The sequence below is a fragment of the Pinus tabuliformis genome, chromosome 8 (genome assembly GCF_031772625.1).
Source record: "Pinus tabuliformis cultivar Carrire ecotype Pingquan chromosome 8, CPIR1, whole genome shotgun sequence".
NCBI lineage: Eukaryota > Viridiplantae > Streptophyta > Pinopsida > Pinales > Pinaceae > Pinus > Pinus tabuliformis.
In genome coordinates, this window is record NC_142294.1 from 256,464,455 (window position 1) to 256,752,812 (window position 288,358).

Sequence of the window (288,358 nt, forward strand, 5' to 3'; positions counted from 1 at the left end):
GGAGTAGGGGGGGGGGGTAGTTAGGGAACTATATAGTATAATTAGGAGTTAATATGGCTTGTGGGGTGGAGATGGAAGGGGAACAATGGTAAGTCTATGAAGTGAAGATAGACATAGAGATTATGTGGAGGATGAAAACATGATTTTTACACAAGAAATGTGGCTTCTTTTCATGAAGAAAGCCAAAACCTTGACTTAATATTATACAAAAATGAAATAATACTAGGACTTGTTAGGTAGATCCCAAGGTCCTTCAGGGGGATGTTAGTAAGGAACTTTTGAGAGGGAAGTGAGGGGAAGTTAGACACGATTTTTAACATTCTGCCAGTAAAACATTGCTTTGATATCTCTGCCACTGATGAGATGAGCCTTTTTTGACAATGCCCAAAAACTCAAGATGATCTTGCTTCTGCAACCCCAAACTACCTACCCAGTTTACAACACCTAGAATTTTTTGTGTCTTCTGGAAGGATGCACTTAGAATTGCAAATCCCAATTTCCTTTTTCTTTTCAACTGCTTTCGAATCTAAAACTATCCTTATTTCTTCCAAGGGCCCAGATTAAGCTGTTGGGCTCCTCCGTTCTCTACCTAGCTAGTAATTTGCCAAGCTTAAACTGTTTGGACAGATATACTCTCTATATTCTAAAGCAAGAAATTTAAACCCGGGGAAACCAAGTTTAGACTGTTTGGCTTTCCTTTAACTGAGAAACCTTCAAAAATGGAACTTTAGCAGCATGAAAAAGGTGATTATTTTTGGCACTTCCACTGTCAATCATGAAATATGAAACCTGTTGCAACAGGAGGCCAACACTGGACACCCGGAAAAGATTGGAAGTCAGATTCCAATCAAACATGTAGATAGTTTATCTCTAAGGATTCTATTGTTTACCATTGCGAGGGTAAATGGATCAGCTTCACTGCATCAGGCTTCATGAGTATCCATGAGCCTGGTAGTGGAATGCCTTACCATGGTTTTTGACTAGTGCACGCCTCTTCTGACCAACATGAAGAGCCACCTAACCACTATTCAGAAGCGTTAGACAAAGAACTTTGGATATGGGACTATCTTATGCTCCTTCTTCTTCGAGAAGGTATTTGGGCTATGTCCCAAAGTATCTGTCTCCATCAGAAGCCCTCGAGATCCTTAGATGGGTAGATGGGCTAACTTGATGAAACATCTTGGAGGAGGGGACGTGCCTAGGACGACTTTCAATGATGATTTTTTCGCCTGGTGGGACCAACAGATAATCGCAGTCGACGACTATCCATATGTTGATATGGATTTCTGAGTAGATCCAAACTTGGTGTTGCTACCAAACGCAGCATGGGGAGACATAGGTAACAATTTTTAAGTTTTTGTAAATTTTAAATATTTTTTCTTTTTTAAATATGAAATGAATTTAGAAATATTTTTGATGGGACAAAATACTGACAAAATGACCATGTTCCAGATGTGGGTCCAGTGAGACCAGATGGATTTCCGAGGCACAGGCATCACGGAAGAGGTGCCAAAGAGGTAGCAACTGAGACAGAGAGAGTCCTATATGCAGTTCAGAGAAACTTGGTGAGACTAACTCACCAGGTACCGATGATAGCCATAGAGGATCTACCTGAGGAGATGTAGCACCACATGGTAGGGGTACCATGGGACTGGGTCTGCATACTTCGACATGTAGCCAACGCAGTAGTTAACTTTTTAGCCACTCATCTTGAGTAGCGTCGATAGACAGACTGGACATGATTATGGGCATTTCATCCCAATTTTGTATATTATTTTTTGAACACTCTATTTATACACAGGCAATTTTATGATATATATATAGATCGAAATTTTTTATGTTTGTTTAATTTGATGAATGATTAATATGCCAATATAATGCTTGATTAGCAATAAAGTCTGCTAATGAATTCTCAGATCATGGAATGTGAACATATGTAATATAAACAAATGATCGTTGCAACACTCTCACTCTCAAAAATTGGTGATATAAATAAGGATCACAAACCCTATAAATGTTATTTAATTGTGACACTATCAGCTGTGAGTCAAGATAAACTACCAACAAATCAATCCCATAAGAAACTGCTTCAGATGGTAAATTAATAATGGTAGTATATTCGGCAATGTTATTTGAAGCAGGACCAATACATACTTCCCTCGACACCATCAACTAGCCAGATGGATAATAAATCACCCAAGCTGCAGAAGCAAGATTCCGAGTGTGCTGACTAACACCATCGACGAATCCAAAATATATCAGATCATCCATCAACACCTTCCAAAGCAGATAAAAAAATGTCGACATCACAAAATGTCCGACAAATATGTACAAAAATACAATATATACAAACAAGCAATTGCTCAGCCGAAACCTAAGCAAAATGATTCTTAAGGTAGATCCCATTTCAGGGCTCCGCCAGCTTGTTCCCTTCAAAATCAACTAATTCATAAGCCCCTTTTCCCCAAACTCATTTTACTATAAAGGGACCATACCACATAGAATTGAATTTTCCTACCCTTAAGGCATCTTTAGCTTGGTCATAAACTAAGACAAGTTCGCCTTCAGAAAAGACCTGAGGATGGACACCTTTATCATACTAAGTTTTAACCCTTTTCTTATGGGCCTTGTTTATTATGGCGGCATCTTGACACTACTCATTGAGATGTTCCAAGTGAACGAGGCATTCTTCAAGACTAGACGTCTCTATAAGAAGTTCCACAGCTAGTTTAAAGGACGAAATTTCACATTCGATAGGAAAAATAGATTCCAACCCGTAAACTAATTGAAAAGAAGTAAAGCCAGTGGCAGTCTTCACCGAGGTTTGGTATGCCTAGAGTATCGGGTACAACATGATGTGCCAATTGGAGAATTTTTTGTTAATTGTCCTTTACAGGATAGTCTTGAGGGACTTATTTACGGCTTCGACTTGCCCATTGGCCTGAGGATAATATGAAGACGAATGCTCCTACCGGGAGCCCAACTTGAGAGCCAATTCGGTCATCATTTGATTCTGGAAGTGACTGCCATGGTCAGTGACAATCTCTCTCGAGATACCAAAACGTGAAATAACCTGATTGAAGAGAAACAAGGCTGCTCTTTCACTATCGTTTTTGTAAGTAGGCATGGCCTCAACCCACTTCGTAAAGTAGTCTACGGCCACATTGATGTACTTGTGATTCGCTGTCAAAGGTGGATTACAAGTAGTAGAGTCAATGCCCACTTCGTAAATGGACTGACAATGATAATAGGAAAAAGTGGAGTTGGATGTGTGCGCATTTGCTGAGTATAGATTTGACAAGGGTGGCAACGTTTGACTGCTTCAATACAATCTTTGAAAACTGAAGGCCAAAAGTAGCCGGCATGCAAAATTTTCTGGGCTATTGCAAGCCTTGATAGATGACCACCACAATCTCCACTATGGCAATCACTAAGTACAGATTCTGCTTAAGAAATGCCTACGGATTGAATCAACCCCTTTGCGATATAATGTATCACCAATGATAACATAGTTTTTGGGAAGGTGATGTAACTTTCAACACTCATCATTGGAGGAAGCAGGCGGGAACTTTGAAGTCTCGAGATATATGATGATATCTCGATAGCAGGGATCTTGTGAAGAAATGAGGAATAAATGTTCATCGAGGAAATTTTCCTCATAAACGATGTCTTCCTCAGAAGGCAGCTTGGAAATTAATTCCGCAAAAACCAATGACTTCTTAGACTTGGCTGACAAGAACTCGAGATCAAATTCTTCCAAAATAACAATCCATCGATTGTATTTGCCCCCAATCACTCGCCTGCTGAGGACAAACTGAAAAGGATTAACAGCTGCTAAGATGAACGTTTTGCAGAGCAAAATATAATGAAAAAGCCGCTGGAAAACATGGATAGCTACTAAGGAAAATTTCTCGATAGGAGAATAGCGTATTTCAGGACCTACTAAGCCTCGACTGAAGTAGTAGATTACATGCTCAGTGAGAGCATCATCCTCCTGAACTAGAACCATACCTATGGTTGATTTTGCCGCTACGAGATACAAAAGGAAATCTCTGCCATAATATGGTGGACTCAACAATGGGGTATAGATTAATGCCTGCTTCAAGGCATCAAAAGATCATTGCGCAAAGTCGTCCCATAAAAATGGAACTCCTTTCTTAAGAAAATGCATAAATCCTCTGGTAATCTCGCCATAAGTTGCTATAAATCTTCTCAAGAAATTTTCCTTTCCTTGGAGACATTGAAGTTGACGGTTGGAACACGAGGGATGCAACTGAATTATTGCTTCAACCTTGAAAGAATCTAATTGAATCCCTTGATTCATTATGATGAATCCTAACAACCTACCAGATGTGAACTCAAAAAAACACTTATTTGGATTCAACCGGATTTTATAAAATCGACATCTCTCAAAAATTAGCCGAAGGTGGCTGGGATGATCGATTATGTTTCAGTATTGAGTAGCTAAGTAATCCAAGTATGCTTTGATAACATGTTTGATTTCATGGAAAGCATAAGACATGGCTGGCTGAAACGTAGCTTCAACATTTTTAAGACCAAAAGGCATCTTCTTGTAAGTAAACGTGTCCCAGTGACAAATAAAATTTGTCTTATGCTAGTCCTCTGGATGGATAGAAATTCGATTGTAACCAAAGAATCCATCCATGAACAAAATAAATTCATTACCCACACATTCATCAACAATTTGATCAATAAAAGGCGTGGGGTAATTGTCTTTTGGACAAGCTTTATTCAAATCCATAAAGTTGATGCATACTCGGATCGTTCCTTGCTTTTTATCTATTGGGACTCGATTGGAAACCCACTCCATTAGAGGAACGGGGTATATGAAGCCCGCCTTAAGCAGCTTTTCAACTTCAGCTTTAATAGCCACTGCTTTCTGAGGATTGACTAGTCGAAGCTTTTGAAGAATAGGCTTGGCGTTTTCCTATGTCTTGATCTCATGCTAGACTATAGATGGATCAATACCAGGTATTTCCTCATAATACCAAGCAAACACATCTCGAAACTCCTTAAAGTGGTCGGTGTAAATTTGAATCTCTTTAAAGGAACAATCAGCTTCGATGAAGACATTTTCTATAATGTTAGGATTCCTAGAGATGTTTATAGGTACAGTATTTGAGATAATCGACATATTACCTTCGGCAAATAGTTGTGTTGGAGCCAAAGGGTTTGAAACTGTACAAACATCGCTAGTAAGCAGATTGAAGAACCTAGATTTGACTTCATGTAATGGAGGAAGAAAATATGAACAATGATGTAAATCTTCCCACGGTCGATCTAGACCCATCATTTCTTCTAAAATTGCTTCCCCAGATGGTAAAACTGTATCTAAGCAATCCAAAGCAGAAGTAGAGTCAAGGGTCTAAGCTGGAGCCACATCACCATCTAACTCCTCCTCTAAAAAGGAGTTGGATGGTTGTTTGTAGAGTTAACGATAGATTGATAGCTAAGTTATGCTATAGACATGGGAAATGTCATTCCGCCAACTTGCTGTCCATCTAATGTGGTCGTAGATGAAGGTAAGGTCCAAGGGTTTGAAAAATAATGAGTTCAAAAGAACTCTTTCTGTGAAGGCCCCTTGGAGGATGAAACAGAATTGATTCTAGTTGTAGGAGGGGGAAGCTCAAATATACCCATCAAGGAAGAGTACATCCCAACTCCTAAATTTTCAATAGGTTGACAGGGATTATGCACCAATGGAACAGTAGAATCCGAGGTTGCATGGGATTCACCTGCAGAATAATCTAACTGATCAATTTTAACAATTATCCCCCATGAGGAAAACAGAGGATGCAGAATAAACATGAAACTATGGCATCCATCTCTTAAATCCAATTCCTTCCTAAGAGGAGGTTGTAATCTAGGTTGGCATCAATGATTTCTACCTCAATATAAATGACTTGTCCTCCAACACATATAGGAAAGGCCAGGATAATTCCGTGTGGCCTATGAGAATGTCCATGAAATGTTGTTAAGAGAGTTGGTGAGGTAACAACTGAAGGTGATCCAATGGCCTTCCAACATGACATAGACATTACACGTGGAAGCTCCCTCATCTATAACTTTCTGAAAAATATTGGTCTTTCGGTAAGTGGACTTTATTTGGAAAGCCATATGGTGAGGAAGTCTCTTTTTGACATTCAGCATGTCAAAAGTGAGCACTAAAGAATTCTTTGGATCTACTGCCCCGATTGCCGATAGCAAAGCACCTCTCTAAGAAAGACACGACTAGAGTACCTCAATTGTGGACATATCACAAGGACTTTGAGCTAGATCGTCTACGATCGAGTAGTTCTGGGCTGCCCTAGGATTGGGGTTAATAATCGAGCACTTTGCGGAACCTTTTGGTATCCGAGGTATAGAATCAGCATAGGGTCGCTCAATATTAAGTGGGTCTGTGGTTCCAGGAATAGATTTAGCCTTAAATGTTTCTATTTCACCATAATCGTGTGCTCATGTAGCAACAATGACATGAGAGTTCATCATAAAAACATTTGAGGAATTTTCCCCTTCCTGGTTGCCCCCTGTGGAGGTACCAGCGTTATAGTTCACTCCAACAAGTAATTGCTACCCTTGGGGAAAACGGTTAGTCAAGACAACTTGGGAGCTAGAGGACCCTTGCTGCACTAACAAGCACTGAGAATCTTAAATCTTAGGGAAGAGGTGAGTCAAATGATCTCCATTGCATAACTTGCATGGAAATTTAACTTTTTCTTGGACTCTTTTCTACCCTCACTAGCACCGTTGTCAGGCTTGTTCTCATTATCCTTCCCTTCTTCATTCTTCTTCTTACCTCAACCCTTCTTCTTCCCATCGGATTGTTGATTTCCTTTCGGGTTAGAGGCCTAGATGATGTTTATAGAGGTAGGTTGGGAAGGTGAAGGAACGGTGCTGCCTAGTTAGAAGAAGCAGTTTGTAGAGACAACTATTGCAATTGGTTCAAAAGGTTCACCGTATTTGTGTCAATTGATCCAACTATACCATCGACATGAGGGCTTGGCTTCGGTTTGGCTAAATTAACCTTAGATCTAGGAGCGTCACGTAGGATTTTCTTAAGAGTCCCAAACTGAGAATATATCAATTGTAATTGTTGGGCTCAAAAAATAGCCTTCTCTTCCTAATAAACACCAGAAAGAGAAACATCCATTGAGATCTCAGGTTGTAATGATTTGAGAAATCATTTGAGACGGAACTCTGGTGGAATTTTAGCTTCGATAAGCCTTTTCCTCCATCTCCATTCCTGGATATGATCCGAAATGTGAGTTGTCATGTCTTGATGAAAGTTGGCTAGAAGCTGAGTTCTGGATTCATCGCAGACAGGCAACTGAAAATGGTTCAAGAAAATATTAGCCAAACGAGTGAAAGAAGTATAGGTTCCCCCTGGGAACTCTATATACCATTTGGCCACATTCCTGGTTAGGGTGTGCTGAAATAACCTCAACCTGATCGAATCATCTATCAGGGAGTTGGATGAGCACCATAAGTGAAATGTGGTCACATGGTCTCTCGGGTCTTCACCACTCTTCCCTTCGAACTATGGAATATCCGATGGAAGTTTAGTTGGGACCAGAGGCCAAGCCGGATTGTATGTAATTGGATCATTCATCAATTAGTTAAGTCTGGCAAATTAAGCGTGGCTAGAAAAGGAATTGGTGGAGGACCTTAGGAATTTGATCTAGAATGGGTTGGGTTCCCGAAGGTCTGAAATGAATGACCTGGATTTTGAAAGGCACTAGAATTTCCAAAGTAACTCATAGAGCCTATTAAACTAAAAGGTGATCCTTATGGTCTAGAAAAATTTGGAGCTTGACGAACTCCTGCAGAAAATCCTCTGTAACTAGTGAAGTTACCCCTTAACGAAGTATTAAAAGGAGTTGACAACCCATAATAAGGGTTCCATGCATTAGCAAAGGGTTAAAAACTTTGAAATGAATTAACCAAAGAATGCAACACATTCCCTTGTTGGCAGAAAAATTGATTCCCAGCTCCTATCCCACTAACCGCAAGGTTTGTCCAACTCTGGAATGGATTACTACCTTGACTTTTAAAAGGAAAGGGCATTGACCCTACTGTCGGATTGGAATGTGGTATACGACCACTTCCAAATGGGAAAATCTGAAAATAATTCGATCCAATCATCATGGATGTGGAGGCAGTTGATGGTATATTCAGAGGAACTGAATGAATACCTTGAGAGGGCATTCCAAAAGGGAAAAATCCAAAACTGGATGCATTAGCTTGAGAACTTCCACTCGTCGATGGAATGGAAGTAGACCCAAATATAGTTGTGTTGGGAGTGTTAGAAGGGATGGAAATATTTCCTCCCCCTTGTATAGATATGGGAGTTTGCATGCTTGCAACACTCGTCATGGATGCCATGCTTCCAGCTGTGGTCATCGAAGGGATAGATGTATGTAAACCTGGGCTCGAAGACCTGTGAGTTAGAGTTCCAATGTATAACAAAACATTTGGATGATCAGGAGGGAGAGGAGAATTCGGAGCCACAACTGACTCTGAAAGCTCTTCTACTTCAATACTATCTTCTGACTAGAAGAGTACTCGAGAAAGAACTGGTGTGTTCCTCTCTAACTCTGTACTAGTACCAGGTCTATCTTGTGAACTAATTCCCCCAAGTGGAGGATCAATCTTCGATGCACCTACTGCCATTGGTTGGAAACCACTGGCAGAATCGCTCCTATGCCTTCTAGGAGAAGGCTCTGAACTTGTACGTGAAAGCCCACGAAGTCTCCGAGACTGTCGAAATGGTCGGTCAGCCACTTTGAGTTATTTAAAATATCTACTTAAAGACTCAATAAAATTATAAAGCTAGGCCGATTAGGAGCACATAACACCCACTAAAATGTCCCTAAAGATATCAGTAGTCAAACAACTTCCAAGTATTTCCACTCTGGGTGATTAGGACCAGACACCAAAATACGAGAAGTTAATAATAAGGGCCTTCTAAAAATAGATCGGGGTAATTACGCCCCAGGCCTACTAGAGAAGGTATTAGAGGTAGTTACGCTGACCTCCAGACAACAGCCTTTGCTGGTGAAAGCCCCCAAGCTTCACAAGGGTGTCCTCCAGAAGTATTGTTGAATGTGATACAATGTCAACCTCACGTACCACGAGATTCCCCTCCACAACCACCTTTGTGGTTCCTAGGATAGGCAACTATGGTCACCAACTCATATCAAAAGACGGGCAGAACAGTTGTGAGGTAGGATCCAACAAGTAAGAGAGGGGGAATCTCTCATCCTTACCTTCACTAACCCTCGTCCTTTACTCCCTGTCACGGAGCTTTACCAGTCTCCCTAACACTATTGGATTTCACTCTTTAATCAAACTTTTATGTTTTACAATTTAGAGTGGCCTTGGAGAGTTAACTCTCCTCTCGCCTAATCCAAGGCCCTAATAAACCTAAACTTGTTGGTGCATTCTGATGACAATACAAAAGTTCTAGTTTATTTTAACTAAGTGATTGACTTTTAATGGCTGTTCTTTTAAGTCAAGGGTATAAATGGAAATGAAACCAATGGTGTTTGTATGACGCAAAAGAAATCAATGAAAAACTAACTACATGAGTGCAATCATTTGTTCTTCAATGAAAAGAGATCTCTACATGGGTTCTATGAAACTTCTATACAAAAAATTTTCTTTTCTTTTCTTAAAACACACTTCAGACATACAAAAACTAAAAAGACTATTGATGCTTTAATCATGCAAAACTACCCAAATGCAAGGTGTAATGAAGATGCAAGATCCTAAATTACTCTAAAAAAGAATGAAAGCAATTTTTTGTAACTATTTATAAGCCAACTTAATTGTTCAAAAGAATACAAAATTTGAATACAAAATTTTCTCCAAACAAGAAGGACAAATGCCAACAGATTACAATGCACTTTCAAAAAATCAAAAGAAACCGAAATCAAACTTGGAAAAAGAAAACAAAAACAATGTTTTTTAGGATCTTTTCTTTTTCAAGAAACAATCAAAACAACCTTTTGAAAGCACTCTAAATGCCACTAAGACTCAAAGACCGAAAAATGAGCACAATGAGTATTTGCAAGTTACAAATTCGACAACGAATGAAAACTTGAACAAAAAGGCTTCAACTTGTACTAAATTATCCAAACAGCAGTAAAGATCTTGACAAATTGACCAAGAAGTCAGGAAAGAAATACTTTCATATTCATCAAAAAAGACTTCCAAAAAGCAAGAAAAGGTATAAGGTCACAAAATGACGGAAAGCAAAGCAAGTAGACCAATAACTAAGCTTGACACTAAGATTGAAAACAATCTCCTATTCTAGAGGACCAGAACAATTAAGAACCTCTATACGAAGTCTTGTGTACCAAAACAAAAATCATAAAACTAACTCAAAAGAAAACCTAGGCCAAATATTTTCAAAGCAGAAGAGACTTCAAAACAATAAGCTCACAGAATAATAAAATTCTAGAGAGAGAAATTGACCACTCAGAGACTAAAAAGACCAAGAAACAAATATTTTTGGGTAGAGAGATTTGAAAAAACAATGTAAAAAATGGTATACGTAGCTGTGTTCAAGCACATAGGCATGTACACGCGCTTCTGATAAAGGAAACTCGCGTATACGCGGGTTCACTTCACAGAAACTAGCATGTGTATGCTACTGTAAACAGACTAAAGTGTGTATACAAAGCTTTGCAAGAAAAATAAAAAACAAAGCCAGATCAAAAAGATCAGACTTAAGGTCTGAGATTCTACTGGAGCAAATAATACTGTCACGGCAAGCAAACCAAGAACTGAGCCTTGATTAACACTGGACAACACAAACTAGAAATAACAAGATTATTATCCCCAGTGGAGTCGCCAATTCTATTACGGGAATAAGTACCCTAGAGCTTTGGGTTCATACCACAACAAAGCAAGAGAAAACTATAGTAATAAACACTCATACAACTCGGGAAAAATGCTTACATAAACAAACTATGTGAGAGCGACCATACCCAGATGTCCTTCGTTTTGGTAGATCCCATAGGGTTCAGACCGTTTGCAACTCCTGATGTTCTCCAAATCTAAAAATTATTTAATTCGAACATACATAGCAAGATATAGATAAAGAATTTTAATGAAACTAACTTTATATCATATAAGCAAATGATTAGTTATACATCAAAATAACATTCATATATGAATTACAACAGTATCTGATGCATAAAAAAAATTAATCTCGGAAACAAGACATTGCTTCTTTTTATTGCAGAAAGCTATAACTAACACTGAGAGAATTCACCTGAGTCTTCTTCTTCTGGCTCCAAGGGAAACCATCCTCTAGATCTCTCCAGTCCCAGTCTTCAACAACCTCCTTCCATAACCAATACCACGATATCTCAAGCAAGAGGGAGAATATTAACAATCAAGGAAACAAGGGTTTCCTAAAACTTGGGGAAGTGCTTGAAGCACAGGGATACTTCAGACTCAATCAGGGATAATCTCAGTATAATAACTCTATCTCTTCTCCTCCTTAATTACTTCCCATAGAAGTTTATTTATACTCCTCCCAATTAGTTTTTTAGTTGGGAAACAGTTGGCCCATGGGCAATAATAGGTAATCAACAAGTAAAAACTGTGAACTCCACCCATAATTAAGGAAATTTATTTTTTTCAAGTGTTTTAACACATATATGCAGGTTGGGTATTGACTAACCCATGTGTACATGCTTTTATCTCAGGGAAAAGTAGCGTACAGGGAATAAAACACTGTTTTTAAAATATTTGGATCAAGTCTGGAAGGAGATGTTGCCCTATGTCATAAACCAAGCATCACAAATACCAAGGGTGGTAAATGGTGCTATAACACCAAGATCTCTAAGCCTTAAGATAAATTTCCATTTCCAAAATTTTACCTGTAGCCGAGCCACCTACCATTTCCTTCTACTTAAAATCTTGAAACTTTTGTATATCTATTCTAGGTGGATTTCATAATGTAGGATATTACTTTTTTTTTGGTGATGAGGATTTCTTAGGATGTTCAAGATATTCACGTTTCTCAAAGTGATCATATTATCTAGGCGATCCTAATGATTTCACAACAACTTCTACAACAGAATGCTCAACATGTTGTTTCACAACACTACCTAAATTAGAGATGAACTAATCGTGTGGTCCTTCATCTTGACTTGATTATAAATCAAATTAATCTGTATCCTCTTGTTTCTCTATCAAGCCTTGGTATCCTTCATCGATTGATACATATTGAGTTGAAACTCTAGGGCTTGTCTCCGAGATCAAAGTTTCATAAAATTCCACCTCCTTAATATGTGCACACATCATAGATGAATAAAAGGATGTTGGCCTATGTAGAAAAGTTTTACCTCATCCTATCTTCTTAGATGTTTTTCCCTTAGCAAATGATTCTACCTCAACTTTTGAAATGATCTCTTGTATATATGTTACTCTTCCCAAATATCAATTTTTCTTCCTTTTACCTCGTCCTCTTGGAACTACACAGTTAGTTTCTTTAGAAACACTATATTTTTCTTCTTCACTATCCATGCAATGAAATAATATTTTCCCTAACTCCTCAAAAGGTAGATCCCTCTTTAGTATGTTCAAGTCATGCATAGTTTCTTACCTCTCTTCTTAATTCCCAGAAACCCCAATGCCATGAACAAATCTATCACACTTTCAATCAATACATTCAGATAATACTAGTCACATATGTGCACCTCTAATAGCCTCCCTAGTAATGGGCCAAAGTTTTGGGAAAATCAATTTCCCTTTTAATTCAAAATCACCAATTTGTTTCACACATAAGTTGTCAATCCTGCTAGTATTTTTGCTTCGAGGCATATGTAAAAAATAAATGCTGGAACAAATGGAAACTAGTGGTTTCAGGTGGAGGCACCGCAGGGCTTTAGGTTAGAACCCCAATAGAGCAGAAGCAAACTACAACACGAAATACTCATACAACTTAGGCAAGATGCTTATATTATCAAACTACATAAGAGTGACCATAACCGGATTTCCTTCATTTGAGTAGGTCCCGTAGGGTTCAGACCCTCCACAACACCCAATGTTCTTCAAACCTGAAAATCATTCTGTTTGAACATACATGGCAGTATAGAAGGAAAGCATATTCAAGAAATTGACTTTATATCATATAAACAAATGATTGATCATACATCAAAACAACATTCATATATGAATTAAAACATAATTTGATGCACAAATATAGTTAATTTCGGAAACAAGACAACATTTCTTTTATTGCAGTAAGTTATAAATAACATTGAGATAATTCACCTGAGTCTCCTTCTGTCTCCAAGAAGAATTGTCCTCCAGATTCATCCTATCCCAACATTCAACAATCTTCTTCCATCACCAACACCCTAGTATCTAAAGCAAAAGAAAGGATATTTATAATCAAGGAAACAAGGGTTTCCTAAAGCTTGGGGAAGTGCATGAGACATAGGGATTCATCAGACTCAGTCAGGGATAATCTCAGTTTAGTAACTCTATCCCTTCTCCTCCTTAAGGGCTTCCCATAGATGTCTATTTATAACTCTCCCAATTAGTTTTTTTGTTGGGAAACAGTTGGGTCATGGGAAATAGGAAATAATCAACAAGTAAAACCCATGAACTCCGCTCATAATTAAGTAAAATTATTTTTTTAAAGTGTTTTCATACATATAAGTTGGTTGGGTATTGACTGACCCACGTGTACACACTTTTAGCTTAGGGTAAAGTAGCATACAAGGAATAAAACATCGTTTTTTATATATTTGGACCAAGTCTAGAAGGAGGGGTTTCCCTAGGCCATAAACAAAGCATCACATTTGCCAAGAGTGGTAAATGGTGCCATAACAGATGTCCCCTAATATATGAGGTCAAAAGGGGTACATGATGGCCGAAATGTAGTAAGTGTATGGAAATAATCATGCTGAGACTGAGAAGGACTTCACCAGAATTCAACCTGCCAAGCCATCAAAAGAGATTAGAAAGAAACTGCTCTCTGAGGCCAGCATACCCATGCTTAGAGAAACTAAAGCATGTTCACATATCAAGTACAAGCAGATCCAATATGTATACTAGTATAAAGGAACTGAAAGTACATAATGGATCATCTGATCATGATCGAAAAAGTACATGTTTGAATATCACATATAAAAAGACGATCAATGATACTGAAGGATGAAGTTGATCACTGATGTCAAAACTGATCACAATAGTACCAAATGAACATGATGGAAGAAAATGATACCACATCGCAACTCGAATGCCAACATATAAGATGTCGCTGTGAAGAACTGCAACATATAAGGAGGATGGTGTCAACTAGCAGCAACAGGAGCAACTGACAAGTGAACCAAAACATGTTGATGCAACTCGAGGTCTTCACTAACTGTCGTGGTACATTTATACACAATGGGAATGAATGATCTAAGGTCAACCACATGAGAAATTGTTTGATTACCAGTCATTGATGTATATCGTTAACAAACTTGAGACTACTCACCGATAATGATAATGAGAGTCAAGGTACCTAGTATAATCTAACAAGTGTGAATGAATGAGCTGAAGTCAAACACTCGAAAGAATCTATCAATCAAGAGACAATGATGTTTTCCCACTGTCGATAGTGAAGGAATCTACCACTAATGATTTCAAACGTCAAGGCACTACCAAATGGACTCTAGATCTTTTTCCCAAAGCTAATGAGCTGTAGTCAATAGGAAAAGATCCGTTAGAAGGAAGGCATTAAGGCATCCTTCATCAATCTAGTGTGAGTGTAACCCATAGGCCAATAATGTAGAAGGAATCAGATGAAAAAGATGTAGTAACCTAACCGAAGCACATTTCTGGCATACACAAGATGTAGCTAGTGCACAACAGAAACACTCTGAACCAACCAATAAGGAAAGCTGACACATAGGCAAGGAATCCTCCAATAAGGTCAAATGGAAACAAAGGCACTACACGAATCCCAATGTCTGATAATGAAAGCTAATGTCGAACACAAGGGAAGCCACTCAGTCAAAGACCCATGATACCAGTCGATACTGAGCACAAGTTGACTTATTAATAATGAAAATAGGGCCAGGGTGTGGCTCTGGATCTACCCTCAGAGCAATTTGTCATAGTCAATAAGGACAAGACCCTCTAGAAAGAAGTCAATGGAGACCTTCTCAAACTAGCACAAGCGAAGGACCAATATAATTGATGTGATGACAAACGTGACACTGACAACTAGGGATGGCCAATTGAAAAATAGGTAAAGAGACACTGTAGAGAGGCCGACTCAAGTTTACTTCCCTTGAACAAAAGCACAACTCAATGATGGCCATATGGTAGCATATGACAACTCTATATAAGTTTGTCATGCAAGAGGGATAAGAAAACTCTCCATATTATTGGAAGAGGTAACCAATCGGATGAGTACTAACTCAATAACAAGGTTAAGGTGCTCCTAAGTCAAACAAAGTCCCACCCAAATGGAGGAGAGACCTTCTTTTGAGTGCTTTGTTCAAGGGTGACAACACTAACTCTAGCTGCCAAAAAAATATGGAAATGTCATCCTATTCCTGCTATTTTTGGAATATATAATTTTTTTGTCTTTTTCTTTAAGCTGGAAAAAGAATAAAAGAATGCTATAGTACAGTGGAAAGGACGAGTGTTAGAGAAATAGATGATCTGGTTCCTAGGAGGGGAACATTCCTATGCTCAATGCAGGGAGGTGAAACTGGTCAAGAACACTCAAAGGGATGCTCTTTCCATGGGTAAAAAAATACGTAAAGTTGCAGAAGCTAAGTGATTACATGGTTGACTTTGCAGAAGACATGGTCAAATAAGTGGCTTAAACACGAGTCCAAGTGAAGCCGGCTCAAGACCAAAAGGTGCAAATAGTCAAAATGCAATGCAGCAATACAACTCAACACAAAGGAGCCTCTAGGGTATAAGTCCAGAAATTAGCACAGAAGAAAGGAGAATGTGTCTTCTGTTAGAGCCTAGATTTACCTCAGGCTGAAAGGGTAAGCTTCTAGGTCCACATCAAACCACGCTCAGCCTCATAGCTAGCCCTACGAGGATAGGAGAGGGCTCTCTCCGGGTCAATATCAACAAATGATGATCGATTGGGGCTTGAGATGACTGATATATCTTTTGATTTTAGGCTACATATGAAGTGCAAGGATTTGATTTGATTTTTTGGGAGTTTTGTTGGAATCAAGGGAAAGGCAATTTTGGGTTTGGGGATGAAGGCCAATTTTGCAGAATTTTGATTGGGGCAAGAAAGGCAATCGTTTTGATGCTTTGATTTGTAAAGGTGGAGGGTTCAGACCGGTGAGAAGCTGAAGAGGGCAAGAGGGTACCAAGACTCCTCTTCAAACTAAAGAAAATATTGAAAATTAAACAAAACTAACAGGCAGAGCACAGCAAGCTAATGAATTCTACCTTTTGTCACTCATTTGTTTAATTTCAGAAGCAAAAGAAAAAGGAAATGGTGCACATAAATATCAGTGAACTTAAAAATTACATAGAGAAGAATACCATCAAAACACAGAGCCACAAGGATCCCAAAAAGTGTTGCAAACCTTGGTCTTTCCTTTGCCAAAAATGCAGAAATCAAATGTACAATGGAGTGCCAAGCAATCGCAAGTGTCCAACCCTGAAAATGACTGAGAAATTACATGATATAGGCAAGCTTAACTCATTCCCATGCCTCTAGGGGTCGAGCTCATCATTCTAGGAGCTGTTTCAACCATATCTAAACAAGGAACTGAAAAATAGGCAATGAAACAACTTGCCTCTACATGTTAGGAAACTGATTCATTCAGTTGTTTTTCACTTTTTAGTGAATGAACCTACTAAAACAAGTAAATATGTGCAAAAATTAGATCATGTTCATGAAACTAAATCAAGGTAGATCAAGAGTTACATAAAAAATTAAACTGGTAAAAACTGGGCGAAACTCTGAGCTATTGAGTGAAAATTAGGCCAAAATTCTCTATGCACTGCGCCCAAAACCTGTATGCGTAGCACAACTTTGTAGCTGATTTTATGGCACTTCCCGAAGTCCAAATTGAGTTCATGATGGCTATTTGGAAAGCCCTACCTCTCTACTTTCCAAACCAAGTGGAATTTATGGATTTGGATGTCATTTGCCCCTCCAAAAATTCAAACTCCCAAGACTGTTCCTGTGGGTGCAAAAGGTGGCATAGAGGTCATTTTTAAGGTGTTTTTGACCCTTTAGGAAACCCAGAACTTGATGACATCCTTAGGTAATACATGAGCATGCATAAATTTTGATGAAAAATCCAAAAATGTAAAGTTTTCCTCCATATGATCTCCCAATTATAAGCGCGTGCCAAGTGGCGCTATGCGTTGGGCAGGAAAATCTGTTTCGAAGCCAAAATTGACAAAAGTTTCTCCAAATTTGCTGAAATTTGGACTGAAGGTCCATCATTGAGTATCATGCTCAGCCAAGGAAGCCTCGGACAAGATTCGGAGCCTATCATGCCTTTTGCGTCGTTTTATTTCTCTCCATAGTCTTGCCTTAAGGATTTTGATCCTTGCTTTGCAAACATGATTTCATGCCCAATAATGATTTTTCATGTGCCTAAGCATGTCCTTGTCTTTGTTTGTCTTTGCCAACAGTTTCTCAAGATGAATATTGGCCCTCTCAAGCCAAGCCTCACGATCAGCCTCTATCTCCTGCTCCAATGAAGTGAACTCTATCCTCCTCCTTCGGGCATCTTGACAGTTTTGTTGAATGTTTTATAACTCCATGACTATATGCTGATCCTCTAGTTGTTTGTTTCACTGCTCCAAATAGTTTATGACCCATTGATCTGTTTGCAACTTGTCGGTCAATGCATCTATCTCGGCTTTCTGCTCCTGAATGACCTCCCTCAGCTTTGAGCTAGGAGAGCTCACATCATCATCGATGAGTATGAAATCAGTGTCTAGGCCTCCTGAAGGGCCCTCATCCTGCATAGGCCTCTTGCCTCTGTCCTGTACCTGTACCTGTGCTGCTGATGATGGCAACGAGACCCCTTCCACCCCAAGTGGAGATAATACTCGTCGGGCTGCTGCAAACAATCCTCTCATGCCTCTCTGATAGGTGACATATGTTGGCACACTAGTAGTCTCTGCCTCCCAACCTCCATGCTGATGTGAAGGTTCACCTGTATGATGGACAACCTCCTGATGAGCTTTTGAAGCTATGAAGAACTTACGGGAAATGAAGTCTTCCCATGTGATACCCTGCAAACCAAACTGATGCACAACAATGATTTCGATGAGCGCATAGTGATAAATGTTGTTGTACTACTGTTTAGGAGTCTTCTTTTGCACAAGAGTAGTCATCCTCTCAATGTTTCGGCACATGAAATATGGAACGTTCATCATCTTCACTCTTGTGAAATGCATCAACAATCTGATATGGTATGCATTGAGGTGTGAGAAGTGGCCTTCACAACTGAAATATCTGATAATGAGTCTCATCAACGATGCATAGGATTCTTTCAAAAACTGGAACGGAAACACCCTGCTGAGCTATCTCACATAGCTAGGCCTAATATATGGCTCATAATGTACTCTTTCTACCTACATTCTTTTATTCCACTCCTCACCTACATTCGGTATTCCTATTGCTTGAGAAATGGTCTCTGGTGTCAAGGTGAAATTTACACGAGCAAGAGTTACCTGACCACCATGCAAATGCAAAACAAATAACCGAGCCAACTCCTGATGATGCTGAATCTGAGCAATCCATTTGCAATACTGAAAGCATGACTGTTGTTGGAAACATGCCATGGCAAGTGGACAAGCTTGCAGTTCAGTCAAAGAGGTGGGCTCTTCTCTAACATGTATGCCACCCTTACGAGGCCTCCTCGGTGCATGAAGCTTTGTGGTAGAATCATTGTCTTGTTCATATGATGTATCAGTGTCTGTCATGGTGCTGCAAAGGTGCATGTCAAGTAGGTGTTTGGTTTGGCTTGAAAATGGTAAATGAATGTTTTTTTTTCAATGCCAAATGTGCCAAAGGGAAATGAGGGACTGTGAGGAATATGAAATAGTGGGAAAGTGGGCTGTCAAGTGAGATTAAGGTGTAATAACAATCACTTGACTGTTGGGAATTGGGGATTTAGGGATTTTGCAAATGATATGGGGAAAGGGATAATGATAAGAAATGGTAGTGTTTAGGGATAGGAACAAAAAACAGAATGGGGACAAATGATAGGAATGATTTTAGAATATAGGGGAAAAGGAGAGGGACTGGTATAATGATGTGACAGTGAGGGGAAGAAATCACAGGTAGGAAATGATAGTATGACAGTGAGTATTCAGCATGAAAATGACTTTTAAAACATCATTTGAAACCCTAAGGAGCAGCTTCAACAAAAGGAAAGAGTTTATGTTTTCACCATTCAAACCTTATATTTTTCTCTCCAAATCACAACAAACACCATTTAATAGAAATGGCAAAGGCTCACACACTTACTTGGATCATAGAAGATTGAGTTGATTGGAACAAATTCAGAAGCAGTGATGAAATTTGAATTGGCATCTCTATGCGTCGTGACCCGTATATGCATTACGCACATTGAAATTTGCACTGTGAATGGCAGCTCTATGCGTCGTGACCTCCCAATGTGCCGCGACTACCTCCCAATGCGCCGCGCAGCATTCCAACGCACAGTCCCGACTTCAAACACAAATTTCACTTCTCCATGATTTAAGTCGACTTCAATTGATCTCTTGGCACACTGATGGGTATTTCAAACAATGAAAATATCTTATACAGTGATGGGTTTGATTTTTTTTTCTCAAAAACCCACTTTCTCATGTTTTAGTTTTGGCACTTTTTCATTTTAATACAACTCTTTTCTTTTTGTTTCCTCTTTGATTTTTGGCTGAAATAATGAAACTCATTTGTCAATTTTTTGCAGGGATGATGGCCTAGATTTCAGCAAAGGATGACTAGGGCTACATTTGAAATATCCAAGAACTAAAAATTTTGAAATTTACATGGAAATTTATTACAAAAGACGAAATGTCAAATTTTCTATAAAACAGAGTTATGAAGAAAAGTCATAGTCCAGCAATATGACGATGAAATTTTTGAATAAAAACTTTTTTAGAACCTCCCTCTGGCTTGCTGGCATTATTGGACACTTTGAAGACTTAATTCGCTAAACCCTAGACCTAATGACTAAAATGACCCTTTGCTGACCAAGAGACCAAATATTGACTGTCATTGATTGGAAAATGATTTTGATGGACCTTGATGAAAAGACCTGAGCTAGCAGGTACAATACATGAGGGGAATGAGTGACAAGGCCCTTCCGTCAGATTATGGCATGCCCCTAACAGAATGCGGATGAATGAGCTGTATGAGACACCTAAAAATGAAATGCAATAAGAGAAATGATCTCTGACAGAGGGATGTAAAGACCGACTCTAACATCTTCAATGCATCAGTCGTGGTGGGACTGAAGAGGATTCCCGAGCCTACTCAGTATAGTAGCATGGGAAACCAATGTCAGTGAGGTTCTAACTAAGATGCCCATGTAAATGATGGCTCCACCATCGCATCATGATTTAAAAATTGGTGACTAAAAATGGTTTGCTAACTAAGATACGATGGGGTCGACCCTATGGCCAATTTATCGCTGACTGGAGGCTAGTATGCAAGGTGAAGCAAAAAACGGTTTTCCCTAACCTAAATGCTAGTGAGAGAACGATACCTACCATGATGGGTCAGCGGTCATGGGACTGAAACAACATCTGGAAGAAGTCTCCAAAATTTCCTATAAAAGCAACCCACTCTCAACAATCCAATCCAACAGGTCAAAAAATCCATAAGACAAAAATCAATTTTTGAAAAAATATTTTGTAATTTAAAAATTATATAATGACTTTTGGACTCACAATTTTTCCATTTCTATTTGGAGCAAAGAGTTGTGGAGAAAAAAGAAGCGTGCTTTCCTCTGAACAATTGGACCATTCAGATCACCCCAAAGTCTCCAAGTAATCCTCAAATCCTACTTGCAATGTTTTATGATAGTTTTTAGAAGTTTTTTCAAAGTTTTGACCATGGGAAGCTATGCCCAAAAATTCAACTCTATGTACACGTGGGTTGGATTTGAGCAACCCACATATACGACGACCCTACATGCGACTATGTGTAAAGGGAACCTATGTGTACGTGAGTTAATGTTTTAACATATGAATTAACGGTTAAAACTTCAATTTTTTCTAGGATGACTATCACTTGGGGGGAAAGAGAGCATAATGCTATAGGTAATGAGGTAATGAATGACCAAAATGCATTGGATGCTCTGAGAGGCTGTGGCTTACTTAAGTTCTTTTAAATGCCAAATATGAAAGCCAATATGCACTTGATAGAACTTTTGATCCACTACTGGAGCGCAAAGGATGACGCTTTCATGATAGACCAGATGCCTTTACAGATTAAGGTCGAAGATATCTATTTTATTACCAGTCTCTCCCGAAGAGGGGAGGTCGTGCATTCGATAGGCAGGATGAGAGGTAGTCTTTCGGTGGAAGACTATGTCCATATATATTGTCCTGGACATCCAGAGAAGATTGGAAGTCAAATTCCAATCAAACATGTGGAAAGTTTATCCTTGATGATTTTTCTATTTACCATTGCACGGGTAAATGGGTCAGCTTCCCTACATCAGGCATCACAAGTATCTATGAGCTCGGTAGTGGAATGTCTTACCACAATATTTGACCGGTGCACGCCTCTTTTGAATAACATGAAGAGTCAATTAACCTCTATATAGAAGGGTCAAACAAAGAATTTTGGATATGGAACCATATTGTGTTCATTCTTCTTCGAGAAGGTACCTGGGCTATGTCCCAAAGTATCAGCATCCATAAGTAGCCCTACAGATCCACGAATGGGTAGATGGGTAGACCTGATGAAGCACCTTGGGGATGGTGATGTGCCCAGAACGACCTTTGATGATGTGTTTTTCACGTGGTGGGATCAACAGATCATCACGGTCAATGACTACCCATATCCCGGCATGGATTTCCAAGGAGATCCAGACTTAGTGTTACCACCAAATGTGGCATGGGGAGACATAGGTAACAATTTTTAAGTTTTTGTGAGTTTTTAAAGATTTTTTGGATTTTTAAGTATGAAATTAACTTAGAAAATATTTTCAGTGAGACAACATACTAAAAAATATAATAACCATGTTCCAGATGCGGTTCCAGTGAGAACTGATGGATTTCTGAGGCACAAGCATCCTGGAAGAGGGTTCGAAGAGGCGGTAGTCGAGACAGAGAGAGTCCTTTATGCTATTCAGAGAAACTTGGTGAGAATAGCTCACTAGGTACCTATGATAGTTGTAGAGGATTTACTTGAGGAGATGCAGCACCGTGTGGTAGGGGTACCATGGGACAGGGTCTGAATACTTCGCCGTGTAGCCAACGCCGTGGTTAAATTTTTAGTCGCTCATCCTGAGCCTGGTTGATAGTGAGATCTATGTATGACTGAACATGATTATGGGAATAAGCCCAAATTTTGAGGGCATCTTGTCCCAATTTTGTATATTATTTTTTGAACACTCCATCTATATACAGGCGATTTTATGATATATATATATACAGATTCAATTTTTTTTATGTTATTTAATTTGATGAATGATTAATGTGCCAATCTAATGCTTGATTAGCAATAGATTCTACTAATGAATTCTCAGATCGCGGAATGTGAACATATGTGATATAAATAAATGATCGTTGCAACACTCTCACTCTCAAAAATTGGTGATATAAATAAGAATCATGAACCCGATAACTATTATTTAACGGGGACACCACTAGTTGTGAGTCTAGGTAAACTACCAACGAATCAATCCCATAAGATATTTCTTTGGATAGTAAATTAAGAAAGGTAGTATATTCGGCAATGTTGTTCGAATTAGGGCCAATACATACTCCCCTCGACACCATCAACTAGCTAGATCGATAATAAATCACCCTAGCCACGGAAGCAAGATTCCGAGTGTGCCAACATGCACCGTCGGTGAATCTGAAATATATCGAATCATTCATCAATACCTGCCAAAGCAGATCAATAAATGTTGATATAAAAAAATTCCAGAAAAATATGTACAAAGATACAATATATACAAACCAGTAACTGCTCGGCAGAAGCCTAAGAAAAATACTTCTTAAGGCAGAACCCATTTTTTGGCTCCACCAACCTGTTCCTGTTGTGGGGAAAAGTATCCGACTCGGAATGACCCTATCCCTACTCTAAGGGTGATAGTTCCTTAGCAACAACTGAAAGTAAAGCTTTGATATTTTTCCTTTATGAAAGTACAGAGAAGGAAGAAAAGATTGACCAACCGATGTCTTTCGCTTTTGTCGATCCTGTCTTCTCTCTTTGCCTCTTGTTCCCAGCTCCTTGCTCCCTTTGCCGGCCCAGCTACACAAAGATCCTGCAAAAACAAGAGAGGGAAACTACAAGAAACATGTACTCATAACTGATGCATGGATTAGAATGGATCAAATATACAGATAAAAACAATACATCATTGCAATACAAGTATATAGGAGAACATCAAAGCTTTATTGATAGAAGAAAAAGGTTCTGAGAAGGTTACAACCATAAATGTCTCCAATCCAGCAGCACCTCCCCAGCAGCAAGAAATCTCCTCTTCTCCTCTATAAAAGCAATCACCCAATAGCTCTAACTGTAAACCAACAACACTTCCTTGCTTTGCACAAAATTCCAGCCTCCCTAGACCTCATAGAAGAGCTCTATATATAGGAGATTTGGAGAAAGGATGAGTCAGCTTGAGGCTGGCATAAAGCTGACTAGTGTCCTCTCTCTCTTCAGTTAAACTTCAGTTCTTGAGTCCACTTGGAGATCCTTGCTTCCACATGGAGATCAAGTACCTCTTACTCATCACAGGGCGAATTCCTTGAACCAAGTGTCAGTTTGGAAGCTTCCTGGGCAATTGACACCTTGCAGAATGACTGTGCCACTTGGCCAATCTCGCCCAGCGCAGGTAGCCTTCATTAGAGTTGACTTTCAGCGCAGGTACAAGGAGGAGCAGTTGACATTCAGCGTAGATGCTCAGTGGAGCAGCTGACATGATCCAAAAATAGCCTGTTTTTAAGTGTTTTCAGGTGGAGAACTGATAGGAAGTGCTGTGGTTTGCTGACCTTGTTCCTCTAGGGGTAAGAACAACATGTTTAGGGACTGAGGATCCCTGTAATTATTGACATTTCATGCTCCATGCTGCGAGGCACAAAAATGTCTATAACAGTTGCCCCCTAAAGTATGAGGCCGTTTATCGGGTGAAATGCTTTATCCAGAGGGTCCGAAGTTCATTCAAGTGCTAAGAGGTGCCCTGTAATACAATACAATACAATACATTATTTTTCATTTTGTTTTCATGATCTAGCTGAGGCGGGCATTCCCATGCTCAGCTTTATAAATACATTTTGGTACATAGAACAGACGATCGTCTGATGGTAGACTGATAATTCTCTGCTAAAATTATCATCCTTTGAGTAGGATGATCATCTGCTGCAATGATGTACATGACAAATGCTTTTATATTTCCTGAATATGTATCGCAACCCGGATGGATGAAACTAGATCCGGGGTCTTCAAACTCGTTCAATCTTCACTCTAAGTACAAGTCAATCCATGTGAGAATTTCGTTGAAGTCGAACATGGAAAGACATCGCTTGATTACCGGTCAATGATGAAAACCGTTAACAAGCACGAGAGGAATCACCGATAATGATAATGACCCTCAAGGTACTGCAGTACAATTCACGTGGCGTGAATAAAGGACTTGGCGTCGAACGCCACGCAAAATCTTCTGGTCGAAGGTCATTGATGTATACCTGTCGCCGGAAGTGAGAAACTTGCCATTGAGGCATGCAAGCTTCAAAGTACTGATGGGGTTGTTCCTAGATCAACTTCTTGGATAATGAGCTGAAGTCGACAAGAAGCGATCTGTCAAAGGAGGGCCTTAATGAATCCCACATCAATGACACGGAACGGAGCTAATGATTTTAGTGGAGGTGAAAACAAACTGTGACATATGATTCAGGGTGGCGATCATGAATGGATGAAGGATAATGTATGGCAGTGGATGGGACACGGTTGACACTTTCAGAATGACCTCTCTTGAACATATAACGACACTGATGCGATGGATCGGTAGCATTACCCCAAAATGTGGATGGTTTGGCGAAGACCATGGTGAAGAGACCGGTGAATGAAACAACCCAAACCGATGTGGTACGGAAGAAAAGTCTCATGTTCAAGAGCGACTTGCTACCATTAAGCTTTGATGTTCTCCCAATTTTTCCCCAGTCATTTCTGACCAGTACCTCTTTATTTTTGTCAAGCTTGAGGAGGATAACATATGCTTGTTCTATAACCTACCCTTCGGGCAAGCCTATCGCTATGATTTAGCGAGCTTAGCGATAGGGAAACTCGTTCTCGTCTAAAGACAAGTTTGTCGCTATTTAATGAATTTAACGAGTCTAACGACAAGGATAACTCGGTCCTTTTCATTTTTAGAGAGTCTGAAAAGGTACATAAAGTCAACTCCAGAATTCCTTTTTCGTCATCTAATCCCTTAAGTCCGAAAAAGTATAAAACAATACAGAAGGGATGAATTTTCGATTGCTTTAACGAGCAGAACAAAACAAGCGCTCGATCTTTTTGTGCAATAATCCCTCAGGTCCAAAAAGATTAAAATCTAGAGGAGGGATAGCTCTTCCGGTCGTTTAACGAGCTGGAAGGCCAAAACTCGGCAAACTTTTCATATTTTACGAGTCAGTGAAAAGAGCTCAAAGAAGACTCGTCTTTTCAGGAACGAGTGATAAACAGGGATAGCAGCAGATTCCAAGTACAGGTTGGAATTTTCCAATCACGGCAGTGTCACAAGGATGGCTAGGTGAAATCACTCTTCGCAGCTGTTTCTCAAAAGAGGTAAACACACAAATGGAGGTGAATGATCGGCCAAATGAAAAGTGGAGGTGACGGTGCACAAACACGACCAAGGCTTTTATGGCTGATGAATTTACGATCTCAAAAGGTTATTTACCGGTTCATTTTTTCTGAATGAGCTTGAACTCTAGGGGAAGATTGCTCACAACTTATGTTTATTTTTTAATGAGCATGAACTATGTGCTAAAACTGCTCGGATCTTGCGTTTATTTTTTAACGAGCATGAACTATGTGCTAAAACTGCTCGATATACCAGTCATAGAATAAGAACGCCTCCTGTGAGATAGCTATTTTTTAAAGAGCTTTATCTCACGAAGCTATGCTCCAACTTTGGCAAGTTTTTACCTTTGCCCCACAGACTTTCTTCATGCAAGGTCGAAATCGGCTAATCCTACGAGTTTAAAGGGTTAGACCTACAGGTTTAAAGGGAGGACCTAAAAATTTAAAAAATAAATAGTCGTCCCTCGCTCGCATTCCAAAAGTTTGCATGCCCCCAGACATAGGATAGAATTTCGAGGCTGCCCCTCCTCTCCCCTACCTCTGCTTTTCTTTGGGTGTTCATAGCTACTTGTCATCTTGCCAATCTAATGTTAACGATACTAGTCTTCTCGTTATTTTAAGGGGTCTTACGCGGTACTCAGGCTTCCCGTCGGCCCAACTTTTAACGAACAGCTATTCGTGACAAAAGAAGAACACTACTCAAAGACAAAGCATTGGTATTATTGAGGGAGGCTTGCCTCTTTCTTATTATCCGAAGAGGGTTCTATTTGCTGCCGCAAATCAATCTCTTTCTTCGGCGATGTCTATCATTAGGTTACTAAAGATGGCGACCATCTGTTGCAGCAATAGAATCTTTTTCTTTGGAGGCTGCCCCTACTTATCCTTCAAAACATATGTTTTAATGGGTGAGGCTTGTCTTCAAAGATGGTGACTACTTGCTACCGCAAATGGTCCCCTTCCTCGGTATCCTGATTATCTAGACAAGGGGAGCGAGAAGCTGATTATCTCACTCACATAACTTTGACAAAAGAATATTATTCTAGAACAACCCCTCTTCCACCGCCGGACGGGGTACGGACTAGTCCATTCTTCTGCGGAAATTCTACCTTATACCCAGGGTTTCTTCTGCCCGAAGCAGACCAGGGTGCATGCCCCCTGGGTTCCAGTATTTCTTTCCGAATCACTCGCACTCATCGGGAAGGAGGACTGGGGGTGGAGGCGAATCCTGAGTGAACAGACCATTTAGGAATGGTATTTGACTATTTACGATGCGAGATCCCGGAAACGAAAGTTGGTCTACGAGCTTGACCACCCTTCCTTCGCGTGGAAAACACATTACTCTAAAGAGTGAGGAGACTATCGCTCCCATGCAATATATATAGTCACGTCCAAGGAGTAGGTTATAATCCAAGGGTCCCTGGACGACCATCACATTCAAATTGACGGTCTTCCCTTTCAATGTAACAGGCACATTGGGGAGGATTCCTAATGGTCGACTGGTTCCTTTATCAAAACCTGAGAGATTTCTTAACTCAGGTAAAAGCACCGGGGAACCCAGTGCTTTCCAAGCAACAGAGGAAAGGATACTCACAGACGCCCCCTCATCAATGATAGTACCAGCCATAATCATTCTATAGATCTGGACAATGATTCTGAATGGTATACTGGCTGGTAACCGGGGTCTGCCTAGTTGATTCCAATCAAAGGATACAACCAGGTTGCTTGGTGGTGGGACCGAATATACGGCCGGGTATGACCCTGATGATGTTCCTTCCTGCGATAAAGGAATGGGTGCATTGCCCTGACGCTCATCAGAGTCGGTGCTGATGAAAAGAACCTGGATGGTGTCATCCTTATTCTCTTCAGTGAGGGTGTCGCATGAAGATGACTCTTCGGCGACGGTGTCATTTGAAGATGAAACTTCTGAAGGTAGGACCGGGTCAACTGCCGTATCGACCTTTGGACTTTCGTCCGGTCTGGATTCAGTAGGTTCATTTTCAGTGACTGACGCTTCAACCGACCACTTGAGCGGGCCAGCTGGATTTTCAACTATCAAGGGATTAGGCACGAGTTTTTGGCATCCAGGAGGAAGTCGTAACGGTGAAACCGGACGATCTTCCAAAACTCTCTTTGCCTCATCTAAGAATGGACATTTGTGGATGGCATGCTTGCCTTCACACAATACACAGGGTGATCTTGGTCTCCCTCTTCGTCCTTCACTCTCGCTAGTTGACGGACTGCAATCAACATGACTATCAGAGGTTGATGCTACCGGATTGTGCAACCTTGGGGACCAGTCCCTTAGTATCCGGGGAATACAAGGACAATCACGATGGAAGTGGGTCCCTTTTCAAATGACGCGTGGCGATTTAGGCCCGGTCGGTGCAGTGTGTGAGTTTTTGTCAGCTGTCTTCTGCTTGCCCCCAGTCGCCTTCGCCATAGGCTCCTTCTGCTTCTTTTCTTTCTTCTTCTTTTCCTTCTTCTCCTTGGGAGGTTGACTTTTGCCAGCTCTACCTTGTGAAGATGAAGGATCAGAGGAAGTATTGTAAGAAGTGGAAGGCTGGTGGGTAGTTCTAGACTGTTCTGACTGTTGATTCGACTGTTCAGGATTAGTGGCGATCTAGACTACATTAGTTGAAAAGAGCCATACAGGTAGGCCAATTGTCAATCCTGGAAGTGACAATGTCGCCATATGAGGCGCACCAACATCTCCCCAAGAGGAGAAGGGATTTGGACTTCCGCCAAGGTTGCCTCCTTGGTTGGTGGGCTCCATACTTTTCAACTGAAAGATCAACGTGGGAATGACAGGTGATTTTGTTCCGCTTAAAATAAGTTTTATTAACGACGCTTTTAGACACAAACTTGCTTTTTCATGTTTTAAGAGTCGAGAAAAAGCTAAAGATGACTCTAGTCGCCTTCGATGTATTAACGAGCCCGAAGTGACAAATGCTCGGTTGGACTTTTTTCAGTTATAGAGTTTGAAAAAGGCCAAAAGAAACTGCTCTGGAGTTCTAGGCAGAGGGTGTACCAAACTTTTCGCGAAACCACAGAATACGTTTTACAGTACGGGTGGTCGATCTTCATGAATGCTGTGTTCACTGCATCGCGATCAGTAGGGCGGCCGACACGGCTTCCTATGGATAAAGGATAATTGCCTATAGGGGTCTCCCAATATATACGCGACGGTACGTGGGAGCACAAGTTCGTATTAGTGCTACCGACTCTCAGGAGGAATCACCCACCTTCGTAGAGATCGACAGTCACTATGTTTAACGACGCCGGAACACGTCTCTACCTAGACCTCTAGATGTTTGCGTTATGTTACAAAGCGTTGTTATGTAAATTGGATTTATTTTAATGTTGATCTTGCTTATCAGTTTGCCTTTAAGGATCACCACGAGATGTATGTATACAACTTCCTAAATGCAATCTAAGATGAGAAGCAAAACTTTTCAATCTTTCAACTTTGAAAACCTTAATCTACTGAGGGAAAAGAAAGACATCAACTTTTCTCACAGATCATAGAACACACACTAAATGCACTTTTTCCTAAATCACATGCAAACTGTCAATAATGCACATGCACAATGCAGATATTTCTTTTCTTTTTCCTTAATGTTGATGTAAGACAAAAAGGAAACTATTGTATAACTTTGAATCTAATTTCAAGCGAAAGTAAACAAGCTTGTCCAAAATCAAAAGACACCTTAAGATCGACTTGTTTAGACACTGGAAATGTATGAATTCAAACCATAAAATGAAAAACAAACAAACTCAAATAGCCATGAACAGTAATAAAACTAGCTCTTAAGATCACAAAGACACTTTTACAGTTCAGGATCTAAGAGGCCACAGCTATACTGGTTTGCTTTTCACAATGGGAAACTGTAACTGAAACAAGAAATACTGAAAGAACAATCACAGTTTCATCACACAACTGAGGCGGAATAATGTCAAGGAAAGTTGGTTTACAGCAAGTACAACTGACAAGCAATCAGCAGCAAAACAACAGTGAAAACAGGGCCAAGACTCAGTAGGAAACCTCAGGAAGACATAGCCTAACTGGTTCAGTACAGGCTCTGGTTTGTCAAACTGACTCTCAGCGCAGTTCCCGAAGGGAGTACCTGCGCTGAAATGCAGACTGCCTTTGGACAGCCTGCACTGAGACACGAGAATTGCGTTTACAAGGATTTCCGGGTCATAAAAAGCTCAAAAATTCACTGTTTTTGCTGAAATAAAAAGCTATAGGTCAAGTACAAGCTAAGGGATGATCAAGAGGATGAAAAGCTATCACAAAGAGCACAAGAGTCTTTTGTAGATCAGCTCTTCAAATCATGAATCTGCTCAGAAAATGAGCAAGAGTAGCAGCCCCTCTACTTCGCTTTTGATATAGTCAAAAGCTTTTCGATTCGGTACTCTTTGGTTCAGGAAATGAATAGCAAAGATGCTACAAACACCAACAAGATACTAGGCTCCCCAGCGGAGTCACCAGTTTGTTGTGGGGAAAAGTATCCGACTCGAAATGACCCTATCCCTACTCTAAGGGTGATAGTTCCTTAGCAACAACTGAAAGTAAAGCTTTGATATTTTTCCTTTATGAAAGTACAGAGAAGGAAGAAAAGATTGACCAACCGATGTCTTTCGCTTTTGTCGATCCTGTCTTCTCTCTTTACCTCTTGTTCCCAGCTCCTTGCTCCCTTTGCCGGCCCAGCTACACAAAGATCCTGCAAAAACAAGAGAGGGAAACTACAAGAAACATGTACTCATAACTGATGCATGGATTAGAATGGATCAAATATACAGATAAAAACAATACATCATTGCAATACAAGTATATAGGAGAACATCAAAGCTTTATTGATAGAAGAAAAAGGTTCTGAGAAGGTTACAACCATAAATGGCTCCAATCCAGCAGCACCTCCCCAGCAGCAAGAAATATCCTCTTCTCCTCTATAAAAGCAATCACCCAATAGCTCTAACTGTAAACCAACAGCACTTCCTTGCTTTGCACAAAATTCCAGCCTCCCTAGACCTCATAGAAGAGCTCTATATATAGGAGATTTGGAGAAAGGATGAGTCAGCTTGAGGCTGGCATAAAGCTAACTAGTGTCCTCTCTCTCTTCAGTTAAACTTCAGTTCTTGAGTCCACTTGGAGATCCTTGCTTCCACATGGAGATCAAGTACCTCTTACTCATCACAGGGCGAATTCCTTGAACCAAGTGTCAGTTTGGAAGCTTCCTGGGCAATTGACACCTTGCAGAATGACTGTGCCACTTGGCCAATCTCGCCCAACGCAGGTAGCCTTCATTAGAGTTGACTTTCAGCGCAGGTACAAGGAGGAGCAGTTGACATTCAGTGCAGATGCTTAGTGGAGCAGCTGACATGATCCAAAAATAGCCTGTTTTTAAGTGTTTTCAGGTGGAAAACTGATAGGAAGTGCTGTGGTTTGCTGACCTTGTTCCTCTAGGGGTAAGAACGACATGTTTAGGGACTGAGGATCCCTGTAATTATTGACATTTCATGCTCCATGCTGCAAGGCACAAAAATGTCTATAACAGTTCCCTTCAAAATCAATTAATTCATAAGCCCCTTTTTCGAAAACATGCTTGACTATAAAGGGACCATACCACATAGATTTGAACTTGCCTGCCCCCAGGGTTACCCATTGGCCTGCTAATAATATGGAGATGAATGCTCCTACCAGAAGCCCAACTTGAGAGACAGTTCGGTCATCAGTTGATTTTGGAAGTGACTGCCATGGTCAATGACAATCTCTCTTGGGATACCAAATCGTGAAATAACCTAGTTGAAGAGAAACAAGGCTGCTATCTCACTATCATTTTTGTAAGTAGGCATGGTCTTAGCCCAATTCGTAAAGTAGTCTACGGCCACAATGATGTACTTGTGATTCCCTGCCGAAGGTGGATTACAAGCAGTAAAATCAATGCCCCACTTCAAAAATGGATGGACAATGATAACAAGAAAATGTGGAGCTGGATGCGTGCACATTTTTTGAGTATTAACTTGACAAGGATGGCAACGTTTGACTACTTCAATACAATCTTTGAAAATTGAAGGCCAAAATTAGCCTACTTTCAAAATTTTCTAGGCTGTTGCAAGCCCTGATAGATGACTGCCACAAGCTCCACTGTGGCAATCATTATTTATAGACTCAGCTTCTTCCAAAGTTAAGCAACACCTAAGGATTGAGTCAACCCCTCTGCAATATAATGTATCACCAATAATAGAATAGGTTTTGGCAAGGTGACATAATTTTCAGCGCTCATATTTGGAGAAAGAAGGTGGAAACTTTGAAGTGTGGAGATATATAATGATGTATATGTACCAGGGATCTTGTGAGGAAATGAGGAATAAATGTTCGTAGGGAAAATTTTCCTCATAAATAGTACCTTCCTCACAAGACAACTCAGAAAATCAATTCTTCAAAAACTAATTTCTTAGATTTAGCTAACAAGAATTCGAGATCGAACTCTTGCAAAATAAAAATCCATTGATTATACTTGGCCCCAATCACTCGCCTACTGAGGACAAACTAAAAGGGATAGACAACCGCTAAGATGAACATTTTGTGAAGTGGAATGTAATGACGAAGCCGCTGGACATCATGGACAGCTACCAAGGCCAATTTCTCAATGGGAGAATAGCGTAGTTGAGGTCCTACTAAGCCTCGAATCAAGTAGTAGATTACATGCTCACTCTAAGCATCATCCTCCTGAACCAGAACCATACCGATAGTTGATTCTGCCGCAGCGAGATACAAAAGGAAATCTCTGCAATAATCTAGTGGACTAAATAATGGATCAAAGGTTAATTCTTTTTTCAAAGTATCAAAATATTATTGCGGGAAATCATACCATTAAATGGAACTCCATTCTTAAGAAAATGCATAAATCCTTTCGTAATATCAGCATAATTTGCTATAAATCTCCTCAAGAAATTTTCCTTTTCTTGGAGACTTTGAAGTTGATGAATGGAAGACAGTAGAGACAACCGAATTATTACATCAACCTTGAAAGGATCAACTTGAATCCCTTCAGTCAATAAAATGAATCCTAACAGCCAGCCAGATGTGACCGCAAAAACACATTTATTCGGATTCAACTGGATTTTATAAAAACGACATCTCTCAAAGGCTAACCGAAGGTGGCTGGGATGATCAATTCTGTTGCAAGAACAAGCAACTAAGTCATCCAAGTATGCTTCGATAACATGTTTGATGTCATGGAAAGCATAAGACATGGCCCGCTAAAAAGTAGCTGCAACATTTTTAAGGCCAAAAGGCATCTTCTTGTATGCAAACATGCCCCAAGGACAAATAAAGGTTGTCTTATGCTGATCCTCTAGATGAATAGTAATTTGATTGTAACCAGAGAATTCATTGATACATACTCGGATCGTTCCTTGCTTCTTATCTACTAGGACTGGGTTGGAAACCCACTCAATTAGAGGAATGGGGTATATGAAGCCCACCTTAAACAACTTTTCAACATCAGCATTAATTGCTGCTTCTTTCTAAGGATTGACCGGTCGAAGCTTTTGACGAATACGTTTGGTGTTTTCATATGTCTTAATCTCATGTTGGACTATAGATGGATCAATTCTAGGAATTTCCTCATAAGACCAAGTGAACACATCCCGAAATTCCTTAAAGAGATCGGTATAGATTTGAAGTTCTTCAGGGGAACAACCAGCTCCAATGAAGACATTTTCAATTACATTAGGATTCCTAGAGATGTTTATAGGTTTAGTTCATGAGAGAACCGACATGTTACCTTCGGCAGAAAATTGTGTTAGAGCCAAAGGGTTTGAAACTGTACAAACATCACTAGTAGACAAATTGGATAAGGAACGATGATGTAAATCCTCCCATGGTAGATCCACACCCATCATTGCTTCCAAAATTTCTTCTTCAAATGGTAAGACTGTATCCAAGCAATCCAGAGTCGAATAAGAATTGAGGGTCCAAGCCGAAGCCACATCGCCATCTAACTCCTCTTGTGAAAAAGGAGTGGGATGGTTGTCTATAGAGTTAATGATAGATTGATAACTAATTTTTGCTGCAGACATGGGAAATGCCATTCCACCTACCTACCCTCCATCTGATGTGGTGGTAGATGAAGGTAAGGGCCAAGGGTCTGAAAAATAATGAGTTCGAAAGAACTCCTTTCGAGAAGGTCCCCTAGAGGATGAAATCGTATTAATTCTCGCAGTAGGAGTAGGAAGGTCAAATATACACATTAATGAAGAGTACATCCCAACTCCTAAATTGTCAATAGGTTGACGGGGATTGTCCAACAATGGAACTGTAGAATCTGAAGTTGCATGAGAGTCACCTGGAGAATGATCTAACTGATCAACTCTAACAATCCCCCCCTCATGAGGAAAAAAGAGCATGCAGAATAATGATGAAACTATGGCATGCATCTTGTAAATCTAATTCCTACCTAAGAGGAGGTTATAATCCAAGTTTGCATTGATGATTTCTACCTCAATATTCACTACCTTTCCCACAGCACAAATAGGAAAGGCTAGGATAATCCCATGCGGCTTATGAGAATGTCCATCAAATGCCATCAAAAGAGTCGATGAAGGAATAGCTGAACGTGATCCAATGGCCTTCAAACATGACATATGCATCACGCATATGGAAGCTCCCTCATCTATAATAGTCCAAAAAATATTAGTCATTTGGTATGTGGAATTTATCTGGAAATCCATATGGTGAGGAAGTCTTTTTTTGACATTTAACATATCAAAAGTGAGCACTAAAGAATTCTTTGGATCTACTGCGCCGATTGCTAAAAGCAAAGCACTTCTCTGACCAGGGCATGATTGGAGTACCTCTAATGCAGACATAGCACAAGGACTTTGAGCCAGATCTTCTACAATCAATTAGTTCTTGGCTGCCCTAGCATTAGGGTTAATAGTCAAGTAGTTTACAGAGCCTTTCAGTATCTGAGGTATAGACTTAATAGAGGGCCACTCAATATGAAGTGGTTATGTGGCTTCAGGAATAGATTTATCCCTAGATGTTTCCGATTCACCATAATCATGTGCTCACGTAGCGACATCGATCTCAGAGCTCATCATATAAACATTTGATGAAGTTTGCCCTTCCTGGTTGCCCTAGGAGGAGGTACCAGCATTAGAATTCGTGCTAGCACGTAATTGCTACCCTTGGGGAAAAGCATTAGTTAGAACAACTTGGGAGCTAGAGGACCCTTGCTGTACTATATAAGACTTGAGCATCTTGCATCTTAGGGCAGAGGTGAGTCAGATGATCTCCATTGCATAACTTGCATGGAAATTTTACCTTTTTCTTGGACTCTTTCCTACCCTCTCTAGCACCATTACCGGGTTTGTTTGCATTGCCTTTCCCTTCCTGGTTCTTCTTCTTCCCTTGTCCCTTCCTCTTCCCATCAGATTGTTGATTTCCTTTGGGGTTAGAGGTCTAGACAACGTTTATAAAGGTAGGTTGGCAGGGTGTAGGTACAAATGGTGTTGCATGGTTAGAAGAAGCAGTTTGTAGAGACAACTGATGTAATTGATTCAATAGGTTCTCCGCATTAACATCAATCGATCACACTATACAATCAGCATGGGGACCTAGTTTCGGTTTGGCTAAATCAACCTTAGATCTGGGAGCGTTAGGTAGAATTTTCTGAAGAACCCTAGACTGAGAATACATCAGTTCCAATTGCTAGGCTTGGAAAATGGCCTTCTCTTCCGAATAAACACCTGAAAGAGACACATCGTTTGAGATCTTAGGTTGTAATTAATTGAGAAACCATTAGAGAAGGAATTCTGGTGGGATTTCATCATTGATAATCCTTTTCCTCCTCCTCCATTGCTGGATGTGATCTAAAATGTGAGTTGCAGTGTCTTGCTGAAAGTTAGCCAGAAGTTCAGTTCTAGCTTCATATCGGACATGCAAATAAAAATGGTTCAAAAAGACATTAACCAAATCATAGAAAGAAGTATAAGTGCCCCCTGGCAACTCTATATACCATTTGGCCTCATTTCTAGTTAGGGTGCACTGAAATAACCTCAACCTGATCGAATCATCTATTAGGAAGTTGGGTGAGCACCATAAGTGAAATGTGGTTACGTAGTCTCCCAGATCTTCACCACACTTCCCTTCAAATTTTGGTATATTTGAGGGAATTTTAGTTGGGACTAGAGGCCAAGATGGATTGTACCAAATTAGATCATTTGTCAATTTAGTTAAGTCTAGCAAGTTCAACATGGCCAGAAAAGGGAGTCGTGGCAGGCCTTGGGAATTCCATCGAGTGCGGGCGGGGTTCCCAAAGGTTTGAAAAGAATGACCTGGATTTTAAAAAACACCTTGTTTCCTGAAGTAACTCATAGAGCCTACTGAACCAAAAGGTGCTCCTTGTGGCCCAGCAAAATTCAGAGTTTGACCAACTCCTATCGAAAATCCTCCATAACCAGTGAAGTTACCCCCTAATGAAGTGTTGAAAGGAGCCGATAGCCCCTGATAAGGATTCCATGCGTTAGAAAAGGGTGGAAAATTATAAAACAAACTAACTAAAGAATACAACACATTCCCTTGTTGGCTGAAAAATTGATTCCCAGCTCCTATCCCACTAATCGCTGGGTTTGTCTAACTCTTGAATGGGTTATTACCTTGACTTGTAAAAGAAAAAGGCATTGACCCTAATGTTGGATGGAGTGTGGTATATGACCACTTCCAAATTGGAAACCCTAAAAATAAGTTGATCCACTCATCATGGATGTAGAGGCAGTCGATGGTATGTTCAAGGGAACTGAAGGAATCCCATTAGACGACATTCCATAAGGGATAAATCCAAAACTGGATGCAGTAGCCTAAGAACTTCCACACATTGATGGAATGGAAGTAGACCCAAATATAGCCATGTTGGGAGTAGTAGAATGGATGGAAACAGTTCCTCCTCCTTGTACACATATGGGAGTCTGCATGCTCGCAACACTCATCATAGATGCCATGCTTCCAGCAGTGGTAATCGAAGGAATAGATGGGTGTAAACCTGGGCTCGAATGCCTATGAGTTGGGGTTCCGACGTATAATAGAATGTCTGGATGATCAGGAGGAAGAGGAGAATTCAGAGCCCCAACTAACTCTGAAAGCTCTTCAACTTTGATATTATCTTCCGACTGAAAAAGTACTCGAGAAAGAACTGGTGTGTTTCTCTCTAAGTCTCTACTGGTGCCAGGTCTATCCTGTAAATTAATTACCCCAAGTGGAGGATCGATCTGTGATTCACCTGCTGCCACTAGTTGAAAACCACTGGCAGAATCACTTTTACACCTTCTAGGTGAAGGCTTAGGACTCGTAGGTGCTAACCCACAAAGTCTCCTTGACTGTCGAGATGGTAGATCAACCACTTTGAATTATTTAAAAGATCTAGTTGAAGACTCAAAAAATTATAAAGCTAGGCTGACTAGGAGCAAATAACACTCACTAAAAAAGTCCCTAAAGATATCACCAATCAAACAACTCTCGATTATTTCCGCTCCGAGTGATTAGGACTAGACACCAAAATACAAGAAAGTTAATAACAAGGGCTTTCCAAAAATAGACTAGGGTAATTACACCCCAAGCCTACTAGCGAAGGTATTAGAGGTAGTTACGTTGACCTCCAGACAACAGTCTTTTCCGGTGCAAGAACCCAACCTTCGCAAGGGTACCCTCTAGAGGTACTATTGAACATGATACAACGTCAACCTCAGGTGCCATGGGATTCCCCACCACAACCACCTATGTGATCCGTATGATAGGCAACTATGGTCACCAACTCGTATCAAAAGTCGGGCGGAACATTCGAGAGGCAGGATCCGACAAGTAAGAGAGGGGGTATCTCTCATCCTTATGTTCACTCTCCCTCATGCTTTACTCCCAATTATGGAGCTTTCTCGGTCTCCCTAAAGCTATTAGATTTCAGTCATTAATCAAACTTTTTTGTTTTGTAAATTTGGGCGGCCTTGGAGAGTTAACTCTCCTCTCACCTAATCTAAGGCCCTAATAAAACTAATATTGTTGGTGTATTCTAATGACAACATAAAAGTTCTAGTTTATATTAATTAATCGCTTGATTTTAATGGCTGTTCTTTAAGTCAAAGGTAAAGATGGGAGTGAAACCAATGATGTTTGTATGACGAAACAAAAATCAATGAAAAACTAACTACATGAATGCAATAATTTTTTCTTCAATGAAAAGAGATCTCTATATGGGTTCTACGAAACTTCTACAAAGAAAAATACTTTTTCTCTTCTTTTCTTGAAACAAACTTCAAACACCCAAAAACTAAAAGACTATGACTACTTTAACAATGAAAACTACCCTAATGCAAGGTATAATGGAGATGTAAGATCCTAAATAACACTCAAAAAGCAAAAGCAATTGTTTATAACTAACAATGAGCAAATTTAAGTACTAAAGAGGATACAAATTTTGAACACACAATTCTCTCCAAACAAGAAGGATAAATTGTAAAAGATCACAATTTGCTTTCAACAACAAAAAGAAACCATAAACAAAACTTGGCAAAAGGAAAAAAAACAACGTTTTTCGAGATATTTTCTTTTTTAAAAAAGAAACCAAAACAACTTTTTTAAATCTCCAAAATTCTACTAAACTCAAAATATCAAAAAAGAGAGCACAAGGAGTCTTTGCAAGTCACAAACTCGAAAATGAACGAAAACTTGAGCAAAAAGACTTCAACTTGTACAAATTGACCAAGAAGCCAGGAAAGAAATACTTCCAGATTCATCAACAAGACTTTCAAAAAGCAAGAAAAGTTACGAGGCCAAAAAACAAAGGAAAGTAAAGCAAGTAGATGTGAAATATAGGCTTGACACTAAAACTGAAAACAATCTCGTGTTTTGGAGGACCAGAACAATCAAGAACTTCAGGACGAAGTCTTGTGTGCCAAAACACAAATTACAAACTGGCTAAAAGGGCAAACCTAGGCCTAATATTTTCAATGAGGAAGAGACTTCGAAACAGTAAGCTTGCAGAATAATTAAATCCTTCAAACAACAATTGACCACATAGAGACTGAAAAGACCAGGTAACAAATCTATCTGGGCTGAAAGATTTGAAGAAACAATGCAAAAATTTGCGTATGAGACTGTGTTCAAACACAAAAGCATTCACACACACTTTTGACATAGGAAAATCACGTATACGCAAGTTCACTTTACAGAAACATGCGTGTATACGCTAATGTAAACAAAGTAAAGAGTGTATACAAAGCTTTGCAAGGAAAAATAAATAAAAAAACTCTGATCCAAAAGATTTGACTTGATGGCTGGGAGTCTAGTAGACCAAATAAGACTATAACCACAAGAAAACCAAAGACTAAGCCCTGATTGAGAATGAACAACCCAAACCAGGAATAACAAGATTGTTATCCCTAGTAGAGTTGCTAATTTTGTTTTTGGTGGAGGCACCCTAGGGCTTTGGGTTAGAACACTAACGGAGTAGAAGAAAACTACAACAAGAAATACTCATACAACTCAGGCAAGATTCTTATATTATCAAACTATGTAAGAGTGAACGTACCTAGATTTCCTTCGTTCGAGTAGATCCCATAGGGTTCAGACCCTCTGCAACTCTCGATGTTCTTCAAACCTGAAAATCATTCAATTTGAATATACATGGTAGTATAAAAGTAAAGGATATTCACGAAATTGATTTTATATCATATAAACAAATCATTGATCATACATCAAAACAGCATTCATATATGAATTAAAACATATTTTGATGCACAAACGTAGTTAATTTTGGAAACAAGACAACATTTATTTTATTGCAGTAAGCTATGAATAACACAGAGAGAATTCACCTGAGTCTTCTTCTGGCTCCAAGCAGAACCATACTCTAGATTCATCCTATCCTAGCCTTCAACAATCTTCTTCCTTCACCAACACCATGATATCTCAAGTGAAAGGAAGGATACCTATAATCAAGGAAACAAGCGTTTCCTAAAGCTTGGGGAAGTGCATGAGGCACAGGGATTCATCAGACTTAGTCAGGGATAATCTCAGTATAATAACTCTATCTCTTCTCCTCCTTAGGCCTTCCCATAGAGGTCTATTTATACCTCTCCCAATTAGTTTTTTAGTTGGGAAATAGTTGGGAAACATTTGGGCCACGGCCAATAGGAAGTAATCAACAGGTAAAACCTGTGAACTCCACCCATAATTAAGGAAATTTATTTTTTTAAAGTGTTTTAATACATATATGCGGGTTGGGTATTAATTTACCCACATGTATGTTAGCTAGTTGAATTGTTTATTAATTAAACAGTCAAGTACCACATTAATTTGTCAACCTGGGAAAGTCTTTTATTTCAAAGGCTACCGCGTACTGTATGTACTTAATTTTTAAAAGCATTAAAGAGCTGTAGTATACACGATTCTATTTCTCACTCTATATTGCAAAGATAAAATGAAAGCAGTTAACTAAGAATACAAATCTAAAAGAGAAGTGATGGATGCTCTGTTAGCAGAGGATCAGGACCCTATCCTCCAGGTAAGGACGTTCAGCACCTGCCCCTGTAACCAGATTGCTAATACACACTGCAACTCTAATTCACCGGTGAAATATCCTTCTACAACAGTTAACAAAACATAGTACTAGCAAAAAGGAAATCATTAGAGGTAATGCTACAGAATCCAAAACAGAGTACCAACAAAAAGAAATTACCAAACACACTTACACACTTGACAGAAAAGTAAATGGGTGAATCTTGTGAGGAAGGTGGGCCCGGTCCCTCTCACAAGATTCCCCAGAACACAAATGCTAGATTAGGTGCTCAAAACAATCTTCTATTCATCTGCCAAAAGATCCAGTTACAATAAAAGTTCAGACTTTGCTGTTGTCTTTCAAAATTTCCCTTACAGACTGTTTTTCTCCCCCCTTCTCTAATGTAGATGTCTCCTCTTTATAGAGGAGACATCTATTACAATAGACTATCATAGTTCATTCAGTTAAACCTTTCTGTCAAAAATAAGAGTTACAGGATGTTGTTACAACAGTGTGACAGTGTATTCTTTCTTGGGTTTCTTACTGTTACACAGCTGGTAACCGAACTTCGACCGTCTTCTTGGGATCCTCGCACTATCCTTTGCCGTTTCCCCATGGTTGCTGATTTAGTAAACCCATGTTGTTCCTGATATTTTAGCAACTGTAACTGTGTTTTACCCTTTTTGAACAGTTGCTGATCATGCTGCGTCAGCGTGGAATTCTGGCGATCTTCTGATAGTTGCCGTTTGTTATTTCCGGCATTCCAGTTGTTGCAAAATAACATTTCCCTGTTTTAGATAGTTGTTGTTGCTGGCTGTAGCAACTGCGTAGTTGTTGTTTCTGGTGTTGCAGCAACTGCGTAGTTGCTGTTTCTGGTGTTACAGCAACTATGAATTATAATTCCTGCAAACTTTAGACAGTTCAACTTAGCAACTTGGTTAACTTTTCCAAAGATAAATATAAAGATAACATGAATATGTAATGAATAATTAAACACATAGTCATGCGGAGAGTTACTTCATACCTTGGGGTAATTAGGTCATTATGTAATCAAAGCTTTCAACTTATGAACTGAAAAAGGGTAATATTATGGCAAAAATATAAGGTAAAAAATGGTCAATTCTGAGTCCTAACAATGTAGACACTTTTAGTTCTGGGCAAAGTAGCGTACAGGGAATAAAAAACTATTTTTTATATATTTGGACCAAGTTTGGAAGGAGGGGTTGACCTAGGCCATAAGCAAAGCATCACATATACTAAGAGTGGTAAATGGTGCTATAACACTAGTTCTAATGAAATTTCAAAATTAATCATTGTAAATGTCACATTCGACACTGCAATACACACTTTATTCCAAACTCCAAACACATTGTAGAAAAAATCACACTCTGGCACATGATCATTCTTATTTAGAAGAAACAACACTATTGGAAACCATTAGACAGTCAAAAAGTTGTTGTAACACTCATTAAATGAACAAACTAAATACATGTAACAATTATCAAACAACCATCACACTTAATGAAGGGACCAATCCAGGACCTATGTTGCTACACAATGATAGAGGCTACAATCTTGTAATTATTCAATGGATTAAGAAGGTTTGTAACAATAATAGTAAAGCAAACATAACTTACAACTAAGAGGAAATAAATGTACATCTGTAATACCTTTGTAACCAGTGATCCCTACTAAGAAGGAGGGCCTTTTCTCCTTAGCAAGGGTTGATGAATTACGCAACATACAAGAGAATCAGGAAAGAGATATGGAGCTAGTAATTGTAAAGAGTTGCATTCGTGAAAGTTGTAGTACATGATGACAATCATGATGTCTCTCCCTTCTTTGATCTATATCTATGGATGATTCACATACAAAAAATGCATTCTTTTATAATTTCAAATTGCATTCCTATTTTAAGTACACACGTTCATCATGAAAATCTCTCAATTCCCTTGTGATCGAAATTGTGATTATACAAAAACTGTCCTATAAAAAATTGTCTTAATTGAAACAAAATTGTAAAAACTTTTTAAATTACAATGAAACACATTTTGGAAATCCCAAATGTTTCAAAAATGTTAGCTGCATTTTCCATGAGTGTCTTTTGTCAACATTCAAATTGGTATTGACCATATGTTTTTCTATGTTGATCTTTCTTGCTAATCATAGAAGAACCTAGTATCCATAATAAACATGGCGTTCCAATAAAACATTGCTAGACTTTGTTAAATCTCTAGTGAGGCATAACCTGGCAGATATCATCCTGTAACAACATCTCAACAACACATCCCACCTGAAGCAACCCTTCATGAATTCATTAATAAAATAACCTAAAGTAGTTACATTTTATGTCACATAACAGGAAAATCTAGATAGTAAGGATGACATGTTGAAGGGAACATATTGTAGTCAATAATGACTGACGAAGTGACAAATAATGGATTTAAAAGTCAAATGGTAGAAAAAATAGGGAAAATAGTTACAAAAGAATGTCAATTTTGCATCCCAACACATATGCACCATTTTTTTAGTAAAGTCATGTATATATTTATGAGGGCACAAAATGGTAAAAATTTATAATTGGTGATCCATACTACACAACACTAACTCACCCACCCCCCACCATTACCCTCTCAGTATTGTCAGGATACCAACATTTCTTATCAGATTGGGTGTCTTTAGGTGTAGCTTGACTGCTGGAAGGAAGATATTGCAGAATTTTGAAAAGAAGAAAAAACAATAATGGGTCATCAAGGAGTGTCTCTTCTTAGTGTTGCAAGCTACTAGGTATGGAAAGAAAAAGTTAAATTTGAGTGTTTATATTATGGATCTAATTTCTGGAAGCTACTGTGTAAAGGTTGTGGAAAATACCTTATCTTTAAGAAAATGTAGTAGTAGAATTCCTAAGAAAAGTGCATGATTTATGACAATCTTAACAATGAATATTTGGATAAGATAATTAATCTAACATTTGCAAAGGAATTATGTGATGGATATCAATTTTCATATTGAAACAACAATGGAGATATCGAGAATAAAAGTAAAAAGAAAAATAAGAAGAGGTCCTTTTAGAAGAAAGAGTCTCAGTTGGATGAGGTTCATCCCTCTTGTGTGAATGGAACAACAGATCATCAAGAAGATAAATCGAAAGACAAAATTTTAAGAGATCTAGATGTGTTATGACAAGGTAGATCTAAAGGTAATGTTGATGGTGAGTTATTTCCTAGTTTCTTTTGAGGTTGATATGATGTTAGCCATGCAAATGTGAATAGTCAATTTGATGATGACTGTGATAGTGTGATGATACTTGAAACTAAACATGATTTAACTGTGGTTGTAATTGAAAATTTTATCTATTGAATTAGGAAGACTGGAAGTTGTATGTATAGATAAATAAAATCTATTGTAGATCTGTGATGACAAGGGGAATGAGCTTAGAGAAGAAATCCTCAGTTTGAAGATCCAAAAGGATGAAGCTTAAAGAGTTTAGGATTTCATGAGAAAACATATAAGGGAAGCTGACGGTTGAGTTGAAAAGCTTGAGTATTAAATTTTCTCAAAGAGGAAGTAGTTGGAAAAAAATGACAATCAACTAAAGTAGGAGAAGAGAACAAATGTGTTGAACAAAATATTTTGTGGTCAAATATCTCCCTTGAATAGATCTAGTCTTGACTTTTAGAAGGCAGAGACTAGCTCATAAGACAATGCAAACGAGAATGCAAAACCTAAAAATCCTGTAGCAAAAAAGGCACCATAATGAGAATCAAGTGAGTAAGAGAGTAGCAGTAGAATTAAAATATAAGGAGTGGAACAAGAATAGGAACTACATAAATAATAATGTTCACTCCTTTGTTACCATGACAGATGAGATTGAGTATTACTTCTCTCACAACTATCGACATGTTGCAAACAATTATACAAGAAAAATGTATCGATCTAATCAGTAGAGTAAGGAAAAATATGGGTAGAAATGATGGTGAAGGAGAGAAACAACCATCATGTATACAAATGAATTTAATGGTCATTGTTTATATTGTAATTTGTTTGGCCATAAGGCAATTGGTTGTATATCACCTACAAGTAGTAGAAGCATAATTATTGTAAGGCAAAGATTGATGAGAAATATAGGGTATGAATAGTTAAAATATTTCTCTGCTTGACAATTTCTTGTGAGATACTTTTACTTCTTTGATTATAGTATTTTCTTCATTATGTTATTATTTTTTTCTTTTCATCAAGACAATTACCAATATGCACAATAAATGACAAGTGACATAGCATGTATGCTTGTCAGCCAAGGCCAAAACCTCTCACCTCTTGAGAGGAAAGTCGATAAAAATTCTTCTTATAGATCTTCAATTAATGAGTACATATACCATGAAAAATACCCTTGACTCTAGTGTCCTCCTAATAACCTTTCCAATAACCTTGATGCTCTACCTCTTCCCTTCCTCGACTTTCTTCTTGATCATGAACTCCTCTCCTTGGCTTCCTCTAGAGAAACTCGATCTCTATTATTCACACTTCTTCTTCTCAGCTTCCCCTAGAGAATCTCAGTCTCTAGTATCTAGCTCGATCACCTAGAACAAGTACCCTAGAATAACCCTTCCTTTGCTATCTCCATAAGAAACATCTCCCTCATTGACCCCAGAAGAAATTCTCCTTTGGTAACCTAGAAGAATCTCTCCTTCACTAATCTAGATGAAACTCTCCTGTGCTGACCTAGAGGAAACTATCCTTCATTGTGCCTAGTAGAATCCTTCCTTTGTTATCCCTTCTTCGCAATTTTTCTTGGAGCCTCTTCTTCACACTTTTACTCGACCTCTTCTTTGTACTTCAGCTTGACCAAATGATTGTCTAGTTGCTTGCCTTTAAGTGAGTCCTAGTGAGGCTACTTATGCACCTCACCTCATGTCCCTTAAGCTGACATGATCTCAAGTAGGTAGGATGACTTCTTCTAGCAATTTATTCCATTGTTGTAGGTTGACTTGAAGGGGATAAGTGACAAGGTATTGGATGATGCTTTACATAGATTATTTTAAACTTTTACAAAGTGTAACATGACTTCATTACATGAAAATGACTTTATCATTTTATGACTAGATGACAAATAATTCCTAAAGACTCTCAATGGGAGTCTTGACTCAAATAAAATATATCCTGCTCATGAAACCCATAAAGCAAGTCGATATAATAATTTATTTTTCTTCTTTACATCTTATTACATAAAATCATAATTAGATGTCATTATGAAGACCAAACCTAGTTACACTTTTCAATACTCCCTCTTAACTAAGAAGGTATTCATAATGGTACTTGGTCATTCTCAGTTTGAAGAATTTGTCATAAGAAGCATTTCGTATTGGTAACTCATTTGTATAGCATCATATCAACCAACTTTATTACATAGCAAGGCTTTGACTAACAACACCATCTCTCCACAATATCTGAGCTCAATTCTAGCAAGACCAATGATTTATAGACACTCTCATCATTATCTCTCTCAAAACTTCCCCTACTAGGGTACTCAGGGTGTGTTCCATGGGGACTATTCTTATCTTGGACTCCCCCGCCCTCAAAGAATATTGGACCTCCACAACTACACTTCTATTGGATGCCCTATCTCATTCTCAAATAGTATTAGATGCCAAATAATTACCCAATCCTTCATCTGCCTTCCCAGGTGAAGACTAGAATGATGTGTATATCTCCCTCTCTCATATAGGGAGGACATATTCCAATAAATAAATGTACAAATTCCTACAAAAGGAATATACCTAATTTCCCTCTTGGCTTGGGAATTTCCATGTTTCGTCCAAATAAGAAACTTCTTTTCAGACTCCCTCTTAACTAGGGACCTACAACGACTCCTCATGTGGAGATCATGGAATAACCAACTCCTTGAAGAGCTCCTTCCTTTGATGTCATGAATTTATTCTTTGTTATGGTGTCTTCATCTTTTGGGTCTTCTTTGTAGGTCACATACCATCCATAACTTTCGTTCATGAGTTAGTCATGTCCTCATTTCTTTCACCAAAAAGTGATTCATCATTTTTTCCATATGGCTTTGCTTCATGTCATGCTTCTTTCTTCATGCCATACTTTTGGAAGGATCTTACATCCTTCTATATGGTCTTCCTATAAGTCATCTACAAATCTTCCCTTTGGAAGTCCTACATAAGCCCATCCAGATATTAGTTCAAAATAAAAAATGAACACTTAAATCAAAATTACCTTTGTGATGGTCTCTTATCACGACATCTTCCTATAGGTATCAACATTCGGCATGCATGTTAACACATCTACCAAATATATCCATTGTCAATGGTCTCCATCTTTTTCCGACTCTCATCAAAGTCTTCATATATTTTTGGGAGATATTTTATTCAACTCTTCTTGGTGTTGGAGGTTGAATTCATTCTACCTTTGTTGCATATTTTATGATATCTTCCTTTCATTTCACACACTTCATTCCCATGAGATTCCAATAAGAGTTTCTTAGTTGTATTTAGCTTCCTCATGATTCATATGAGAACATATTATGTTGATTTTATCTAGTGTGACTTATGCTTTTCTACAATGCTTCGGAGGAGGAGATCCCATTTTTCTTTTATCATGTTTCAATATGGAACTATTTATCCATATTATCTGCAACCATATCGCATGAATTTCATAATAATCTATGTAGGCATACATACCCCACCTTTCCTTTGGCTCATTCAGACTTCCTATAGCAGATTCCTTTGAACAAACAAGTTTTAACCTTCTTCACTGTTATGTCATCATACCATCATTCCTTGAATCCCATGAGTTGGAACTCTTGATGAAACATTTTCTTTCTTTCTATATCGGTGAATCCTTTGATAAGGATTCCATCAGAGAAACTTAAGGATATTTGATATCCTCACCCAACATATGTTTCCTTATTGAATATTGTATGATGATCCTAGTTGATGATGACCTATACTTATTTTTATAAGTATTCTTTGAGATTTCAATGAGGTTTCCAAGAGATATTATTATTTAGAATTTATTCTAGACATTCTTTTTGCTTCCCATTTATAAATTACAATTGGAAAGTACCTTCCAGTGAAGAAAATCATCTCATTCATTGTAGAGATATTTTACTTCTTCCTTCTTAAGATTCTTTGTCTCAGTTTCTTTCACTTCCTTAGTAATATGGTATTCTTCCGTAACTCCCTTGTCCTTATTATTTTTATGAAAATGTCTTCTATAGTCCCCAAGTTCCAGGCATCCATACTATCTTACCTTAGACATGTTCTTCCTTCCCTTTTGTAGACCAAACTTTCCAAATTTCCTTTTCTTTTTGTCACTAATTGATCCCTTTTATCTAATCTTTTGTCACTTTCTTTCATCAACCTGTCTTCCTTTGCCTCGCATAGAGACCATAATTTTATGAATGGGATAGCTTCCTCTTATTCAGTAGATATGAGGTTACCTTTTTCATCACTCAATGCATTTAGAATAATGGAGATCATTTCTTTATTAGATACAATTTCTGCTAGATCTCGCAATTTACCTTTTATTTGAGATTGTTTTGAAAGGCATGAAGATATCCCTTCATCCTTTGACACCTTCAATTTATATAGATCATGTCTAAGTGATATAGTGTTTTCTATTGTGATTTATGAGAAAAGTTCTTTCAACTCATCATATATCCCTTTAGATGTCTCCAGCTCGCTACATATGAAATGAGAGGATTTGTGATAGATTCATTAAGAATCTCTTGAGCCTTCAGATCCCTTTCCATGTATTTGGATAATGTTGGTTCTTCGGATGGATTGGATACCTTTACATGGACATGATAAATGGCTTCGTTTAGTTCGATTACTATGTCTATCCTTATTTTCCATACAAGGAAGTTCGATATCCCAACCATCTTATGGTTCTCCTTGAAACATGAAGTCATTTTTACTATATTAGATTATAAGAAAAAGGTACTGACTTGTGAATATAGAATCTTCAACTTGATAATGATGATGAAATTTTTGCCTCAAATTATCCTATTAATAAGGTTCTTACTTCGATGAGGGAACACTACCTTCTTTACGATGATCTTCTTCCAAATGAGATCCTTGCTTCAATAAAGAGAAGATTTCCTTTTGATATAGCATTCCTAGTTTTGAAGAGCTTCCACTCCTTTGAGGATGTATGAGTGATGATCTCAGAAGTGCTTCTTGGTTTCAATCTTTCTTCTTGTTTTCTTCTTTAAGATAATTTCAAGACTCTTGTTAGAGTATGTTTCTTCGATCTAGGGTTTTAGTATGATGAATATCTTGCTTGGTGTTCTTTGAATTTATTTCATCCTTTTTCGACTCTTGATTATCATGTTTCTACTTGCGTGAATGCCCCTTCTTGAGTTAAAAACCTTAGATTTGATACCATGTTGAGAAATATAGGGTATGAATAGTTAAAATACTTGTCTGCTTGATAATTGCTTGTGACATACTTTTACTTCTTATATTATAGTATTTTCTTCATTATATTATTGTTGTGTTCTTTTCATCAAGACAATTACCAATATGCATAATAAATGACAAGTGACATAACATGTAGGATTGTTAGCCAAGGCCAAAACCTCTCAGCTATTGAGAGGAAAACCTGATAAAAATTATTCTTACAGATCTTCAACTGATGAGTACCAATACCATGAAAAAGACCCTTGACTCTAGTGTCCTCCCAATAACCTTTCTACTAACCTTGGTGCTCCGCCTCTTCTCATCCTTGACTTTCTTCTTGATCTCGAACGACTCTCCTTCGATTCCTATAGAGAAACTCGGTCTTTATCCTTCACACTGTGTCTTCTCGATTTCCCCTAGATAATCTCGGTCTCTAGCCTCTAGTTCAGTCACCCAGGAACAAGTACCCTAGAAGAACCCTTCCTTCGATATCTCCAAAAGAAACTTCTCCTTCGCTGACCCATGAAAAGCTCTCCTTCACTAATCCATAAGAAACTCTCCATCCTTATGCCCAGAAGAATCCTTTCTTTGTTATCCCTTCTTTGCACTTCTAATTGGAGCCTCTTCTCTTCACTTTTACTTGACCTCTTTTTTGTACTTTTTCTTGATCAAATTCTTGTCTATTTTCTTGCCTCTAAGTGAGGCCAAGTGTGGCTACTTATACACCTCACCTCATGTCCCTTAGGCTGACATGATCTCAAGTAGGTAGGCCAACTTCTTCTAGAAATTTATTCCATTGTTGGAGGCCAACTTGAAGAGGATAAGTGACAAGGTCTTGGTGGATACTTTACATACACAATTTTTACCTTTTACAAATTTATGTGATACGACTTCATTACATGAAAATGACTCTATCATTTTATGAATAGATGAAAAATAATTCCTAAAGACTCTCATTGGGAGTCTTGAATCAAATACAAAATCTCTTTCTCATGAAACCCATGAAGCAAGTCAATACAATAATCTTATTTTTCTTCTTTACATCTCATTACATAAAATCAGAATTACATGTCATTATGAATATTGAATGTAGTTACACATTTCAATGTAGATCTAGTGTGAACAACAAGATATATGATCCTATTGCCTCATATTGTGGTCATGTTAGGTCTTATACTTGTGACAACTTTGCTGAAATGGATAGAGACTACGATTTTTCCAAGTTTTTAGGAGATATCGGGCAAAAGGACAAGTTGGTTTAGAGTAGGCCTAGTGGAAAACTAGAGAACATTTCTCTTCCCAAGAAGAAACATACCACAACATGGAAGAAGAAAGAGGAGCAGTAATTGAAGTGTGGAATATCTCTGTGCACAGTTGATGAAGATGATCAATGGTATATTAACATCGGTTCATCCCACCATATGCCAGGGGACAAGAGAATATTCCACTTCCTTAAGAAGACCAAAGATGGCCATGTTTTTCTTGGATACAATACATCTTATAAGATGTTGCGTAGAGGAAGGAATATAATTGGTGATGGGAAGACAAAGGAAACCGATGTTTTGTTGGTAGAAGGATTGAAGCATGACATTTTAATCATGAGCTAGAATGTTGATGGAGGAAAGGAGGTGATGTCCAACTCCAATTGTTACAACATCCATAATGAAGGATCCATGAGAGTGTTTTCCACATGAATTGAGACTCCAAACAATGTGTACATGTTGAAGGTAAGAGTAAGCAGAAGCAAGATGTCAAAGAAAATATCTTCCTCTTTAGATTTTGAGTAGGAGAAGGTAGTCCCCACTGCAGTCCATTGATATTAGATCTATTCATAAATGGCTACAAAGGAAAAATGTGAGGCATGCATGGTATGAAGGGGAGTGTACAGTAACATGAAGAAGAATTGTAGAAAAAGCATGGTGTGAACAAGAATCTAAATGATAGATCAGGTGCTCGGGATCAATAAGAAGTTTGAAAAGGTACATGAGATAAGGGGGAGTTGTTGCAATTTGAATCTGAGTAAAAAAATTGAATTTCACAATATATATATAATTTATCTTAAGGAAATGAACATATGTACATTATTTTATCAATAGGAAGATGCGTATGTCCTCTTGTAGTGACACGGGTTTAAAGGTTTGCATTATTTTTCCATCCTACTTTCATTTTGCTAATATATGTATGTTTTTTCATCACCCGTGCATGGAATATAGACACTTGTTTCAGTCTTGTATGACAATGCATATAAGGTTTCGAACTAAATGGTAGCCTTGGTTTAGAAGAAGAGTAGCAGAAAATTAGTTGTGCAGTAGTCTTCAAGAGTGATTTCGTTCAGAGGGAGAGTATCCCAAGTAGTGGTAGTTAAAGTTTGTATGATGTTTCATTTTACTTTAGATTGGTAGAAAATTTATGCATGCATTCTTGAGTGTAAAGAGAAATTAGTATTTTTGTTTATCAATTGGTATAGCCCTACACTACCATTGTTAACCCTACAAAATCATTGTTTATCATTTGGTAATGGTATGTTGAGAGATCCTTGCATTAGAAGGAGCATCCACTTAAATTCATAAAAAGAATTGAACAAAGAAGAGTTAATCAATAAAATTTCCAACAATTTATATAAGTGATGTGGTTCATTGAAAAGGAGCATGGAGTGTTGATTGCATCCATAACATGTGCTTGGGGGGCATGTCTACATCATTTTTGAATTTGCAAGAAAATCATTGTCATAAAGAGTGATAAAATATAGTTTCTTGGTTCTAATGTTTATATTGTGGATGTACTATAGCTTATTATGTCACCAAAAAATAGTTTGTACCAAAATTGTATAGATAGTGTCAACATGGTGTTTTAGTGAGGTTTTGTCACCCTTTTCCATTGTTGTCAATGGGGGAAATGATACCATCCGCTAGTGGAGAATGAGACCAGCCATCCAAATAGATGATGAAGGTTAATAAATAATACTAGTTGTTGATGTGGCTATGGTGTTTCCCCCAGTGCTAAAGGGGGTGGTTGTTTGTGGCATGGTGTTGACATTGATCTCAATAGTTGAGTCAACTATGTGCTAGCATTATTTTCAATAGTTGTAGGTGATTTTTCATAGTTCTGATGACCATATGATGTTTTGATAGTGCTACAAATGATTTTCATTATGTTTATGGAATGTTTGATGCAGGTGTGAATAAATCTGGTTGGAGAAGATTTCAATGTCTGAGGTTTTCAATCCATGTGAAACTCTTGTGTGAGAAAATCATGTAGATATATAGAGTACATGAAGCAAAGTCATGCACACCATCTTACGTGTGAAAAATAGAAAAAACTGGGATTTACTAGTGTATTTTCCCTAGGTATTTGGAGGCAATGAGTCCTCTTGATATGGTCATGCTTAACCACCTAGATTTGGTGCCCAAAGATGAAGTGGAAAGTATTCATTGCATTTGGTCCAATTTGTTGGTTGGGTAAACAGAAATTAAACAAGAATGCCATGGATAAAAAAGGATTTGGATTCTGAGTGATTTGGAGATGATCTATAATGATATACATTATGGGAATGTGTATATGGATTGATTAGAGATCATATGTGAAGCAATGTAATATTTTTAAGCAATAGAGCATGTGATTGAGGTTGTTTGTTGTGGAAAAAATTATATGTTATTGTATCGAGAAGTTTGTTTTGTAGGTTACAGATATGTTGAGGATGAATGAGCCGAGTAGATTGTTGTTGTAGCTACCATGGATAGTGTATTACTAGTTTCTTGTCATTTGTTCATATGGCTAGAGTTTTAATGTATTTTTATATTGTTGCTACTAACGTGTTTGAGTGCAAAAAAGATGTATTTTTCTTGTATGATGTGTATGGCTAAGCGTTGATGGTATGTTGCTACAATGTTCAAGTATGTATGTTGGTATTGTATATTGTACGATGAGAGTATAGCTACTATGTTAAATGATATGTCTAAGTATTGAGTTAGAATATGTTGCTAGGGTTTGACATTGAGTACATATGTTGGGGAAAAAAGTGATGGGTATGTGGTTGAGTTCATTGTATTAGCAAGGATATTTTGTATCCAATTTTAATAAAGGGATTACATGTGTCTGGTATGAAAATCAATGAAACCTGGCGTACATTTTTTTGAGTGGAGTATATAGGACCCAATTTGAAAATGTATGAAATGCGGTCCATAAGGTTTTGAAGGTTGGGGCTTTCATTGGGAAAGTGGTGGATTTCTTATTCATGGAGTGGTAGTTTCATTTGGTTTATGGCCTAAAAATTGGGAGTGGTGGATTTGGATACTACTGGACGTTGGGGCCTGGAGCAGGTTGGGGCTTGCAATAGGTTGTGGCCTACATATAGTTGTGGAAGTGCTGACTTCCATTAGGTAGTGGCCTAGAGAAAGTGGTTGCTTGCATGCATCGCAAGTTAGGGCTTGCACATTAGTGGTGGCTAGTGAATGATGTAAGAATATTTTAATAATAAAGAATAAGAGGAAGACAAATAGAGTATGGTGGAGAAAACATAAGGGTTTCCACCTAAGATCCAATGTCCCCTTGTGTTTGATGGTGTTTTCTATTACAGTTATTTTCTCATGTGTATTGCTTCTCTTATGCATTGATCATGTATGTCTTCAGATTTATTATTTAGTTGTTGCACTGTAGAATAAGGAATGATTTAGTTAATGGTTTGTGAAAAATGGTAAAGCATTTAGTGATTGGAATTTACAAAAGTCACATTGTTTCTATGTAAATAAAGTGCATAAAATGCATATTATTTTTATCATAGCAGCATATATATTTATAAGATTAAAAAAATGACAAAAAGTTAGAATTGGTGATACATACTACACAACATTGATTCATCCCCCACCCCCCCCCCCCCTTGCAGTATTTTTGAGCTCCCAACAGAGAGCCATAGAGAGACAAGGAAAGAAGGAAATGGGGGGAGGGATAAAAAGAGGGAGACATAGGGAAATATCAAGGAGGAAGAGGGAAAGGGGTAGAGAGAGATGGGGAAGAAGAGAGAGACCACGTAATAGGAAAATGGAAAGGGAGCGATACAAAATGATTAAAAGTGCTATAGAGAGGTGGTTCTCATGATGATAAAGTGAGAGAGAGAGATAGGTGGAACATATAATAAGAGAGATAGAGAGAAAAGGGAGAGAGAAGGAAATGAATGTAGGAGCAAGAGATATATGGGGAGAGTGAGTGGGTGGGTCTATGTGTTTCTGTGAGAGAGAGAAAGAGAAAGAGAGAGAGGAGGGAGACATATAAAAAGTGATATAGAGGGAAATGGATGTATGAGGGAGGTATACAAGGGGAGAGTGAGTGTGTATGTATGTGTGAGAGAGAGAAAGAGAGAGAAGGGAGACATAGAAAGGGGGAGATGGAAAGATGGGGGAAAGAAGATAGGGAGAGAGAGACGAGGGAAAATATAGAGGGGAAAGAGAGGGGGTGTTAAGATGGATATATATAAATATAGAGAGAGAGAGATAGGTAGGGGGAGAGAGAGAAAGAGAAAGATATCGAGAGAGAGGGATGGAAGGAGTGATGGGGAGAGAGAGAGAGAGAGTAAAATAGGGGAGAGAAACTTAGGGAGGAAGGGAAAGAGGGGGGAAGGCGAGGAAGAGAGGGGGAAGAGAGAGGGAGAGCAAGGGATATCATGTGAGAGAGAGATAAATATAGAGGTGGAGGTACACAGAGCTAAATAAAGAGAGAGAGTGAGATAGGGAGGTTGGGAGGGAGGGAGTCATTTAGAGAGAGAGAGAGAGATAGGGAGGGAGGGAGGGAGGGAGAGATGGAAGGGAAGAGGGAGAGATAAAGAGAGAGAGGGGAGGAGAGTGATTGAGAGAGAAAGGGGAGGGGAGAGTGAGGGAGAGAGATAAAGTCAGGGGAAGGAGACAAAGAGAGGGAGGGAGGGTGAGAGGGATAGAGGAGGGTGGAAGGGAGTGAGAGAGAGGGAGAGTGAGGGAGAGAGAGAGAGGATGGGAGGGAGAGTGGGACAGATGGTTGGAGGGAGAGAGAGAAGGAAGAGAGAGATAGGGAGAAAGGGAGAGAGAGAGAAATAGAGAGAGAAAGAGGGCCAAAGAGAGATGAGAGGAAGGTAGAGAAATACATGGAGGAAGGGAGGGAGGGAGAGAGTGATGGAGAGCGATATAGTGGAAGAGGGAGATAGGGAAGGAGACAAGGAGGGATGGAGGGAAAGAGGGATAGAGGTAAGGAGAGAAAGAGTGAGAGAGGGGTGGAGAAGAGAAGGGGTGAGAGGGAGGGAGAGAAATGGAGAGTAAGAGAGAAGGAGAGATAGTGTGGTAGAGAGATATTGAGAGATGGGGGAAAAGAGAGTGGGGTGGGGGGGGGGGGGGGGGGGCAGAGTTGAAGGGACCTAGGGATGAAAGGGTGCAAGGAGAGATTGATATATAGAGAGATGGGGGGGGGGGGGGAGAAAGCAGCTTGTGGGAGATACAAGAAGGAAATAAGGGGAGAGAAATATAGAGATAGATATAGGAGGGGGAGAGAGAGAGAGAGAAAGGGAAGGAGAAAGATAGAGAGTGAGTAGAGAGGAAGGGATGGAGGGGGGTAGAGAGAGACGGTAGGAGGAAGAAAAGGAGAAAGCGATCAAGGGATTGGGACTGAGGGAGATAGAGAGAGAAGAAGGTGGTGAGAGAGTGATGGAGGAATAGAGAGAGAGAGAGAGAGAGAGAGAGAGAGAGAGAGAGAGAGAGAGAGAATGGAGAGAGATAGACAGACACATGGGGGGAGAAAAGTGACAAATACAAAGAGAGAGATGGGGAAAAGAAAATATATAGGGCTAGGAAATAACAAAATGGGAGAGAGAGAGAGAGAGCAAGGGTGGGGAAGGAACATGAGGAGAGATATAAAGGGGTACATTGAGGGGGCCGAGAGATATAAAGACATGGGAATAAAGAGAAAAGAAAGGGAGATATGACAAAGGGGGAGAGAGAGTTACGGAAATGAGGGATGTAGTATCATGACTTAGTGTTGACAAGGTTAATCCTCTCTGCATACAAAGATGATCCCTCTAGCCCAATGAGTGGGTCTAGCAACTGAAGGGGTAATCAACTAGACATCTTCTTAGATTATAATTGAAAAGTAGAACAATAGAGGTGGACAACCTTGCTTTAATACTAATTCGATTTCCTTTCTTGATATCCTCAAACTATTTATGTCATAGACTTGTTCCTGCTTCTTCCAACGCTTATGTACTTACACAAGTGACCAAGAGACAAAAAAGCATGCCAAAACCAATAACAAATGCAATAATAACCTACTTAGCTGATCAACGAATGCCAAGCCAATACATACATGAACATTTATATTTTGGGAAGATGAAACAACAATTGTATTATTATTTAAAGAAAAAAATGGAAGCTTATAACCATAGCCTTCATGTTGAAAGGCTCTCCTTGAGTGCTAATCCAAGTCCAAGCCAAGAAAATCTCTAACACTCTTTCTCCAAGTCTAATGAATAGCCTCTAAGCACAAACTCAGCATAGGGGTGCAAATGGACATAGATCAACCATTTGGGAATGGTAGAGGGGGGATCTATAGGCTGGGAGAGGGAGTTAAGCCTCCTCCAAAGATAGGATTAGGCCCAAATTTGAAGGAGGTAGCTCATAGGGATGATACCAAGAGGTAAAATTAGGAGGATTCAACCTCATCTATGCGAAACCACCTCCAGCTCACGCTTTGGAAGCTTCTAAATCATGAAGGTTCTCATCCTCTTTGGGAAAATTTCCATTTTTAGACCATTGAGGGTATGATAGTGAACAAAGCGATTCCATCACTGGCTTAACAAGGTGAAATAGGTGATCTTCATAGTTATTAGCTTCATAAGGGCGATGACCCTGATTTTAGGGTTTCATGAGCCATTTCTTTAGGGAAAGCTCTAGATATTTTCCAAGCAAAGTTAAAGGAGGGATCTGAACTTGTATATATGGATGAGTGTACTATATAATGATCATGATTCAATCACTTTAGGGTATGTCACAGGGAAGTGCAGGAGGCATGATAAAATACTGTGTAAAAAATGCACCCTAAAGCATGAAGGCAGAACGAGGATTGATGGCTCAGATGTTTTACGAGATTTTGGCAAGGACGAGGACACACACTGTCTGGAGACCTGCAAATGAAGGATGCATATACATATACATATTTGAGATCAACACATGAATCCACAACATTTATGTGGCGATTCAGATGATGATGACTAGATAAGAGTGTAGGTTTTAACCCATTACAGAAATTACCTGCATTTGAATTCGAAAACACAGAAAATAAACAATGCAAGAGAATAACACATAAAACACATATACACATAGATTTTCCCTTGGATCCCAAAACCAAGACTACCATCTTGATTTTTCATTATATTCATTTCAATGTTACAATACATATATATACATGCAGAAGCATCCAATACCATGGACCAAAAACCATCGTGTCCAAAACCATGGACAAAAAACCATCGTGTCCAAAACCATGGACAAAAAACCATCGTGTCCAAAACCATGTGCAAAAATCATGCACAAAACCACAGGTAGGTCCACCCAACCTAGCGTAGGGTCCAAAACCAAAATTTTCCGGGTGCTCCATACAGTGGGTTTACCTGCACCCCTCAAACCCCCTATGAATCCTCCCACTACACAATCAGCGCAATGAAGGGGGGGCTCCGCCCCCCTATTAACCCCCCGATTAACTACGTGGGCTAGTCATGGAAAGAATATAACACAATCCAACATTCTCCCACTTGTTGTTTTCTTTCCACAGGGGGCCACAAGAGAGCTTAATCATGTATCCAGCCCTGCAATACCCATTTTTTCTCTACACCAAGAGAACTTCTCAGAGCTCACAAATTTTGTCAATGCATCTGCAGTATTCTTCAAAGTGTCGACCTTTACCAACAACACCTTTTTGTCTTCTATCGTATCCCTCACAAAGTGATACTGAACATGAATGTGCTTTGTCTTTGAATGGTAAGCAGGGTTCTTTGCCAAGAAAATTACACTTTGGCTATCACAGTCTATCCTTATAGCTCCCTGTACTAACCCCATACTTGAATACAATCTTTGCAATCAAACTGCTTCCTTGCTTGCATGAGTGGCTGCTATGTATTCTGCGTCTGTAGTTGATAGTGCCACTACATATTGTTTCTTACTCATCCAACTGACTACACCTCCAAATAGGTTAAACACATACCCACTTGTAGATCTTCTCTGATCGAAATCTCCAACCCAATCCACATCAACAAAGCCACATATATCCAAAACTCTGTCCAATCCTGGTCTTCCTTGGTAGCACAAACCATAATCACTAGTGCCACACAAATACTTGAAAACTCTATTCACTACTATCCAATGCTCCTTCCCTGGTTTTGACATAAACCTGCTCAATACTCCCACTGCATGTGAAATGTTTGGTCTAGTATAGACCATCACATACATTAGGCTACCAACTGCACTTGCATATGGAAGACGGGACATATCCTCTTCCTCTTCTTGTGTCTTTGGACACTGTTCAACAGATAACTTTACACCTACAGGAATAGGAACCTTCCCCGGTTTACTATCCTACATATTAAAACTCTGTAATATTGTCTCAACATACTTCCTTTGGTTTAACCAGAGCTTTCTCTTTGCCTGATCTCTTTAAATTTCCATGCCTAGAATATAGTTTGCAGCACCAAGATCTTTCATGTTGAATTTGGAGAACAATTGGGTCTTCAAATCTTGGATAATTTCTTTGTCATTTCCAACCAACAACATATCATCCACATACAAGACTAGATAAATAAGACGGTCGCCAATTAATTTAAAATACACACAGTGATCTGCTTTTCTTTTGGTAAAGCCAAGTCCCCGTATAAATGTATCAAATTTCTGATACCATATCCTTGGTTGCTATTTTAACCCATATAGAGACTTCCTTAACTTGCATACTACTTCTTTCTTACCCTTCACCGCAAAGCCTTCAAGTTGCTTCATGTAGACTTCCTCTTCCAGATCCCCATGAAGAAATGTTGTCTTCACATCCATCTGTTCTACCTCAAAATCAAAAGCAGTAGCAACAGATAAAATTAATCTAATAGACGTTACCTTGGCAACAGGAGAAAAAAATATCACCAAAATCAATTCCCGGCACATGGGAATAACCTTTTACTACCAACCAAGCTTTGTATTTCTCTGTCTTTCCTTCTGCATTTGTCTTCTTCTTGAACACCCATTGTTGCCAATGGGTTTCCTTCCAGCCGGTAACTCCACCAGATCCCAAGCCTCATTTTTTTGCAAAGATGCCATTTCATCAACCATGGGCTCTTTCCAGAGTTTTCCATCCTCTGAATCTACTACTTCCTTCACAGTTCTAGGATCATTGTCAGTCATAGATAAAGAAAAATTTGAACCAAAAGCACATGGACTATACCTTTCTGGTTGCCTTCTTTCTCGAACTGATCTTCTCACACCCAGAGTTTGTGGCTCTTCCTCTTCTGATTCCTCCTCTATTGTAGAGTCTGATTCTTCCTCCTTAAGCTTAAATTCTATCTTCTCAGGTTCCTTTGGTTGGACTTCATGTTTAATAACATCTTCTACCTCTCTGAACACCACATCTCGGTTGTACACAACCTTCCTTGTTACTGGGTTCCAAAGCTTATAACCCTTTAAACCATCCTTATACCCAATAAAGATGCACTTTTCAGATTTACTATCCAACTTGGTTTGTTTCTCCTTTGGAACATGTACATATACATCACATCCAAATACACTCAGATGTGAAAGAGAGGGTTTCTTACCAGTCCATACCTCTTATGGAGTCTTATCCTCCAAAGCTGATGAAGGTGATCTGTTGACTAGGTAACATGTTGTCTCCATCGCCTCTGCCCAGAATTCTTGTCCTAACCCGGCACCACTGAGCATGCTTCTTTCCCTTTCCATCAACGTCTTGTCCGTTCTTTCTGCAACTCCATTTTGCTCAGGTGTGTATGGAGTAGTCTTTTGTCGTTCTATACCACACTTCTTACAGAATACTTCAAATTCATTACTACAAAACTCTCCACTGTTATCTGTCCTCAACACCTTTATCTTCTTCTTTGTTTGGTTTTCCACCAGAGCCTTAAATTTTTTAAACCTATCAAAGACTTCAGATTTCTTCTTAAGGAAATATATCCATGTATTCCTTGAGAAGTCATCTATAAATGATACATAGTATACAGACTTACCAAGTGGTGGAACTTTCAAAGGTCCAAACACATCACTGTGCACTTACAACCAGAGGGGAAACTCACCCGATTCTGCTTTCCATATACACAATTTTCACAGAAATCAAAATATAGAGAGCTATTACTCATACCTTCTACCATACCTTTACCATGAAGTATTCGAAGGCCCTTCTCTCCAGAGACCACTAGACATTTTGCTCCACTTTCAGGAACCACAAAACCGTTGCACCCATCAACAACAGTGCTACCTTTTAGCTTGTATAGAGTTCCAATCCGAATTTCCCGCATCAATACTAGTGCTTCCTACACCATCTTGCAGGTCTCCTTCTCAAACAATTCTTTTACACCTACATCATCCATCTTTCTTATGAAAATCATATTTCTAGCAAATACAAGAATATGTAGAACACCAAAAAGTGTTCTAACCCTTCCACCTTGCAACTTCAACTTTAATTTTCCATGACCAACGATTCTAGCCTTCCTATCATCCCCTAAAAAGACATCACCACCATCGTATTTCTCATACTCGTAGAACCACTCTCTATGGGGAGTGAAGTGAAAGGATGCACCTCATTCAATCAACCATGCCTCATGATCTACATGTGTACTTGAAGAAGCCAAGTACACATCCCCACCTTCATCTGAGGTGGTTTTTGCATTTACAAAAGGAGCATCATTAGATCCCTTTTGTTTGTCAGGAGCTTTAGATTTACAGTCCCTTTTGTATTGCCCTTCCTTTCCACATTTCCAGCACACCACCATTACAGGTTTTCTTGGAGATTTAGATCTCCCTCTAGATTTAGATCTCACACTTGATGACTTATTTTTGTTTCTGTTCTGGAACCGTCCTCATATAGACAAGGCATCACCATTTTGTCTCTGCATATTTTTTCGTCTCATCTCCTCCATCGGCAAGGATGAGACTATTTCATCAAACTACAAGGCGGTTGCATTGCTACCTATTGGAATAACCAGACTATCCCACGAATCTGGTAGAGAACACAACAAACTAATGCACTTATCTTCATCTGAAATTTTGATATCAATAGATGATAACTGACTTACCATAGTATTATATGCATTCAGATGCTCTGTCACCGAGTCTCCGTCTTTCATCCTCAGGTTATACAACTTTTTCCGTAGGAACAATTTATGCACCAAAGACATAGATTGGTACAAAGTCCCTAAGTTGTCTCACAAATCCTTAGCCATAGCTTCCCTTGATACATTTAGCAATACTAAATCTGAGACACACAATCGTATTTTTCTCTTTGCCTTCCGATCTAACTTCTTCCATTCTTCATTGAACACTCCTGTTGGTTTAGTACTCGGATCTACCGTGATCCACTAATCTTTATCCGCCAACAAATCCTCCATCTTGAGTTTCCACAACTCAACAATCTAACCATTAAATCTCTCGATCTATATCTTTCCACTACTCGCCATCTTCTTTCACCAGAAGAATCGATCTCATAGATCTCCCACTGAATAGGGTCTACCACAAGCCCAAGTGAAATTACTCAGCAACAAAGGTATCCGCTTGAAGCCAAAATAGCTCTGATACCAAATGTAGGTTCTAACCCTTTACAGAAATTACTTGCATACGAATTCTAAAACACAGAAAATAAACAATGTGAGAGCATAACACATTAAACACATATACACAGATATTTTCCCCTCGATCCCAAAACCGGGACTACCAGCTTGATTTTTCATTATGTTCCTTTCAATGTTACAATACATATTTATACATGTTGAAGCATCTAATACCATGGACCAAAAAGCATCGCATCCAAAACCATGAACCAAAAACCATCGCGTCCAAAACCATGTGCAAAAAATATGCACAAAATGATAGGTAGGTCCACTCAACCTAACATAGGGTCCAAAACCAAAATTTTCCAGGGCGCTGCCCCAGACCCCATAGAGTGGGGTTACCTACACCCCTCAAACACCCTATGACTCCCCCCACTACACAATTGGCACAATGAAGAAGGGGCTCTGCCCCCCTCCTAACCCCCTGGTTAACTACGTGGGCTATTCATGGAAAGAATATAACACAACCCAACAAAAAGATCCATTCTATGGGTGTAGCCATCTAGATAACAAGGATTATCGTAAATATAAAGTATCATAGTATGGTCACAGCCATCTATATAGTAGAAACATGTTTACAATAATGAATAACATATAGCTCCATGCAGATTGAGCCATAGCAGATGACACTTAGGGTCTTGTGCTCCATCCTGACCTCGTCAATGTATGAATTCCAGCATGTGAATATATGCGTTGAAGTCGAACATGTTAGAAAACCACCTGATTATTGGCCAAGGATGTGGACTATTAATAGGTATGAGAGAAACCATCAATAATGACAATGGATCTCAAGGTACAATAGTAAAATCCATGAATGTGATAATGAGGTTGAGGTTGAGCACTCATGGAATCACCTAATCGAAAGCCAATAATGAAGACCTGTTGTCGGACGCGAAAAACTGACCATTAAGGCATGCCAAATCTAAGGTAATGAAAGGGAGTTCCTAAGTCCTCTTCCTAGATAATGAGGTGAAGTCGTCAGGAAGTGACTCTTCGAAGGAGGGCAATGATGAATCCCCCATCATCGACATGAAACAAGGAATCAAGTGGAATGATATTCAAGACTGTAGTAATGACTCAAACAACATATAAGTAAATAACTACAGATTAGACTTCTCTTGAACATATTGGTGACACGACTCTAGAGTGTGGAAGAATGTGACTCAACATGGGACCAAAGGTCATGATGACAGTGTGGAATAGTCAAATGGGAGGCAAAATGGATCACCCAAACTTGAGAGGAAAAGTTGCTGAGTGAGGATATCCCAAACTTGACATGAGAGTAGAAGAGTGTCATGTTCAAGAGCAACAAGTTGCCTATACAAAGGATGTTCCATCTTCATTTTTCCCGCTATTTCTAGTGAGTACCCCAATTATTTTTATCACAAACTTGAAGGGGATAACATATGTTTGTTATGTAAGTTCATTCTTTGAATGAATCCATCCTATTAATTTTTATGAGCCATAGGAAGGAGAAGCTAGCTCTCATCATGGTGACGTGTCTTTCGTTGCAAAGTTTTAACCAATTTGACATAAGAATAACTCAGAATATTTTTCATGTTGAGAGAGTTTGAAAAAGAAACAAAAAAGAAAAATCCATCATGTCCCTTTTCGTAATTTTTCCATGGAACCCGAAAAGATAGAAAACAATATCCGAGGGAACCTCTTGACCATGTCAACAAAGGTGTACCTTTTTCATAAATAGTCAATCTCAACCTGAAAAAGGGGTAAACGTATACTAAGGTGACGTCAATTCATTTACTTTAATGAGTTCAAAATGACAGGTACTTGGCAATCTTTTCAATTTTCGAGAGTTAGAAAAGAGCTAAAAGCTGACTCCAACGGGGTTCATTTTTTGTTTATTTAATGAGTCCGAAAAAGAGGTAAAATAAAACTCCTAGAATTGGTCAATAATAATCATTGTTCACATTGAAGGCACCTGTAACTGCACAAGAAACACACCCATCACCGATATCAAGAGAAAATATTAAAATATTACAAAAATATCTGACAAAATGACTTTCAAAAGTTATAAATAGGTAAAAGTAATTTTATTTGTTACGATTTTACCAAACTGAGCTATGAAAGTGCTTTTGTGCCCTAATTCTCTTAATTTTCTAGTAGTAGCTGCGGGAGATCCAGAGTACCATTTTATGATCCGTTTGCGACAGGTAAGAGCCTCATCCCTGCTCTTGCATTTCATTACTTTTTATGCAATTTAAGCGGTAAACTTTATGCTAGAAAGGAGGATTTTGAAATTTTAGGTCGTCGACGACCATCGCAGGTATGTCATTAGACCCACGATGGTCATGCTCGAGCCGAAAGGCTCATGCGATGCCATAACACTATTTATAAAAACAGGTGTGATGGCGGCGAGAGTGATTTTTTGAGATTAAAAACTCTTTTTAAAGTAGAAAAACTTGATTTCTATCAATGTAAAAATCATTAATAAGTGTTTAAATGTTGTTTTGCAGGAGAATATGCTCTTGGAGTGGAAAGAAAGAGGCCATAAGGCTGAATAATTTCAGGCATAATAGGACCTGGCATGCATAAATGTTCTGAGGGATTGTGGATTTCTAAAATTCTTTAGGAACACAGGGTTGAGGGTTCAGATGGAATTGCTACCCTATATGATCAGCCTTTGGGATGTAGATCGAGAGATATTCATCAACAAAGGGAAAGAACTATAACTTGAATACATGGACATCTATTTCATCATGGGATTACCCCACCAAGGATAAGCAGTTCAACTCTTTGGATCTCGACAAGGAGGTGAGAGTACCAAGAGTCTAGTCTAGAGATACTGTCTTAGTGTCAAGATAAGCAATGGAGGTAAGGTGAAGATAGCAACAATCACCAACATCCTCATTTTGAGAACAATTTTGTTCACCATGGCACATGTATCTAACATGAAATATTTGCATGAGGCTTCCAAGTCTCAGTTTCAGTATGCTATCGCATGTTTGACCCCCACCATCTTCAACTGGTGTGGCGGCCTCTTGGTGAACATGAAGTGACAACTGACCAAGGGTAAGAATGGACACCTGAATAAATTTGGGTTCGCTTGTATACTGGTGACCTTATTTTTGGAGTGAATGCCTCTCTTCTAGTATCAGTGGGTAGAAGTACCACATCTTGCCCCTCGAGATCCAATGCTTGTGAGATGGAGCCAACTGATGCATCGAGGAGGCATGGGTCAAAATATGCATTATCCACCACAATTATTTTCTTGGCTTGAATTCCAACTACTCGTGGTAGATGAGTATGCTTATGCTAGCACAGATTTTAGAGGGGATCCAAATCTACCTCTACCACCAGGCAAAAAATGGACCGATGCAGGTAAAAACTTGTTTTTTGGATTTTTTCAAGTTTTATGATTTGTATGAAATTGTAAACTAAGACTTAACTTATCTTAAATGTGCAGATGTGGGACTAAAGATACCACCAGGCATGTCTCCAATAACATGCTGAGCTGCCCATCTGATGGTGGTGTGAACTATAAGGATAGGGTTGACTTGAGCCCTTAGCTAAGATGGAGCGCATTCTCGAGGCTATCACTTGAGGGGTTCCAGATTTTGCCACTATGGACAATGTTCCACTGTGTTGGCAGAGACATACTACAAGAGTCTCTGTGAGACTGCATCGGCTGCTAGGCCGAGTGATCATAGTGGTCTCATGCTATCATGACCACTGTGCAGTTTGGTAGTTTATCTAGTATTTTACACATTTTGTAGGCTTTGAAAGCCAAGTGTCTCAGAGCACTCTATTTTTTGACATTTTGATGTAAACACTCCGACAGAAGCGATGTATATATATATATATATATATATATATATATATATATATATATATATATATATATATTCATGCTTTATTTCTACTTATGTGTTCATAACATGATTCAGTTTTACAAATGTCATAAATGTCTATAGAGAACAAAATTTGGTAATGCATCATTTAATGTATTTAAATTACATGGAATATGTTGATATGTAATGTAATAAAAATATCTTTCCAGCAACCTAACACATAGATACATACACAATATTTGTGGATTTCTTACTGAGTAATGATTGTTTAATTGTAACACAACGAGCTGCGAATCCAACTTGACAACTAAATCGCTAATGCCAAGAGCAACTGCTTCTGAAAAGAGATCAATAACTACACTATATTTAGCAATGTTATTGGTTGTTCAACCAAGGTAGATACCTTGTATGTTAATAAGCTCACCATTAGGGCCATAGAGTACCCATGCTATGAAAGAGAGGTTTCGTGTGCTACAACAAGCACCATTAGCGAAACCAATGTAATGACCTGATGACATCTACAAACCGAGTGGAACACAGCGTAAGCAGAAAAAAATATGTTTGCAAAGAAAGCAAACACACCAAAATTAAAAAATGCACACTAATGAATTAACACACTAATGTAAAAAAGTTATTACACGAATTTCACGCATAATAATTTTTGAGATACAATCCATTACGGGGCTTTGACAATGCATTTCCCTCATAATCACTTAGCTCATAGGCACCTTTCTGTAAGACATGCTTGACAATGTAGGGTCCATGACACATGGGTTCGAACTTGCCTGCCCCCAATTTATCATTATCTTGATTGTAAAGAAGGACCATGTTGCCTTTAGCAAAAGTGCGAGGAGAAACAGTTTGGTCAAAATTAGCTTTAACTTGCTTCCTTTGAGCTTTGATGACCATCGCAGCAATGCGAAGAGTCTCATCAAGTCTCTCAAGATACAATAGTTGCTCCTCCCTAAGCAAGATATTTGGAAGAAGTTCGATAGCTTAAGCTTAAGCGAAGCGATTTCACATTCGATTGGAAGAGTTACCCCTAAACTATATAGCAGCTGGAACAGAGTGAATCTAGTGCTCATCTTAGCAGAAGTTTTGTAAGCCCAAAGAGATGAGAATAGCATTAACTACCAATTATTTATGTGCTTCCCAATAGTACGCTGAAGCATAGTAATCAAAACCTTATTGACTTCTTCAACTTGGCCATTGGCCCGTGGATAATAAGGATTTGAGCTATTATGTCAAAGGCGCAACTGGACAATTAGCTCTACCATCATGTTCTGATGAAAATGTGATCCATGGTCAGTCAGGATAGCCTGAGGGACATCAAAATGTGTTATGACATGGTTAAAAAGGGACTGATTAACAGTAATACCGTCAGCATTATATGTAGGCATCACCTCGACCCATTTAATAAAATAGTCGACGACGACAATGATATAACCATGCCCCCAGGCCGAGCAAGGGTTACATGTCATAAAACAAATGCCCCATTTGGAAAATGGGCCAATGGTAATTACTAGGTGTAGGGGTCTGGGTGGGGTGCACTGCCTACAGTTGAAAATCTGGCATTCATGGCATTTTTGGATAGCTAGAATACAGTCTTTGAAGATAGAAGGCCAGAAATATCGGGTGCAGAGGATTTTCTGAGCAGTGGAATATCCAGACATATGAAAGCCATAGGCACCAGAGTGGCAATAATCTAAGACTCGTTCAACCTCTTCAAGGTTGACGCATCTGTGAAGGACAGAGTCCACACCGACCTGATACAATGTATCACGAAAGATCCAATAGGGTTGGGACTGATGCCGGATGCAGTGTCAGTCAAATCAAAACAACTCAGATCAGAAAGTGTGTGTTTGGAGATAAACAATAATTTCTCCATACTGATCAAGAGTACTCATCAGAAACAGAGTTTCATCAGGTATATGCTCAATGAAATTGGTTGGGATGCTTGTAGATGGAAGAGTACAGATTAACTCAGCAAAGACAAGCAATTTCTTTGATTTGGTGGCAGTAAATTCCAAATCAAACTCCTATAGGATCACAATCCACTTGGAGTATTTTCCTGCCAGTAATTGGTGGGTCAATATATATGTCATGGGGTTGCGATCAGAAATTACGGTGGTTTTCTGTAAAGGGATATAGTGTCAAAATCTTTGGACAGCATGAACTGTCGCTAAGGAAATATTCTCAACATGAGCATATCGAGACTCAGTGTGAAGAAGATTCCAACTTATATAATAAACCACATTCTCATTTTCATCATCATCGTCCTGAACTAACAACATAGCAGTAGTTGTATCAGTTGCAACCACATACAGGAAGTAATCACAACGGTAATCATGTGGATGCAGTAAAGGAGCACTAATTAGGGCCTTCTTTAAAGCATCGAAGGATCCTTGGGCAACTTCATCCCAGATAAAAGGGATCCCCTTCTTATGTAGGTGATTAAAACGTTTCGAAAGTTTGGCATAATTATGGACAAACCAACAGAGAAAATTAGCTTTTCCCTACAGCTCTGCAATTGCAACAGTGACGGAGGTGGTATATTGACTATGGTGTCAACTTTGAAAGGATCAATCCTGATACCTTCACGAGACACCACAAAACCTAACAGTTGTCCAGACTCAACGTAAAACACACACTTGTTTGGATTGAGATGGATATTGTAATGCCAACATCATAAAAAGGTAGCTCTTAAGTCATGCAGATGGTCATGATGTTTAGCCGAATGAGCTGGTAAGTTGTGCAGGTATGGCTGAACAATGTGTTGAATGTCATGCAATGCATAAGAAATTGCTTGCTGAAAGGTAGCGCCAACATTCTTCAAACCAAAAGAGATATTTTTGTAAGTGAAAGTACCCCAGGGAGAGATAAAGGCTGATTTAAGCTGATCGGTAGTGAAATGTTAATCTGGTTATAGATAGAAAAATCGTCCATGAATGAAAAATCTCACTCCCAACTTATTCATCGATTATTTGGTCGATAAAGGGAGTAGGATAATTGTCCTGATGAGATGCACGATTTATATCACGGTAGTCAACACAAACACGTATCACCCCCTGCTTTTTGGCAACGGGAACGACATTGGAAACCCAATTTGTCAATGTAATAGGATAAGTGAAACATGCTTTCAAAAGTTTCTCTACTTCTACTTTGATAGCAACAAGCTTTTGAGAGTGCATAGGGTGAAGCCATTTCTGAACAAGCTTAGCACTAGGATAAATTGGAATCTCATGCACCACTATGATTGGATTGATACCAAGCATCTCCTCGTATGACCAAGCGAAAACATCTTGAAATTCTTTAAAAAGCTAAGTATAAATCTTGATCTCATTTGGAGAACAAGAATCCAAAATATGAATGTTCTTCATAATTCCTGGTTTAACGGAAATTTCAAGAGGAATTGTAGCAGTGATGTTTCCCATATTACCCTCCAACAAGACTTCATGTACTGGGAGAAGTGTCTTAAGTGGAGGTGTATGAGAATGAGAAATAAATGCTTCAAGACGTGAAGGAATCTCTTCGAGGCTAGGGAGAAAGGAATAATGATGCTGTGGACCATTCCATGGAACTTCATCTAAAGACATGACCTCGATGATACTCTCATCAGTGGGGAATGTCTCATTCAAAGGATCCGGAGAATCCAAAGAACCAAGTCAGGGAGATGGCACATAAGTGTACAGGTTCATTTTAAAGACAATATGACTTTCTGAAGCGACCATCGAAGCTAAAACAATTTCTTGAAAATTTATTTCTAATGGACTTAAAGGCATAGCATCACCAAATGAGTCAATTTGATCATTGGAAGGGATAATCCAAGGATTAGTAGAATCCAAGATCATATTGACAGAATGAACACTTGGAGGTGGGAGAGAAAAGGTACCCATTAAAGCAGAGTCTTTGAAGAGACCTGTTCCCATGCTCTCATAAGGGATATCAGTATCTCCCACGTAAGGAATGTTACTGTTGGATGAACCAGAGGAAAAGAAAGATAGTTGATCCACTGTGACAATTGTTCCTTCATGAGAAAAATGAAATATGCGGAACAAATAAGGCATCACACAGAACATGGTGTCCGTCTAGCTTTGCCTGAGAATAAGGTTGTAGTTGAGATTGGCATCTACAACTTCTACTTCTAACTCAATAGTCTTTCCTTCTAATGTAATCAACAAGTTCATGAGAATATTGTATGGTCGTGAACCTTTGCCATCAAAGGATTACAAGGTGTTCAGAGATTGGTTAAGAGGAGGATAGCCAATGGCTTTCCAATACAAAACTGACATGATGCAGGTAGAGGCACCTTCATCAATAACCATTTGGTGGATGCTATTTCCTTTGACAAGGACCTGGATAAAAAATGCAATATGATGAGGAATATGAGGCACATGATTCTCTAGATCGAAAATAATCAGACTCAAATAAGAAGGATCGATAGCACCTATAGCACACAACAATGACTTCCGTTGCATTGGACAGGATTGAAGGACCTCCAAGGAAAACATTGTCGAAGGCGCCTGAGCTAAATCGTCAACAATATTGTAATGTTGCGCAACTAGAGCATTCATATTGAAAGATGACTTCCAAAGAACACCTTTGGGAGGTGGCCGGATGACAGACTCACTGTTAGCGCACTTGATATGGAGCGGACATGAACTTGATGGAGTAGAAGTATAAGGGTGATCAATGGCTTCTTTCTCCATTATCTGCTTAGATGTAGCTTGATACTCGTTAGTTTGAGTAGCAATCGAGATAGGTGATGAACCTTACATCACAAACACTTGGGAACCTAAGGAAGAAAAAGATTGACGTTGGTCTACCAATTGGGTCTGTTGTGATGGAAAAGGTTCTTTTAAGATAGTCGGAGTCCCTTTCAGCAAGAGAGTAACTTTAGATTGTTGGGGACAATCCTTACTATAATTATACTCCTCACAGATGAGACAAGGATACTTCAGTTTTCTTCGAGAAGAATCATCAACAAAAGATTTAGGAGGGTTCTCTTTTGGGGCATCAGCTTTGGCCTTACCTTTGCCCTTATTTTTACCTTTAGAGGTTTTCTCTACTACGGTAGTCTAAATAGCATGTACCTTAGAGGTTTTACTAGGACCAGATGAATTCTTGGAGGGATTATTGGAACCAATGTTCAAGACAAATTTCTGCTTCGAAGAAGATTTCGTGGGGTTCTGAGACATGGAATCAATCACACCGTCAGCATGTGGTGTATATGGAGACTTCGATGCTATCAGATCTGATGATGGTCTTGCAACATTGGGTAAGATATCATACAATGTGCCAGATTGCGAATAGACCAAGTCTAAATACTAGGCACGAGTGATAGATTGCTCTTCAGTAACACATCCACCCATGGCTATGTCCTTAGAAATTTTGCTAATGAATGATCTAGTAAACCATTCTATCAACAACTCATCAACAATATCAAACTTGATGAGGCGACACCAACGTCTCCATTCATTGATATGATCAGAAATATGGGTCCCAATGTCTTGCTTAATGCACGTAAGCAAATGAGTGTTTGTTTCATAGCAAACCGATAGTTGGAAATGAGTGAGGAAAGTCATAGCAAGAGAGTTGAAGTCACCGTAGGTACTGTTTGGTCAATTTGGTCTCCTAAATCGCTCTACATAAATTATTAATCTGGGTATCGTAAACTGATGAAGTGTAGTGCACTATATGTGCTAGATTACCCTTCTTACTTCATTGTTTTTGAGTTTTATGGTGTTTTTGAGGTTTTTGATCCTTTAATCCCTAATGATTTACAATGTACTTAACAAAATATTAAATCTAAATTGCCTGTAAAGACTATTAAGGACCTAAAGAAATGAGAACTAAAAAGAGCTTAAGTGAGATTTGGAAGCAAGGTTTAATCAAGAAATGAAAACAGAGTTTTTATTTCTAATCATATCATTATTTCCAAATCATGAGCTACAAACTTAAAAAGTGGAATTGCAACTACTGTCTATTCAATTACAAAAACATGACTAAATGAAATACTGAAAACTGAAAATAAATTGCAACTATTGTCTAATCTGTTACAAGAACAAAAACTAAATGAAATACTAAAACTAAAAGTGAAATTGCAACTATCCATTATGGAATCAAAACTAAATGAAATACTAAGACTGAAAATGAAATTGCAACTAATCTACTATGGAAGAAAAACTAAATGAAGTGCTTAGTTACTCTGCCTCTCAATTTTGGGAGAAAAACCTCCTTGTGATGACATTTTGAGGAATTTTGTACTTCATTATTCTAAGAGAAGATAAATACAAAAAAGTATAAAAGACTCATTGAATGAATGGACTATTCAACCACTTAGTTTAAGATGAGTTACCAACTAGAAGGGCTCTTTAGAAAAATTTATCTACACCATGAGTCAATAAACTAGTAAGAAAATGGCAAGCACTGTAATGGCACTGATCAGCTTAATTGAAAGCATAAAGACTAATGAAACAACAAATGAAACAAACTACTATACACTACTAAATTCAACTTCTAACTACTGATAAAAACTAAAAAGAAATTAAAGTAGAAAGAAACTATTGTACACTGAAATAAGTTATTCTGCGTTAGTAAGAAAATGATAAAGACTGCATTATAAACAAGGTTAGTAAATGGTTATGAACACTATGGAAGAAACAATGAATTTACAGTTTAATTATAAAAGACAAAACAAAATGAAATGAAACCTTAGTCAGCGTAGGCACCCTCTACAACTGATCAGGTTATGAGTGCTCAATCAATCTCCAAAAAATGCTTTCGGATATCCATAAATCACACGGTCTTCATATTAAAAATAGGAAATGAGTTTTTCAAAACTACAAAGGAGTAGTCTAAGATTAATACATGTGAAAATTCAAACTAGTTATGTGTTCTTTACACAGGTATTTATAGGAAAATTATACAACTGTTTGTGGAAAAAAATAAGCTACAGCCAAAAACACGTAGTATAAAGGGACACAAAATTCTCTTCCTCAGCTGCTAGAGACATAAATCTAAGATGATGGCTATTGGATTTGGTTGCACAGATGGCCATTGCAGTCCATGGGTTTAGGAAGTTGTTTCAGATCCCATCACTGTGAAATGTGTACAAAACAAAGTCCTGTTGCCTTTGCTCTCTACATTTGACTTCTCCATTGACCGGAGCCTTGTACCATCTTCCTTGTCAACCTGGGCTAGGTGAATAGGACACGATCCATGTCATGATGATTTCCAAGTTGCCCATGTAGTTATTTTCTCCTTTTGACACCTGGAACCTGTTAAAGCTTAGAAATAGCTGTGGAACAACTAATTAGTTGTAGAATTGGCTGCGTTCTGTAGCGAAAAGACAAAAACTTATTCAAACAGTAAAACATAAAAGTATAAGATGTAAATCACTAAAATGTTCTCCTTAAGGCAATGTATATTGGTTATTGATGATAGGGATGCATTTTCTTCATGAAAAAACAAAGAAAAGGGACGAGAAGTGTTGTTAAGGAAAGGGTATTTTTGAGGCTTAACATACACCCACTGCAAAACCATTACATGTCTCCATGCAATCAAAATTGTGAACTTCCTCCTGCTATTACATTTGTTCTGATACTTCAACCAAAACATCCAACTTCCTCGCTTTTCTTTGCACTGACTGCCATTCTTGGCTTCCTCATGAGAAATCTATCCTTGAGGTTAATAAGTGTCCTATTCAGCTTCTTATTTTCCTTTTCAGCTTCCTGTTCTTTTTGTACCATAATCCCAAGTGTAGCAATGTGTTGTGATGAATAGCTCTGTCCTACTTATTATGTTCCCTTAAAGTTTCATTTTCTTTTTGGATGTTCCTGTTTAGAATTTCTAGCTCATAGATCTCCTATTTGAGTGAGCTAGTTGCAGTTTCTTTTGAGGTGACAGGCTACTATGGATTAGCTGGAGTCCCTGGGTCTACTGAGGTATTGTTTTTCTCTAATGACTCTATGTAGTCATAGATTTGCTATTGTATTGGATAAATGCCAAGAGAAGCTCTACATGGGCTACCTTCAAAATTCCGTGGAGGAGAGTTCTATGGACTTTGTTCATATGGAATACTATCAGGGGACTAAACTGTAGTTTCTTCCTCTAAATTTATAAACCGGGTCTCTTTTGATTTCACCTTCTTCACCTTGCCTCAGAGTCTAGAACTCCTTCTCACATTTTGAAAGCTTATCGTTTCCTCTTTTGTGTCCTTTTTCCTCTTTCCTTTCTCCTTATCTTTCTTGATTTGCTTCTTGATCTTGGTTAGTCTTTTAGAAAGCAGTTGTTCATCCTCTTTAGGTGATGAAGGTTTAGGAATATTTTTGTTGAATTCTTCAACCCTTTCTTTCATTTTTCTCTTCAGCTTAGTCTGCTTCCTAACCTCTGATTTAGGAGCTATTTATGCATCATCTTTTTGTGAGGAGCTTCCAGTGCTGACATTTCTACTTCTACTCTTTTAACATGACTTCCCTCAGATAAATCTGGAGCATCTTGGAAGAAATTACTTACCATGAATTCCTCCCACGTATCCCCTACACTTCTCAAATGAAATTCAACTAAAATCTTCACTAATCCATGGTGATATAGAGTGTTTTCTATTGATTCAACTTTCTTTTGAACATTAGTTCCCATTCTTCTCAGACTATTCAAAAGGAAAAAGGGAAGATTGAGGGTTCCATTCTCTAGAAAATTCATTAACAATCGTATGTGATAAAAATACATAGACTGAAACCTCCCTTCACAGGTAATGAATTTTTGCAGTATTAACAACATGCTACTCCATTTGTTTTTGAGTGTAGAAATTGGCATCCCTTTTCTAAAAACTGAAATGTCCATACCTAGGTTTTCAAGAATCACCTTCCAAGAATCATCATGAAAATCCTTTTTCTTAAACCACCTTTCTCCTAGTCTTGGGAGTTATGTTGCTTCTGCTATGAAGGACTCGGTAACTGCAAATTTGATGTCACCTATTTCCACTTATGTTCCATCAAATGACCTGGAAAAGTATTTCGTGATTTCCTTATGGTAACCGTTGAATTTTTCAATAAAACACAACCAACCAGCCTTCTGTAACATTCCCTTCAGCTGCGGATATCCCTCCATGTATTTTACCCCTACGGTTCAGTTCTAACAATAAGCCCCATATCCTCTATCCTCAGTTACCCTTCAAAACTAATCTCACTGTCTGAGAAATGGAATGACTGCATATATGGTAATAAGAAGACTGTGTATAGAAAAATAGGAAGACTGTGTATACAAAAGTAGAATGATTATGGATATGGAAACAGGATGATAGGGTATATGGGAACAGAATGACCAGGAACAGAATCACTGTGAATATGAAACAAAACGACTGTATATACGAAATATATGGAAACAGAGTAACTGTATACAAAAAATGTATGGAAACAAAATGACTATATGCACAAAGCGGTTGCGTAAATATGAGAGAAAAACTTCAGAGTTTTCATGTAATAAATAAATAGTCAGGGTTTGAAGAGTCATATATATGTAGGTCATGTCATTAATCTAACCGTTAACAGGTGTAGCTGTAGAAGTCCGGTTAAGTACAAGTTATGGAGTTTAAAACAGAGATCAATTATGAAGGAATCATTGGATCGTTTGTCATTGAAGACTGAAGATATGGCAGAGACATCATGGCAGTCAAATCAAATGATGATTAATTAAGGAGACATGTGATCATACATGTTATACACGCTTATGTTTTTGAATTTCTTTTTGAAATAAGTTTTTATATTTTACCTTTGGAACTTTTACCTTCCGCTTACTATTATTTTGATGTTTTCTCCATAGGTGCTTTAGGCATGATTGGTCTTCAAAGTTGATTTTTCTTCAATTACCTGCATATAAGATTTTATTATGAACTGGACACTTGTGCTTGGACTGATAATCAAACTATTGCTACAGAATCAAATTAGCTGCAGAACAGGATCAACTACAGAACATAATCAGCTGCAGAATGTGGAAACAACTGCAGAACATGAAAACAGCTGCAGAATGTGAAATAGAGAGTAAAATATGGTATATGAATGAATGAAATGGAAATGGCTGTGTAAGTGAAAATAAGACATGATGATAAATGAAAAATGGAGATGAAAGAAATGATGGAAAAGGAAAAATTTATTGGTGAAATATGGCAATGGAAAGAAGTGAAGCTGTAAAAGTAAAATAGAGTGAAATGAAATGAGACAATGAATTTTGCAGAATGCTGAGTGACTGTGGCTTTTTGTCACCTATTTTTTTAGAAAGGAAATGGAAAATGTAGGCCATCAGAATCTTTTGATTTTCACCCTGTATTTTATGTATAAGCATGCAAATCAATGATTGGTTTTCAACCTTATACATTTTTATTTTTATTATTTATTTATTTATTTCATTTTTCTTTTAGATAGGAAAAATAAAGACTAAGTTGGTGGAGAAGAAGGATTCTTCTTCACTAACTTCATTTCAGAATCGTTCTAGAAAATCTTGATGAACTCCTCCTTTGAGATTGGTTTTTGATATATTTTCAATCTATGACTATTCACAAGAAGAGGAGTTTGAATTTCATCTATTGTTTTGATCCTCATTGCTCCATTACTATAGACTTTTTCAATTTCATATGGCCCAAGCCAATGAGTTTGAAACTTCCCTTGAAAATCTTTAAACTTTGAATCAAATAACGGTGCCCAATCTCCCTCTTGAAACCTCTTGTCCTTGATGTATTTGTCATGCCATTTAGCCCTCTGTTGTTGGATTATACCAGTCCCTTGAACTGCCTCTTGCCTAATTTCACCACGTTCATTTAATTGCTCCAGCCTATGTTTCTGAGCCTCTCATAAATCCATCCCCAACTGGACTTCCATCTTGAAAGTTCTAATTTGGAACTCTATAGGAAAAAAGAATTGTTTCCCATAAACAAGTTCATAGGGTGTATGTCCGGTTGTGTTCCTCCATGTAGTTCTATAGGCCCATAAGGCTTTATGAAGCCTTTCTGCCCAATATCTTCTATGTAGATGCACAGTCTTGGTGAGGATTCCTTCAATCACTTTATTTGTAGACTCCACTTAACCATTTTCTTGAGGATTATAGGGAGTTGATTTCCAATGCTTGATCTTGTACTCATCCATAAGCCTTTCCATCATGTTGGATGTGAATTGAGATCCCTGATCTATCACAATTTCACTTGGAACACCAAAATGAGTGAAGATGTCCTCAAAAAGAAAATTAACTACAGATTTTTCGCTAGTAAAAGGCAATGCCTTGGCTTCTACCCATTTGGTGACATAATCAATGCATACCAATATATACTTTTTCTTCTTAGATGGAGGACTAATTGGTCCAATAAAGTCTAAGTCCCACTTTTCAAAAGGTTCGATAAGTACTTGAGTTTGTAATGGCATTTCAATTGAGGGAGTAGGTTTCCCTACCCTTTGGCAGCTGTCGCACCTCCTGACATATTCTTTAGCATCTTTGAAGATAAATGGCCAATAATATCTCGAAGAAATGATTTTATAGGTTGTCCTCTTGTCAGCAAATTGTCCATCACATGGCTCATCATGACATGCTTTGAGAATATCAGGCATTTCATCGTCCCTGACACACCTTATGATCATAAGATCTGGCCTTGTTTTATACAATTCGTTAGTGATCCATGAATATCTTGTACTTTCTTGAATAATCTTTGATAGGTCCCTATAATACGAGTGATTACCCCATTACTATTGTAGTTGTATCCCTTATTAATACTTTTGTGCCCCTATTGTCCCCATATTTTTATTATTGTGCCCCGTAGAATCCCTCTATTGTTATTTTTGTGGCTTTATATTATTATTGTTAGGTCGGTTGGGTTATATTGTGACTCCTTAGACTCCTATATATAGAAAGGAGGTTTTATCATTTGAATCATCCAAGAATTGCTCATTGATGTAATGTAAAGGAGGTTTCCCCCTCAAAGAGGCTAAATTCTAAGGCGTTGATCTATCTTTTCTATGTTTTTCTTGAGCTGGTTTCATAATATTTGGTATCAAAGCTTTGGATTCTAGGGTTTCGCTACTCCAAACAGGTCATCGTGGCATTTTCACTATAACTTTTTTTTTGCGACGTTTCAGAAGCTAAAAAAAACCCATTTGAGAAGAAATCGCGCTGAATCTCAAATCCGAATTTCAGAGCTTTTCGTGCCATATTTGTGGAGATATGATTTGAGGAAGTTGGTCTTTTTGTAGACTCCTGAATTACATTCCAAAGAGGTGACCTGGGGAAAATCGTCATAACTTTTTTTCTGAGCATTGGATTGAAATTTTGTAAGAAGGTACAGAAAGAGGATGGACTGTAGTTTCTTGTATATATCTTTTAGAGCCAAAAGTCGAAACAGTGACTCGTGACACGTCGTACAAGTTTGCTCTACTGAACTTGTCTATAATCAGGTCACTGTGGGATATTGTGCATAACTCTTTCTTGGAGAATCCAATTTGGATCAGACTGGTGGAATTTCAAAGAGGACATACAGGGCTACTACAGGTCACAATTTTAGAACTAGATGATCCGAAATTATAGAGATACATCAGATTCAATATCAAGCTCCTACAAAGTAAAAAAAGGTGTGTAGTTTTTTAAAATTTTTACATAAGCTTGGTTTGAAAAATTAGTTTGAAGGAATTCAAAGGGCATAGTAAAGAATTATTATCAATGATTGATGCCCCAAGGAAAGAAAATTCAAACAACTAGTAGGCAACCTAAAAGCTCTAGTATGACTCATCAAGAAGAGGAAGAAATGCAACATGATATATCAAAATTACGAGATCGAGTGCAACAAGTGTCACTTGCACAAAAAGGAATAGAATCTAAGACAGATGGTTTAAAAAAAGATGTATAAGCTAAGATGGATGGTTTAAAGAAAGGTGTAGAAGCTAAGATGAATGATGTGGAAGCTAAGATGGACGATTTGAAGACAAACATGGAAGAATTGAAGATAAATATGAATAAGTTGCTACAAGAAATGGTCACTAATGGTGAAAGGGTAGTAAAGGAAACTCATGATGAGTACAAAAGAAATGTTAATCATGATTCCATAGACTCTAATGTTGGATCAAATACCCACCATATTCCAAAAATCGATATGAGGAAGTTTGATGGCAAGGATCCCGCAACATGGATATTACAGATGGAGCAATTTTTCGATCTCAATAATGTGCAAAACACACAAAAGGTACGTATTGCAACTTTATATTTGGAACCAAATCAGTTTGTATGGTATCAGTGGCTTTTCTCTCATAAACAAATTATCACTTGGGCAATTTTTACGGAAGAATTGACAGCACATTATGAGGATACAAAAAGCAACACTTTTTTTAGCCAATTGATAAGTCTCAAACAAAAGGTTTCAATAATGGAGCACATTAAGGAGTTCCAAAAATTGAACATAAGGGTAAAAAATATTCTAGAGGAGAATAGGATTGATGTGTTCATAGGGACTTTAAAGGATAATATCCAACATGATGTTCGCCTTTGGGAACCTAATTCATTAGAGAAGGCATTCAGGTTAGCAAGAAAAATGGAAAGAAAAATTATGGCAACCAGGACGCATACCAGTCACAACTATAAAGATGGAAGTGTTGTTACCCCTAGCCTTCCATAACCTATAAGGTTGACACCACAAAAATTGGAAGAAAAAGGAGCAAAAGGGCTTTGTTATAGTTGTGACAGCAAATACACTAAAGGTCATAAGTGTGATGAGAAGAAACTATTCTACATAGATTGTGAAGAGGAAGAAGAAAAGGATCAAGAAAGGTCAAAGGAAGAGGATATACTCCAAGAGCAAAGCCTAGATAAAGAAGAAATGAATCCGACCATATCTTGTAATGCATTGGCTTGAATTACCACTCCTCAAACCATCAATATAGAAGGACAAATCAAGAAGAAAAAGGTAATAGTGTTGTTTGATTCAGGAAGTACCCACAATTTTATTCATTGTAAGGTAGCAAAGGAATTGAATTGCTTCCTATATCCAGTACCAAAGTGTCAAGTGATGATTGCAAATGGAGGAACGATAAATTGCTCTGGAAAGTGCCATAATATCAAGCTATCCATGGGAGAATATGTATTGACTAGCCCAATGCTTCCATTCCAATGGGAGGTGCTGATGTTGTACTAGGAGTCCAATGGCTACAATCCTTGGGTACAATATCTTTTAATTTTCAAGAACTTTTCATGAAATTTTCTGCGGAAGGAAAGGAAGTTTCATTAAGGGGTATTGTAGGGAAACCGAGAAAGATAATCAGCTCTAACAGTATGACAAAGCTTCTAAAAAAGGAACAAAGAGGTGTAATTGCACAATTATGTTCTCTATATGTTTCCACATCGAAATCATCTATTTCTCCAGATCTCCAAAAAGTCTTGGAAAATCATTCCAAGGTATTTGAGACTCCCAAAGGTCTCCCACCTATTCGTGATCACGATCATGCTATTCATCCGATTCGAGGAAGTGTTCCTCCAAACATCAGGCCGTACAAATATCCCTATGCCCAAAAGAGTGAAATTGAACGTATGGTTGCAAAAATGCTAGAGGATGTTATAATTCAACCTAGTCAAAGTTCTTTCTCTGCTCTAGTAGTATTGGTGCACAAGAAGGATGGATCATGGTGCATGTGTCTGGATTATAGGGAGCTCAACAAGCTCACTATTAAATATTAGTTTCCCATTCCTGTCATTGATGAATTATTGGATGAATTGCATGGATCAATTTACTTCACCAAGTTGGATCTTTGTTCAGGATATCATCAAATCAGAATGAAGACTGAAGACATTCTGAAAACAACATTTAGAACTCATGAGGGTCATTATGAATTTTTGGTCATGCCTTTTGGCCTTACCAATGCACCTTCTACATTTCAAGTTTTGATGAATTCCATTTTCAAACCCTTCCATAGAAAATTTGTGTTAGTATTTTTTGATGATATACTAATCTACAGCAAGTCTTGGAAGGATCATGTTGAACATGTTGATAGGGTGCTACAACTATTGGAGGAGAAACAATTATATGCAAAAAGATCCAAATGTTTCTTTGGAGTACAAGAGGTGGAATATCTGGGTCATATTGTATCTCATGAAGGAGTTAAGGTAGACCCTAGCAAAATTAAAGCCATTAAGGAATGGAAAATCCCCACATCCATAAACCATCTGCGAGAATTTCTCGGGTTGACAGGGTACTATCGCAAGTTTGTTAAGAATTATGGGAGAATATCAGCACCTCTAACAACATTATTGAAGAAAGATGCATTTTCATGGACTCCAGAAGCAAAAAAGGCCTTCAAACATCTTAAAGAGGAAATGTGCCAAGCACTGGTCTTAGCTACACTGGACTTCACAAAAAACTTTATTGTGGAATGTGCTACTTCAGGAAATGGAACTGGTGTTGTTTTAATGCAAAATGAAAGACCCATTGCTTTTGAAAGCCATCCAATCAAGGGAAAGTTTTTACACAAACCTATTTATGAGAAGGAAATGTTGGCAATACTACATGCACTTAAGAAATGGCGACCCTACCTAATGAGAAGACACTTCAAGGTAAAAACAGATCATGATAGCATTAAATACTTTTTAGAACAAATATTATCCTCTGAAGAACAACAAAAGTTGGTCACAAAGATGTTGGGTTATGACTTTGAAATCATGTACAAAAAAGGGAAGCAAAATGTCATGGCAGATGCACTCTCAAGAAAGGATGAGGATGTGGAAGCGTTGTTATGCGCCATTTCTATTATCCAACCAAATTGGATAAATGAAGCAAGGGAGGAGTGGAAGAATGATCAAGAAGTGTGGGCACTTATTCGAAAGTTACAACAAGATTCCAGTGCATCTGATACATTTAGCTGGAAAAATGATTTGTTATGGTACAAAGATCGTTTATACCTCTGTAAGAATTTGCAACTCAAACAAAATATTCTTATGGAATTGCACACTTCTCCCTTAGGAGGGCACTCAAGATTTTTAAAAACTTACCACAGGGTTAAGAAGGAATTTTTTTGGGATGGCCTTAAATCAGATATTCAAAAGTTTGTGGCGGAATGTTTGGTTTTCCAACAAAATAAAGTTGAAACAATTAAGACCCCAGGTCTATTACAACCTTTATCCATTCCAAGCCAACGTTGGGAGGAGGTTTCAATGGATTTTATTACAGGTTTACCTAAGTCTGATGGAAAGAGTGTCATCATGGTGGTAGTTGATAGACTTACCAAGTAAGCACACCTTTGTGCATTATCCATTCAAAGCCAGTACAGTTTCTACTGCATTTATGGAAACAATTCAAAAGCTACATGGAAACCCAAAGATTATTGTAAGTGATAGAGATCCCATTTTCACTAGAAATTTTTGGACAGAATTATTTTCTTGTCTTGGTACTCAGTTAGCTCATAGCTCATCTTATCATCCTCAATCTGATGGGCAAACTGAGATAGTAAACAAATGTTTGGAAGGATATCTTCGTTGTTTTGTATCTGATAAACAGACACAATGGGTCAAATGGTTTCCTTTGGCTGAATGGTGGTATAACACTTCCTTCCATACAGCAACAAAAATGACCCCATTTATGGCTCTTTATGGATATCAAACACCATCCATCACATCATATTTAAGATAAAATTCTAAGGTTCAGGCAATGGAACATCACATTGAACATCAACAACAAGTCCTCCAACTCTTAAAGGATAACCTCGTGTTGGCACATAATAGAATGAAACAACAGGAAGATCAACATCGCAATGAAAGAAGTTTTGATGTAGGCAATTGGGTATTCCTATGACTACAACCATATAAACAAATGTCCCTCAAGCAAGCTAAGAAGGATAATAAATTATCACCAAAGTATTATTGTCCATACAAAGTGTTGCAAAAGATTGGTACTATGGCATACAAATTGGAGCTTTCTGCAGCATCTCGAGTGCACCCCGTTTTCCAGGTTTCATGTTTAAAGAAGGTGATAGGGGACAAGCTCCTAATTCAAACAATATTGCCAGAACTTGACAAGGAAGGAAAGATTATACTGGAACCGTAAGCAACCACAGAAACAAGAACTTGACAGCTATGAAATCGATCAATCTTGGAGTATCTCATCATGTGGAAGAACTTATCTGCTGAAGATTCCACATGGGAGGATGAGAATTTTATACAGAAGCATCCAGAACTACTCAAGCGTTGAGGACAACACTTTTTCCGAAGGAGAGGGGCATGATAGGTCCCTATAATACTAGTGATTACCCCATTACTATTGTAGTTGTATCCCTTATTAATATTGTTGTGCCCCTATTGTCCCCATATTTTTATTATTGTGCCCCATAGAATCCCTCTATTGTTATTTTTGTGGCTTTATATTATTATTGTTAGGTTGGCTGGGTTATATTGTGACTCCTTAGACTCCTATATATAGAAAGGAGGTTTTGTCATTTGAATCATCCAAGAATTGCTCGTTTATGTAATGTAAAGGAGGTTGCCCCCTCGAAGAGGCTAAATTCTAAGGCATTGATCTATCTTTTTCTTGAGCTGGTTTCATAACAATCTTTATTTTTTCTCTAGGAAACAAATGTGAAGGTAACTTCCCTATAACCAAGTAATTAGCAACATCTGCAAACCAAGGAGTTTGAGTAGTTACTACAAAAAGATATTCGTTGGGAAACTTATCTTCAACCGAAGAGTCTTCTTTGATATTCTGAATCCTAGACAAGAAATCAGCAACTGTGTTTTGTTTTCCAGGTCTATCTAGCACAATAATGTTGAATTCTTGCAAAAGTAAAAGCCATATTGTAACTCTGCCATTAGTAATAGGTTTATTCATCAAATATCTAATTGCAGAGTGATCTGTATGAACAAATGTTTCATAGCCTGTTATATAATGTCTAAACTTATTAATTGCATGAACAACAGCTAAAAATTCCTTTTCAGTCACAGTATAATTCAACTTAGTGGGAGTCAAATTCTTACTTGTATAGTAAATGGCATAAGGAATCAAATATTTTTGTCCCAATACAGCTCCTAGAGCTATATCTAAAGCATCTGTGGAAATATGGAAAGGAAGTTTCCAATTTGGACCTCTTAAGATAGGTGCTTCATAAATTTTTTCTTTCAAGGTTTCAAATGCTAGTTGGCAATTAGGATTCCAACTAAATTCACAATCTTTTGTAAGAAATTTGAAGAGTGGAGATGTTATTTTAGTGAATTTTTCTATAAACCTTCTATAGTATCCTGTAAATCCTAGAAAACTTCTAACATCCTTTTGGCAATTTGGAATTGATAACTTAGCGACGACTTCAACTTTAGATTTGTCAACTTTAATCTCATCTCTCGAAATGTGATGTCCTAAAGCAATACCTTCTGTAAACATCATAAAACATTTTTCATAGCTTAGTGAAAGGTTTGTTTCTTTACATATTTTAAGAACTATTTCCAAATTTTCCAAAGATTCTTCAAATGTATTTCCATAGACTGTAAAATCATCCATATATATGTCTACACAATCATGTATTATAACAGAAAAATTTCCTAGTACTACTCTTTGGAATGTTACAGGTGCATTACACAACCCAAAAGGAAGTACTCGGTAAGAAAAAGTTCCCCATCGACAAGTAAATGTGGTTTTATCCTGATTGTCAGGTGCTACCTGAATTTGATTATAACCACTAAAATCATCCAAGAATGAGAAATACTTCTTACCTGCTAATGTATCTAAAACTTGATCTGTAAAGAGAAAAGGAAAGTGATATTTAAGGGTTACTTTATTCAATTCTCGGTAATCAATGCAAACCCTCTATTTACCATTCTTTTTAGGCACAATTACCAAAGGAGAAACCCATTGGCTATCTGAAATTGGGTAAATGAAGTTTACATTGAGTAATTTTTGGACGTCTTCTTTCACAATTTCCCTAAGATTTGGATTCATTCTTCCCTGAGGTTGTTTGATAGGTCTATTGTTTTCCTCAATATAGATATGATGGATACAAGTCTTATGATCAATGCCTTTCATGTTGATGTATTCCCATGCAAATGCAGTAGAATGTTTTTGTAATGTTTTGGTTAGCTCTTCTTGTTGTAGTTTCTCCAAGCTTTTGTTTATGTTCAATGTCCTACCTGGAAAAATTTCAATTGTAGAGCTACCAAACTCTTCCATAGAATAGAGAGACATCTGCCTAGATGACAAGTATTCAACATTATATTTTTCTTCGAATTGTGCATGATCATATTCTGAAGATGTTTCAAAATTTTCCAATGCATTCAATATTTGACTATCTTCACTAATTTTTGACATAGTAAAGAGAGGTTGAATATAATCTTCTTCGTCAATCCATTCCTTGTCATCTATTTCTGTGATTTCTTTTGCTGGAGGATACAAAGTAAATTTCTTTGTTGAATTACCATTATAAATATACGTGTCACCATATCTACAACTAATAAAAGCATTAGCTGTGGTCAGCCAAGGTCTTCCTGATATGAGTGGATGTCTTCCTAGACTGTTTTTGGGAGTTAAGATCATGAAATCAATAGGATATTCCCCAGAATATAATGATACTGAAATGTCTTCTAGCACACCATCTAGTTTGATTACTGATCTATCTGCATGTTGAAGTAAGGTAAGTGTGTAAAGAGGATTAGGAAGTTTAAGCTACTCCATAGTTTGTCTACTGATGATGCTTATTGCTGCCCCTAAGTCAATTACTGTAGTTGTAATTTTAATTCCATTTATATGTGTATTGAAAATTTCACTTCCTGGATCCACATATTTCTGTATGGAAAATTTTCCCATCATTATGTCTGCTATCTTTCCTACCAGGTGAATTCTTTTTGTTTCTTTTGATTTTCTTCCTGGTCTTTTGATGCTCAAATCCTTTATTGTCTTGGCTACAATTGGAATTTCTCTAATGCCTTGTAACAAAGGAATTTTGATACAGACATTCTTCAATTCATCTAGAAAATCATAATTGGGCAACAAGATCTGTTTTTCTACTCCTCTATCAATTTGTAGTCTCTTAGGAAAAGGAGGTGTAGAAGTCGATGCCGGTTGCTCAATGATAGGAGTTGTGTTCACTAGTTCTTTTTGTTTTTCTTTTTCAATGTTTTGGTTTTGGAGATATGTGTCCTCAAAACTTTTATTGACTTTTAGAGAATCTTCCTTAGAAGTGTCTTGTTCTTAAAAAACTGCAGAAGGTCTTTCCTTTTCTAATATCCTACCAGATCTTAGTTGAACATCATTAAGATCTTGAGGAGTAATCATGTAAGTTGCAAATTGTTGTCCTTCTACCATTTAAGCATTATGAGGGTTTTTATTGTTGGGGTTTGGTAATGGTTGGGCAGGTAGCTGATTTGATTTTTGATGAAATGGCAGTAAGATTTGAGGATTTTGACTTTGTTGTGGAGGTTGTTGTGGAAATGGCAATGAAAGTTGAGGGTTTTGATTTTGAAGTTGTGGTTGCTGACTTTGTTGCTGATTTTATGGGGAGGATAATTCTGATAGGATGGAGGATATTGATAATATTGAGCAAATCTCCCATAAGGATTTTGTTCCCCTTGTACCCACGGTTGAGAATGATACTAAGATTGAGGTTGAGGCCAAGGTTGTTGCCAAGAATTCCAGTTTGGTGGGGGTTGAAGATACAATGGATTGTTAAATCCCTGATTTTGTGGCTCCTTCCAAAGTCTTTTTGCAACAAAAAAAGATATTATACAGAATTTGGGACCGTTTCCTCTTGAAAGGCAGCCTTAAGACCTGGGATTGAAGGACAACCCTTGGTCTCATGACTTTCTGAACAAATCATACATGTTTCTACAATTTTTGCATCTAAACAACATTCCCTTAGAGCATGTTTCTTTCTGCATTTTGGACAAAAAATGGATAAAGCATCAGCCTCTATTTTCTACTTGTTTTGAATTTTAAGGGTGTCTAGTTTCTCACTAAGGCTCCCTAGAATGTTAGTTTTAAACTCATCAAGCATATTGCCAATTTTTGCCCTGCTTGCAAATCCAGTTGCAGATTTGTTTGCTCTAACAAGAGAAGGATCTCTCGGCCCTTTGCCAGTTTTAGATTTCCCTCTTGAGAGATGAACACGCAGTTCTCCTATGTCACTCGATGGAAGTTGAGAGATATCTCCCTTCCCCATCATGTTAAGGATATCTATCCACTCATCTTTAATGGCCTTTAACAAAAGAGCTTTCAAAGTTTCTTCATCTAAATTGTTCATCTTTTCTCTTTTCAAATTATAGTTGAATCTCTCAATCAAATCTTCTAAGTTTTCATCCTCTCTTTACATCATTTTGAACACCTCATCTTTATGATTAGTAGGCATACAATGATCCAAGTATCTATCCAAAGATGCTTGTTTCATGTTGTTCCACGTTCTAATGGATTGTGTGACTAACCCCATGAACTATTTCAAAGCAGCCCCTTTTAGTGTTGAAGGAAAAAATTTGAGTTTTTGAGAGTCTTCTAGATAGTCGTAAGTTCTGCACAAGACTTCAAACTCAAACAAAAATGTTTCAGGGTCCTCACTTCTCAACCCATAGAAGTTTGGGAGGACAGATGGTGAGATATTTTTTATTGTGGTATGTTTTTCCTCATCGACTATAGGGAATCCAAAAGAGTTATCTATTTCCCTATTTCCTCTTCCTCCTCTATTATTACCTCTACCTCCTCCATTATTTCCTCTACCTATCCCTCTACTCCCTCCTCCAAACAGTGAGAATTATCCATGTTCTTCTTCTTCTGCCATTATAGTTTCTTCAGAGTCAGTATAGGGTTCAACCTGCAAGGTTATTCCCTCCTCCTCTAGTTATTCTATTAATGGACTGTGGGAGAGAGTTTCTACTTTTCCTTCCTCACCAGGTATTCCTAATTCTTCAACTACAATAGGCTCTCCTGTGGAGGTGAAAAAGTTTATCCCTGCTATTGGAGATTCAAAATTATTCTCTCCTAGGACTGTTTTGGTAGATGAAGTAGGAGATTCTTCTGATTGAGTTTCTACCCCTTGAATTTCCTAAATCCTATGGCTGGGAGAGTGAATCTGGGATGGAGGTGTGTCTTTTCTTGCTCTTGCTGGAGTAGGTGGATTTGTGGGAATTTAACTTCTACCTCTAGCTATAAATCTACCCCTAGAGTCTCTTTCTCTATGCATTTCATTGTTTTGTTCTATTCTATTTCTTTTTTTTTGAATGTAAGAGATAAGGCTACCTAGTTACACTTCCCCGGCAATGGAGCCAAAATGTTTAGTCAATTTAGTGTCTTAAATTTCTCTACATAAATTATCAATCCACGTATCGTAAACTGATGAAGTGTAGTGCACTATATGTGCTAGATGACCCTTCTTACTTCATTGTTTTTTGTTTTATGTTGTTATGGGGGTTTTTGATCCTTTAATCCCTAATGATTTACAATGTACTTAAAAAAATCTTAAATCTAACTCCTATAAAGACTATCAAGGACCTAAAGAAATGAGAACTAAAAAGAGCTTAAGTGAGATTTGGAAGCAAAGTTTAATCAAGAAATGAAAACTGAGTTTTTATTTCTAATCGTATCATTATTTCCAAAACATGAACTACAAACTTAAAAAGTGAAATTGCAACTACTGTCTATTCAATTACAAAAACAAGACTAAATGGAATAATGAAAACTGAAAATGAAATTGCAACTATTGTCTAATTTGTTACAAGAACGAAAAATAAATGAAATACTAAAAATGAAACTGAAATTGCAACTATCTATTATGGAAACAAAACTAAATGAAATACTAAGACTGAAAATGAAATTGCAACTAATATACTATGGAAGCAAAACTAAATGAAGTGCTTAGTTACTCTGTCTCTCAATTTTGGGAGAAAAACCTCCTTGTGATGACATTTTGAGGAATTTTGTACTTCATTATTCTAAGAGAATATAAATACAAAAGTGCAAAAAAGACTCATTGCATGAATGAGGTATTCAACCACTTAGTTTAAAATGAGTTATCATCTAGAAGGGCTCTTTAGAAACATTCATCTACACCAGGAGCCAATAAACTAGTAACAAAATGGCAAGAATTGTAATGGAACTGATCAGCTTAATTGAAAGCCTAAAGACTAATGAAACAACAAATGAAACAAACTACTCTATACTACTGAATTCAACTTCTAACTAATGATAAAAACTAAAAAGAAATTAAAGTAGAAAGAAACTACTTTGCAGTGAAAGAAGCTATTCTGCATTAGTAAGAAAATGATAAAGACTGCGTTATAAACAAGGTTAGTAAATGGTTATGAACACTATGGAAGAAACGATGAATTTACAGTTTAATTATAAAAGAGAAAACAAAATGAAATGAAACCTTAGTCAGTGCAGGGGCCCTCTACAAATGATCAGGTTATGAGTGCTCAATCAATCTCCAGAAAACACTTTCAGATATCCATAAATCACACAGTCTTCATATTAAAAACAGGAAATGATTTTTTCAAAATTACAGAGCAGTAGTTTGAGCTTAATACATGAGAAAATTCGAACTGGTTCTACGTTCTTTACACAGCTATTTATATGGAAATTATACAACTGTTGTGGAGACAAATAAGCTACAGCCAAAAGCATGTGGTAGACAAGCACACAAAATTCTCTTCCTTGGCTATTGGAGACATAAATCTAAGATGATGGCTATTAGATTCGGTTGCACAGATGGCTGTTGGAGTCCATGGGTTCAAGAAGTCTTTTCGGATCCCATCATTATGAAATGTGTACAAACAGAGTCCTCATACCTTTGGTCTCTATGTTTTGACTTCTCCATTGATAGGAGCCTTGTACCATCTTCCTTGTTGACCTGGGCTAGGTGAATAGGACACGATCCATGTCATGATGATTTCAAAGATGCCCATGTAGTTATTTTCTCCTTCTGACACTTGGAACCTGTTAAAGCATGGAAGTAGCTACGGAATAGCCGATTAGCTACAGAATAGGTTGTGTTCTATAGCTAAAAGACAAAAACTTATTCAAACAGCAAAACATAAAAACATAACATCTAAATCACTAAAATGTTCTCCTTAAGGCAATGTATACTAGTTATTGATGATAGGGATGCATTTTCTTCATGGAAAAACAAAGAAAAGGGATGAGAAGAGTTGCTAAGGAATGGGCAGTTTTGAGGCTCACCAGGTACCTTGAGGCAATTCGATGTACTATTTAGTAGCATCACCTGTGAAATTTATTTGAAAGAGTCAAGGATGGATAGAATCATCGACATACGAATTCGAGGAGCACTAGAGGCGATATGTCATCACGTGGGCTTGTGGATCTTCCTTCCCTTTTCCCTCAAATTTGGGGAAATCACTCAAAATTTTCATTGGAAATGGAGGCCAATAAGGTGAATGAAGAATAAGATCATTCGTGAGACATGAAACATCAAGCAGCTCCGACATGGCCACAAAAGACAATTGTGTGTTAAATGGCATATAGGGCCTTTGAGGAGACTGAAATTGTGGAGTCCATCCTTGTTGATAAATATTTTTCCCCCACAGTGGAGGATTTTGTCCATATGGAATCTTTTTTTGTCCCCACTGAGGGTTACCTTGCCCGTAAGGAGGATTCGGTCCTAGATAGGTTTGATACTGCCTTGCCATAGGTTGTTGATGAGAATTGTATGTGGCATATGGGTTATAAGGCTGCTAAACTTGTTAACCCTGACGTAAGGAGATTGACCTTGGTGATGCAGGGGTTGACCTTGACCTTGAAAAGGTTGACCTACCTGATATGCATATAAAGCTTGCTCCTACCAAGGGTAACCTTGTTGCTGCAAAGGCCAACTTTGGTGCTGTAAATGTTGCCCTTCCTATTGCAAAGGTTGGCCTTGCAAGGACAAAGGTTGGGAGGATTGCTACACAAACTGTGTCTATGGCTGGAAAGGTTCCCTTGTGTTTATAACAATTGTCCTTGCTACTACAATGCTTGCCCTTACTGCTGCAAATATTTCCCTTGCTACCGTGAAGGTTTCCCTTGCTGCTACAAAGGTTGTCCTTGTTGCTGCAAGGGTAGCTGGAGAGTTCCTCAAGTTCTACCCTGAGGGTATTGATAGTTCCTAAATTGTTTCTGGCCATACCCACTAGGAATAACAGATTGACCAGGCTGAACATAAGTTCCATCTTGAGGCATGTAAGGTGGATTAACTAAGTCTTTTGAACCATATGGGACATAAGCCTGTTGGAATGGGACTTGAGCCATATATGGTTATTGGTATTAGACGTTATCTAACCCGGATGGACCAAAAGGGCTAGGAATAGCGCCATAAAAAGGTTGATTCATTCCAACCATGTGAGTTTGGAACCAACTCTCATTGGTTTCACCCGACATGAGAGGAATATTAGAATCTTGCTCCCCAAGCAGTGGCATAGTCTGTCTACTCAATGGAGGGATAGAAGAACTTACCAAGACTGGACTTGAGACAGTCAGTTGAACCAAAAGAATCAGTTGAAATGATGAAATAGGTTGAGATGGAATGGTAGGTTGAATCGGAACTGAATTGACTGTAGTTTGTACAATCAGTCGAGAGGTCGTGTTCTGAATGAATGGACTAGATGTAGGCATAGCATTGGAAGACCAAATGGGGTTCTAATAGAATGAAGGGGCACTAGAAGTGCTTGAAACTAATTGAGCTAAAGTGGTATAGCCATGTGGAAAGATGGGTCCACTAGTCTCAGGCTAGGAGGGAGACGAGACTCTTCCTATATAAGGAAAGCATTCGGGAGGGAAATCATATCCCTGCTCATCATCTATGTGAGGAGTATAGGTAGTGAAGACCTCCAAATGACCCAGAGAGGAGACTGGGATATCGCCTTCTGATTTCATACATGGAAACAATTGGTGACGAGGAACCAGGTCGATCGTACAGACTGTAAGGATGCTGAGGAGATATCACAACAGGATAGAACACTGATTTTGGTGGATAGATAACCAACCGTTGCAGACAAGGAATCTGATGGAGGTGAACAAGAAGACAAAAGATGGATACACTGAAAAATTCCAAGTTCAACACCTTTATCCTCAAGTGATAGAGGGAGTTTCAGATGAACTCCTTGGGAGGACCCCTCAGTATTAGACAATGCAGGGGAACTATGAGATAGACTCAATGATTTAGCCAGGATGGATTCCCCTCAACAGAAAAAAAAAGGAAAGTAAAAATTCGTTTAGGGCTTTAACAAACTTGAAATTAATAGGAAATTACTCAAATTTGGTCTAAGAAGCAACTGCTTGGGATCGACATGTTTATCATGGATAGTTAAATTTTAGAAACAAAAGCATTGCCTTTTCATCTTTTAAGAATCGAGGAAAGGGTGAAAAGGTGACTCTACTCGCTTTCAATAGTTTTTAGAGCTTGAAAGGATAGGTTTCTCGATGATATTTTCAAATTTAAGGAGTCATAAAATATCAAATCACTGCTTAAGTGAATCTAGGTAAAAGGGATACCAAGTAACTGTGAGCTACAATATACACCTTAGCCAACTAATTGACCAAGGACTTGACGTACATGTAGGAAATCTCCCTGAATGTTGTGTTTGGTGTATCACTTTTACAGGGTGACAGACTCAGGTTCCTACGGATAAAGGATTACAACCTACGGGGGCTCCCTTTATATAAGCGATGGTACAAGGAGAAAAATTCTATGCTAGCGATGTCTAATGCCGAAGTGAACAACAACTGCTAAGTTTTTAAGATGTTGGAACATGTCTCTAACCTAGACCACTAGTTATGATTGTCAATGTTTCAAACGATCCTTAGGTTAATTGATAGATTTTAAATTTAATCCCATAATTATGTCTCAATTTCAAGGCCTTAATGATGTCACCTGTTCCTAAAATGAAAACTAGATGATGAAATTGAATCCTTCAATTTGATGAAAGCTATCTATGTAGGGAAGAAGATCACTCAAATCATGCATCAAAACAAATGAAAAAATGCATCCATGAAAATCTTCAAATGTTAACTACAAAATATGAAATCTAATATTTCATATGATAAGCAAATGTAATTCCAAAACAAATCTTAAAGCAAAATTTCCTTAAGATATAATAATGATTTCTTACTCTATTTCAAAATTAAAATAATGTAATCTAATGCAAAGTAAAAGAGAATGCAAGCAAGCCAAGAAATATGAAAATCTCTTTCACATCAATGATTTGAATGGAACTCAAAATGCTTTGAAAACTATTAAAAGAATAACACTTTCACTTTCACTTCCAAAAAAAAAAAAACTTCAAAGAAAACACTTCCTTTTTATTCCAATGAGACAATTGATTTGTAATCTATCGTTCATCAAATGAAGCTTAAGTAACTTTCACAATATCCACTAATGAAAACAACTTAAGGCACAAGAACCAAAAACTGCTCTGCAAAGTATGCCTGAACACATAAAGACTCTTTAACATAGGAAACTGATCTCTGATTTCTAATGGGAAGACCAACAAGTGGATGTAGTTTGACCTAAAAGACCTAGAACCCTAAAAGCTTAATCAATCTTTAGGGACACTCAAGCCAAGTTAAAAGACAATTGCAATGAAAAAAAGAGAGAGTCAATGAAGAAAAAACTGGTAAATGAGAGGGAGAAGGAAACTAGAACTAAAAATAAGAGAGAAAACCCTCAATGTCATAATTTTCTACAATCATCGCACCTATCAGGAGCAAAGTAGCGATCATCAGTACTGTAACTAAAAAACCTGCGATATTGTAGCGACTTTTAGGATCAAAACCCACGATGGTCAAGGAAAAGAAAAGAGAGATCCAAAATATTAAAAAATAGCTCAAGTTAACAATATTCAGGCATCTACCAGATAGAGACACTTATTACAAGCAAGTAATGAAGTCTAAAATTCAATGGTTGATCAAACTTGTCAAAAGACAAGGTGAAAGAAGGGAAGGAAAGGGTCATAGGATCCCCAGTGGATTCGCCATTTTTTTGACAAAGTTAATCCTCTATGCAGACAGAGATGATCCCTCTAGCCCAATGAGTGTGTCTAGCAATTAAAGGGACAATCAACTAGACATGTTCCTAGATTATAATTGAAAGGTGGAACAAGAGAAGTGGCCTACCTTGCTCCAATGCTAATCCGATTTCCTTTGTTGAGATCCTTGAACCGCTTGTGTCATAGACTTGTTCCTGCTTCTTCTAGCGCTTATGTACCTACACAAGTGACCAAGGGAGAACAAAGCATGCCAAGACCAATAGAAAATCCATTAATAGCCTACCTGGATGATCAAGGAATACCAAGCCAATACATACATGAACATATATATTTTGTGAAGATCAACCAGTAGTTGTATTATTATTTAAAGAATAAAAGGGAAGCTTACAGCGATAGTGTTGACGTTGAAAGGATCTCCTTGAGTGGTAATCCAAGTCCAAGCCAAGGGACTCTCCAAAACGCTTTCTCCAAGTCTAATGAATAACCTCTAAGCACAAGCTTAGCATAGGGATGCAAATGGAAATAGATCAACCATTTGGGAATGGTAGAGCTGGGATTTATAGGTTGGGAGGGGGAGTTATGCCTCCTTCAAAGATACGATTAGGCCCGCATTTCAAGGAGGTAGCACATAGGGATGAGACCAAGCTGTCAAATTAGGATGATTCGATCTCATCTATGTGAAACCACCTGCAGCTCGCCGCTCTAGAAGCTTCTACATCATGAATCTTCTCATCCTCTTTGGGAAAACTTCCTTTTTGAGACCATCGCGAGTATGGGAGGAAACAAAGCAAAGCCATCGCTAGGTTAACATGGTGTAATAGGCGATCATCACGGTTTGGAGCTTCATAATGGAAATGACCCTCATTTTAGGGTTTCACAAGACATTTCTTCAGGGAAATCTCTAGACATTTTCCAAGTAAAGTCAAAGGAGGGATCTGAACTTATATAATGGATGAGTATACTATATAATTATCATGTTTCAGGGACTTCAGGGTATGTCACAGGGAAGTACTGGAGGCATGACAAAATATTGTGTAACACTTAGGACTTGAACAAAAATATAAAAGGAGATGGAGAAAATGATATAGGGGGATGGGGGGAGAGTAGCGAGAGTGAGAATGGGGGAAGGATGGAGATATACACTGAGATAAATTGAGGTAGAGGGCTAAGGAGTGGGTTAGAGTAGGTGTGTGTCTCAAAAAAAGAGTGCAAGAGAGGGATACCAATAGAGAAAGGAAGAGCGAGGTAATAAGGAAAGTGATAGAGTGGTATATAATATGTATACATATAGATAGATAAGGACATGGATAGTGAGATAGAGATACACAGAGGGAGAGAAAAGTGATAGATACAAAGACGGTGATGGGGAAAATAAAATATAGACATAAAATAACCAAAGGTAGAGAGAGAGAGAGGAGGAGGAGGATAGATATAAAGGGGTACATTGAGGGGAGAGACAGATAGGAGACATAGGAAGAAGGAGACAAAGAAAAGGAGATACGAGAAAGGAGGAGAGAAGGTTAGGGAAGGGAGGGAGATATAGATAGGGACCAAAGAGAGTTGTGAAAGATGGTGAGAGATGGAAAAACCATGTGCACAGATAGGAGATATGTACATTAACAAAGCAGGTGTGCACTAATAACACACACATTACTAATTTCAAAAAATGTTTGGTGGGAAAACCTTTTCCAATTAAGTGGTGGATGAAGTGAGTGCTTTGGTTTTAGGATAGGATTGACAAACCTCTTATTTTGGTCTGCATAACCCAAAGACACATCCATTTTTACAACTTCCTAATTTTCAACCATGATTCTATATATGCTATACATATTCATTTCTAATGAAACTAAACACAGTTATAGAGATATTATCTCTCTCTCTCTCTCTCTCTCTCTCTCTCTCTCTCTCTCTCTCTCTCTCTATATATATATATATATATATATATATATAGAATTTCCTCCTCCTATATATATATTTCAGAAATTAGTTGTTATTTTATTTATTTTAATATTTTTTTTGGACTTTGGAAATTTATAAAAAGCTTAGGAATTTTTTTTCCATTATAACTTTTGATTGGTAATTTTGAAATCAATAAGGGACCCAGACTAGGCGAGATGAGGACTCATGTTGTAGAATAAAAGAAAAAGTAATGAATATCTTATTACCTTCATAGTGGGACCTAATGGTAGACCTCATTCTTTTAAAGATTCACTGTGTTTCTTAATTTTAAAAAATACATAATCAACATTAAGAATTATTTAAAAATAATGATGCGCAAGATCCATTCGTTATCTATAGTCCTACAATTTTTTTTCAAAAACTCAATCATACATACCAAACATAGGATCTAATGCAAACAAATGAAAAATATTTTATAGAAAAAATAACATACCAATCTTATTAAAGCACAATTTTTTTTTCTTAAACTTAAACTAGTTTTCCATAAATAAAAGTTATATATTTATTAAGGCAGTGTAATTGTCTATGTTTCATCATTTTATGCAATAACATACAAAATGTCTAAGTACCTATAATAATTCTTTTTAATGATCATATTTTTTTCCATATTTCTATCAGACACACACATACATACACACTCACACACACACAAAGAGAGAGAGAGAGAGAGAGAGAGAGAGAGAGAGAGAGAGAGAGAGAGAGAGAGAGAGAGAGAGAGAGAGAGAGAGAGAGAACATATATTATTTATGTTAAGCTTGAACCTATTAAGCATTAAGAGTGATAAAATATTTTAAGTGCAGAACTCTTTTAGAGTGAAAAATCGAGCAAAACATGAAATTTGGTCCCTCTTAGTGCTTAATAGATTTCTCTAAAGATTGTTCTACAACGATATAAGTTGTGGAAACCTATAAAATAGTTGTAGATGATCAACATTAATATATGTGTATGTTTAAGAATAGTATGATGATTTGATATTTGGTCACTTTCCTTAGTTAATTGAAAGGGTGGAGAATATTATCAAGAAGGATCAATGTTAATTTATCATTGGTTCCTACTATAGTGAGGAAATATACAGATAATCAACATTGTATATATGCATATGCCTAATATTAAAATGATCTTTGGAATTTGATCAATTTCCTTAATTCATCTAAAGAATAGAGAGTATTTTTTTTGTGTAAGCTTGGTAGTTCTCCCTTTTCTATTAATATTTCGTAAACATCTAGCCAATGGTTTTCAAAATTTTGTTGGTGACCTCAACCTACCCATAGGAAAGCATGTTTGTTGGCCACCTATCTACATCAAAAGTTGTCCAAAATTTAAACAGATTATTTCTTATCATCTAGGCTACATTGGCTACCTTATCTTGTATATGCTTCATACTTAAAAAGTAAATGCTAATCGAACTAATAAAAAAACTTGACTAATTGTAGTTCTGCTTCATTCATCTGAAGAATCAACTAGGGCTAGGGCTTTCACACTAGACCTAGGTGCTTCACTTTACATCATTGTCTAGAGTAGCTATTCAATCCTATTCAGGAAGATGTTGTTATGATACTGCTGCATTTAAACGAAATGAATCTCCTTCTGGAAATCCTTTAGGCGTGGTTCTTCTTGTCTGTACTCTTCTGGTTCCTCTCTTTTCTTGTAAGTGGTCATTTCTTTAGCCATGATGTTTTTCATAACCCAATATTGTTGGATGGTATGCCGAAACAATGTTTGGAGACCTCAGGTATGGCCTGGGTCCATAATTATTGTCCACCATTCTTCTGCCTGAATTTATTCATTCTCGATGTTGGCATTTAATTCACTTCCCCATTCAGAAATGACTGCTTTCACTCCAGCCGGGGTTCCTACATAGTTGGACGCATACTTTCTTATCCTATTTGCCTTCCTCTTTTCCTCGAAGGTTTTCTTGCAGATGGCTCCAAGACTTTAATTTTTTTCTCTATCTTTCATCTTTATTTGTCCCATTTCCTTCCCTATTGTCTACCTTCCTTAGCCATCATTTTCTGCTCTCTGCTCTTATAGTTTCTACACTGCTCGACCGGGGCCTGATGAACACTAACTTGATGCAAATTTCATTGCGTCGAAGCCTTCTGAACAATGGAATTTATGATACCTATAATGTAAACCAGAATTAAGACATTATAAGAAAGAATAAGGTTATCCTTAGTATACATATAATGTTTTATGATCTGAGTTTTGACCTTTGGTTTGTAAAATTTCCCTGCATTCATGCTTTGCTTTATGGTTTGAGAATTGGCCTTATTCCTTCCCAATTTCCCAGTGTCATTCCCCTTAGTTTCAAGATGAAACTTCACCGATGCAATATATGTCCTCCACTCTATTCCATCTCTGGTGCTCGTTCCCCAGACGAATCACAAGTGCCCCTCTCCACCCTCATAGGCTAGCAAGATAGGGAAATTTCTACCATCTTCAGGGTTGCCACACTTTGGTAGTCAGTTTCCCCCCCAAAAAACCCGTCAAGATGTCCCTAAGCCTCAAACATCCTAGGCTACCAACCCTGCCCTCGGGCCTCCTAGTGGTATTTCTCTCCTGGCTTTCCCTGCCCTTGAGAGTAATAAATTGTTTTTTCCTATCCCACGAAGCTAGAGTTATGCCCTAAAGGTGCAATATTCTTAACCTTCTCCATGCAATCCCCCGTGTGGATTCTTTTCCAAATCTGGGTTTTAGCTTTCTCCCCTCCCTTGTCCAAGGTTCAGCTACTTCCCCAACTTCTCCCAGCAAATTCTAGGTCCTACAGCAACCCTAATCTGAGGGGGTGCGCATAGTCAAGTAGGCTAGAGGTTGCGCTAGAGACTAGTTTCACTTCCAAGCCTCTCATAGTTACCTTTGTTTCCCTACCACTCGATCAAGATAACCTTCCTTAAATACCATAAAAAATTCCTCATTCATATACAGAGAAATACGCTCAGGATGACTCTACCTTTTGAGTCAATTTGGTCTGATAGTCTCCTTCTGCCACATGACCTTTCAACCTTCATACAAGGTTCTATTTTCCCTTCCCCCCCAACTCAGATAGCTACCAAGTCTACCCCAACCTAGGTTGACAAACCGATAACCCAAGGGATCCTAGAAGCTTCATGCCTTCTTTCGACTGGGAAAACCATAACACATAACCATCATTCTTCTTCAGAACTCATTACTTTTCTTCTTATGATTGAAATTATTCTCAAATTCCATATTGTTATTTCCTTACCGATGCATGGCAGGGCTATAAGCACATACCAAGATTTTCATGCAAAGTCCAAATGCTGGTCGACGCACCCCAATTCTCAGCACTTGCCAACTCCATCTACACATTTAACCTCTATCTCCTGCATGATAATTCCCTTCAACCTTCCCACTTTTCCTTTAATTTTCTCTCCCACCTACCCATCCTCACTATTGAGGTACCATCCACTTGCTTTGCTCCACCAGCCGCATCCCTTTCCTTCACGTCTGGGTCCCGAATTGAGCACCCACTTACCTTCCATTTATTGTCCATCATCATCACCTTCCCACTTCGAGCTGCCCCTGTCGTCCTATATTTCCCGGTTCTCTTCGTATGCTTACCATCCCTCCTGCCATATGTCTTGCCTCTGTTACCTCTGCCTGCCATTGCCTGCCACACCCTGATCGGGGGTTAAAGCATAACAAGTATTATTGAGAAGGTTCAATATCGATTTATCTTCTTTAGTTTTCAATGTAGCAAAAAAATATATATACATGATAAAAAATTATGTACATATATGAGAGGAACTGTCATTTAAATTTTCTTATTTTCCTCAATTTTTTGATAACATAGTAAATACATGATATATAAGTATACTTCAAGAGATGCATGAGACACACACTAAATTTAGTGATGGAACAATAAAAGAAATATATGTAGATTATAAAAATGTAACATAAAATTAAAGTAAATATAAAACTTCCGTACGCTAATAAGTGCATCTTATTAATATAATTAATTTTAGATTGATCCATCCACATCAACATATACTGACCTACATAATATAATACCCTAGTTTATCTAATCAAATATCTACATTGAAATCAATACATCTCATTAACTTAAATATGTAGAAATTATTGCATTTACTTTAACCTATATTAACTTACATGATATGTATCTCTAATTTAGTGAATCAAATATCTCTATAAGGTTATATTGTAAGAAATTCTTCTATGAAATAAACAAATATTGAAATAAATGCAACTCTCGCTAAATATAATGTTGAAACAATGAAAGAAATACACAACATTTATACAAATACCAAAATATACAACTAAAGTCAATATAAAAGTATCAAACATTGAAATTAATGCTTTTGGTTAATCTAATTAACCTAAAATTAATTAAGCTGCTCTAACCTATATTGACCTACATAATATATCACTCTACTTTACTCAATCAAATCTCTGCACAATGATTAGAAATTGACATCTACATTGAAATCAAGTATACAGTTAATATAATTACATGAAAATAAATGTCGCATGATACCATGATAGTTAAAATAGAAACTACTGTTGGCTTGATGGGGCCTGACCCAGGTTCAGAAGTGTTTTAGCTAAACAAATCCCGCACTACCGGCCCTTTTGGCAAGAATCCACGGAGCGTGAACTAAAGTCTCACCTGAGGTAGTACGGGAGAGTGTTGGAACTAGGTTTGTACACCCTTGGGATGTCTTGATGGGGTCTAGAGGGGTCGTGAACCAATCTACACACTTGCGCTACTCTATATAGCTATCTGGCCTTCGCGTAGCTCAGCAGCGAGGTACTTCTTAGATTCTTATTATTATTGTGGTTATTATAGATCTGATCTAGTTCTTAAGGTCTTTAAACACACACTCAACAGTTATAACCAGTGTGCGCAACCTTAAATCATATAGATATGCATAAAATCAGAACATAAGCATACATGTATAGATCAGTGACCAGATGCACAATAATTCAGAAAAACTTATCTTTATTAATCTTAGGTCTAGTACAATCAGTTCCACCCTGCGCTCTCAGCTGCAGGGGTCGACGCACATAGCCACAGACTCTACCAAGCCTTTGCACACAAAACTGCAGAGCCTACTCTAACTACTACCGACCATGACTCAAACTTATAGACTCAGAGCACTCTTGCTTTTACAAATGCGTACACTTTAGATCTTCATCCAAGCTACCAAGAAAACTACTTTCTACGCTTAGAGCCTTGCTCTATTTATACATTCCCATTTTCCATGAACCATGGGTAGGCCGACTCGCTTTCTATTATTTTACATTATTTTCCTGCAGACAACCCTTTGACTCGGATCGTTACAATTCGCGCTCTGCACAATTCGCGGAGCCTTTACCATAATTTTACCCAAAATTGTGGGCTTTGAGCCCCAAAACCCTTACACGGGGAACCCGCTGCCCAACAGGCCCCCAACACGATCATCATGACTCATCCCGAGTCACTCGACTAGTGCAGTGGAGGTTATTCAACAACTCCTGTGCTTTGCTTAACTTCACAACAAATCCTTCCGCCATCTGTTGTACTTGTTGTGCGCGAGCCTCTGATACGTTATTATCAGCTTCACTTACTTCTCTGAGTTTGTATACTACCTGCATGTGGGCTAGCTTTCCCTTGATGTTGGTGGTGATCGTAAATGCCTCATCAAGCCAAGGCTAGATGCATTCTTTAAGGATTGCTTATTTCTGGAAAATGACATCGACTTGTGCCTTAAGAGCCTCAACCTCCCTCATCTTGGCTAATCATTGAGTAAGGGCAACTATCTGTGCAGTCCCTCAAACATTATCATAGCCCTGTTGCAACTCCCATGCTTCGGTCTCTAACCACTGTAATGTTGGGTCTTCCTGTAGTGAAGTGACCATGATAAATGACTGATCTAACAAGCCGGTGCACTCCTATATGGCATGTGCTATTGCTTCCCACCCAGATTGGATGGCGTGTTGCCACTGCTCTCTAATCTCTGGTGGTGTAGAGGGCTGCACCTTGAGTCTCAGCTCTGTGATCTGCAAGCTGAGGTCCAACTAGATTTTTGCTGCTTCTTCCTTCGCTTCGCAGAACCCACTGGCCAAATTGTGGCTCCGTATGCCTAGAGGTAAGTCTGCCGCAATCTCGAGCTCAGGGGCACAACAACACGCTTCCTTGACAATTTGCTCCAACTGTTGATTCTGTGCTACTGCTTCATCATGTTGGAGACTCAACTGCTCAATATTAATCTATTGTTCACTGAGCATCTATACTACACATCCTTCCCTAGCATAGAGTTCTGTCGTGGCTCCATCCTACAGCTGGTATAATACTTCGCGTGGAAGGGCGGCCAAGTTTAATCCAAGGCCCTTGAGCCGGCCGACTGTAGTTCTGTCTTCCATGTTATCCACTGTTAGTGCCCCCTCCGGTAACATAATAGTATTAGCCATTTTAGCTTGTAGCAACTACTCGGTTATAGATGTACCCGTGGTCCCATGGGCGGTGACCATTCCCTGTTGTGGGGCATGCACTTGAAGATCTTGGGTTTTCATCTTGAGCACCCCCAACATAGTCTATTGTTCCGTCATTGCTTCTTGGACCAGTTCCCTAGTGGCATTGCGAACCATGTTGCTGATGTCATATAGGTCACCCTTGGTCAGTGTAATAGGCTCCCCTTCCAACTTGGAAGCCTTGTTCTTCTTCCGTGGCCCAGTTCATTCTGGTAGGCACGGTCATGTCAATTATGACGAGGTGGTGCTTGGCTCCACACCTTTGGTCATGTTATACATTTCTGGCTCTATGGTAACGTTTGGGCCTCTTTCGTCCTCTGTTGTAGCAGCCTTGTCTATGGCAGCCTGCGCCGCCTCCCGTGATGCCTGTACTTCCTCAATGAGCTGTTCGTTTTGATTTTGTTGTGCTAGGAACTTGGTGGCAGCTTTATGTTTTTGGATTTCGGTCTCATCGTGCCCTACTGCATCTGGTCCGTGCCATTTCAGTGGCCAGGTATCGAGCACCGCAAAAACAATGCCATCAATGGCAATGAAGGGAAGCGTGGTCCACCTCTACTCGAGATCTTTGCACGCCCAGATATACACATGGTGCATATTCGCCTTAAAGTCTGCAACGTTTTTCACACTGTCATATACCTCGGCAAATAGGTGAGGTTGCTGGTTGATCCACTGTTGTATGCTTGCATCCATTAGTATCTAGAAACTCTTGAATTCTCGGATTCTTGTGGCATCCTTCATCACCCATAGCGATGCATATTTTGTTTCCTCTAGCCAATCCGGTCTAAGGGAGGAAACTGACTATCCTCGGGCAATTCACCTATAACCAATAGGATGGATAAGAGCAACCACACGTAGTGGAAGGTCTTACCATGCTCTTCGGCCTCCTTGCAGTTCATAAGGAATTCTTCATGGAGAAACTGCACCCAATTGAATCGTAACCCTTTTGCACATTGCTCAGCTAACACGATGACCGTTGTTGGTACCTCACTACCTCAACATTTTCTCCTCACCTTTCTTGCTGGCAACTGGGTAGCAATGTGGACCCCTTTGTCCTGAATACTAGTAATAACATACCCTCTTTGCTTTTTCTCCAACTTATACTTCTTTTTCATGGCTTCCGCAATCGTCAAGTCACCACTCATGCCAACTATTTCCGCAGGGTCCCTTCCTTCACAGGGAAGCCGAGAGATTTGATGAATGAGCTCCACCATGATGGGGATGGGTTTTTCTAGCCATAAGTACCCATCGTGCACCAGGTAGAGTAGTTGCCTGATGACAAATATCGTGATTGGGGCCCGATGAAAATGTGGAATTGATAGGAGGTGGAGTAGCCCAGCCTCCTTCACCCCTCATAGCCATTTCTATGGCTGTAGTGTTGTAACAGCCACCCTCGTGCTTTGTTACATCAGTTCGCTAGTTTCCAAATGGGGAAAATTCTATGTATCCACAAGGTCCTAGGCTTCAAATTTCATAGTGGGAATGTGGCCAATCATCATTCCTTCAAACAGAACCCCTCTGGGGAGGGACGAGGTTATAAGTGCACTTCTAACAGCATCCAAACCTTTAGGTACCTTGACCCTCCCTTTCCATAGGGGGACATACTTAGGTCATTTTGCTGGAGCCCATACTAGTTGGATATCTTCTTCCATATCTTCCTCTGGTTCCATCTCTTTGACAAAGGTCGGAGGATCCTCTTCCTCATCATCGCTCTCAATAGTAACCATTTTTCCCTTTTCTTCCATCGATAGTTTGCCGAATCATAGATTTCATGGAGACATCTAGACTGGTCCTACCACCTCTGGGTCCTTCTTGGTCTGTGGTGTCCGGGGTGATTTAGGGATCTTGACTGTACCCCCTACCTACAACATAGGGTTCTTCGTAACATCATTGGTCATGGATATCATCCTAATTAGGGACTCCTGCATATCCTTCGACAATGCTTGAAACCATGGACTTGTTCTCATGATTTCCTCATTCATCATGCTCCTGTCTGCTTGATAATGGAACGACTTAATATGCAAAGTGCCAAGGGTTGTTTGGTGATAGGCCACCTGTGCTTTATATGCCTCTTTGAATTAAAATTCAATCATTCCCCCCTTTTGTGGCTCATTAATGCGATTTTGGTGGTAGATCTATTCAACCCTGTGTCTTAATTGCACGCTGTCTGCTCCTCGGTGTCTTAAATGGGACATCTTGTCATGAACAATATCTGCAATGGTCACCTTCTATCCTCCCCATGTGGCAGCGCAGTCCCTTGTACGCAGACGCGTTCTATGCTTCATACCAATTTTTTGCACCACGTCCAAGCCACGCAACCCCCATATAGACTCTTTTATAGTCCCGCGCCCTCTTCCAACTGTATGGAGCATTGTGACTGGGCCTCCTACAGATAGTCAGGTGGTCGCACCCATGGTGCGGGATTTCAATTTTCCTACTAGCCCGGGCTGTGGGAACCTTTCGAGTATCTTTGTATCTGGTAGCCCATCGCACTCTACTATATATGGTACACTCCCCTATTGGTGCAGTCATAGCAATGATAGTAGGGTCGCAGCTAGTTCTAGTATTGTAGTAGGGCCGGCCAGGTCTGTTCCCCTTATTCTCTGATTTGTGTGGCCGACCTGTGCAAATCCAATTTTCACTTTACTAATTTGTTCGTCCAACATCACGCTTTTCCTCCTCAGCTGTACCCATTATTCATCGAGCGTGCGAAGTTTCAAGCTGTCGCGTTGAATGGCTTCCTGTAATTGCCGAATTCCTTTGCCTTGGTCCTCATGTCCTATTCGAACTATGGGGGTTGCAGTCCAGGGAGAGTTCGTTGTCTTCCTGATTTCATTTTGTCGTATCAATGATAAGACTACCTTCACACCCCTCTTTTTGCTTATGGTCCTATATGCCCATTGAACCCTTGGTACAGGTAGATTCTTGTCGTTTTTTTTATCGGGCGAACTCTGTTCATGCTCCCAACTATTTTTCTGATTACTTTGTCATGAACAGTTGGCGGAATGCATCGCTTTTCCTACTGTCATGGCAGATTTTGATTTTTGATCCTTATTTGGGTAGGCGGTTGCACAACATTCACCTACATCCTTCGCCGCCGGTGGACGCTCAAACTACTTTGTCCCCCAAACCATACACATGCCCGCCTTCTACGTTCGCACCAGGTCCACCTAGTTTTTTGACGTGTATTCCCCCCCTGTGCAGTTGTCACAAGTAGTGCCCATGTTCGCACACTGTGCTGTTTGCATTCCAGTATCATATTTTCACGGTGATCCATGGATTCCTCCATGTTCATTGTGCCATCATCAGTACACAGTTCCCTTACTTCAGTTGTCACGCGTCGCAGTGATATAACCATCATATTAAAATTTAGCGTTGTTACTTCATGCAATCGGTTTTGCCATCACTCTATCTCTTCATTTGAATCTAACACGTAGGAACTGTCACGTTCCCAGGAGATTCTCCTGTCAGCTGTTGGATTCACCCGATCCTGGTCTTGCACTGTTATCTGGTAGATGCAGTCCAGTTCATCGTCACTGTCCTGATCGCACATAGTTTCAGTGTAGCACACTCCTTCGGTTGGGTCCAATGAAACTATTACGCGGAGCGAATTTTTCTTGAATATCATCTTCTGTCTTTTTAGGTTGATGACCCCATTCATGTTCGTGGCCCAATCTATTCCTAGCAACCGAGGGTATGGATTACTGTCATCAACAATTTCTATTACCTCAAAGTCTGTCTGTGTACTTACGCCTTCAATTTCCATTGTCACCCCTTGCAACCTTCCCATTGGTAAGATCTTTTGTTGGTTGGCCATGCGTAATTGACTAGGAGACCACTGCAGCGCAGGCCTGCCCATGCATTCCCACGTCTGTTTTGGTAATACATTTGCATCTGACCCCAAATCTAGGATGACCTGATCCATCTCATACTCACCAATTTGTGCTGTCAATCGCATTTCCTACCCGGTGCACAAAGCATGCTTTCCAAGTTTCCGGACCACGCATGGCTCTCCTGACCCTACGCACCTAGTGATCAGCTCTTGTAGTCCCTTAGCTGCCTTATTGTTGCGTAGTAGCTTCATACATGTCTCTAGAAAGGTATTAAGCATAGAAGGATCCATTCCCGGCTCATGTTGATCCTTACTACCTAAAGTAGAGGTCTCCATCAAGCTCTTCTTAGCTTCCTTAAATGTTTCCTTCACGCGTTCCATCTCAAACTCAGCTTCCTTTGTAGGAGCTTCATGAGCGTTCGAATCTTCTTCGGGTTGTTTCCTATTATCTTCCCCTGTAGTTGCATCTCTTCTGAGTACCATGTTTACACTAGGGTCCTCTTCTTGAGGTTCAGACCTCATCATTTGGATGTTTTTGGTTGGAGTAGGCTATAGTACCCCTTTTTCCTGCATTTGGGAGATCATCGTTGGACAATCTACCATTTCATGATCAAAATTCTCATAGTACGAACAAGATATTCTCGTTGGGTTGGTACAATCATGAGCGTAGTGCCCCGACCCTCCGCAATTATAACAGATCAGCTGTCCACGCCTTGGTCTAGGTCCCATTCCTCCTCTCCCTTGTCTGCATCCTTGGAATCCACCGCATGCCCCCGTGGCTGGATCGAAACCTCATGTTTCTATTTGCATTCGATAGGCTGGGGTCCTATCCATCATTAGCTCATAGATCTGACATCGTCACTCGTCATGACCCATTGATCTATAGAAGTTACAGTATAGTTGCTACGGAGTCTGGGTATACTTTTGCAACAGGTGATAGTTGTCTGTAGCGTGCTTTCCTCCAACTTGACAATTCATGCACCAGAGTGTGGGAGCTGCACTTGGCCCTACTTGTACCTCCAACCTCAATGGAATTGGTCCCCCTCCTGCCAAATAGTTCACAAATACAGGGCAGTGATCCTTATCATGACCCGAGCCCTTACGTTTTATACACCGCACTTCTTCACGTGCCTCCAGTCATGGTGCCCTATCTAACTTCAGGATTTGCATCTCCAAGCATAGGTTTTGTATTTGGGCGTGGATTTGTTGAAGTCCCAACCTAGGATCTTATATTGGAGTTTCATGCAACCTCATCACTATCTCTAATGCTTTAGGCTGGGTTGAGATCTTCTGCTATGACAATGCCGTCCTTAGGTGCGGTGTTAGGGATGCCACAAACCATGCGCGGTGTTGTGCATCTGAAAGCATCATATTAGCCTCACGGATCATACTTTTCAGGTGCTGATCTAGATCCCATGGAGTCTCACCTAGAAGCATCACAATTTCCTTGAATCTGATGATTGACTGAGTTTCTGATTTCAGCCGGCTAAACTCTTTGTTCAATGCATCTTGGATCTCCGCTATTCCAATGTTTGGATGATCGCTAGAGAGATTGATATACCACGTCAACACACAATCCATAACACCTTGGGCTTCCCATACTACCTTTACCACAAACCACAACTGATCTAGTTCCTCATTACCTACACCAATAAATATGGGCAACTTGATTGCACTCACCATTCCAACCCTTCGAGGTGGTGGAGGTGGGGTGGGTGAAGATGGGGTCGATGTAGGTGAAGTGTGTGATGGCATGGATGGAGGTGATAACTGTGGAATGTGCTACTTTATCAACTGGACCGCACTTCTCAGAGAGAACCCAGTGAGCTCCTCCTCACTTTCTTGTGAAAGTGAAATCAGCGGATTGTTCTCTAATCCTTCTATCCCTCGGTAACCTCTTCCACTCTGCGTTGTCCCAGACATCACTAGATTCACATAACCCATTTTTCAAATAACAACATGTTAATCTAGGTATTCAATGATTTGATGTACCTATCTTGTAGTCCCTTGAGAAAACACCACTCGGCTTCGCTGTAGCTCACGGTTGTGTCTATCGCAAACTCAGTGATAAACCCTCCTATTACCCGATCCAACCAATGATCTACTGCTCGTGCGATTTTATCTTCAAATGCTTCTAGCCTGCGCACCAACTCTAGAGTCCATAGTAACAGTTGATCCAGTTTGCAGCTTCCCTGACTGTCAACTAGCCTTGCGATCCACTCATACAATTCTGATGAGAAGGAAGTGAAGAAGATCTCGTGGATTTCCGTGTATATGTAGCAATCCATCCACCTCTTCTCAGATATCTATGAGGTTTTGTCTTCCTCTACCATGAACTTGTGAAGCTTCTGCTCCAACCAATCTTCAATCTCTTTCTTCGTAGGGTTCCAATGTTCTGACATCAGACATCCCTTAGGCAGATCCCAGTCCTAGCAACAAAACCATTTGTTGGTTTGATGGGGCTTGACCCAGGTTCAAAAGTGTTTTAGCCAAACAAATCCTGAACTACTAGCCCTTTCGGCAAAAATCCGTATAGCGCAGACAGAAGTCTCACCCGAGGTAGTATGGGAGGGTGCTGGAACCAGGTTTCTGCATCCTTGGGATGTCTAGATGGGGTCTGGAGGGGTCGCGAACCACTCTATGCACTTGCACTACTCTGCATAGCTCTCTGACCTTTGTGTAGCTCAGTGGCAAGGCACTTCTTAGATTCTTATTATTATTGTAGTTATTATAGATGTAATCTAGTTCTTAAGGTCTTTAATTACACATTCAACAGTTATAACTAGTGTGCGCAACCCTAAATCTTATAGATATGCATAAAATCAAAACATAAGCATAAATGTATAGATTAGTGACCAGATGCATGATAATTCAGAAACACTTATCTTTATTAATCTTCAGTCCAGTATAATCAGTTCCACCCTGCGCTCTCAGCTGCAGGGGTTCGCGCACATAGCCGTGGACTCTACCAGGCCTCTGCGCACACAGCTGCAGAGCCTACTATAACTACTACCAACCATGACTTGGACTTACAGACTCAGAGCACTCTTTCCTTTACAAACCCATACACTTCAAATCTTCATCCAAGGTACCAAAAAAACTACTTTCTACCCTTAGAGCCTCATTCTATTTATACATTTCCATGGTCCGCGGACCATGGGTAGGCCGATTTGCTTTCTATTATTTTACATTATTTTTCGATGAACAACCCTTTGACTCGGCTCATTACAATTCGTGCTTCATGCACTTCACGGAGCCTTTACCATACTTTTACCCAAAATTGTTGGCTTTGATCCCCTAAACCCTTACGCAAGGAACCCGTTGCCCAACAACTACTGCATGTTCAAACAAAAATAATAGTTTCAATGGAGCATAGTGCCTACCTACTGCTAATTAATTTATTAATGACATTCTTCTTTCAGCGGGATCCCACATCGCACATATAACTGTCATCCACACAACCCATCTTCCGTACCTTTGCAAGCGATCCTATTAACACTTTCGATTACAAAGCACATCTCCACACAATCCATACTTTAAACACTTTTTGATTAACAAGCTTCAATGGTGGCATGAATTACTTAATTGCTCCATAGGCATAGATAAATGTGTTTCATAATTTACGACTTATAGCCATGTCTCTCACTGCTTGTTTGTGCTACTATAATGTGATTTAAACATGTTTATTCTAATGCTTATAATTTGAATACCAAGATATTCATGATGGTTCATCATTAAATAAAACTTCAATTTATTGATATTCATAATTGCATGTGGAGATTCATTAGTTATTTATTTGAATTTTTATAGATTCAATGACATGATATTCATAGATATTTATGGGGTTCAATAAAAATTCTTAAGCTCCTTGAATTGAATGCCACTGCAGAATAGCATTGGCAACATCACTTCTTAAAGAGAAATATTATTAAACTATGGGTTGAATTTGAAATTATTTTTGGACAAGGCGGCGATGGGTAGAATAGTTGTGCAGAAATCTTGAGGCCTCCGCATTCCATAAAATCCTCTGCGTACCTTTGTACCTCCACACACCACTGACTGAAATATTTTATATGCATGCAGTGAAAAATTAAAATAGATGTTCTAATAGATCTGTAGGCCTATTTCACAAGCGCTTCACTGATAAAGAAATACCATATCACGTGCGTTCAAATTGGGCCATAAAAAATTAGGAAAAATTGAAATAATATATTGAGCATATAATAGGGGGTAAAGGTTTTCTTTATGTTGTATAGAAATATGTATAATATAAGGTATTGTCTATACAATATATTGGCCATGTAGAGGTAAAAATCAAGTGGGCTAGAGAAATAGAGGTTCGAGAGTATTTTTTGAGTATTGAGAGTGGGAGGGGGAAAGAAAAAACTATGGTAATATTAGGTCCATAGTAGCCTAGTATTTAAGTCCATCTCCCTAGTAATTACATGCAATTCATGGTAATTAAAAATTCTTAAAGTAAAAGTGACATTGTCCTTTATCTTTCATTTTCATCATTTTACATAAATTTTTAAAATTATCATGAAATGACTCAAGATGTTTGAGAGTGGTTCTGGGCTCATTAGATTTCATATGGAGAAAGTAGAATTTTAGATCTCACTCAAAATCTAGCAGACTTACTATTTTCTCAGGATTTCAAGATTGTGGGGATTGCAATGTTTCCATTGGATTTTGTCATGTACTAGGGTATGGAACTCATATTTAGTCAAGAAAACTAAGCCATCTATGCACCTTGATGTTAGTGACATTGGTTGTCAAACTACTCTATTATGACCCTACTAAAAATGTCCCTGTCACTCAAAGAAAATATTGACTTGACATGCTATATTTTTTCTATCTTATGTTATACATAGAGGGTGAAATTAATGGTGAATATCCTAAGATAGGAAATGATTATGATGATATGCAAGTATTTGTTGTAGCATTTTTTTTTGGATGCGAGAGGCCATCCAAAGCCTATTTGTTGATATATTTTCGGTTCAAAAATGGATTGCAATCGATGTTATTTGGTTATCTGCATCATTACATGATATATAAATGACAACTTGTAATTTTTGCACCTATGGTTAATGAATATTATAACTACTATATCAATGATGTTATATGGTTTAATCCATGTTTTTATATTTTTGTCCCAAATTCATCATTCTACATGCTTTTGTTGACATATATGCATCAAAATATATAAATGTGTATATTATATAAAATTCACTCACAAAATCACTCCCAACCTGGGAGATTTTGAAAATATCGCTCCTTGTTCCTCCTTTCACTCCCACTTCCTGCTTCTACTCTTGTTTCCCGCTTCTACTCCTGCTCCCAAGCAACCTTACTTTAGGAAATACATGCATCGCATTACTAATGCATTTATGATATATGTCTAATGAATGTGTTAATATATTTTACCTGTTGCTCAACTAGTTATCCTCCCTTTGATAGTGTAGTAGAGAAGACAATAGATATGGCACCTTCACCCTTTTTTTACTATTGGCGTCCCAAATTTCCCTATTTTCTACCCCATTTTGACCTCTGTTTTATCTCAACATAAACCTCTATTTCCTGCACTAGTCCAAGATAACTACCTATTCCTACACATGCTTCATATTTTACATGAAGATTTATTAAAGTGCTTTATTAATCATTTTATATGGATTTCATGCCTATTAAATACCTCTTGTAACTTATGTTAATTTCCTAGAAGTAATTGATAAACTTAGTATTAATTATGAGTAAGTATGAATAGTGCAGGTAGATTCCTGCACCACCAAGAGGATTGTCTGAGATTTCCATGAGCCAAATCTTTCCATGAGGATGGGTCTAATCCTTGACTCCGAGTTTAGCTGCTGATGAACTGAAGAAGGATACCAGTGGTGCACAATTAGGGAATGTTTTCCAAAGTTAGTCTATGGCAAGCGAGATGCATGTTTCATTATAATTGCTGGTTGATTCTATAATTTCGGTTATTAGTCTGTTCGACCGAAAGGCCTGGATAAGAAAATGCCTATAATTAATGGAAAAAGGCTAATGTCGAAAGGATTTCTAAGATATAGATCATAGGTAGGAATAGCTAGCGAACCATCGAATGTAATTTCATTTTCATGTAATCTGGGTATCGCGTCAGCTTTGGGGCTAGACTTGCACTGTTATGTACATTTGCTGAGTCAAGTAATACAAGAAATCCGCTATGATTTTCATACACAATGTTTAATTAGTCTTTGATGTATATTTGAGTGTTGAGCCTTTTCATTTCTTACATTAGAAACGAGCTGGTTGGCTAGGGCCCAACCAACCTAGCTCCTTTACCCCTTGTACTTTTGTTATTCAGAAAGACAATGTGAATATTTCCTTTTGCAGCTGCATGGTGTGATAGTTCTGATATTTATTTATGAAATTCTTATTTAAATTTCTTTTGTAGTTAAAGTGTGAAATGGATCCATGGCTTTGAGAGTTAGCTGAGTTTATTTCGTTTATGAAATTCTTTTCTCGCATTTTCTTTACTCTCAATCCTTGTATCAATTCGCTTTTGCTCGGATTGGGCAGGAAGCTCTTTCCTACACCACTACATGTGGTTGCCTGCACTTTGGTTTAGTTCTTCACTTTGTAGCAAACATTGAATTACTTTCCTGCATATTATTTCCAGTTATTTTTGCAAGCGAATGAATTGTTAACTTCAGTAATTGTCTTGAACATCAAAAGTATATCTCCAGAAGATTTTAGAACAATTGCATGAATTTATTGTAAACATGTTATACTTGCATTTTATGTCTTATGAACAAAGAACATAAACATTTTGAGTAGATCACCAAAGTTAGTTAACACATGCACATCACTTAGACTACTGTCTTGATTCCTTTGAGTTGCTTTCATTTCATGAAGTTTACTTCTTTTGCAGGATTTAATTAATTAAAGAATTTCTTTTCCACAGATAATTTACTTTAGGATTTAATTTGAAGTTGCAATTCCTTTTCAGCACATCTTTCAGTACTTTCGAAAGTAATTTGGAAACTGGGTGAAGGAAACTCTGCCTCGGTGCAAGAGCTCGTCTCCTGTCATAGAAACAGAGTGCTCTAAGCCTTGAAGCTTAGAGCGCCTTCACTAAGACATAAATCTACAATAAGGTAGGTCAGATACTTTTAGACAGAGACACTGTACCTGCACTAGTGCAAGCAGATTGCAACAGTGCAGGAACAGGTTGTTTGTGAGGAAGGAAGATCCAAGGGAAAAAAAATATCTGCAAGGGCCTACTTGTCATACTTTTAGCCATCCATATAAAGATGAACATAGCATTCCATTCCAGCATTTAAGATTGTTTCAGTTGTGTAAAAACTCTACTTGATTTACTTGCAAATTGTTCTTTTACATTCCAACACTAGAGTTTGTTTGGTGTTAATTTCCTTTACGATTGTTTTATGTCTGGTTTTGCAAGCAATTCCTTTGAGAAGCAGGATTAGGAATAGGAAAATTTCATATCACTTCTAGAATTGCATGTGCTTCGTCTCTCAGTTTACGAAACCCCCAAGTTGACAATTAAGTGTTGAGGTGTTTCATTAAGCGCAATTCCTCCATCCAACATTTTGGCGTCGTTGTCGGGGAGGTGACTTGAATTGGTAAGAATTTTCCATTTTTCGCAATAGGGGTATGTCTACTATTATTTTTTCCTGCGGTGTGCTTCTATTATTTGAAGGAATTTATAGGTACTGATTTATTTTTTGAAAATTACAGTTTTTATTTGAATTTTGTTTTTTAATTTTTTAAAATGAATTCCTAAAAGAGGAAGGAGTACGAAACCCACTAGGGGAAAAATAAATATGGACACATCTAAAACCAAAACTCATATTGGGCCTTCTTCTATAGGCAGAAAGTCCAAACAAACTCAAACTCATCACACAGGAACAATCCACATAGGCTCTGGTGGCAGTGGTCCAAGTGTGACACATCCCATAAAGGGGAAGAAGGGGATTGTTGGAACCCATAGTCAGTGATGCAGCAAAAGCCACATCTAACAACATTATGCAAATAAAATTGCATGTCACACTATGTTCCAGGAATTTTATAATTCCATACTTCGTGTAACCTTCACAGGTCAAGATTTAATGCTCCTTCAATAAACTCTATGCGGAAACGTTTGATTTAACTATCCAGAGTCTAGACATTTATAAACCTTTGAGCAGAACCTTATAAATCCTTCATAATCTTTGGTTAATTCTTATTACCCACACATATTAACCATACCATGGATTTTAGACTTTGGTTAAACTCAACTTAAACCATAATACATTAGTCCCACTTATTTCGATTATAATTCCCATATATTAGAAATATTTCATAAACCACACTTAAACCTAACCTTTCCTCCATTCCACAAACCTTTGCACATATACCAATGCCCTCCTTAGCACATTGAATCTTCATCATCAATCTCATTCCTCAATCCGATAGTTATCGCACAATAACTTGCGCCAACTAGTTTGACCAATCTCTAACATTTATTTCTCCCACCTCAATCTAATGGTGATCATGTAATCTCACACAATTACATGCACGACCGATATTATATCGAGAGCGCGTGAGAAAAGTGGTTTTCTCATGATACATGTCAACCCCTCAGGTTAATCACATGAAATCATAGAATACCATTTACAACTTTTATGGCGAGCGAGACACCGCTTACCCCTTGCAAAGACCGCAACATCCTTCTACTAACACATGGTTTTAATCTAATCCAATCACTCTTGACTTCATTTTTCACAACTTAATCCTAGTCGTCTATCTCCCTCACTCTCATTCATTGATTTGATTGATCCAACAACTGTGCTTCACTGCTGCATTCTTCTACATCTGACCATGTAATAGTCTTCTCACTTCTCTGTCTGTGTAGTTATTTTCACCTTATGGTCTTCAATTATTTTGATCCCGATCTTCAGCTCCATTACTTCACTCCTTCTTACCTCTATGCTTATTGTTTAAATCCTTAGAATTTTAGGAAACCTTGTAGTTATACCTTCGTTGTAACATTAAAGGTTTTCTCCAATACTATCTATGTGCAAGCCCATAACACTCTGCTCTGCATTTTGTCTCTGGTTCTGCACACCTACAAACCTATGATACACAGATTTATTCTAATCTACACATAATTTATAATTCAATTACTCAATCCACACTTGCACAATTTAGAATTAAAATCTTTGTGTATATATAATCAAATAGTTACATAATGAGTCTCTCTCTCTCTCTGGCCTGCTTTCCTAATCAATGGCCTTTTCCCTTCCTACCCATAGACTTACAGTCAAACCCTATCCAATCTCTGAACTCTAATTCACTAACTCATTAACTCTCTAACTAACTAACTCTCTTTGTGCCTTTTAGGCTTACATTTACACAAAAGGTTTTGTAACCCATTTCTGTTCAGATCCTTAATCTTTTGAACTAAATCCTGAATATCCTCTAAGTCCAATTTTGACTCAACTAATCCCTAAGGATCCTCTCTAGTTCCACAAACCATGAAACCAATTCCTAATCTAAGATTTATAATTAATTCCCAAATCTCTCAATCTCTAAACTATCCTAATTCTCTCATGTTCTCCAACATTCGAGAACATTTACAAATATGCATTACAATACTTAATTAATTCATGTTCTTGATATCTCTCATAACTTACTTACAAAACTTAATAATTACATTAATTTAATACTCAGGAAACAAACTTCCTTGAAAACACAAGACCTCCTATGTCTAGTAAAATACAATGAAATTGCTGAGCTAGATGCTCCTACATCAGACTCCCAAGGCTAAAATAATCATGATCTCTAGATCACGTGTTCTCATATGTAGATAGAAAACCTCCAGGGTCCCAAACATTACTTTGTAGTTGTCTGAATGCTCTTTTCCTTTGTTGCTATTGTATGTTTGTTGTCTTCTGTTTCATCTTCCTCTCCTTGTCAATCAATTTCAAATTATGATTGATCATTCTTCCTATTGCTCTCAATCTCCTCTATCTAGACTGCTTCATCATCAATTTCCATAACTCTTCAATCTCTATCTCTAGCACATCCTTAGGCTGGTACATACTCTACCATTTTTTGTTGTACTCTGTCCACTCATCTTCAAACTGATGTTCATTATCTTCTCTTTGAAGTTGTCAGATTCTTACTACCGCCCTTTCATCCTTACCCTCTTGTGAATTTCCAAACAACCTCTGTTCAATATCTGTAAATTTATTTTCAAAATATAAATGGTCCTCCAATTCCCCTTGTTCTTGATTCCTCTCAAATACATCACTATGTTGTTCATCAATTCCAACATATTTTTCTTCCTTTTCTTTGATAACCCTCAGTAATTGTCCTTCACTTCCTTGACTGATTCTGACAGTCAATTTAATTTCTTCAAGCATGGTATCTTCATGGTTTTCTTTTTCCTCATTAGCATGTCCGACCTAGCAACTTCCAATCTTCTTCAGTTCTAAAACTGACTCTTCAACTTCAAACATGTCTATCTCATTTTCATCAAATCCTATAATCATAAAACAATTATTAGAATTAAAAATATAAGGCCTCATTACCTCTTCTTCCCTTGGCAATATTTTAGTATGCTGCTCTGAATTTTCCTTCTCTATCAATACATCAATATCTAATTCAACCTATTTAAAGAATTCTCCAAAGTTCTCTCGAAACTATCAACAACTCTCTCCTCCACACCATCTGCTTCAATGATCTTTTTCTGCTCTTGTCCACTATAGTGAACTCCTTCGTCCGCAATCACACTGTCATATTCTGAGTTTTCCAGCAAATATTCCAGCAATTCAATTTCTCTTTGAGACTTCATAAGTATTTCATCATCACTTATAATTCCTACATTTGTAGACAATTTATTAGTTTGAGAATTACAAGGTTCAATAGTCACAACCATTGCTTCACATATAAGCTCTTCACACTAAATTTCATCTCCTTATTTCACAAGAAATTTTTCCTGTGTTGTAACAACTTCGAACATCAATGTATTACTAAATTCTTTCTGCTGCAATAATTCAGTATTGTTCTCATTCAAGAGACATTCTCCATCATTATTTACTTTAGAGTATTTATCTTCTGAAAGATACTCTTCCATACTTTTGATAGTCTCAAAAGATTGTTCATCCTCTGCAAAACCTCTAATCAAATCAAAATTATTAGATTAAAAAATACAAGGTTTTACATCCTCCTGTTGATCTGAATTTATCCAACACTTCATAAAATCATCAATAATACCTTCTTCAGCAAAGTAAACTTCTTGTTGTCTTGAATTCACACAATGGTTGATAAGATCTTTCACAGATCTTGATTCTTCATCCTCACCCAGAACTTCACCTTGTTTTGCTTCACAAATGGAAACTTCCATTCTCAACTCAACTTCTCTGAGTTCTTCAAACTTCAATTGAACATTTATTACCTGTTCAAGTTTCATCATCTCTTCTACTAACTGCATATTCACCTGCTGATTTCTCTTGTCTTGTAGCCTCTACCACTTTACTTTCTTCCTTATGACATAACCATACTTTTTTTCATCTTTATTCATCTACAACATCTCCATCAATATCTCAAGATGGAAATTTATCTCAACCTTCTCCCTCTCATATTCTTCTTCACTTAATTGTCTCTGTAGGCCATTTTCCTTGGCATCCTCCTTCTTCACTTTTCTTTTGTTGTGGTCTTCCACAGAACCTATGTTATCTCTGTTATGACTATCAGTGGTCATCTCCTCCTCTATCTTTATGAGTTCCTCACTCACTTACTATGAACTGTACTAAAGCCTCTACAACAGCAAGTCCTCCCTACTATCACTTACCTCACCAAGCTTTCCTCTATACTTGGTCTTTTCGCAAGCACTTGGTTCTTTATTTTCTCAAACATCTTCGAGCACTTCTCTTTGATCCTTCCAGGCTTCAACTCATCTGCACCTTTTAAGAACACAACTATCCTCTTGTATTTCAATCACAAATGAAATACTAGGTTCTGGCCACCTCTTCTTTCACTCAGAAATTCTTACCAGCTTTCTTCATTACTGCTTCTTTTCTTTTGATGGGATACCTTCTTTTTTCTACAACCTGAATTCTACAACCACAATCTTCAAACCAAATTAAAACAAAAACATATCATCTCACCTTCAGGATCTCTGCATGATCTTCTTCTCCCATTCATTTGCATTTTGAATGGCTTGTTCTTTGTTTCTTTGCATATGAAAATTCTGAAACACTTTATCTCTGTGTGACTATTGTTTGTTTGATTTAAAATCTGACCAACTATTGCCTGTATACATACCTCCAAAACATAACTCTGTTCTATGTTTTCTCAAAGAATTTTTCACACAAAATTTCCTTGTTCAACTCTGATACCAAAAAGGACGCAGCAAAAGCCGCATCTACCCACATTATGAAAATAAAATTGCATGTCACACTATGTTCCAAGAATTTTATAATTCCATAATTAACGAAACCTTCACAAGTCAAGGTTTAGTGCTCCTTCAATAAACTCTATGCAAAAACATTTGATTTAACTATCCAAAGTCTGGACCCTTATAAACCTTTGAGCGGAACCTTATAAATCCTTCATAATCTTTTGTTAATTCTTATTACCCACGCATATTAACCATACCATGGATTTTAGACTTTGGTTAAACTCAATTTAACCCATAATACATTAATCTCGCTTATTTCTATTATAATTTCCATATAATAGAAATATTTCATAAACCACACTTAAAGCTTACCTTTTCTTCATTCCACAAATCTTTGCACATATATCGATACTCTCCTTAGTGCATTAAATCTTTGTCGTCGATCTCATTCCTCAATCTGACGGTTATCCCACAATAACTCATGCCAACTAGCCTTGCAATCTCCACCGTTTATTTCTCCTACCTCAATCCAATGGTGATCATGTAATCTCACACTATTACATGCACAACTGATATTAGATCGAGAGCGCGCGAAAAAAATGGTTTTCTCATGCTACATGTCAACCCCTCAGGTTAATCGCGTGAAATCGTAGAATACCATTTACAACTTTTAGGGCGCGCGAGATACCACTTACCCCTTGCGAAGACCGCTCTATCCTTCTGCTAACACGTGGTTTTAATCTGATCCATTCACTTTTGACCTCATTTTGCATGACTTAATTCTAGCCGTCTATTTACCTCACTCTCGTTCGTTGATCTAATTGATCCAACCACTGTGCTTCGCTGCTACGTTCTTCAGCATCTCACCATGTAATAGTATTCTCGCTTCTCTGTCTGTGTAGTTATTCTCACCTTACAGTCTTGTTTTCGGGAAATCTAGTCTCTATGCAGAGCTGTTAGTCCCACTAAGACAGGTAGCTATCTTAGAAAAAAATATATTAAAGTTACTTTTCTTTTCCTTTATGAAAAGTAGATAGGAGAGGATCAAAGAATACCAACGTCGATCTTTTGCTCGGTTCTTTGCTTGTTCCTTCTCCTCACCGATAGGTCTTTGCCGCTTCTCCCTTGACCACTCTGCTTCAAAGAGTACCTGTAAAGTCAAAGCAGCATAATACCTTCAAATTGCAAAGATCTACAATCATAAACAATATAGGACCAGATATATATTGACCACACAAATGCATATACTATCAGACATACAAGAATGTGGAGGAAAACTTCAATAGCTTTATTGATGTAAAGATTAGAAGAGAGGATTACAACCCATTGATATGACCCAGCGTCATCCTCCCAGCATGAAAGCCCTTCTTCACCTCATGAAAAGCTTAGATCACCCAACAATATGATATTCCACCAGGAAACCAACAACACTTCCTTACAAGATACAAAATTCCAGCCTCTGGATCTCTGGGATGATGGATCCATATATAGATGATTACAGGGAGGTGAGTCAGCTTTTGGGATTTTGATTAGTGTCTTCTCTCTGATAGTTCTTGATTCCACTTGGAGATTGATGATCTCCTACTCATCCCTGGGCGAATTCAGAGAGGCAAGTGTCACAAGAGAAGTTTCTGGAAGATTCCATGATCATCCACCTCGCAAACTGTCTCTGCCATTTGTCCATTCTCACCCATCGCACCATACAAAAGGGATTTCTAGTATCCATCACACCTTTTACACTGGGTAGGTGAGATGCATCACACCCTTAGCACTGAGCAACCTGTATGGTCCAGTTTTGACCAGTTTTGAGCAGTTTTCTGTGGAGAACTTCTGGGAGATGATGTAATCAGCTGACCTTATTCCTTTAGGGCATGATACAACACTTTTAGGGACTCAAAAGCCCTTGGTTTATGGACATATATGATTGGGGTTGCAGTGCCCAAAAATGTCTATAATAGTTGCCCCCTAAAGCATGAGGTCATTAATCTTTTGATGTCGGGAGAAATGCTTTATCATGAGGATCCGAGGTTTTTTGAACTGGAAGGCGACCTGTAATAAGATACAATACAATACATTATCTTCATAATATTTTCATGATCTAGCTGAGGTGGGCATTCTCATGCTCAACTTTATAAATTCATTTTCATGTACATAGGACAGACGACCGTTTGTATAGTAGACTGATGATCCTGATAGAGTCATCATCCTTTGATTCGGATGATCATCTATTTGGCAATGATGTACATTTGATGTCTTTATTTTCTTGAATATATCACAGCCCGAATGGATGAAACTAGATCTGGGGTCTTCAAACTTGTTCAATCCTCGCCCGAAGTACAAGTTGATCCATGTGAAAGATGTTCTGGAGTCGAACATGGAAAGACATCGCGTGATTACTAGCCAATGATGTAAGATGTTAAGAGGCGCAGGAGGAATCACCGATAATGATGATGACCCTCAAGGTACAGTAGTACAATTTACGTGGTGTGAAAATGGGACTTGGCATCAAACACCACATAAAATCTTTCAGTCGAAGGCCGTTGATGTTAACTTGTCGCCGGAAGTGAGAAACTTGCCATTGAGGCATGCAAGCCTCAAAGTACTGAAACGGTTGTTCCTAGGTGATCTGGATTTAAGTAGGAACGCAATAGATTATAGAGATAACCATAAATACAGAGATGCGATAACCATAAATACAAAGATGCAGCGGAAATAATCCTTCATTTCATTAATGGAAAATACTGAAGTATGCTTACAACCAGAAATGGAAATAAACCAGCTAGGGCGATGGTAGCTATCTCTGAGAAGAGATGTGCGGCTACATGCCTCTGAACTGTTTCGAACTGTGTTACAATGAGGCTCGAAGGCCTATTTATTGTTGAGAAACAATGGAAAACCCTTCACATCCCGAAACCTAACCCTAGAAGATGAAACGCCAAATTGTGGGCCCCGTTTGGGTAAATTGGTACATCAATTTCCCGGGGTCGTAACTTTGGCATACGATCTCCGTTTGACGAGCACTATAGCTCGTTAGAAAGATCTATCCGAGTACTACCACTTTGGGAGGCAACATTGGTCTACGACCCATGTTGCCCCAGAATCCCAAAAAAACGTCGTTTAGGGCCTCAAAACGGCTCCGGAAGTTCAGGACCCGAAAAACTGCTAAAAATAGTAAACTGTGCTACAATTAAGGAAACTGAAAAGACTGAAAGAGACAGTTGTGAGGGTCCAAATGGGTTGGTGGTTGGCCACCAACATCCACCTGGATCATTCCTCCCCCCTTAGGAAGCAATGGTCCCCATTGCGTTGAGTTCCTCCATCTGCTGAACTTGTCCTGCAATCTGTGATGTGTCCAGTGATGGTGGGAAGCATGGTCGATGATGGTCCACATTGAATACTCGGTGCAAGCGAAGGAATGGAGGAATGCTGTGCTCCAAAGCATTGTTCCCCATAGCCTTGGTACTGCTGTAAGGACCATGTCGGAGTGGTCTGAGCTTCTGATGGGTTCTTGTAAGGCGTTCTTTCTGCAGATGTAACCAAACTTTGTTTCCCACCTGAAACTTGTGTGGTACCCATGTCCGTGAGGAGAAGTTGTTCCTGTGTTTTGTCATGACCGTATCCCTTTGCTGTTGCTGCTGCGTGGAGGAACCCTTTGCAGGGGTCATGGATGTAGCAACGATCTCCCCTTACTTTGGGAGTGAACCAGACAGATGAATTTCCTGGTCTGTGATATGAGCTTGCTGCCTTTTTTGGTAGTGATCAAAGATGTGGCGGTAGGTGGGGCTACCTCTGGTATCCTGTATAATGAATCATTCAAAGAAATAATGACAGCACGAGGCCTTGACTCATACACAGCATGTCGCCTCCACAAGTATGGTTGGCCTAATAATACATCGCAAACATCCAGAGGTGTAACATCACACAATACCTCGTCTGTGAAGGGCTTGATGCTGTAGGGAAGGCGGCACTGCTGGCGAACTTTCAGATCTCGCCCTTCATGAAGCCACCCGATACTGTACGGCTGCGGGTGCGGTGTAGTCGGTAGGCCCAACCGCTTCACGACCTCTGCTGAAATGAGGTTCTTTTGGCTGCCACTGTCGACAATGAATTGTAGCGGCGAACCCTTCACCCACATCTGTGAGTGGAAAAGACGCTCCCCCTCTTCTGGATCTGTGGGCTCATCTTTCTGGATCTTGGCAGTGGCAACAGTGGCGCTGGGATCCGCATCAATGATCTGCTTCCCTTTGCCATTCCCCTTGTCGGGTTCTGGCTCAGGATCAGAACATGCATCTGATTCGGAAGCCTTCAACTCAGCCACCAGCGACTGCTTGGTCCGACACTCACTTGTGTTATGAGTGGGACTTTTGTGGAACTCACACCACTTTCCTGTGTCCTTCTTCGGCTTTGTGGTGTTGTTCTTTTCTTGTGGCTTCGACGGGTTATCTTGGGTCACCCCGCCTTGGCTTTGTCCTTTGGGCTTCGGGTTTGCAGATCCAAAGTCTCGCTTCTTCTGTTTGAACTTTTGCTCGATTTTGACAGCATATCAGTATGCTGTGCCGAGTGAGGAGATGTTCAAGAACACCATCTCTTCCTGGATGTATTTGTGCAGGCAGCCACGGTATTTGAGTACCAAATGTAGCTCAGAATCTTTGATACCCAATTGTGTGCGAAGGGTATGAAAAATGTTTGTGAACTCTGGCACATCTTGGTCTCGTCCCTGCCGCAGTGTGGTCCATTTGATGTATTTGTCCTCATAGGTTCCGACAGGGTAATACTGCTCCTTGATGGCATCTCGGAAGTCATTCCAAGTGGGTGCGGCTGAAAATAGTGAGCCTGTACTTTCATCCTTCTGCTCGCAGTAGGTTTCCCACCAGTCCTTGACGTGGGGGGCTGCTTTGAGAAGAGCGAAAACAATCTTTTCCCGACTTGAAAATTCATGAACAGAAAAATACCCATCTAGCAGATTTAACCATTTATCTACGGCATCTGCGTCTATTTTACCCTCGAATATGGGGATTTCAAAATTCACTTGTACCTTAAACGGTGTGGCATTTTTAGAGTCGCTGTTGGAAGCCGATGCGTCACCTCTGGGTAGCCGCTGAAGGATCTGCGCAAAGCTATCCATCATCGCGTTCCTTTGCCGCTCGAGCGCTTCTTCGAGCAAGATTTTGATAGGATCTCCTGCCCCCTCGTCTTTCTTCTCATCCGCCATGGGAGGCCGTCGGGATTTTCGAGGCTGGTCTTGCAAAGGTTCGACCAGTTCAAGCCCTAACTCCTTATATCCCGACCTCGTTGGGGACATGCAAAGAAAAACAGAGAAAAAGCAGACCGCTCTGATACCACTGATCTGGATTTAAGTAGGAACGCAATAGATTATAGAGATAACCATAAATACAGAGATGCGATAACCATAAATACAAAGATGCAGCGGAAATAATCCTTCATTTCATTAATGGAAAATACTGAAGTATGCTTACAACCAGAAATGGAAATAAACCAGCTAGGGCGATGGTAGCTATCTCTGAGAAGAGATGTGCGGCTACATGCCTCTGAACTGTTTCGAACTGTGTTACAATGAGGCTCGAAGGCCTATTTATTGTTGAGAAACAATGGAAAACCCTTCACATCCCGAAACCTAACCCTAGAAGATGAAACGCCAAATTGTGGGCCCCGTTTGGGTAAATTGGTACATCAATTTCCCGGGGTCGTAACTTTGGCATACGATCTCCGTTTGACGCGCACTATAGCTCGTTAGAAAGATCTATCCGAGTACTACCACTTTGGGAGGCAACATTGGTCTACGACCCATGTTGCCCCAGAATCCCAAAAAAACGTCGTTTAGGGCCTCAAAACGGCTCCGGAAGTTCAGGACCCGAAAAACTGCTAAAAATAGTAAACTGTGCTACAATTAAGGAAACTGAAAAGACTGAAAGAGACAGTTGTGAGGGTCCAAATGGGTTGGTGGTTGGCCACCAACATCCACCTGGATCATTCCTCCCCCCTTAGGAAGCAATGGTCCCCATTGCGTTGAGTTCCTCCATCTGCTGAACTTGTCCTGCAATCTGTGATGTGTCCAGTGATGGTGGGAAGCATGGTCGATGATGGTCCACATTGAATACTCGGTGCAAGCGAAGGAATGGAGGAATGCTGTGCTCCAAAGCATTGTTCCCCATAGCCTTGGTACTGCTGTAAGGACCATGTCGGAGTGGTCTGAGCTTCTGATGGGTTCTTGTAAGGCGTTCTTTCTGCAGATGTAACCAAACTTTGTTTCCCACCTGAAACTTGTGTGGTACCCATGTCCGTGAGGAGAAGTTGTTCCTGTGTTTTGTCATGACCGTATCCCTTTGCTGTTGCTGCTGCGTGGAGGAACCCTTTGCAGGGATCATGGATGTAGCAACGATCTTCCCCTTACTTTGGGAGTGAACCAGACAGATGAATTTCCTGGTCTGTGATATGAGCTTGCTGCCTTTTTTGGTAGTGATCAAAGATGTGGCGGTAGGTGGGGCTACCTCTGGTATCCTGTATAATGAATCATTCAAAGAAATAATGACAGCACGAGGCCTTGACTCATACACAGCATGTCGCCTCCACAAGTATGGTTGGCCTAATAATACATCGCAAACATCCAGAGGTGTAACATCACACAATACCTCGTCTGTGAAGGGCTTGATGCTGTAGGGAAGGCGGCACTGCTGGCGAACTTTCAGATCTCGCCCTTCATGAAGCCACCCGATACTGTACGGCTGCGGGTGCGGTGTAGTCGGTAGGCCCAACCGCTTCACGACCTCTGCTGAAATGAGGTTCTTTTGGCTGCCACTGTCGACAATGAATTGTAGCGGCGAACCCTTCACCCACATCTGTGAGTGGAAAAGACGCTCCCCCTCTTCTGGATCTGTGGGCTCATCTTTCTGGATCTTGGCAGTGGCAACAGTGGCGCTGGGATCCGCATCAATGATCTGCTTCCCTTTGCCATTCCCCTTGTCGGGTTCTGGCTCAGGATCAGAACATGCATCTGATTCGGAAGCCTTCAACTCGGCCACCAGCGACTGCTTGGTCCGACACTCACTTGTGTTATGAGTGGGACTTTTGTGGAACTCACACCACTTTCCTGTGTCCTTCTTCGGCTTTGTGGTGTTGTTCTTTTCTTGTGGCTTCGACGGGTTATCTTGGGTCACCCCGCCTTGGCTTTGTCCTTTGGGCTTCGGGTTTGCAGATCCAAAGTCTCGCTTCTTCTGTTTGAACTTTTGCTCGATTTTGACAGCATATCAGTATGCTGTGCCGAGTGAGGAGATGTTCAAGAACACCATCTCTTCCTGGATGTATTTGTGCAGGCAGCCACGGTATTTGAGTACCAAATGTAGCTCAGAATCTTTGATACCCAATTGTGTGCGAAGGGTATGAAAAATGTTTGTGAACTCTGGCACATCTTGGTCTCGTCCCTGCCGCAGTGTGGTCCATTTGATGTATTTGTCCTCATAGGTTCCGACAGGGTAATACTGCTCCTTGATGGCATCTCGGAAGTCATTCCAAGTGGGTGCGGCTGAAAATAGTGAGCCTGTACTTTCATCCTTCTGCTCGCAGTAGGTTTCCCACCAGTCCTTGACGTGGGGGGCTGCTTTGAGAAGAGCGAAAACAATCTTTTCCCGACTTGAAAATTCATGAACAGAAAAATACCCATCTAGCAGATTTAACCATTTATCTACGGCATCTGCGTCTATTTTACCCTCGAATATGGGGATTTCAAAATTCACTTGTACCTTAAACGGTGTGGCATTTTTAGAGTCGCTGTTGGAAGCCGATGCGTCACCTCTGGGTAGCCGCTGAAGGATCTGCGCAAAGCTATCCATCATCGCGTTCCTTTGCCGCTCGAGCGCTTCTTCGAGCAAGATTTTGATAGGATCTCCTGCCCCCTCGTCTTTCTTCTCATCCGCCATGGGAGGCCGTCGGGATTTTCGAGGCTGGTCTTGCAAAGGTTCGACCAGTTCAAGCCCTAACTCCTTATATCCCGACCTCGTTGGGGACATGCAAAGAAAAACAGAGAAAAAGCAGACCGCTCTGATACCACTGATCTGGATTTAAGTAGGAACGCAATAGATTATAGAGATAACCATAAATACAGAGATGCGATAACCATAAATACAAAGATGCAGCGGAAATAATCCTTCATTTCATTAATGGAAAATACTGAAGTATGCTTACAACCAGAAATGGAAATAAACCAGCTAGGGCGATGGTAGCTATCTCTGAGAAGAGATGTGCGGCTACATGCCTCTGAACTGTTTCGAACTGTGTTACAATGAGGCTCGAAGGCCTATTTATTGTTGAGAAACAATGGAAAACCCTTCACATCCCGAAACCTAACCCTAGAAGATGAAACGCCAAATTGTGGGCCCCGTTTGGGTAAATTGGTACATCAATTTCCCGGGGTCGTAACTTTGGCATACGATCTCCGTTTGACGCGCACTATAGCTCGTTAGAAAGATCTATCCGAGTACTACCACTTTGGGAGGCAACATTGGTCTACGACCCATGTTGCCCCAGAATCCCAAAAAAACGTCGTTTAGGGCCTCAAAACGGCTCCGGAAGTTCAGGACCCGAAAAACTGCTAAAAATAGTAAACTGTGCTACAATTAAGGAAACTGAAAAGACTGAAAGAGACAGTTGTGAGGGTCCAAATGGGTTGGTGGTTGGCCACCAACATCCACCTGGATCATTCCTCCCCCCTTAGGAAGCAATGGTCCCCATTGCGTTGAGTTCCTCCATCTGCTGAACTTGTCCTGCAATCTGTGATGTGTCCAGTGATGGTGGGAAGCATGGTCGATGATGGTCCACATTGAATACTCGGTGCAAGCGAAGGAATGGAGGAATGCTGTGCTCCAAAGCATTGTTCCCCATAGCCTTGGTACTGCTGTAAGGACCATGTCGGAGTGGTCTGAGCTTCTGATGGGTTCTTGTAAGGCGTTCTTTCTGCAGATGTAACCAAACTTTGTTTCCCACCTGAAACTTGTGTGGTACCCATGTCCGTGAGGAGAAGTTGTTCCTGTGTTTTGTCATGACCGTATCCCTTTGCTGTTGCTGCTGCGTGGAGGAACCCTTTGCAGGGATCATGGATGTAGCAACGATCTTCCCCTTACTTTGGGAGTGAACCAGACAGATGAATTTCCTGGTCTGTGATATGAGCTTGCTGCCTTTTTTGGTAGTGATCAAAGATGTGGCGGTAGGTGGGGCTACCTCTGGTATCCTGTATAATGAATCATTCAAAGAAATAATGACAGCACGAGGCCTTGACTCATACACAGCATGTCGCCTCCACAAGTATGGTTGGCCTAATAATACATCGCAAACATCCAGAGGTGTAACATCACACAATACCTCGTCTGTGAAGGGCTTGATGCTGTAGGGAAGGCGGCACTGCTGGCGAACTTTCAGATCTCGCCCTTCATGAAGCCACCCGATACTGTACGGCTGCGGGTGCGGTGTAGTCGGTAGGCCCAACCGCTTCACGACCTCTGCTGAAATGAGGTTCTTTTGGCTGCCACTGTCGACAATGAATTGTAGCGGCGAACCCTTCACCCACATCTGTGAGTGGAAAAGACGCTCCCCCTCTTCTGGATCTGTGGGCTCATCTTTCTGGATCTTGGCAGTGGCAACAGTGGCGCTGGGATCCGCATCAATGATCTGCTTCCCTTTGCCATTCCCCTTGTCGGGTTCTGGCTCAGGATCAGAACATGCATCTGATTCGGAAGCCTTCAACTCGGCCACCAGCGACTGCTTGGTCCGACACTCACTTGTGTTATGAGTGGGACTTTTGTGGAACTCACACCACTTTCCTGTGTCCTTCTTCGGCTTTGTGGTGTTGTTCTTTTCTTGTGGCTTCGACGGGTTATCTTGGGTCACCCCGCCTTGGCTTTGTCCTTTGGGCTTCGGGTTTGCAGATCCAAAGTCTCGCTTCTTCTGTTTGAACTTTTGCTCGATTTTGACAGCATATCAGTATGCTGTGCCGAGTGAGGAGATGTTCAAGAACACCATCTCTTCCTGGATGTATTTGTGCAGGCAGCCACGGTATTTGAGTACCAAATGTAGCTCAGAATCTTTGATACCCAATTGTGTGCGAAGGGTATGAAAAATGTTTGTGAACTCTGGCACATCTTGGTCTCGTCCCTGCCGCAGTGTGGTCCATTTGATGTATTTGTCCTCATAGGTTCCGACAGGGTAATACTGCTCCTTGATGGCATCTCGGAAGTCATTCCAAGTGGGTGCGGCTGAAAATAGTGAGCCTGTACTTTCATCCTTCTGCTCGCAGTAGGTTTCCCACCAGTCCTTGACGTGGGGGGCTGCTTTGAGAAGAGCGAAAACAATCTTTTCCCGACTTGAAAATTCATGAACAGAAAAATACCCATCTAGCAGATTTAACCATTTATCTACGGCATCTGCGTCTATTTTACCCTCGAATATGGGGATTTCAAAATTCACTTGTACCTTAAACGGTGTGGCATTTTTAGAGTCGCTGTTGGAAGCCGATGCGTCACCTCTGGGTAGCCGCTGAAGGATCTGCGCAAAGCTATCCATCATCGCGTTCCTTTGCCGCTCGAGCGCTTCTTCGAGCAAGATTTTGATAGGATCTCCTGCCCCCTCGTCTTTCTTCTCATCCGCCATGGGAGGCCGTCGGGATTTTCGAGGCTGGTCTTGCAAAGGTTCGACCAGTTCAAGCCCTAACTCCTTATATCCCGACCTCGTTGGGGACATGCAAAGAAAAACAGAGAAAAAGCAGACCGCTCTGATACCACTGATCTGGATTTAAGTAGGAACGCAATAGATTATAGAGATAACCATAAATACAGAGATGCGATAACCATAAATACAAAGATGCAGCGGAAATAATCCTTCATTTCATTAATGGAAAATACTGAAGTATGCTTACAACCAGAAATGGAAATAAACCAGCTAGGGCGATGGTAGCTATCTCTGAGAAGAGATGTGCGGCTACATGCCTCTGAACTGTTTCGAACTGTGTTACAATGAGGCTCGAAGGCCTATTTATTGTTGAGAAACAATGGAAAACCCTTCACATCCCGAAACCTAACCCTAGAAGATGAAACGCCAAATTGTGGGCCCCGTTTGGGTAAATTGGTACATCAATTTCCCGGGGTCGTAACTTTGGCATACGATCTCCGTTTGACGCGCACTATAGCTCGTTAGAAAGATCTATCCGAGTACTACCACTTTGGGAGGCAACATTGGTCTACGACCCATGTTGCCCCAGAATCCCAAAAAAACGTCGTTTAGGGCCTCAAAACGGCTCCGGAAGTTCAGGACCCGAAAAACTGCTAAAAATAGTAAACTGTGCTACAATTAAGGAAACTGAAAAGACTGAAAGAGACAGTTGTGAGGGTCCAAATGGGTTGGTGGTTGGCCACCAACATCCACCTGGATCATTCCTCCCCCTTAGGAAGCAATGGTCCCCATTGCGTTGAGTTCCTCCATCTGCTGAACTTGTCCTGCAATCTGTGATGTGTCCAGTGATGGTGGGAAGCATGGTCGATGATGGTCCACATTGAATACTCGGTGCAAGCGAAGGAATGGAGGAATGCTGTGCTCCAAAGCATTGTTCCCCATAGCCTTGGTACTGCTGTAAGGACCATGTCGGAGTGGTCTGAGCTTCTGATGGGTTCTTGTAAGGCGTTCTTTCTGCAGATGTAACCAAACTTTGTTTCCCACCTGAAACTTGTGTGGTACCCATGTCCGTGAGGAGAAGTTGTTCCTGTGTTTTGTCATGACCGTATCCCTTTGCTGTTGCTGCTGCGTGGAGGAACCCTTTGCAGGGATCATGGATGTAGCAACGATCTTCCCCTTACTTTGGGAGTGAACCAGACAGATGAATTTCCTGGTCTGTGATATGAGCTTGCTGCCTTTTTTGGTAGTGATCAAAGATGTGGCGGTAGGTGGGGCTACCTCTGGTATCCTGTATAATGAATCATTCAAAGAAATAATGACAGCACGAGGCCTTGACTCATACACAGCATGTCGCCTCCACAAGTATGGTTGGCCTAATAATACATCGCAAACATCCAGAGGTGTAACATCACACAATACCTCGTCTGTGAAGGGCTTGATGCTGTAGGGAAGGCGGCACTGCTGGCGAACTTTCAGATCTCGCCCTTCATGAAGCCACCCGATACTGTACGGCTGCGGGTGCGGTGTAGTCGGTAGGCCCAACCGCTTCACGACCTCTGCTGAAATGAGGTTCTTTTGGCTGCCACTGTCGACAATGAATTGTAGCGGCGAACCCTTCACCCACATCTGTGAGTGGAAAAGACGCTCCCCCTCTTCTGGATCTGTGGGCTCATCTTTCTGGATCTTGGCAGTGGCAACAGTGGCGCTGGGATCCGCATCAATGATCTGCTTCCCTTTGCCATTCCCCTTGTCGGGTTCTGGCTCAGGATCAGAACATGCATCTGATTCGGAAGCCTTCAACTCGGCCACCAGCGACTGCTTGGTCCGACACTCACTTGTGTTATGAGTGGGACTTTTGTGGAACTCACACCACTTTCCTGTGTCCTTCTTCGGCTTTGTGGTGTTGTTCTTTTCTTGTGGCTTCGACGGGTTATCTTGGGTCACCCCGCCTTGGCTTTGTCCTTTGGGCTTCGGGTTTGCAGATCCAAAGTCTCGCTTCTTCTGTTTGAACTTTTGCTCGATTTTGACAGCATATCAGTATGCTGTGCCGAGTGAGGAGATGTTCAAGAACACCATCTCTTCCTGGATGTATTTGTGCAGGCAGCCACGGTATTTGAGTACCAAATGTAGCTCAGAATCTTTGATACCCAATTGTGTGCGAAGGGTATGAAAAATGTTTGTGAACTCTGGCACATCTTGGTCTCGTCCCTGCCGCAGTGTGGTCCATTTGATGTATTTGTCCTCATAGGTTCCGACAGGGTAATACTGCTCCTTGATGGCATCTCGGAAGTCATTCCAAGTGGGTGCGGCTGAAAATAGTGAGCCTGTACTTTCATCCTTCTGCTCGCAGTAGGTTTCCCACCAGTCCTTGACGTGGGGGGCTGCTTTGAGAAGAGCGAAAACAATCTTTTCCCGACTTGAAAATTCATGAACAGAAAAATACCCATCTAGCAGATTTAACCATTTATCTACGGCATCTGCGTCTATTTTACCCTCGAATATGGGGATTTCAAAATTCACTTGTACCTTAAACGGTGTGGCATTTTTAGAGTCGCTGTTGGAAGCCGATGCGTCACCTCTGGGTAGCCGCTGAAGGATCTGCGCAAAGCTATCCATCATCGCGTTCCTTTGCCGCTCGAGCGCTTCTTCGAGCAAGATTTTGATAGGATCTCCTGCCCCCTCGTCTTTCTTCTCATCCGCCATGGGAGGCCGTCGGGATTTTCGAGGCTGGTCTTGCAAAGGTTCGACCAGTTCAAGCCCTAACTCCTTATATCCCGACCTCGTTGGGGACATGCAAAGAAAAACAGAGAAAAAGCAGACCGCTCTGATACCACTGATCTGGATTTAAGTAGGAACGCAATAGATTATAGAGATAACCATAAATACAGAGATGCGATAACCATAAATACAAAGATGCAGCGGAAATAATCCTTCATTTCATTAATGGAAAATACTGAAATATGCTTACAACCAGAAATGGAAATAAACCAGCTAGGGCGATGGTAGCTATCTCTGAGAAGAGATGTGCGGCTACATGCCTCTGAACTGTTTCGAACTGTGTTACAATGAGGCTCGAAGGCCTATTTATTGTTGAGAAACAATGGAAAACCCTTCACATCCCGAAACCTAACCCTAGAAGATGAAACGCCAAATTGTGGGCCCCGTTTGGGTAAATTGGTACATCAATTTCCCGGGGTCGTAACTTTGGCATACGATCTCCGTTTGACGCGCACGATAGCTCGTTAGAAAGATCTATCCGAGTACTACCACTTTGGGAGGCAACATTGGTCTACGACCCATGTTGCCCCAGAATCCCAAAAAAAACGTCGTTTAGGGCCTCAAAACGGCTCCGGAAGTTCAGGACCCAAAAAACTGCTAAAAATAGTAAACTGTGCTACAATTTAGGAAACTGAAAAGACTGAAAGAGACAGTTGTGAGGGTCCAAATGGGTTGGTGGTTGGCCACCAACATCCACCTGGATCATTCCTCCCCCTTAGGAAGCAATGGTCCCCATTGCGTTGAGTTCCTCCATCTGCTGAACTTGTCCTGCAATCTGTGATGTGTCCAGTGATGGTGGGAAGCATGGTCGATGATGGTCCACATTGAATACTCGGTGCAAGCGAAGGAATGGAGGAATGCTGTGCTCCAAAGCATTGTTCCCCATAGCCTTGGTACTGCTGTAAGGACCATGTCGGAGTGGTCTGAGCTTCTGATGGGTTCTTGTAAGGCGTTCTTTCTGCAGATGTAACCAAACTTTGTTTCCCACCTGAAACTTGTGTGGTACCCATGTCCGTGAGGAGAAGTTGTTCCTGTGTTTTGTCATGACCGTATCCCTTTGCTGTTGCTGCTGCGTGGAGGAACCCTTTGCAGGGGTCATGGATGTAGCAACGATCTTCCCCTTACTTTGGGAGTGAACCAGACAGATGAATTTCCTGGTCTGTGATATGAGCTTGCTGCCTTTTTTGGTAGTGATCAAAGATGTGGCGGTAGGTGGGGCTACCTCTGGTATCCTGTATAATGAATCATTCAAAGAAATAATGACAGCACGAGGCCTTGACTCATACACAGCATGTCGCCTCCACAAGTATGGTTGGCCTAATAATACATCGCAAACATCCAGAGGTGTAACATCACACAATACCTCGTCTGTGAAGGGCTTGATGCTGTAGGGAAGGCGGCACTGCTGGCGAACTTTCAGATCTCGCCCTTCATGAAGCCACCCGATACTGTACGGCTGCGGGTGCGGTGTAGTCGGTAGGCCCAACCGCTTCACGACCTCTGCTGAAATGAGGTTCTTTTGGCTGCCACTGTCGACAATGAATTGTAGCGGCGAACCCTTCACCCACATCTGTGAGTGGAAAAGACGCTCCCCCTCTTCTGGATCTGTGGGCTCATCTTTCTGGATCTTGGCAGTGGCAACAGTGGCGCTGGGATCCGCATCAATGATCTGCTTCCCTTTGCCATTCCCCTTGTCGGGTTCTGGCTCAGGATCAGAACATGCATCTGATTCGGAAGCCTTCAACTCGGCCACCAGCGACTGCTTGGTCCGACACTCACTTGTGTTATGAGTGGGACTTTTGTGGAACTCACACCACTTTCCTGTGTCCTTCTTCGGCTTTGTGGTGTTGTTCTTTTCTTGTGGCTTCGACGGGTTATCTTGGGTCACCCCGCCTTGGCTTTGTCCTTTGGGCTTCGGGTTTGCAGATCCAAAGTCTCGCTTCTTCTGTTTGAACTTTTGCTCGATTTTGACAGCATATCAGTATGCTGTGCCGAGTGAGGAGATGTTCAAGAACACCATCTCTTCCTGGATGTATTTGTGCAGGCAGCCACGGTATTTGAGTACCAAATGTAGCTCAGAATCTTTGATACCCAATTGTGTGCGAAGGGTATGAAAAATGTTTGTGAACTCTGGCACATCTTGGTCTCGTCCCTGCCGCAGTGTGGTCCATTTGATGTATTTGTCCTCATAGGTTCCGACAGGGTAATACTGCTCCTTGATGGCATCTCGGAAGTCATTCCAAGTGGGTGCGGCTGAAAATAGTGAGCCTGTACTTTCATCCTTCTGCTCGCAGTAGGTTTCCCACCAGTCCTTGACGTGGGGGGCTGCTTTGAGAAGAGCGAAAACAATCTTTTCCCGACTTGAAAATTCATGAACAGAAAAATACCCATCTAGCAGATTTAACCATTTATCTACGGCATCTGCGTCTATTTTACCCTCGAATATGGGGATTTCAAAATTCACTTGTACCTTAAACGGTGTGGCATTTTTAGAGTCGCTGTTGGAAGCCGATGCGTCACCTCTGGGTAGCCGCTGAAGGATCTGCGCAAAGCTATCCATCATCGCGTTCCTTTTCCGCTCGAGCGCTTCTTCGAGCAAGATTTTGATAGGATCTCCTGCCCCCTCGTCTTTCTTCTCATCCGCCATGGGAGGCCGTCGGGATTTTCGAGGCTGGTCTTGCAAAGGTTCGACCAGTTCAAGCCCTAACTCCTTATATCCCGACCTCGTTGGGGACATGCAAAGAAAAACAGAGAAAAAGCAGACCGCTCTGATACCACTGATCTGGATTTAAGTAGGAACGCAATAGATTATAGAGATAACCATAAATACAGAGATGCGATAACCATAAATACAAAGATGCAGCGGAAATAATCCTTCATTTCATTAATGGAAAATACTGAAGTATGCTTACAACCAGAAATGGAAATAAACCAGCTAGGGCGATGGTAGCTATCTCTGAGAAGAGATGTGCGGCTACATGCCTCTGAACTGTTTCGAACTGTGTTACAATGAGGCTCGAAGGCCTATTTATTGTTGAGAAACAATGGAAAACCCTTCACATCCCAAAACCTAACCCTAGAAGATGAAACGCCAAATTGTGGGCCCCGTTTGGGTAAATTGGTACATCAATTTCCCGGGGTCGTAACTTTGGCATACGATCTCCGTTTGACGCGCACTATAGCTCGTTAGAAAGATCTATCCGAGTACTACCACTTTGGGAGGCAACATTGGTCTACGACCCATGTTGCCCCAGAATCCCAAAAAAACGTCGTTTAGGGCCTCAAAACGGCTCCGGAAGTTCAGGACCCGAAAAACTGCTAAAAATAGTAAACTGTGCTACAATTAAGGAAACTGAAAAGACTGAAAGAGACAGTTGTGAGGGTCCAAATGGGTTGGTGGTTGGCCACCAACATCCACCTGGATCACTGGGTCATCTTCTTGGATAATGAGCTGATGTCAACAGGAAGTGACCCATCCTAGGAGCGCCTTAATGAACCCTACATCTATGACATGGAATGGAGCAAATGATTTTGTGGAGGTGAATGTATTGCAGCGGATGAGACACATGTGAATTCTCTGAGCAACTTCTCTTGAACATATCGGTGACACCGAAATGGATTGGTAGCATTAACCTCAAAGATGGATGGTGCGATGGACCAATGGTAATATGACCGGTGAATGGAATAACCCAACCCGACTCAGACATGGAGTGAAAGTGTCATGTTCAAGAGTGACTTGCTACCAATAAAGTTTCTTCAAGTTTTCTTCCCAATTTTTCCCCAGTCATTGCTGACCAGTACCTCTTTATTTTTATCAAGCTTGAGGAGGATAACATATGCTTGTTCGATAATTCGCCCTTCGGGTGAACCTGTCGCTATGTTTTCATGAGCCTAGTGACAATGAAACTTGTTCTTTTCTATATGAACAAGTTTGTTGCTATTAATTTTAATGAGTTCAACAACAATTATAACTCGGTCCGTTTTAAATTTTAGAGAGTCTGAAAAGGTATGGAAAGGAAACTCCAATAATCCTTTTTCGTCATATAATCCCTTAAGTCCGAAAAAGTATAAAATAATACGAAAGGGATGAATTTTCAATAGTTTTAACGAGCCGAACAAGACAAGTGCTCGATTGTTTTGTGTAATAATCCCTCAGGTCCAAAAAGATTAAAATCTAGAGGAGGGATAGCACTTCCGGTAGATTTAACGAGCTGGAGAGGCCAATTGCTCAGCAATCTTTTCATATTTTACGAGTCAGATGAAAAGAGCTTAAAGGAGACTCGTTTTTTGAGGAACGAGTAATAATTTCGGGTAGCAGCTGGTTCCAGGTAAGGTTTGGAATTTTCCAATCACGACAATGTCACAAGGATGGCTAACAGAATCACTCGGTGTAGATGTTCCTCAAAAAGGGTAAAAAATCAAATGGAGGCGTATGATCGGCTAAAATAGAGTGGAGGTGATGATGAGAACATGAACAAGGCTCAAATGCTGATGATAATGCATTAACAATGGTTATTTACCGGAGATTGGTTCATTTTTTAATGAGCTTAAACTCTGGTGGAACATCTGCTCATTTCTAGGTTTAAGTTTTAATGAGCTTGAACTTCGCATAAAAACTGCTCGTGGTGGGTTTATTTTTTAACGAGCTTGAACCCTGTGGTAACACTGCTCATGGCGTGTTTATTTTTTAATGAGCTTGAACCCTGCGGTAACACTGCTCGTGATAAGTTTGCATGCCCCCAGCATAATAACGCAAATCGAGGTGCATGACCCCCAAGCTTCATTGCATTCAACACAGTGGTTGGAATGAAGGTTTACCTTCGAGATATTTGAAAGACTCGACTTGGAAAGGGAGTTGTTTCATTTTTTAATGAGGTTGACACAAGATAGGAACTGTCCTTGGAATCCACCGTATTTACAGTATTTGATAGAAAATCAAAAACTGAAGGATGATTAAGGTTGCTGGAATAATCTTCGTGGTAATTCAGAAGATTGGAACAATGGTGGTAATCTTTCCATGGTGCCTCTCCTACCATCTTTGATTGAACAATTCCTTCGTCTGTAGAATGTACATGTGACCAAGGATCTGAAGAGGTACTGTATTCCTTAGACCTATCTATCCAAACACTCGATGACTGTTGATTTGGGTTTGCCCCCCAAGCCAAGAAAATTGATTGCTACAATATTTCTAAAATGGCTATGATCAATGCTGATAAAATGTTCAGGAATCTTCTGAATCTTTTAGATATAGAAGATATCATATTGCAGGTTTCCATCGTGGCCACTTTCACCAGATTACTCGAAGGCGGTAGGGAAAAAGTACCCATTAAGGCAGGGTCTTTTAGGAGGCCTACTTCGACATTTTGAAGCGATTGAGAGCTTCCATGGATCACTGGAATGCTTACCGTAACTTGTGAACTATTGGGGAGGAAGGTTTATTGATCACTATTGTAATTCCTCCTTGAAAAGGAAATGCAATCTTTCTAAAGTATGTTGACACAACAACAACCATAGCATAAATCCAGGGCCTTCCTAGTAGGATGTTATAATCGAGGTTTCAATCGATAACTTCAACATCAATTTCTATTGTCTTGCCCCCCAGTTTGACTTGCAAGTTACTTAAAATCCCATATGGAGTGTATGTTCGTCCATCAAATGCTTTTAATGTCGTTGACGATCGTGACAAGGGTGGTGAGTCTAAAGTTTTCTAGCAACTCATTGACATAATGTAGATGCCCCCTCATTAATAATTGTTCGATGAACAGTTTTGTTGAGGGCTTTCACTTGAATAAGGAAAGCGAGTTGAGCCAGTAACTGAGGATCATATCCTTTATGGTTAAAGGCCACAAGATTGGAATTCGCTTGGTCAATCCCACCTATTGCTGATAATAAAGCATGCTTCTAGGAGGGGCAATTTTATAGTACCTCAAATGTCGACATAGCGGATGGCGATTGGGCTAGATCCTCCACTATATTATAATGTTGTGCTACTCTGGCACAAGGATTAAATGTCGATTTGTGTACTACTCCCTTCGGCGGCTTTATCATTAGCTCAGGAATGATGGGTGGCACAACTTCGGTCGAAGTTATTGTCGAACTACTAGGTTGTTCATTAGCCTTGTTATTCGATAGTTGTGGATTCCCATAATCTTTATTCCTTGTCAATATCAAAGCATCGTTTTGCTGCTTTGAGATAGAAAACATAAGCACTTGGGATCAGGAAGCATTATCACTAGAAACCAGATTGGTTCCCAGGTTTGGAAACGGATCAGTCAATACCGCTGAGGTTTTTGAACTCTTAAAGAGTTTCTTAACTTCAGCTTTATGTGGACAATCTCTTGTCCGATGATCCTCATCGCATATCTGACACCTCGAAGGGGGTTTCCTTTGCCCATAAGGGTTTGGAGAAGATTTTTTAGGAGATGACTCCTCCTATTTCTTCTTTTTCCCTTTCTTTTTCTTCTTGCCCCCTGGTTGCTTTGGTTCTTTGCCTTTGTCAGTCGACACGACATTTACCTCTGAGGCGAGAAGTTCTTCATTTGCATTTTGACTTGAAACCGTGCGGGCCTTCTTTGATGTAGTCTTTATGGTTTTCGTGCTAGTCGTACCTTTCACGCCATCGCCGGCATGAGAGTCTTTGTTTGATTTAGGAGGAGGAGGAATAGAAAATTTTGGTCTAGGAGCATCAGGTGTTTTATCGTAGAGCGTGCCAAACTGAGTATAGATTAGGTCTAGATATTGTGCACGAGCAATAACTTGCTCTTCAGTGACGACTACTCCCTTTGCCACATCTTCTGTAATAGAAGGTAACAATGAATTAATAAACCATTCAGCTAACAACTGATCTGGAACATATGTTTTTACCATTCTACGACGACGTCACCACTCATGAATATGATCAGATATGTGAGTGGTCGTCGTTTGTTTGAAATTGGTAAGAAGCTCTGTTCATGTTTCGTACCTTATGGGTAGCTGAAAATGGGTTAAAAAGGTTGTGGCTAGGGTGCTGAAGTTATCGAATGAAGCTCTAGGCAATTCGATATACCATTTTTCTGTCGGACCAGTTAATGTTTGTTGAAAAAGGTGAAGCATAATTGAATCATCATTTAGAGTGTTAGATGAACACCATAGATGGAAGGTCATCATATGATTCGACGGGTCTTCACCCGGATTTCCATTAAATTTAGGAATATCCGACGGAAGTTTATGTGGAATCGCCAGCGACCAAGGGGCGTAAGCAATTGGATCATTCGTTAGTCAATTTAGATTCGCCACGAAAGGCAACTGTTGGTTCAGGTTCAACAAAGCATACCCAGGATAAGCTGGGATCGCCTGAGCAGTTGGTCTTTGCATACTAGCATAATGCATTTGGTGCTGGTAACTTTGGTAAGGTTGATGGGCATGACCATTATGATATGATTGATGTTGATCGCTTTGAATATACAGCTGCCCATTACTTGCAAAGATTTGGTGCTCAGATCCTTGGTAAACTTGTTGGAATTGCGGTTGTTGATATTGCACCAGCCATGGTTGTGAAACCATTTTTTGTTGTCCAATACTGCCTATTTGACCAAGATGAGAGGTGATGGTACCCGTTTGAGCCTAGGTCACTCCAATTAAGGAGCCACTAATCGATGATTGTGGTGGCGTCGTAGAGACAAGAGGTTGTTGTATTACGACTTGAGAAGCTTGAGGTTGGGATACAACAGGCAACACTTGTACTTGTGACACCGTCACAATAGCCGGCGTAGTGGGGATATTTGACACAGGTAGACTTTGTTGCATTGAGTATACAACTCTTGGTTGTTGAGGCAATATCATCACCCAACCATTACATGTAATTCCAGCATAACCTGAATTCTGCTCTGAACTCTCGTATGTTTTCTCTCCCGAAGGAGACAATGAAAGGGTATATTTCCCCCCATATGGTGGTAATCCAGTGCTCAAAGGAATGATTTTCCTTTGAGGACCGGACTGCCTAAATTAACACTACAAAGGATCAATTTTCTAAGACTCAACATAAGAGATTCTAAATATTATTCCGGACGAACAAACGGGAACAGACCATACTGTCGAAACAGCCCCTGGATGGATTCCATCCAGCGATTGAGAGCTAGTTAGGACAGATGGTACGCCGGCAAAGATTGTTGGAGTAACAATAGGAAGTTCTGTCGCTGTTGTGTCAGATGACATAGTCCTAGATGTCAACAGTTGTTCAGACATATCTAGTCTATCCAAAAGATTTCCTAGTGATTCTACAAGAACTTCCGATGACAGGAGACTAATTTCTGATGAAGAAGGATATAGGGTGATCCAAACTCCAAAATGCGATGGAGTACTAGATGGAGGATCCTCCACAATCTCTTCTATAGCAATCAATCTAGGTGGAAGAGGTAGACCGTCAGGTCCGTAAAATATTTCCGGTGCCGAAGAAGGTATAGATTCTACAGCGACAAATGTTTGGGGAATAACACCTTCCGAATCAGCTATAGATGGAGTTGTTTCAGGAATAGCAGTGTTTACCGTCACACTAGGATCAGTTCTACTATCCTCTTGTGGCTGCGGAACTTCTTCTGTAGAGGCAGGGATACCATAAATGTTTGGAGTAACCAGAGTCTCTGAGGATGTTGGAACACTTGTTCCAACCAAACCAGGGGACTTTGATCCGGTTAAACGAGTTCACTTTGTCCGGAATAGTTTTGTTTCGGAGACAAAGACGGTTGACTCGTAATTCTCCGCGAACGATGGGGTTTTGATTGACTTTCCTCCATGACTGCAAATTACTTTATAAACTAAAAATAAAGGGGAAAATGATTCCAAATTAAAAAAAAATTATACGCTTTGACACAACTTGCTTTTTCAATTTTTAAGAGTCGACAAAAAACAAAAGATGACTCTAGTCGCCTTCAATTTTTAATGAGCCCAAAGTGACAAGTGCTCAGATGGACCTTTTCCTTTAAGGAGTCTGAAAAGGAACGAAAGAGACTACTCTGAAAATCTAGACAGAGGGATTACCAAACCAATCGCAAAACTGTAGAATACCTTTTATGGTACGATAGTCAATCTTCCCGAATGCTATGTTCAGTGCATTGCGATCGATAGGGCGGCAGACATGGCTTCCTATGGATAAAGGATATAGCCTATTGTGGTCTCCCAATATATACTCAACGATACATGGGAGCAAAAGTCCGTACTAGCACTTTTTGTCTCAATGAGGAGGAATCACCCAACCTACGATGAAAGCGATAACTACCAGGCTTTACGACGAAGGAATACGTCTCTAGCCTAGACTTCTAGATGTTGTGCGTTAGGTTCCAAAGCATTTTTATGTTCATTGAATTTATTTTGCAGTTGATCTTTCTTAAGAAATTTTCCTTTCAGGTTCACCGCGTGATGTAGATATATAATTCCTAAAATGCAATCTAAGATGATAAACAATCGTTTAATCTTCATTTTGCAATGAAAATCCTAGCTACTAAAGAAAGAGAAATGAGATTATTTCAACATAGAGTGGAGAGCACACACTAGATGCATTGTCCTAAATCAACAAGCAGTCTAAATGCAAATGCACATGCATGTATTTGTTTTCTGCTTTCTTAATGTGTAAATGACATAAAGAATGTTGAGTACAAATCTGAATTATCTTTTCAAAGCGACAGTACTAACAAATTTTTCTTCAAAAACGAAAGGAAGATAATGACGACACTTTGCAACTTTGAATTGAAAACTGCTTTCGACACTTGAAAAACTACTAATTCAAATCAAATATAAGAGTAATTGTATAATCAACCATCAAGAACGATAGGATTCCTTTTTTTGATTGAAAATGACACTTGCGACACTTCCAAATCAACAGACGACAGTTTGATTACGCTACTTTTTGTAAAAGAGAACTGTAAATGGTGCACAATACATAAAAACATTCACATTTTTTTGTACTATGGAGGTGGAATCATGCAAAGGAAGGGAGTTTCCACAGTGGTATACTAATCACAGACAACAAAACTCCTGAATAAAGCTGAAGAGAGTGAACAAAGAAACCAAAATATGGAAGCAGAAGAGGTATTATCTGATCTGCGCACCTATAACACAGGGAAAGTGCGATGCAGCACACCTACTACACATGCGAGGTGCAATGCATCCAGATTCCCAAGAGGAGAAAGTGCAATGGTCCAGGGACGAGACTTCAACTTGGTTCTTGGTCACAGTTTGCAACTTAGTTCAGGGATTTAGGCCGAGCTAATGATAGTCAGTAAATAGAAATTATAGGGGTTGATCTAATGAGGTTACTAGAGCCACCACTATGGCAATTAGGATGTTTGCAAATCGATTGTTCAGTTTATAAACAAAACCTGGAGATAGGCTGAAGCAACATTAATCTACTTTGCAATTGCATAGCAAATGCAGTTTGAAGACTAGCTAGCTTAACTTCAGGCTCTGTCTGTAAGTTTATAAAGCAAACAAGTATAAACAATCAAACAAGCTATTTGCTCCCCAGTGGAGTCACCATTTTGTTATCGGGAAATCTAGTGTCTATGTAGAGCTGCTATTCCCACTAAGACTATTAGCTATCTTAGAAACAAACAGATTAAAGTTACCTTCGTTTTCCTTTATGAGAAGTAGATAGGAGAGGATCAAAGAATACCAACCTCAATCTTTCACTCGTTTCTTTGCTTGTTCCTTCTCCTCACTGATAGGACTTTGCCACTTCTCCCTTGACCACTCCGCTTCAAAGAGTACCTATAAAGTCAAAGCAGCATAATACCTTCAAAGTGCAGAGATCTACAATCATAAACAACATAGGACCAGACATATATTGACCACACAAATGCATATAGTATCAGACATACAAGAATGTGGAGGAAAACTTGAATAGCTTTATTGATGTAAAGATTAGAAGAGAGAATTACAACCCATTAATCTGACCATCCTCCCAGCATGAAAACCATTCCTCACCTCATGAAAAGCTTAGATCACCCAACACTATGATATTCCACCAGGAAACCAACAGCACTTCCTTACAAGATACAAAATTCCAGCCTCCGGATCTCTGGGATGAGGGATCCATATATAGATGATTGTAGGGAGGTGAGTTAGCTTCTGGGATTTTGATTAGTGTCTTCTCTCTGATAGTTCTTGATTCCACTTGGAGATTGATGATCTCTTACTCATCCCTGGGTGAATTCAGAGAGGCAAGTGTCACAAGAGAAGTTTCTGGAAGATTCCATGATCATCTACCTTGCAAACTGTCTCTGCCATTTGTCCATTCTCACCCATCGCACTCTACAGAAGGGATTTCCAGTATGCATCGCACCTTTTACACTGGGCAGGTGAGATGCATCACACCCTTAGCACTGAGCAACCTGTATGGTCCAGTTTTGACCAATTTTGAGTAGTTTTCTGTGGAGAACTTCTGGGAGATGATGTAATCAGCTGACCTTGTTCCTTTAGGGCATGAAACAACACTTTTAGGGACTCATAAGCCCTTGGTTTATGGACATATGTGATTGGGGTTGCAGTGCCCAAAAATGTCTATAACAAATCTTCAATTGTTCTGATCCCGATCTTCAGCTCCGTTACTTCACTCTTTGCACGTTTATGCTTCCTTCGTAAGTCCTTAGGTTTCTAGGAAACCTTGCAGTTATACCTTCACTGTAACATTAAAGGTTTTCTCCAATAATTTCTGTGTGCAAGCCCATAACACTCCTCTCTATATTTCATCTCTGGTTCTGCACACTTACAAACCTATGTTACACAGATTTATTCTAATCCACACACAATTTATAGTTCAGTTACTCAATCCACACTTACACAATTTAGAATTAAAATTTTTCTGTATATATAAACAAATAATTACATAATGAGTCTCTCTCTGTCTTTGGCGTGATCTTTTAATGAGTGGCCTTTTCCTTTCCTTTCCGTAGGCTTACAGTCATAGTTGAGCATCAACCAAGGAGTTTTCCTAGTAATAATACTTGCCCGGTGAGCTACCATTTTGCAATAGCTTTTGTGGGTGACCGAGCATTGTGTGGACTAGTTATAGTGGCCGATCACTATGGTTGAGAACAATGTCATTTTGAGGTTTGCTAAAAATTTGTGTATTTGTTGTTGTGTCCAGAAGAAGCACACTAGTATTGTTTGTGGAGAAGAGGTAGTCGAGTGTGACTGCGGGAAGCAACATATTGTTGTTTCATATGTTGGTAGCGTAGAAGCATGGAGCAGTCTGTTCATGCCTGCAGTCCACAACGAGCTGAGAAAGGGAGCTAGAGTGTGCATCAGTGAGGGCGGAAACATCGGTGGTGGTGCACATCAAAAAGAGTGGATACATGCAGCAAAAGTGTAGAGGGTCCAACCAGGGGTGGCTAATGCTGAGGGTCACAATTTGATGCATGAGTCCAAGCCCATCAAAATTTGACTACAGGTTGTGGAGAAAACCGACAAGTTTTGCTATGACGTGGAGCTACGTGCAAGAGGCTTACTATAGATGTTTCGTGAAGGCTATCAAAGTATTTTGATAAAGATACTATATAGTCCATTCTAGAAATTATTGTTAGTTGACACCCATTTGGAGTGATCCTCGAAAAAATCAAATTTTCAAACGCTTTTTTTTACGAGCTCATAGAAGCGAACTCTGGTTTGGTTGCTAAGTTGTGGCAAGATTAGTGTGCCAATCTTTCTCCATGACCTTCACACCGATTTGCAATATGCTGCGTATTCTGGGTTTTATGGAGAAGAGGTGCACTGGTGCGGTGAGCAACTGGTGTAGTAAGTTGCTCGAGGGGCTGTGGTTTGTGAAGGTGGTTGGCAACAATGCTTGGCTAAATGGAGGGTCGTTGAAGCCTCTTCGATGGCCTATGCATTGAAGCCTGTGTGAAATGATTCGTTTCCAATTGAGACAATTTTTTATTCTATTGGTGCTGAAATCTATGTGGACCCAGCTTGTAATGCAGTAAGTCACCAACGTATGTCGTGTTTTCAGTGTTCAAATAATTTTGGCTTGTGTTATAGATAGATGATCATTCTCATATATATAATTGGTGTTGTGGCCATTGATTCCAAGGTTTGGTTGGACGCTATAAGTTACACCGCATTCTTGTGTGTATTAGTATGACATGTCATGGTATTTCTAATTGTTAGTCAAGTGTCATTGGTCTGACCAACTCTTTGTCACAATTATGAGTGTGTTGTGAAATTGGTCATTCCAACAATACACAAATTTGCAGGATATGATGAAGACATGACACTGAAGATGGCATCAAAGGATGATGGACAACGAAATTAAATTTTGTGTGAGTTTGTGGAATACACTCATGATCATCATGTATTATGAGTCACATATTGTAATTAGAGCAAATCTACATGTCATATATTGTTTTGTAATGTTTAGTTGTGGTCCTGAAATGTTTTATGTACTTGCTGTAAGACCGAGAGAGGCATGCATACCTTTTGTTATGTGTTCCCTCCGTTAGAGAGTTTTAACACTTTGGAAGAGTGTGTCATGTGGGATGGATACACTTGGGTAGTTCGTATTGGTTTTTGACTCCATGAGGTGAAATTTTATATTCAAAGGGAGTTCATTGAAAGGTTGGATGAACTATGTATGTGAAGGACTTCCTAGTAGACTGCCAGTTGGGAAGCTATGCATTCCGGTAAATGGTTGTTCCTTTATATAGACATCGAAAATTCTATGAACAAGGTACAAGGTGTAATTATTAGACTGGACCAGATGTGATGTAGATCTTGCAGATTGATATTAAGACAAGTAGTCATTAAGGGGAAGTGTTGGAAAATGTAATTCCTACTTGCCTCACTTGTGACCTTCTATGTTAAGGAATTTGTTCCTATTCTATAGGAATGGTTATATCTATATGTCCCTAGTTTAGTGTATGGTTGAAATATTCTCCATTGTGTGTCCAAGATAGTTTCTCTATCTTAAAACACTATTTGTTATATATATATATATAATATCATAATTAATCAATGAGAATAGTTTTGCACCCTCAAATTTTATCTTGAAAGAGAATTTCGTTGATTGAAAAATTCAATAATGCAAACAACATCTCCTCTTCCACTTCCACTTCCAATCTTAGTGTACTCATGTCATCATTTCAAGAACAAGGATTTCCTACGGAAAATATGGTCACCATGTACATTGATAATAAAATTGGGGATGTATTCTATTTACAATGCATGTTAAATTATTTTTCATGTGGTTTTACCACTGTGGGTGTGCGTAGAACTGGTCAAGCACAAAGCACCGTATTTTGAAATCATATCCATAAGAAAAAGAAAATCGAAGCTTTGTTCACCACTTCTATGAAGGTAAATTGGCAAGCCCAAGAATATGAACTTGTAAAAAAGTCCTGCCTATGACTTGTTTCGGGGAAAATCCAATACGTGCTCGCCGTCATGTTTGCATTCACCTTATCTGATTCAAGGTGTTATGACTAAAGTGATTTTTTTTAACAATACTATAATGTAATGTTATCTTAGGTAACCATTTCTTTCACAGTATATATAATTATCATTTTATTTAAAAATATAATTTCTTTCACACCATTACAATGAATTCCTTTAGCATTGAAATTCAAATTTAAACCCCAATAAATACACACAAAACCGTATTCAAAACATCATCTAAGAGCAGACTTACACTGAAGTCCACGGCCTGTAAGATACAATACCATGATGTATTGTTTTCTATCAATAACCTCATGTTTCCACGAATATAGTATATGTAATTTCGTTATCCACAATTACATTTGATTTCAAATTGTATCTTCATTACGTTGAGATTATTCATGGAACAGTTTTTTATCTCTAAGGGGCGTGACTTTATCTTCGTTTTTCTAGGTTATTTTACGGATGTATCACAGACTTTAAATTATATTCTTCTTTTTATTCTGTATCGGTAAAGGTTGACACAGGTAATATGTTTTTATCTAGTTTTTCTAGGTTATTTTACAGATTTATAGGATCATATATTCACAAATTTTAAATTGATTCTTCTTTTTATTGTCTCATTAAAGGTTGACATAGGTAATATGTTTTTATCATACCGCGTGCAACACGCATTTGAAGACTCTCAAAAGATACTACGTTTCACTTTCAAAGGCTCTAGAGGTCTCCTTTCAGCACTTGAGTATAATATATTCACTAAGCGTTGAAAAAACCTGAGAAGATACTTCGTTCCACTATGGAAGGCTGTAGATCTAGCCTCCACCACACAGACCTCCTCAGCAAATGAATTGATTGAAAAGACTAAAATCACAGTAAATCGAAAAGTTAAAAAACATAAAACAAGGATGAAAACTACAAGATTCTCATCTCTTTTTGTTAAAAACATCGACAAGCATGAAGCACCAAATTGTGTCCCATCAAAAAAGTTGAAGCACGCGTGTCACATCATTTTTTTTCTTTGAAATGTATAAATAACAATAGTTAAGAAATGGTTCAGGATAGTGGTATTACATGCATGAATGCACCATTGTATATCCACTAGCATTCAAAACTGATGGTATTACTCCACCAGTATCCAAAACTGATGGAATTATCTATAGGAAAGCATGTACATAAGAAGCTGATCACATGAATGCACCATTCTATATCCACTGGTATTCAAGACCGATGGTATTATTCCACTATTCAAAACTGATAGTATTATTTATAGGAAAAGATGTACATAAGAAGCCCATAACATGGTTTTTTTTGTGATGTGAACGCTTAATTATAACACTCCCCCCGGACGCCCCAAATACATGGGCAAGGAGGTTTAAATGATAAGTTGTATACATTGACCATGTAGAAATATCTAAATAGTGTGTTATAGGATGTGAAATCATCACAATAAAATTCTTTCCAAGGGTTTTGAGTGGCTCTCCATGTATAATAAATTCAATACCAACTTACATCAGCCAGAAAAAAAATGGAGCTCTCCACTCAGTGAGAAGTGAATGACAGGGATTGCACAGATGTGCAACCTGTGCACCCCACTTAGTATCAAAAAGCTATAGCAGCAAACTTTACAACTCTATGCAAGATATTCTGATGTAATTTTGGATCAAATGACTTAGCAACAACACACCATGGAAACACACTTTATAGCTCTATGTGATATTTTTCACTTGGATACCATTTACAGATAACAAGCCAAGGCACACAAAGACTCGAGATATGAAGGCCAAAAGAAAATGCATCATATCAATAGGGGTGCTTATAACATTTTACAATACAGTATCAAAATATTTCCTAACGATCTAGGGACACGAGTTCCTCCATTCAAATAGTTTCATTAAAAGAGTCTTCACAACATTCCTCTCTCTACAATCCAACACCGACAATAGAGATTAGGTAAGGGAGATAGATGGAGTGAGGGAGGGAGTGACATAAATGGGGGGAGTTGCAGAGAGACGGAGACGGAGGGAGAGAGAGGGGTGAAGGAGGGTCAGAGGGAGGCATGGATGGAGGGAGAGAGAGGAGGAGGAGAATGGGAGAGTGAGAAAGGGAGAGAGAAAGAAAGCGAAAGAGAAAGGGGAGGAAGGTAGAGACACAAAGGGGGGGTGATAAATAGGGAGGTAGGGAGGGAGGAAGGGAGTGAGGAAGGAGAAAGAGTGGGAGATCAAAGTAGACAAGCAAGGATGGAGGGAGAAAGGGAGAGAGGTAAGGAGAGAGAGAGAGTTGAGAGGGGAGGGGGGCCAGCGGGGGCGAGAAGAGAAATCCAGAGATAGACATTATAGACGGGGAAGAAAGAGTACAAAGAAATATAGATATATAGATAGAGAGGAGGTGGGTGAGAAAAAGGCTAGTGGCAAAGACAAGAAGGAAATTGGGGGGGAGAGAGAGCATGGGTGGAGGGGAGAGAGAGAGAGAGCATGAAAAAGACAAAGAGGGAGAGAGCATGGGAGAGAGAGAGAGAGACAGAGAGATCATGGGGGGAGAGAGATAAATATATAAAGAGGGAGAGCATAGGAGAAAGAGAGAGAGAGAGAGAGAGAGCATGAAGAGAGCCTAGAGAGAGAGAGAGAGAGAGCATGAATCAAGGGAGGCAGAAAGCGAGAGAGTGAGAAGAGAAAGAACAAGAGGGAGAGAGAGAGATGGATCCTGCAGCAAGGGGGGAAGCAAGGGAGAGAGTGAGTAAAGAGGAAGGGAGCGAGAGGGTTAGAGAAAGAGAGGGTATAGGAAGCAAGGGAGAGAGTGATGACGAGAGTGACAGAGAGATGGTGGCATAGAGAGAGAGATAGGTAGTATTCACAGATAGGCAAGGAGAAATATAGAGCGAGAGAGAGTGAGAGAGGAAGAGAGAAAGAGTGGTAAAGAGAGATAGGGATACAAAGATATGGGGTCAGGGAGAGAAAGGGAAGTGGGCATAAAGGGGGAAGAGTCAAGGGGAGGGAGGGGGAGCGAAAGTGTGCTAGAGAGACAGAGATGTAGGGAGGGAGATAAATTGAGAGGGAGGGAGGAAGAGAGAGAGAGATAGCAACAAAGAGAAAGAGATCAAGGGAAGGAGAGAGGTTGATGATATAAATAGAGGGAGAGAAAGATAGGGATGGGGGGATGGAGAGAAAAGGGTTGGGAGGAGAGAGAGGAGGGAAAAGGGGGGGGAGGGGTGGAGAGAGATAACGATGGAGAGAGAAAGGTATAGGGGGGAGAGAAAATGGTTAACAATAGAGATGGGATTGATAGAGAGAGCAGAGGGGCTTAGTAAAGGGGGAAGAGAGGGATATGCAGGGTGACTTAAGGACATGAAGAGAAACATATAGGGATATGGAGAGAATGGTATAGGGCGGTGGTAGAGAGAGAGAGAGAGAGAAGGGGGAAGGATGGAGAGATAGACTAAGAGAAATAAAGGTAGAGGGTTAAGGAGTGGGTTAGAGAAAGTGTGTGTGTTAAAGAGAGAGAATGGGAGTGTTGGGTGTGGAGCCTCATTATCTTCTGTATTCAAATGTCTCAGCCAGATCTATACCCCAGGAAGACTGTACACCCCTCCACATAGGGGGCTACGGGGGAGACTTGTCCCCCCCGCGGGGGTCCAAGGGGCTAATCCCCCCTAGCTTGGGGGTGCAGGGGCCCGCAATCCCTCGGCGGGTGTTCTTGGGTAGCACCCCCGAAGCTAAAAATAGATGTAAAATTTCCTTGTAAAAGTCTAGTAATTTCTAGTCAATCTGGGCCATTCATTGGGTGAATGATCTGACGATAGAAGTTATGTTTAATTTAGGGTTTTTTTCCCTAGAAAGCAACCCCTCACTATATATGAGGGAATTGTATTGTGTCTATGCATATCTGTATTCTGAGTGAGGAAGAGAGAGGAGATTGAGAGCGAAGAGGGTGTTACAATGGATCTGTTATAAGTTATATCTCTTCAATTTGTTGGATAATATAATAAAAGAAGGACTGGCTATTTCTTTGTGGATGTAGCCCAAACTGTGTGAACCATGTATATCTGTGTCTCTCTTGTTTTATGGGTTTTCTGTGTTTATATTTCTGCAATATTTTATGTGTTCCATTGCTCTGTAATATATAATTTTCTAACAACTGGTATCGAAGCCGAAGGTCTATTTGGCTGATAAACTCGCAGGAGAGAAGGGTTCCTGGTTTGAGTGGAAGCAATGGCGGAAGATGGTAGGTTTAGGGTAGAAAAATTCAATGGCCAAAACTACTAGCTGTGGAAGATGTATATGGAAGATTATCTGTATCAAAGAGATCTGTACCTACCATTGAGCAGAAAGATAAAGAAGCCGACAGGTATGACGACACAGAATGGGATATTCTGGACAGAAAGGCGCTTGGAACAATACGGCTGTGACTAACGGTGTCGGTAGCATTTAATATTTCAAAGGAAACGACAACACAGGGTTTAATGTCGGCATTGGCCAAACTATATGCAAAAACCTCGGCCTCAAATAAGGTATTTCTTATGAAGCATTTATTTAATATGAAGATGTCAGAAGGTGGATCTGTTGCAGATCATTTAAATGATTTTAATACAGTTACAAGTCATTTAAGTTCTATAGGGGTAAATTTTGATGATGAAGTTAGGGCTCTGTTATTTCTGTGCTCATTCCCAGAATGTTGGAATGGTTTAGTTATGGCCATTAGTAACTCTGCTCTCGATCTAGTACTTTAAAGTTTGATGATGTTTTTGGTGCACTCCTTAGCGAGGAAATGCGACAGAAAAGCTCCGATGAGACATCAGGTAATTCTTTGACTGAAGAGACTAGGGGAAGAAAAATGGAAAGAGGAAAGAGCCAACGATATCACAGTAAGTCAAGAAAAGCCAGATCCAAGTCTATATCAGGGATAGTGTGCTAGAAATGCTGGAAGAAAAGACACCTAAAGAAAGATTGCAAGTCTCAGAAGGGAAAAGAAGGAGATGCGCAACAAGAAACTAATCATGAAGCGAATGTAATAGGTGATGTGTTGCAAGATGCTTTAATTCTTTCATTAGAAAATATTATTGATGCCTGGGTGGTAGATTCAGGGGCCTCATTCCATGTCACACCCGATAAGAAACATTTTCATAATTATGTTCAAGGATATTTTGGACAAGTTCGATTGGCTGATGATAAACCCTGTAAAATCGTTGGAATGGGTACATTTTTCATAAAAAAGCAAAATGGAAATCAGTGGCTGTTGATGAAGGTAAGGCATGTTCCAAATTCGAAGAAAATTCTTATTTCAATAGGGCAGTTGGGAGGTGAAGGTTGTGTAACTACCTTCACAGATAAAACTTGGAAGGTCACTAAAAGATCCCTGGTAATAGCGAAAGGAGAAAAGGTTGGTACATTGTATTTGTGCAATGGTATTTCTAATTCTGTTAATGCTTTAACATCTACAAGAGAAGATACGACATTGTTGCATCATAGGCTCGGGCACGTGAGTGAGAAGGGGATGCAGATTCTTCACTCAAGAAATTTGTTGCTAGGTTTGAAGCATGTTGATTTAAAATTCAGTGAGAATGTGTTTATGGAAAACAGAAGAGAGTCAGATTCCTTAGAGTTGGGAAAGAAAAGAAGATCGAAAAATTAGAGCTTGTGCATATAGATGTATGGGGACCTACTTAGGTATCATCTCTTGGTGGCTCTCGTTATTATGTTACTTTTATTGATGACGCAACCAAAAAAACCTGGATTTATTGTATTCGAAATAAATATGATGTATTTGATACATTCAAGAAATGGAAAGCTTTGGTTGAAAATGAGACAGGGAAAAGGTTGAAGCATCTCAGATCAGATAATGGAGGTGAATACTGCAGCAAAGAGTTTGATAGGTACTATTCAGAGAATGGAATTCGCAGAGAGAAGATAGTTCCAAGAACACCACAAGAAAATGGTGTGTCAGAAAGAATGAACAGGACAATCATGAAGCGTGCAAGGTGCATGATATTGCATGCAGGATTGCCTTTACAATTTTGGGCAGATGCTGTAGACACTATTGTTTATCTAATAAACAGAGGGCCTTCAAGTTCCTTGGATGTTGGTATTCCATAGGAGGCATGGATAGGTAAAAAGGTAAACTACTCATTTTTGAAGACTTTTGGTTGTGAAGGCTTTGTCCACATTAACAAAGAAAATAGAACAAAGCTTGAGGAAAAATCAAAGAAATGTACCTTTATTGGATATGGTGTTAACGATTTTGTTTATCGCTTATATGATTATGAAAATCACAAAATCATTAGGAGCATAGATGTAATATTCAATGAAAAGGTCTTGTATAAGAATCAGTTGTACGAAATGAAACAAGAAAAGGAAAACAGAGAATACACAATGCTTGACGATATCACAGGAAAGGTGATGGTTCCTGAAAATCATAATGATCAACAGCCAAAACAACAACCACAACAGCAACAAGCACTTCAAAAACCTGAAAGTGGTGTTAGAAGATCTATCAGGATAAGTAGACCCCCTAAACAATACTCTCCTTCATTATATTATGTATTGTTAACTGATTCTGGTGAACCAGAATGTTATGAAGAAGCAGTGCAAGTAGAAACCAGGAAGAAGTGGGAGCAAGCCATGAAAGAAGAGATGGACTCCTTAGCACATAACTAGACTTGCGACTTAGTCAAGTTGCCTGCAGGTAAAACATCATTGCAGAATAAATGGGTTTACAGGCTGAAAGAAGAAGATGGAGGAAAACAGAGGTACAAAGCTAGACTTGTGGTGAAGGGGTTTGCACAGAAGAAAGGTATTGATTTTGATGAAATATTTTCTCCTGTCGCTGAAATGACTTCAATTAGAAGTATTTTAAGTCTAGAAGCAGTTGAAGATTTGCATCTAGAGCAGTTAGATGTAAAGATAGCCTTTCTCCATCGGTATTTGGAGGAAGAGATATATATGCAATAACCACAAGGATATGAGGTAAAAGAGAAGGAGAAACTAGTGTGCAAGTTGAAGAAGAGATCGTATGGCTTAAAACAGGCTCCAAGGTAGTGGTATCTAAAATTTGACAGGTTTATGTCTTAACAAGATTATACTAGATGTCACTCTGATCATTGTGTTTATCTCAAAAGGCAAAATGATGGCAACTATATTATATTGTTATTGTATGTAGATGACATGCTTGTTGCAGGTTCTAACATGCAGGAAATAAATGTGCTCAAAAGAAAATTGGCAAACTCATTTGCAATGAAGGATTTGGGTGCTGCAAAACAAATCCTTGGTATGAGAATAACTAGAGACAGGAAGAATCACAAATTAACATTGTCTCAAAGTGAGTACATAGAAAAGGTGTTGAAAAGGTTTAATATGTAGAATGCAAAAGTAGTCAGTATACGTTTGGTTATTCATTTCAAATTAAGTAAGGAGGCGTGTCCCAAGACTCAGGAAAAAATTGCTCATATGTCTAAAGTTCCATATGCATCAGTAGTTAGAAGCTTAATGTATGCAATGGTGTGCACAAGCCTTGATATTGCACATGCAGTGGGAGTTGTAAGCAGGTACATGAACAATCCAGGAAAAGAAAATTGGATGGCAGTGAAGTGGATTCTCAGCTATTTGAGAGGTACCACAAATCAAGCATTATGCTTTGGTGGTTCAAACATTGCTCTATAGGGATATGTTGATGCAGATATGGCAGGTGATAGAGATAATAGGAGGAGCACTATAAGATATGTATTTACTGTAGGTCAAACAACTGTCAGTTGGGTTTCAAAAATCCAAATTGTTGTTGCACTTTCAACAATAGAAGTAGAGTATGTTGTTGTGATAGAGGCTAGTAAAGAAATGATTTGGTTACAAAGGTTTCTAGATGAGTTGGGTAAGAAGCAGGAATTGGGTAGGTTATACAGTGACAGCCAGAGTGCCATACATCTTGCAAAGAACTCTACATTTCATTTCAAGACTAAACATATACAACTCAAGTACCATTTCATACGGTCAGCATTGGAAGATGGACAGTTGAAGCTGGAAAAGATACACACTAGCCAGAATCCTGTAGATATGCTAACAAAAGTTGTAACCAGGGAGAAACTGAGAATCTGCTCAATTTCAATTGGTCTTCAAGTATGATGAAGAAGGTGAGAAACAACCAGGTCCAAAGTCGAGTCATTGTCCAGCAAATGAAGCAACGGTGGAGTTGCTATAATCAGTCTCCAATTGGGAGATTGTTGGGTGTGGAGCCTGATTATCTTCTGTATTCAAATGTCTCAGCCGGATTTATACCCTAGGAAGACTATACACTCGGAGCTAATCCTCTCTCGGCTAGGGGGTCTAGGGGCCAGTGGTCCCCCGACAGGGGTTCGAGGGCAGCGCCCTCAAAGCTAAAAATAGATGTAAAATTGCCTTGTAAAAGTCTAGTAATTTCTAGTCAATCTGGGCCGTTCATTAGGCAGATGATATGACCGTAGAAGTTATGTTTAATTTAGGGTTTTTTTTCCCTAGAAGGAAACCCCTCACTATATATAAGGGAATTGTATTGCATCTATGCATATCTGTATTCTGAGTGAGGAAGAGAGAGGAGATTGAGAGCAAAGAGGGTGTTACAACGAATCTACTGTAGGTTGTATCTCTTCAGTTTGTTAGATAATATAATAAAAGAAGGACTGGTTGTTTCTCCATGGATGTAGCCCAAACTGGGTGAACCACGTATATCTGTGTCTCTCTTGTTTTATGCTCTTTTTGTGTTTATATTTCTACAATATTTTATGTGTTCCATTGCTCTGTAATATATAATTTTCTAACAGGGAGAGGGATAAAAATGGAGAAAGGAAGAAATATTAGGAAATAAGGAAATTGATAAAGAGTTGGATATAATATTTATACATATATATATATACAGTTATGAAAATGGAGTAAGAGATAGAGAGAGACATGGGGAGAGATAAAATGACAGATATCAAGGGAGTGATGGGGAAAAGATAAGATAGAGGAGAGGGAAATAATGAAAGGGAGAGAAAGAGAGAGGGATAGGAGCAGGGGGGAGAGATAGAAAGGGGTACATTAAGGGGAGAGATATATAAGGAGACATAGGAAGAGAGGGAGAGAAAGGGAGAGATGAGAGAAGAGGAGAGAAAGATGGGGACCGAAGAGAGTTTTGAAAGATGGTGAGAGATGGAAAAAAACATGTGCACAAATAGGGAATACGTACATTAACAAATAATGTGCGCACTAACAACACACACACATTAAGAATTTCAAAAATTATTTGGTGGGAAAACCTTTTCCAATTATGTGGTGGACGAGGTGAGTTCTTTGGTTTTAGATTAGGATTGAAAAACCTCTTGGTTTGGTTTGCATAAACCGAGGACACATCCATTTTTACAGCTTCTTGATTTCAAGCATGATTATATATATGTTATACATATTGATTGCTAATGAAACTAGAGAAAATTAGAAAGATCTGTGTGTACTATATATATATATATATATATATATATATATATATATATATATATATACACATAAGAAATCGATTGTTTTTTTTACCTTTTACTATTTTTTTTGGACTTTTGAAATTTATAAAAAACATAAATATTATTTTTCCATTATAGCTTTTCATTGGTTATTTTCAAATCAATAAGGGACCTATTGAGATTTCTTGCTTGGGAGGTACTTCAAACCCTAGTCTTGAGGTTTGCGGAGGAGTTGGCACACAAAAGTATTTTGTGGGATTGAAACCCAAACATATGGTTTTGTACCCATTGGCGTTGGGTCCAAAACCATAGATAGAATTTGATATGTGCTGGATGGTGATGATAAAGGACACTAAGATGAATCTAACACAATGAAAATCATCAAATTCTGAGTTGTCTATGTGGTGATATGAATTTTTGAAGATATTGTTTGGTCTTGTGTATGAAGAAGTCAAGTCAACCTAGTGTCAAGAGGCCTAATGACATGTTGTAAAGCCCTATTGGAAAAATTTGATGGAGCCCTCATGTTGGATATAAATATGAGGTGATTGTTAGTCATTTGAGGCATCTAAAAAGTGCATAAAAACAAAGGATACTTACCTTTGTGGTAGCCACGGACTTCTAACGCTATGAAGCAAAGAAAGAGGGGTTTTTTGTGCCCTAGTTTCTTATGACAATAGGATGAAGTTGTGGAATCCACTGCATGGAGGAGGAGAATTTTAAGGCAATATTCTTGTGTTTTTTGGGTGTGTTCTATAGGTCCCTACAATACTAGTGATTCCTCCATCACTATCGTCATTGTATCCCTTATTGTTATTGTTGTTCCCCTATTGTCCCCATATTGTTATTATTGTGCCCCATAGAATCCCACTGTTGTTAATTTTGTACCTTTATATTATTATTGTTAGGTCGGCTTCTGTTATATTGTGACCCCTTATACTCCTATATATATAAATGAGATTTTGTTATTTGAATAATCCAAGGATTTTTCATTTGTCTAATGTAAAGGAGGTTTCCCCCTTGAAGAGGCTTATTTCTAAGGCATTTATCTATCTTTCCTATCTTTTTGTGAGCTGGTTTCATAACATTTGGTATCAGAGCTTTTGATTCTAGGGTTTCACTGCTCCAAACAGGTCATCGTGGAATTTTCACTATAACCTTTTCTCTCTGACATTTCACAAGTTAAAACAAAAACCCATTTCAGATGAAATCATGATAAAATTCGAGTATGAATTGAAGATCTTTTCTCTCTATATTTTTGGAGATATGATTTGAGGAAGTTAGGATTTCTTCAAGCTTCAAAATTTCATCTAAAACAAGCCATCGTGGGATTTTCGCTATACTGTTTTCACTACAAAGTTTCAGAAGCTAAAAACAAAACCCATTTGGGAAGAAATCCATCTGAACCTCAGGTCCAAATTTTAGATCTTGGCTCGCTATATTTTCAGACATATAATCTGAGGAAGTTAGGGTTTTGGCAAACCCCGAATTACACTTCAAATAGGTGACCTTTGGAAAATCGTCATAACTTTTTCTCAGAGCATTAGATTGAATTTTCGTAAGAAGTTACAGAAAGAGAGTGGACTGTAGTTGGTTTGGGTATCATTTTCAGAACCTAAGGTTGAAATAGTGACTCGTGACACATCATTCAAGTTATCTCTACTAAACTAGTCTATACTCATGTCATTGTCGAAGATTTGGCTTACCTCTTCATTGGAGAATCTAACCTTGATCAGACTTGCGGGGTTAGAAATATTACTCAGAGGGTTACCACAAGAAGACATTTCAGACCTCGGAAACCCAAAATTACAAAGATACATTAGATTCAATATCGGGCTCCTACAAAGTGAAAAAAGGTGTGTAGTTTTTTTTAAATTTTTGCATAAGCTTGGTTTGAAAAAGTAGATTGAAGGAATGCAAAGGGCATAGTGAAGAATTATTATCAATAATTGATGCCCCGAAGAAAGAAAATGGAAACACCTAGTAGGCAACCTGAAATCTTTAGCATGACTCATGAAGAAAAGAAAGAAATGCAACATGATATACCAGAATTACGAGACCAAGTGCAACAAATTTCACTCGCACAAAAAGTAACATAAGCTAAGATGGATGGTTTAAAGAAAAACGTAGAAGGTAAGATGTATGGCATGGAAGTTAAGATGGATGGTTTAAAGAAAGGTGTAGAAGCTAAGATGAATGACATGGAAACTAAGATGGACGACGTCGAAGCTAAGATGGATGGCATGGAAGCTAAGATGGATAATTTAAAGAAAGGCAAGGAAGATTTGAAGATAGATTTGAATACAGATTTGATAGAGTTTCTACAAGAAATTCTCACTAATGGTGAAAGGGTAGTAAAGGAAACTCATGATGAGAACAAAATAAATGTTAATCATGATTTCATAGACTGTAACATTGGATCGAAGAACCATGATGTTCTAAAGATTGATATGAGCAAGTTTGATGGAAAGGATCCCAGAACGTGGATACTATAGATGGAGCAATTTTTTGATCCCCATAATGTCAAAAACACACAAAAGGTACACATTGCAACTTTATATTTGGAACCAAATCAGTTTGTATGGTATTGATAGCTTTGCTCTCGTAAACAAATTGTCAGTTGGGCTATTTTTACGAATGAAATGATAGAACATTATGAGGATAGAAAAAGAAACACTTTTTTTAGCCAATTGATAAATATCAAACCAAAAGGTTCAATGATGGAGGACATTGAGGACTTCCAAAAATTGAATATAAGGGTAAAAGATATTCCAGACGAGCATAGGATTAATGTGTTCATATAGACTTTAAAATATAACATCCAACATGAGGTTCACCTTTGGGAACTAGATTCATTGGAGAAGGCATTTAGGTTGGCAAGAGAAATGGAAAGCAAATTCATGGCAACATCGAAGCCTACTACTCACAATTATAAAGATGGAAGTGTTTCTACCCCTAGCCATCCACAAACTACAAGGTTGACACCACAACGATTGGAAGAAAAAAGAGCAAAAGTGATTTGTTACAGTTGTGATAGAAAATACACAAAGGTCATAAGTGTGTTGAGAAAAAATTATTTTACATAGATTATGAAGAGGAGGAAGAAAAGGAACAAGAAATGTCAAAAGAAGAGGATACACACCAGGAACAAACCCTAGAAAAAGAAGAAATGAATCCAACCATATCTTGTAATGCATTGGCTAGAATTACCACTCCTCAAACTATCAAGATAGAAGGGCATATCAAGAAGAAAAAGGTAATAGTGTTGATTGATTCGGGAAGTACCCATAACTTTATTCATTGTAAGATAGCTAAGGAATTGAATTGCTACCTATATCCAGCACTAGAGTGTCAAGTGATGGTTGCAAGTAGAGGAACCATAAATTGCTCAGGAAAGTGCCATAATATCAAGCTATCCATCTGAGAATATGTACTGAATAGCCCAATGCTTCCCATTCCAATGGGTGGCGCTGATGTTGTACTAGGAGTCCAATGGATACAATCCTTGGGTACAATAGATTTTAATTTTCAATAACCTTTCATGAAATTATCTTCAGAAGGAAAGGAAGTTGAATTAAGGGGTGTTGTAGGGAAACTGGGAAAGATAATTAGCTCTAACAGAATGACAAAGCTTCCAAAGAGAGAACAACGAGGCATAATTTCACAATTATGTTCACTAGAGGTTCCCACATCGAAATCATCCATTTCTCCTGATCTTGAAAAATTCTTGGACAAGCATTCTAAGGTATTTGAGACTTCCAAAGGCCTCCCACATATTCATGATCATGATCATGATATTAATTTGATTCCAGGAAGTGTTCATCCAAACATCAGGCCTTACAGATATCCCTATGTCCAAAAGAGTGAAATTGAACGTATGGTTGCAGAAATGCTAGAGGCTGATATAATTCAACCTAGTTAAAGTTCTTTCTCTGCTCCAGTAGTATTGGTTCATAAGAAGGATGGATCATGGTGCATGTGTCTAGACTATAGGGAGCTCAACAAGCTCATTATCAAGATAAATTTCCCATTCCTGTCATTGATGAATTATTGGATGAATTGCATGGATCAATTTACTTCACCAAGTTGGATCTTCATTCAGGATATCATCAAATTAGAATGAAGACTGAAGACATTCCAAAAACAACATTTAGAACTCATGAGGATCATTATGAATTTTTGTTCATGCATTTTGGCCTTACTAATGCACCTTCTACATTTCAAGGTTTGATGAATTCCATTTTCAAACTATTCCTTAGAAAATTTGTGTTAGTAATTTTTGATGATATACTAATTTGCAACACATCTTGGAAGAATCACATCCAACATGTTGACATGGTGATCAAACTATTGGAGGAGAAACAATTATATGCAAAAATCTCCAAATGTTTCTTTGGAGTACAAGAGGTGGAATATCTGGGTCATATTGTATCTCATGAAGGTGTTAAGGTAGATCCTAGCAAAATTAAAACCATTAAGGAATGGAAAATCCCCACATCCATAAAGCATCTACGAGGATTTTTCGGTTTGACAGGGTATTATCGCACGTTTGTTAAGAATTATGGGAGAATAGGAGCACCTCTAACAACATTATTAAAGAAAGATGAATTTTCATGGACTCTAGAAGCAACGAAGGCCTTTGAACATCTTAAAGAGGCAATGTGTCAAGCAGCAATCTTAGCTACACTGGACTTTACAAAAACCTTTATTGTGGTATGTGATGTGTTAGGAAATGGAATTGGTGCTCTTTTAATGTAATAATAAAGACCCATTTCTTTCGAAAGTTTTCCAATCAAAAGAATGTATTTACACAAAGCTATTTTTGAGAAGGAAATGTTGGCAGTACTACATGCACTTAAGAAATGGAGACGCTACCTAATGAGAAGACACTTCAAGGTAAAAACAGATCATGATAGTGTTAAATACTTTCTAAAACATAGATTATCTTCAGAAGAGCAACCAAAATGGGTCACAAAGATGTTGGGTTATGACTTTGAAATCATCTACAAAAAAGGGAAGCAAAATGTTGTGGCAGATGCACTCTTAAAGAAATCATGATGACGTGGAAGCATTTCTTTACGTCATTTCTATTATCCAACCAGATTGGATAAATGAAGCAAGTGATGAATGGAAGAATGACGAGGAAGTGTGGGCACTCATTCAAAAGATACAACAAGATCCCAATACATCTAATACATTTAGCTGGAAAAATGATTCGTTATGGTACAAGGATCAGTTATACCTATGTAATAACTCCCAACTCAAACAAAATATTCTTAGGGAATTGCACACCTCTCCCTTAGGAGGGCACTCAGGATTTCTAAAAACCTACCATATGGTTAAGAAGGATTTTTTTTGGGATGGCCTTAAATCGGATATTTAAGAGTTTGTGGCAGAATGTTTGGTTTTCCAACAAAATAAAGTTGAAACAATTAATACCCCAGGACTATTACAACCTTTATCCATTCCAAGCTAATGTTGGGAGGAGGTTTCAATGGATTTTATCACAGGTTTACTGAAGTTTGAAGGAAAGAGTGTTATCACGGTTGTAGCTGACAAACTTACCAAGTATGCACACTTTTGTGCATTATCTCATCTATTTAAAGCAAGTACAGTTTCTACTGCATTTATGGAAACAATTCAAAAGCTACATGGAAACTCAAAGATTATTGTAAGCGACAGAGATCCCATTTTCACTGCAAATTTTTGGACAGAGTTATTTTCTTGTCTTGGTACTCAGTTAGCTCATAGCTCATCTTATCATCCTCAATCTGATGGGAAAACTGAGATAGTAAACAAATGTTTGAAATGATATCTTTGTTTCTTTGTATATAGTAAACAAACACAATGGGTCAAATGGTTGCCTCTAGTTGAATGGAGGTATAACACTTCCTTCCATATTGGAACAAAAATGACCCCATTTATGGAACTTTATGGATATCATCCACCATCCATCACATCATATTTAAGAGAAAATTCTAAGGTTCAAGCAGCGGAAGATTACATCGAGCATCAACAACAAGTTCTCCAACTCTTAAAGGATAACTACACCTTAGCGCAGAATAGAATGTAACAGTAGGCAGATCAACATCGCAACAAAAGAAGTTTTGATGTAGGTGATTGGACATTCCTACGGATAAAACCATATAAACAAATGTCCCTCGAGAAATCTGAGAAGGATAATAAATTATCACCAAAGTATTATGGTCTGTACAAGGTGTTGCAAAAGATAGCTACTATGGCATACAAATTGGAGCTTCCTGCAGCTTCCTGAGTGCACCTAGTTTTCCATGTTTCATGCTTAGAGAAGGTTATAGGTGACAAGCTTCCAGTTCAAACAATATTGCCAGAACTTGATGAGGAAGGAAAAATCACATTGGCACTTGAAGCAGTCAAAGAAAGAAGAACTTGACAGCTACGAAATCGATCAATTTCAGAGTATCTCATCAATCGGAAGAACTTACCCGTTGAGGATTCCACATGGGAGGATGAAAATTTTATACAGAAGAATCCAGAACTACTCAAGCATTGAGGACAACACTTTTTTGAAGGAGAGGGGAATGTTAGGTCCCTATAATACTAGTGATTCCCCCATTACTATTGTCGTTGTATCCCTTATTGTTATTGTTGTGCCCATATTGTCCCCATATTGTTATTATTGTGCCCCATAGAATCCCACTATTGTTAATTTTATGCCTTATATTATTATTTCAAGGCCGACTTTGGTTATATTATGACCCCTTAGACTTCTATATAGAAAGGAGGTTTTTCCATTTGAATAATCCAAGAATTGTTCATTTGTGTAATGTAAAGGAGGTTTCCCCCTCCAAGAGGCTTATTTCTAAGGCATTTATCTATCTTTTCTATCTTTTTGTGAGCTGGTTTCATAACATTTTCTCTCTTTTATAAGAAACAGATTTGTTGTAGATCACGATAATGGTCATTATGGGATATGGTGGGGCATGAAAAGAGCTAGAACAACTCCATATTAGAGGTCGAGTAGCAGCAATTTAAGGGGTAGTCAAGGGAGGACCTCAAGGGGTAGTTTTGGAGATATTTTGGTCTTGGTTGTGGGGCTACAACAAGAGTTATAGTAAGCCTTAAGAGGGCTGGAAATGTCATATTACAAGGACAAGAGCCTATGTCAAGAAGGGCACAAGATCTATGTTAAACAAGGTATGTTTAGCCTTGATTTGTTGTTTTTATAGTTGGATGGGTGTCCTAGGAGAGTACCGTTTATGAAGATTGTTAGCATCCAAGAGGAAGGGTGGTCCTATTATGACTATTCCCTAACTAGAGTGGAGATGCTACAATAAGGATTGGTCACTTTTGGTCTATTGGAGGGCAACATAAGAGTGGACAAAGTTTGAAGAGTGGATTGGGAATTTATGGTATCTTGGAGGGCAACGCGATAGTGCTCAAGTTGGAGCCTAGTGTGTATCACTTTGATGGATAGAGGTTTCCTCTAGAGTGTAGTTGAATAACTGAAGGGTTTAATAAAAATGGAAAATCTTGAGTAACCTTAGACTTGCCATGTGGAGAAGGACATTAATAGAGAAAGATGGGAAATCATCCTCGAACATGTTCATTGTGGTAAATGGACATCATGCAGTGAGAGGTGGAAGCCCTTTGTGCCCTATGTTACTCTTCATTGGAGCAACACAGGAAGACTATAGTGGGATGAAGTCCCTAAGTATATGGGGATTACGAGTGGGCTATTTAGAGTTGTTCACAAACAAAGTTATGAACAACTCGACATAAGTCTTGATGTGTTGTGCCCTTCATGAACTAAGACACAAATAGTGAGCAGATTGGATAGTAGAGGTTCAGTGGTCAAATGGACTTGGATCATTGACATAGGTAGTGTTGCAGATTAGGAGTGGAAGGACTATGAAAGTACAAGGTACAACCGCGAGGAGTTGTGATTGCACACTACATCAACCAAATGGTTAGAGTATCTTGTTGAGGGTAGATTGGTTGTCAATGGAATGACACCAAAATCTCAATTTTGTATCTTTGTATCCATGGATATTTGAGGGCCATTATCCCTGGTACGAGAGCCCTAGATTATTGTATTATTCAATTGGATTAATATAATGAAGTTGGGTTATTGTACATATTTGTGTAAAAGGTTATGTATATTTTGTGCACTAGTAGATTTACTTTTGTTTATATTTCATTGTGCAAAGTAGATTTGTTGTGATACTTGGTTTGGTAGCACTAGTGACTTAATATTCTATCCTAGAAACTAAGATTGTGGAAAAACAACATGGTATCAGATCATGTCTAATCTACTTTGAGGGACAGTGAATCGGAGAGTGTACAACGTAGCAATTCAGAGGGAGCTGGGATTGTCTATATAATGGAGTAGAGGATTTAGAAAAAGACATGGAGATGTGGTCTTAACTAACTTAGCTGCGAGATTGGATGGGAATTCTTTTGGATTGGTGGAAAGCCTGGGGGAACAATAGTTTGTTGTAGTACAGGTTGTTTATCATGGATTTCCTATGATGTGTCATGGATGATTGGGAAAACTTAAGGATTTATTTGGTTTTGATGAGATCAAGATGCTCGATATCGATTCATGTGAGGGACTAGATCGACATTCTAAAGTCTTCATCAGATCATGATGTTGCATATCTAAGATTGGATGAATTTGCATGAGCTGTATTTGATCTTGCAGAATAAGTTCTTGAAGGACTGAGCTAGTGGAGATCATGTAGGCTCAGAGGGAGTCTAGCTTCAAAGGAAGCAACCCTATGGAGGTTTGGGATCTCTAGGTTCAAATGTGATGAGGTCGAAGCACTACCGAGATTATAGGGTTCATTATACGATGTATGATGTAGTGATGGATGCTAGATGGGCTAGTGTAGCCAAAGATGATGTTCAAGGAGACTTCTTGGTGTTGCAAGTACCTCCCTAGCTAAGAGGGAGTTTTGATATTTGTATCTTGGGAGGTACTCCGAACACTAGGCTTGAGGTCTGTGGAGGAGTTGGCACACAAAATACTTTAGTGGGCTTGCAACCCAAGCTTGGGGTTTTGTACCCATCAATATTGGGGCCAAAACCATGTAGATAATTTGACATGTGATGGATGGAGATGATAGAGGACATTGAGATGAATCCAACACAATGCAAATCATCAAATTCTGAGTTGTCTATGTAGAGATATAAATTTTTGAAGATATTATGTGGCCTTGTTTATGAAGAAATCAAGTTGGCCTGGTGTTAAGAGGCGTAATGACATGTTGGAAAACCCTTTTTGACAGATTTGATGGAACCCTCATGTTGGATATAAATATTAGGTGATTGTGAGTCATTTGGAGCATCCAAAAAGTGAAAAACAAAAAAGGATACTTACCTTTGTAGCAGCCGCATACTTCTAACCCTACAAAAAAAGAGAAAGAGGGTTGTTTGCATCCTAGTTTCTCGTGAAAGTAGGCTGAATTTGTGGAGGAGGAAACTACGTGGAGCAGGAGAATTTATGGGTAGTATTCTTGTGTTTTCTCAATGTGTTCTCTCTTTTATAGGAGTGGGTTTGTTGCAGATGAGGATAATGGTATTTCAGGGCTAGGCCACGGCATGAAAGGAGTAGAAAGAACTCCCTATTAAAGGCTGAGTAGCAACAAGTTAAGGGGCGATCAAGGGATGACCTCAGAGAGGTGTTTTGGAGATATTTTAGTCATGGTTTTGGGGTTGTAATAATAAATACAGTCAGCCATACAAGGGCTGAAAATATCATATTACAAGAACAAGATCCTATGTCAAGAAGGACTCAAGATTTCTGTTAAACAAGGTGTGTTTAGCCTTCTTGATTTGTTGTTTTTCTGGTTGGATGGGTGTCCTAGGAGAGGACATTTTGTGAAGAATGTTAACAGCCAAGAGGAAGGGTGATCCTAGTTTGATGATGCTCCAACTGGAGTGTAAAAGTTACAACAAGGATTGATCACTTGTGGTCTGTTGGAGGGAAGCGATAGAGTGGACCAAGTGTGAATAGTGGATTGGTCATTTATGGTATGTTTGGAGGGTAGCGTGATAGTGCTAAAGTTGGACCATGATGTGTAACACTTTGATGGATACAAGTAACTGCTAGAGTGGAAGTTAAAGAGCTCAACAACCTGATCAATAAGGAGCAGTTTGAGTAGATATAGACGTGTCATGTGGAGAAGGACATCTAGAACAAAAGATGGGAAGTACTCCTAGGCCATGTTCATTATGGGAGATGTACATATTGTAGTGATAGGTGGCAACCCTATGTGCCATATGTTAGTCTTCATTGGAGAAGCACAAGAAGACTATGGTGGGCTTAAGTCCATGAGTTGCTGAGATGTAGCGATGGGAAAATGAGAGTTGTTCACAAATAAAGTTATGAACAACATGAAAAGCGTATCGATGTGTTATGCACTTTGTTGGGCCATAAATACGACCACTTTGTAACACTTATTTCATCCATTTTTACTCTTCTCTATTATATCATCTATTATAATTTATCATTTAAATCCATTTTATAAATGATTTATGCTCCTATGGATGAATATTATTTATTCTCTTTTATTTCTAATAAATTGATGATTATGCGTGATTTTATCAATGATAGTTTTAATAAATCAGTTGTAACATTATTCACCATTTTTAGCCTCCAAGATAATTTCCAGATTGAAGACTTGATCATTAAAAGTGCCAACTCAGAAATTCGCTGGAATAAGAAGTGACGGTTTTTCGGTTGAGATTCTGAGCAAATGAAGTAGAATCTAGAAAATCTGGAACATGGGTTTTGTCCAAAACGGACCCAATTAACTTTTGCAAAGAACAGTTTGCCCAAATTCGGCTTGTACGGAGAGAAACGCAGGGTTCTTTGAGCACGATTTTCTCAGATTTGTTGTTGCGGCCGTCCTCCAAATCTCAGCTGCAAAGCCAAATTCGTCTTGCTCTTGTTGAAAGCTGGATGGAAATATATCTTCTTGTTTATCAATTGGTTGGAAACAATCTAATTTTGTAATAGAAATCATGTTGTACTTATCTTGATTGTAACTGCTCCCTGATCTCTCTTTATTTAAATCACAACAGAGATCAGAGAGGTGGGTGATTTCGGAGGGATTCGAATGATGGAATTGAGGATGAATTAGAGATTCAGAATTGAGGATGGCAGAGAGAATGGATAATGGTTGAGAGATTGAGAGATTTCTTGTTGTAATCCACTGTAACTCCGCTTTTATATTTTAATATAAATCTAGTTGCCATTTCATCTTTGATCCTGAAGTAACCCAGCAGCATCCGCTGGCGGCTAAGGGCCCAGCCTCTGGTGGAGTACGTTGTTGTTGTATTATATCTTTATGCTTCATGTGTGGTTTGATTTCTTTCTTTTACTCTGTTCAGTAATCTGATGCACTTTACTGTTTTACATATCAGCGCTATTAGATATACTTGATTGGATACTATGGTTATCTGCAACAGGAATGCTATGTTATCATTTTAACTTTGTATTGCATTGCTCTTCCTTTTGATAATTGATATAACATTGCTGTTCCTTACAGATTGTCATTCGATTACAGATTAACCGCGCTGTATGTTCCTAAATCGGTACAACTGTATGATGTATTCTTAAATTGTGACTGTTGTTTATTCGGGATTGCTGTTCCGTTACAATTGCTATTACTTTATAACTGTGATTCATGCATATTGTATCGAAGATCGGATTACTGTCCCTTTTAATGATAAGTGTGTTGCGTGCTTGATTTGGATTGTTGTACATTCATATTTAGTTGCTATTCCATTTCTGAATTGTTGTTTCATTTCAATTACTGGTCTATTTCAAGATTGCTGATTTGTTGTTTCATTTACTTGCCATTTCTTAAGGACAGACTCAGGTTGTAGTGAGTGTCAGCTTCTGCTATTTGGCTCCCAGACCTCTGATCTGCTCCCATCAGTTATGAAAGGGATAGGTTATTGCCACCAAACCCTTGGCTGATGTGCTGTTCTATTTCATTGTTATTTCCTTTACTTGCCATTTTATTTATATTCATCAAGGATGATCTCAGGATGTAGTGAGCCCCAGCATCTGCTACCTAGCTCCCAGACCTCGGATTTGTTCTCATCAATTATGAAAAGGATGGCTTATTTCTACCGAACCTTCGACTGATGCAATGCTTGGTGTGATTTAGCCTTTTGAAGTAGTTAAGTTGTAGACATGCACCCATTTACTTTGTTGTTCATTTCTATTGATTAATTGCACTAGTTTGCTTTTAAAGAGTTTTCCTAGTTTACTTTCAATGGCAGATTTAGTTCAAGTTCGATTTCCTTTTGATTGCTTTAAAGCAGGACTGTCAACTGTAGAGAACATTGGTTATTGCTTCCTCGTTCCCAGATTGATTGTCTTGTTCCGGTTTGATTTCAATTGCATCAATCTCTAGAGGAATGAGTTATTGCTACTGTATCCTCAATTGATGTTTGCTGAGTGAATAGTTGGATTTCAGAGCATTTGAGTTTATGTTATTGTTAGATTTATTTTTCAAGCATTCATTTACTTTTGTAGCTTTTAAGCACTATACTACAAAACATTACTCTTGAGTAAATAGCCGCCTCAGACTGAGTACACTCTTGAAATAAAAAGTTGTCCCTGGGTTGATAATTAATGTGAAGGTAATTAGGAGTTTAAAAGACACCTTTTTATCGCTCCACATTTTGGTGCCGTTACCGAGGAGAGTGTAGCCATTTCTAAAGAGTAGTGTGAATCTGATGAGTGCCTGCTAGGGAAAAGTTGGATCTTAAAAATGGAAGGTAAGAACCTGCGTGTGGAGCATGTAAAAGCCCTGCTCCAATGTTCGCTTTCCTAACAGATTTGTTGTTGCTTTGTTGGGTAGAGATAGATGTTTGAATTTTCGTGTGAATGACTTGGAAAAAATAGAAATTTTGAAAAATAAATCACATGATTTCACTCAAGTGGTGATGTAAGCACCACCCATTTCACTAACCAATTGACAGGAACATTGGAAGGAGGAGCTTCGAAGGAACACATGAAGAACATCTTCTGTTATGGTAAGAAACTACCCAACTTTTTTTTTGAATTTCCTGCTCAACTAATATTCCACACCCTCACCACAATAAACCAGTACAACATGCTTATAGTGTTGAACTGCAAAATTTACCCGCCCTTCCCACCCATTCTATCTCACATGCGCCATCAGAGAAAACTTACAATGAGATTCAGAATGTTTTAAATTCAAAAATTGTAGAAGTTATGGAAGAAAATGAACTTACTTCTAGTTTGCATCAACAAACCATTTTAAAAGCTCAAGAACTTCATGATATGATGGATATGGGAAATCAAGAAAATAAAGGATATATTGAAGATTGGTTTCACTCCATCACTTGTTTGCAACATTGCTCCACACTTCAACAATTTTTTCAAGGGAAGTTGGCTTCTCATACCCTAATTTTTATCAACATGTATTTTTCAAATTTGGGTATGTGCATACTAGAGGCCTTATTTCTAAAATGGTTTCACTGGAAATACTCTTATACATAAACATATTCGGTTCTCAAAGAAGAGTAGGATAGTGGAGAAAATAAAATAAAATAAAATAAGGACATAAATAAATGCATTTTGTTTTTTTTTGTAAAAATAGTTGTTTTTTTGTTGCAACACGCTATCGAAATCAACATCGGTGATAAATATTTCAATTTATTTGTGTATGTAGATGAATCATAATAGAAATAATAAGTTCTACAAACACTCATTTTCATTTTTATCACCAATTTGAAAAAATGCTAGAATATCATTTTTTTGGCTTGCGGGCTTGATGAACTTTCTGGAAAAATAGTCGGGACAGTCATGTTTTGAGGGACCAAAAGTGAATATTTTTAAAACCTGTTTCTACCCTAGGTGGCCCTTGATGTCTACTTCCTAACCCAATTTGAACCACTCAATTTGGATTTGAAACGAAAAAGTTAGAAACAAAACATTGACAGGGTGTCTAGTGGGCAGCTCAGGAACAGAGTTGGGACAGTCAGTTTTTGGAGGCATAAATATTTGAATTTTTAAAACCTGTTACTATGGTAGATTCCCCTATGAATATAGTTTACAATACAATTGGAATCATTCATTTTTGATATCGTATGGGGAAGTTATGATCAAAATACTGACTGTCTATCGTAAATCAACACCCTTAAAACTATGTCTTTCTGGCTGTTCCTTACAGTATTTGACCTATCAATTCTTATTTTCTTCAAAACCTGTTTCTATTGGAGATAAAAAAATGAATCTACTTTCATTTCTAATTTGAATCATTTGAATCCGACATCAAACGAAAAAATTATGCTTGAAATATCAACTGTTGGTCTAAGTGGGGTAATCGAAAATGACTTTGTAATGCAGGTTGTTCTAACTAAAATTGACATATCATATCATTGAATTTTTAAAACCTGTTTCTATTGGAGATATACCTTTGAATTATCTCTCATTTAGCTCTGGAATCAATCAATTTGGACAAAAAACAAAGAAGTTGTGATTAAAACACTGCTGGTTAGTATGGTCGACCACTGCTCTCCCGCAGGTGACAAATAAATTTTACTTTGTTATTTTCTCCATGGATTTGTTCTACAGAGTAACTACTTGTTAGTTTCTTTGCATATTTCTTGGATTAGGGGAGCCGTGCACCTCTCTTTCTCCATGATTTAATGTTTTATTGCAGGTACACTCGTTTTTTGCAGGTCCTAGGAGAAAAAGAATGTCAATTTAGGGACGAGTGATTCTTGAAAGAAATTTTAAATGAAACAAAGGAATTTCATCCAACTCATTACCCAACCGATTCATAATAGAAGAAATGAAGAATTGATTTCCATTTGAAGATTCATGTCATGCTGCCAAAACATTTTTCGAATAAATCATTTTTTTGACATAACATCATAGCTGTTGTAACTTAATTTATTTATTTACATACTGTTTTTTGTTGTTTCTTTTCTAATTTCTCTTATATTTTGTGTTTCAGGTGTTGCTTCACTCAAAGTATAACTCATCCTCAGCATCAATACAGTGAACAGCGAATTCCTTCTTTGCATGCTTGCATTTTATGCTTGTGCATTTTGCTGTTCCTTTTCTGAAGGGACAACATTTGTGTGCACTTTTGTTGTTTCTGCTGTTCCTTTTCCAAAGGGACAGCATTTTCGTTTTGCTGTTCCTTTTCCAAAGGAATAGCACCTTTTGGGTTAGTCGTTCATTTTGCTGTTCCTTCTTCATGATTCATTTTGTTGTTCCTTTTTCACTTTCATTTTGCCATTATTTTTCCATGGTTCATTTTGCCAATCCTTTTCCACAGTTCATTTTGCCGTTCCTTTTCCACGGTTCATTTTGCCGTTCATTTTGCCATTCCTTTTCCATGGTTCATTTTGCTGTTCCTTTTCCACGGTTCATTTTGCTGTTCCTTTTCCATGGTTCATTTTGTCATTCCTTTTCCACGGTTCATTTTTGCTGTTCCTTTTCCAAAGGAACGGCACTTTCATTTTTGTTGTTCCTTTTCCAAAGGAACAACACTTTTCATTTTTGTTGTTCCTTTTCCAAAGGAACGACACTTTTGATTTTTGCTGTTCCTTTTCCAAAGGAACGGCACTTGTGTTTTTGCTATTCCTTTTCTAAAGGAACAACACTTTTAGTTTTTGTTGTTCCTTTTTCCAAAGGAACGCCACTTTTCATTTTTGCTATTCCTCTTCCAAAGGATCGGCACTTGCGTTTTTGGTGTTCCTTTTCCAAAGGAACGACACTTTTGATTTTTGCTGTTCCTTTTCCAAAGGAACGACACTTGAGTTTTTGCTGTTCCTTTTCTAAAGGAACAACACTTTTAGTTTTTGCTGTTCCTTTTTCCAAAGGAACGACATTTGCATTTTCACACTTTTTTGTGTGTATATTTTTTGCTTTTTTTTTGTGTCCATTTTCTTTGCTGTTCCCTACACGGAACACCACTTTTTGAGTGTTTTTGCTGTTCATTCAAAAGAGCAACACTTTGGGAATATTTTTGAGAGCAACCCTTTCCTTCCTCTTGTAGGATTACTCCTAGTTCATCTCAACCACATTTTACTGATTCCATTTTATGGCATGAAGTACACTACTTTTATGAGGACAAGAATTATGGATTCTTTTGAAGCAAAGTTAATATCATTCACGTTATGATCTTTAATAGGACAGCTCCTTGATGATAGATTCTTTTCAAAAGGGACACAATTATTTATATATCACTTTACTGCATTGTTTTCCGTTAAACATGATATTGATTGCTCATCTTAATACCATGCTGGTTCCACCCTTCCTGGTTATAATCTTCTTTGTCTGTAATAAATGAGATTATGGGTATATTTTTCTATTGACATGTTCAACTTCTTCCACCATCTCTACTCTTAAGGAGTAGTGAGCCTCCCTCATTTTATCATAAAAATATGTAATAACAACAAAATTTTGTTCGCAGATGGAGGATAGGGGGTCTTATTATGAGCCAACCTACTATGATCATAAGGTTGTAACAAAGTGACATTCCCATTATGGCCACCACACCAGGGTTATGATCCATTGGATAGCCAAATTATCCTTGGAACAGGAGGTCTCATCACGAGTCAGCCTGATCACTTTTGCTACATCCCAGTGAATGGCAGTGTAATTATCTGGTTACCACGCCAGCACACTGATCTCTTCTATAGAACAGCACTGTAACTCTCCATTTATAAATTGAGGATCCTGGCTCATATGGGTTAAAAAGCAACCCTGCCGAGGCTATGGACGCCTGTTGGCAGCAGCGGCTCTGCTTATGGTATTGAAGTTATATCTTATCGTCAATTATTATTATAATACCATTTTTTTATTTTTTCTTTTTATCAGAGAAGTTATTTGCTTAATTGTTTTTTTCCCTATTTTGAACCTTTATGCATGAGAAATTGTTTTATGATCAATCGCATCATTTTCAGCTAGCATACTATCAGCAAAGCATCTTTTCGGCATATTGTTGTCCTTTTTCGTTTTGCATAAACTATCATCAATCCAAAGCGTCCTATCTCTTATTCATAACTATCTTTACACACTTTGCTCTCAATATAACCATAACTTTCAACGTCCTATCATTGATAAGTGTACTCTACTTCATTTCCTGATATATTGTTCATTCCATTGCCTTGCCGTCAGCACCACCCCTTTCATATGCTTTATGGTTATGGAACCCATTTTCCAATTGGAGGGGGGAATGTATGCATTATGGGATTGCATGCGATATGATTACTGCACTTTGCCATACCTTGTTGATTTGACAACATATTAGTATTGCATGGATACATAAGTTCTTCTAATTGAAATTTTGCATGCATATTATCTGTTGCTATTCAAAGCTAACATTATGGATTCAAGAACATTGTATGAAAAATAGTGCTTTGTTTACAGGAGAACAACAAGTATGGGCAGAATTCTATTTGTAGCATGACCACACTATTGCACTTAACAGAAGAGGCTCGCGAACGTGAACAATTCTTCAGACATGATGTGCTTACCTGGATTCCACCTTTTGCATCACTTTCCGCACCAACTCAGCTTCAACAACTGCCAATCCATATATGTCATTTCACATTTTTCTTTTTGGAGGTAAAACTCGAGGTAAAATAGCATAATTTTCTAATTTATTACGAATTTAGGAGAATTTAATGAAAATCCATTTTGAGCATTATTTATCATCCTTCATTCCACATCTTTACCACTTCCCCTTTTTCAGCAGCATATCATTTTCGAGTGTGGGGGAGTGTTCCTTCATTTCTTTCTTATGACCACGTCATTCATATTCTTTATCATCCATTGCTATTCTTATTCATTCTCAACACCTCCCTTATTCCATGTTGTTTTACACCAAGCATAGAATTCAACAGACAGTAGCAACCACCTCTATTTGTTTTCTAGCATCGCATGAGGGCATGCTAACTTTTCAAAGAGGGAGAGGAATTGCTACGCATGATGGATGTTTGCTATTTTCTTTCTCATTTAAGGCATACAATTTCAGTGTAGAAATTGATTTCCATAATATTTTTAAAACTATGAACTCAATTCTTATGATCTCTAGGAAACATAGACATACTATTAAAATACACATACCTAGATAATTTCAAGATAAATTGGTTCATAAAATTTCGGAAATCATGCACTCTCACCTGCAGCTATTTTGTTTATATCTCATGATCCGTGCATCAAAACAGTCCAATTTTTGGATCATAAAGGCATTCATATAGTATAAATTTACTTGCCAAATTTCAACAAAAGCTGGTTTGTAGTTTTTGAGAAAATGGTTAATGAAGTTTGCTGTTACTTATATCATATTTTGTTGCAACTTCATGTATACATATAATTGAATGTCAATGTAAAAATTGTTATGCCTTCATCAAGATTACTAAAAGTGAATATTCATTAATTAAGGAAGAATTCATTTGTTCTATCCATTTCATGAGTTGAGATGAACATATTTTTTTTATCACTTGGTTAACACATGGGTTTTTGTCTTTGGGTTGCATGAAAACATGCAATATATTCAGTTTTCGTTGCATGAGGACATGCAACAAATTGAGTGTGGGGGTATGTTGGGCCATGAATACGACCACTTTGTAACACTTATTTCATCCATTTTTACTCTTCTCTATTATATCATCTATTATAATTTATCATTTAAATCCATTTTATAAATGATTTATGCTCTTATGGATGAATATTATTTATTCTCTTTTATTTCTAATAAATTGATGATTATGTGTGATTTTATCAATAATAGTTTTAATAAATCAGTTGTAACATTATTCACCATTTTTAGCCTCCAAGATAATTTCCAGATTGAAGACTTGATCATTAAAAGTGCCAACTCGGAAATTCGCTGGAATAAGAAGTGACGGTTTTGCGGTTGAGATTCTGAGAAAATGAAGCAGAATCTGGAAAATCTGGAACATGGGTTTTGTCCAGCACGAACCCAATTAACTTTAGTGAAGAAAGGTTTGCCCAAATTCGGCTTGTACGGAGAGAAACGCAGGGTTCTTTGAGCACGATTTTCTCAGATTTGTTGTTGCGGCCGTCCTCCAAATCTCAGCTGCAAAGCCAAATTTGTCTTGCTCTTGTTGAAAGCTGGATGGAAATATATCTTCTTGTTTATCAATTGGTTGGAAACAATCTAATTTTGTAATAGAAATCATGTGGTATTTATCTTGATTGTAACTGCTCTCTGATCTCTCTTTATTTAAATCACAACAGAGATCAGAGAGGTGGGTGATTTCGGAGGGATTCGAATGATGGAATTGAGGATGAATTAGAGATTCAGAATTGAGGATGGCAGAGAGAATGGATAATGGTTGAGAGATTGAGAGATTTCTTGTTGTAATCCACTGTAACTCTGCTCATATTTTAATATAAATCTAGTTGCCATTTCATCTTTGATCTTGAAGTAACCCAGCAGCATCCGCTGGCGGCTAAGGGCCCAGCCTCTGGTGGAGTACGCTGCTGCTGTATTATATCTTTATGCTTCATGTGTGGTTTGATTTCTTTCTTTTACTCTGTTCAGTAATCTGATGCACTTTACTGTTTTACATATCAGTGCTATTAGATATACTTGATTGGATACTATCGTTATCTACAACAGGAATGCTATGTTATCATTTTAACTTTGTATTGCATTGCTCTTCCTTTTGATAATTGATATAACATTGTTGTTCCTTACAGATTGTCATTCGATTACAGATTAACCGCGTTGTATGTTCCTAAATCGGTACAACTGTATGATGTATTCTTAAATTGTGACTATTGTTTATTCGGGATTGTTGTTCCGTTACAATTGCTGTTACTTTATAACTGTGATTCATGCATGTTGTATCGAAGCTCGGATTACTATCCCTTTTAATGATAAGTGTGTTGCGTGCTTGATTTGGATTGTTGTACATTCATATTTAGTTGTTATTCCATTTCTGAATTGTTGTTTCATTTCAATTGCTGGTCGATTTCAAGATTGTTGATTTGTTGTTTCATTTACTTGCCATTTCTTAAGGACAGACTCAGGCTGTAGTGAGTGTCAGCTTCTGCTATTTGGCTCCCAGACCTCTGATCTGCTCCCATCATTTATGAAAGGGATAGGTTATTGCCACCAAACCCTTGGCTGATGTGCTGTTCTATTTCATTGTTATTTCCTTTACTTGCCATTTCATTTATATTCATCAAGGACGATCTCAGGCTGTAGTGAGCCCCAGCATCTGCTACCTAGCTCAGAGACCTCGGATTTGTTCTCATCAGTTATGAAAAGGATGGGTTATTGCTACCGAACCTTCGACAGATGCAATGCTTGGTGTGATTTAGCCTTCTGAAGTAGTTAAGTTGTAGACATGCACCCATTTACTTTGTTGCTCATTTCTATTGATTAATTGCACTAGTTTGCTTTTAAAGAGTTTTCTTAGTTTACTTTCAATGGCAGCTTTAGTTCAAGTTCGATTTCCTTTTGATTGCTTTAAAGCAGGACTGTCAACTGTAGAGAACATTGGTTATTGCTTCCTCGTTCCCAGATTGATTGTCTTGTTCCGGTTTGATTTCAATTGCATCAATCTCTAGAGGAATGAGTTATTGCTACTGTATCCTCAATTGATGTTTGCTGAGTGAATAGTTGGATTTCAGAGCATTTGAGTTTATGTTATTGTTAGATTTATTTTTCAAGCATTCATTTACTTTTGTAGCTTTTAAGCACTATACTACAAAAGATTACTCTTGAGTAAATAGCCGCCTCAAACTGAGTACACTCTTGAAATAAAAAGTCATCCCTGGGTTGATAATTAATGTGAAGGTAATTAGGAGTTTAAAAGACACCTTTTTATCGCTCCACACACTTGATGGACTAAGGCACACCTAGTGAGCAGATTGGATAGTCGAGGTTCAATGGTCAAATGGACTTGGATCATTGATAGAGGCAGTGCTGCAAATCGAGAGCCAAAGGATTGGGAAGGTACATGGCATGACCGAGAAGAGTTGTGATTGTGTACTACATGAGCCAGATGGTTAGAGTATCTTGTTAAGGGTATATTGGTTGTTGATGGACTGACACTAAGTCCCAATTTTGTATCTTTGTATCAATGGATATTTGAGGGCCATTATACCTTGTATAGGAGCTCTAGATTGTTGTATTATTTAGTTGGATTAATATAACAATGTTGTGTTATTGTACATATTTTTGTAAAAAAATTGTGTATATTCTATGGGCTAGTAGATTTAGTGTTGTTCATATTCCATTGTGCAAACTAGACCTGTTGTGATACTTTGTTTGGTAGCATCATTGATTTAATATTCTAGCCTAGACACCGAGATCATGGAAAAACAACAGGACCCACACTATATGAGATGAGGACTTATGTAGTAGAAATAAAAAAAAATTATGAATATGTTATGACCCTCATAGTGGTGCCTAATGGTCATCCTCATTATTTTAAGGATTCATTGTGTTTCTTCATTTTAGAGAATACATAATCAACATTAAGAATTATTTTAAAATAACGATTCACAAGATCCATTTATAGTCCCAATTTTTTTTACAAAAAATTCAATCAATCATACCAAATCCAAGGCATAATAAAAACATATGCAAAGTGTTTTATCGAAAAAATAATGTACAATCTTATAAATTCACCAATTTAGTTTCTGAAATTTAAACCATTTTTCCATAAATAAAAGTTACATATATATTAAGACAGATTAATTGTCCATGTTTCATCATTTTACGGAATGTCGTAAAAAAATTTGTAAGTACCTCAAATAATTTTTTTTAGTGCTCACATTTTGTTTTTCCATATTTCCATTACAACAAAGACACAGACAAACATATCCACAAAGAGAGAGAGAGAGAGAGAGAGAGAGAGAGAGAGAGAGAACACATTTTCATATATTTATTAACGATATATCCATCATCAATGTATATATATTATTTATGTTAACCTTGAATCTATTAAGAATTTAGAGTGATCAAATATTTTGAAGTGAAAATCTCCTTTAGAGAGCAAAATCTAGTAAAACTTGAATTTTGATCCCTCTTGGTGCTTAATAGATCTATGTTAAGATGATTCTAAACATGTTTTAGTTGTGGAAGGCTAAAAAATATCTATAGATGACCAACATTACTATATGTCTATGCTTAAGAATAATATGATCATTTAAAATTTAGCCACTTAGTTAATTGAAAGTGTGGAGAATATTATCAAGAAGGATCAATGTCAATTTATCATCGGTTTCTACTATAGTGAGGAAATCTACAGATAATCAACGTTTTTTATATGCATATGCCTAAGATTAAAATAATCCTTGGAATTTGATCAATTTCCTTAATTCATCTAAAGCGTAAAGAGTATTATTGAGAATGATCAATATCATTTTTTCTTCTTTAGTTCTAGCTATAGTAAGAAAATTATACATGTGATATACATCATATCTAGTGACTGAACATTAAAAACAATGTATGTAGTTCATAAAAATATAACATACAATTAAAGTAAATTTAAAGCTAGGATACACTAATAAGTGCACTTGATTAATATAAATAATTTGAAATTGATGCATCTACTTCAACATATGCTAACCTACATAATATAACAACCTAATCTATCTAATCGAATATGTACATTGGGACTATGAATTGACGTGCACATTGAAATCAATACATCTCATTAACTTAAGTATTTTGAAATTATTGCATCTACTTCAACCGATATTAACCTACATGATATGCCTCTCTACTTTAGTCAATCAAATCTCTATATACAGATATATTGTAAACAATTCTTTTATGAAATAAATAAATATCAAAATAAATGCAAGTCTCACCAAATATAATGTTGAAACATTTAAAGCAATGCATATCATTGGTATAAATATCAATGTATGTCTAAAGACAATCTAAAAGTATCATACATGGGAATTAATGCATTTGGTTAATCTAACTAACCTAAAATTAATTAATGCACTTCAACCTATATTGACCTACATTTTATCAATTAAATCTCTATACAATGATTAGTAATTGACATGTAGGTTGAAATCAATATATATAATTAAATATAATTACATGAAAATAAATATTTCATAATAATAACATGATATTTAAAAGAGAAAAAACTCCATGTGCAAATAAAAATTCTCGGAGAATGTTGGACTTCTAAACACCATCAAAACTCAAGTAGAAGTAATTTGCAGTTGCAACGAATCATGTGCGGATTTTTTTTTCCATCATTAGATGTAATTCAATTCTAAGTCATGTGCAGATTTTTTTTCCATGATTCGATGTGATTCAATTCTTAAAGCAATCATTGCTTCTCTTCTTCCCTTTCCGATTTATTTAACTCTCCACAAATATAATATCTAAATATTATCTCATATAAAAAAATGGAACAAAATAATATTTTTTACTCTTTAATAATTGCAACTTGATAGAGAAGCCCAAAATGGGTGGAATGGAGAAACTCAATGATCAACATCCCTTCTTCCACTTCCAATCTTAATGTACTCATGTCATCATTTCAAGCGCAAGGATTATTAATAATTCTTTAACCTCATGTTAATAATCCATAACATAAAATTGTGGATGTATTCTATTTACAATGCATGTTAAACTATTATTCATGTTGTTTTACTAATGTAGGTGTGCGTAGAATTGGTCAAGGACAATGCACCGTATTTTGAAATCATATCTACAACAAAAAGAAAATCGAAGCTTCATTCACCACTTGTATAAAGGTAAAGTGCCCAAACCCAGGAATATGAACTTGTTAAAAAGTCGTGCCAATGACTTATTTAGTGGAAAAATCCTATACGTGCTCGCCATCATGTTTGCATTCACATTAACAGATCCAAAATAATTCATTCATTCCTTTAATTATCCCATTGATTGACTATGGTATTAATGTGAATTCAAAGTGCACTTATTTATTTGTTAATTTAATTTAATATGTCTGTAAACTAAATTAAAATATAAATATAAATTTAAAGTGTTATGTTTAAAGGGATATTTTTTTTAATAATGCTGAAATGTTATATTAAATAACAATATCTTCCCTTCCCATATTAAGCTATAAAACAACTTAACACTATATATATCATTATAATTTTATTTAAAAATATAATTTCTTCCGCATTATTACAATCGATTCCTTTAGCATTAAAATTGAAATTGAAACCCCAATAAAGACACACACAACCGTATTGAAAACATCATCAGAGAACTTACAGCTAAGTCCGCGGCCTGTAAGACTCAATGCCAAGTATTATCTTCTATCAATAATCTCATATTTCCACGAATATAGTATATGTAATTTTGTTATCCACAATCAGATTTGCTTTCAAATTGTATCTTCATTACGTCGAGAATATTCATGGAACAGTTTCTTACCTCAAGGGGCGTGACTTTATGTTCCAGTTCTGGGTTGTTTTACGGATTTATAGGATTATATATTCACAAAATTTAAATTTTATTCTTATTTTTATTCTTTGTCTGATAAAAGGTAAACATAGGTAATATGTTTTCATCATACTGTATAACACGCAATTGAAGACCCTCAAAAGATACTACATTCCACTTTCAAAGGCTCTAGAGGTTTCCTTGCACCACTGGAGTATAAGATATTCAAGAAGCTTTGAAAAATCTTGAAAAGATACTTCGTTCCACTTTGAAAGGCTATAGATCACCTCCTCAGCAAATGAATTGATTGAAAAGACTAAAATCACAGTAAATCCCACAGTTTAAAAACATAAAACAAGAATGAAAACTACAAGATTCTCATCTCTTTTTGTTAAAAACATCGCATGAGCCATAATAGGCATGAACCACCAAATTGTGTCCCGTCAAAAAAATTGAAGCAGGGGTGGGTGTCACACAAGATTTTTTCCTTCAAAAGTATAAATAACAACAGTTAGGAGATGGTTCAAGATAGTGCTATTACATGCATGAATGCCCCGTTGTATATCCACTAGTATTCAAAACTGATGCTTGCACCACACGAGTATAATATTTTCAAGAAGCTTTGAAAAAACCTGAAAAGCCTGAAAAGATACTTCGTTCCACTTTGAGAGGCTATAGATGACCTCCTCAGCAAATGAATTGATTGAAAAGACTAAAATCACAGAAAAATCCCACTGTTTAAAAATGAATTGATTGAAAAGACTAAAATCACAGTAAATCCCACAGTTTAAAAACATAAAACAAGAATGAAAACCACAAGATTCTCATCTCTTTTTGTTAAAAACATCGCATGAGCCATAATAAGCATGAAGCACCAAATTGTGTCCCATCAAAAAAATTGAAGCACGGGTTGGTGTCACATAATTTTTTTTCCATCAAAAGTACAAATAAGAACAGTTAGGAGATGGTTCAAGATAGTGCTCTTACATGCATGAATGCGCCGTTGTATATCCACTAGTATACAAAACTGATGGAATTATCTGTAGGAAAGCATGTACATAAGAAGTTCATCACCACCATTGTATATCCACTGGTATTCAAGACTGATGGTATTATTCCACTATTCAAAACTGATGGTATTATTTATAGGAAAGCATGTACATAAGAAGCCCATCACATGGTTTTTTTTTTTTCATGTGAACGCTTAACTAGAACACCCCCAAAAAAATACAAGGGCAAGGAGGTTTAAACCCTGATATCTTTTTCTTGAGTCGTACATATTGAGTATGTAGAAATATACAAATAGTGTGTTATAGGATGTGAAATCATCACAATCAATTCTTTGTGAGGGTCTGGAGTGGCTCTCTATGTACAAAGAATTCGAAATTAAAGAGGTTTGTAGTTACATCAAAATTTGGAGGTGTTGGTCAACTTTCCAAACAGGTAATTAGAATGCTTAGGATGGAAATTAAGAATTTCATAAAGGTGAAATAGGTTTAGATACCATAAAAAAATTTCTATTACCCCAAAACTCTTAGATAGTCCAAGTTGGTAATTGGGATCCCAAGATGGAAATTAAAGATTCCATAGAAGTATTGTAATTCCTCAACAAAATTGAATGCTTCCTTGACTCTTAGATCACAAGTTTTCCAAAACCAACCAACATCACTGAGAAAGGAATTGAGCTCTCCACTCCATCTTTGAGAAAGCGCACGAGAAAGGTTGCACACGTGTGCAACATGTGCAACTCACTTAGTATCAACAAAATGTAGCAGCCAGCTTTACAGCTCTACGGAAGATATTCCAACGCAATGTCGGATCAAACGACTTAGCAACAACACACCATGGCAACACACTTTAGTGCTCTATGTGATATGTTTGAATTGGATACGATGTAAAGATAAAAATAAAAGTCACAAAAATACTGGAGATATCACGGCCAAAGACAAATGCGTCATATGAATAGGGGCGTTTATAACATTTTACAGCACAGTATCAAAATATTTCCTAAAGATCCAGAGATACAAATTCCTCCATTCAAATAGTTGCATCTAACAGAGTTTCACAACTTTACTCTCTCTACATTCCACCACCGACAATGATTGTATACACCTAATAACATTACTCCTCTAACTAATATTCTGAACACATCACAGCTTTGGTACGACACAATCTCATGCACTCCAAACATTTCATTAATGGCCCTATTCACTCCTTTTGGTTCATGTGGCCAACAACATATCTAATGCTTAATTCCAGACTCAATGTCAAAGATTCCTCCATACTCGTGAGATGTTCTTGGTTGGTGAATCTGCCCTTCATGGGCGTTTGATTTGCTGCGCTGTGTGTCGTTTGCCATATTTTTATGGCCACAAAAACGAAGACAACGTCTACATGGAGGACAGGAGGAGTGAGAACGAAGCCATTTGTCTATACACTCCATGTGAAAAGAATGGTTGCAGTTTGGCAACACTCGTACAACTTCACCTTCTGCGAATTCGACCAGGCAGATAGGGCAATCCGTTGCAATAGATGTCCCTGGAAGCTGTTGGATAGATTTTTCATAGATTATTGATGGGAGCGCCTCTATGGACTCCTCTGTCATCCCAGTATTAGCCATTCTGGTGGCCATGTGATTCTGGCATGACCTCCAAATATAGTCCCACGGAACAACTGCAGCGACACCCACTAGGGTTATGAATAAGCAGAGCAACGCAAGAAGAACAACCATCATTCTTTAACTCGTCGCCTCTTGTGGGATTTTATATGACAGGTGCACCGCAGGTAGCTTATCGGTGGCGAGCTCTAAAATCATTATCCTCTTATCAATCTGGGGTTACGGCAACGTTCATAGAAAGATCAAATCCTGCAGAGTTTGTTGCTCAACCTAACTTAAAATATTTGTCTGATAGCAATTTCAAAACGGGCTCATTTTGTCACTCCAATTGGAAATAAATCTGAGAGGAAAATGCTTGCCCACCAAAATACCAAGCAACTGACACAAATTGCTAATTTCACGTTTCGTGCCGAAGAAAGCTACTCTCGCCTACTCGAATCAATCAGATATTCCAGATAGCCTTATACCCTCTTTTTCTCATGTAAGACCTCGTTTCCCGACGATAAAACGAGAATATGCGAACAAGAGTTGGGACCCGTTTATCGAGCTTATCCGTACCTTTTTCTCAGAGGGCGACAAAACAAACTATTTGTATACAGTAGTTGGCATCCGTGATAGCCAAGCTTTATTTTGGACCGTTCCTTATGCTTTTACAACTGTACTTTGGTTAATTAAAATGGACTAGACTAAGGATCTGAAATATTCTGAAAGATAATTACCGCTTAGAATCACTCCTTTTAGTATTACAAGAATTGAATAACAGAACAACTTGTAGATTAGTTGTCTTCGAGCAGCCACTCAGCAACTTAGTACAGCTTCCATAAAAAAATGCACGCATCCACTATCGCTGTCACACGGGGTGCAGGTCCCTCCCACTCTTGGAAATTGACGGACGTATTTTGAGTTTTGAGCACGTATTTTACGGTTGGTGAAAATTTGTGCACATGAAATCTGACGTGTTGGCGTCCCGTCATTTTAATTAAAAATTTAAACCGTAAAAATTCATTGTATCGGAATTTACAAATCCCTAAAATTCTTTATCAGAATTAAGTTTGAGTTTACAAAAATCTAATCATCGGTGATCTAATCGGATTGCTTTGTACCCACTAACTACATGGCTATGGCTAGCCTGCTGTATTCTTTCAATCTTTTGTTGTTGAAAATTAATGGGACATTTTGGGGACTATAAGGCTATGGCACTCCGCACGACTATGGCTAGGGTGCTTTATTCTTTTAATATCTCGTTGTTGAGAATTAATGGGACATTATGGGAGTAACCATGGTCCATTGGCTATATGAATATTGATGACAGAATTTAATGACCTATTTACTAGTATTGGAATTGACTCTCTTGCAAAACAATTTTTGAATTTACTACTTTCGCCTTTTGGCATCTAACCATATGTGGTTTAATGAATTATGTGTTTTACGATCTTACATTTTCCTCTGTCTTTGCTCTTTCTGGCTAATCGGGAAAAGCAATAACATCCCTGCAATCTTTTAATTTACCCCTGTTGAATTTGTTTTTACCCTATGTTGACTTTGTTAGCCTCCGAATATGGCATGTTTTCTCATTCAAAACTGCTAGACTGGTGGTATGAGCCTATGAGTTATGTACTATTTATTTTCTTATGCCATTAGTTCATTGTAAACCCTGAAAAATACTTACAAGTTAGGTGAAATTTGATATGGTATACAACCCTTGAGGAAAGTTTGAAGTACATTAAGGGTTGGTTGCTTTATTTACTTATGCCATTGTAAAAACTGAAAAGTACTTACAAGTTATATAAAATTTGATATGGTATACAACCGTGAGGAATTAAGGCGAGGTTGCTTTATTTACTTATGGAGTTAGTTATTTTAAAACTGAAAAAATACTTACAAGTTATATGTAAATTTTGATATGGTATATAGCCCTTCAGGAAATTTTGAAGTAAATTAAGGGGTGATTTTTCTTCCATCCAGCTTAGAAAGCCACTAACGAAATTTTGAAGTAAATTAAGGCGTGATTTCTTCCAACCAACTTGAGTAGCAGCTCAAACTCAGGTTGGTAGCGTGATACACCCTCAAATTCAAGAAAAAAATGTGTGTATTTTTTTTTGTATTCTAATCTATTATGTGTTTTATGGTTTTATGTTATTTGGTAGTTTTCAAAAGTTGAAGATTTTGAATTTTCAAAATTGGAGTGGATAAGAGGTTTAATCTTATTTGGTAGTTTTTTGGAATGGGAAGTTGAAGATTTTGAATTTTCAAAATTGGAATAAATAAAAGGTTTTTAAGGCATTAGATTTATTTGTGAAGCAAAATTTCAAAAAACATTTTTCCATTTCTCTCCAATTTTTTGCATGATGTTTTGGCAATTGTTTTAAGAAGATTTTAAGGTTGACAACCTTATTAAATAAAGAACTTCATAACTAAGTATATATCCAATACTCATCTAAATAAAGTTAAAGTAATTAACTAAATGTAGCCTGCTTAGAATTTTCGGTATCTAAAGTTTAAGTAATTAACTAAATGTAGCTTAAAATTTTGGATATCTAAAGTTTATTCTTGTTGTATAAGAATCTCTAATATTATTTTGGTAGTTTTCTAGAATCAGAAGTTGAGGATTTTGAATTTTCAAAATTGGAGTGGATAAGAAGTTTAACGCTATTCGGTATTTTTCTAGAATTAGAAGTTGAAGATTTTGAATTTTCAAAATTGAAATACATAAGAGGTTTTTAAAGTATTAGATTTATTTATGAATCAAAATTTCAAAATCAACATTTTCATCGATTGCACCGCAATTTTGTGCATGATGTTCTGAAAATTGTTTTACAAAAATTTTAAAGTTGTCCACGGCTTAGTAATCTATCCAACACTCATCCAAATAAATTTGAAGTAATTAAATGAATGGTAGAATTTTTAGTATCTAAAATTTGTATAACAGTCTTTAATGATATTTGGTATTTTTTTAGAAACGAAAGTTGAGGATTTAAAATTTTCAAAATTGGAGTGGATAAATGTTTAATGCTATTTGGTAGATTTCTGGAATCCAAAATTGAGGATTTTGGATTTTCAAAATTGGAGTAGATAAGAAGCTTATAACCAATTTAAACAATTTAACTAATTTAACTAAAATATAACCAATTTACTTCTATTTCAAATATCACGAGACATTAAATCTATTTATGTTTTTTAAAATATATTTAAAAAATCACTAAGAACCATCATGTTTGGCAATTTCTGTATACTTTGAAATTACATGCTATTGACAAGTGGCAAATTTCGTGGTGATAGTTTTAAGAAATCAAGGTTTTTCTTTTGAAATTTTTATTCAAATGCATACAGGAATTCCTATAAACAAAACCAAGAAATAATACAAACTTTCTTAATTCAAACATCACCAAAAAAATTTAAAATTTTATTTTTTAAGAAATCATGATTTAGCTGTTGGATTTTTTTTTCAAATGCATATAGAAATTCTTGTATAAAAAAATAAAATAAAAAATAATACACATTTCCTAACTCAAACTTCAAATTATGAATATTTTCTTCTGGAAATTAAAAATATAGAAATCAAAAATCAAAAATAAATTGAATTTTAAATCATTTATACATCCTAACATTATCATACCTGAAATTTACAGGGGCATGACATCAAAATTGAAATCATTCATTATCATTCAATGCGATAGCTTATCGTTTTTGTGATTTTAAGATTCTGAAAACATTATGCACGAGTATTATTTTTATTTATTAACTCATAAAATTATATTAATAAAATTTAGAATTGTTGTCTTATAATGTGATCTGAAAAATATCTATCCGAAAGCTTATCGTTTCTTGACTTTAAGATTCTAAAAACATTTTCCATGAATATTAATTTTATTTATTAATTCATAAAATTATATTAATTTAGAACTATTAGATGTGAGAGTGTCATTTCATGTCGAGTTTTAAATAGTTTGAAATAAATGTAAATTTATTTTATAGTTAGATGTGATAGTATAATTTTACTTCATTATGGATTTGCATGTGAAAGTGGTTGAGGTTTTTGAATTGAGTTATATATAATAGTTAAATTTTATTTAACAATTTCTTTTGTTTTAAATGCAATTGTTAACACTTTGTTTCTTAACATTTAAAATTAAAAAAAATAAAATAAAATTGGGTAATGGGTTTAATAATGTTTATGTTTTTTACGTAATAAATAAATATGTATTATTAGAAAGTATTAACTCTGCCAATTTGTATGATTTAATAAACTTTATTTTTCATATATATTTTTTATATAGGTGATTACAAATCTACAAATGTCTCAAAGAAAAAACTACAAGCTACAATTGGAGAAATGTATGGATAGACAAAAGAGAAAACTTCCAAGACTAAAAACAATTTAGAAACATGTGAAAAACCCATAATGTTGATGTGGAACAACAATTACATGAAATTTTTGGAAGTTTTTCTGATCATGATCTAGATGAAGAAACAAAGGAAGTTGAAAAAGAAGTTGCTAATAATTCAAAAATGAAAGTGCAAACAAAAAGACACTTTCGTATGGAATGGTTAGATAAGTTTCTTTGGTTGAATTATGTGACGTTTGATGATAAAATATCTATGAAGTGTAGTTATTGCGTGAAGTATAAGATGAGTGGACCATGGGGTTTAGGTAATGGTTGCACAACATTACAACATGACGCTCTTGTTACTCATAAAAAATCATTGGTTCATAAAGATGTGAAGGCCAGATGGATAAATTTTGTAGAGGGAAAGATGAAACCAATTCCAGATCATATTAGACAGCTTGAAGATGCCAATAAGGAAAGAGTGAATTCTACAATGAAAGTAGCATATTTCACCTACCGAGAAGATCTATCTCTTTCAAAGTATGAGAAACTTTGCAAATTTCTAATGGATGCAAAAACTCCATATATGCAAAAGTCTCAAGAGTAGTCTTCATACACAAATCTTAAGTCTGCAAATGATTTTATATATTGCATATCAAAACATCTTGAACAGATTCAGATAAAAAATATGATGGAAAGCCCCTTCTTGTCATTAATGGTTAATGAAAACACTGATCGAACCTTAGACCAACACCTTGTTGTTTATGCAACATATTTAGACTCAAAGGGTCTTGGGCCACCTATCTTACAGTTTATGAAGCTCAATGATGTAGTGGATGGAAAAGGGAAAAAGATATATGCTAGTGTCAATCAATTAACAAATGTTAGAGGCCTTCAATATAAGGATTTGATAGTTGTTTCTACAGATGGGGCTTCAACAATGACTGGACATGAAAATGGTCTTGTTTCATTTTTGAAATAGAATAATCCAAACCTTATTACAATTCATTTTGTGGCTCATCGTGAGTCTTTAGCAGCAACAGATGATTCTAAGAAAATACTTGAGTTATTATATGTTGAAAAAATTGCAAACAAAGTGTATTCATGGGTTCAAAACTCCCCAAAGAGAAATAGTGAACTTAATTATTTGCTTAGAGTCATGCAAATTGATGTTCTTGATGTTCTACAAATACATTTAGTGAGATGGCCATCCAAGGGGGCAGTTATTATAAGGCTTGTGAAGCTTATGCCAGCAATTTTCACTTTGTGGAAAAATGAAAAAAACTTCATCATGGTATGATAAGGCACGGATATATTATATGAAATATTGTTTACATATGCTTGCTGATGTGCTAGGGGAATTAAACAAGTTGAATATGACTTTTCAAGAAGAAAATGTAGACATTAAAACTATTGGGTTGGCTCTTGAAGTAACTATAAGCACATTATCTAGATGGTTTTTGAGAAAAAAAGACAGTTGCAGAAGACACAATTTATCTTTCAAAATTTTTGAGTGATTCTCAAAATGGATACATTGATATTAAAGATGAAGGGATAGTGATAGATAGACATGAATTACGATACATCTCTATCTCAACCATGGATATTGAATGCAATGAAGCAATGAAACAATCTATGAAACCTTGTATTGAAGGTATGAAAGAGCGTTGTCAGCAACTCACAGAAGGTTATATAGAGACTCTCATAGATACTTTAAATGAAATATTTCCACACCTTCATCTTTTTAATGCAGCAAAACTGTTCAGCCCTTGCTATTATCCAAAAGAGCATCGTAATCGTGAGAAAAATTCAGAACGTTGGCTTTTAAAGCTTTTTCAATACTTGCAATATATCATATCAAGTGATGTTGGATTTGTCACTTTATTTGATGTTAAAGCTTGTAAAAGAGAGTTGCACCCTTTTGTTGATTCATTAAATCTGGCTTGTGACGCTTTTTCTATGAAAGAAGCATGGAAAGTATTTCGTAACACAAAAAAATGGCAAAAAACTTATCCTAATATGATAAAATTATGGCAAGTTGTGCTCACTATTCCTACAAGTACAGTAAATTGTGAAAGGGGATTTTCTAAGAAATACATCATCAATGACATTAGAAAATCAAGGCTAGGGTTGGATACACTAGATGCTTTAGTGAGAATATCTTTGAATGGACCTGAATCATCTAATGTTGATTGGCATGCAGTATATGAAGTATGGACAGATACAAAGTCAAGAAGGATTCTTTAGCTTTGAAATTTCTTCTAGGTTATGTTAAGATATTCCTATTGAAAAGTTTTTTGTAGTTTCTCTAGAAACATTGACTTAAATGAAGTATAATTACCATCTATTATCAAAAATATTTTTTGTATTTTCTCTAAGAAGATTGAATTTCGATGAAATACACTATAGTTTGGAAAAATTCCACTAAATGTTTTATTTATACTACATTTGCATGGTTTCAATTGTTTAAATAGTCTCACTATAAATTTGGACTATAAATATGATAGACTACAATTCCACTATTTTTATCCACATGCAGTGATGTGTGGTATTGTTAAATTTATTTATTTTGTTTGTTGACTTCTATAATGTTAGATGTGTTTGAGTATGGTAGTGAGGTGCACAACAAGAAATAACTTATGCTAAAATATTGAAAACTAACCGTTGTGTTGTATTTTTATTTATATTTATTTAAGTTAAAAAAATGAAAACCAAATATTTGTTTTGTATTTTTAGTGACACATCTTATTTTTTGGATCTGGAAATTATAATAAAACTATTTTGAACACTAACTAGTGTTAGTTGTATTTTAATTTTTATTTAATTAAGGTAAAAAATGAAAAAAAAAATATTTCTTTATAATTTTAGTCAAACAGATCCTATTTTTTTGGATCTGGAAATTGTAATAAAACTAGAATTCGAGTCTCTTAGCGAGGGAAGACTGGAAACTTTCATATATAATATATGTGAGAATATATTAAAAATAATGTTTCCGGGTTGACAAATGTTTGAACATTTTTTCCTCTGTACATTGTTGTAGATGTGTTGCTAATGCTAAAACTACATAAAATATTACAGAAGAATGAAAAATGTGTGTGATTACATAGAATATTACAAAAGAATAAAAAATGTGGGCGACTTGAATTTTCTGAGCCTTTTTAGAAGAATGAAAAAGAATCGTGATTAGAATTTTCCCTTCATTGTTTTGGGGTTTACAAGGAAAATCGCTTTAGTCTAGTTTGTACACGCATGAGAAGGATCTATATATGCTGAAGGTTGTTTATGAATTCAACGGTTTATGAATTGAATTCTAGTCTTGATATGTCTAAAAAAACCTAAACTAATGTTTGCTTGGGATAATCGAATTGTCAACCCAAATATAAATTTACGAGAACGATTTTTATTGTTCAATCCTCTTGCTTTAATGGTAAAAATTTATAGTTGAATGGTCAACTAAAAGTCCACACTGTCCATATTTGTTTACAATTGTTCTGCTGCTTGAATATTGTCCATATTGAGGATCACCTATTGATATTTAGCGATTTGTTTTTGTTACAAATGGATATATCTATGTGAAGTATGAAAGTTCAAAATTATAAGCACAACTTTGGTAATTTCGTTTAAAGAATGTTGTGTTAAGCATGAATAAATGGTGGTAGCTGTTAATTTTAGTAAAATGCCATAATTTCACTATATTTTCAACATCATACAGTGTAAGATGATTAGTATTATACTCACATTGGAGGCTTGGATGACCATGCTCACGTTGCAGATGTTGTATAGTGCTCACTAGCATCTATGTGAAAACTATATGATTCTACCTTGAAGCGTTATGCACAAACATAGAATTATTTCTTGATTATTACATAGAAGAGTTAAATGTGGGAAGATCCAATGCTACTAGTTTAATTTATTAACATGAAAGGTGGTTTATTGGCATAAAACATAAAATGAAGGGCATGTAAAACGTAAAAATGTCGTGAAATTCTCATTTGATGGGCAAAGGTAATTTGAAATTCTAGGCCTGCTCCGTCCCACAGTAACATTGTTGCAGGACGAGAGGGTTATGTTAATCCCAAAGAAAAAACTTCTTCATGGTATTCAAACTTTGACAAAGCAAACTGATGAATTCCATGACGAACCAGAAGATGGGCACAAAAAACAAGTCGACAATGTGGAGTAAGGAGCAAGTACACACTAAAATCAGAAGCTTGGATCTTTTATGTGGCGCGGAACAATCACGAAAATTTACAAAAGAGTTTCTACTCTGTTGGTTGAAAACATCTAGTACATGTAAGAATACATTCTCTTTGGAAAGTTCTGTTTGAATATTAATTCTTACATGTATCAGTTGTGACTTTGCACTAAAAACAATTAGAATTATAATTTCTTTAGCTACCAAACACCATTGAATGATTCACCAACTAGATGTTAAATCTTCATTTTTAAATGGGTACTTAAAAGAAGAAGTCTACTTAGTGCAACGTGAGGGGTTTGTGAAACAGGGTGAAGAACATTTATTTTGTAGGTTGAAGAAAGCATTGTATGGACTAAAATAGGCACCCAGGTTATGGTATCAAAGCCCTGAGGGCCTAGCCCTTCCTGGGTTGAGGAAATAAAAGAGTAATTTTATTTTTAGTGTTTAGTTTGTCAATCATCAAGAGACTGTAGATTTGGATTTGGGTGGATCTTTGATGTCTGTGTTTGTGAAGGCTTTCAGTGGTGTAGTTTGGTGGTGTATTTTGGGAGGCCGAGCAGATGAGCAAGATGTGGGCCATGTGGTGGCACAAGGAGAACCGTGGTGCTCACCAAAACAATGACCTCCACAGCAGTCTTCTCCAGAGTCGACTGCCAATATGATGGTGCAGTGATGCCCACCATGGCTACTTGTATTACTTTGAGAGCAAGCGGCAGCCGATCACACTCCCCATCGGAAGCTGCCAGAGTCAGTAACATGTTTGAAGAAGCTCGAGATACTGGATCTGAGTTTATGTCAATAGTTGAAGTGCATGCCTTGTGGGATCTCTGCATTGACATCGCTACAATATTTGAAAATGGAAAGATGCTAGAAAACTTAGCCACAAGCAACACCACCACACAGAAAACTTCTACATGATCGAATGGGAGGTTGTGCTCATGCTTACTTCCAAGATCTACACCCTCTGAAGCACCTTAAATGGTTGGCGCTAGAGTGCTCGAAGGAGCCAATTACAGATGGCATAGTAGGAGACATGACATAGATTGAGGACTCTCATCTTGAGGATGTCACATATCAAGGAATTACCAGAGGCCAAGGTGATGTTGGGTAGCGTATCTGAGATGAAATCTTGGGGAACCCAATTTCATGTGTGGTCGCGCAAATTGCCTTCAGCAGTGGATGCGTGAAATCCCATCCTGATAGCTTTGTAGTAGCAACATGTGTGGCATGTTGTTGATTGGAGGAGGCAACCATGGAAAGAAATGATGCGTTGTTAACAGAAGAAGAGGTGTTGGTCTACGTGGTAGTGGAAGTTGAGTAGGTGAGTTTGAGTTGCAGAAATCATGGGTGGTTGCCCAGAAGTTGTGGACCAAAGTGGCCATCGAAGCTAGTGGAAGGGCGTTCCAATTTTACGAATCTGGCATGTTCACAAGCACGTGTAGAACTCAGTTAGACCACGGTGTGACTCTGGTAGGGTATGGTTTAGAGTCTGGCAAAGATTATTGGATTGTGAAGAATTCTTGGGGAAAGAGCTGTGGAGAGAAGGGTTTCATCAAACTACAGAGGAAAATTGAAGGAGCTTCAACAAGAATGTGCAGTATAGCGATGGAGGCATCATACCCTATAAAGAAGGGTTCCAAACCTCCAAACCCTGGGCCTTCTCCCCCATCCCCTGTGAAGCCTACTACCATGTGTGATAACTATTATTCTTTTCCGGAGAGCAACACCTATCGTTGCATGAATGAGCTTTGATTTAGGGGCATCAAAATTATTTTTTAAAAGGCTGAGAATGAGCCAAAACGACCACTTCTCTAATTTTATAAAGTGATTTCCTTGTATGTGTATGTGTATGGAATTATGGTAAGTGTTTTGGATTATTCAAGTTTTTATTGAGTTTAGCTAGCTCAATGGGTGATGATTTTGTTAGAATTGGCTATTTTAGCAAATCACACCTATGTAAATATGGAAATCCAAAATAACTATTCGACAATGTTGTCGACAATATGAACGATTTATAAGACGAGGCAAAAGAACTACATCAAAAATTAAAAGATAGATGGATAAACAAGGTAAAATATTGTGTGTTGAAATAAAGCAAACTCATAGTATATGTCATAGACATTTGTAAGCAAGGCTAAGATGTTTTATAATGTTATTTGCAATGTATGTACCTGGTCACTCCAAGAGTTGGATTTGTGTTGTAAGCCTTGTGAGGCATGTGTATCCCCATACAGTTCATGGTAATTTAAAAACTACTTTGGATTTGCAATGTCCATTTGTAGTAAGCGAGATACCACATGTAAGAGTGAAGTGGGACAGAGATTCTTGTTGGCATGGTTTAGGGTTAGCCAAGAAAACCCTCGACCTAGTTGGGTTAGGTCTTTGGTGAGCGTTAGTGATTGGAGTGCCCTAGTGGTAGGTTTGTAGCCCAGAGTGGTTGGAGTGCCCTAGTGGTAGGTTTGTGGCCCAGAGCAGTTATGGTGAGCTTTTGTGGCTATGTTGAGCCTTCGTGGCTGAGTTGAGACTTCATAGCTGAGTTCAGCCTTGGTGGTTGCGTTTAGCCTTGGTGGCTGAGAGCCCTTGGAGGCATGGTTGAGGGTGATCCGATAAAACCCAGAGCATGGTTACGGGTAATCTGATAAAACCCATGTTGATATTGGAGGGACATTTATAGGTACAAGTACGAGAGTGCAGTTATAATGATTGACAGAACCATGTGTGCGTATAACATCCTACAAGACTAGTGGTTGCAATGGTTAGTACCCATGCATTAAGGTGGATGGTTGCTCCTATATATGGACGTCAACATATTCTTTTATGTTTGACCACAACTAGATTTTGCAGATTGATATCGAGACAAGTACTCATTAAGGGGGTGTGTTGGAATATTAATTCCTACTTGTCTCAGTCATTACTTTCTATGTAAATAGTCTGTTCCTATTCTATAGGAGTGGTTTCCCTAGTTTGGTGTGTGGTTGAGATATTCTCTCAACCAACAAATTGTATGTCCAAGATAGCTTTCCTATCTTAAGACAATACTCCTGTATATATGTAATATGATATTTGATTAATGAATGTGAAGATAATTTGCACTGTGATTTTTTATCAAGTTCATGGAACGAGTTTTGGAGGGGTGGATAAGAAAATTTTTGCAGCTAAAAGGTAAGGTAGAACTAAACTTGGGTCAAGAGTGTTTTCACTGCAATATTTAACAATCTTCAAGGTTGGAATTTTTTTTATTTATTTTTTTGGTAGAATGGACTTTATGCTTTGAATTCTCTATATTGTACCTATTACTATGGGCAAAGAGATTCTGAACCAATAAGGAATATTTCTCTCTGGCTTGGTATGGTTTAGATTATATTGATGGCCTTTAGAGTTGTGGGCCTCTAAAATCATAACACAAATAAGAAATGCTATAGATTCGTTTGGCATGCTTTTTGAAGCCACAAAACAGGGTAGATATACTTCCTATGCCGATATATGTGTCTACATGAATATTTCGAAGCTTTCTCATGCTTCAATATGTCATATCCATGATGACAAATATTGGATCCAACCAATAAATTACAAACATATTTCTTTCACATGTTGTAAATGCGATGAACATGGTCATCTCTTAATGGAATGTCCACTTAACTCCCCTCAAAACCCTTCCAAACAACAAAATGAAATAAGTCCATGTCACTTTCAAAAAATTTCCAAATGAAGAATAGAAAATAAGAAGACATTTGGGCCACCCCTTCTACAAACCCTAAACTCAAGAATAGATTTGACATCCTCACCAAGTCTCATCTGAACCACATACTAATAAAGGAAAACGTTGCAAGATTTCTAACGCCAATTCTTCCCTCCATACAAATGAAGAGGATGAAATAGTGAAAAGTAAAATCAAAGGAAATATGCAAGCAAACAAAGAAAAAGTAAATATATACATGGAAAAATATAATAGTAGCATAATGTATCTAAGGGAAGAAGACGACATGGGTTTGTAATATTTAGATTCACAATATCTAGCCAAAGCTTGATAACCAAAATATCGACAATATTTGTAGACGAGAAAATTCTAGTAAGGAATGTCTTCATAAAATTTGAAGCTAGACAAGAGAATGTTCTTAAAGGAAACCTCCCCCCTCCCACCTCCTTTGGAGTGATGGAAAACACGTTCAAAAGGTAAAATAATGTAAATAAGGAGGAGAAAGGGAGAGGCAAAAAGAGTAGTAGGTAGGTGCTTCAAGACTCAATTGGAATCCCAGTTAATATAAGAAGAACATCTCTAGCCATAGCTTTCTTCCCTCCCTCTTCTTCCTTCGCCAATGAAGGCAATCTCTTAAAATATTAAAAGCCTAAATTGAAAAATCCAAAAGAGGGTTCTAAAGAAAACAATTCTCTTATAAAAGACCAATATTATGATAATCCAAGAAACAAAATGATCCATTTACATGTTAGACAACATAGAATATTACATATGGAAAAGATGCATCCATATCTATCTAAATTCTCAAGTAACCTTTGAGTTACTTCCATTATATAAGGTCCTACTTCAATAATTCTATTAGATTTCTTCTTAACACGAATAAAGATCATGTTAAGGTCACTAGTACAAAATGGATAACTAGTTACTAAAAAAATGACTAAAATTTGCATACAAATGACCATTTTTCAGTCAGTGACCAATAGTAGCTTATTTACAGTATCTTATAACGCGACCAACTTTTAGTCATTTTTAGATTAGTCATCAATTGATTGTCTCAATTTTATCGTCTAAAAATATATTTCATCATAAATTTGGTCATTAATTTAGTTGTTGATTTAGTCATTAATGCCACAATTATTGACCAAATATACAATAAAATATATTACTATATGATCACTCGAAAAAACCAATTAATGACCAAAATGTTGGTCGTATTATAAGATACTGTAAATGAGCTACTAATAGTCATATATATGAAAATTTTAGTCATCATTTGAAACCAATTAATGACCAAAGAAATATGACAAAATTTTGGTCATGTTATAAGATATTGTAAATTAGCTACTAGTAGTCATATATATATGCAAAAATTAGTCATTATTTGTAATCACAAATTTATCATTTGCAGTAGTCATTTATCTTTTTTTGGTTGTTTCATATTCATTATATAAACGACTAATTTAATAGTTTATATTGATTTAATTTATTTTCATTAATAATCATTATAAACAATGAATTTAGTCATATATTCATTTTATTTATGTTCATCATTAACAAATATAAACTACTAATTTAGTAGTTTTAGATTGGTTTTATGTGTTTATTATTAATCAACATAACCTAATTAGTATTTTTTGTGTGACTAAATTAAAAAAATGTCATACAATGTGCAAGTTGATATAATATGAAGACTTAAAGTTACATATGTTAATTACAATACTAAACAATATCAAGTGCAACTATAAATAATTTCAAGCACGAAAATTGTATTATATGAAATGTCAAGTATTACAATATGAGTTTCCAACTTAATATTTGTTGGACTACAATTTACACATGAAATGTTGTTTCATTACTTTAGAACATTATCATTGTGTTATCAGGGGATTGTAAGTGAATTCACCAACTTTGAACACTTGACCATCAGTCACTATGTGTATGTCTTATGCAGGATATTTTCTCTAAGGGTATCACTAGAATCATTCTCTTCTCTCTCTCCCTCTTTGCATTTGTCACTCCAATGTTATTGTTCCCCTCTTTCCTCAATTCTTGCTTCTTACTATCAATACTAAGTTCATTTTCTAAAAAAAGAAGAAGTTACAATGCAGAGTGTAAGACATGAAAGATGATGAACACTAGAATGTAAATTAAAGTAGATTGTAAAGGATTTATACGACATATAACTCAACATCAACAATGTCAAATCCATTTTCCCCGTAAAAGTAAGAAATGCGAACAAGTTTTCTTCATTTGGGCGATAGTGGCCACTATGTGGCCAGATGACATATATAAACAAAGAAAATAAAAGATCACCATAGAAAGGAACACCTTAGTGACTTAGTATTCAACCTTTAGGGAAAGCTTAGGCACAATCATGCCAACTAAGTTACATACTAAAAAGCTCACGTTGTAGATAAGTTGTGAAAACAAATTATCTAAGGTGTGATGTCTATTAATCCTTGTCATTTTCTTTACAACAACATTTCATTCTCTAACGCATGAATTTGGTCAAGTATATAAACAACATGGGCTCAAATAACAAGTTATATGCTTGAAAAATATGGCAAAAGTTAGATAGTGAAAATGGGAGAAATCAAGCTCCAAAAAAAAATATGCACATCCTTGAATGTTTCATGCCTTGCTTTGCAAGACTCAAACCTAGTAATTCATAAAGTATGGAAAGAAAAATTGAAAAATATGATAGAAGGTCAATCTAACATGACAACAATAACTTGCCAAGTAATCCAAATTTTCAAAAGTCATTGGTCAAATTAATTTGAATTCTCAACAAAAGAGCTTAACCAATTATTGGGAAAGGTGACCTATCAACCTTTACAATCAAACTTCAATAATAAACATCATTCATGCTAGAAGGCTCCATGCAAAAACAATGATTGTGAAAAAGATATATCTAAAATAAAAGTTGGCTATTTACTCATCCAACTATATGAGTGGAAAACTAAATGTTTCATCTTTTCCCCCTCTTCTAATGTTCATAGATATAAAACTACCTAGTTTATGCCACCATTTCCACATAAAAAAGATAACTGATGCATTGCCTTCATTAAGATGATTTTACAACTCAGTTTTACCTAACTACAAATGTATAATGAAGCAGAAGTGGTGGACACCATAACAAACCTGTAAAATTGAGCTCTGAACTTCTTTAATTGCTTCACTCTTCTAACACAGATCAACAAAATCCTTGTAAACAATTCCTTCTTTCTCAACCCAACTTTCAAGGGCTTGATGGGATGGAACAACAAGAGCCACATAGTAACTGTGGAATGGATTTTCATATAACATGATATTGTCCAAATAATGGCACACTACCATAGCTGCTTCCACTTGCACAACGTAAATGTCTTGGGATGTGGTAGCTAAAAAATAATTTGACGACTTACAAAATTTAAATATTTTGGTAATAATCATCGATACCTTGCCCAATGAGAAAAAATCCCCATGTTGAAGCTTAACAGACACTATTTATCTAGCACACCACACCTTAAATAATATCTATGTTTGGTAACACCTTTTTCACATTTGAAAATAATCCCTTTGTCTTGTCTTCTTCAATATAGTAAAGCTTAGGAATAACACTATAGCTTTACTACTATAAAATACCTCCAATTACTTATACAAGTATGTCCTATTGATAGTCTTTGAGCAAAGCATGTTTCAATCATAGTCCACAATGTTAATATAATCACAGCTACTCAAATAAAATACTATTGAACCTTTTTTCCAAGGAAAACCTCACACTGAAACCCAAGGGGTGATTCCCCACATTCTATCACATTCCTATTAAACCCATCAGCGAAGACTAGCACACCTCATCCAGCGGGGATTCAAACCAGACACATTCTAGCTTTAAGCTAGCCATATATTCATAAGCATTGGTAACAAAAGTTGAACTAAACCCTTGAATTTGTTGTTTATTTACAAGAATGCAACATGTCAAGGTTGTTTGACATTATGAACTGAAACTATATTTTATCTCTGCATAAGATATTAAAACAATATGAACTATCACAAAGAATTAAAATTCTTAAAACAACATAATGATATCACTTAAAATCCATTTTTTTTGGATACTGCAAATGAATATACTTTAGCAGACTTCCACAAATATCCACCACATCAAAGTTTATGACAAAATCTTCCTTTAATCAAAGACACAAAAAAATAAGAAATCAAAATCTAAACATCTTTAAGCTTGATAAAAAACAACTAGAGACTTGATAATTTACAAAACGATATACAACTATAATAATTTACTATGCTTATCCCAATATTGTAGACTTTAAACCACGCAAGTAAATTACACAAAAAACCCAAAAATCTAAGTTATTGCAACGAAAAATTGTATTGAATTGCAATTGTGAGAAATGAAGAGTTTTCAATACGAAATACAACAAGGGAAAGTTGATAATGACAAATAACAATCCACCTAACAAATATTTGAATTTGGAACCAGGAGGAAAGTGAAAACATAAATTTTATGAATACAGTCCTTCATTGGGATAAGAAATCATGTGTTGACCAAATGATAGATACAATTGCAAAAATATCTAGGAACTGTATTAAAATGCAATTATGAGAAATGAAGAGATTTCAATACCAAAGACAACAAGGACAAGTTGTTAGTCACCAAGTATAATCCACCTAAAAAATATTTGAATTTGGAATAAGGAGGCAAGAGAAAGCATAAATTCATGAATACAATCCTTCACTAGGATAAGAAATTATGTGTTGACCAAATAATAGATACAATTGCAACAAATTCTAGGAACTCAAATTTACTCTGACCTAGTTTATTCAACATAGATAACCATTCTTTTGATGATTTTCTGTAAGAAGCAAGTACTCTTTCCATCTGCAATCCAATGGAATAAAATATCAGTAAGTAATAAGATACCCCAAGTCATAACAAAAATAAGAACAATAGCTTATTAACATTAAAAGACAATCATATGCTAGAGTTAAGAGTTATCAACAATGCCATCATACAACATTCCTACTAGAAGAGTGCATTAACAACAACACTCTCTGTAAAACATATAACTCTACAACCTTATTTTATAGCAATGTGGATGTGAATATGGGATCAAGGATTTATTGGACAACATTAAAGAGATTATTAGGCAGGATTGTTCCATAGTCCTAAGAAAAACTAAACCATCCAAAAGCAATATCTCCAAACAAGAATACCTAGATCTCAAGACCTTAAACCAAAACCATTTTGATCTTGAAAGCTGACAAAGGTGGTGCAACTGTTATAATGAACACAATATATTACAATGAAAATATGCTAGACCACCTAAAAAATAGTGGATGTTACATTAAAATAAAAAAGAATCCCATAACGAAGATATCCAAAACTGTTAATAAATTAATAAAAATGAGCAAAGAACATCATATCAGGAATATGATTGAAACCAATCCCTATACCCCTAGGATTTATGGAGCCCCTAGAATTCATAAGGAAGGTATCCCCATTAGACCCATAGTCAATACCATCGAAGGTCCTAATGACCATCTCGTGAACATCTAGCTAAGAAGATTAAACCTATGGTAGGGAACACTAACTCCTTTGTCAAGGACTCCAATCACTTTATTAATGAGATCAAACACATAAAACTAGAACATAATGACATTTTGGTGAGTTTTGTTGTAAAATCTCTCTATACCAATATCCCCATAGATGAAGCCATGGGAGTATTCCACAAAATCATTGATCTTGACACAGCTGAATTAGTAGAAATTTGTCCGAAATCCACCTTTTCTAGCTTTAGGGATGATATATATGAAAACACTTGTGGTGTGGCCATGGGATCACCTTTGTCCCCCATTATTGCCAAATTGTTCATGGAACATTCTAAAGCCAAAGCCACTGAGTCTTCCCCTTTAAAACCTAAACCTTGGAAAAGATATGTCGATGACACTTACATCATTTAGCCTCATGGAAAAGAAAAATTTGACAAATTCCTAGAGCACCTTAAAATTCAATCAGATTCGATCAAGTTTACTATGGAAGTGGAAGAGAATGGCAGTCTTCCCTTTCCTGATATCCTAATCAAGAGAAACCAAGATGGATCAATATCTTGAAAGGTCTATCGCAAGAAAACCGAGTCAGAACATTACGTGCAGCCCAACTCTCACCATCATCATGCTCAGAAACTTGGAGTGCTCAGCACTCTAGCTACCAAGGCGGTACACATTTCAGATCATGATCATTTTTATCAAGAAAAGAAGCACCGTTTGGATTTTTTTGAAAAGAATGGATATAGACGATATCACGAAATCAAAGCTTTCAAAAAAGTGGAGAATCCCAAAAGCAAACAACCAATGGATGATAGTGTAGGCAAGGTTCACCTACCCTACATTCTAGGCACCACTGATAAGATTTCACACATTTTAAAAAAGAATAATATAAAAACCACTTTCATACCCTTGAATATGGTTAGCAGATGCCTGAAATCGATAAAAGATCCCATCAATCCTAAACACCACAAAGGGATTTATTTAGTTTCGTGTTCGTGTGGTAAATCCTACATTGGTGAAACAAGTCATTCTATATTGACTAGGATTCAAGAACATGCCACTGACATCAAACATAACTATTCCAAAGCCTCAGCTCTGGCCGAACACTCTAGTAAAAATAATCATCACATTTGCATAGAAAACTCCAGTGTTGTGGCCAAAATCGACCATTATCACCATAGAAAATTTAGAGAAGCTATCGAAATAGGAAAACACAAAATAACCTTAACCGCGATGACGGTTGGAAAATAAGTGATAATTGGATTCCTACACTAACTGGGGTCTCTACCGTCTCCTAGGTCTCCCGACCCCACTATCTTGTGACCTCCTCATGGTTCAACCTATCCCTAATATCATTAACATTTGAATAAATAACATTAACCAAGAACCCTACCTTGCCTTCAATCCCTAAAAGAACTTTTAGTAAGGTTAAATTCCAATAATTTTTATTTCCTCAGTTAAGATTAAATTTAGGAAAATCCTACACAATTCATCTTAAAAATTATTGGTTAATAAAGATTCAATTAGTAATATTTAGAAGAGCCATTTTGTTTTATTATTATATTACATGTTTTAATTATTTTGCATTATTTATAACATTAATGCTAATACATAATAAATTTAATATTAATAATCCTAATGTTAGCAAAATTAATTAATATAAAAACTTTTATTAATGGAAAAATAACATTATATAATTTAAAACATTATAATACTATAATGTCACATAAAATCGTATTGGAATAATAACGTTAGGTATTAATTAATGTTATTAAAAAATAACTAATACTAAAACTATTAATTGATAACATATTAATATTATAATATTACATGGTATTTGAAAAAAAACATAAAAAAATAAATTAATCGAACTAAATCCATTTCTTAACAACATAAAAATTGTCGGCTACTTACATTACCAACCCAATTTTTCCTCTATTTATTGCCCCAACATTATTTGACTTCACACATCTGATCTTGATGATGAACCATAGATGTTGGTTTGAAATGTCTATACAATAAAACATGAATGCGATGACTCCGGAAGAAATCAATACACAAAATATAGATCACAGAAGCCTAAAATCTATAATTTTCAACCTTTACAGAAGGGGGAAATCACAATAACTTCGTGCATTGGAACGATCCAACGTCAAAATTGCAATGAAGAAGTCATACCTCACTTCTCTCAAACACTATAGAGACACCTCTATTATTCCTCCATTTTCCTGCATCAAACAAAACCTCAAAAACCACAAGAAGAATCACAGTTTCACCAAAGTGAGCCAATCACTCCATTCAGAGATTAGTAAATTATGCTCAGAACTGAACCTATTAAACAAGAAGGCATATGATCTCCACCTTAGTCTATCTAACCTTATTGAACCAACACTGTGGTCTAGAATAGAGTCATGTGCAGCTTTGAAATCTCTCAAAATTGAGGAACAAATGAACTCCAAACAAACCCTAAAATTTGAAAAACTGGAAATGAAAGCTAGCATTCATCCCAACTCCTGGACAGCCCCCAACAAATCCAAAATTAATCCTTCATAGATATCTTTTATTAATTCTCTTATATTGAAGGAAAATATTCCTAATTCACACCACATCGTAGTCAATCACAGTTCTAACGTTGGTCCTGGAAAGAACAATTTGGCTACAATTTATAAGAAATCCATGGATCAAAACATCAATCATAAATCCTACAGAAACATCTCTGAAATGGTATTGACTAGTGCAGGTTCTACTGGGATGGAATACTCTATGTCACACAGATCATGGTCACATACGATGGGCAACATATTGATGAAACAATGAAATGCGACATCTGACATAAACATTGAACCCACTGTGATAGCCACTAAATCAGAAATTGGTATCAATACGGGTAGCGAGTTAATGGAAAAATGTGAGGAGACCTCAGACAATAGCGTTCACATGATAACAACTTGCAATGAATCATAAATCATAGGTCCTCATACAAATCTTTCTGGAATAGAGAACATTGCGTCTTTGGACAACGATCCACCACAGAACAACGAAATACAATTAGCAATTTTAGAGACCTATGACATGAAAGTTGAACCCACGATGACAACATCCATGAAATATATAATTGATATCAATATAGGCAGCTCGTTGATGGAAAAATGCGATCAAAAATGCGATGAGACTGTGGGAAAAAGAGTTGAACTCACGGTAATGGATACCACTGAATCAAAAATTGAAATTAATACAAAAACAACGTGTTTGAATTCTGCAGATCATATAAATAACAATGGAATTGCTTTGAAATCCATATGGACTAACACAGGTCCTGGATCAAACATAGAATATGGAATAAAGCACTCTGCATTTTTGGACAACGGAACTAATAATCCACCACAAAACAACAGAATACAATCATTAATCTTAGAGAACAATGATATTACGAAGAATGAGACTACCTTGGAGTGCGATAAGACTAATAACATAGACGTCAGGCTCATATCCACAGAAATGGGTGAGATGGAAATAGTAAATAAAGAACATGAAACAACGATCCATTTTATGTTTGACAGCGTGTTGGGCACGAGATCCCCCAAGGAAAGTTTTGGGGTTAAAGCCTAGATTTTGGCTAAAAAGTGTAAATGAGATGTAAAGACTCTGCATTTTGTGGGCGCAGAGCGCGAAGTTGTAAATGAGTCACAGGGTTGTTCACCCTCAAGTTTGTAATGTAATGTCGGCTTTAGAGATCTACCCATGGTCTATGGACCATGGGATTGTATAAATAGAGCAAGGCTCTACGTAGTTCAAATAATCATAGAGTCAATAGGATCTAATGATGGAATAGAGGGATTGCAGAAGATCTAAGTGTAGATTCGAGTCTTTGGGTCATAGAGTAGGAGAAGGCTCTGCAGCTAAGTGCGCATAGGTCTAATAGTCCACAGTTGAGTCCGGAGACCCCTGCAGTTGAGTGCGCAGGGTAGGTTGAGTCTGTAACCATTGAAGCATTAATAAAGATAAGTTTTATACCATTCTTGTGTATTCATTTACTCTTTTCTGCATTGAATGTATTGGGTATAAATTATGTTTCTATTGTTTATATGATGCGTGGGCATAGATGATTGTGTTGATTAAGTAAATGTGAGATAAAGTATTTGTTATAGAAAGTTAACTAACATTTGTAAGAAGATAAGTAATATATGTAGTGTAATTTGGGGAAATAGCATAGATCGCTGCCATAATAGTGTGAAAGCCTCTTGGCTCCTCGTTAGGGCTATTAGTAGGCAATTATAATAGATTGTGAAGGTCTCAGAATTCAAAATAGTCCACAAAGTAACTTGCATGAAGGTAGGCACAGTTGGACTAAATCAATCCCTCAGACATCTCCAGGGTGCGAAAACTTGGTTCCTGCATCCCCCATACTACTTCGGACGAGACTTCAATCTATGCAATGTGGGCTGATGCCAAAAGGGCCAGTAGTGTAGGGATTTGTTAGGCTAATTAACTCTGAACTTGGGTCAAGCCCCATCAAGCCAACAAATGGTTTCATTACCAGGACCAGAATCTGCATAGAGATGTCTGATGTCATATCATTAGAATCCAACTAAGAAGGAAATTTAAGGTCGGTTAGACAGGAGGATTCATGATGTAGGAGCATTCAGCCTAAGGAAAATCGTTGTAAATAGTAGACATAGGGGATCATGCATTTTAGGAAATAGTTTTCCTAAGTATCAAGTTAGGCCTTAAGTGTGATTTAATTAGATGCTCTCAAAACAAATAAATGAGAACATGAGTAGTTCCATGATCCTAGGAGCAAGGGAGAACTTTTAGGCACAAAAGGGGCAATAGATGTGGACCATTGAGCAAAACAGGGGGCTTTTCTATTTTAAAACAGAGAAAAGATGGAGTGGATAAAAGTCTGCCACATATGTATGCATGTAGTAAGCTTTAGGGCTTTTGTTAGAGGGTGGGTTTAGGTCCTTCATAGTGATCCATACAAAGTTTCCATATAAACATATGTAAGCCTACGGGTAGAGAAAGAGGCCACTAATAGTAGAATCAAGCCTGTGTGTGTGTGTGTGTGTGTGTGATACCGAGGTGTCTCGAGTGTAATCTGTCCTTTTAAATTAATATATGCAGAGTTCTCTTGACTATGTCATAGCATGTGAAATGTGTTTTCTATGATTGGTTATGATGTGAAACTGTAGGTTTGCAATAATTTTAAGCAAACACAGTCAAGGGCGAAGCATAGAAAGAGAGGACAATGATTTAGAAGAATTGAAATGGACCATCGAGTCTAAATGAAGGAGAAGAGTGAAGCTCTGGAGAAGCAGTGGAATGGAGAGTTATAATGGACCTTTGAATCCTTTCAAGGGAACAATTAATGTCCCAAAGGACAATGATAGAAAGACTTTGGTAAAGAGTTTAAGCTCAAACGAGAATGAATGGAGCAGTAGAAGAATGGAAAGCCGGAACCTTTGAAGAACCCAAAGGGCCACACGAACCATTGGAAATGTCTTAATTTCTAAATAAAAGGAATTACAGAGAAGTGAAGTATTGACACTCAGCAACTGTTGGATCAGTTAGATCAACGACTGTGATTTAATCACATTGGTGGAAGAACATTTTAAAGTATAGGAATGAGCCTTGGAGATTTGCAAACGGCGAGCAATGAGTGATCGTGGACCATTAGATCGAGGCTAGATTAGCTATCATGATTTAATCGCATATCGGCGATCGGAGGTGCCAAGGGTCAGCGGTTTATGAATGTGCAATATCGTGACAACGATAATCAGCGATCGACATCAGGATTTATCGGCGATCAGGCGTCAGAAGGTTCAGAGATAGGGGGAGTAGTGTAAAGGAAAGGTCAACCCAACATTTTATAGATGCAACCCTAAAGAATTTGAAGTCCAGTGTATGTGGTTTGAAGCGGAATTCCTTTGTAATTGTGCTGAAGTGTGGCTATGCCTTTTAAGGCTTAAATATTATGTTAACGACTTCCGATAGTAATATTGGAGTCGGAGGAGGGGTGATGCGGCACACAAGTTGTAAGACCGTGGAACCAAGCGAAGGCCGATTGTGATGAGGTTTTAACCTCGAGGTTTGTCCTAAGGCCATAATAAAGCGAAAATGTTTTTTGGGAGTATTTCCCTTCATAAATGGGTTTTCCTTTATAAAAGGAATTTGAAAGAGAAAAGTGTCGATGGTGTGTTTTGTGTGTTAATCCACACGTAACCAAGAATTTAAAAGGGAAGGTTATATATTCATCGATTAAAGGATTTAAAACACTCCAAAGGGTTTAACAGTTCCCGATAGGAGGTTTCAGGCAGGGTGATTGAGTTCCTATGTACAGGAACTACTGATGAATGGGTCGTGACAATTTATGGTCTGTAGGTTTGACTCCATTGTAGAGTCAAATGACCTGGGATAGTTGTAGATGCATTATTATTGAAGAATCCATACCTGTGCGGGTGGTTACCCTGGCATCAGTTTGGCTAAGTATGGTTATATGTCGGGTTATACCCTACACCAGTAGTGGTATCAGAGTAGATTTGTAATCTATAAAAGGAGAACTTTTGAAGTTCTTGGAAGACTGTAGCAGTCCCAACAGAGGTTTGTAATAGCAGGAACAAAAGATTCCTTGAAGGAAGGAGAAATCAAGATTGCTTAATGAAAGTTCTGAAGGAAAGAGGACTTGGGAACCAACTAGAGGACAATCCATTCAAAGTGTAGAAGAATGGGTGAAACAAGATCATGTTGAGATCTTGAAGGAGAGGTAATGTGTTATGTTATGTTTTAAATTAAGAATGTATTTTTTTATACTAATGCACAGGTGACAGCAACAGAAGCCGTGTGAGAAGAACATATGAGTTCTTGAAGGCAGAGTAAGGAGAATACTCTGAAGAAGAAGTGGCAGTGAGCTTGAAGAATCTAACAAGAGATTGGACAGAGAGGATAGTTGAAGTGTTCTCAAGAGGAAGTGAGAGATTATAGAAGCCTAAAAGAAGCAATGGTGTTGCTCAAGAGAAGGTTCCAGACAGAGGACTGTGCTTACCAAATGACTGAGTGAGGAGAGCTTAATGAGGTAAGATTGCAGCCAGGAGGACTAGTTGTTGTAGAGGCTTGTTGCGAAGGAGCTCATGAAGAAAGAAGAGAAGAAGATGACTACTGATAGTCATAGCAAAGGTTCAGAGAGAAGCCACAATAGAGGATATAAGAAGGATGATGCCAAAGCAAATGGCAAGAGGATGAGTCAAGAAAAAATTAACAAAGAGGTTGCTGAATTAAAAGAACAACTCAATGCATTAAGGAGAATGTGTTGGAAATAATACTGAGAGGGGGGGGTGAATCAGTATTATCAAATCAATAAAACATTTTCATTTCCATATTCAGATTCATATATGCTACTTTCACAAAAATGATTAATGCAACCAGTGTATATCCAGTATACTTATGATTCAGTTAGTTGATCCTTAATGAGTGCATTAGAACATTATTAACCATATGAATAGTAAATCGAAGCAGTAAAACAGAATAGATCATCACACACAGGAAGCACACATGAACACCATGATATAAGGTGGAAACCCAATGTGTGTGAAAACCACCTATTGCAAGTCGTCTCTATCTTCTTTTAATAAGAAACTTCCTTTTACAATATTTTGTACTAGTGCAGACTTATACCAGTACATAGGCTTCTACCTGCAGAAGGATACAACCTTCTCTCTCTCTCGAGATTCTCCTGGAAGGGAGCTACAACCCCCTTAGCTCTTGTACTAGCTGATCCATTTACTAGTACGCAGGCTGCAACCTGCTGACATGCTCCAAAGCTTTCCAACTGCTACTGGAAGGGAGCTACCACCCCCTTAGCTTTTGTACTAGCTAAGATACTAGTACGTAGGCGCCAACCTACAATATTCTCTCCTCCAGGTACCACGTTTCATACATTTTCAGACTGGATACTCCTAAAACAGAACACATAATCTGAAGGCCACGTTTCATCCAATTTTCATACTGGACCCATCAATATCATTGAAGCACACAATCAATCAATCAATCTCTGAATCACCCAATACTGAGTCAACACTTTCACCACAACCAACCTCCGTACAGATCTGCAAATATTTCCCTATAACTTTGCAGCTATTCCATACATCGGTCATACCCAAATCATACTATTCATACATCAATAATTCAGATCTAGGCTATCAAACCATTCATCATCATGAGTGTATCCTTGGTTCAGATCAAGCAAAGCATCATGAAAATCAATCAAATATCAAATAGTTCTTCAATCAACCAATCTTCCTTGTACAAAACTGAATCAATAATTTCTCAACCCACAGCAACCAGACACTAACTCAGAACCTTGAACACAACAGTATTAGACAAAAGCAGCCAAAACATATTAGAAGAAAATTCTGCAACTTCACCAATAGAAACCTGCGGGTATCCGCACTTCTGCTATGTCGAGCTTGCGGATCTCCGCACCTACTCCTGTGGCTTGCCTGCGCACCACTGCACCTGCTCTTGCAGCTTACCTACACACCTCCACACCTGCTCTTGCAGCTCGCCTGTGCACCACCGCACCTACTCCTGCGGCTTGCTTGTGCACCTCCGCACCTGCTCCTGCAGCTCGCCTGTGCAGCTCCGCACCTGCGCCTATCTCTGTCTTGCGCACCTCTGCACCTGCTCCTGCAGCTCACCTGCGGACCTTCGGGTATAAACAATTTATTAGTTTTCAATTGTAACCCAGACTTCCAGATTTACAGATCTGATCATGCGCCCAAGAGATCTCGACCCCTCAATAGATCTGCCTTGTAATGCTCAGATTTCTCCTTGATTCAAATGCAGCTATCACTCACCAATCGATCACAAGTATTTCATATCTCGCTCACCTTAAGATATTCAACACATGATTATATCATCCAAATGATCTCCTTCCCCTTTTTATAGTCTAGGCCTTTCTCAAACCATGGACCAAAACCATTGAGAAACAATACCAAGGATCCAATACTTGCGTTCAACTCTTTTGGATGCAATACCACGGACCAAAACCATAGGATCAAAAACTGTCGGACTAATACCATGGACCAACCATAAGATTTCCCACGTGCGTGTACTTTTCTCTGCATGAAAGTGTGTGAACTGGGGTCTGCCCCTTTCGAACTGTGAAACTGCGAACATGTCCGCACCTTCTAAATGATGAGCTTGTAGAACCTGCCGATGAACGCACCTTTTGATCGGTGCACCTGCAAATTTCTTATTTTCTTCATTCTTTGTAGGTTGATTATCAATCTTTGCTACTGACCTGTTGCACTATGATCTGTCATCTGTATGAGTTGCCATCAAGGACAACACTTGAGCCATAATGCCAACAATCTCCCCCTTTGGACTTGATGGCAAAGCTAACTTGTCATACTAGGACTGTCATTTGATTCCTTTGAGCTGTCCTACATCCCTTGTATTATGTCACATTTGATATCTCTTCTATAGATTCATCTGATTTTATATAAGTGAGATGTTCTTCTACGAGAGGGTTGCCATCAAGTACAACACATGCATCATAATGCCAACAATCTCCCCCTTTGGACTTGTTGGCAACAATACCAAGTCACTCTCCCCCTTTGACATCAAGGGCAAACGGTGGACCAAGATATTCTCTTTCCATGATAAACATTCGACTGACCATACTCCCCCTGAGTATCTGCTGAAATCTCTGAATTAGCTCCCCCTTTGAATATGCCAAGGTGTACCAATCTGATTATGCTCCCTCCGAGTACTGCTAAAGTCTCTGCTCTGCTAAAGAGTGTTGTTCATGCTCCCCCTAACTGTAAGCAAGATCTACAAAAGATGTTCTACAAGAAGAACATGACTCTATACATCATAAATGACCTTCCTATCACCAAAGACTTATACATACATCCATCTCCCACCAAATGGGGATATACCAAACTTGACTCATCCACCCAATCAAGTGGGGATACATCAAGGTTTACACATGATAGCACAAGAGTATAACATCGTCCATCCCAGGCATAGTGGGGAAAACAACATAGGCCGTTACATGACCTTGATAATGGCTGAAATATTCCATCATCCTTCCTATGCATGGGGGTACAAATGACCAGAAGAGATCTCATCAAATGACTACAATAGATAGAGACACACTATTACATCATGAGTCTTGATATGACCTTTTCATCGAATGTTATTCATCACATTTATAACAGAGACCACACATCTAAATAAGACCATGATAGTCATCAAAAACTATCATACATAGTGTATGATTTGCTCTATAAGCATCTGTCAACAACATCCAGACCAGCAACCTGTATACGTCCATTAGCGTAGATAGCATCAACCTATCATTATATCATCATGATTCCAACAATGCGACTTTGAGTAATCATCCATGTATCCAGAACTATGTATCTTGAGCTCAAGATCATTTGTCAAGACTTCTTGATATCATCAGCCGCAACAATCCTCATCCATATGAGCACCAAAAACTTATAGGAATCCTGTATCATAACGGTATTATATGATCTTTATGCATATGACAACAGCAGCATATGAGTGACTCATCATCAAGCAATGAAGATGTGTATTCAAGCTTTGTACTTCTCCTTATCCTTATGAAGATCACCATGTAAACACCATATATGTATCATAAGAGAATCAACCATAAATCTAATCAACTATGTAACCCCAAGAATCATATAACAATATATAAGCATCATCACCAAGGACCATAATGCCAACAATGCATTATTAAAAGCATAAACTCCCCCTGAACTTGTGCCATCTGTTTACTGTCAGATCTGAACATTCATATATCAACAAGAATTATTAAGACATCATCATCGTCATCAAGTTAGGTGCAGGAACACTTCTAAACATCTTACAAGTGTCAAGACATTTCACCACATCATCAACAAATTGTAACCATTATCAAACAGAGCAAATAATAAATTGAAACATATCAGACTCTGCTAACATATACGCGACTGTGCAGTGACTAACTCGCGTATATACGCGTCTTCCCTTTATCAAACTTGCATATGAGATTTAGGACACTGAAGTTTTACACTTTCAGCTCCCTCTGAGTCTATATATTGTGTTGTACCACATCTTTCTGTCTGTACTTCCTTCTTCTTCCATATCTTCAAGTGTGATGATGTTTTCTTCTTTTGGTATGGTGTCCATACTTTGTTCCTGCATTCCTTAGCTATATGTCCAAGCTTGTTACATGCATAACATCTTACATGTCTCATATTCCTTCTATAGCAATCAACAACTCTGTGACCAAACATATTGCAAGCAAAGCAATATCCATTAAAGTACCTGGAATGTCATGATCTTTCTCCATGATGACCTTGACCCATTCTGCATCTGGATGCAACATGTCCAAGATTATAGCATTCAACCTTATTCATAAGAGGAGTAAAAGATTTTCTTTGAAGAATTTCTTTCCTTGGTTGATGATGAGATTGACCATTCATCTCCTTATTGAGCATTTCAGATTTTGCATTAGAGTCCCTTGTCTTACTAGATTCACCTTTAACAGATTCATGAAAACCAAGACCTGCTTTGATAGCAAGAGACATTTGACTACTAAGAATATCATCCAAGATCTTAGTACTATCTTGAAATCGTAAGAGCTTATCCTTTTCTTCTAGCTTATCTTTTAGCATATTTACCTCAACCTGATGTTGCTCTTCCTTTTCAAGATACCGCTTCTTCATGTTTTCTTCAGCTTTTCTTCCTTCTTCCAACTGATGTCTTAGATTGAGAACTTCATTTTATTGTTTTTCATGATCTTGGAGAAGTTCGTTATTCTGCTTCTTTGATTCTTCAAGATCTTCCTTTAGCAAGAGGATTGTAGCTTCAAGACTTTCATAGTAACTAGATGTATCTCTGAGTTTCTTGATTGTTGTGCTCTTATTATTGACTTCATCTCTTAGTGATATTACTTCATCCTGCAACTTTTGATATTTGTCCTTGAATAACTTCCTTACCTTGTTTCCTTCCTCTAGTTGAGCTTTTAGTTTGGTAGCTTCTTCTTTGAAGGCACATTCCCTTTTGTTCAATAGATCTTGTTGATCTCTAATTTTGTCTGTAAGCCTTTTAAATTCTGCCTCTATTTGATATCTTTCTTGCTCACCCATAAGAGAAAATTCAGTTGTTTCGCTATCACTTTCATCTTTTCCAAATGGATAGATACCTGTATCACCAGAGGATAACAAATTCATACCTGATAGATCATTTGCTTGTTCATCTTCATCATGAAGTGATTCTGAATCTGAAGTGCTTCTTCCACATATTCCCCAATCTATACTCCCACTATCATAGTTCTTCTGAGATGTCTTCTTCTTCTTAGGTGCTTTCTTCTTAAGCTTCTTTCCCATTGTTCTACGTATCTCCTTCAAGCGATCAAGCTTTTACCAAAGGACCTACTCTGATTCCAATTGTTGGAAATAATACTGAGAGGGGGGGGGGGGGTGAATCAGTATTATCAAATGAATAAAACTTTTTCATTTCCATATTAAGATTCATATACGCTACTTTCACAACAATGATTAATGCAACCAGTGTATATCCAGTATACTTATGATTCAGTTAGTTGATCCATAATGAGTGCATTAGAACATTATTAACCATATGAATAGTAAACCAAAGCAGTAAAACAGAACAGATCATCACACACAGGAAGCACACATGAACACCATGATATAAGGTGGAAACCCAATGTGGGTGAAAACCACCTGCTGCAAGTCGTCTCAATCTTCTTTTAATAAGAAACTTCCTTTTACAATATTTTGTACTGGTGCAGACTTATACTAGTACACAGGCTTCTACCTGCAGAAGGCTACAACCTTCTCTCTCTCTCGAGATTCTCTTGGAAGGGAGCTATAACCCCCTTAGCTCTTGTACTAGCTGATCCATTTACTAGTACGCAAGCTACAACCTGCTGACATGCTCCAAAGCTTTCCAACTGCTACTGGAAGGGAGCCACCACCCCCTTAGCTTTTTTACTAGCTAAGATACTAGTACGTTGGTGCCAACCTACAATCTTCTCTCCTCCGGGTACCACGTTTCATACATTTTCAGACTGGATACTCTTGAAACACAACACATAATCTGAAGGCCATGTTTCATCCAATTTTCATAATGGACCCATCAATATCATTGAAGCACACAATCAATCAACATCATCAATCTCTGAATCACCCAATACTTAGTCAACACTTTCACCACAACCAACCTGCGTACAGATCTGCAAATATTTCCTTATAACTCTGTAACTGTTCCATACATCGGTCATACCCAAATCATACCATTTATACATCAATAATTCAGATCTAGGCTATCAAACCATTCATCACCATGAGTGTATCCTTGGTTTAGATCAAGCAAAGCATCATGAACATCAATCAAATATCAAATAGATCTGCAATCAACCAATATTCCTTGTACAAAACTGAATCAATAATTTCTCAACCCACAGCAACCGGACACTAACTCAGAACCCTGAACACAATAGTAATAGTAATAGTAATAGAAACCTGCGGGTATCTGCACTTCCGCTATGTCGAGCCTGCGGATCTCTGCACCTGCCCCTGTGGCTTGCCTGTGCACCACTGCACCTGCTCCTGCAGCTTGCCTGCACACCTCCGCACCTGCTCTTGCGGCTCGCCTACGCACCACCGCACCTGCTCCTGTGGCTTGTCTGCACACCTCCACACCTGCTCCTGCGGCTCGCCTGCGCACCTCCGCACCTGCGCCTGTCTCTGTCCTGCACAGCTCCACACCTGCTCCTGTTGCTCGCCTGCGGACCTTCGGGTATAAACAATTTATCAGTTTTCAATTGTAAACCAGACTTCCAGATTTTGAGATCTGATCACGCGCCCAAGAGATCTCGACCCCTCAATAGATCCGCCTTGGAATGCTCAGATTTCTCCTTGATTCAAATGCAGCTATCACTCAGCAATCGATCACAAGTATTTCAGATCTCGCTCACCTTAAGATATTCAACACATGAGTATATCATCCAAATGATCTCCTTCCCCTTTTTATAGTCTAGGCCTTTCTCAAACCATGGACCAAAACCATTGAGAAACAATACCAAGGATCCAATACTTGGGTTCAACTCTTTTGGATGCAATACCACGGACCAAAACCATAGGATCAAAAACTGTCGGACTAATACCATGGACCAACCATAAGATTTCCCACGTGCGTGTGCTTTTCTCTGCATGAAAGTGTGTGAACTGGGGTCCGAACCTTTTGAACTGTGAACTTGCAAACATGTCCACACCTTCTAAACGATGAGCCTGCAGAACCTGCCGATGACCGCACCTTTTGATCAGTGCACCTGCAAATTTCTTATTTTCTTCATTCTTTGTAGGCTGATCATCGATCTTTGCTACTGACCTGTTGCACTATGATCTGTCATCTGTATGAGTTGCCATCAAGGACAACACTTGAGCCATAACGCCAACAGAATGCTTGAGCAAAAGCCAGAGACTATGTTGGGTCTTGAGGAAGAAGCCAATGGAATGGCATGAGATGCAGAGAAGGATACAACGAATGCAAGTAAGGTGGCTGAAGGAAAAACTCAAGGAGGTTGAGTTAGAAATGGAAGAATCCATCTGTGAACCAGAACAAGGAGAATTTCTGGGAGAAAGTGAAGATGAAGACTTGAAGACTGAAACTTCAAGTGAGGCCAAAAGGCTTGATGATTTTAAATCTAACAATTTGTGAATGTTTGCAGGTGAAGGAAAATTGGCTAATATTTTCATGAAGAAGGAAGAAGACCAGTAGAATCAAAATTATGTTCTAGAAAAGGATGAGATAGATAGATCTCATACACATACAGAGATAGAGGTCAAGCAACCAAGTGAAGGGCTTGAGGAGATTGAAGAAGAGACTATCAATGAATTTCTGAACCATATGAATGATTTAGAATAGCAAGAAAATATGATGGTTGAACCATCAAGTGAGACCATAGGGTCTTATATTTTTAAAACTGATAGTTTATGTATGATGGTAGATATTGCAGGAGAAAAGCAACCATTTGAAGATATCGTCAGAGGAGATAAACAACAAGGGACTGAAGGCAAAATTGAGGAAGAGACTATGTTCGATGAAAATATTGTAAATGATCATCAATTCACTATGACGATAGGCACATTGGAGATAGCCATGGAAATTGTTAAGATAGACAGTAGGGAAGAAGAACATCTACTGAAAGATGTTAAGGAAGAGGAGGTCTATGGGAAAGACTTAGCAAAGAAAAAAGGAACACTAACAAAAGAGTGTTTTGAAGAGGATGGATAGTCTTTTGAAGATGTCAAAAGTGTGGAGGAGTACTCTAGGAGAACATAGTATAATGGAGAAGACCTCTTGAAGGAGGGAAGTAGTGATTTGCTACAAGAGAAAAACCTTGAGATTACAAGGGTCAAAGGAAGAAAATATTTTAATACTGTAACACAGAACGTCAAGGATGAAGATGGAAAAGAGAGCATTTTGATGAAGTGCTTGCTAAGTGTGAAGAGGAAATTAAACTGTAGGGGAAACTGATGAGAGAACTTGACAGTAGAATAGAAGCTACAATTATTGTTTATGAAGGAGAAGATGTGCCTCAGGTAGCCATGGAGACAAGAAGATATAATAATTTGTTTGTAGACTCATTAAAAAGCATGAAAGAGTATGAGTATGTGATCAAAGAGATTGAGTAGAGGTTGTTTGAAGATGGTAAAGAGGTAGTACAAATCAAACAATTTCAAAGTGAAGATAACCAGCAGCAGGTTAAAGGAGGAGAAGTTCACTACTGTGAACCCAAGCAGGAAGAAATCATTAGAACAGATGATGTAGAAGAGAGATTAATTGACAGTCTCATGAATTCCACTGAGAATTCGAATCAGCATACTGATGTGTTGACAGAGGAGAAGGAGAAAACAAATCAGCAAACTAAATTGTTGCCAAAGGAAGATAAGGCACAACAGCCTTATGTTTTTAATTTTAACAAGTGGTTTGAGTGTGCAGGTTTTGTTGCAAATGCTGGAGGAGATTTGGCACAAGCGAAAAGTGAAATAAAGGTGAAAGAAGAGAATTCTATGGAAGAACTCAATCCATGGAATAGAGAAGTTAATTTGCTAGAAAGAATGTTGAACAATCATGATTTAATCGTGAAAGAGGGTAAGGATGACAGGGAAGCAGTCAATAAAGTGAGCAAATCAAAAGTTGGAGAAAATAAAAGAGAAGTCAGCATAGGAGTCACAACAAAAGTTGAAGTAAGGAAAGCCAGTGTAGAAGACAGCAGCAATAACTTGAAACAAAGAGAAAGAGACAAAAATACAAAGTAGAAAATGGACCAGTTCAAAGATATGCTGGACATAGAAATTGAAGAAATGTGCCAGCTGATGATGCCGCAATTCAAATGGACGAAAATGGTAGCAAAAATAGGCAAGATCAATCAGAAGTTGAATCTGATTGACAGTAAGAAGAAAATGGAGCAAAAGACAGCAAAAATGCAGCAACAATAAGGGAACAAATCATGTGGATAGTTACAGAACAAAATATGGGGTCCAGGAAGACAAGACTAGAAGACACATGATTAGGAGATCATGAATATTTTCTACTTTGGGAGTCCGATGCAAGAGCATTTAGCACAATGAAAATCATTGTAAATAGTAGACATAGGGGGTCATGCATTTTAGGAAATAGTTTTCCTAAGTATCAAGTTAATGCAACATTTAGGCCTTAAGTGTGATTTAATTAGATGCTCTCAAAGCAAATAAATGAGAACATGAGTAGTTCCATGATCCTAGGAGAAAGGGAGAGTTTTTAGGCATAAAAGGGAGAATAGATGTGGACCATTGAGCAAAATAGGAGGCTTTTCTGTTTTAAAACAGAGAAAAGATGGAGTGGATAAAAGTCTTTCACATATGTATGCATGTAGTAAGCTTTAGGGCTTTTGATAGAGGATGGGGTCAGGTCTTTCATAATGATCCATCCAAAGTTTCCATATAAACATATGTAAGCCTACGGGTAGAGAAAGAGGCCACTAATAGTAGAATCAATTCTATGTTTGTGTGTGTGTGAGACTGAGGTGTCTCAGGTGTAATCTGTGCTTTTAAATTAATATATGCAGAGTTTTCCTGACTATGTCAGAGCGTATGAAATGTGTGTTCTATGATTGGTTATGATGTGAAACTGTAGGTTTGCAATAATTGTAAGCAAACACAGTCAATGGAGAACCACAGAAAGAGAGGAGAAAAATTCAGAAGAATTGAAATGGACCATCGAGTCTAAATGAAGGAGCAAATAGAAGCTCTGGAGAAGCAGTGAAATAGAGAGTTATAATGGACCTTTGAATCCTTTCAAGGGAACAATTAAAGTCCCAAAGGATAGTGATAGAAGGACTTCGCTAAAGAGTTTAAGGTCAAATGAGAATGAATGGAGTAGTAGAATAACAGAGAGCCAGAACCTTTGAAGAACCCAAAGAGCTGCAGGAACCATTGGCAATGGTGTAATTTCTAAATAAAAGGAATCATAGTGAAGTGACGTATTGACGCGTAGCAACCATTGGATCAGTTAGATCTATGGGTCTGATTTAATCGCATTAGCAGAAGACCCTTTTAAAGTATTGGAATGAGCCTTGGAGATTTTCAAAGGGTGAGAAGCGATTAATCGTGGACCGTTGGATCGTGGCCAGATCAACGGTCATGATTTAATTGCATATCGACGATCATAGGTGCCAAGGGTCAGTGGTTTATGAATGTGTGATATCGCGACAATGATAATCAGCGATCGTCATTGGGATTTATCAACGATTGGGCATTGGAAGGTTCAGAGATTGGGGGAGTAGTTTAAAGGAAAGGTGGACCTGAAATTTTATACATGTAATCCTAAAGAATTTGAAGTCCGGTGTATGCATTTTGAAGCAGCATTCCTTTGTAATTGGGCTAAAGTGTGGCTATGCCTTTTAAGGCTTAAACATTATGTTAATGACTTCCGATAGTCATATTGGAGTTAGAGGAGGGGTGATATGGCACACAAGTGGTAAGACCATGGAACCATGCAAAGGCCAATTGCTATGAGTTTTTAACCTTGGGGTCTGTGCTAATGTTGTAATAAAGCAGAAATGTGTTTTGGGAGTATTTCCCTTCGTAAATGGGTTTTCCTTTATAACAGGAATTTGGAAGAGAAAAGTGATGATGTTGTGTTTCGTGTCTTAATCGACACGTAATGAAGAATTTAAAAGGGAAGGTTATATATGCATGGGTTAAAGGATTTAAAAGGCTTTGAAGGGTTTAACAGTTCCCGATAGGAGGTTGCAGGTGGGGTCACTGAGTTCCTATGTAGAGGAGCTGTTGTTGAATGGGCCATGACCATTTATGGTCTATAGGTTTGACTCCATTGTAGAGTCAAATGACCTGGGAAAATTGTAGATGCATTATTATTGAAGAATGCATACTGTGGGTATGTGCGGGTGGTTACCCTCACATCAGTTTAGCTAAGTATGGTTATATGTTGGGTTATACCCTACACCAATTCACGAGTTCACGACGCAGGAGAACAAGAATCCGCGACTAACAAAAGAAGAGTGGTTAGACTGCCACCTGCACACAAAAATCCATGAGATATTTTTTGCATCTTTCCCTACTGAGTTGTACAAGTGGATCGTGAAGCTAGCAGATAGCCAAGGAAGGTGGAAGCTCGACGGTCGTATTGTGTGGACCCCAGAGTTTGTGCGCATATTGGAAGCATCGGAGGATCAGACCATGCATGTTGTTGATCATTGGCTCGATTGAATTATAGGAGGATTCATTACTGACTTCACGGTAGACACTTTAGTCAGCTATAGCAAGGTAGAGCGACGCTTTCTCAAGGGACTGCGAGCTAAGTACGTAAAGTCCATGGATACTTGGATTAAAATGTTATTGTGTGAAAAGAGGGTTATGCAATTACCTTGATGTTCGGGGCTATGCGAAGTGGAAATACTTATAGGAACGAAGGAAATAAGGGACTAGAAACTGGCCCCTTGATTTCACCTTCACGAGGGAGCGAGGAAGAACTCTCAAAGGTCTCGCCACAAAGTACGATCCATTTGATAAGGCAAAGAATTCCGCAAATACCACCCCCACCCACACCACCACCAGCTTCGCCACCTTCACGTTCATCCTCACCCGTACCACCTTCGCCACCACCATGATTCAGTATGGCAAGCACGATAAAGTTGCCTGTGTTCAAGGGAGTGGGAAATGAGGATCTAGACCAATTTTGGTTCGTCATACGAGCCATATGGGAAGCGTAGGAAGTTACAGAGGACAATATAAAGAACGTGACGTTGATTAGCACATTGCAAGACTGCGCACTGACCTTGTATAATAAGCACTCCAATGATAATCCAAATGGAGGGATCACGGATATCCAAGCAGTGCTAAATAGAGAATTTAGCAGGCCGAAGTCTGAAGCACAGTCAACCATTGGGTTCAAATAAATAATGACGCTACCAGGCGAAACACCTTGGGAGTTGGATCAAAGGTTGAAGTGTATGATTCATGAAGCTAATATGAATTTAATAGATGGACAACATCGAAAATGGTTTGTAGCATAGCTAACACCACATTTATAGAGCGCACTATCACAATAGAAATTAACAACTCAGGTAGAGGCCTTAGAGATCACGATGAGGCTGCATGAGACCCTAATGTAGTATACTAACTTGGGAGTTTAGTAGATCCACGCATAGTTGAAAAACTCATGCCTTGAGATGCAGAGTCTGAAACCAGACAGGAGAGCTCGCCTGGAAGTGCACAAAGAGGTGTGGTGCATAAAATGCAAGGGTCAGGGTCATGATAAGGACCATTGCCCGATGTTTGCAAACTACCTCACGGGAGGAGGACCGATGCCATTAAGGCCAGAAGTAGAAGCAGGACCTAGTGCGGTGCTTGCTTTGTGGTGCGCGATTTGTCAAATAGGAGGGAAACATGCTATGGACAACTGCCATGTGTTACAGAAGTATACACAAAATTCGTAGCAACTGTTCTATAGTTTTTGTAGGTCAGTAGGAAACGATGAGCACAATTTTAGGAGCTATCAGTCGATGATGGATAGGACTCCCACCTACAGAGTTCAGGATGAATCGCGGCCCCTATACTAGAGTGTAGGAGTGGCGCGAAGAGGATTTCAAGGGCACAGACGAGACTGAGATGGAGGACTTGGAAGAGGTCGCGGACAGCTGATATACTACAATTGCGGAGAGCCAGGACATTATGCCCACGATTGTATGAACCCAACACGTCCAGCATGTATGTATTGTACTTTTTTTTATCATGAGATGGAAGATTGTTCTACGCTGATAGCTAGGATATGCGACAAGGGAGCGCTACCACCTCCCCGGACTCAGAACCTGCAGATGTTGAGGTATGAGCCATATGAGGAGGATTTGAATTTGAACATTGTGCTCCAAAGTACAATCACGATGGGAGATGACAAAGGGAGATAGCCCAAAGATAGTACTTGGGTTCACAAAGCTCCGACGAAAGAAGAAGAGTTTGATTTGGAGTGCGCTAAGGAAACCTTCATGGAAGATCATAAGAGCCTCACTGATGCCTCGACATCAGGTAGCAAAGATAGACTAGAGCTGGAAATGGACCCATCTATGCTCACAATGTTCCTGGAAGCATGCGTTACGTTACTGCGTGATAGTGAGGTTGTAAAGGGACTACAGGAACCCATTAATAGATGTGTTGGGACCGTGCCAGGAGAACCGCATGTAGGTTGGAAGATTGGAAAGCATAAGACAAGGACGGGAAGAGAAATGATGTTAACCACGTAGATTGGAGAATATGAGATGGACCAAGTAATTCTAGATTTAGGATCGGACGTGAATGTTCTACCGAAGCAGACATGGGAGCGCATGGGAGACCTACAGTACAGTGGTCCCCTATTTAGCTGTGAATGGAAAACTAGCAGAAGATAATACCCATTGTGTGATTGCAGGGACTCACTGTGGATATTAAGGGAGCGAGCGTGCTAGCAGACTTTGAAGTGATAGAGATTGTTAATGACAGCAATCCCTATCCCACACTCTTAGGAATTGATTGGGCCACTAACATGAACGGGGTGATTAATCTGAATAAGTGCAAGATGACTTTTGAAAATAAGTCACTACGTGTAGTTATACCTCTAGACCCTGTTGAAGGATTGCGCTATACAGAGCTAGTGTGTGACTCTCAAAGTGATGATGATTTTCATTGCATCTATAAGATAACAACGCGAAACCAGGACTGGGTGAATCCCACTGTGGATGGACAGCTTGCATGAGAGCGCGAGAGCTCTTGTACTTCAAATTTTGATGAGGAAACAAAGCGACGGTAGAATCAGTTACATGAGGTAACTACACTAAATTGTAATATGATGACAAGGTCACTGTGCTGCATATCGACAGAAGTAAGAGACCTGCCTACTTATGATGGGTTAAGTGAGGTAGATGCCTTCTTGGAAAAATTTGAAAGCGAGGTGTCGGAAAAGCAATGCTTCTAGGCTTTGAATTTGGTACTGCGTGCTACGCCCGCAAGGAGATGGGGTATGCATAAAGGGAGCTTTGATGACTGGCACAAATATAGAAGGATGATGCACACATGGTTTGGGAAGCCTAGAGTGCGATTGACAGATAAATACAATGGGAAGGATAATCCACGTGCACATCTAGCCAGGTGGATGTCGGCATGTGGATAACAACCTACGTAGATGCACATGAACTCGCACTAAGAGGGATGGTCCATAAGCATGTGTTGAGGGGGCAGATGTGCAGTTGGCTCTTAAGATTCGACATACAGTATGTGGGAAGAATAATCATGAAGAAGGTTATCCACGCGGAAGCATTTTAAAAGGCATGCAATGCACTGAACAAGGTATGCAATGCGCAGCGAAGTGGTTGGGACCTGTGCATACCCGAATAGATGCCTTTTTGGTCGGTCGATAGAGTAGAGGTCGTAATACCTATGGAGTCTATCATGTCTAGTCCATGCATAGTGGCACTCATAGGGGTAACGGATTGCAGAGCCTTGGAAGAAAGGCTCGCTCCGTTGGAAGAGCTCGAAGACGAATAGTTGGGACTCGATGAAGACATCCAACAGGGTGATATTAGGCTCCAAGAACTCATGAATGAAAGAGTTCAGTTGAGGGAGAAAAGTGCCATGGCAGAAGCGGAAGTCAAGAAGCTTGAGGAAGGAATAAAGAAGGACTTTCTTGATAGAAAGACCATAGTAATAGAGCAGGATGAGCTCAATTACATTGACAGACTTGGGGACCATTGTCGAGAGTTTCTCAATTTGCTACATGGGATGGGATCGTATGTTATTAAGGAAATCACAGATGGTGGCACAGTGCAGTAGGTGAAGTTAAATGGAGAACTCTTCCCAGGAAAAGTAAATGGTAGTCAGTTGAATACTTACACAAGTGGCCTACCCAGCTGACTAGCCGCAGGAAGCATAGTTTTAGCACTCTAGGTAGCTGAAAGGAGATGCGGGACTATAAACTACTCTGCCCGAGAGCAGTGCGATGTTAGGACTATGCGTAATAGCGAGGTGTCACAGGGTCCGCGATAGCACAAGGTTAGCTACACTACTGCATGGGTTGGCTGGAAAGTTATCGTTATTGTCACCATTCACGACGTGATGCTTGGTTTAAGACCAAATGTAGCGGGTGGTAGGCATTTAAGGAAAACTTTATGGGCTAAATTTGGTCAAATCTACTGCCAAGGGAGCATTAATGGACCGGATTTGGGGGGAACAGTCAAATTCAAATTCAAAGGGTGTTATAAATTGCAAAGGGCTGCTCAGCAAACAACACTTGGCAATTTGAGAGTTGAGCTATTGTGCACCTAGAGATTCATGAACCCCAATTTTTTCGATCTTTTGAAGTTGAAGGCATTGTTTGAGCACTTACCTGAGCCATTGAGAGATTTATGGAACAATAATATGGCAACGTCTGAAGAAGCCATGGATATCGGAGAGATGACAGCTGAAGAGGCTACACGGGCCATGACAATAGGAGATGCCTCAGAAAGTGCCGGGATAGTCACAGAAATCCCTAAGTCACTGCGCACACCGAGACCCAAGAAAGATAAGCATCCTATGGTATCAGTGTGCGTGTCCCCTAGAAACCTGTTGAGAACTAAACTTACCATGGAAGAAAAGGGGAAGGTGATCAATTTGGAAGCCAATGAGGAGGAGGAAGATCTTGAGGAAATCCTAGTGGAAGAGGAGGAGGACGAAGAAATGGAGGAAGAAACCCAGGGTATGAACCCTCTTACCAGGTTGCCCACATATGTTCCTCCGCAAAAGGGGAAAGCAAGGGTGCCCAAGAACCTAGATGAGAGAAAGAGCTCTTTGCAGACTCCGCTGCTACCCGATGATATCGTTTTTAATGGAGTGCATTTAGGACGAGTGACAGTTATAAAATTTGAAGACTAGGATCTGGCAGACCACAAGAAATTCCCACATCTACAACCGCGCAGCCAATGTGGCCAAAGAAAAATATAGCGGCGGGAGTCATAGAGTTGGAGCCGCACAAGTGGTTGCGAGGAGTAGAGAAAGAAAGGTTGTTAAACCTACTCTAGGTGCCGCATTACCATCGCGCCCCAGTGACTATTTTTTTCATCAAGCAACTACTTTTTTTGGCACATGATGGGTGTTTGTGGCTAGAGGAGCCCATCCCCATCATGGATCATCTAATTCATAGAATTACCTGGCTCCCTTGCAAATGGGAGGATCCAGTAAACATATCTGAGGGTAAAAGTGATGATTTGGCCATTGTGGAGGACATGAAGAAAAGGTTCAAGCTAGAGAAGAAAAAGAGAGGATACATAATCTCTAATTTCAATAACACGGTGGTCAAAGTTACGATGTAGATATTGGCCAAGAAAGTCATGCAGATGTGCCGCATGGATGAAGTGCCCGCACTGGTGGTTGCACTTACTGGGCAGTGCGCAGAGGGGGTCCATATTAACTAGGCATATTACCTGTGCCGATAATTCTTGGAAAATTGTCGCGAATCACAGGAACAAGGGAAGACTTTCCACTATGCATGACTTCTGCTATCCATAGCGTTGGTGGCTTGGGAATCACCTGAGGACAACCAGTTCCCAATGATTGCTAAGGATCTTCCAGAGGTAGCAAAGTACGCTTCGATGTGGGCAACTAAAGATGCATAGAGGATTAGAGATAGAAAGATATTCTGGGTGTTCATGGAGATGACAATCAAAATGGGGATTAACTGTAAGCCACAGTTATCGGCCACTGTCTATAAGACTTTGCAGAGCTTCGCAGAGTTCAATGCAGACTTCCATCATGTATATATTAGGGCACGTAAGGACCCCACGAAGAAATGGAATGAGCTACCTTACCTGGCCACAGACGATGTCATATTCGCCTTGCATGAGTCATGGGCGCTGAAGTGGTGCGCTCCAGCCAGCTCCGCGGTGGAATCAGAGAAGTCTGCTGCATAAAGGAAAAAGGAGGAGGAAAAACTACAGATGGCACAGTTGGCAGAGAAGAGAAGGAATGAAGCGGCAATAGCCAAGGCACAGGAGGCACGCGACGCTGTGAACACAGCAGAAGAGCAGTAGAGGGCAGCTGAGAAGGACTGCGAAGGACCAAAGTTGCCTTCGCCCACACAGGAGACAAATCTAGAGGAAGGTGGCGCGGACCCACAAACAACGTCCACACAACTCAAGTGACAGCGCTAGAGAGAGCAAGCGGGGCCACAAAAGAAGTCGAAAGCCTTCAAGACTTCTTTCGACTCGACCACCGTCACTGAGGGGGATCTCCAGGACATAGGGGAGACAGTGTGGTGTGTCACCACGTAGGCCCTCAGGTAGTTCATGGAGGAAAGCTAGATAGTGTTGGGGGCCCTATAGACATAGATACAAGAGTTGCAGGTGCGCACTCCTTAGGCTGGTACTCTGTTGACCAGCCTGACAGTAGGTACAACCGTGACTGAGGAAATGCTACACACCCGCATGAACAACACCATAGTGCTGCCAGAGGATGCACTGGTTGTAGAAAATGAGGTCGACAGGCATATGGTCAGTGCACTGAAGGTAGTTGGGGTAAACATGGTTACACTCCCTTGGGAGACAATCTATGTTCTGTAGGATGTAGTGACTGCAGAATTGTGGGTCAGGGAAGGTCGTGCACTCCAGGTGATGAGCGAGCAGTGAATTAATATTGAACAATTGAGCCTACAGCACAATGAGGTCATGACCCAGAATAGACAGCTAGTGCAGGTGGTTGAGGAAGCCTACTAGATGGTCCTTGAGTTGGCCATCCTAGCAGAGGAACCCATGGAGGCACACATCTAGAGACTAGTAGCATGGGTGCACAAAGCGAAAGAAGAAATGGCTAAGGTTCAGCTGGAGCTAAACCTTCAGACCGCTGAGCTAGAATTGAAGGCACAGCCTTCAACTCTAATTGAGGTGAAAGAAGATCACACCAGCGCCATTACAATAGGAATAACAGAGATCAGCAATGCAGTAAAGGACTGCACCAAACTGTTTGAATAGTCGTTTGAGGTCCTCAACACTCTACAAGAGGACCTGAACATACAATGCTTAGAAACAAAAGTGCAAAAATTGTAGAAACTGTAGAATGAAATAAAAAGGACCACGCAGATGGTGGCCCTTACACAGAGGATAATGTGAATGTAGTAGGAGAAAGCACTCAAGGAGCAGGCAGATGCTGCACACATAAGGAAGTTGTTTTGAAGGTGTGTGTACAACCATGGATCGATGAGAAATTCATCATTACAACCTCGATTGAAGCCAAGCTCGTGTAGATGTAGGGAACATAGGAACAGGTGTAGGGCAACAACTCAGATATAGCAGTCTCTCAACAACGCGTCCAGGAGGTACAATAGGCAGCTGATGAGTGCTCTGCCAATCTTGCAGCATTACAGGGTAAGTTGGGAGGTCTCCGCACAAAGATCTTTGCACTGACAAAGTGACTCAAGGGCAATTCACAATTTTTGTGTTGGGGGCCTATTGGGCACAGGATCCCCCAAGGGATGTTTTGGGGCTAAAAGCCCAGATTTTGGCTAAAAAGTGTAATTCTGATTTGAAGACTTCACATTTTTTGGGTGTAGAGTGCGAACTTGCAAATGTGTCATACGGTTATTCGCCCTCAATTTTGTAATGTAATGTCGGCTTTAGAGATCTACCCATCATCCGCAGAACAAGGGATTGTATAAATAGAGTGAGGCTCTAAGTAGTTGAAATAATCATAGAGTCAATAGGATCTAATGATGGAATAGAAGGATAGCAGAATATCCAAGTGTAGAGTCGAGTCATTGGGTCGTAGAGTAGGAGAAGGCTCTGCAGCTGAGTGCACAAAGGCTTAGTAGTCCGCAGTTGAGTGCGCGGACCCTTGTAGCTAAGTGCGCCGGGCAGGTTGAGTTTGTAACCCTTGAAGCATTAATAAAGAGAAGTTTTATATCATTCCTATGTATTCATTTACTTTTTTTTGCATTGAATGTATTGGGTATAAATTACGTTTCTGTTGTTTATATGATGCACAAACATAGATGATTTTGTTGATTAAGTAAATGTGAGATAAAGTATCTGGTACGCAAAGTTAACTAACATCTGTAAGAAGATAAGTAAGATACGCAGTGTAATTTGGGGAAATAGCGTAGGTTGCTGCCATAGCACCGCGAAAGCCTCTCGGCTCCTGGTTAGGGCTGTTAGCAGGCAATTATAATAGATCGCGAAGGTCTCGTAGGTCAAAATAGTGCGTGAAGTAACCTGCTCGAAGGTAGGCATAGTTGGACTAAATCGACCCCTCAGACATCTCCACGGTGCAGAAACTTGGTTCTAACATCCCCCCATACTGCTTTGGGTGAGACTTCAATTCATACACTACATGCTGATGCTGAAAGGGCTAGTAGTGTAGGGATTTGTTTGGCGAATTAACTCTGAACCTGGGTTAGGGCCCATCAAGCCAACACAATGGGAAAAATGAATACGAGGCCCTCAATGAAGACACTAATATCACTATGGATGATAAGACAACATCCATAACTCAAGAAATCAGAAGAAACAATGAGACTGTGACATCAGATACTGGGAAGGTAAGCATCATAAATCTTTCCAATACCCAGATTGACTAGGTCACTTTAGGTTTACTTGAAAGAGGCCTAAATTTTTCCATTTGCCCTCGCACCATCCCCAAGGAAGACATTCTATGCAACATCGAATATGGGATCAAGGATTTACCAAACAATATTAAAGAGATTATTAAATAGGATTGTTCCATAATCCTAAGAAAAGATAAACCACCGAGAAGCAATATCTCAAAACAAGAATACCTGGATCTCAAGACCTTAAACCAAAACCCTAACATTGTGGCCTTGAAAGCCAATAAAGGTGGTGCAAATTTTATAATGAACACAAAAGATTACAATGAAAAGATGCTAGACCACCTAACTAATAGTCGATGTTACATTAAACTAAAAAATAATCCCATAAGGAATATCTCCAAAAATGTCAATAACTTAATAAAAATGAGCAAAGAACATAATATTAGGAATTTGATTGAAACCAATCCCTACACACTAAGGATTTATGGAGCCCCTAAAATTCACAAGGAAGGTATCCCCATTAGACCCATAGTCAATACCATCAGAGGTCCTACTTACCATCTCCCGAAACATCTAGCTAAGAAGCTTAAACCTATGGTAGGGAACACTAACTCCTTTGTCAAGGACTCCAATCACTTTATTAATGAGATCAAACACATAAAACTAGACCATAATGACATTTTGGTGAGTTTTGATGTAAAAGCTCTCTATACCAATATCCCCATAGATGAAGCCATGGAAGTATTCCACAAAATCATTGATCTTGACACAGCTAAATTAGTAGAAATTTGTATAAAATCCACCTTTTTTAGCTTTAGGGATGATATATATGAACAGACTTGTGGTGTGGCCATGGGATCACCTCAATCCCCCATTATTGCCAATTTGTTCATGGAACATTTTGAAGCCAAAGCCATTGATTCTTCCCCTTTAAAACCTAAACATTGGAAAAGATAATTCAATGACACTTACATCATTTGGCCTCATGGAAAAGAAAAATTGGACAAATTCTTAGAGTAGCTAAACATTCAATCAAATTCGATCAAGTTTACAATGGAAGTAGAAGAGAATGGAAATCTTCCCTTTCTTAATATCCTAATCAAGAGAAACTAAGGTCTATCACCAGAAAACCCACACAGAACATTACATGCATGCCAACTCTCAACATCATCTTGCTTAGAAACTTGGAGTGCTCAGCACTCTAGCTACCAGGGTGGTACGTAGTTCAGATCATGATCATTTTGATCAAGAAAAGAAGCACCTCTTGGATGTTTTTGAAAAGAATGGATATAGAAGATACCAAGGAATCAAAGCTTTCAAAAAAGTAGAGAATCCTAAAAACAAACAAAAATTGGATGATAGTGCAGGTAAGGTTCACCTACCCTACATTCTAGGCACCACTGATAAGATTTCACACATTTTTAAAAAGAATAATATAAAAACCACTTTCAAACCCTTTAGTATGATTAGCAGATGCCTGGAATTGGTAAAATATCCCATTGATCCTAAACACCACAAAGGGGTTTATTTAGTTACGTGTTAGTGTGGTAGATAATACATTGGTGAAACAGGTTGTTCTATATTGACTAGGATTCAAGAACAAGCCACTGACATCAAACATAATCGTTCCAAAACCTCAGCTCTGGCCGAACACTCTAGTAAAACTAATCATCACATTTGCATAGAAAACTCCTTTGTTGTGGCCAAAATTGACCATTATCACCATAGAAAATTTAGAGAAGCTATCGAAATAGGAAAACATTCCAATAACCTTAACCACGATGACGGTTGGAAAATAAGTGATAATTGGATTCCTACACTAACTAGGGTCTCTACCGTCTCCTAGGTCTCCCAAACACACTATCTTGTGACCTCCTCATGGTTTAGCCTATCCCTAATATCATTTTATTTACATTTGAATAAATAAACTTAATCAAGAACCCTACCTTTCCTTCAATCCCTAAAAGAACTTTCAATAAGGTTAAATTCCAATAATTTTTATTTCCTCAGTTAACATTAAATTTAGGAAAATCCTCAACAATTTATCTTAAAAATTATTGATTAATAAAAATGCAATTAGTAATATTTAGAATACCCATTTAGTTTTATTATTATATTACATGTTTTAATTATTTTGTATTATTTATAACATTAATGTTAATACATAATATATTTAACTTTACTAATCCTAATGTTAGCCAAATTAATGGAAAAATAACATTATATCATTTAAAACATTATAATACTATAATGTCACATAAAATCATATTAGAATAAGAACATTAGGTATTAATTAATGTTATTAAAAATAACTAATACTAAAACTTTTAATTAATAACATATTAATATTATAAGATTACATGGTATTTGAAAAAAAAAATTAATTAATCAAACTAAATTCTTTCTTAACAACATCAAAACTATCGGCTACTTACATTACCAACCCAATTTTTCCTCCATTTATTACCCCAACATTATCTGACTTCTTCACACATCTGATCCTGATGATGAACCACAGAGGTTGGTTCGAAACATCGATACAATAAAACATGAATATGATGACTCCACAAGACATCAATACACAAAATGCAGATCGTAGAAGCCTAAAATCTATAATTTCAAACATATTATAACATGCTAAACATAAAATACAAGCCAAATTATTATGCACTATGTACATGGCATCAATTGAGAAGACTTTCCAAGCCACTAAAGACAAGCTGTATATGCATTGAGATTGAACAGATCTAAGGAAACTTACCTTTTCTTTTAGAAATCCAAGAAAAATAGGAATTAACAAACTCTGCATGTCTTTGTGGTTTGCAGACACAAAGATGTACATGGAGTCAAAATGATGTAAAATTTGTAATTGCATTAGGATAGAAAACGAAGGCTACTACTGGTCAAGGGTAAGATTTTTCCAATCAATGTATTCAGGTTGGAAAAAGGCATCATTCAAAATATCTTCATACAAACTATTTGGAATCTTGATGAATTATCATATTTGATGCTGTCAGATCACCATGCACCAAACCTCCGTCATGTAAAAGTCCAACAATTTTGCCTATCTATTGAGAAATATCTCCTATTTGTTCCTCTATAGTTACAAAGAAATCATGGATATTTCTTGTTCAGCTAAGACAAACATAAAATTACTGGCATAGGGGATCAAAGGAAGACCAAGTAAATTGCAGTTAAATAAAATTACAAATGGTTATTCAAATATAACAATGACTATCCTTATATTCACATTATAGATCATATTGCATTTTAATATGACTAGAAAAACATACCATAGCCAGGAAGTGATCCTCATTGCAAAAGAACCTCTTTCATATATAGAACCTCTATATATTCAAATGTAAGGGTGTGAAGCTCAGAATCTAAGGAAAAAAGAGTGGGAGTTGCAACTCCAAGCTTTCTAGCCTTACCCATGCAATGTGCTTCCTAGAATCACATTTTTATAAGGATCTCACTCACGACCACCCTAGGCAACATGCAGAATATTCTATCTCCTTATAGCCATGAGCTAAAGATAGAACATAGAAAAACTAAGTTGTCTCATACACTAAGCCCATAAATATGTTTCAAGGTCAATGTTGAATCCAAAATGTGATGCATGTACTTCTTGGAGAAAAAATCTTTAATAATGGTCCTCCTTCCTAGAAAGTTTCATTCAAATATTCTCTGCATACAAATAGTTAGACTATGAAATAACAAATAATACAAAAGTCCAACGCCCTAGAAACACTCAAGGAAACAATAAGACAACAAACTAATTTCACTCACAACCTTTACACCTTGATTCACCAGCTACCTTGATGGAAACTGTTTCTCCTCACATTCAATCTCCATGAGTAATTTGTCTACAATATTTTGTGAAGAAGTACAAATCACCTTGATTTGAAGTGTTTGATAGATAATATATATCTAATTTACAATTGATAATTTGTATTAATCCATACAATCACAATGCATAACTGCATGTTATATGGTAAGAAAATGATTAATAAAATGTACATCAAAATATCATGGATGGGCCGTAGTTGTTTGCACATACGTAGGGTTAACAAACATTTTGTCAATATTTATACATATGGATGTCAAGAATGGAAAAACCTAAGAATGTGGTCCCTAAGAAGAAGAATCTCAGCTTTATGCATTGTGCCAAATGATAGATACAATTGCAACAACTTCAAGGAACTATATTAAATTGAAATTATGAGAAATGAAGAGTTTTCAATACCAAAGACAACAAGTAGAAGTTGACAGTCACCAAGTACAATCCACATAAAAAATATTTGAATTTGGAATAATGAGGCAAGTGAAAACATAAATTCATGAATACCATCCTTCACTGTGATAAGAAATTATGTGTTGACCAAATAATAGATACAATTGCAACAAATTCGAGGGACTCAAATTTACCTTGACCTTATTTTTTGGCGTAGTTGACCATTTATTTCATGATTTTCCATAAGAAGCAAGTACTCTTTCTGTAATAGCCTTGGTAAAAAATTCCATGTAAAAATATATAAGACCATGGTTTATGGGACACTTATTCCAAGTTGAATGTTGGGCAGGACATCCTAGTGTGGGTGTTATTTTGGTTCTTTTTGGCTAAGGAAATTGGCAAAGGGACTGCTTAACGCTTTGGAAAGGAATGAGGCATTTATTGTCATTTTACTTATGAAAATAAAGGAAATTAGGAGAAAAGGGAGATGAAAGGTCAAAGGTTACATGTGAGGATGAAAATAAACGAAAATAATGGAAAAAGAAGAAAGCAGAGGCCTCATTGGTAAAAAGGCTTTTGAGGATCAGTTGGAAATATTGGTTAGGATAACCTTTTGTTAGTTCAGTTTTGGAGCTCTCTCATTATTCTCTCTCTCTCTCATACTCTTGGAGCATTTTGGCATTGGAGAAAGAAATGAAGAGAAGGAAAGAGGAAGAAAAGATCAAGTATGGAAAGGGAGGATCAAGCAGCTATAATAGGCTACATTGCAGGAATCAACTTGCATGTGTATTTTCCTTCATAGATTTTGCATGTATAGCGTTGCATGTGATTTTTTCCTACCATGGCATGGGTTTCGCCAAGTGTAACAATTTTTTCATCCTAGCCTTGCGATTTTGGGATAGCCATGGCATGACGGGGTTCTCATCTTTTGGTTAAGCTATATTGCCGGATGGATTCGAAGCCGAGTGGGGTGGATCTCCTAATGATATATGACATGGAATAGTGGTCTCGGAACTAGACTGTGGATTGCGGTAAAGCCACAGGCCTAGTGACCCATGAGCTAGACTATGGCTTGTAGTAAAGATAAGATTGTGTTGCTTCGGTGGGCCTAGGAATCCTTGCCGGTGAATGGCACAATATACAGTAAAACTAAGAGATGGATTTCTCTTCGTTGGGCCTAGTAATCCCAAGTTTGGGATCTGTTGTAAATCCTGGAGAGTGGATCTTAGTTTAGAGCCTAGAGATCCAGACTTGGATTGCAATATATCCTGAGAGACTAGGAGACATGAAAATTCCTCATGGTGTAGGTGGAGAAATCCGGTGGTATCCATGCTTGTTTGGTCTAGTGATCAGGTGGAGATCATGCTAAATCCTATTATGATGTGTTTATTGTGTTGGCCTAGTAATCTAGGATGGATTATGGTAAAGCCTGGTTTCTGTTGATGAGGGTGAGGTGGTTTAGCCTCGGTATGCCCTGGTTGGTTCTTTTGGTTTGAGTCTGACATTCATGCTTGGAATATGGCACGAGGGTGAATGGATGAAGAGAGATTTGACTCAACCATTTTATGGTCGGTTGGAATGTGGTAGTCCCATATCTAGGTTGTTTATTTCATTCATTAATGAGAAATTCATTCCCTTGATTTGCATGTGCAAATGTATTGATGTATATGTGGATTTCGATGACTGATATGTTTATGGTATTTATGTTCCTATTATGCTGGTTATATATATATATATATATATATATATATGATGGCAACAACTATGTATGGCTCTTAGCATGTTTTTACTTGTAAATGAATGGATATTGTATCTATGGCCAAATAGATGATAATGCAGTAAATGACATGACGGAAGAATGGTTCATAGTGATTCTCAGATAAGTATGACATCTATACACTTAATTTTGTTCCTTACAACTGTAGGCTACATGTTGATGATTTGTTTGACGAAATTCCTGGCATGGCTAGTAGGGGACTCATAAAGGTCTTATTTGACTTATTTCTTTTCAATCATTATTTCCCTATATTTTTACTCATTTGAAGTTATCACTCCATTGTGGGTAGTGGCCTAGACTCTCAGCCTGAAAAAGTGGCCTAAATCCCAGGGTCGCTAGCACAGAACTGCCAACTTTTGTCTTTGGTCGCTGGTAGGTAAGATTATGAGATAAAAATCTTGTTGCTGCACGCTCCCTTGCCCATAGAATGAGAGCAACTATGGCCTAAGAGATCCAAAATAGCAATGGGACCTAGGAACAGGATGTGTGAGTGGTTGACTTGTCTCGTGAGGGTTTTTTTGATCATGTTGAATGACTGTGTGATGTTCTGTTGATTCCACTTCCTTAAGGTCACATAGGAGGTGAAATATGGACATAGTATCCTCTTGTCTCATGTTTACCCCAGTTGGAATGATTACTTAGGTGGATGTGGGAGGAGGGTGTTATCAAGTGGTATCAGAGCAAGTTACACTCGATTTGGGTCATATCTAATACCATGAAGTGGTATCAGAGCATGGTTGCACTCTCCTTGGGTTAATATGTTGGTCATGCATGCATGTCAGTTGCATGTGTGTCTCTTACACTTGCATTCCATGTGCTTGTTGCATTTCATAATGTTGATCATGATTGTAGTAAGGTTTCCGTGAGGAACTTGATGTTGATTTTGTCGAATGCATCGTCATTAGTATATGACTGGTTACATACTATTATATGTCTATTGATTACATTATTGTATGTTAGGATGAATTCTTGTATATTTGATTACATGTATCAATCTTATGCGTTCATTACAAGAATTTATCACTTATGCTCGACTACATTCATTCATGCATATGTGTAGTTATATTAGGCATTGCTTATGCATGTTTATGATTGCATGTGGCAATGTGTACAATGGAATAGTGGTTATCGTCATGCATGAGGTCATGGTTTGTGTGGTTGATATGGTCATGCATTGATGGTCAGACTCTAGCTAGAAGGATGTGTATATGGTTTGGTACTCATGTGTTATATGTTTATATGCAGTTGTTATGCATGTATGGTATTGGTTATAGTTATGCATGAATAGTAGGCCAAACATGCCTTATGAAGTCATTGTATGGAATTTAGGTCATCATGGTGTTATTGGTTGTTATGATGCTAATGTGTTGGCTAAGATAGAGTAGGAGATGCAGGTCATCATAATGAGGTTGCAGCATTGGACTTTCAGATAAGAGCATATCATCATATAGGTATTGTATGTTTGGCATGCAGGTATGTAAATTAATGATTTTTATATGCATTAGGGTTATATAAAACAGGTTTATATATATGTCTATTGATGTTATTATTACATACATGATGGATGTTCTTTGATTAGTGTAGTTATATGCATGTGTCAAATAGTCAAGAAAGATAGTAACATGTAGTTGTATGCATTGCTATTATTGTATTTTTAAATAACCTGATGGTTATGTTATATGTTGTTGATGAGAGTGATGGGTTAACTTGTTGTTATATGCTAGTAACTTGATGATTAGGGCTACTTCATTAATATCTTGACGTCATATGTATCATGATAAATTGGATTGGCCTATGCAGGTGGTTAGGGTTACAACATTCAGGTATGAGTTGACTTATTGTGTTTCATTGTCTAGTACTAATCTAGACCGATCATATAGATGTGATTGCTATGCATAAATGATAGTTGGTTATGAGTTAGGATGTCAATATGTTAGTTATAGATTGTTATGGGTAACATGATCTTATTTATGTTTAAGCTGATATGTTGTGCAATTGTATCATGCTAACCTGGATTGATTGTGCAGACAAGATCGCCTCCCCTGAGATACATTAAGGTATGAGTTTTCTTATATCGTATATTTGGTACTTGACTATTTAATTATCTTGTCTAGTTGATTTATTTAACATGGTATGGTTGCAAGTTGGCTGAATGTTTGATGAATTACATAATATGAGTATGTGTTTCAATGATCTTGTTTTAAGATGATTGTAATAACACATGTGTGTTGAGCTAGTTGATATGTAATGGAGTATAGTAGGTGACAATTCTAACATTATGTCTAATGGCTATGAGTTAACTATGGATTATGACATGATTTTTAGTCTTTGTAAAGGTTTATTTCAAATTGATAGATATTATTTTGTAACATGTAGTTTACATGTGTGAGAATTTGCAGGAAACATACTTGGTATTAGTGTGAAAAGGTAATAGTTGATGTGTTTATATAACTAAGCCTCGATTTCAACAAGGTAAGAAGGTAAATGAAAGAAATTGGGCAAGAATTCCTTGGGCTATGATTGGAAACCCTAATTCCAAACGAATGAGTTCTTTGCATACACGAAGCCTTCTTGACCTTAATATTGTCTGACATTATGTGGATACATGCTATATTCATGAACATGTACTTGATAGGTATATTAGCTAGTCTTTAGTTACAAGTGGATCTGTCAAAGGATTGGAGTCCCTTGAGACATGACACGGATGTGTTCAACTACAAGGAAACATGCTTGGCATAACAAGATAAGGTAACTAATGTGCTTCTATGTTTATTTATACACTAACAATTATGTGTTTATGGTAGTATGATGCAGGGAGTTGCATGGCAAGGGAGACAGTAATCAAATATTAGAGAAGGCTCAAGTTAAGATTTCATTTAGAAGCACTGAGAAGCATGGGGATTGAGTCATGGTGTTTGTTGCTAGTCTTGTGCTTTCGGTACTTTTATGATTTCCTGAGCTTGATTTTCAGTTTTGCGTGCATCTAGTGCATAACTATGCCAGTTTGTTGCGGTTTCGTCTTTATTTTGGTTTTCATGGTATTCTTTTTGTTGTTTCCATTCTTGCCTTTTATTGTTTTGAGTCTTGGGAATTGGCTGGAAAAGAGGAAAGTTAATGGAGCTCGAGGAGAGATGTGTGGTACCCAACAGGTAATCTAAGACACAGATGAAGCTCAGTGCCTGAGTAAGTGCAGTGGAAGGTAAGACTATTATAGTCAGATGGACTGGCTAGTTCCATTGTGGCAAATGGATGGTGAAATTAAAGTCATGAGAAAGGTAACAAAAAAGGAAAAGTAAATGGTTTGAGGCATCAGGTTCCTTCGCTATGTTGGGAAAGACTATTCTCAATGTTGCGCATGTGTTGCATAAATAAAGGAAGTTCTCTTAAACCTTGACCTTGATATCTAGTAATTATCTTATGATCATGATTATGTCAATGTTTATATATGTATACATGTAGGTGTGTATGTATGTCATGTTTGACAGGGTCGTCATGGATCATGATTATTAACGTTAACATTTATGTGTATATATATGTATGTATGCATATCGTTGTCTGATAATATCATGATTGTTTATGCTAATGTTTATGTATATATATGTATGTATCCATATATCTATGTCACTCTCTGATAGATCATCAAGAATTGTTCTTGTGGCAGAATGATTTCCTATGTGGGAAAATGGCATGAAGAAGTTCTTGGCTATGAGGAATCAAGTGGGAAGAGTAGTCATGAAAAATATATGAGGTTGATATCATGTGCATATGAATTTATATTCTTGTGTTATTCCTATGCTTATGTTATGATAGGTAATGTTGAAGGACACATCCACAGAATGAAAACAATGTGGTCTGTGGCATTCTAAGACAAGCATGGATAAGACACTAGAAGCAGGGTTGCTTGGTAGCGTTAGTGTGGTTTTTGATCTGTTGTACTACTATTGTGCATATGTTGTATAGGTTGTACATGTTACATTTGTGATATTGTGTGCATGTGGTGTGGTGTACATTTAATGTGTACTTGTTCCTTATGCAATTATATGTAGATACTGTTAGTATAGATAATGTTGTATGAATGTTTCATATTCAGTGTTGGGTATAGATGGTGCTACGTACATGTTGGATATATAGTGTTGTGTATATATTGTACTGTGTGCATGATTGATATGCGTTGTTGTATGCATATGGTGCTTTGCGCATGTTGGATATGTCTACAAATGATGCTATGTACATGTTGGATATGCAGTGTTATGTACATATGGTATTGTGTGGATGTTGTACATGAGGTGCTATGTACATGTGGTGTGTTGTGCATGATTGTACAAATGGTCTTTTGTACATGTTGTGCAAGTGATGTTGTGTATAGCTGGTGTTGTGTACATGTCGTGCATGTGGCACTCTGTACATGTTGTGCCTCTTGTACTATGTAAATGTGGTAGTGTGTACACTTTGTACAATGGTGCAGTGTACATATGACATTGTGTACACGTTGTGCAGATGGTGTCGTGTACATGTGATGTTGTGCACACGTTGTGCAGGTGGTGCTTTGTATAAGTGGTATTGTGTATGTGTTGTACATATGGTATTGCATACTTGTGGGATTGATTGCATGTAATAAATGTTTTGTTGCGAGCATGAGGTACTATGTATGTGTATTGTGTAGTTGTGGTGGCGTGACATGCGAACTTCTTGTGTTGTACTCTGTGTGGGTACATGTGCTTTATGGTCTTGTACATCGGGTATAGATATATGAGTTGTGTTGTATGTCAGATGTATGTGTATGCATTTTTTGATGTCGCTCATTGTGTGTGGATGTATGTCTTGTGATGTCCATTGTGCACGTATACATGTTGTGTTGTGTCATATACCTAACCTAGGTGTCTGTATTGTGTTTTGTTGTACACTGGGTGTAGGTGTATGCATTTTATCTCTAGTTTGAATGCATGTATTTCCTGGTGTTGTATGTTGTATGTGGTTGTATGTGTGGGATGTACACTATGATTATGTGCACATGTTTGAGGATAAGGCACTGATTGTTGTCAGGTTTGGCAACTGATCTAGTATGTGTAGAGAAAGAGAAAAGGAAGAAGTAAGGATCAATTAAATGATAAGTATCGATATATTACTTTAGTTTTACTATGCATGTGATTTATGACTCTGGTATATGATGATTATATGTGATCCATGATTATAGTTTATGATGGTTACATGTTATTTATGATGTTGATCTATGATGGCTATGTTTTAAGCTAGCCATATGTGATATATTTATACATGATGTTTTGATCAAACCGTGAGTTTGACTTGTTGTGACAGGAAGCAAACACAATTGCAAGTGTACCTTATTAATGAGCTACCAATGAGATATGATTTGAAGATATTTCAATTTATTTTAAATCTAATGGAAGTTATGTGCTTTCTACAGGAAGCAAAGGAATGCTCGGATTAGGTGGTTGAAATCGACTACAAGAATTTGCAACAACAAAAGAATTGGAAAATTCAACAGTATGTTGGTAGAGCACTTTAGGAGAAGGGCCATTTTGGGACACCAATACCTAATAATGTCCATTGATTTCCATGAGCATGCTATCACTAGTACAATGGTTTTAAGGTAGGGACATGCCTTGTTTTTTTATATTCCGATGCGAGGAAGCCTTGCCAGGGGATGGATCACCTTGGTTAGGGAATTCCAGGGAACTTGGAAGGTAAGTGGCTGCACAGATTTCTCGAGGGACTGTGTAATAGAGAAGGTAAGGTCATAGATATATTGATTTTGGTCATTAGCATTTCATGATGGAATCAGATGCACATTGGGAGTGTGCCCGGGAACAATGAGCTGGTAATTGTTCACTCAGAAGACAAGTGGCACAAGATTATAGCATTAGACACTAGATGTAGATTTGAATTTGCAGTGGATTCTGGACTTCATGGGAAGGAGGGAATCCTAATACTACTTTGAGGGTGGAGGTGTGATCCTTTGGATTCCCTTGTTTATTGATATGAGCATCATACCATTTTATTTGTTGGTTTAGCAAATGTGCATATATGTATATGTGATTATTGTAAATACTGTAATGAGCTATGTTATAAAGCTCTGGTATGCGATATGCTTGTTATCTGGTCATCATGTCATGATGTTTTGGTTTTAAGTAGGTCATTCATTTTAAATACTACAATGAGATGTGTTATAAATATCCACGAGAAGTATGTTTTTCTTTCAACATTTTTGTTCATTATAAGTGTCATTGAACACCGAGGATGGTGTTCCCCCAAGTGGGATGGTTCTATAATAACCCTCGTAAAAAATTCCGTGTAAAAATCTATAATACCATGGTTGATGGGACACTTATACCAACCTAAATGTTGGGCAAGACATCTTGGTGTGGGTGTTCATTTGGTTGTTTATGGCTAAGGAAATTAGGACAGGCAATGACTAAGGCTTTGGAAAGGCATGAGAGATTTATTGGCATTTTATCTATGAAAATAAAGGAAATTGGGAGAAAACCAAGATGAAAGGTCACAAGTTGCATGTGATCAGGAAAATGAAGGAAAATAATGGAAAATGAAGAAAATAGAGGCCTAATTGATAAAAAGGCTTCTGAGGATGAGTTGGAAATCTTGGTCAGTGTAACCTTTTGTTCGTTGAGTTTTCAAGCTCTCTCATTATTCTCTCTCCCTCTCTCATACTCTTTACACTTAGAGTTTTATCAGAGCATTTTGCCATTGGACCAAGAAAGGAAAAGAAGGCAAGAGGAAGCAAAGATCAAGTAGCGAAAGGCATGCTCAAGAAGATAGAAAAGGATTCATTACAAGTATCGACTTGCATGTTTATTTTCCTTGATAGATTTGGAATACATGGAATTGCATGTGGTTGTTTTCTACCATGACATGGGTTTTTCCTGGTGTAACCATATTTTCATCGTAGCCTTACCATTTCCAGATAGCCATGGTGTGATGGGGTTCTCATGTTTTGGTTGAGCTGGATTGTTGAATGGATTTGAAGCTAAGTGGGGTGGATCTACCAATGATAAAGCACATGGACTAGTGGTCCATGAACCAGACTATGGATCACATTAAATCCATTGGCTTAGCGACCCCTAAGCTAGACTGTGGGTTGCAATCAATCCAGGATTGTGTTGCCTCGGTGGGCCTAGGAATCCTTGCTGATGAATGGCAGGATATACGGTAAAGCCAAGAGGTGGATTTCCATTTGTTGGGCTTAGTAATCCTAGGTTTGGGATATGCAGCATAGCCTAGAGAGTGAGTTTGGGTTTAGCGCCCAGTGATCCAAGTTTGCATTACGGTAAAGCTTAAGAGACTAGGGGGCAAGAAATTCCTCACGATGTAGGTGGAGAAATCTGGTGGAATCCATGGTTGTTTGGCATAGTGATCAAGTGGAGATCACGGTAAAGGCTCTTATGATGTGTTCATTGTGTTGGCCTAGTGATTCGGGATGGATTATAGTAAAGCTTGGTTTCTATTGACGAGGGTGAGGTGGCTTAGCCTCAGTATGCCTTGATTGGTTCTTTTGGTTTGAGTCTGACATTCATGCTTGGAATATGGCACAACAATGAATGGATGAAGAGAGATTTGGCTCATCCATTCTATGGTTGGGTGGAATGTGTTAGTCCCATCCTGAGTTGGTTTATTGCATTCATTAATGAGAAATTAATTCCCTTGATTTCCATGTGAAAATGTATTGATGTATATGTGAATTTTCATGGTTGATATGTTTATGGTTTTATGTTCCTATTATGTTGGTTATATGTATATTTTGTGGTAACAACTATATATGGATCTCAACATGTTTTTAGTTGTAAATGAATGGAGAGTGTATCTATGGGTTGATTGATGATAATGTAGCAAATGGCATGAGGGAGCAATAGTTCATAGCGATTCTCAAATATGTATGAGATCCTCACACTTAATTATGTTGTTTACTCCTGTAGGTTACATGTTGATGTTATGTTTGAAAAAATGCCTGGCATGGCTAGTAGGGGTATGATAAACATCTTGTTCGACTTATTTCTATTGCATCACGGTTTCCATATACTTTTATTGATTTCAAACTATCAGTCAATTTTGGGCAATGGCCTAGGCTTTGGGCCGTGAAAAGTGGCCTAAATCTTAGGGTCCTTGGCACAGAACTAGCAATTTTTGTCTCTGGTTGCTGGTAGGAAATCTTGTGAGAGCGACTTTGGGATGCTAGTTGCTCCCTTTACCATATCATGAGAGAGATTATGGCCTAAGAGATCCAAAACAGTAGTGTGACCTAGGGATAGGCTTTCTGAGTGGTTGAATTGTCTCGTGAGGGTTACATTGATGATGTTGGATGAATGTGTGTGATGTTCCATCTATTCCACTTCTTTAAGGTCACATAGGAGATCGAATCTTATCATAGTAGCCTCTCATCTCATGTTTTCCCTAGTTGGCCTGGTTACTTGGGTGGATGTGGGAGGAGGGTGTTATACTTTCCAACTATATTTCAGTGGAATAAAATATCAGTAAGTAATAAGCTACCCCACGCCATAACATAAATAAGAAAAATAACTTATTGCTATTAAAAGACAAGAATATGCTATAGTTAAGCGCTAACAACAATTCTAACTTACAACATTCCTACTAGAATAAGGCATTGACAACAACACTCTCTGTAAAACATATAAATCTACAACATTATCTTCTGGAAATGTCAATGTGAAACTAACGCCAAAGTCAACCAGGACATGTTTCAAAAACATCATAATTTACAAATATCAAATATTCATTTTCCCATAACTATTATGTGTTATAGTCAATACATACTTTTGTTAGAGAACCTGATTTATCACCACATGAATCCAATTATTTCATGTTAAATCAAATCAATAAACTGAATCCTACAAGTTGGTAGTCACAAGGGTGGCCCTTTGCTAAATACTAGGTGCGATAGGGGATTTTATTCCTACTTTGCATAATTTATATGTGAGTTATAAATGGATCGGTTTAGATTAAACCAAGACTATGATTCTCTAATCTAGATTTTGAATGAAGTTGGAGGGTTTTTAGCAATAAAGTTAGGATGGAAATAAGCTTTAAATTTAGAAGTAAATGATGTTATGCAGTGTTGGTCCAATCTTTATAAGACAATTTCACCAACTAAAACAAAAATATTGATGTGGCATACTATTATGGGTAAAATACTTACTTGCAGTCAATTTCTTAAAGTGGAAAATAAGGCCTAGAATATGTCTCTATAGATCTAGAGGAAACCAATAAGAACTTGTATATTGATTGTTCTTACTCCATTCAGATCTGGGTTGAGATGGAAGATTTGATTAGGGAACTCTCATTATGGTGGGTTAGTCTATAAAGTCTAAGCTCCAAAATTTGTATAGAGTTAGAGGTATGAAGAGATGGAGAAATATTCCTTTTCTTATTATTTGGGAAATTTGGATTACCAAAAACTCCATTATGTTTGAAGATAGATCCCCCCTTCTAAGAATCTCACAAATTTTGTCATTATTACAAGTCTATTTATTTGAGGATACTACTAAAGCTCTACGTGTCTTGAAAACAATGATAATGAATAAAGTTATGTCATAGGCCTACTTTGATGATGCTTGTAAGATAAGATACACTATAGTTGGTGTGAATTTTTCACTCTACTCAAGTGAGTCTCATGTGCTATGTTTCAAAGCTAGTGGTGGTTGAGGAACCAAAAGAATTTGGTGAGTTGTTGATTTACATTTCCAATCATAGATTTGGATTTAAGATGGATCTAGGCTGCTTTAATTTCTTAAATATTGCAAAAAATAAAATATTACAAAACAAAACATAAAACAACAGTTAAAAGTTTTGGTTTTGCACCCAATGTTACTAAATGACACATTTACCTGGATTCTTGTCAAAAGAAAAAATGGTGGAATATTTCACTAACCTTAATTGCATAAATTGTTCAGTTAGTAATAATCTCTAAAATAATCACTCCCAATGAAGCAAAGGACCCACCAAATGCACTGGAATAGATACATTTTTTCTGGTTAAAAAGTGTTGACAACAAACTACCACTGAAAATAGAGACTAGATGGACTATTCCAATCGTCGCTACATTAGAAACAATTCAAACAAGAAATTTATTAACTGGAAGCTCATATTGTATATTATTAAAATTGAATAATTTTAGTAATACAACTAACCACCACAATGATAGAATGTAGGTATTACATAAAAATTGGTTGTATGTTTTGGCTACAACAGAGACTACTTTTCTAATATAGTTCCCACTTGTATCAACAATGAACAAAGGGAAATCCCAAGTATTTGAATCCATACACATAATTGTCTGATGCCTACAAATAAACCACATAGTGACTAGGGTGTCACACAAAGATGTGAGAGAAACAATGAAATACATACAACTTAAAAAACTAGTGTTAAAATTAGACCCCAAATAAAATCACCATAACCCATAATCAGAGCTTTGTGCTTTCCTTCATCAAAATGAAAAAAAAATATGCTTTTCAAATGATTGCATACTTTTCTCGCATTGGCCTTAAAGGAATGCCTTCAACTTCCTTCAAATAAAAAATAATACTCATGAGACTGGATAATTTTGTCTAACAATAATTTCTTGAAATCCAAGGTCAAGAAGATCATCAAAGTTGGCCAGTAAGAATGTTAGACTTCACTAAAGTGTTGCCTTAGAAAAATAATCAAAATAGAAGTCATTCCCTAAGAATGTCGCCAGTATAAAGTCTAAATGAACTTTATTGACAACTGTAGTGAAGTAGACGCTGACAAACTCATAGAAAATTCACCATCATCCTTGTTTTCTATCGTAGAAATATAGACATATTTTAGAGAAGAATTTCCTGGATCATGGCAGCCACACACATGCTGGAGAACACCTAAATTTGAGAGTTGCATTAATCATATCGGATTTCAAATTAGTGGTTCCATGCCTTCTACATTGTTTTCCTCATCAATATCATCAACACCCTATAGCATCATTCAATGGATAAGTGGAACCCTTCTCTCATGTATTTTCTCAAAAAATATTAGTTTAATATTCTAGGTGACAATCAGAAAGTAGAGAATTCGCTCACTATGGGCCCATCAAGAGTGTCCATTTCCCTTTTTCCAAGGAAAACCATGTAGGAAAAAAAAAATATGTTTCCCCACATTCATGATTAGCATCACTAGTAAACCCATTGACGTAGACTAATGTGCCTAAACTAGGATGATTTGAAATAGGCACCGGTTGGCAAGAAACTAGCCTAATGCCCAGTAACATTGACGATCACTAAATGAGCTAACTTTGTGGGAAGTATACATTTCCACTTTATTTTTAACTTTATCATAAAATTCTTGGGCATAGAAAGCCATGTTGAAATGTTCCACTTCTTTACTTTCACTACCATGATATTTTCATGCTTCTTGTTGGACAAAATATTTCAGGCATTCATTAGATCTTGAATATAATTCATGCTCGAGAGTATAAATTTTATATTTATCTCCATGTAAAAGCATATTAATGATTCTAACTCAGCCACAATTTTCTACGTACTTATCCTTCAATTTGGATAACTTCCTTTCCCCCACCCTTGATCTCCTGATCATTGTCTTTAATTGAGAATCATATAATAAAGGTCGATTTATCGATTCCCAAATAGAGGATATTATGCATTGGTTCTCCTTTTTTCTAGTACACTACCACTGAAAACAAAGACTAGATGGACTATTTCAATCATCGCTACATTTGAAACAATTCAAACAAGAAATTTATTAATTGCCAGCTCATATTTTTTTTTTTTAAATTCAATAATGTCAGCAATACAAGTAACCACCACAATGACAAATGTAGGTTTTACATAAAAATTGGTTGTATGTTTTGACTACAGCAGAGACTACATTTCCAATCTAGTTTCCACTTTGTATCAACAATCAATAAAGGGAAATACTAAGTATTTGCATGCATACGCATACATTTTTTATGCCTACAAATAAACCAGATGGTGACTATGGTGTCACACAAATATTTGAGAGAAACAATTAAGAACATGCACCTTAAAAAACTAGTGTTAAAATTATACCCCAAATAAAATCATTACGACAGATAATCATAGCTTTGTGGTTTTCTTTATCAAAATGAAAAAAATTTAGACTTGAAATGATTGCATACTTTTCTGGGAGTGACCTTGAAGGAATTCCTTCATCATCTTTCAAATAAAATAAAATACTCACCAAACTGGAGAATTTTGTCAACTCCAAATTTCTTCAAATCCAGGCTCAAGAAGACCATCAAAATTGGCCATTAAGAATGTTAGAATTCTCTCACGTGTTGTCTTAGCAAAAGAATCAAAATAGTAGCCATTCCATAGGAATTTGGCAAGTCTATAGTTTAAATGAATTGTATTGACAACTGTAGTGAAGTAGACTTTGACAAACTTCTGGAAATTGCACCATCATCCTTTTGTTTTATCATATATTTATAGACAGATTTCAGAGAAGAATTTCCTGGATCATGGAAGCCACACACAGGCCATTAAACACCTAAATTTAGCAGTTGCATTTATCATATTGGATTTTAAATCAATGGTTGCATGCCTTCTACCACTTTCTCCTCATGAATCTTATTATCACCCTATAGTAGCATTCCATGGATAAGTCTAACGCTTCCCTTTTATCATTTCTCAAAACATCTTAGTTTAGTGTTCTAGGTGACAATCACAAAGCAAAGAGCTGCATCACTATGATCCCATCAAGAGTGTTCATTTCCTTATTTTCCAAAGAAAACCATGTAGTAAAACACAAATATGCTTCCCCACATTCATGATTAGCATCACTAGTAAACCCATTGACGTATACGAATGTGCCTAAACCAGAGTGCTTTGAAACAGGAACCTATTGGCATGGAACTATCCTAATGTCAAGCAACATTGATGACCATTGAATGCAACATTGATGACCATTGAATGAGCTAACTCCTTGGGAAGTATACATTTCCGCTTTATTTTTAACTTGATTGTAAAATTCTTGGGCATATAAAGCCATGCTGAAATTACTTTAATTAAAATGACCTTTTAATGCTTCCTCCTCGAAAAAATATTTTAGGCATTCATTAGACCCTGAATATGATGCATGCCTGACATAAAAAATTGTGTATTTATTTCCATGCAAAAGAATCTTAATGATGTTGACTCAGCCACAATTTCTACATACTTATCCTTCAATTTGGATAACTTCCTTTTCCCCTGCCCTTGATCTCCTTATCATTGTCTTTAATTGGGAATTGGATAATAAAGGTTGATTTATCCATTCCCAAATAGAGGATATTATGCCTCGATTCTCCTTTGTCCAATACACCAATAGACATGTGAATTCAATACTTTAGTTCAAAGTTCAAACAAAATAAAACCATATCTTTATTTTTATCCTTTAAAGTCGACCCTCAATGCCATACTCAGCAATGAGGCTGGGCAATATTTCGATGTCTAGTTGAAGAATGGGCAAAGTCAGGCCATCATAAATCCCAACATTCTTTAGCTAGTCTTCTATAATTTCACCATTTCTAATAATTCTTCATAGTTGCTAGCAAATCTACGACAACCACCGTATATTCATTTTATGTTGTTAAAGTTCTTCCAACTCCAATTCCTCGCAATCATTGTTTATCAAGTTTTCTTCAAAGAAATTTGTTGAAACGTTAATTTCACCTGGGGTGCGGGAGCATTATTTTTACTTTTACCGCCGGCTTTTATTTAATGCAATTAATGAAAGTGTCATAGTTTTCGGTAAAACATTAAATTTTTCATACGGCATGTATTAACACATAAAATCGTATGCAATATAGTTTTGTTGTATGCGTTGACTTTGTATTTTTTTTTGGTTGTGGCACACGGGAGGAGAAGAACTAGGGTTCGCCGCAGCGAAAAACAAACAGAGGAGCGAATAAAAACAGGGGAGCACTGCAGTGCTAACAAATTGAAACCAGCCGCAGCAAATGAACATTTAAAATTCCTTTTTATAGGTACTTGCAGTTTGTTCAAACGAATGGGAATGGAAAAGTTTCTTTATATGTAATGTGAAAACCCAGAATTTTGAATGTAAAGAGAAATTTTACACTGGAGTGAATGTGAAAGTTTCTTTTATTTTACAGCAGTAAACCCATCTAAGAAAATTGCTTTTACATCAGTAAATCAATGTAAGAATTTTTATTCTAAATCAGTGAATGTAAAAAACCCTTTTTACAGCAATAAATGTGAATGAAGATTTTACACAGCAATGTAAAAATCATTTGTAAAAGAGAGAGAGAGTATTTATTTTTGGTGAAAGTTTTGGTGAATCCCTCTGAGAGAAAGGAAGAAAATTTATATTAGGGAGTTTATAAATTAATACAAGTTTGTTTTAGCTGAGAAACTCTGCCTTGCTCAGAAATTTTTTTTTGAGGCTTCCTTGTGCAAAAGATCCTGTGGCAGAAACAAAGTATTTCCTCTGTTCAATATTTGTTAACAAATTACCAGAAATTTCTAACAAAATTCACAAACACGCATTCACTACATTGAAGGGACTGTGACCGTGTGAATCCCAAGCTCACCAAGTTTTACATTGACTCACGAGTCAAACTTGTTTTCAGTGAGCTTGACTCATCAACCGAGAGGTTAACTCTAAAGCAAGTATTCACCAACATGTTCACAGTTTTACAAATTTCACTCGCAATGAGTATTCATTAATTATTTCATGGATCTATAAGTTTCAGTAGGCAACCCAAAGAAAATATCAGGATGATTCACTATGCAAATAAATAAAAATAAAATAAAATAGAAAATTTCATTGTACTAAGATTTTTCTTGCAATTTCTACTATGTCTACCCAAGAAAATACAATTTTGAGAATAAAGAGTTACAGTTTCCAGCATTCAGTGACGACAAAGGAAAAACATTTAGGAGTTCAAATCATCACACTTCGGCACACACAACATTAGAAAAATCCACGAGCACTCCAATAAGACATGCTTTCACTCAATTAGAGGTTGTTAACTTCTATCTTCTCAAAGTTATCAACAAATGTTAACCTCCCACAAAAACTTGAAGGTACAACGCTTGCAATATTTCATAATGGTTTTTCCATAAAACCCTTGATCTAATCCATTAAAAAGCCAAAATTCCAATTGAGGGAAAATTTTCTTGAAACTATTGTGAGAAGATATCCTCAAACTTTTGTCGGAAGGATTTATATGGGAGCATAAGCCAATTTAAATACCATGCCAAATATTTGGCCATGTTGGAATAGCTTACCCAATAACCATCCAAGATGTTAGGCACTAAGAAAACTTTGGCTCGCATGCATATAATGATGCCAACAATGTAATGAACATAATCAATATAAATAGAAAATCTATAATAAATATAAATAAACCAAGTTCCCCAAAATTGTGTCCATTTAAGCTTGTCATTACTCAGCAATATTATAACATCAAGATCAGTTGTATCAATCAACATATTCATTATTATCAATTATATTTTACAATGTTACCGGAATTAGCTCAGGGAAAAACATAAGAAGATAGATGATCCAAGAGTTTAATCTCGCTCAAGAAAACAAGGTAAATGCAAAAATATAAAAAATACACATTTTTCAATTTTTGTAAAAAAAAATCATTTATATCAAATTTTTATATTCCCATACACTATATAAGTATATTTCCAAAACATCATGTGTACAAAATATCTTTGCATAAAATGAGTTGATTCTAAAAACAATTTGAAACGAAACTAAGCACTAGTAAGATCTAGTGTCTACCATCTACTATGTGACTAATAACAAATTGGTTCTGGCACTGGAAGGGTACGTTCTAGGTATGAAAACAATTTGTAACATTAAACTATTTGAAGCCCTGCCTAGTCATGTGTGTGTTTTCGAGTCCTCTCAGTATGATGTTGTGCCATTCACTCTCGGGGAGAAAATGCAGCAAGAAAAAACACAGGAAGACAAGTTTGTGAGAGGATTTTTGGGCACCTATAGATAACCAAACAAATCAAACTTAGCCTGATGAATTTTGCCTCATGTCAACAGGAGTTTGACTCAAAAAAGTTTCAGTTGTGCTCTTTTAAGGCCAGGATGAGTCACACTCAGAGACTGAAGAGCCTGGTAATGTTAATATTTAATCCTTGTATATTTTTCTATTTTCTCCTACTTAAATTGGATGTTGTTATAGTGATCAAATAGGATTGTTTGTAACATTTCTATCAGAGCCTTGTTTCACAAGATGTTGAGTTTGCCAAAGTATTCTTTTGGCATTTATAGGAAACCCAACAAATGAAACATAACCTGATTGAGTTTGCCCCATGTCAACAGGAGCTTAACTTACAGGTACTTAGTAGTCAAACATGGTTAGCCCAAGTTTGATTCAGAAAAGTTTCAGTTATGTTGTTTTAGGGCCAAGATGAGTCATATGTGGTGACTGGAAAGCCTGATAATGCTACTATTTTATCCTTGTAGATTTCTCTATTTTATCCTATTTAAGAAACCTATGCCACAAAAATGACAATATAACTTTCAAAATAAGTTGGTGACAATTAAAAGCTTAAACTTGTTGAATATTTTTTAAATAATTTTTTTTTAACTGGTTTTTCACAATAAGATCCCTTATTCTGACATCATCTTTAGACAAATATTGAAATATTGCACCCCTTCCATATTGAATATCACAATATTTTCCTTCACAAACAATAAAAAAGTGTAGATCATGTTAGCTTCACTCTCACATTAAAAACAATAATAAGTCAAAAAATATTAAATATAATTAAAATCATGAAAGTTAGGTTTATTTCTAACTTTCTAGACTGTGTTTGTTCCTCAAAGTTAGCATTCAGTTTAGCTCTAGTTGGTTGAGAGATTCTCTCCAACTAGTTAGGCTCCTAGATTAGTCTATGGTTGGGATATTTTCTCAACCAAAGTGTCCAAGATAGATGCACTATGTTGAGACAAATATTCTCTTGTATTTATATTTGTATTATACACATTATTTTATAATGAGAATGAGAGAGGAATACAGTGAGGTTCTAAGGCCTTTTCCGCCATGTTTATGTCTTTGATAATTTATGTGTGTTTATTTTTATTTATCCTTCATGTGGTATCAGATCTAGGTTAAGAAATTTGTAGTAGAAATGTTGCAATATGTGTGCGTTGTTTGGTGATTGCAAGTTGTGTGGAATGTTTATTTTTGAGGTCGCAATATAAGGTGGTTGTGTGCACCTGTGTGAAAGGACTTGTGCACTGGAGCATTTTTGTTGGAGGAATAGAAAATGTGTATGAGACTGTGGCCAAGTATTATGTGAATGAAAATATTTTTTATCCATCTCGACTTTTCTCATCGTTGTCTTGCGTCATGCTACTTGTCATAATGGATGATTCTCTCCATTCAATTGGTGGTCTGGAAGGTTATTTCATTATCGTGACATTGGTCAAATAGAGTGACAATACTTCCGATATTGATTTTCTCTTTATGAGTTACTAAATACAATGTTTTAAAGTGAAATTACGTAAAATCATGTCTTTGTTATTTACGAGTATTATGAAGAGATAATGTGTTGAATTCTTGGCTCTCGATCTGTCGCATATACAATGCCTTAATTAAAATCGGCATCCCACTTAAAATCTGGACAATATTTGATTATAAGGGGAAGGAGGTCACTAGAAGTTGTTGAAGTATTACTTTCAACTGTCGTGCAACACCAAAACCGCCAGTTCCTTCCCCACACCGCTTTTTCCAAATGCTGGTATTTCCTCCGAGGGCAATGAGCATGTACAACAGATGACACGTGGTTTGCCAAAACAACTTTCCCCAGTAGGTAAAGTTCGGCAAAAAGGGACCTCCGGGTAATTGCAAACAGCCATCCGATTAACTTTGGGGCAGATCTACGGTTATTAAAAAAATATATTGCCGTGCGATATGGTAGCGGCTCAAACCAGAGGTGAAGGATGAGAAATCAATTTACCGCCATGAATGTAATTAATATAAATCTACTACAGTTGTTGAATATAGGTAAAACTTTTAATTTTATTATTTTTTTTTAAACTCACGGGAGTAGTTTTTTGTTTTTTTTTTTACGGCACAAGTGAAACAAAAGGTCATGCCCTGTTTTTGTTGAGTATGTAATGCAAAAAGGAAAAAATGCAGCAGCGCGTGAATGAATTTTTTTTACACACAGCAGTGTAAATCTCTGTAGTAAGAAACAGAGTTTGGTTTTGAAATGCACAACAGTGCAATGACAGAGTAATTTTCCCACGAAGACAGTGAAGTTTTTTTTTAATTGCATTTGAAGCGTTCCCAATGTAATACCTCTGTGAGAGGAAGAAATTTTTTTTGTAACAACAGTTTTGTTACTGAATGCAAAGTTTTTTTTTGGTGCCTCAAAAATCTCTATTTCCTGTGTTAAAAACAGAGCATCATTCTCTGTTCTGTTCAGTTTCATTTTTGTTTGGAATTATCAGAAATTCCCAACATGGTATCAGAGCTTGTCCAAGCTCTTTGAAGGTGTCAAAGAAGCTGAAGGAAGGATTTCTTGTTGTAGCAGCTTCTCCACCAGAGTGAAGACTCAGTCAAGAAAGAATCCAAGGTATTTCTCAAGTTAGTTTTTTGTGTTACTGTTGAAGACAGTCTGTTATTTTAAATACACAGTCAAGTATTTTGAAGCATAGTTAAGATGCAAGAATGGCTGGAGCTAGTACTAGCATGGGTATCTGTAATACTCAGCTCCTACGATTTAATGGGAAAAACTATGACTATTGGGTAATAACTATGAAAGCTTTACTTGCTTCCCAAGACTTATGGGAATTTGTTGAGGATGGTTTTAAAGAACCAGCAGATGAAAATGATTTTAATAATTTAACTCAGGCAGAGAAAGATCTGTTGAAGAGCAATAAGAAGAAGGATTCTAAAGCCCTCTACTTTTTGTATCAAGCAGTGCATGAGAGTGTGTTTCCAAGGATAGCAGCAGCCAAGAGATCCAAAGAAGCATGGCAAATTCTCAAGATAGCCTATCAAGGCATGGAGAAAGTGAAGACAACAAAACTACAGTTACTGAGGAGAGATTTTGAGAATATTTGCATGAAGGAGTCAGATAATATTGACTCATTCTTTGCACATGTGATTGGTCTGGTAACACAGATAAGGTCTCATGGAGAGATTCTTGAAGAAAGGAGGATTGTGGACAAACTATTGAGGATCCTACCCTCAAGGTTCGATGTGATTATCACCACCATAGAAGAGACAAAGGATCTCACAAACTTCTCAGTAGATGAACTACATGCATCACTGATAACACATGAGTAGAGATTGAGTAGAAATGAAAACTCATCTCTAGAGCATGCCTTTAAGAGCCAGATGTTCTTTGAAAGAGGAAGAGGCAGATGCCAAAACAGAGGTGGAAGAAACAGTCCAACAAATGCTCAAGGAAGAGGTAGCAATCCAAATCAGAACCAAGGCTAAGGCAGCAGCCAACAAAGTGTACAACATCATGCTCAAGGACAAAGGTATCATAAACCCAATGTCCAATGTCATTATTGTAAATAATATGGGCATTATGCAAATGAATGTAGGAAGAAGCAGCATGATATGAGTAATAGAACTAGTGCAAATTTCACTAGAGAAAATATTAGCCAAGATAATTTGTTTTTAGCCTGTAATATGACTGAAGAAAAGAGTGAATATGTATGGTTTCTAGACTCCGGTTGTAGTAACCATATGACAGGAAACATAGCCCTGTTTTCTATGTTAGATCAGAGTGTGAAGTCACAAGTCACACTAGGGACTAATAATAAAGTTTCTGTTATGGGAAAAGGAGAAGTAAATGTCTTAACAGAGAAAGGTGAAAAGAAAACCATAGCAAATGTTTATTATGTTCCTGGAATGAAATGTAACCTCTTAAGTATTGGACACCTTATTCAAAATGGGTACAATGTTTTCTTTGTGGATGATGTATGCACCATCATGGATAAAACACTCAGCAAACAATGTATTGCTGAAGTGAAGATGACAAGGAACAGGATGTTCCCTCTCAGAACGAAAGCAGATTTAAAAAATGGAGAAGAAAGAGCAACAGTGACACAAGAGGTTTTCCAAAGCGAACCAAAAGATGAAAATTGGTTGTGGCACTTGAGATTTGGACATCTCAACTTTGGAGGTCTTAACTTGTTGAATAGAAAAGGAATGGTAAGAGGATTACCATTGATAGAGAAACTAGACAACCTTTGTGAAGGTTGTATCTTCGGGAAACAACACAGAGAAAGTTTTCCATCTGGGAAAAGCATAAGGGCAAAAGCACCCTTAGAGATTGTCCACTCAGATTTATGTGGACTGATGCAAACTCCATCACTTGCAGGCAGCCACTATATACTAACATTTATTGATTATTTTACTAGAAAAACTTGGGTTTATTTCCTGAAGAACAAAAGTGAAGTGTTTGAAAGATTTTGCAATTTTAAAGCACTTGTAGAAAACCAAAGTGGGTTGCATATCAAAGTTCTAAGAACTGACAGATAGAGGAGGTGAGTATATTTCCAAAGAATTTCTACGTTTTTGTAGAGAAAATGGAATTCATAAGCAGTTTACCACTAGGTACACTCTGCAGCAAAATGGAGTTGCCGAAAGGAAGAATAGGACAATCATGGATATGGTGAGGAGTATGTTAAAGGCAAAGCATTTGCCAAATGATTATTGGGCTGAAGCTGTACAATGGGCAGCGTACATTTTGAATAGATGCCCTACAAAAGCAGTCATGAACAGAGCGCCGGAAGAAGCATGGAGTGGGACAAAGCAAGGATTCACCCACATGAAAGCTTTTGGATGTGTGGCTTATGCACACATTCCAGATCAACTAAGGAAGAAGTTGGACAACAAAGGGGAGAAATGTATTTTCATTGGATACAGTGAGGAATCCAAAGCTTACAAGTTGTATAACCCATCCACCAAGAAGCTTATTGTGAGTAGAGATGTTCAGTTCATTGAGGAGGAAGCTTGGGATGGAAGCATAGAGAAAACAGTGAATTTTAAAAACTCTTTGTCTCATGATGAAGATGATGAGGAGATGGCTGAAATACATCCCCAAACAGCAGAACCAACACAAGGGCAGCAAGAGACACCCTTGAGGAGAAATTAAAGTGCTTCTCCAAGCACACCACAAGGAGGAAATTCAAGTGTTTCTTCAAGCACTTGTACACCAAATGAAAGAGGTAAGAAGTTCAGAAATTTAAGTGACATTTATGAACAAGAGGCAGAAAATGAAGGTATGAACTCTTTGTTTTCTTTATATTGTCATGTTGATGACCTTGTTCATTTCGAAGAAGCAATTAAGGATAGGAAATGGATAGAAGCTATGGATGAGGAGATCAATCCCATAGAATGAAACAAGACATGGGATTTAGTTGAACTACCAAAAGGAAAGGAAGTCATTGGAGTTAAATGGGTCTATAAGACCAAGAGTAATGCTGAAGGCAAAATAGAAAGACACAAGGCAAGACTTGTTGTCAAAGGATATAAGCAACAGTATGGGAGATACTATGAGGAAACTTTTGCACCGGTTGCCAGAATGGAAACAGTGAGAGCAGTGTTGTCCATAGCAGCACAAAACAAGTGGAAAGTTTACCAAATGGACTTGAAGTCAGCATTCCTAAATGAAGTGTTAGTGGAAGAGGTTTACATTGAGCAACCTCTAGGCTATGAAAAGAAAGGCCAAGAGCACAAAGTGTGCAGATTGAAAAAAGCTCTTTATGGGCTGAAGCAAACACCAAGAGCGTGGTACAGTAGGATAGATTCCTATCTACTGGAAAATGGATTTGAAAAGTGTGAGGGAGAACCCACCCTCTACGTCAAAGAAAAGGATGGTAATATACTAATTGTTGTGTTATATGTTGATGATGTTATTTTCATAGGCAATTATGATTACCTTATTGAAAATTTCAAAACAGTCATGAAAGAAGAATTTGAAATAACTGACATGGGTTTGCTGAGATACTTCTTAGGAATAGAATTAGAACAAAATGGAAATGGGATTTTTATCTCACAAGCGAAATATGTTAATGAAGTATTGGAAAGATTTAATATGCAGGAGTGCAAAGCAGCAATCACTCCCACGGTGATGGGATTAAAACTCAGAAAAGAGGACAACAGCAAGGATTTTGATTCTAGTTTGTACAAGAGCATAGTTGGCAGCCTCATGTATATGACTGTAACTAGGCCAGATATAATGTATGTTGTTAGTTTAATTTCCAGATTCATGGAGAGGCCAAAAGAAGCACATTGGCAGGCAGCAAAAAGGATTCTGAGGTATGTTAAAGGTACTAAAAGGTTTGGCATTTTATATACTACTTCAGAATGTTCAGATTTAATTGGATACACTGATAGTGATTGGGCTGGAAGTGTAGATGACTGGAAAAGCACATCTGTTTATGTTTCTCACATGGGTTCAGGAGCCATTTCATGGGCTTCTAAAAAACAGCCTATTGTAGCATTGTCTACAGTAGAAGCAGAATATGTGGCAGCTACAGCAACAGCGTGTCAAGCAATTTGGATGAGAAGGATGTTAAGGAGTTTATGCCAAGAACAAACAAAAGGAACTGTGATTTTTTGCGACAATAGTTTAGCTATTGCATTATCCAAGAATGATGTGTTTCATAAGAGTACGAAACACATTGACACAAAGTTTCATTACATCAGGGAATTGGTAAACAATGGAGAAATTGTTTTAGAACACTGTAGGACTCAGGAGCAGGTTGCCGATATTTTGACCAAACCATTGGGGCAAAAAAGTGTTGAGTTTTTTAGGAAATGTCTGGGTATGATTGATAACTTTGCAGTTGAAATTAAAGGGGAGTGTTGAAGTATTACTTTCAACTGCCGTGAAGCGCCAAAACTGCCAGTTCCTTCCTCGCACCGCTTTTTCCGAATGCTGGTATTTCTTTCGAGGGCAGCGAGCATGTACAACGGCTGACACATGCTTTGCCAAAACAACTTTCCCCGGCAAGTAAAGTTCGGCAAAAAGGGACCTCTAGGTAATTGCAAACAGTTGTCCGATTAACTTTGGGACAGACCTACGGTTATTAAAAAAAATATATTGCCATTCGATATGGTAGCGGCTCGAACCAGAGGTGAAGGACGAGAAATCAATTTACCGCCATGAATGTAATTAATATAAATGTACTAAAGTTGTTGAATGTAGGTAAAACTTTTAATTTTATTATTTTTTTTTAAACTCACGGAAGTAGTTTTTTGTTTTTTTTTACGGCACAAGTGAAACAAAAAGTCATGCCCTGTTTTTGTTGAGTATGTAATGCAAAAAGGAAAAAACGCAGCAACGCGTGAATGAATTTTTTTTACACACAGCAGTGTAAATCTTTGTAGTAAGAAACATATTTTTTTTGAAATGCACAGCAGTGCAGTGATAGAGTAATTTTCCCAGGGAGACAGTGAAGTTTTTTTTTAACTGCATCTGAAGGGTTCCTATTGTAATACCTCTGTGAGAGGAAGAATTTTTTTTTTGTAACAGCCGTTTTGTTATTGAATGCAAAGATTATTTTTTGGTGCCTCAAAAATCTCTATTTCCTGTGTTAAAAATAGAGCATCATTCTCTGTTCTATTCAGTTTCATTTTTGTTTGGAATTATCAGATATTCCCAACAAAAGTTTCATCTAGTCACATTTGGAAAGCTAACTATGAAATAATGTCTTCAAGCTTCAAGTGGCCAGTGTCATTGTCTTGTGTGGAGATGTTTGTGTGGGGAACATTTTTTGTTTGCAATACTTGAAATAGAATTTTACTATTGTTTCCAATTAGATAGAGCCCTTGAATGAGACGCACGTTTCTAGTATTCAATCATGAAATGATCAAATTGCAATCAATGGCATTGGTGGAATGGATTTATGATCCAGAGATCCAGTGTTTCTGTTTCGTTTGAATTAGATGGCTTATGTTAACAAGTTTCACTTTTGTCTATTTGATAAAAAATTTATTGAAAGAAGGTTTATAAGTGTGCGGTTTGACCTACAACAATTTATGACCCTGATGAGGAGGACCATTTATGAAGAATACCCATATAAGTGTAAATTACCCTTCTAACTTTCAATTTTTGAATATGTGTTGTAATAGAGCTAGTGGATTTGTAGCTGTTGTAAGTTAGCATGAAGAACACTCCAGTTCTAGTCTCAAATCCTCTTCAACTCCCAGATATCCAACACTAACACTAGTGCCAACAAGAGCGACATAAGCACGAGTATCAGCAGCACCATATCCACTGCCATATCCAGCATCATCAACACTTCCGTAGCCATATCTAGCATTGACTGTAGTAAATTGTCTACCATGTATAGTAGACGTCGTGGAGTGGACAAGGCGAGCAATTGTTGGCATGATTGAGTATGCGATAGTGGTATATTTCTATGAAATTGATAATAATGTGGAATGATATTTTGTTGCCATTGGCATGATGCCCCAATCCTCAACTACTTTTATTCTAACGGGACTTGTCATCTATTGAATCTTAAGCGTCAACAAATTATATGAAAGAGCATCCTTGTTTAAAATAAAAGGCCGAGAAAATTATGGATAGGAATACAAAATTTTGTATCAAGTCATAGTGGATAGAGTAACAGGGGATAGGAGTTTGAAATTTTATACACTTTTGTGGTCATTCAAAATTTTATAGTTGTTGAGATTGATACTGCGTGTTGTTAAAGAGGATGAAGTTCAAATTTATTTAGCATATTTTATGGATGTAAATGCATCATTTTGGATGGCTTCTAGGCAGTGAGAAGGGGCGATAGTTTGCTTGCTTCTTGGCTGAATCGACGTTTGGTCGCTTGGGGCGCAACAAAATAAAAATGACGAACAGAAATGGTGTAGAAGAGTGCCTTGTGTCCTGCTTGCATATGCATGAAAAATCACTATGTGTCAGTAATTGTAACTAGTCTACAATTGTCACACAACGATATGTGTTGAAAAAGAGCCAACATGATGGAGAAACTAGCCGAAAAGAAAGAGCAGTATTGAGGGCCAACCTGGAATCCATTTTGGAGTGGATTTGTCTCTCTCAAAAATGATGGTGCGTAATTTATCTAGGAAGTATCTCCAATTAAATACATATGCATGGTTTTTATATGCTTAAACTTTAAAGATTGAAACAATTACATAATTTCTTTTAAAAGTGATATCATAAAAGTTTATTTCACCTTTTAAAGTGACTTTATTTTAATGGAACTTTAAAAAGGATGATCATTAAAGATTTTTAAATTGGAGAAGTAAGGTATGTTTTTTAATTTGTAAAATTTTTTTGGAGTGATAAGTGAATTTTAAAGGAAGGTAATCGTTTTGATTCAAAGTAGTGTTGTGAGAGAGAATGAGCAGAAATTGAAGTTGAATTTCGAAAGGCAAAGTGACAAGGTTGGTTTGAAAATTCCTTTTACTAGTTGATGTTCATTCAATTTTGAAGACAAAATGCTTCAAGGGGGTTGTGAGCTTGAAATTATCATTTCTTGTAATAAGGTTGATGTTTTTAAAGTTTTTTGGAGAGATAAGGTGCATTAAATTTTTTACTTTGGAGTGATAAGGAGTCATTGTCCAAAGTTAAGACAAATTTAGAAGTCCTTGATGTATAAGTGCTTGTGTATGAAAATGAGAGTAATGCATGTATCATGACAAAGGCCATTGAAAAGAGAATCGAACATTGTATCAAGCATAATAAAGATATCATTTTTTGGTGATTGTGTCCTAGATCCGCTCGAAATTGAATAAGGGGATCTTAGGTACACCATGAGTACATTTTTTATGGTGCATGCTTTTCTAGATTCTTGATGTTGCTTATTTTTTGTGTCTAGTTTTGACACTATATTTATAAAATGGTACACATGGAGTACACAAAAAATTAAATAATTGCATGAACATAATAAATTATATTCAAGCTCATGTCATCAATCATAAGTAAGAAAAGCACAAGCAATCGAGCAGCTGCAATATGTAATAAAAAATATCGATTTGTCAACATCAACACTCAAAATGATTCTACATCAACATGAAATTCAATGTGATTCAATAAAGGAAATCAAGTTAATGAAATTGTCATCTACATCAACTCTTGGGTGATGCACTTGCAACTTTTTTGTAAGAGTCAACTCAAAACAAAATTGTAACTGCAAATAATCTCTTTTTTTGTAAGTTAACTTGCAATCGAATTGAGTTGAATTATAAGGGTGCATTCTCGGTTGAACCTAACACCCAAGCTTTGAATTGATAAAAGGTCAAGTGAGTCAATTATTTTCAACTAAGTCATCAAATTCACTTGAAGTAGTCATTAAAATCATTGTAAGCATTTTAGTGGGTGAATTTTCAATAGTATTCGACACCCTTCTTTTACATATAAGCTCAATCAAGTGAGCGAGTTCAAGCGAGTACAAAGTTCAAGTAAACAAGTTCAAGACAACAAGAAAAGCGTGAAATTCAAGCAACAATAAAAAGAGAATCAAGTGAGTGAGTTCAACTCTACAACAAGCAAGCGTGAGTTCCATCATTCAATTGCTAACATACGTTCAAAGCGAGCATGAAATTCAAAGTGACAATCAAGCAAATAAGTTTAATCAAGCTCAAAAAATCTAAAAAGTGTCAGAAGCAAGCGAGTGTCGATTCAAGCGAGCGAGTTTACATGAAGAAAAACATTCAGTTGTTACAGGTTCTTAACAAGATGATCCTATCTATTGCCGAAGACATGGTGAAAATTAGAAAAGCAACTCTTGTTGATATTTCAATGCATCTACAACAGACACATGAGACAATTTAGTTTCTTCAATTGGAGTCACAACTACAAGGAGATGAGTTGCAATATAATGGTAATGCTTTTGAGCCCTTCAATCATACAAATGAAGATAAAGATGATTCTAAGCTACTCATCCAAACAACTTCAAGTGTAGAAGTTGTCCATGATCAAGTTCAACTTTCTTCTTCCAAGCGATCATCAAGCCATGGGAAGAAATACAATGCACCAAAATTGACGTGGCTTAGGATATGACAAACATGACAACAACTTGCATATCCCATATTATTCAAAGCCAATAAATTTCATCAGTGCAGGGTTTCTTGATCATGTAACATCAGCAATCCATGCGAAAGTTGAAGACAAACCCAAATGCTAACATTGTCAATGAACAGGTCATATGGAAGATCATTGTTTTGATCTCCATACTTGTCACCATTGTGGCAAGCAAAATCACTCATCAGAGAAATGTTGCAAAAAAAACCAACCATCTAGATTGAAGATCAATTATGGTTGGATTGGTCCTTGGGAATGGTTGTCAAGAGTCAAACAACTGATGATGAACCACAGTAGCTGGTTCGAAACGTCGATGCACTAAAACAACAGATGCAATGAATCCGGAAGATGCAACCACACAGAATGCAAGTCGCAGAAGTCTCAAATCCATAACTGTATAAGTTTTAACACATAATTCAATCTCACCTTTTGCAACCAATAATCAAATCCAGATGGTACTCTTGTGCACCTGAACGAGGGAATACAATAGTGAAACTCTCTTACACCTGAAAGGGGGTAGTTCAAAAATCAAATACAGATCATTGTCTCTCCTTTCAGCTGTCAAAGGAGGGAAATGATAATGGAGTTGAATGTGGTTGTCAGACTGAAAGTCTCGACAACATCAACAAAATCAGCCAGTGGATATCAACATCAAAGAAGCTAGTGGGCATCATCAAATCAGCGAGTGGTCATCATCAAATCAACCAGTGCGCATCATCATCAAAAGCAGCCAATGGACATCATCAAATTAGCCAGTGGGCATCATCATCAAAAGACGCCAGTGGGCATCATCATCAAAAGAATCCAGTGGGCATTGTCAAAAGAAATGGGCATCATCAACAAATTCTTTAGTGGGCATCATCAACAAATTTTCTAGTGAACGTCATCAAAATTTTTTTAGTGGACAAGCGATTGGGATGCTCATTAGGGGATTTTTGAGGTCTAAAATGGGCCTCCGAAGAAAAACGTACAACCAAAATAAACTTTACAAGAACCAATAGGATTTAGGATGATGATGTCAACCATGGGGGATGATTCACCATTTTTTGGAGTAAAAAAGTACAAAGATTTAAAAATAATAAAATAATAAAACTACTTTTTCAACTCGTATTTTCAACTTATCTCCCTAATTTTTTACTCAAATTTCAAGTGGGACTACTTTTTGGATGAAAAATTTAATTCCTCATCCAAGGAGTACCCATGTTTCATACTTTCGATGGATCCTACTACAAGAAAAATGAGAAATACATGAAAAAACGTGATTGGAATCATGTTTTTCATGTATTTCTTAGTTTTTGTGTAGCGGGGTCCATCAAAAGTATGTAACATATGTACACCTTAGATAAGGAATCAAATTCTCCATCCATTGAGTGTTTTCGCTCGAAAATTGAGTAAACCCATACGAGGAGAAGTTTAAAATATGAGTTGAAAAAAATATTTCTGTCTTTTTTCCCTCTAAAATTTGATGATGTAATCTAATCTTATTTTATTATTTCTACTATTATTTTATAATTTCCTTAGGAGGCCCATTTTATACCTCAAAAATCCCCTAATGGATTGAGAACATTTGTGTACATTATTTTGTTCACTTTGATGATCAGTGGACCACGCAAAGGACAAATGGATTCTTTTGCATTGTAACTTAGCATTTGATGGAGTTGTCAAGCAACTTTCAGGGATATATTAGACTTACAACTAATATGTGCTTTGTGGTCTGTTCTCTTCAAATTAGAGTTTTTTCAACATCTTGTTTTGGTAGTTTTTCAGGTAGGTTTTCATTGAGGAGCAACAATTTCAACACGAGGACTTGGAGATGGTACCAGGTTCTTACTTTGGATTTATCATCAGGGGGGGGAATGTTAGCCTCACTCTCACATTAAAAACAACATTAAGACAAAAAATATTAAATATAATTAAAATCATGAAAGTTGGATTTAATTCCTAACTTTCTAGATTGGGTTTGTTCCTCAAAGTTAGGAGTCAGTTTAGGTCTAGTTGTTTGAGAGATTCTCCCTAACTAGTTAGGCTCCTAGATTAGTGTATGCTTGAGATATTTTCTCAATGAAATTGTCCAAGATCGATGCACTAACTTGAGACAAATATCCTCCTATATCTATATTTGTATTACACACATTATTTTATAATGAGAACAAGAGAGGAAACTGTGAGGCTCTTAGGCCTTTTTCGCCATGTTTATGCCTCTGATATTTTATGTGTTTATTTTTGTTTATCCTTGAGAGCATTACAGAGAAATTTTTCAAATTTTCCTCATTCACTTGTTAATGTGACCAAAAGGATATATATAAAAGAGATGAAGAAGTGTTTAAATTTTTTATATTCTTTAAGACTTGCAATTATAGATAATACTAGCATATCTTAACCATAATACGAGTCGTGGAACAGAACATATCCTGGCCATAATAATGACCTATTGTTTTGAGTGAAAGAACCCTATGGCTTTGGGTTAGAACCCCAACAGAGCAGAAGAAAACTACAACAAGAAATACTCAAACAACTCGGGCAAGGTGCTTATATTATCAGACTACGTAAGAGTGACTATACCTAGATTTCCTTCATTCGAGTACGACCCGCAAGGTTCATACCCTCTGCAACTCTTGATGTTTTTCAATCTTGAAAATCATTCAATTAGAACATACATAGTAGTATAGAAGTAAAGAATATTCATGAAATTGACTTTATATCATATAAACAAATGATTGATCATACATGAAAATGACATTCATATATTAATTAAAACATAATTTGATGCATAGACATAGTTAATTTCGGAAACAAGACAACATTTATTTTATTGCAGTAAGCTATAAATAACATGGAGAGAATTCACCTGAGTCTTTCTCTGGCTCCAAATGGAACCATCCTCCAAATTCATCCTATCCCAGCTTCCAACAATCTTCTTCCATCACCGACACCATGATATCTCAAGCAAAAGGAAGGATATTTATAATCAAGGAAACAAGGGTTTCCTGAAGCCTGGGGAAGTGCATTAGGCACAGGGATTCATCAGACTCAGTCAGGGATAATCTTAGTATAATAAATCTATGTCTTCTCCTCCCCTAAGGCCTTCCCATAAAGGTCTATTTATACCACAATCCAATTAGTTTTTTAGTTGGGAAACAGTTGGACCATAGGCACTAGGAGGTAATCAACAGGTAAAACCCGTGAAATCCACCCAATATTAAGGAAATTTAATTTTTTAAGTGTTTTAATACATATAGGCAGGTTGGGTATTGACTGACCCACTTGTACACACTTTTATCTCAGGGAGAAGTATGTATAGGGAATAAAACATAGTTTTTTATATATTTGGACGAAGTCTGGAAGGAGGGGTTACCTTAAGCCATAAACAGAGCATCATATATACCAAGTGTGGTAAATGGTGCTATAGTAGGTGCCCCCTAATATGTGAGGTTAGAAGGGGTACATGGTGGCCGAAATGTATTGATTGTATGGAAAAAATCATGCCGAGACTGAGAAGGACTTCACCAGAATTCAGCCTGCCAAGCCATCAAAAGAGATAGAAAAGAAACTGCTATCTAAGGCGGGCATACCCATTCTCAAAGAAAGTAGAGCATGTCCACATATCAAGTACAAGCGGATCCAATATGTATACTAGTATAAAGGAACTGAAAGTACATAATGGATCATCTGATCGTGATCGAAAAAGTACATGTCTGAATATCACATATAAGAAGACAATCAATGATGTTGAAGGATGAAGCTGATCACTGATGTCAAAAACTGATCCCAATAGTACCAAATGAACATGATGGAATAAAATTATACTACATCGCAACTCAGATGCCAGCATATAAGATGTCGCTGTGAAGAACTGCAACATATAAGGTGGATGGTGTCAACTAGCAGCAACAGGAGCAACTGACAAGTGAACCAAAACATGCTGATGCAACCTGAGGTCTTCACCGACCACCGCGATACATTTCTACACAATGGGAATGAATGATCTAAGGTCGACCATGTGAGAAATCATTTGGTTACCGGTCATTCATCTATACCATTAACAAACGCAAGACTACTCACCGATAATGATAATGAGAGTTAAGGTACCCAGTACAATCTAACAAGTGTGAATGAATGAGCTAAAGTTGAACACTTGAAAGAATATATCAATCAGGAGACAATGATGGTTTCCCACTGCTGATAGCGAAGGAATATGTAATTGATGACTGTAAACCCCAAGGTATTTCCAAATGGACTCTATAACTTTTTCCCAGAGCAAATGAGTTGTAATCGATAGGAAAAGATCCGCTAGAAGGAAGGCATTAAGGCATCATTCATCAATCTAGCACGAGTGTAACTCGTAGGCCAATAATGTGGAAGGAATTAGACGAAACATATGTAGTAACCCAGCTGAAGCACTTTTTCGGCATACACAAGATGTAGCTAGTGCACGATAGAAACCCTCTGAACCAACCAATAATGAAAGCTGACACAGAGGTGAGGAATCCACCAATAGGGTCAAATGGAAACCAAGGCATTGCACGAATCCTAGTGTGTGATAATGAAAACTAATGTTGAACACAAGGGAAACCACTCAATAAAAAATGCATGATAGTGATCGATGCTAAGCAGAAGGTGACCTATCAGTAATGAAAATAGGGCCAGGGTGCGGCTCTAGATTTGCCCGAAAAGCAATTTGTCATAGTCGATAAGGACAAGACCTACTAGCAAGAAGTTAATGGAAACCTTCTCAAACCGACATGAGCAAAGGACCAATATAAATGATGTGATGTCAAACATGACATTGACAACCAAGGATGGCCGATTGAAAAATATGTTAAGGGACACCACAGAGAGGCCGACTCAGGCTTACTTGCCTTGAACAAAAGCATAACTCAATGATGACTATATGGTAGCATATGATAACTCTGTATAAGTTTGTCATGCAAGAGGCATAAGAAAACTCTCCATATCATTGGAAGAGGTAACCAATTGGAGGAGTACTGACTCCATAACAAGGTTAAGATGCTCCTAAGTCAAACTAAATACCACCCTAATGGAGGAGATACTTTCTTTTGAGTGCTTTGTTCAAGGGTGACATGACTGACTCTAGCTGCCAACAAAATATGGAAATGTCATCCCATTCCCACTCTTTTTGGAATATATAATTTTTTTGGTCTTTTTATTTAAGCTAGAAAAAGAATAAAATAATGGTATAGTATAGTGGAAAGAATGAGTGTCAGAGAAATAGATGATCTAGTTCCTGGGAGGGGAACATTCCTATGATCAACTTAGGGTGGTGAAACTGGTCAAGGACACTCAAAGGGATGCTCTTTCAATGGGTAAAAGGATGCGTCAAGTTGCAGAAGCTAAGTGATTACATGGTTGACTTTGCAGAAGACATGGTCAAATAAGTGGCTCAAACACGAGTCCATGTGAAGCCGGCTCAAGGCCAAAAGGTGCAAATAGTCAAAATGCAACACAGTTGTATAACTCAACACAAAGGAGCCTCTAGGGGATAAGGCTAGAAATTAGCGTGGAAGAAAGGACAATGTGTCTTCAACGTGTCAGTCATCGTGGGACTAAAGAGGACTCCCTATCCTACTCAGTATAGCAGCATGGGCAACCAATTTCAGTGAGGATCTAACTAAGATTCCCATGTAAAGGATGGATCTACTAGCACATCATGATTTAAAAAAATTGATGAGTGAAAATGGTTTGCTGACCAAGATACGATGGGGTCAACCCTACGGCTAATGTATCACTGAACGGAGGCTAGTATGCAAGATGCAGCGGAAAATGGTTTTCCCTAACCTAAATTCCACTGAGAGAATGATACTTGCCATGATAGGTCAGTGGTCATGGGACCGAAACAACATCTCGAAGAAGTCTCCAAAATTTCTTGTACAGACAACCCACTTTCGATAATCCAAGCCCACAGGTCAAAATATCCATGAGACAAAAATCAATGTTTGAAAAAGTATTTTCCAATTTCAAAGTTATATAATGACTTTTGGACTCACTGTTTTTTCATTTCTATTGGGAGAAAAAAGCTACAGAGAAAAACAAAGCAAGCTTTCCTTTGAACAATTGGACTATTCAAATAACCCCAAAGTCTCCAGGTAATCCTCAAATCCTACTTGTAATGCTTTATGATAGTTTTTAAAAGTTTTTTCAAAATTTTGACCATGGGAAACTATGACCAAAAATTCAACTCTACGTACACGCAGGTTGGATGTGAGTAACCCGCGTATATGACAGCCCTACATGTGACTGTGTGTAAAGGGAACCCGCGTGTATACGAGTTAAATTTTTAAGATATAAATTAACGGTTGAAACTTCAATTTTTTGTGGGATGACTATCACTTGGATGGAAAGAGAACATATCACCATAGGTAATGAGGTAATGAATGATAAAAAAGAATTGGATGTGTTGAGAGGCTGTTGCTTACTCAAATTCTTCAAAATGCCAAATATGAAAGACAATACGTGCTTGCTAGAACTTTTGATCCAGTACTAGAGTGCAGAGGATGATGCTTTCATGATCGACTAGATGCCTCTACAGATTGAGGTCGAAGATATCTATTTCATTACCGGTCTCTCCCAAAGAGGGGAGGTCGTGCACTTCATAGGCAGGATGAGAGGTAGTCTTTCGATGGAAGACTATGTCCATATATATTGTCCTGGACATCCATAAAAGATTGGGAGTCAAATTTCAATCAAACATGTGGAAAGTTTATCCTTGAGGATTTTTCTATTTACCATTTCATGGGTAAATGGGTCAGCTTCCTTGCATCACGTGTCAAGACTATCTATGAGCTTGGCAGTGGAATGTCTTACCACAATATTTGAATGGTGCACGTCTCTCCTGACAAACATGAAGAGTCAATTGACCTCTATACAGAAGGGTCAAATGAAGAATTTTGGATATGGAAACATCTTGTGTTCATTCTTCTTCGAGAAGGTACCTGGGCTACATACAAAAGTATTAGTGTCCATCAGCAACCCTAGAGATCTATGAATGGGTAAATGGGCAGACCTAATGAAGTGCCTTGGGGGCAGTGACGTGCCCAAAATGACCTTTGATGATGAGTTTTTCACTTGGTGGGATCAACAGATCATCGCAGTTGATGACTACCCATATGCCGACATGGATTTCCGAGGAGATCCAGACTTAGTGTTACCTCCAAATGCGGCATGGAGAGACATAGGTAACAATTTTTAAGTTTTTGTGAGTTTTTGAATTTTTTTTAGATTTTTTAATAGGAAGTGAACTTAAAAAAAAAAAATTGATGACACAAAATACTGACAAAATATAATGACCATGTTCCATATATGGGTCCAGTGGGACTTGATGGATTTTTGAGGCATAGGCGTCGTGGAAGAGGGGCCGAAGAGATGATAGCCAAGACAGAGAGAGTCCTTTGTGCTCTTCACAAAAAATTGTTGAGGCTAACTCACCAGGTACCTATGATAGCTTTAGAGGATCCGCCTGAGGAGATGCAGCGCCGTGTGGTAGGGCTACCGCAGGACTAGGTCCGGATACTTTGGCGTGTAGCCAGTGCTATGGTTAACTTTTCAACCGCTCATCCTAAGCCAACTCAATAGATAGATCTATGTATGACTATACATGATTATGGGCATAAACCCAAATTTTAAGGGTATCCTGTGCCAATTTTGTATATTATTTTTGAACACTCCATCTGTATACAAGCAATTTTATGATATATATACAAATTTGATTTTTTTAATGTTATTTAATTTGATGAATGAGTAATGTGCCAATCCAATGCTTGATTAGCAATCGAGTCTTCTAATGAATTCTCAGATTGTGGAATGTGAACATATGTGATATAAATAAATGGTTGTTGCAACACTCTCACTCTCAAAAATTGGCGAAATAAATAAGGATCGCGAACTCGATAAGTGTTATTTAACTGCAACACCACCAGTTGTGAGTCTAGATAAACTACCAATGAATTAATCTGATAAGATATTGCTTCGGATAGTAAATTAAAATGAAAGTATATTCGGAAATGTTGTTCGAAGCAGGGCCAATACATACTCCCCTCAACACCATCAACTAGCCAGATGGATAATAAATTGCCCAAGCTGCAGAAGCAATTCTTCAAGTGTGCCTACTTGCACCATAAGCGAATTCGAAATATATCAAATCATCCATCAATACCTACCAAAGCAGATAAAAAAATATCGATATCACAAAATTCCAGAAAGATATGTATAAAGATACAATATACATAAACAAGCAATTAGTCGGCCGAAGCCTAAGAAAAATACTTCTTAAGGTAGAGCCCATTTCTAGACTCCACCAGCTTGTTCCCTTCAAAGTCAATTAATTCATAAGCCCCTTTTTTCAAAACACACTTGACTATAAAGGGACCATACCACATAGATTTGAACTTGCCTACCCACAGGGCGTCTTTGTCTTGGTCATAGACTAAGACAAGGTCGCCTTCAGAAAAAACGCGAGGATGGACAACTTTATGATATTATGGGCTTCATTTATTATGGCTGCATCATGACACCCCTTTTCAAGATGTTCCAAATGAACGAGGTGTTCTTCGAGACTAGATGTCTCTGGAAGAAGTTCTACAGCTAGCTTAAGGGACGAAATTTCACATTTGATAGGGAAGATAGATTCCAACCCATAAACTAGTTGAAAAGGAGTAAAACGAGTGGTAGTCTTAACTGATGTTCGGTATGCCCAAAGTGCCAGATACAACATGATGTGCCAATTGGATCCAGTTTTATCAACTGACCTTTACAAGATGGTCTTAAGGGACGTATTCACGACTTCAACCTGCCCATTTGCCTGAGGATAATATGGAGATGAATGCTCCTTCTAGAAGCCCAAATTGAGAGCCAATTCAATCATAAGTTGATTGTAGAAGTGACTGCCATGGTCAATGACAATCTCTCTTGGGATACCAAATCACGAAATAACCTGGTTGAAGAGAATCAAGGCTGCTATCTCACTATCATTTTTGAAAGTAGGCATGGCATCAGCCCACTTCGTAAAGTAGTCTACAACAACAATGATGTACTTGTGATTCCCTGCCGAAGGTGGATTACAAGTAGTAAAATCAATGCCCCACTTCGTAAATGGACCGATAGTGATAACAGGAAAAAGTGGAGCTAGATGTGTGTGCATTTTCTGAGTATGAACTTGACAAGGATGGCAACGTCTGACGACTTCAATACAGTCTTTGAAAATTGAAGGCCAAAAGTAGCCTGCTCCCAAAATTTTCTGGGCTGTTGCAAGCTCTGATAGATGACTGCCACAAGCTACACTGTGGCAATCATTAAGTACTGACTCGGCTTCTTCCAAAGTTATGCAACACTTAAGAATTGAGTCAAACCCTCTGTGATATAATGTATTACCAATAATAACATAGTTTTTGGCAAGGTGACATAATTTTCGACACTCATATTTGGAGAAAGTGGGTGGAAACTTCGAAGTATGGAGATATATAATGATATCTCTGTACCAGGGATCCTGTGAAGAAATGAGGAATAAATATTCGATGGGAAAATTTTCCTAAAAAACAACAGCTTCCTCACAAGGAAACTTTGAAATCAATTCCGGAAAAACTAATGACTTCTTAGATTTAGCTAACAAGAATTCAAGATCGAACTATTGCAAAATAACAATCCATTGATTATACTTGTCCCCAATCACTCGCCTACTAAGGGAAAACTAAAAAGGATTGACGGTTGCTAAGACGAATGTTTTGTGAAGCATAATGTAATGATGAAGCTGTTGAATGGCACGGGCAACCGCAAGGACAAATTTCTTGATGGGAGAATAGCGTAGCTCAAGTCCTACTAAGCCTTGACTCAAGTAGTAGATTACATGCTCATTGAGAGAATCATCCTCCGGAACCAGAACCATACCGATGGTTGATTTTATCGCAGTGAGATACAAAATGAAATCTCTGCCATAATCTGGTGGACTCAATAATGGAGCAGAGGTTAACACTTTTTTCAAAGCATCAAAAGGTCATTGCGCAAAATTGTCCCATAAAAATGGAACTCATTTCTTAAGGAAACACATAAATCCTTTGGTAATCTCAGCGTAATTGGCTATAAATATCCTCAAGAAATTTTCCTTTCCTTAGATACTTTGAAGTTGACGAATGGAAGATGGGGGAGGCAACTAAATTATTGCCTCATCCTTGAAAGGATCAAGTTGAATCCATTCAGTTGATACAATGAATCCTAAGAGCCGATTGAATGTGACTGCAAAAACACACTTATTCGGATTCAAACAGATTTTATAAAAATGACATCTCTCAAAGACTAACTAAAGGTACCTGGGATGATCAATTCTCTTGTGGGAACAAGCATCTAAGTCATCCAAGTATGCTTCGATACCATGTTTGATGTCATGCAAAGCATAAGACATGGCCCATTGAAAAGTAGTTGTAGCATTTTTAAGGCCAAAGGGCATCTTCTCGTATGCAAGCGTGCTACAGGGACAAATAAAGGTTGTCTTGTGCCGATCCTCTAGACAAATAGTAATTTGATTGTAACCAGAGAATCTGTCCATGAACAAAAAAATTCATTACCGACACATTCATCAACAATTTGATCAATAAAAGGCATGGGGTAATTGTCTTTTTGACAAGCTTTATTTAAATCCCTAAAGTTGATATATACTCGGATCGTTCCTTGCTTCTTAACTACCGAGACTGGGTTGGAATCCCACTTAGTTAGAGGAATAGGGTATATGAAACCCACCTTAAGCAGCTTTTCAACTTCAGCTTTAATAGTTGCCACTTTTCGAAGATTGACCGGTCAAATTTTTTGATGAATAGGTTTGGCATTTTCGTATGTCTTGATCTCATGCTAGACTATAGATGGATCAATTCCAGGCATTTCCTCATAAGACCAAGCGAACACATCTCGAAATTCTTTGAAGAGATCATTGTAGATTTGAATTTCTTTAGGGGAATAGTCAAATCCGATGAAGACATTTTCAATTATGTTAGGATTCCTAGAGATGTTCACAAGTATAGTTCGTGAGATAACCGACATGTTACCTTCGATAGAAAATTGCACTAGAGCCAAAGGGTTTGAAACTGTATAAACATCACTAGTAGACAGATTGGACAAACTAGATTCAACTTCATGCAATGGAGGGAGAAAATATGAATGATGATGTAAATCATCCCATGGTCGATCCACACCCATCATTGCTTCCAAAATTTCTTCTTCAAATGGTAAGATTGCATCCAAGCAATCCAGAGCTGAAGTAGAATTGAGGTTCTAAGCCAAAGCCACATCACCATTTAACTCCTCTAGTGAAAAAGGAGTGGGATGGTTTTATATAGAGTTAACAATATATTTATAAGCGAGTTTCGTTGTAAACATGGAAAATTCCATTCCACCTAACTGTCCTCCATCTAACGTGGTGATAGATGAAGGTAAGAGCCAAGGGTCTGAAAAGTAACGAGTTCGAAAGAACTGTTTCTAAGAAGGTCCCCTAGAGAATGAAATTGCATTAATTCTAGCTATAGGAGAAGGGAAGTCGAATATACCCATTAACGAAGAGTACATCCCAATGCCTAAATTGTCAATAGGTTGACGGGGATTGTCCACCAATTGAATGGTAGAATTGAAAGTTGTGTGAGAGTCACTTGGAGAATAATCTAACTGATCAACTCTAACAATCCTCCCCTCATGAGGAAAACATAGGATGCTGAATAATGATGAAACTATGGCATCCATATTGTAAATCCAATTCCTGCCTAAGAGGAGGTTATAATCTAGGTTCGCATCAACAATTTCTAGCTCAATATTCACTACCTTTACCCCAACATAGATAGGAAAGGTCAGGATTATCCTATGTGGCCTATGAGAATGTTCATCAGATGCCATCAAAAGAGTCGGTGAAGGAACAACTAAAGGTGATCCAATAGCCTTCCAACATGACATAGACATCAAGCATGTGGAAGATCCCTCATCTATAACAGTTCGAAAAATATTGGTCTTTCGGTATGTGGAATTGATCTTGAAATCCATACAGTGAGGAAGTCTCTTTTTGACATTCAACATAACAAAAGTGAGCACTAAAGAATTCTTGGGGTCTACTATGCCGATTTCTAAAAGCAAAGAACTTCTCTAAGTAGGGCATGATTGGAGTACCTCCAATGCTAACATAGCACAAGGACTTTGAGCCAGATCTTCTACAATCGAGTAGTTTTTGGCTACCCTAGCATTAGGGTTAATAGTCGAGTGCTTTGCGGAGCCTTTCGGTATCCGAGGTATAGACTCAACAGAGGGCCGCTCAATTTGAAGTGGTTATGTGGCTTCCAGAATAGATTTAGCCTTAGATGTTTTTGATTCACCATAATCACATGTTCGCATAGCGACGTTGATATGAGATCTCATGATATAAAAATTTGATGAATTTTCCCCTTCCTGGTTTCCCCCGGCGGAGGTACCAGCATTAGAATTCATGCCAGCAAATAATTGCTACCCTTGAGGAAAAGGGTTAGTCAGAACAACTTGGGAGCTAGAGGACCCTTGTTGTACTAATAAGCATTAAGTGTCTTGCATCTTAGGGTAGAGGTGAGTCAGATGATCTCCATTGCATAACTTGCATGGAAATTTTACCTTTTCCTTGGACTCTTTCCTACCCTCTCTAGCATCATTGTCGGGTTTGTTTGCATTGCCTTTTCCTTCCTAATTCTTCTTCCTACCTTGTCCCTTCCTCTTCCCATCGGATTGTTGATTTCCTTTGGGGTTAGTGTTGTGGACGGTGTTTACAGAGGTAAGTTGGGAAGGTGTAGTTACAAATGGTGTTCCCTAGGTAGAAGAAGCAGTTTGTAGAGACAACTACTATAAGTGATTCAATAGGTTCACCACGTTAACATCAATTGTTCTGACTATACCATCGGCATGGGGACCCAGTTTCGGTTTGGCTAAATCGACCTTAGATCTAGGAGCATCAGGTAGAATTTTCTGAAGAACTCCAGATTGATAATATATCAATTCCAATTGCTCGGCTCTGAAAATGGCCTGCTCTTCCATATAAACACTAGAGAGAGACACATCGTTTAAGATCTTAGGTTGTAATGATTTGAGAAACCATTCAAGAAGGAAATCTGGCAGGATTTTACCTTTGATAAGCCTTTTCCTCCTCCTCCATTCTTGGATGTGATCCAAAATGTGAGTTGCGGTGTCTTGATGAAAGTTAGCCAGAAGTTCAGTTCCAGCTTCATATCGAACACGCAACTGAAAATGGTTCGAAAAGACATTAGCCAAATCACAAAAATAAGTATAGGTGCCCACTAGCAACACTATATACCATTTGGCCACATTTTCGGTTAGGGTAGATTGAAATAACCTCAACCTGATCGAATCATCTATTAGGGAGTTGGGTGAGCACCATAAGTGAAATGTGGTTACATGGTCTCCCAGATCTTCACCACTCTTCCCTTTGAATTTTGAGATATCCGAGGTAAGTTTAGTTGGGACTGGAGGCCAAGCCAGATTGTACCGAATTGGATCATTTGTCAATTTAGTTAAGTCTAGCAAGTTCATCATGGCCAGGAAAGGGAGTCGTGGTGGACCTTAGGAATTCCATCCAGTGTAGGCGGGGTTCCCAAAGGTTTGAAAAGAATGACCTGGATTTTGAAAAACACTAGGTTTCCCGAAGTAACTCATAGAGCCTACCAAACCAAAAGGTTCTCCTTGTTGTCCACCAAAATTCGGAGTTCGACCAACCCCTACCGAAAATCCTTTGTAACCTGTGAATTTACCCCCTAACGAAGTGTTAAAAGGAGCTAATAGCCCTTGATAAGGATTCCATGCGTTAGCAAAGGGTGGAAAATTCTGAAACGAATTAATTGAAGAATAGGGCACATTCCCTTATTGGCTAGAATAAAATTGATTCCCAACTCATATCCTAGTAACCACACGGTTTGTCCAACTCTAGAATGGGTTGTTACCTTGACCTATAAAGGAAAAAGGCATTGACACTATTGTTGGATTGGAGTGTGCTATATGACCACCTCCAAATGTGAAACCCTAAAAAGAAGTCGATCCACTCATCATGGATGTGGAGGCAGTCGATGGTATGTTCAAAGAAGTTGAAGGAATACCATGAGATGGCATTCAATAAGGGATAAGTCCAAAACCAGATGCATTAGCCTGATAATTTCCACTACTTGACGGAATGGAAGTAGACCCAAATATAGTTGTGCTATGAGTAATAGAAGGGATGGAAATAGTTCCTCCTCCTTGTATAGATATGGGAGTCTGCACACTCTCAACACTCATCGTAGATGCTATGCTTCCAGCAGTGGTTGTCGAAGGAATAGATGGGTGTAGATCTAGGCTCCAAGTCCTATGAGTTGGGGTTCCGATGTACAGTAGAACATCTGGATGATCAGGAGGAAGAGGAGAATTCGGAGCTACAACTAAATCTGAAAGCTCTTCAATTGCGATATTATCTTTGGACTAAAAAATACTCGAGAAAGAACTGATGTGTTCCTCTCTAAATCTCTACTGGTGCCAAGTTTATCTTGCAAATTAATGACCCCAAGCGGAGGATCAATCTTCGATGTGTCTACTGCCATTGGTTGAAAACCACTTGTAGAATTGCTCCTACGCCTTCTAGGAGAAGGCTCAGGACTTGTAGGTGATAGCACACGAAGTCTCCTAGACCATCGAGATGGTTGATCAACCGCTTTGAATTATTTAAAAGATCTACTTAAATACTCAAAAAAATATAAATCTAGGCTGACTAGGAGCAAAGAACACTCACTAAAATGTCCCTAACGATATCAGCAATCAAACAACTCTCAAGTATTTCTGCTCTAGGTGATTAGGACCGGACACCAAAATACAAGAAAGTTAATAACAAGGGCCTTCCAAAAATACACCGGGGTAATTATGCCCCAAGCCTAGTAGTAAAGGTATCAGAGGTAGTTACGCTAACCTCTAGACAACATCCTTTATCAATGCAAGTATCCAAGCTTCGCAAGGGTACCCTCCAGAAGTATTGCTGAACATGACACAACATCAGCCTCAGGTGCCATGAGATTCCCTTTTGTATCAGCGTGTGTGATCCCTAGGATAGGCAAATATGGTCAGAAACTCGTATCAAAATCGGGCGGAACAGTCGTGAGGCGGGATCCGACAAGTAAGAGAGGGGGTATCTCTTGTCCTTATCTTCACTCTCCCTCATTCTTTACTCGTAGATATGGAGCTTTCCCAGTCTCCCTAATGCTATTAGATTTCACTCATTAATTAAACTTCTATGTTTTGTAATTTTGAACGGCCTTGGAGAGTTAGCTCTCCTCTCGCCTAATCCACGGCCCTAATAAACCTAATCTTGTTGGTGTATTCTGAAGACAACATAAAAGTTCTAGTTTATTTTAATTAATCACTTTCTTTTAATGGTTTTTCTTTAAGTCAAGGGTAAAAATGGGAGTGAAATCAATGATGTTTGTATGACGCAACAGAAATCAATGAAAAACTAACTACATGAATGCAGTGATTTTTTCTTCGATGAAAAGAGTTCTCTATACGGGTTCTACGAAACTTCTACAAACCAAAGTACTTTTTCTGTTCTTTTCTTGAAACACACTTCACACACCCAAAAACTAAAAGTCTATGAATGCTTTAACAATGCAACTACCCTAATGCAAGATGTAAGGAAATGCAAGACCCTAAATAACACTTGAAAAGCAAAAGAAATTGTTTATAACTAATAATGAGCAAACTTAAGTACTGAAGAGGATACAAATTTTGAACACAAAATTCTCTCCAAACAGGAAGGACAAATTGTAAAATATCACAATTCACTTTCAACAACAAAAATGAAACCACAAACCAAACTTGGCAAAAGAAAAAAAAAAAACAAATTTTTTTGAGATATTTTCTTTTTTAAAGAAGCAACCAAAACAACTTTTTGAAATCACTAAAATGCTATTAAAACCCAAAAGATCGAGAAAAGAGCACAAGGAGTCTTTGCAAGTTACAAACTTGAAAATGAATGAAAATTTGAGCAAAAAGGCTTTAACTTATACAAAACGACCCAAATAGCAGAAAAGAGTTTGACAAACTAACCATGAATCCATGAAAGAAATACTTCCAAATTCGTCAAAAAGACTTTCAAAAATTAAGAAAAGCTATGAGGCCAAAAAACGAAGGAGAGCAAAGAAAGTAGACTTGAAATCTGGGCTTGACAGCGAAACTAAAAACAATCTCACGTTTTGAAGGACCAGAATAATCAAGAACTTCAGGACAAAGTCTCGTGTGCCAAAACACAAATTACAAACTTGCTAAAGAAGAAAACCTAGGCCAAATATTTTCAATGAGGAAGAGACTTTGAAACAGTAAGCTTGTAGAATAATTAAATTCTTCTGACAACAATTGACCACATAAATACTGAAAGGATGAGGCAACAAATCTATCTGGGCTGAAATATTTGAAAAAGAAATGTAAAAATTTGCATACGCGACTGTGTGCAAACACAGAGGCATGCACACGCGCTCCTGACACAGGAGAATCACATATGTATGGGTTCAGTTTACAGAAAAAAGCATGTATATGCGACTGTAAAAAAAGTAATGAGCGTATACAAAGCTTTGCAAGAGAGAATAAAAACAAAGTTTGATCCAAAAGATCAGACTTGAGGCCTGGGAGTCTAGTAGACCAAATAAGACTTTAACCGTAAGCAAACCAAAGACTGAACCCTGATTGAGAATGAACAACCCAAACTAGGAATAACAAGATTGTTATCCCTAGTGGAATTGCCAATTCTGTTTTGGGTGAAAGCACTCTAGGTATTTAGGTTAGAATCCCAGCAGAGTAGAAGAAAAATACAACAAGAAATACTCAAATAGCTCAGGCAAGATTCTTATATTATCAAACTATGTAAGAGTGGTTGTACCCGAATTTCCTTCATTCGAGTAGGTCCCACAGGGTTCAGACCCTCTCCAATTCTCAATGTTTTTCAAACCTGAAAATCATTCAATTCAAACATACATAAAGGTGTAGAAGTAAATCATATTCACAAAATTGACTTTATATCATATAAACAAATGGTTGATCATACATCGAAATGGCATTCATATATGAATTAAAACATAATTTGATGCATAGACATAGTTAATTTTGGAAACAAGACAACACTTCTTTTATTGGAGTAAGCTATAAATAACATGGAGAGAATTCACCTGAGTCTTTCTCTGGCTCCAAGCAGAATCGTCCTTTGGATTTGTCCTATCCTGGCCTCCAACAATCTTCTTCCTGAAGCTTGGGGAAGTGCATGAGGCACAGGGATTCATCAAACTCAGTCAGGGATAACCTCAGTATAATAACTCTATCTCCTCTCCTCCCCTAAGGCCTTCCCATAGAGGTCTATTTATACCTCTCCCAATTAGTTTTTAAGTTGGGAGACAGTTGGGCCACATGAAATAAGAGGTAATCAACAAGTTAAACTCGTGTACTCTGCCCAAAATTAAGGAAATTTAATTTTTTAAGTGTTTTAATACATATACGCAGGTTGGGTATTGACTGACCCACGTGTACATGCTTTTATCTCATGGGAAAGTAGTGTACAGGGAATAAAACATTGTTTTTTATATGTTTGAACCAAGTCTGGAAGGATGGGTTGCCCTAGGCCATAAATAAAGCATCATATATACCAAGAGTGGTAAATGGTGTTATAACACCTATATGACTCAAGAGAAAAAATAATGGTACTGGGAGGGTTTTACTTCAGACAAATTCCAAGAACAAGGAAAAGGAAAATTACCCTATTTGAAACAAATATCCCACCCAGGAAAGAGTCTGAGGAAAATTCCCCTCCTCTTGTTAAGAACAAAAACACTAGAAATGTGTCGATAGAACCTGGTGCTCAAAATTTCATCCCAAAGAGGAGAGTAATTTTGATATGGAAATTAAAAATAGTGGCTACTTGTGTAAAGGTGATTTTAAACAATAACCCTTTATAATAGAACCAAACTTTGTTCAACAAAAACATTACACAAAGGAATATCAAGATTGTTGATCCTACATAATGAACCTACAAAGGCAACACATCACTGTGTAAATCATAAGCATGATTGAATTACTGAAAATAAAAGAATTAGGAGAACCAATTATAAACTCTTGAATCTATACATTGTTTCTTACTAGAAGGGTCACTTGGAAACTAATATTGAACTCCACTAGAGCAAGGAAATATACATGGAAAGGAGAAACAATTACAACTGGTAAACTTGTGGGTCATAACAATAACACAAATTTGAACAATACTTTGTGGCTAGGCAATAAAAATTTGCAAATGAAAACACGGGGTAAATCCATTTCATCCAAAAGCAAGAAAAAACAATCCAAATTGATAACCATTACTGATCAGCCAAGAGAAAGCCAAGTCTATCCAATTTCCAACCCCATGGAAGGTAGTTGCATTGAACGTGATGGATTTTGGAGGGAGGGAAAGCCATGTGGAAAAATAAACATGGGAATCGAGTCCCAAATTGGGGCCCATGCTGATAATATTTTTATACTCATGCAAAACCATAATGAGGTTGTGGACATGTCTTGTATTGTTTCAAGACAGTTGTAGCATTACAACACCAACATCATAAGGAGCATGAGGAACCAGGGCATGAATTTCAACTTGTGAAGCAAGTTTATCACAAATTCAAGAACAACTATGGACTTTGGAGTCAAGCAATTACGCTTTGATACCATATTGAATTTTCTATAACAAAAACTGATCTTCTAATCTAATAATTAGTTTCCAATTATTGTTTGATAAAGTTAATGTATGTTACATGTATCCTTAAGAAATTATACATAGAAAATATCAACATGTATTGTTCCATACAATGTCTAAATATATTTTCACATTCTTTTAGAAATCCAATCCAAAATGCCCAGGATCTGTGCACAACTTCGGACCTATTACAAGCTTATATCTCAGGGTGCATGCCTCCTATGACCAATTTTTTGTTTGCTATGTGGCTATTTCAGACCTTTGTTCTCATTTTTTGTGCTACTATTACACACTTTTGTTGGAAATAATACTGAGAGGGGGGTGAATCAGTATTAACAAATCAATAAATTTTTCATTTCCATAATCAGATTCATATACGCTACTTCAGTTAAGGAAACTTGTGTGTACACGCAACTGTGTTTAATGCAACTAGCGTATATCCAACAAAGTTATGATTCAGTTAATTCATCATATGTTGATCTTTAATCAGTGCATCAGAACATCATTAACCATATAAACAGTAATCAGGTGCAGTAAAAATAGAACAGATCATCACACATAAGAGACACACATGAACACCATGACATAAGGTGGAAACCCAATGCGGGACAAAAACCACTCGCTGTTGCTTTCTTTAAGATAAGAAAATACTATTTACAATCTTGTACTAGTGCAAACTCATACCAGTACGTAGGAACCCACCTGCAGAAGGCTACAACCTTCTCTCATTCTCCAAATTCTACTGGAAGGGAGCTACAACCCCCTAGCTCTTATACTAGCCAATATATTTACTAGTATGTAGGCGCCAACCTACAAAAGGCTAGACCTTCTCTTTTCTTCTAGGGACCACGTTTCATAAATTTTCAGACTAGATCCATCAATACAAAATCAATCACCACTACAATACGACCATCAACTATATCTGCATCATCAATCTCTGAATCACCCAACAACTGAATCACTGAAACCCTATCGTCAAAACACAGTCACCAAAACACATAGCAGAACCCAGAACTCTGCAACAACCACTAGAACCAACAGGAACCTCAAATATCAAATCTCATAATGTATATGCTACTTGGCTGTGTCGAACCAGCCTGTATACTCCCTTTCACCGAAGGGAACCATCGTACAGATCTGAAAATAATTACTTATACCTTCGTTGCAATTTTCTACTTCATTTATACCCAGATCATTAGATATAAATGATAAGACATGCATCAGTATTCAGATCTGAAATATTCATTATCCCAGTCCATCAACGTTCATTCGCCACATAGGTGCATCCTTAGCAAAGCATCACATACCCATAACCTGCATAGTAGATCTTGCACTTCATCAGATATTCATCACTTGCACACTTGCACTTTGGCCTAATGATATTCTTCTCCTTATATAGGTTTAGGCCTCTCTTAATACCATGGTCCAAATACCACGGACAAAAACATAGTTTTCCTACATGTACGTGACTTTCCTTCTATGAAAGTGTGTACATTATACGCACCTTTGTATATACTGAACCTACGTGTATAAGCGACTTGGTATATAGTCAACCTGTGTATACCTTTTCGTATACGTGACTTTGCATATAGTGAACCTGCATGTAATGACTTGGTGTATAGTGAACCTACGTATACCTTTCTTTCTTCATTCTTGCTATTTACCTACTATACTGTGATCTTTCATCTGAGAGAGTTGCCATCAAGCACAACACTTGTGTCATACCTGTATCATAATGCCAACAATCTCCCCCTTTGGAATTGATGGCAACAACCACACCCAGTCACTCTCCCCCTTTGACATCAAGGGCAAAGGGCAAAGCAAGATATTCTTTCCCTTGATATACATTATGTTGTCCATACCTCCCCTGAGTACATGTTGAAATCTCTGATTGAGCTCCCCCTTTGTACATGCTAAGATGTATCAATCCGTACATGCTCCCCCTGAGCACATGCTGAGTCTGCAAAAATATTTTTCAAAACAATAAGTCAACTAAGTCAGTATGACCTTCCTATCATCAATGACTCATACATACATCAATCTCCCAACTAAGTGGGGATACACCACTTTGACTCATCCACCCAACCAAGTGGGGGTATACCAAATGTTTATACATGACTGAAAATAGAAATTATTACATCATCCTTCCCATACATAGTGAGGGTACAAATTAGGTCTTTGCAAGACCTTTACACCAAATGATATTCATGAATTTTATAACAAAGACCAACAATCTAAACAAGACCATGATATTCATCAGTAACTATCGTACACCATATATGATCTGCACCATAAGCATCTATCACCAGCATCCAGACCTGTAACCTGCAATACCATTCTGTTGGCCAGCCAACATTAAGTAGCAAGATGTATCATTTAGCCACATAAGCATCATCACCAAAGACTTCTAACCATAATTCCAACAATGCATTATTCGAAGCATATGCTCCCCCTGTACCTGTGCCAACCATATCATACTTCTTTTCCTGAGTTTGTCCTGCTGCTTTTTCTTTAGAGCACCATATACACGACTATGCAGCCTCTAACTCTCGTATATATGCGACTTCGCTTCATAATAGCTGCGTATACAAATTGGAATACTGAAGGTTTACACTTTCAGCTTCCCCTACGTCTCTTATTTCTGCTAACTAAGTTATACCACATCTTTCAGACACTAATTCTGTCTTCTTCAATACTTGGGATTGAGATGATGTATGCTCCTTTTACTTTGGTGTCTAAATTTTGCTCCTACGTTCCTTTACTTTATGTGAAAACTTGTTACATCCATAACATATTACATGTTTCATATTCCTTTTATTGCAATCAATAGCTTTGTGACCAAAAATATTGCAAGCAAAACAATATCCCTTAAAGTACCTAGAATGTGATGATATTTTTGTGTGATGGTCTTGAACCATTCTACTTTTGCATTTGGCTGCAACATGTCCAAGATTATGACATTCATAACATTCAACATTATTCATAAGAGGAAATAACCATCTATCACTTCCACAATTAGGAGCAAAATATTTTCTTTGAAGAATTTCTTTCCTTGGTTGTTGCTGGGGTTGACCTCTTATCTCCTTGTTGAGCATTTCAGGTTTTGCATTAGAGTTCCTTGCCTCACCCTGTGAGCTAGATTCACCTCCAATAGTTTCATAGAAACCAATACCAATTTTGATAGCAGGGGATCTTTGACTACTAAGAATGTCATCCAAAATCTTAGTACTGACTTGAAATCATGAGAGTTTATCCTTTTCTTCTAATTTACCTTTTAAGATATTTACCTCAACCATATGTTGTTCTTCCTTTTCCAAATATTGCTTCTTTATGTTCTCTTCAACTTTTCTTCCTTTTTCCACTTGTTGCCTTAATTCGAGTACTTCATGTTCTTGTTCTTCAAGAGATTCTTCATTCTGCTTCTTTGATTCTTCAAGATCTTCTTTTAGAGAGAGGATCTTAGATTCAAGTCTCTGGATTGTTATGCTCTGATCATTTACTACATCCCGCAGCTGCTTCGTTACTTTGGTTACTGTCTCTAGTTGAAATTAATCTGGTAACTTCTTCTTTTTCTACGTCGTTATTTTCATATGCCATGAGAAGTTTAATTTCTTGATTATCTTCATCACTATTGGATGAGTCATCACTATTATCATGAGTATAATAACTTCTATTACATTCTTCAGACATCTTTCCTTTGTTATGAGGGCATCTAGTAGCGTAATGACCAACTCTACCACAAGAAAAACATTTGGAAGGTAGCTTACCTTTGAACATTCCAGATCCCCGTTGAAGCTTCTTGAGAAAATTTACCTCATATTCTTCTTTTGAAATGTATCCTGATTCATTGAGTTTTTATTTTCCCTTTGTTGATACTTTAAATGCGTCTTCTCTCATATCTGATGGTCCTCCTTTTCTCATTTCAAAATCAGTTAAGATTTTGTGAAGTTGCGTCATAGTGATATTCTGCAGATCCTGCTTTTCTTCTATGGCAGACACTTTGGGTTCAAATTTAGCAGACAAGGATCTCAAAACTTTCTCAACTAAGACAACTTCGTTAATTTCTTCACCAAGATTATTCATACAATTCACAATCTCATCTATACGTCGGAAGTAATTAGCTATTCTTTCATCACTATGCATCTTAAGAGTTTCATACTGAATTCTGAGAGTTTGAAGCTTAGCGCATTTTACTTGAGCGTATCCTTTGTAGCTTAGAATGATTTTGTCCCATATTTCTTTGGCTGATTTGAGCTACATGACCTTGACAAACTCTGATTTTGACAAACTTCCCAATAAGATAGTAACAGCTTTGGCATTGATTTCATATTGCTTTCTACCTACCGTATCTGTAGGAATTGTTGATGGAAATGTATATCCTCCTTCCACGATTTTCCAAATATCCATTCCAAGTGATTGTAGATAGGTTGTGGTTCTTATCTTCTAGAAAACAAAATTTCTCCCATCGAAGATTAGTGGTCTGATGGATCCCTCTCTTTCTTGATTACTCTTGATGACAGATCTTCCTTCAAGCGATCAAGCTTCTTCTAAAGGACCTACTGTGAAACCAGTTTTTGGAAATAATACTGAGAGGGGGGGGGGGGTGAATCAATATGAGCAAATCAATAACCTTTTCATTTCCATAATCATATTCATATACATCACTTCAGTTAAGGAAACTTGCGTGTACACGCAATTGTGTTTAATGAAACTAGCATATATCCAGCAAACTTATGATTCAGTTAATTCATCATATGTCAATCTTTAATCAATCCATCAAAACATCATTAACCATATAAACAGTAATCAGGTGCAGTAAAAATAGAATAGATCATCACACATAAGAGATACACATGAACACCATGATATAAGGTGGAAACCCAATGTGGGACAAAAACCACCTACTGTTGTTTTCTTTAAGATAAAAAAAACTTGTAAATATTTTACTGACACAGACTCATACCAGTATGCAGGCACCCACTTGCAGAAGGCTAGAACCTTCTCTCGTTCTTCGGCTTCTACTGGAAGGGAGTTACAAACCCCTATCTCTTGTACTAGCCGATATATTTACTAGTACATAGGCGCCGACCTACAAAAGGCTACGACCTTCTCTTTTCTTCCAGGGACCATGTTTCATAAATTTTCAGACTGGATCCATCAATACAAAATCAATCACCACTGCAATACGACCATCAACTATATCTGCATCACCAATCTCTGAATCACCCAACAACTGAATCACTGAAATCCTATCATCAAAACACAGCCACCAAAACATAGAGTAGAACCCAGAACTCTACAACAACCACCAAAACCAACAACAACCTCAAATATCAAATCTCATAATGTATACGCTACTTGGTTGTGTGGAACCAGCGTGTATACACCCTTTCACCAAAGGGAACCAGTGTACAGATCTGAAAATAATTACTTATATCTTCACTGCAATTTTCTACTTCAGAAATACCCAGATCATCAGATATAAAGGATAAGACATGTGTCAGTATTCAGATCTGAACTATTCATGATCCTGGTCCATCAACCTTCATTCGCCACATAGGAGCATCCTTATCAAAGCATCACGTACCCATAACCTGCATACTAGATCTCACACTTCATTAGATATTCATCACTTGCACACTTGCGCTTTGGCCTAATGATCTTCTTCTCCTTTTATAGGTTTAAGCCTCTACTGTGATCTTTCATCTGAGAGAGTTGCCATTAAGGACAACACTTGTGTCATACCTGTATCATAATGCCAACAAATTTTTTGTTTCCTATGATAGATAATGCTTGTCATAACTCTTCTTTGCTCTCATATTATCTTAACTACTCTTATGTCCTCCACATTCCAATCAATTCCTTAACTATTATTTCTTGTCAATTTTCTACTATTGTTTCCTTCACACCACCTTGACTCTCACCATATCTGATATGATTCCAACTCTTTCCATTGTTATAATATCAGTAAAGGAACATACAACACTATAAAAAAAACCAGTGTTTCACAGACACATGTTGGCCATCCTCGAAGAGTGGGGAGGCACCCGGGGAAACATTTCGCCATGCCCCATTTTGGGCAAATGTTTCCCTAGCGAGGGGCATGAGTCTACCCAAAAGAGAGGAACTCTCCTCCACCCTCTTAGAAAATGGGGACTACTGGGAATCTCCAACCCAAAAAAGATGGGTTGGCTGGGTGTCCCAATTTCCCCCACCGGTGACCAATTTTTTATCCAACATCTCCTTAAGATAAAACAAAGATAAGGGGTAGAGTTTTAGCAAGTTTGTCACGTTTATAATTAATGGTAATATTAAATTCTAAAAATTAATGTTTTCATTCTTCTTTATCTCACCTTTTCTATCTAGCATGCAACATTTATTTTGGGTTTGGAAATGTGTAATAATCAACTGAAGATCCATTTTAGCCCCATTGGAAACATCAAGATGAAAATCCTTCAAAACACATAAAAATAAAAATACAGAATGTCACAAACATCGAAACTAGGATAAAAGCAGCAAGGGTTTTGAAAATCAAAATATCATAAAAATTGAAAAAATATCGATAAAAATTAAGAAACATCAGAAAAATTGAGATACCACCAAAATATTGGTGAAAATCGACAAACATTGACTAGGCCAAAAATTCATGATTTCATGATAAAATTGGAATGTTATCGAGATGTTCAGAACTCTAGAAATATGGGATCCTGAAGCCCTAACTTCTTGTCTATAACCTAGCCACTCCCCCTATCATTTTAAAACACACAAATATGAACCTTTATAGAAATCTACATTTCAGTGTTGAGAACAATTTGGAGCAAAATATATTTCGATATCTAAAATTTCTATGTTTTTGATTCATGAATTGTTTTCAATAATGTATATGTGGGTGTTTTCATGTTGTTTCCTCGTATCCATATCCTGACTTCTGAAAAATCCTTGTGGTTTTGTATCATCATTCATACCCACTTCCATGCAAGTTAGGGTTCAATGTTCTTCGAATTGGAGAGTCCACCTACTCATGACACATGCATGTAAAGTGTCACTTTGATCTTCATCTTAATATCATTTGAAATATTCTTCAAAAAATCTCTTATTTTATATCCATATACGTTACTATTTAAGACTGGTCAATTTAAAGCATATTAATTAGTATCACACACACATTAAGATTGTTGTAGAGTTCAAAAATTGTTTTCTTAAAAACTATCAACAACCTGAAATGCCAATACATAGATAGGCTAGAAAGTAGTAGAAATTTGTATTTGGTCTAAAAGGCCATACCCTATTTAATTTAATCATTGTTGGTTTATAGCTAACAAACACCAACCTGCTTGAGAAGATAGGGAAGAAATAAGATAAGAAGCATGGGAAAGTAAGAAAAAGAACATGTAATGCTCTAGAATTTAAAATCCTGAATGGACCATACCCATAATTTATGAATGTTTGTATCTTTCTTATTTCTAATTTTCCAGATCTTATCCTTGTACACAAAGAAATAAAAAACATCACCCAGTGTAAACTTCATATTGACATGAATAATGGTAAAAAAATCCTATGCAAGAGATATACTTGAAGAAGGTAGCACAATATGAAATATCCAACCATCCTCTCAACAAAGCTCCTCTGCATAAGAAGATAAAATTAAATTAAAATAATGTCAAATGCAAAGAGCTCTCACCCATTCCCTTATAGAATGAACTAAACATATCAAAAAGTACGATCAGGCCACACAATGGACACACATGAAGGACATGAAATTGTGATTCAAAATGAAAATAATTTCAACTTTATCCTCTGTTCTATTTGTAGAATGAACTCAACATCCCAAAAACATATAAGGTCAATCCACACAATGGATACAAATGGGAAAAAAATAAAATTGTGCATCAACATTGTATCAACTTTGTAATTCTCTATCATGTTAGTGCACCTCAGAGTTTCTCTTTTCAATAGTTGTCTTTTTTATCCATCAAAATTCTATGTGATTAGACTCCACAGTGTATCAAGGTCATTGTGGGCTTACGAAGGTTTTGACTTTATTAATATTTTCAAAATACCAGAGATTCAAGACAAGGAATTTAGACACATAACCACAAGTAAAGATGAGTTAAGAAGCTATGGGATCCATTGAAAAATTATGGGGGTAGGAAAAAAAATTTGTAGGGAACAAAAGTAATATCTAGTTGCAAGAATGAATTTCCACATTAGGTTGCATTCCTTGAGAATACTGGGTCCAAATTCAAAATTAGATCACTCGTTTACAGGTTGGGTTGCAATGTATAAGTCATTGGGTGCCTAGTGTAGGTCAAATCCTGAATTCCATATGCAGATCTACTTGCCAATACCAGATGTAGGTTGGCTCAAAAATGCCTCCTTTCTCTCCATGTTTCAAATCCAAATGCAGCTCAAGAAATGTGTTTAGGGTAAATTGTCCTTCCTCTACATCTCTATCATCAATATTCCCTAGAATAATGTAGTGCTTTTCTATTTGTATGAATAGATGGGGAAAATTCCAAAAAATACATGTACGAATAGTGAACTCTATATAGTATTCAATAAAATCATTGATGAACTCTTTAAGGGTATAAAGTGCACCAGGATGTGAGATCTATGCCTAAGTGAGGTAACCAGTCAAATATGAACCACTAAAATTATGGATCCACTGTAATTTCATTAATACCTAGTTTTTCATCATTTCTAATTATTCGACATTTACAAAGGGGCAAGAAAACCCCTAGTTTAAATCAGGTTTTGGTCGAGTGGGGTTGGGAAGAAAGCAAACAGATTATATTTATCATTGAACAATTAATATCAATGAAAACCCTTCAACTCAATTTTAGTAAAGAAATAAGAGATATAACTCGAGCAAGCTTGAAAGAAGGTTATTTTTCCCTGTAATTGTATGAAAATAACTCCCATAAGCTTGTGATGTTTGCATGCTTGATTTTAATAGCATGTACTGATTCATGCTCAATAAATGTTGAACCATTCTAAAAATAACATTCATTTCAGGGGTGATTTATTATTTGTTTCAAGGAAGACAC

General features: G+C 37.9%; 1 pseudogene; it reads right to left on the reverse strand.

The window, feature by feature from the left end:
* Window positions 1–102,272: 102,272 nt before the first annotated feature.
* Window positions 102,273–231,354, reverse strand: LOC149235131 (EKC/KEOPS complex subunit bud32-like; annotated as a pseudogene).
* Window positions 231,355–288,358: the final 57,004 nt, after the last annotated feature.